This window comes from Stegodyphus dumicola, chromosome 3 (genome assembly GCF_044657685.1).
Source record: "Stegodyphus dumicola isolate Sdum_Otavi_A_Nest chromosome 3, ASM4465768v1".
Taxonomy (NCBI): Eukaryota; Metazoa; Arthropoda; class Arachnida; order Araneae; family Eresidae; genus Stegodyphus; species Stegodyphus dumicola.
Window position 1 is genome coordinate 26,360,734 of NC_140770.1, and position 288,358 is coordinate 26,649,091.

At 33.7% G+C, this 288,358-nt stretch overlaps 3 protein-coding genes and 1 long non-coding RNA gene across 17 annotated transcripts in view; 2 read left to right on the forward strand and 2 right to left on the reverse strand.

The window, feature by feature from the left end:
* The window catches only part of LOC146997939 (uncharacterized), a 17,914-nt gene extending 7,943 nt beyond the window's left edge, over nucleotides 1-9,971 (forward strand). The window contains exons 3-4 of the mRNA XM_085812660.1: nucleotides 1-74; nucleotides 9,487-9,971. The exon at nucleotides 1-74 is cut by the window's left edge and continues 36 nt beyond it. Coding sequence (XP_085668786.1) covers nucleotides 1-74; nucleotides 9,487-9,842 — 430 coding nt within the window. The 3' untranslated portion in view covers nucleotides 9,843-9,971. The remainder of the gene's footprint in view (nucleotides 75-9,486) is intronic.
* Nucleotides 9,972-43,117: 33,146 nt separating this feature from the next.
* Nucleotides 43,118-231,543, reverse strand: LOC146997940 (uncharacterized). Of its 9 annotated transcripts, XM_085812664.1 has the most exons (7): nucleotides 230,834-231,543; nucleotides 224,300-224,386; nucleotides 216,640-216,676; nucleotides 170,061-170,123; nucleotides 138,390-138,452; nucleotides 132,056-132,118; nucleotides 120,014-120,748 (listed from the first exon to the last, which is right to left on the reverse strand). In XM_085812664.1, exons 4-7 carry the CDS (start codon nucleotides 170,119-170,121, stop codon nucleotides 120,687-120,689), a joined length of 249 nt encoding a protein of 82 aa, XP_085668790.1. In that variant the 5' UTR covers nucleotides 170,122-170,123; nucleotides 216,640-216,676; nucleotides 224,300-224,386; nucleotides 230,834-231,543; the 3' UTR covers nucleotides 120,014-120,686. The 9 variants fall into 9 exon arrangements, 4 of the variants coding, with proteins under 4 accessions (XP_085668787.1, XP_085668790.1, XP_085668789.1 ...); XM_085812663.1 differs by lacking the exon at nucleotides 224,300-224,386; XR_015040151.1 differs by lacking the exons at nucleotides 120,014-120,748; nucleotides 132,056-132,118; nucleotides 138,390-138,452 and adding an exon at nucleotides 163,722-163,789.
* On the forward strand, nucleotides 113,051-222,047 carry LOC146997941 (uncharacterized). 6 transcript variants are annotated; one of them, XR_015040156.1, is made up of 3 exons: nucleotides 113,108-113,727; nucleotides 123,899-124,104; nucleotides 220,134-222,047. It is a non-coding gene; the product is annotated as an uncharacterized LOC146997941 (long non-coding RNA). The 6 variants fall into 6 exon arrangements; XR_015040157.1 differs by lacking the exon at nucleotides 220,134-222,047 and adding an exon at nucleotides 214,775-215,914 and having other exon boundaries at nucleotides 113,514-113,727; XR_015040160.1 differs by lacking the exons at nucleotides 113,108-113,727; nucleotides 123,899-124,104 and adding exons at nucleotides 177,155-177,869; nucleotides 178,063-178,307.
* Nucleotides 231,544-270,567: 39,024 nt separating the features above from the next.
* On the reverse strand, nucleotides 270,568-278,045 carry LOC146997942 (uncharacterized). The gene is made up of 2 exons (XM_085812666.1): nucleotides 277,890-278,045; nucleotides 270,568-272,438 (listed from the first exon to the last, which is right to left on the reverse strand). Exon 2 carries the CDS (start codon nucleotides 272,422-272,424, stop codon nucleotides 271,999-272,001), a length of 426 nt encoding a protein of 141 aa, XP_085668792.1. The 5' UTR covers nucleotides 272,425-272,438; nucleotides 277,890-278,045; the 3' UTR covers nucleotides 270,568-271,998.
* Between the last annotated feature and the right edge of the window lie 10,313 nt (nucleotides 278,046-288,358).

A 288,358-nucleotide genomic window follows, 5' to 3' on the forward strand; every position in this document is an offset into this window, starting at 1 on the left:
TCTCACCTCTTCGGAAGCAAAGTCAAGTCACGTAGATAAGCAGAGTCTTAGTTCACATTACAGAAATATTTCAGGTAAAATCATGTTTTGTCACATCTCAAGATTTGTTACTAGATTTAGGAAGAAAGTTCACACTGATTTTCTACTGTTTCGCTTCCTTGTACGAAGTAAAGGAAGTGTTCTAATCACTAAAAATTCCGGGTACCATATTTCAAAGAAAATATCCATTTTGACTGCTATCGAATGCAATTTAATAATGTTTTTGCGTGAAATCTGTACGTAAGGACAGGAAAAAGGACTCTTTTTACCCAAACGAATTATAAAACCGATTTAAATTGGATTCAGAAGAGATTTTTTTTCGTGGCGTTTGTACGTATGTATGTATGTATCTCGCATAACTCAAAAACGAGTAGCCTCAGAACTTTGAAATTTTGTATATAGGACTGCTATAACATGTAGTTCTGCACCTTCCATTTTGGTTGCAATCGGCCGCATTAAAAGTATATATATATATATAAGAAATGTTCTCTATTCGTATAAAGCTAATATAAATTTAAAATTTTAGTAAGAAGTTTTAATTGCAAAAATAAAAAATTAATTATTGCTGCGAACTAATTTGCAATATCATTTAAATTCTAAGAGCATATGTAAATTAAGTGCACATATCTAAAACCATGAAAAATATATAATTCCAAAAAAGTTTATTTTAGGTTTGCATGTATAATTCGTGTGGGGGGAAGTTTTCAATAGGCAAGAGTTTCTAAATTGCTTTGGTTTTCTACTCTTAATTACACTGGTTATCATAAATTAAGAAAAAATCACAAAAATCACGATTACTGGAAAAGTTACATGTAAAATTTGATGAAACTTACCCACAATATAAAACACACAGTAAGGTATCAAATAACATAAAAAGAAATTACCAGACAGATGTGGTAGTATAGAAATTAGCACATGTATAAAATGAACAAATCGAAGGTGTCAGTTTGCTATAAGAAAAGTAACTTCAATATGGAATATGATCGCCTCTAGAAGCAATACAGCACATACAGCGATGAGTGATGCTTTCAATTATGCGGTCTATCAGTTCCATAGTAAGCCCGACAAGGGCGGATTGTGAGCAGCTCGACCCTCCCTAAAGCATCCCAAACGTGCTTGATAGGATTCAAGTCCGGAGATCGGGCTGGCCACTCCATGCGCATAATTGTTTCCTGTTGAAGATAATCATCTAGGATGCGAGCCCTGTGTGGTCTTGCGTTGTCGTCCTGTAACAGGAAAGCATCACCTATTGCTCCGGTATATGGGCGCACATAAACATCAAGGATGTCATCTCTATAAATCTGAGTATTCACAGTTACCCTTGGAAAGACATGGGGGTCTGTGCGTCCACCCAAAGAGATGCCACCCCAAACACAGACACTGCCTCTTCCGTATGCATCTCTTTCACAGATGTTTGACGGATGATGACGGGTTCTAGGTTCTCTTCATATCAAATAACGCCTACTATTGCTTTCTAGACTAAACCTGGGGTCATCCGTAAAGAGAACCGCCCTTCATTGATCAGTCGTCCAGTTGACATGTTGTCGTGCCCAATGAAAACGGTCCCTCCTATGGCGTGACGTGAGCGGCACACAAATGGCTGGTCGCCTCGCATACAGACCATCTTCGTGAAGCCTTCTACGCACAGTTGACGTTGACACGAACCTTCCGGTGGCTGCAGTAAAGGAGGATCTAAGAAGAGTCGAAGTAGCGGTTCTATTCCTACGTGCACATAATGTCAAATATCAATCATCGGCACTCGTCGTAGCAGTTGGCCGTCCTTGGCTGAACCTCCTAGATGCCGAATCTGTGGTTTGAAATTGCCTCCAAAGTCTATGAACCACAGAAGGACTCACATTTACCCATCTGGCCACTTCTGTTTGACTTTATCCTGCCTCTAGTCTCCCAATGGCTCTCCATCGCAGATCTGCAGGCAAATGATGCCTGGAGGTCATTCTTACGAATTGGCTACCTCAGATTTCTGATGTTACTGTCACAGTGAAATATGTGGGCTTGCTCTCAAACATAGACTTTTATGCTCCTCGCAGATGACGTATTCCGAAAGCAGCGCCACTAATTTGCATATCGCAGTTTTACTCAGCTACTCTTACTTGGCAACATATTCAAATTTTACACGTTTGGTTTATTTTTGAGGGAGTTATCGCTATTTTTGTGATTTTCCCTTAATTTATGATAACCAGTGTACATTACATTTAATTAATATTAATAGAAATAATAATTAATATTAATATTAATAGAACGCATTTAATTAATATTAATATTAATAGAATGCACTAATTATAATGCTAGTTGGGTTTCAAGGAAGTTATATCGAAACATAATTAACCTGTTGCATTCGAATCTATTGAATTATTTACTACTATTATTGAATCTAAATTATCTACTATTTATTGAATCTCCCAATACCAAAAATACATAAATAAAAATAAATTAATTTAAAAAAATCTGAAAGGTTTCAGATTTTAAATTACGTCTAAAGGGGTGCTTTTTAACGTTTTGTGTATTACCTTTATTTAATAAATATCATGTTCTTTGCACTTAAACCATAAAATTCAGTTCAATAGTAATGTCGCAAAATAGTTTTAAAATGAGCCCATCTTTAGAATTTCCGATACACAGACAGTTCCGCGTTTTGGAGATACTCGTAAAAAGGTTTTTTTCTTCCCCCCCCCTCCGCAGACTGTTGCCATTGCTCGCATTGAAATCCTTGAGTTTGTTAATTGAAAATTCGTTAAAGTTTTACAAAATAGGAAATCGATAATAAAACAAATTCCAAATTTGGTCTTCCACATGCTCATATAAAGTAAGATAATTACGTCTTTCAAAATTCGATGGCTCTATGTACCCTTGTTTTATCACAATGTGAGAAATAGACATACATTTATGCAGATTTTTCATTATTTAATTTCTTCAAATATAATGCAGGACTCTAACATTGGGTGGCAACAGTTTGAAAAGTGAAACGGACATTTATAGTGATTCACCGCAAAATCGCAAAACGAAATTAATAGTCTTTCAGGGACAAAAGTCCCTTTGGTCTAAAAATCTGAAAGCTTTCGGATTTTACATTACGCCCAAAGGGGCGGTTTTTAACGTTTTATGGGTTGCTTTTATTTATTAAATATCATGTTCTTCGTACTTAAACCATAAAATTCAATTCAACAGCAATATTGCAGAATAATTTTAAAATGACCTTATATTTAGAATTTTCGATACACAGTCTCGCGCGCTAGAGATTTAAAAAAAAAAAAAAAAAATCGTTCAGTGTTGCCATTGCTGGCTTTAAATCGTTGACTTTGTTAATTAAAAATTCGCTAAAGTATTACAAAGTATGAAATCGATATTCGGCCCATATTCGCTGGAGGATTACGTTATTCAAAATTTGATGGCTCTATATGCCGTTGTTTTATCACAATGCGAGAAACATACATAAATTTTTGCAGAGTCTTAATTTTTTTTTAATTTCTTTAAATATAAGACATGGCAATGATATTTGGTTGTAATAGTCTGAAAAATGAAACGGACATTTAAAGTTTTCAACGCAAAATGCGAAAACGAAATTAGTACCGTTTCCGGCCTAACACCCTTTGGGCTAGAAATAAATAAAGCTAAATTAAATTTACATTGGATTTAAAATTACTGACCAGACCTTTTTGTAGATGATACATTGAAAAAATATCAGTAAAGTATTATTCTTAATTCTTTGTTTTCCTTTCGAGTACATAGTGATATTGATATTAAAAGAATGTTTTATTTTCCAATTATTCGTATCATTGTTACTCAAGGTATTAAAGGCAGTTTTCTTAGGTTCTTTTTAATTTTTTTTTTATGGTTGTATCCGAATGCTACGGGTTAGATTTCGTGATTAAAAAGACCGTATAAGTTTTTATTTGAGTTTACCCAGTTATTATGTTGCCTTTTCTATAAGGTCTACTTTCCTCAGCTTTCACCAGGCAGTAATTTAATGTAAAAGTGAGCTTTTAAGGTCTAAAATTCAACAGAGAGAGTTTGACAGTCACTCTTCTTCGGTTTTTCTGCTATTGCGGTTTGACTATCAGCTTAAGCTCTTGTTAGCCGCAGTTACTTTACGAACATTTAGTCAAGGGTGAGAAAAGTTTTACTTAAGCATGTACTTTGCACTCTATACAATTTGAACTTGTGTTCCGCATGCTAGTGGAGTTCTACTTTAAGCACTGATTTTGTGTAAATACCAGGTCGACGGGTAAATAAACAGTTTTACTTTGAACTTTGGTTGTTATAGTTGTCCGCTGGCAGCTCCTTATGGTTATTCAAAATTGATTTCGCATTTTAGGGAATTTAGTATAATCATGTATTGATATTCATAATACATGATTATACTAAATTCTCTAAAATTCGAAACTGAGTGGATTTCACAGCTATATTCCTACATAATATTCAATGCCTGTTATTTAAAAATGGGCCTTCGTTTTTATTGTAAACCTGTTATGGAAATAACCCCATTGAAACCTTCCTCTTTAGTGTGATTATTACAGTTCATTATATTATTATATTCATTGTGCTCCCAGTACTTATTATAATCGTCTTATTATGTTTATCTGTATACTAATTATGTTTATCTGTTATTTTTGTTACACTAAAGCAGATTGTTCAATTTAAGTTGTGAATTTCAAATTGCATTGAGACTACACTGTAATCTCTTTTATGTCCTAAATCATTATCACTACATAGTATAAAACAAAGTCGCTTTCTCTGTCCCTATAATCCCTATGTATGCTTAAATCTTTAAAACTACGCAACGGATTTTGATGCGGTTTTTGTTTTTTAATAGATAGAGTGATTGAAGAGAAAGGTTTATATGTATAATAACATCTATTAAATAGTGGAGAAATACTGTTATTTTTTAGGTTTCTAATGCGATGTCGTAAATAATTGCATTTTTTCCGCTTACATTGCAAACGCAGGCTGAACCCTACGAGATTTATCAAAATAATGTACTAAGTATTGTACACACTGAAAAGGTCTACAGATTTAAAAATTGCGGGACGTAGCGTTTGCGGCGGTACCGGCCGGCCGGGGCGGCGGGAGCGTGCCTAAAAATAGCGCGTCGGAGGCCGCGGTTCTCCTTATAGCACTTTGAATTTAGCAGCGATCGAACGCGTTTATTATCGGAGCTCTCTAGCTTTCAGCGCGACAACGTATCAGTAATTATAAGATAAATAATTGCATGATAGTAGTTTTAAAATATAAATGATATTCTATTCTAAGGTTAATTTTTAAATCGCACTTATAGTAATTATAAGTACATAAGGTTAGATAAGATTAGATTAAATAAAACCATAATTTATGGATTGGAATTTTCTATTAAGATCTTGGTCAAAATTTAGAGTTAAATCAATTTAATATTAGGGAAATTATTTTCAAAAATCGTAATTTAAGGTGAGGTATGTAAGTTCAGAAAAAGATTATGAACTGCGATTCATTGTTAAAATATCCATTAATATTTTATACCCGTGCGAAGCCGGAGCGGGTAGCTAGTTTTTAATAAATACTGGATGCAGGGCGTAGGGTGGTATTGCACGATGTACCATAATAAGTAAATTCTGAGATAATTTGGAAATCTTCCGTTGCCTATTTCCTCAGCCATTCTTTGTAAATTTTTATAAATCTCTCTCTCTTTTTTTTTTTTTTTTTTTTTTTTTTTTAAAGCCCAAAGGGGGTTAGCCCAGAAGGGCTATTAATTTCGTTTTGGCATTTTGCGTTAAAAACTTTAAATGTCCGTTTTACTTTTCAAAGTGTTGTTGCCAAATATTATCCCCCTGTCTTATATTTAAAGAAATTAAATAATGAATAATCTGCATTAATGTATGTATGTTTCTCGCATTGTGATAAAACAACGGCACCCAGAGCCATCAAATTTTAAATAATGTAACCTTAAACTAAATATGGGCATCTAGAAGCCCGAATTTAGAATTTGAAATTTGCTTTATTATTGATTTCATATTTTGTAACACTTGATTAACAAACTCAACGATTTCAAAGCGAGCAATGGCAACACTGCACGGGGGGAAAAATTATGTCCAGCGCGCGAGACCATCTATCGGAAATCCTAAACACATATGCTGTTTTCAGAGTCGTAGCTAGGGATTTCAGCGCCCAGAGACAACTGAAGATTTCGTGACACAACTGAAGATTACTGAAGATTCAACAACTGCTTGCCAAAGATGGAAAATATGTAATTCTAAAATGTCGTAACATCAGTTTGGCGCCCCTTGGTTTCTGCGCCCGGGGACAGATGCCCCCCTCTAGCTACGCCCCTGGCTGTTTTATATACTATTTTGTGATATTGCTGTTGAATTTGTGTGGCTTAAGTGCGAAGAACATGCTATTCAATAAATAGAGGTAACACAGAAAATGTTAAAAAAAAGCCCCTTTGGGCATAATGTGAAATCTGAAACCTTTCAGATTTGTTTTATTATCTTTTTTTTTTTTTTTTTTTTTTTTTTTTTTTAAGAGTTAGTACGGAAAGGCACTACCAGTTGGCCCGTGGTACATCGCTGGTGTCCCCCATAATTTTACCTTAATTCTGTTATGAAATCTAAAATACCTGAATCTGTTGTGAAATAATAATAGGATCCGGAAGAATGTACTTTAAAAATACTGAATAAGATATTTTGCCTTAAAAATTAACCCTTATGATGGAAAATATGTAAGTGTCAACATGTTAATAAATTCAGTTGAACGTAGTTCTGTTATGACATGCAATCACATAAAACCTCTTTGAATGGCATTATTGCCGGAAACAAACGGATGCATCAGCAGGTGTGGCAGAATCTTTTCTTTTGAACAAATAGCTCTAAGCATCCAGACACATATCTGAGTTGGGAAGAAAATAAGTATCATTTGCAGAAAATAATTTTAGCTGCTTTTTTACACACTTGTAAACTGCGTTTAAAATGTCTGCATCTTATTGGAAATTGTTGTACCTGTAGAACCTTTCTGAAAATCTCCAAATAATTTTATCAGGACTACAAGGAAGATGGTGCAGCGTATTTCACCCTTTCTTTCCTACTTACTTTGTGGGTTATCAGCAAGAAACGAATCTTAGTTTTCATGCTTTGGGATCTAAATTGCCAACACTTTTCATATAGTTAATTACCAGAAAAATCAATATAAATAGCATGCTAGGCAAATTGTCGGAAAAATTCTACATAAATGAAAGAGTGGAAGACATAAACTTTCTTCTCAAAAATCTAGGACAAATAAGAATTTTGTATTCAGAAATAAGTGAGTACTTGATGAAAGAATCTTATGTAATACCTCTTATTGCTGTGATCAGCTCTTAGTACACAGAAAAGCCACATAATAATTTGGAAACTTGAAGTTACCTAAAACAGTACAAAATAGTCCAGAAGGTGTTGCAGAATGGAGTGTATGTTTCCCTTTGATATCATAACCTTAATTTTAATCATGTTACGATGGATCAAGATAAACATATTGATATTTCAAAATAAAATTTGAAGTCATTGTCTCAGAAATTTAGCACTCAAAATACATCGAATTCTGGACATATGCAACTCGCTTACAGTGAACTTTCCGCTAACGTCAGTCTAAGTTGTTATTTGTAATATGTTCGCTTAGGAACATGTAAATGAAAGCCTTCATTTACGGTGAAACAAAAAACTCTAGAAAAGAAAATGTAAAAACTGTACGTTACTTGAAAATAAATCTTTTCGGGAAAGTTTCGATTATACTCAGAAAAATACTACACTTTAATGTGCATTCATTAAGCAAATTAAAGGTCAAAAAAATGTTTCTCGGATGTGTTGAAATCATTCGCAGTGGCCCGCTATTAAAGCTGGCAGGCTTAAGTGAAAGTGGTTAAAAGTACTGATTAGAATTCATAAGGATTTTGTCCTAATTGGTTACTAAAAACTGTGAGACTCTATTTTATAGATATTGCGTATAAGTATTTTTATATTTAATGAATTCTATGATGTTCGAGCATTGACGGTGTTATTAATATTCTCTGAAGTTTTTATGATGCTTCGTGCTTTCGGATTGAGTTTGGAAACGGATGAAAATTATTACCGCAGTTACTTATGGAAACCTAGCCCCTGCATAACGAATGTTGTTGCAGAATGAATCAGATTTGTTGTGCAAGGCACCAGCGTATTTAATACGTCTTGTTCATCTCCTCCAAGGTTAAATTTGCTTATTCTCAAGAAATAGCTTAAACCATTTCACTGTTTTACAAAATTGAATTATTTGCTTCTTTTTCTTTCCTCCAAATTTTGCCTCGAAAACTGACTTCAGAAATGTTTCTTTTCCCCCTTTCACCAGCTGTCTATTCAGAAAAATTCCATTCAAGGATGTTGAGTAACGTCTCTTTACCAGGGAGAAAAAATTATATTGTGTTAACTAGTTTCTTATCTGAAAACTTAACAAAGACGAGCCCCTAAAGGCATGAGCAATAGTTTTATTGCAATGCCTGTTGAAATGGACCAGAAGTTCTTTCCTTTTTTCCATCTTTGTATGATCCTCTTAGGAATCGCCGATAATTAATTATGAAGATCAAATTAGATGCAAAAATTTCAAACTTAACAACATTCCAAGCTACACACGTGCGTATCCCCGAGCGTTCGACAACTGACTGCCTTTGCTTTATTAGGATCTTAGAAGAGAAAATTTTACTCTGTAATCAGGTGCTGCCATCTCTCGGCTATACTGGGGTTGAATTGGTAGGATGTTCTTTTAAAGACTTTTTCAAATAGAGTAAACCACAACAATCCTAATACCACTCCCGTTGTGGAGAGAGCGTGTCTAATTAGGCCATCATTCAACTCTTTTCATTTTCTCTGCATTCTGGCGTGTTGAATAATAGAAAATAAATAAAATAAATATTTATATCTATGGAAAGAACACAAGGCCCAACTTTCTATCAGTTTTACTTGAGTTGTTTTAAAAGCAGACGATATTTAACTATGTCAGACAATAATTTAGTTTAAATGAACTGAAGAGAAATAATTCTTTAAATAAAAATGTTTTAATAAAAATGTTATATATTTTTCTTTCCTTTATTATAATCATTCTAAAATATACAAACAGCTTAGTTTTTTTTTTTTTTCCTTCTGTGAGAAAAACCTGTTAAAAGGCACATTGGCATATTTCTTTTTCCTTTAATGTCATATAATAGGTTCAAATTACGAACGGCAGACGAGTCTGTTTTGCGGTTACGATCCAGCCCACATTTAACCCCGACGACTGTGTGCTGCTGATGCTCGACAATACTTTTCAAATCGACCATTCTGTCTCGAGGGAAATGGTGAAATGTTAATAATTACTTGAAGTGAATATTACTGTTTTACTTAATCGTATTTCAATACACTGCAAGCAAATGTACTATTTTTGTTCTTTCAATTTTTTTTTTTTTTTTTTCCATAACAGATTCAGGACAAGATACAAAATATAAAAATGTAGCGAAAAGGAAAAGTCAGGATTTTCATAACAGCCCTCTTTTTGCAACGCCTTTAAATAATGGTATCTCTTCTGTTCAAGATGGAAAAGGAGATCTGAAATATGTTGAGAGAAAGAGATTCCAGGCATCTTCGGAAAATTCTTCCTCTAATCAAGGTTCCAGATATAATCGTGGAAAAGAAAACTTTCAGAAGAATGATTCTATATATAACATTTCCAAAACAACAAAGGAAGACGTACTGAAGCTATATCGGTATCAAAATGCGAAAGTGCCTTTCTTGGTCAAAAGAAAGTTCGGACTTTTGCATAATTGCAAGAAGAATTAGAAGAAAAAACTGTTTGAAGAATATAGCAGTAAAAGCATAATATCTACACCTACACTATTTAACTCTGATAGAGGCTTATTATGTATGAAATATGTGTAATTAAAGAAAATGATTACAAGCATACAAATAATAAAATATATTTATTTAATCAGAGTGGAGAATAATTTAATAATTACCTGGGCTTCAAGATATAAAATTCTTAAAGCATAAAATTAAAACTGAAATTATATTTGTTGAAATTAGAATTATGTTTGTTATATATGTACAGATTTATTAAATAGGTTTCAGACTGAGTATTTCATTTATAAATTGGGAATTGCACTGGGGACTCCATATCAGATTACATTAAAAAGTCTGGAAACATTTTTAAAATATGAAATTGAGTGATTTATGACATCTCTTTCAACACTGTGGCCGTCGTAGTTTTTATATCTTCGCATGAAAAGTCTGTTTTTGCATAGCTACACTTTGAATTTTGAGGTTGCTCAGAAATCGCCTGAAATGAGTTCATATGATGTGGTAGGTGTTCTAGTACCATCCATTTCTTATAAAAAATGCCAGTTCTGAGGCAGACTGAATTTTTTCCTCTCATTCTACCACAGAAATCTGTTTACACAATGATATTTTTTTCTTCCTTTTATTTCCCCCCGGTAATAGGGTTGTCATTCACTTTGTCTTAGCAATATCATGTTTTTTAAAAAAATATCTGTTTACCTTTTTTCTTTTAAATGCTTATTTATACAATACCCCTTTTCTTCAGAGATAAACCTATGCATAAACATGTGTATATGTTTTTTTTTTTTTTTTTTTTTTTTTTTAATTCATTAAATTAAAGTTGGAATTTACGTGAATATAAATTAAAGTCAATCACTTTCAAAGATTTTCTGTAAAATAAAAGAGATCTAAATCGATGCTATGTTCTTTCTCGCATTTTCAGTTAGGACACATAGAAATACTACACTGCATATTTCTATGCTACTGACCACTTAATCGGAGACACTCAAAGTTCTCTTTCTTCCCCAACCCATTATTTCTACTAATAATATATGTTCTTCTAAAATTTTGTATCATTTTAGATATATATAAAAAACTAAACACTCCAGATAACAGAAATTCAAGATATTCTATATTTTCAAGGATTTAGTTTCAATACTGTTAATGTTTTTGTATTTATTTAGCTATTTTTAGTAGAATTTGTAATTAAAATTGTTTTATATTCCCGTGCAATGCAGCACGAGACTCATTTGAAGAGAAAGCTACGCCGGAAATATTTAAATACAGGAAGCACGCGCATTTAACATTTTAATAAATATATATCTCGTAATTGTACTCTTTTGCTATCCAGAAAAATCGAGAAAATACTAGAATATTCTCGTGCAGGATTAAAAAGCTTATAAAAGCTGAAGGAAAACATCTCAATTCAGTTGCTTACTTAGTGCTGTTATTGACTGTAGCGAATTCGCAGTGAGATCGGATTAGCTTTCTCTGTTTTGAATTGGAGTTCTGTTCAACGTTTTAGTAGTTCAAAATATAACTAATGTGAGATATTGCGATATTGTACGAATATCTCTGAGGAAATTTCAGCATTTTGTTTTATTTCTTGGGATAAGTGTGTTCCTAGTTCTCAGTTTTCCTATATCAATACTTCTCTGAAATTTGCCTTTATTACACACATTTTGGAACGTTTGTATGTAGTCTTAGCCATATTTGCAGAAACAAGTAAAAATGGAGTTCTAAGCGAAACTGGAGTGAAGATCATGGCAGTTGTATAGAAGTGTTATATACGATAGTAAATGTTCACCACTTTGTCCATCCCATAAACTCAATCCTACTAAATAATGTCTTTAAAAATTTAAACACAACAAAGCAAATTTATTCTACAAAATAATAATAAGAATAACTTTTTACAACAGTTGCCACTGAAAGCAAAACTAAAGGGAAAATAAAACTACACTGGTTGAATGTATATGAACAATGCTATACTTAACATACTTTCCCCTTTTGATAACAGTATTTTTATCAAAACAAATATTTAATTAAACTAAAATTTAAAAGTCCATTTTAAATTCACTTAAAAGTCTATTTTAAAGTTCAAAAAGTCCTTAAATCTAGAAGGTACTTTTATAGCTAGACCACTTCTAGTAACTCTTTCAGTATCGCTCGAAGGACTTGTATGGATATTTTCTTCTTCAATATCTGCCTTTTCAGGGCTTCCTTCAGATTCTGGTTGTATTTCCAATGGATATAAGCGTTGAATTGGTCTTAGCATCTATCCATTCGATGCCTTAATTTTAACCATTCTGACGTTATTGTCTTTACCGGGATACAATTTGACTATTCGTCCCAAAGTCCAAAAGGTTCGCCTCTTATTTTCATTCTTAATTAAAACTATGTCCCCAACTTTTAATTCATAAGATGACTTCTTATTTGTTTGTTCGAGCATGAGATTTCCTAGGTATTCTACTCTAAAACATTTTCTCAACTCTTCCCGAATTCTTTGCTGGTACCGTAACCTTCTCTTTAAATTTATCTTGCCCATATGGTCAAGATCTGGTACACCAACTTCTGGAATTTCTTGGAGGAACATTGCAGGAGTAATTGGTTTTTAACTCATCCGAATCTTCGTATACATAAGTTAATGGTTTCGAATTAACTGTAGCTTCACATTCACAAAGTAAGCTAAGCATCTCTTCATAAGTTAGTGGAGCATTCTTCAAGACTCTTCTTGGCATTTTCTTAACGATTTGGATCAAACATTCCCAGATATCACCCCAAAGCAAGCTGAGGGGGGATGATTAATCTTCCATTTAATTCTTCTATTAGCTGCTTCACCTTCAATCATTTTCCAACCAATAGCATTAAACAGATTATAAAGCCCCTGTGAAGTTCGTCCCATCATCACTATACATTACTTGAGGACGTCCACGTTTATGTCTTCGTAAACTGAAGAGAAAGCAATTCATAGAAGGAGAAATTAGCAGTTCCAGATGAATAGCTCTGAATACAGCGAATGTATATAAAGCAAACCAACCTTTTGTTCCATCTTTAAGAATAAAAGGGCCTGCTAGATCTATTCCAACGACTTCAAAAATGGATGCTACTCTAAATCTGTCTTCTGGAAGTGGGCCAGAATGTGTTTTCATTGCTTTTGCACTGCGTCTCCTACAAACAATTCATTTAGAAATAGCTCTTCTTATTGTTTTTCCACCGTTTATAATCCAAAATTTCTCTCGAAGATTGGTTAAGAGCATAAGGGGAGCACTTTTAAAAGTGTTTATGCCTTATTTTATCTTATCCTATAGATGGCGCTGCCCTCACGCCAGATGTCTAATTCGTAATGCATTTCTTAATTTTGCCGTGTGTTTGTAGCAACTGATTAAATAAAACCAAACGATCAGTATTCGATGCTAAGAAAGAATGAACTCATGTAAACAATTCTAACAGCTGATAAAGTAAAAATCTTATTCAATTCTTTGAGTCTTTTTACTGTGTAAATTCAAGTATTTCCAGGTTACTATAAGTCGATGAAAATTCAAGGTAAGCTATTTAATAATTATTAATTATTGAACTTATGAACAAACATTTGAAAATCCAAATCTAGTATTCCATTAAAATTACGTGGTTTACAAAAAAAAAAAAAAAAAAAAAAAAAAAAAAAGGCATGCATTTTTATGTTGTAAATGAAAAACTATAACGAAGTTTTAGTTGTATTCAGATTATTTTCATGTAAAATTCATTCTTTAACATTGGTTTCTACTATACATTTTTTAAATATATGTTTGAAGTTTGCACGACATCTGTACATAACTATTTTGTAGGTAATTTTATTCTTTAAGGTAAAATAAAAACGTCAAAAAGGAAATTAACAATTCCGTTAATGTATCAAACTCAAATCAAGCAAATCGGAAGATTTACTGGAACTGTTGACGATGTTTTAACATCAGAAAATTTAGATAAAATTCTTACATTAAAATGAAATCTGCAAAGATGTCGTGACAAGCTTGAAGAATGTTATTATGAATACTCTATTCTTGAAGATTTTGATGAAGAATCTGAGTTTAAAAATTTGTCTCAGACTCAGGCTTTGGCAGACGAATCATTATTTAAAATAGAAACATATCTAAACTCATTTTTTTAATAAAGAAGCACAGCTCAATAATGGTAAGACGGTAAAATCTGCCACGTAATGCATCTTTAACTGACATTCAAAAATTGCAATATCTTCAAAGAGCAGTTTCTTCTGATGCTTCAAGACTTATTAGAGGATTCGCAATAACCTATGAAAATTATAAAAATGCTTGGGACACTTTACTCGAAAGATAACCAAAGGGATTAGGATTTTCTCAGTGTAGAAAATTATTTAATTTAAAATTTGTAAAACTAACATCTGATTCCATTCGAACAATGATAGATACCAGCAATGAAATTATTCGGAATTTTAAAACTAGAATGCAATCAGTTAGTCGAAATTCTTCTAATATTTGCGTTACAAGATAAGCCAGAAGATTCACTTAAAATCAAGTGGGTATTAACGCTAGAGAATAAAACATTTCCATCTTTAAAAAATTTTCTTTCGTTTTTGGAAAAACAAGCTAGAAGCCTTCAGAGCGTAAAAGGAAATTATAAAATTCCAGACAAATCAGTAAAATTAATTAACAAAACTTTTGCTCTTAAAACAAGTTAAGGCAGGATTCTTGTGCACTTTGCCAGTTACCACATCTTTTACATAAGTGCAAGAAATTTCTTAAAATGAGTATTGATGAGCGTTGGAACTTCATACGAAAAGCAAATCTTTGTTTTAACTGTCTGAGACTAAATCATGGTGTATCATCCTGCAGATTTACTACATCTTGCAGGGTATGTAAACAGGAACATCCCACAATTCTTCGTGCTTTTCGAACTGATAAAAAAACATTCTGCTGAAAGTCAAGTACAGTCTACTCAAAAAGGTCTATCTCAAAATCAGCCTTTATATCAACCTCGGAAGAGCAGCAGTTTTGCTTCACAGGGAATGTAAAAAATTCTAATTTAATATTACGTACCACAGCTGTAATAAGAGTAAAAAATAATCGAGAACAGTTTATCGAATGTTGTGCTCTGATTGATAATGGTTCTCAAACATCTTTAATCACTGAATCGTGTTGCAATCGACTAAAGCTTTCATTTCAAAAGTCTGAACACACTATCCTAGGACTTGATGATACAGTTGCCGCACGTGTTACGAAAGTAGCTAATTTAAATTTTACTCCTCATTTTAATAAGGGGAACTTTTCTGTTAAGGCTTTAGTAGTCAAAAAGCTGACGTCAAATTTACCAAACTTTGATCTGTCAGAAATAAATTGGCCTCATCTGAAAGGATTAAGTAGGCGGATATATTCTTAGATTTAATTCAAACTAGAAAGATAATGCGAAATCAAAACCAACCATCCGCTCTAAATTCAAAATTGGGTTGACTCATTTCAGGAAGGGTATCCGTTTCAAATAGAATTCAGAATTCGTTAATCAATTGTCATGCTTTAATAGACATTGAAAATTCAATGAAAAAATTCTAAAAGTCGAATCGGTTCCAGAAGTGAGTACACTGAATGATGAAGAGCAAGATGTCGAGGCATTTTATTTAAATCACACTAGTCGAAATTCTGATGGTAGATCTGTTGTCAATCTCCCATTTAAGAATAAAGTTCTATTGGGTGGGTCAAGAAATCGAGCTAAGAAGCGGTTCTTTTCCTTGGAAAGGAAAATTCAACAGAATTTAGAGCTTAAAACTCAATATATACATTTCATGCGGGAATATCAAACGATGAATCATACGCGGATTGTTCCAAAAGTTGATTTTTCAAAATCATCGTCAGAGTTTTTCTATTTACCTCATTTTGGAATTACTAGAGATAAAAGTGAAACTACCAAATTACGGGTCGTATTCGACGGTTCTGCAAAGTCTGATTCAGGAGTTTCTTTAAATGATGTTTGACACGAAATGAATTGTTTGACATCCCATTGAAATTTAGAACTCATTGTATCGCACTCACTGGATATATTGAGGAAATGTTCCGACAAATTCTAGTCAATAAACATTTTTGGAGAGAAAATCCTGAAGAACCGCTTAAAGAATTCCAACTTCTGACAGTTACGTATGGCACTTCTTGTGCTCCACATTTGGCTATTCGGACATTAAAACAACTTGCCATAGAGGAACAAACGAGTTTTTCAGAAGCTTCGAGAGTCATAGTGGAAGACATCTATGTAGATGATGTTCTCACAGGAGCGAAGAATAATGAGGAAGCAAAACAGTTAGAAAAATTATCGAATTAATCAAAAAAGGCGGTTTTCCAATAAGAAAATGGGTATCTAATGGACCGTCAGTCATTGAATTTTTACCCCAAGAACTAAGAAGCCGAACGGACCTTTGGCAGAGTGAAGAAAGTCAAATCCATACAATTCTAGAAATTCTAAAATTCTTCATTTGGGATGCTAAAGAAGATGTATTCAGAATTAGAATAATCCCACCTATGGATGGTGTTTTAACAAAACGTCAACTTCTGTCAACTATCGCCAAAATTTATGATCCTCTTGGGTTTTTATCACCTACAACGATTCAATTAAAAACTTTAAAGCAGCATTTAAACGGAGGAAAAATATTGAATGGGATGATTTATTATCAAATGATATTTCCCAAGCATGGAATCTCTTTAAATCTCAAATATAACATTTAGCTGAAATCAAGATTTCACGATTCATGATGAAAAACAGTTGTATTAAAAATATTCAGTTAATTGGCTTTTGCGATGCGTCTGAACATGCCTATGCTGCAGTGTTTTATCTAAGAACAATATTCGAAAATGGAACATTCCACGTTTCATTGATCAAAAACTTCTCCTGTAAAGATAATAACATTGCCAAGATTCGAACTATGCGCAGCGCTTCTTCTTTCTAGACTCTATAAAGTTGTTTCAACATCCTTAAGAGAGAATATTCACATTGATCAGGCTATTTTATATTCAGACTCAAAAATAGTTTTAGATTGGTTTAGTTCATCTCCTCAAGGGTGGAAAAGTTTTGTTGCGTATAGAATATCAAAATTTCAAGACTTAACTTCAGAAGCTTCATGGAATTACATGAAAAGTCAAGAAAATCCAGAAGAGTTTGCCTCCAGAGGTATTTCTGTATTAAAACTGAAAAGTCACACTTTGTGGTGGCATGGTCCTCAATGGTTGTATCAGCATAATATGCTCCCTCTGCCTAGAGATCCACAGGAAGCATGTGTAGATGATATCAGATGCGAAGAAAAGAAATCGTTTCTGTCAGTCAGTATCACCATTTCAGATACACCTGAAGTTACTGCTATGCTAGAAATTATTTCAAAATATTCATCATTTTCAAAATGCATTAGAATAATTTCGTGGTGTTTAAGATACATTAGAAATTGCAAAATACAAGCTCAGACTTAAAAACATCAAAGGTGAATTATCACCTGGAGAGCTTAAAGAAGCAACTAAATCTATAATTAAGCTCATTCAAAAATCAGAATTCAAGCTTCAGTACAACTACTTACAAAAGAGACTTTCCTTGCCTCAGAATAGTAAACTGTTTCCAAAGAATGTTTTCCTTGATGGAGAGGGAATTATTAGAGGACGCTTAACAAACTCGAACTTAGGTCACAATCAAAAACATCATATTCTCAGGCCAAAGAATCATCATTTCACTACGCTACTGATACAGTATTATCACAAAATGCATTTACATAGTGGTCCTCTACTTACTTTGTGTTGTATCCGTCAAAAATCTTGGATACCCTCTGGAAGAGATGCAGTCCGACGAATTCTATCTAAATGTTTGACTTGCTTAAAATTGAAGTCGCAATCATGCCATACCATCATGGGAGACTTGCCTTCTAGTAGATTTGGTGTTGGAAGAGCATTTCTTAACGATGGACTTGATTTTAGTGGACCATTCATTGCAAAACCTAACCTGACACGCAGAATTTACCTAAGAATTAAATCGTACATTGCTCTTTTTATTTGCTTTGCCACTAAAGCAATTCATCTCGAGGTTGTTTCAGACTGATCAACAGATGCCTTTCTAGCGGCTTTAAGACGGTTTATCTCTAGACGTGGAAGGGCGGTAAATTTGTATTCTGATAACGCAACGAATTTTCGAGGAGCAGTAACCTACATAAAAGACGAATCAGTGCTTCTCAGTTCTGCTAAAATTCAAAACTTTGCAGCTCAAGAATTTATTGTATGGCATTTCATCCCACTTCAGCTCCACATTTTGGAGGACTGTGGGAGGCTGGAATCAAATCTGCGAAGCAACATTTATTGAAAGTTTGCAAGTCAGCTATCTTAACTTTTGAGGAATTTACCACTCTAGTAATACAGATGGAAGCATGTTTAAATTCTAGGCCACCGACTCCTCTTTCTTCAGATGCTCAGGATTTAGAACCGCTTACTCCAGGACACTTCTTAATAGGTGTTCCTGTAACTTCCTTTTCTGAAAGAGCTCCAACAAAGTCTCTTTGCCTTAAGTCAAAATGGCATCTGATTCAACAGCTTCGTAATCAGTTTTGGTCAAGATGGCAGAAGGAATATCCGAATCAACTACAACTACGAGAAAGTAGTCATTCCTGAACTTGAGTGTTCAGCCCGAAGGGGTAGGAGAAATGTTCAGCTTTATATATATTTATGCCTTATTTCATCTTTTTCTATAAATGGGGCTGCCCTCGCGCCAGATGTTTAATTCGTAATGTTTTTTTTTTTTTTTTTTTTTTTTTTTTTTTTTTTTTTTTTTTGCCGTGTTTTGTAGCAACAGATTAAATAAAACCAAACGACTAGTATTCGATACTAAGAACGAATGAACTCGTGTAAACAAATCTAACAGCTCATAAAGTAAAAATCTTATTCAAGTTAAAATCAATCTCAATTTTTTGAGTCTTTTTACTGTGTAAAATTCAAGTATTTCCAGGTAACTATACACTGGTGTGCAAAAATTAAGGACGAAGTCGAAAAATTAGCATATCAGCTGAACGAAGAGGCAGAGCGGACAGAAAGACCAATCAGGAGATTAAGTAAGGTGATGTACGGTAGCACATGCGCAGATATGCAGGTAGACGTAATGAGAGAGTGTCTGAGTAGTATAAAGCATGTTGTCGGTGTAAGATCAGTATTTCTGGCAAAGAGATTGCACGCCGTATAGCCGTTAAAATCACACTGAGTTGCTACCTCAGCGAGAAATTGCGAATAATCAATCTGTTAGACGACATCTGGATGCTTTTACCCGAGGTCGAATCGCTGGAAAGTTGGAGGAAGGCCGCAGTGTGACAAGTGTGGCTGCAGAGTTCGGAATTGCTCATAGCATCGTTTCACGACTTTGGAGACAATTTTAAACTACAGGAACAGCTATCCGGAGGTTTAGTAGTGGTCATCCACGAGGACCCACACCCGCAGATGACCGGTATATTGCCTTACAGGTCAGAAAAAACAGGCGGCAGACAGCGGGAGAAATCGCTAGACACACGACACAGGCGACTGGACGACCGAAATCGCGTTTTACCGTGGCCAGAAGACTGCACGGTGGTGGTCTGTTTGCACGACTCCCTGTACGGTGTGTACCTCTAACGCCTGCCCATCGGAGAAGGCGTTCTCTGTGGTGCCGCGAACACCGGAATTGGAGAGACAATGAATGGGGACGAGTACTCTTTACAGATGAGAGCAGATTCAGTCTGAGTAGTGATTCTCATCGCATACTCATCTGGAGAGAGCGGGGAAGCCGCAATCATCCCTCGAATATCATTGAAAGGGACAGGTATGGAGGTGGCGGTATTCTCGTTTGGGGAGGCATCATGCTTGGTAGTCGTACAGACCTTCACATCTTCGACGCAGGTTCAGTCAACGAGATTCTTCTTCCATATGTGCGTCTTTTTAGAGGCGCTATGGGTACGCAGTTCATTTTCATGGACGACAATGCACCATGTCATCGCACAGTAGCTGCCGAACAGCTCTTAGAGAGTGAGGATATTAAACATATGGATTGGCCGGCACGATCTCCGGATCTCAATCCCATCGAGCAGGTATGGGATTTTCTAGGCAGACGCTTGGCAGCTCGTACCTTACCACCAGTAACGATTCCGGAGCTTCGATTGGCGCTGCAAGACGAATGGGCAGCAAGGCCTCAACAACTAATTGACACCCTCATTCTCAGCATGGGCAGACGCTGTGAAACCTGCCTAGCAGTCAGAGGATATCATATCCCCTATTAAAGACCGGATGTTTCTTGCTGGACACCCATCACAGGGATGTTTCGGACTTCAGTCGCATTGCGCTCCATGCTACTTTTTCAATAAAGCTTATTTTTATCCCTCTGATTTCTCTTTTAGTAAGTGTTGCTTACATTACTCATGTCCTTACGTATTGGGGATCTTACGGTATTAAATGTGTTGATTTGGAAAGCTTTTGTACAAAGTTATATTGAAAAAAGCGTCTCGTCCTTAAGTTTTGCACACCAGTGTAAGTCGATGAAAATATTAAATAGGTTACCTGGAAGTGGGACAGAATCTGTCCTCATTGCTTTTGCACTGCGTCTCCTACAGGCAATGCATTTAGAAATAGCTCTTCTTATAGTTTTTCTACCGTTTATAATCCAAAATTTCTCTCGAAGATTGGTTAAGAGCATAAAGGGACTTAATTTTTACAATTAAAAATGGAGGAGCCCTATGGAATGCTGTGAGGAAGGGAAAAAGAATAAAAAAATAGCTAAAAATTAAAATAATTAAATAACAAATTTAAATTCAGATTAATATTATTTTAATTAAGAAAAATGTAAAGAGATAAAGAGAAATCTAATAAATTATTAAATTAGTTTTACATAGTTAAACAGAAAAAAGTATCGGACCTTGTCTTATTTGGGGCGTCGGTTGGAATTACAATTCCACTTAGATGCTAAGAAGCAGCTCAGTCGATCTCCATCTGAGTTTAAGCCCTGATTGTATACGTATAATGTACTATTTCAAGGGATGACAGGTATCCCTCTTTTTTTTTTAAAGCACACCAAGTTAAAATGATTAAAGCTTCACTAAGGAGAATAGTGAAAATTCTAGAAACGGTATGAAGATAACGGAAATGTATAGCTTTGAAAATAATGAGGGAAGAGTTAAAGACTTTCCGATTGCGATGCTCTGTCGATATAATTCTAGCCGTGAAGGAGAAAGTTTTCATGAATAAACTTTCCTGAATACAGCGTGAGAATAAACGTAAGAATTCTCTGTATAGTGATAGAAGTTGTTATACCGTTTGGTTACATCAGTCAGAAAGTCTACAGGAGCTCTGCAGTAGGAAGTCACTATAGCGGAACGTTCACGACCAAAGTATCACTTTTGGTTCTTTGAGGGGAATGCAAAATTTACCCGCTCTTACAAATTCATTGCATATCCTGGAGAATAAGCCTTTGACATATGATTGGATAGGTTTTCTTTACTTAAAGGGAAAGTGCGAGGTCTGCGTTCAGAAGTTAGAATTGATTTTTAAGGCATGTTTGTTATTAAAACAAAATTTATGTGCTCAAATTGTGGTTCACGTACATAAAAGAAAGCTTTTTGATTTAGGGCTCCGACAGAAATTATAATTTATCTTGAAAATTGACAAGCACCGGCGCAATTTAATCTCTGAGAGCATATGAAGTGCAGCATGATGTAAAATCAAATGATATTCTAGGATGAATAGTTTATCTAATTTATGTGTACTTGGCAATAAAACTGGAAAAATTTCCTAAATCTTTCTTCTCTGTTACTCTTGTCTTGACTCGCAAAATCCCTTCATCCTTAAACACACGGACTTTAAATTTTTAATATTTTCAGATGAAAAGGAGTTAAGTTGTACGAGCTTTACTATAATTTTTTCTGCTTTTTATAGCTCATGAACTCTAGACTTTCCCTGCTTCTTTCTTCTCTTTTCTTTCGAGAATTTTCTATAATCCTGTACATCCACCCGATCATTCTTGAAATTTTCGTGTAAATCGAAAAGTAGCTAACAACTCTTGAAGACAAGTCGTTGACATTATTAAATGCTGTTAGAACTATTCAACAATGTCAACATTTTCTTCTTCATCATTTCGGGTATGATGAGGCCATTCTTTTTCCTACAACTTCAGCCACTGAGGACCCTCCCACCAATGTGATTCTTTTAGATTCTTCGCTGAACAACCTCTTGAAGGCAAGTCATCAGGATTCTCAGTGCCTGGTACATGTCGCCACCTTGTTCGATTTCTTATCTCCTTAACTCGTTTTTTACACACACAATCCATGTATCATCATGACTTATCCAATACCGTACTGAAGTTGAATCTGTCCAATAATATTCTTCAATATCTTGGATACTTAAGGCCTTTTCCATCATATCAGAAAGTCGTATGCCTATTGCACATGCCATTAGTCTAGGAATTGACATTGCTTTCAATGGTACGATCCTCGATTTAGAAATCAGGAGTCGCACTAGAACTTGATTTTCACTTCCCCCCTCAAGAAAATGACAGTTAAATAAGATAATTTAGATGCATCACCGAATGTATGCAGGCTGATGGATACACGATTTTCTATTGACATATATCTTGGAATTTCAACGAATTTCAAAAGATGAAGATCCTTAAACCATTTCTTAAACTTTTCAGTTACATCTTTTAACAGTTCATCATCCTAACCAAGTTTTGATTTCCAGCTTTCTTGAAGAAGTAGTTTTTGATACAATGTTACAGGGCAACAAACCCCAATCTGATCAAAAACTCTTTGTGCAATAGAAAGTAACTTTTTCTAGTAAATGGTTCCATCATCTCAGTTCTTAAATCAACTTCACAAGATAAAGTGTCAGTTCTTCGATTCCACAGCACTCCTCAGACTTGAGATATTTCTAGTTTTGGAGTTGATATACTCGTATTAAAATTGGTAAACTCTCAGCTTCTCAATTCAAATTTAGAGTTTTACATTAACTATATACAGACGTCTATAAAATGCTGAGTTTCACATTCTGTATCCAATGAAATGACGCAGTTATCAACACAAAACGATCTCAATAACTTTTCAGCAATTTCTTTACGTTCTATGCATGTATTCTCTAGATGATGACGAATAACTGCTCCAAGAAAAAACGAACTGCAGATAACTCCGAAATCTACTCTATGGTGCCTAAAAAACTTGAATTTCTTTACTCTCACTATCCTTCCACGACAGAAATTGAAGATTATCCCGAGCTTCTTCGGCAATGCTTATCTGTAAAAACACCATTTTTATGTCAAGTATAACACTTATTCTTTTTCCCCTAAATCTTACTAATAATGGCGGTATCAATTCTAAATTGTTTAGGTCCTTTTTCAAGACAATCATTAAGTGAAGGAAATCCTTTCTTTCAACTTGATGCGTCAAAACTGGTCTAAACTTAGTTGTTGAATTTTCCTTGATAATACCTCTATGTGGCAAGTAGCAATCAAATTTAGATAGTTCTTCACGTGGTACCTTTTCAATTATAGCTTCTTTTTCTCATGTACCCATGGAAATTTCACTTCATATCTTCCCTCATTATCTTTCTTAAATTTGTCATAAATGACCGTTTACGATCTTATCAAATTCCCCTTAGATTTCAATTCAAAGGGATCTGTAATGCTAATGGTTTCTAATTCCCAGAGATTTTTCTGTTATCTTGATTTTGAATTAAGAGGAAGGTAACTATAGCACCAATACAATTTTCCCCCCTAGTTGTTGGCGATTTACCCATCCGAGCACTGTTTCCATGGCAAAAATCCCTGTACTTAATTTCTGTATTTTTCCTATATAAATATTTCCAGAAAATTCTGAACCCTACTATCAAAAGTTCAATCCTCGGGTTGACATAATCAACATCTGTGATATGAATTCCCTTTAGAGCTAATTCTGATCCCGAAGGTCCTTTCTGTAGACTAAGTATAGGTCCACAAATAATAGGCTGATCTAAAACAGGAATTTTGCAGCTATAACCAGTATGTAGATTCTCAACATTTATGATTCATATCAGATATCCTTCCTCTAAACACAACGTGTGTTAATTTTTTATGAGTTTCTGATCTTATTCCTAAGGATTCTACTGTTGATTTTAAAACATAGGAATATTCAGATTCAGTATCGACCAAAGCTTCAAAGATGAAGTTTCTTTCCTTCATGTTGCATGGCAACCACTAAAATTTGAAGCAAAACTTCCTGAAGTACATGTTGAAGAAAGAGTACTAATTTGACAATTTTCTTGATTGCACTCGACAGGAACTTTTGATTTCTGCTTAAATTCTTGACAAACAAAATGCTTCCTACCACAAAACATGCATAGAGCTTTGCTTTTACAATTTTTAACTCGACGGTTTGTTTTCAAACGCGTAAAGCAACACTTTTTCTCTATCGATAATTTTCAATTTTTCATCATGACTTAAATTTTGTGCTTTGTAGCCATCTTTGCTTTGATGAGATTTTTCAAAGAATATACAATTTATTATATCATTGTTATTTATTTATTCTGCTCCCGAAAACAAGTTGTTTGCAGTAGGTATAGTAATATCTTCGCTATCCTTATGAATTTTTTTTTTTTTTTTTTTTTTTTTTTGTGTGTGTGTGTGTGTGTGGGGGGGGGGGGATCGCTTTGCTTCAGTTATTATTTCTTTCCCTTCGATCTCAGCCCTTACAAAATTTAAAAGCTGTGTCAGTTTTGCACTATACAATTTCTCTTCATTTACTGAGTTTCTCATACGACTCCACAAGTGGGAAGAGTATTGTAGAATATTTGTCTGCGGTCATTTCAATGGATTCTAGTGATCTGAGGTGGGATTCAAGTTTATCATATAACTGAGTGATACTAAGTCTTGATTTGGTAGCATTTTTAACAACTAAAGTCAATAGTTCAAGAACATATAATATTCCACTAACAATTCCTCACGGCCAAATCTTGCTTAATCACTTTCGTATAATTTTATGCTGTAGTTGAATAGCTATCAATGATCTCTTTCTTTCTTGATACACTATATTAAATATTGGAATTTCTCTTCCAACTCAATTTCTTTATGATCGTGAATTCATTTAAACTCTCTCCAGAAACACAAGCATTCTTTAACTTCAACAAGCCAGATTTCATTCGTTCAAGTTTGGGAAGTTTTATTTTTGAATTCTCATTACTTAATATATTCCCATTTGGTTATGATTTACTCTCTATAAAGAATTGACGCAAACTATAGCTTCATGAAATTTGACTTTATATTCTTCTACAGCTTCAAATTCATCAGAATATTTTTTACTATTATCGTCAGCACTTAAGGCAAGTTCTGATATTTCGTTGTCAAGAGTCATTAAATCAGCACTAATGCATTTCAAAGTAGTTAATTTAAGCTTAACATCACTTATTTCTATATTTTCATCATCAAACGGAGACAGGTGGGGGTAAGAGGAAGGAAAGGGACCATTTTCCGTTTTTAGGGGTGGATATGACGGTTAGAAAATCCTCAGTAGTCTCTCAGACCGCTCACAGCAGTTAAAGGTTAACATTAAAGTATCCAATAATATTATCTTCATTTTTTCAATCCCTGTAACTTGAACCTCACCCATTTGTATTGTTATCTCTGCTACTTCTTAAACCTGAAATGATCTAGAAATAATTAGAGAAAGTGAATGTGCGGCTGACTCATTGAAATCATAGACTGAATATCAGTTCCTGTGTCTTCTCTATGATGAATCAGTTCTTGTACAAAGCTGACATAAAGTTCAAGAGTTAGATAGGAAACGTACGACCTGAACTTCACAAATGAGACATAGCTAGAGAACATTTATCCCCAAGCGCAGCAACCACGGAGTGCCGAACTGATGTTATGAAATTTTAGAATAAAATATTTTCCATTCTTGGCAAACAAGAGGGGCACAAGATCTTGAGATGTCCCTGGACGCTGAAAGCCCTAGTAAAGTGTGAGGGTTTGTTTTTGTTAATAAGATGAAAATAATCACTATATGGTTGAAATCATTTTAAAACTTACGAGAGCTTAATGCACTGGAGAAAGCTAAATCATGTTAATATTTAAAAAAAAATTTAGAATCTGTCACTAAAAAGCTAAGAGGTATGCAAGAAAGTACAGTATATACTGGAAAACCACAAAATTTTGGAAACAATGAGATGATCTTCTGAAAATACCAAAACATAAAATAATGATAATTTTCAAACTTCTGAATTTAAATTTATACATAAACATGCTTATAAATTTTATGTAAATTCAGAAGCAGTTGTGGTGATGGCTTAAATTTCTTAAATTTCTACCTAGCAACCTTCACGATCGTGTATCAAGAAGCACACTTACAAACTCATTTCCCTTCTATTTAACTCAAAATTACTTCTGCTAAAAATTTGAATACTCTGCGCGTTCTACTAAAATTTACATACTCTGGCATTGGCAATTCCAGGGGAAAGTAAAGGCTTGACACGAAAGATAGCTTAAACTTAAAATAAAGGTTAGTTAAAATAAATATAAACCCTATAGGGTAGGCCAACATTCCACACGGCCGATAATTCTACCACGTAAAAAATCATCCAAATGCATCCTTTGTGTCATAACTATTCGGCCCAAGGCCCAAGGCGATATTTTCCGGAGTACCTTTGCAACTTAATGCAATTACCTCCACAACTTCGTTAAGAAAACTGAGGTGATTAAGAAAAAGCACTGGCTGAAGGGTAATGAAGGAGACCATTAAGGGTTATAACTATTCGGTTATTGCACTGAAATGCTTATAAAGCGCCTGCGAACAATTTTACGTTTTTGCCTGTATTCCTTATATATCACTCTTTTACACTCTCGTCATTGTGACGTACCATCGGTGTCATCTGGTTACTTCCTGAAATTTGCATATGATTTTTGAAGATGTGTGTAGTGATTTTACAGGTGATATATATATTTTAGAGTTCGATTTCCGCGTGACTCCGAATTATCCTTAATTTATGGACATGAGTGCATTTAAAGCTAAGGGTTTGTTTGCATTGTTTTAGATATAAAGTGTTTGGCAGCGACGCTCGCAGGTTTGATTTCACTTGCCCATTTTACCAGTTAATATCCTGCCGCTAGCAATTTGCTTGAATCAAGGCCTGAAGCTCGAGCCAACTGAGTTAGGCGAAATTTGGTTAGTATGCGGCTACCCAAATTACCAAAATCCAACTTTTCTAAATCTAATCAATTCGAGCTTAAATAAAAGTCGTTATTTAAAGTTTTCTTACAATTTGATGGTCCCAATTTTTAAAAAGATGCTAAGCAATTGGAAATCTGTTTCGTAAGAAAGGCATCAAGGGATTCTTCAAGAAATTAAATGTATAATAGCAAATGTCATTGGAGTGGATCTTACGTTTCAAAATTATGTTATAGTTATTCGGCAATATTTTCTTCGAAATCTCATTTGTGCTTAAAAGGTTAATGCAATGTGTTGGGTAGAGGCGAGCGAACGTTTTTTTTTATGCGCATGCGTATTAATTATGATGGCGCAGCTGTCTCTTCTCCCGACACATCTGTCATTCGAGCGTATGGAGATGGTGAGCTGTTATGTGCTGTGTGATGGTCAGTATGATTTCCTGTGTCATCTTTTTAGTCATTATTCGTGTAAATAAAGTGTGTTGTCCTACGATGGCTTCTTTACTCTAAATATTGGCCTCTGAACAACACAATGTAAATACGTCCATAGCTCTCAGATATGTTGAAACGTTTCTTAAAATTTTTAATAAATTACCTCACGATTAATTTTTAGAGAAGGGCGTGGCTTCCGTCCAAATGGATTATGCATTTTCCATTTTGACACAATCTCTTTTTTTTTTCTAAATTTAAATAATATATGCCTATATTATTATGTAACAAAATAAGAACAGACAGATCAAATCAAGAGACATAAAATTAATTTTTTCTTTATTTTACGCCGAAATGATATATATCCGAATTGTATTTCAAAAAGAGTGGAAAACTCAAGGGAAAAAATAAAATGACTAAAATAAAAAGAACCAAAGAATTAGATTTTGATTGAAAGCCGAAATTTTATATTATCCATGTAGGTTTTAAAAATATATAATAAAAAATCAAGAAATAGTAAAAATTAAAAAGCAAAATCACATGTTAAAAATAATAAGAAAACATAATAAATAAAATTATCAACTAATTTTGAACGAAACCAAAACGTTATAGTGTTATATCACTTCAGGGACGTTTTACTCTAAGGATAATTAACAACTTTTTAATTGTTTTAGTTCTAAATTGGAACAGTTATTTTCTAACTATTTAAGTAAACTTCCAAAGCAAACAATAAGTACCTTTATAGATTGGAGTTTAACTAATAAGGCATAAAATCTAAAGGTCGGTTCTGTGGAAGCAAACACAAGAGCATGAGAGGATATTATAGAAATTAGAGAACATTAGATAGAATGATTTTAAATGTTTACCTCTTTCTGAAAGCTGTACAGTGCGCACTTCCCTTTTATTGAATGTGGAAACTCCGCAAAACAGCAGAAAATTTTCTTTTAAAGGCACATTTCCGGTGCCGAGGAAGCAGTCCGTGACCTGAACGCATTGCCATTTTTTAACATGCCGATGGACCCAATAGGAATTAATTTCACCGTTTCGACGAACAGAGAGGAGAGTATGGGTGGACAGCAGCGGTGAAGTAGTAGCTGCCCGGGGAAGTGGAAAGTTGGTGGAAAGACCCCTAATACCTCCTCTGCGACTGGAGAACAGGAGTGGCGAAGAAGGAGGAGAGGATCATCTATCAAGAAGAAAACCGGGACAACCCCTCCCTGCTGTGATCAGCCAGCAAACAGTTTGGGTCGCAGAGAACGGGAGGAATATTCTCTAATCTACGAGTATGAATTCGAAAAGCGTCTTATTTAAAGTCTATCACATTTCCTGACTCCCGCTACACTTATAATTTCCTTTCGGAGGGACAAAAAATACACGTAGCCTGGGATACACCTTTAGAAATCTTCTCTAACGCCTCTAGAAAAATTTCTGCCACTCTCGAAGCCTTCGAAAGAAGATTTTAGCTCGTGTTGGGATCGAAAAAGAAACATTTAATTCATGCGTTCGCATGTACGTAAAAAATTGTTTCATAAGGTCTAGGAAGACAAGCATCATTCCGAAAGTCATGGAAATGCATAAATGAATGTCACACACTCACACAACACCGAACTTTAACAAAAGACTAACTCTTATTCTTATGTACTCTAGAAGTTAAACTCGCTCTAACTCAGCTTCAGTTCATTTGAGTCGTAACATCCCCCCCCCCCACTTTTCAGATTTTAGGAAGAGTCTCAAATATATAACAATTATAGTTGACTAAATCCACTTAGCTCCTACCAGAAGAGCTATGTCTTTTCTTTCCTACAGGAGACAAACTCATCTTAAATCCAGAAGTCTTGTGAGAATTAAGTTCTTCCTCTCCTGTTTTCTTACTCTCCGTTTACACTATTCTAATAGATTGCAGTTCTAAAGGAAAAGCAAGCTGCACCTATCCCAAGACTCTTCTCTGTTGGTTACTAAAGTTACGAACTCTCCTATCTCACTCAGGCATCTGTTCAATAATGTTTGTTATGAACCAAAATAAACTATTTTTATTATCATCTTTTATTATCATTAAATCTATTTCACCAATTTTGGGTTCAATCAACATTTATCATTGCATTTATGAATACGCTCACTGAAAAATTCCTGTCTGAAATATTTTCTTAAATTCTTAAAATGTTTCCTTGGACTTCGTAATTTGTATTTAATGAATGTATTCAAATTCAATTCCTACAAACTGGAAAGCTACACAATTTGTAAATTAATCTGGTTGCAAACATATGTAGGTTCACTTCATATAGATTTAACTTTAAATTGTTCATAAACCTTGCTGTTATGAAAAACATATTTAATTATTTATGTGACTTGAATTGTCCAAAACCTTTCCCGTAAATATATTTCGTATTACTTGAGCTCTAGCCTGATAATTATTCATGTGTTCGATTTACTCAATATCCTAGTAAATTCACATTTGTTTGGTAACAATACTGGATGGAACAGGTATTCTTTTTGAACTATCGATAAATTCCTCATGAATTCATATGCATAAAATATATAAAAGATACCATGTACTATAAAATTCTAGACAACAAATCGTAGTTTTTATCCTTAAAATATTATCATCAAATTTAAACATAACAAAAATCTATGATTTCACATCAGGTAAATAATGATTTCCTTAAGTTGATAAGAAATTAAATTCTGAGAAGAGCGGTTATACTAATTAAGATTAAATAGAAATATTTTCAGTAACACTATCAAATAACCATAATATTATGAATTAGAATAATTAATGTTTAATAAATTTATGTAATGCCAGATCTCTCTGGCCTCTCAACTGGATATTAAGTTGGAAGATTTCAGATTAGATTATTAGTCACTAAATATCATTCACTGTTTATATGTAAAATCAAATTAAGAAATATTTTTCTTTTGCATTTTTTTATAGAATTGAATTATATTTAATTTGAAACAGCACTAAAAAGTTTTCATAGCAAATCGTCTTTTTCCCGTAATAAAATATTCATGCCATCATGATTGAGGAAGGCAAGGTGGTAGACCGTAAATTGCTCGAATCCATGCAGTAATTTCGTCCCATTTCTGTTTGAACTGCTACACACGTTGAAATTGTAATAATGAATCCATACGCTAAAGAAGATGTTAGCTTCATTTAAAATTTACCGTCATTAGCAGCATTTCAACATAAAGAAGAAAATGCGTTAATAATTTACAGCAACAAGTTTTCTCGTATCCCTATTAGTAAACACTTAATAAGTCTAAATAATGAAGCATACGCCTTGAAATATGATTGGCAACCGGAAGCATGACAAAATTCATAAGCAAGACTACAAATAACTGGAAGTATTAAAGGGAGAAAATGGATTAAATGAAAAATTCTGTCCAATATAAAATTCGCATTTAAATATCCATTCTCCATTACACATCGAAAGTTTATTTCTAACAAAATAAACAGTAATTATATATAAGTAATGCTTAATTTCCTAAAATTTTAATCACGAGCCTGATTCCATCAACAACCTGAAGAGAACAGAATGTTTTAGATCACTCTTCGTAACTAAATATCGTTAAATGGACTAGCAGAACTTGTAACCAAATTACTAATTAAATACATCTCTGCTTAAATAATACAACAAAATTCATACTCCGAAATCTGAAAACACGAAACAACACAATTGACCTAACCTATAACTCTTTATTAATCCATAAATCAAAATTTTTATTTCCGACATTTTCCTTAACAACCAATATAACTCAGTTCCCAATATCAAACCTCAAGAAACGTAAAGCAAAATTTAATTATTCTGACTTAGGTACGCCATTGAAGAGCTTTTGTCTTACGCCAATATTGAGCTCAAAATTTTAAAATTTTATTCTTGCCTAACTAATCACAAATTACAGCAAATTTTCAATTACAACATCTTTACCATTGATACTTCGATTGCTAATTTTTCTCCATAAAATAATTACACACAAATATTTCAGATTCTAATAATGTGTAATTTTTTATAGTTTGTTTTAAACCCTGGCCTAAAATGACTGCCCTATCCGTCACCTTGTCCCAAAATAGTAACGAACTCAGGCCACGGACACTCTTCCGCCGCAGGGAAAATGTTTCTTTGAAATTAAAAGACAATTTATTCCCTCTTTTGTAAAATTTCTGCATTCAAAAGTGAGAACTTCGCGATTTGCAGCCTCTGAAAAGTAAACTTTTAAAATCATTCTAATTCTCCCTGACTTCTCAAATACTCACTTAGGACACTCACAATAATAACTTGGATTTGCATTCTCAAGTTTTAAACTTAAGGAGGGTAATTCAATTATTATCTGTTTTAAAATTTTATACAAATATTTAGGAACAAGTTATTCCAATTATAAACTTAAATAATTAAGAAATTATGAATTACGTTAAAAATCAAACGTCCCTAAAATGACTTAACATTATTATCCATGTAGTTTTTTAAAATTACGAAATAAAAAGAACAAAGAATTAATAATTAAAAAAATCGCATCATTAAAATAATAACAAGAAATAATACATCTTAAATCTTATATAGAAAATTTTTGAGTGAAATCCAAAATTGTAAACTTAATCCATGACGGTTTTCAAATGGATAATAATAAAAAAAATTAAGAAAAAAAGAAAAAACAAGTATTTACAATAACAAAAAATAATGTATGAATTATGAATAATTTTGAATAAAAGCCGAAATGTTATGTTATCCATGCTGATCTTTAAACGAATATAATAAAAGGAATAAAGAGTAAATAATTGATCATTAATAATAATTGAAGCAGCGGAGCAATGCCGGGTGTATCATGCTTTAGATTAATATCAGGGTTCAACATCAGAGAATAGCTTGTAGTGTGACAATAAGAAAAATATCTTCGGAACCAGTCATTGACTTTGCGTAGCAAAAACAATTGGACATCCATTTAATGTTTCTTTCTTCTTAGTGGAATTAATGTTAATATTGTCAGATACGTCAGTACTATGCATAAAACTATGGTTTACAGTTTTATGATCCCATTAATGATTTCAGATTTTCGAGAATAAATCAAAGGTAGGAACAAATGTTTTTCGTATCCATACTCTAATGTTTTAGCTTTTAGGATTTTCATATGTTATTATTTCCAGTTAAGAATTAGAGTCTGAGAGTCGGAGAACGAAATATTTTAGGATACAGTTCTAAATTTTTCTCAGCTTTTCAGATTTTGCTAATTTTTTCTTCGGATTTTATGGATGTTCCAGTAAGTGAATAAAAAATGATGAGCAAATCGAATTCAGTTGCAGGTGCCAATCATTGTTTGGGTTTAGAAAAATCTTCTATTTTCTTTTTCTCGTTTTATGATATATGTCGTAAGTGACAATACGGAAGAATAAGTTATTTTCTTCTGTAGGCTCCAACGTTGCTTCAGATTTTTGATCTTGAGAGTTTTATTCTGTGCATTTAAAGTTTTCGCATGCCGAAAGAAAAAAGAAAACAATACAGCAAAACATTTTCGCATGAAAGTTCTTGTGTTCTTTTAGCTATTTAAATTTTACTATACTTCTTCCCTATTTAAAAACTAAATATATTGTACAAATAAAAAAATATTGATGAATATATCAATTTTTACACCGAGTTTCTAAAGTTATTCCAGTTTTCCAAAATTTTACTATTTTTTGCTCATTCGTCATTTTATAGTTAGAGAAAAAAATTTTAAAAATAGACTGAATAAATAAAAATTAAATATACATAAAAAATAAAAACAATCAAATAGAATAAGAAGTCATTTTCGGATACAGGTTCCAATAAAATACCCAATACAGATGCTATGTATAAACATGGTGAAAAGCATTGGCAGTTGATCCGAAAATTTTCCAACTTCAGGCTTCAGAATTTCTGTATTTTCATCATGGTTCGAAATTTCGTTCAGGATTGCCTTATTATTTCTTTCACGACGAACAGGCAGGTTACCATTTTCGTTGTCAATTTCAATTTCAGATAAAACTGGATTTTCTTCGTGTGCTATATTTTGGTCCAGTTCCGTAAAGAGATCAATTAGTTCAACGTCATCATTAACGTCATTCAAAAGTTGGGTTTTATTCAAAAGACTTCCTCCATATCCTAAACTTGGGTTCAGTTCCGTGCAGCGACCGATAACGTCAACTTCTGCTCTTATGTCTTCATGTATATTTGATTGGGATAGAGATGCGTATTCAAAATAGACATTTTGATTATAATATTTATCTTCAGTAAATTCGAAGTTATGGACATCTGTTTTCATTTTCTTCAGTGCCATGATCGATATGAAAATAATAGTCATACAGCTGAGAAAAAGCCGGAAAATTGCTTGAAATCCAAGGAATTCAAATACATGAGGAGCGAAAGCATTGGTAGGTAAGAATATCAGAATCGCTATTATGAAAAACAGCGTAATAAAAATTATTCTTTTTATCAGTCCTTCCATTATATCAACTAGTCCTCTCCTTAACACTTCACCAGTTTAGCTGGCAAACAGTTTTAACGTACAAAATAATCTTTTCATCAAAGAAGAGAAATCGCATTCCGCAAGCACCTTAGTTAGCTTAAGGAACAAAATGACTTTTATGCTAAATTACATTGTTTAAATCTGTTTTCCAACAATAGCCATATATCTGTCTTGAGAATATCAAGCAACAGTGGTAATAAACGCATATCCAACACAAAATGCTTTATGTTTGTTGCTATTTTGTATTTGTTGTGGAAAGGTTTTCTAATTATAAAAGTTTTTTAAATAATTTTAATGAGCTGTTTTGGAATACTTATAGCCAGTTAAATACAAGTTGCCGCTTGATAGTACTGAGGTACTTTCAAATTAAAATTTTGCATTCGAAGCATCATCTCACCGCATATTTCTGTACACAATCTAGAAAAGAAACTGAGTTCTTTTAATATACTTAGCAAAAGCTTTTGCTCGGAATAAATTTTAATTTAATTTATAAGTAATGATAGATTTTACCGTGTCGCGAAAATAATTTTTGATATTGGAGATGAAGCTTACGTTGAATCCAAATTTCATGGAAGAATGGTTGCTAGAGCCACAACGAGGATGGACTTCACGTCAGGTCAGGACATTACACTAGTTGAAGTACCGGCCTTATTCAAGGCTCTGACTCCGGTCATCATTCGTCTCATAGGGTAATTTAGAGCGGAGAAAAAAAATATTCAGAGCAGTTAAATCTAATAACGAATGCGTGGAATTGGGAAATTTAAATAATCCTGAATTATTTCCAGTCTTCACGAGTAAAATAATCTTGAATTATGTCGATTCTCCCCGAGCGGGGAACGATCACTCGATCCTCAATTCAGTAAAGTGTAGATACCGTTCAGCTACCATCTATTCTTTCTGCTCTGCCAATTTCATAATCAATTCGAAGGCGTGGAATCTTGTAATCATTTTATCAGTTTGAGGTTTTTGACTGCTATAATAATTTGTGTCGTTTCCTGTATAGATGTGGGTCTACGCGTGGCTGACCGGGAGAAAAGAAGGAGTCTAAGGTTGATGCCGCAATGTTTTAACCGTTTGCGGCACAGTGTGTCCGGTTTGGACACACCTAAAAATTTCATTCTGTACGCACAGAAAAATTGAATGAAAAAGGATTTTTAGGTTACTCTGAACCTTCTTTATTTATAGTAGATGGCAGCTCAACACAAACCAGTCCATATATTTTAGCCATGTTTAGTTTTGAGTGTGTGTGTGTGTGTGTGTGTGTGATTATGGCAAAGCCTCGAAGGCTATCTGCCTAAGGGGAGGGAGGCCTTCGTGGAGGAAATTCTAAGGGAAACTGGCTCGTATACACGTTACACATGGCGAAAACCACGAAAACGCCCACTTAGTTAGTTTTTTAAGACCTTCATTTTTCAAAGACATCTTCCAGATTTTTTTTAGAGTATAAAAGGAATTGCTTGAAAAGAAATTTCTATGTTATTTTTTGATTGTATGCTAATCTCCTCATTCTATATTGGTTTTAAATTTTTACCTTGAAATCTTGCCTAAAATCAAACGGCGAACCCTAGGTGTGCCCAGAAAGGGCTAACTGATAATCTAGGACAAAAGTCTGTATTCTATGTTTCTCCGCATCTCATACGTCAGTTCATTCACAACAATGCTATTTTCAGCACTCTTTTCGAAGCTCTATTCAATCAGTGTGCGCCTTTAAGCACACCCACAGAATTAAAACGATAAGTGCTATCTTCACAAAATTTTACTTGTGTACTTCTCTAGGCCTAATTAGACTGCCTACTTTTTTTTTTTTTTTTTTTTTTTTTTTTTTTTTTTTTTTGTCAAAACTCTGACTTTAAAAGGTAGCGTGCCGGAAATGGTTAAAAAGCTTGTCCTTGCGCTTTGGTAATTGCAAAATTATAGGCTATAGGCTAATTTGATTGGAAGATCCAGTCTTTTAAATTAGAGTGGCAGTTCAGTAGATATCAGTAGTATTCTGGGGTAAATACTGTGTGTCCTTTTTGACCCTTCCAGTCACAAGTTCGGCTTCGATGATCTTATTCGATAGATGTTTAACAACCATCCTTGTTCTATTACATAGCTTTGGTGAGTTGAGATTTCTGAACGGTGTCATCAGAGATCCAATCTTCAGTCGAAGACAGTGTAATGGTATCCCTGGTACTTGCAAAAAATTAAAAAATTCTGTAGGGAAGTTAACACTTTCTTCAACGTTTACCATCGTGTCAAGCGTTTTGTATATTCTCTCTTCACCGGGAATTTTCTTTTGAACCTTGGCTGTATTCATGCATGTGTCTGAGTTCCTACGTAAGATGAGGGTAAGATTACCACTGTTCCAATGTCGTCAATGATTCCGTCATTCATGATCGTGTTTCGGAGGTGTATTCTTCCATGTGTAGTTTCTTCTGATCCAGTCCTATGTAAAGCATTCATTCCGCTTGTATTTTGACATATATATCTACAGGAATTGTTGGAATAAATGGCGAGTGTTGAGAATGTGATTGCATGTTTCGTTGTCTTTGATCATTAAGCGGTAAGCATAGAGCTCCTTTAAAGTGACTTTTTTCTTTGTTTCTACGCCTCTTTCAGGTTGGATTTGTTTCACATTAAAATGATATCCATCCTCTCTGTGTAGAAATATTAAGAATTAAATCGACGTTCATGTTCTCCAGGTGGTCTCTTGTCGGCTCGAATTATAACCTTATAGTCATCGGAAATCATTCGGTCTAGTGATGTTTTGAATATGTGAATAAGTTGATTATATTTAAGTAAGATCCTCCGTACATCTTGGCTTATTTGTCGTTGTTTATGCATCGTTGCTCAATTTCTCTTTCTTCATTTCGGATGAAATATACTTGCAGAAATCTATAGTCTTCGTTGGGTAGTGTTAGTAATGATCTCGTAATATAAATCAAATCAACACTAAATATACTTTATACACTTTATTTTAGATTTATATTCAGTCACTGCATTACTTTCATTACTCACACATTACTGTTTGTTTTTATTCACTCACTGCACTTCAGAGATAAAAACTGACGTTCGAATCCACGACGGATCTTGCTTTACACTGGTGTGAAAAAATTAAGGACGAAGTCGAAAAATTAGCATATCAGCTGAACGAAGAGGCAGAGCGGACAGAAAGACCAATCAGGAGATTAAGTAAGGTGATGTACGGTAGCACATAGGCAGATATGCAGGTAGACGTAATGGGGGAGTGTCTGAGTAGTATAAAGCATGTTGTCGGTGTAAGATCAGTATTTCTGGCAAAGAGATTGCACGCCGTATAGCAGTTAAAATCACACCGAGTTGCTGCCTCAGCGAGAAATGGCGAATAATCAATCTGTTAGACGACATCTGGATGCTTTTACCCGAGGTCGAATCATTGGGAAGTTGGAGGAAGGCCGCAGTGTGACAAGTGTGGCTGCAGAGTTCGGAATTGCTGACAGCATCGTTTCGTGACTTTGGAGACAATTTCAAACTACAGGAACAGCTATCCGGGGGTTAAGTAGTGGTCGTCCACGAGGAACCACACCCGCAGATGACCGCTATATTACCTTACAGGCCAGAAGAAACAGGCGGCAGACAGCGGGAGAAATCGCTAGACACACGACACAGGCGACTGGACGACCGATATCGCGTTTTACCGATATCGTTCTGTGGAGCCGGGAACACCGGAATTGGAGAGACAATGAATGGGGACGAGTACTCTTTACAGATGACAGCAGATTCAGTCTGAATAGCGATTCTCATTGCATACTCATCTGGAGAGAGCGGGGAAGCCACAATCATCCCTCGAACATCATTGAAAGGAACAGGTATGGAGGTGGAGGTGTTCTCGTTTGGGGAGGCATCATGCTTGGTAGTCGTACATACCTTCACATCTTCGACGCAGGTTCAGTCAACGGGACCCGTTATTGTAACGAGATTCTTCTTCCATATGTGCGTCTTTTTAGAGGCGCTATGGGTACGCAGTTCCTTTTCATGGACGACAATGCACCATGTCATCGCACAGTAGCTGCCGAACAGCTCTTAGAGAGTGAGGATATTGAACGTATGGATTGGCCAGCACGATCTCCGGATCTCAATCCCATCGAGCATGTATGGGATTTTCTAGGCAGACGCTTGGCAGCTCGTACCTTACCCCCAGTAACGATTCCGGAGCTTCGATTGGCGCTGCAAGACGAATGGGCAGCAATGCCTCAACAACTCATTAACACCCTCATTCTCAGCATGGGCAGACGCTGTGAAACCTGCCTAGCAGTCAGGGGAGATCATATCCCCTATTAAAGACCGGATGTTCCTTGCTGGACATCCATCACAGGGATGTTTCGGCCTGCAGTCGCATTGCGCTCCATGCTACTTTTTCAATAAAGCTTCTTTTTATCCCTCTGATTTCTCTTTTAGCAAGTGTTGCTTACATTACTCATGTCCTTACGTATTGGAGATCTTACGGTATTAAATGTGTTGATTTGGAAAGCTTTTGTACAAAGTTATATTGAAAAAAAACCGTCTCGTCCTTAATTTTTGCACACCAGTGTATATATCCCTACCAATGGGTAGCCCCACCCATACAAAAAAGGCTTCGAATGGTTCACAGTGTTCCAGAATATTCCGCAACATTCGAGAGTGTTTTGGAATGGTCCACAATGGTCTGGACTGTTCCCGAACATTCCAAAATGTTTCGGAATGCTGTAGAATGCTCTCAAATGTTCTGGAAATTTCTAGAAGGCGAAACTTCCAGCCCTTATATCTTTAAAAGCACGTCCTTCAGGTAAAAACGGGAACCTTCTTCACGGATGGGGCATACAGGGCTACCGCGTACCAGAACTCGTTTCTGAGTTTTGGCGACACGCACATTGAATACTTATTTTTGTAATATATACATCGATATTGATTTTATGATTCATTAACTATTTGTGATTATTTATGTATCTATTTTTATTCGACTATTTTAATTTAGATCCATTTTAATGTCCACTTCCTTCTTATTCAGATTGATGGTGCTGACAGGCTCGGAATAACAGCACTAACATTTTCTGTACATAAATCTGCCTTGCATGAATTGCAAGATGAGTACTTTCCACTGCAAATCAAATTATCCACATAGAGATTTGTGTATGTTTTTGATTGACCGTGGATGTGATGTTAATGCTCCTTCGTGTATGGATCTAACTGCTCTGCACGTTGCTGCTAGACTAAACCACGAAGATTTGGTTCGAAAACTCCTTATTTCTGGAAGTGACATGGAAAGACGTGACTCGTATTGCAACACTGCGTTGTACTATGCGTGTAAATATGGACGCCAGAGAATAGTCGATTTACTCATATTTTTCGGTGTTAATTTACAGGCCGAAGTTTGGGAAACTTATTTCGAAGGGTTGAGACGTATGAATGAATTAAATGATAAAAATAATCAGCTGTTAAATTATGTTAGTCATCAATCGAAACTGTGTCTTACCTTAGAAAACCTACGCAATATAACTATAAGAAGAAAAATTAGAAATATAGAAGAAGATGCCACTCAACTGGGATTGCCACCAGTATTGGTTAAATGCCTACAACTTAAAGACCGATAGAAATATGTAATATGATTTATGGACATATGCATAAAAGAGCAGTTAGTAAGACTGCAGTTGATACATTATTTTTAATTGATTAAATGTCTGAGGTATCGTATGTAATAAAAATCTGATGTGTACACCACATGACTTCCTTGTACGGAATATTAAATTATACGCATTTTTTTCTTGCATTTTATTTAAACTTATTAGATGGAATTAAACCTACTTCGCCGACAGCGCATAAACCACAATAGAATAAATGCATTCTTTAAAATTCACTTTGTTTACCATAGCGACACTCTGGCGCTAGTTTCACTTAACAGTATTATATTTCGTTCATATTATAACTCTGAATGCACAAAATTTATATCATTAAAAGAATTATCTAATCGTTGCCACATGTTCTATTCAAATACTATAATAAAGCTAGAACTATGTATAAAGGAAATTAAGCAAAAAAAACTAAAAAGAAACAGCTTTTCACAGACGATTGAGTATTTTTCATTCAATTAATTCAGTTCTCCCTTCGCGACAAGGCAAAAATCCATAAAAACTCAAAATATCTGTATTAAATTTTACGAAGTAAATTTTAAACGCTTATTTCCTCGAAAAATTCAAGAAAGGATTAAGCATGATTTAATTGGCAAAAATAAATAAACGCGTTATCTTTGTTGTTTCGAAGCTAAGTTTCTCTAGATTGGCAACAAATCCACTAGTCTCTTGTTTCAAATTTAAACATCAATGGCCGCCATCAAATTAGGCTTAGCGGCACTTAAACAATTTTAAAATTGTTGATAATTCTAAAAATATTGCATACAGATTTACTAAAGGCATAAAACCCTTAACCGGAATATAAAAACAACATAATTCGATCATTTTTAAAGCAAAAAATGTACAATTTACAAACATATAAGAGTAAAGAAACTGAGATCACTGAGCCGGGTAACAGAGTGGATGTATTTATAAATATATTTATATACGTTTGGCGCGGCCGATTGAAACCAAAATACGAGGTGCACATCTACATGTTATAGTAGTCTTATATACGAAATTTCAACGTTCGTTATGCGAGATACGTACGTACGTACGTACATACGTTCGTACCGACGCCACGAAAAATTCTCTTCAGAATTCATTTTAAAGCAGTTTTTTAGTTTTTTTTTTTTTGGAGTCTTATATAAAAAAAAGGAAAAGAGTCTTTTAATCTGTCCTTACGTACAGATATCACGCACAAACATCGTTAAATTGCATTCGAAAGCGGTCAAAGTGGATATTTTCGTTGAAATATGCTGCCTGAAGCTTTTCGCGATTACAGTACTTCCTTTTTACTTCGTACAAGGAAGTAAAAAGGGGAAAAAAAATTTGTCCATTTTTGGATTTCCCACAAAGAGCAGTTTTTCAAAATTTATTATTTGACACTGAAAAAATACTTGTTATTCTTTACCGGAACTATTGTTCTACATTTATAACAATACGAACAGGCATGTAATCTAAGTTTACAACAAAAACACTTTGCCCGAATGAAAATTTATACATTTTGAAAACAATGAAAAACTGTCAAACTTAATATTAGTTAAAATTACACGCAGAAAAATAAACGTTGGTGATACTGAAACAAACAAGAATCGGTGTAATTCGCATAAATTTTTAAGATTAAGTTACAAAGCTTTAAATAGACACGTTTTCTTGTTTGCTTTAGAATTTCTAACATACTATCAGGCTCGTTTACTATAAAATAATAAAATGAAAATCTGAAAGGTTTCAGATTTTAAATTACATCCAAAAGGACGTTTTTATCTAACATTTTGTGTGTTACCTTTATTTATTAAATATCATGGTCTTCTCACTTAAACCATAAAATTAAGTTTAAGCACAATATCGCAAAATAACTTTAAATTGAGCATATCTTTAGAATTTCCGATACACAGTCTCGAGGGCTGGATATAAAAATGTTTGTTCTGTACAAAGTTGCCATTGCTCGCTTTGAAATTCTTGAGTTTGTTAATCAAAAATTCGTTAAAGTTTTACATAATATGAAATCGATAATAAAGCGATTTCCAAATTTCAAATTTGGGCTTCCAGATGCCAAATTTGGCCAATAAGTTACCAGCCAATAAGTGACCTTTTCTGGGCCTCCAGAACCACCAGGTTTAAAAAATTTGTATACCCCCGTGGCCGAGACTGCCTAGGTACAGATCCTAGCCAGTAGCTTCGCAGAATTCTCTACGTCGACCCCCGGGGGAGCTGGTAGGGAATAAGTGAAAACAAGAATTGATAGAAAAGCACTTTGAAATTAAAATATACCTTCAGAAAATCCCAGCACAGATTCCTTAATTAAAAGTATTTGTAAAATTTCAAAGTTTAAAATACTTCATGAAAAAGGAATTTAGACTCTAAAAAGACATGTTATGCCCTGTTATGTTTTATTCAGGAACCTATTTACAGCTCAACTGTGTTGTTTTATCAGTTAACACTATTAAATAACAGTAGAGGGTTTCTGCTAATTTTTGAAATATCGAAACTCACCTTAAAATTCCATGCCTTGTATATCTAACGTATTTAGCACAGACGTAATTTTTGTTAAAAAATTTCTTATATTTTGTTCGTTCACCAAGGTTAATGCTATTGGTTTTAGTGGTGCAGGACTTAAAAAATGCGAATGAAAATCGCGTGTCGAAAATATTAAAATTCATTTCTTTCATATCTACTAAATTTCAAGACTCTTCGTGAAAAATGTGCGAAACTTTTTATTTATTTATTTGAAATGACCAATCACTATAAATACTTCCTTTAGGGCATGAATGAGATTTTTAGTTTATCTTCTAATGAAAACCGGGGCGTATTTATAATATGCAGAAGCGAAGCGTCGCAGAAGCGAACGTCGCACTGGTCTTTCGAAATGACAACTGTTTCGTATCTAGGTTAGACATGGATAAACTACGAAAACTCCCATGCATCCAGTCTATTCGCAGGGACTGAAATCCCGGCCGAGCTACCCAATGGTCAACAGATTTATGGATTGATCGTTAGCTGACTGAAAGCTTCGGACACAGGCTTCTATTCCAAGTCCCCATATACTCTGATGTCAAATATTAAATCTTATTCTTATTTATAAAAATATTATGACCAAACTTTTATCAACCAAATTTTTCTAATAAGATATAAACAGTAGGGCAATAACCAGTCCAACAAAATTGCAGATTTTAAAAAGGTTACATATAGATATATATAGAACAACAGTGGTAAGTTTTTTCGAGGTAAATTGTGCTCCCTTCGAAAGTATCCCTGTCCTTAAGCAGATAGCTCTCTAGTGCTTTGCCATAATCAAATAAACCAAAGCAACCCCTAATAAGGTTTATCTGAGATGTTGGCATTAGCGTGATAAAATTCACGCTGACACCAGCCTAAAAACAAGTATCCAAATTGCGGCAGGTTATTGGAGACTGTCATTCGTTAACAGAAATTATGGCTCCATCTTGATATTAGCCACTCGGAAATAGTTTTACTTTTGGTACTCGGAACAACCTGTTATGAATTGATATAAAATCTCTCCTGAATAGAATCAATTTGAATATTTGTGCATTAAACTATCATTTTTATCATGTATTGGGTTGAAACATAAAGTAACGGGCTTTCTTTTTATTAAAAAATGTTTATTTTAACAAAACAAAAAACATTAACTTTGTCAATAATAACCGAGTTTTTGGATTTTTCCCATAGACTCAAGATGTCGGAACTGTAGTCATTTGACTACAACCCATTCGTTCGACTGATTCTCGAGTGGTTTGACGCGCGTCTTCCTGCAGAAGTTGATTCAAACGCTCTTCATCAAACTCTTTTGGTCGTTAAGAACGGGCAGCGTCTTCGAGGTCGAAATTTCCATTTTTTAATTCAGCAAACCAATTTCTTGCAGTTCGTTCAGGCATTGCACCTTCTCCATACACTTCACAAATCTCTTGACCAGCTTCTGCAGCACTGATGCCTCGATTAAACGCAAAAAGAAGGTGTCGAAAATGCTTATTTTTGTCGACTTGACACCCCATTTTAATTATCTGAAAAATAACAAAAATTAGGTCAGACAAACAGCTTCCATGAGTTTGCTTAAACATGTTAAAAACTTATTGGCCTATAAGACGCAGGCTCCTAAGTACACTTGTTCTATTTCAGTACTGAAGTAATTATTGCGGGTTGCAAACTGCTGGGAAATGCTGCCATATCATAATGATATTGAAAATTCTAGTAAGCTTGAAAATGTGCGTGAGATGTAATATCTTGATCATTTTATTACTAATGTGGTGAATTCCAGGAATTTTCTTGGACTAGTTTCTTTACACAGCCAAGTACTTCTGACGGGAGGACTGGAGCTAGGTTATGTGCTAGTAGGTTTGGTGTGTACCTAGAGGGGACATCAGAGACTATGCGTTCTGCTGCTCTTTCATGTATGTTGTTCTTGTTTAACTGAGATTCCAGATGCGTTGCTAAAAGTTCTCAGTTCGGCCGTTAAGGAGCGGAATGCATCCTATCAAGGCCGTTAAGGAGCGGAATATGATTGTAGCATTTCTTGAATCTTGAAACGCTCTCTCCAGATTGAATTATCACCCGTTGAGAGTGAATTTAGAAAGTTAGTCCAAACATTTTGCCTCCGTTTGTTTGTAAGAGACCATTGAGATAGTTAAATCGAGATTCCTCGCGCCGTAAGCCTCCGTGTTGCATTTCTTTGTTTAAGCAGATTTATGAAAGCAGCACACCTTTTCGGTTTAAATTTTGAAACTTTTTTACCTGCATCCGTACGAGCATTTGTGATGGCCTGAGTAAAATTCTTAACGAAACTGTCTGTGTCATCCACAGAATGAACAGCTGCTAAGGAATAATGGATGTTGTTTAAAGCTTTAATAAACTTCAGCCAATCAGTGCTAAAGATTCTTTTGTCTGGTTTAATATAATGTCTGAAATCCAGTATAATTCTGACTGCGTTATGGTTTTAAGATAACTCATCCGAATACCGAAATGTCCAGTGGAACACTGGTATTTCGGAGCAAGAAGAAGTCAATAATGCTTGTAGACCCAACAGTATACCGTACTGGGTTCCTTGGAGCTGCTTTAGGCGTAATACAGCCGAATTTGCCCCAAATCGTAAATTACACTTTCGTTGGTATTATAATTATAGCGAATCCACTCGCGGTGCCGTGCGTTTAGATCTCCACCTATATAACACGACGGTTTTCAAGTGTAAATAAAATTCTCAAATCGTCTGTGATTAATGTTGGGTTCCAATTTGAAAGGATATAGTTGGAGACAAAAGTGTATGTCATATTGGTGGTGTTCGTTTGCGAGCATAATTGCTCTGAGGCCTCTACGGCATAATGCTGTGGAATTCTGACAGAGTAATATGGAATGCTGCGTTTGATAAGAACTGCTGAGCCTCCTCCACGACTACCTCTTCCACCTTGAGAAGATATACAGGTTCTGTAAACATCGTAAACTGAGACGTAATTTGGTCTAGTAGGGCCAGGTTTGCGTTCTTGTAGGAACAAAATATCAGGCGAGTCCTCTTTTATAAAGCCCCTGAGTTCAAAAGTTTTGTTAGACAGACCATTGTGATGTAATAACACTGAGAGATTCATACACATTATTAACATTGCTATTAGACCTGAAAATATCTTCGAATATTGAAAAATAGAACAAATTTATGAGTTGAATTGTCCGTTCACTGGAGCTCAGGTAAGCGAACCAAAATTTTGTTTGAAAATATACACATACTTTTCATTTCTCGAACAAACTTAGAAAGATCTTTAAATGCATCACGTAACGTTCCAAAATCACAGGCGTTCCAAAAACGAAGGCGTTTGCTAATTTTTCATCTTGCCTGTTTCCAAAAATACCTAATGTCGCTACAAATGTTCTTGCTCAGTCTATGGCATATCGCCTATAGTTTGTCGTCAAATATTGCCAAATGGGAGATTTCGCTCCAAATCTGGCAACCCTAAACCCGCTCTGCGGGGAAGCTGTCTTACCGCAGCTGGGCTTTCGTAATAATATTGATGGGGAAGAGAAATAAAATCTCTTAATCACCCTCTGCTTAATGCAGTGATTCTCAACCACTGTGCCGCGGCGCTTCAATGTGCCGCCAAATTTTAGAAATGTATATAGTAAAAGTTATAATGAGTTTAATTCTAGTATGTGGTAAACATGAGAATTTCTGAAATTCGGTTTTTAAGACATTAATAAGCTCGCTAATTGTCGTATCCAAGCCGATTTTGTGCCGAATACTTCTGCATTTGAATTAACTTTGAATGAAGAGGAAGAACTAATTTCGCTTTCTAATAATCGAGATTTAATTTTAAAATATTAGAATTTTTGAAGGAATTAGAATTTGAAACATTATATCTGGATGGTTAATGAGTGCAGAATACACGTTTCGCGTTTCCTGCCCATTACACTACTCAACTCGCTGCTACTTCCTGGTCCAAAATTGCTAAATAATATTTCTATGAATCCCATAATGACAAGAACTAAACCGGCGCGTATCTAGCAATCTCCTAGTTAAAAGCAAATAGCAAAAGTAAATTCAGAATCAAACTGAACTGAAATGCAAAATTATGCAAAAAAAAATCGTATAAAGATAAAAACCTAAAAAACTATACACAAATATTCAAACCGTTTATGAAAACGCACGAATCGTACAAACAGAATTATATTTTTAAAAAAATGAAGCTAAGTTCGAGAATTCTAAATTTTAACTTACTAAAAAGCAAGCAATTTCCCAAAAAAGAAAACTAAAATACATTCGCAATTTCTGCTGGATTATAAAAACTTCCTATTCTCCTTATTATTGGAAATTAGAAAAATGAAAATTGTAAATGGGAAAAGTAGCAAAAGGAACTTAACGTTTGCAGACTTGAATTGCAGTGTAAGAAATGGCTAAAGTGCCTGAAGCTGAAATGTGTGTAATTATGGTTAACAATATGTAAAAGAAAAAAAATTAAATTAGCATCTTAAATAATTCCCCTTCTCTATTCTAAAAATAGTAATCTCTATTTGCACTGCGTCATTGAGATTAATTCATATCATATGATTCTTTCATATGACTCTGCATAATTCTGATGATGTAAATGGAACTAAAACAGCCAATAATAATTCAAGGATCAAGGAAGTTAATTTACGGAGTACGCTAGGCTAGGCCTTTAGCTCCACATCATCAAAGAAAATTAATTTACATCAAAAGAGGGATTCATCAAATACGGTAGAAAGCCAAATATAAAATAAAAGTTTTTTCAGATACTGCCTTCCGATTAAGTCTGAATTAAGATTTCCCCCTGAAGATAACGCACTCGCTCGCAAATCCTCTGGCGTAGCTAGCTGGACTGTAGCTTCTTTCTTACTGCAAAGTTATCAAAAATGTAATAAATACTTTTGAAATAGGCCAAGTTGTTTGTGGCCGCAACATGTTTACTGAAATAAAATAAAAGATTTTTATCTGCCTCAGCTGTCAGGTTCCTGTTCGCTGTGGATAGGTATTTCAGGATTCTATGACATCAAAATTCTTCATTACGAATTCAACTGTCTGCTTTCTACACCAGCAATACTGCAAAGTCCTTTTTTTTATTACATACATACGTACAACTCTGATATACGCCCTAATTTCACCAAATGTGGCGATATGTGTTCTGCGCTGGTTTCTGGCGCGATTGCGTGTTGTATGGCAACCCTGTTGACGTTGATAAAATCTTTCGCTGGAGCTTGTTGGTTTGTTGGTTCGCATCTGTGTCTCAGAAGATTGGGGGGGGGAGAAGATAAAATGGTGGAAGTTGTTGAAAAAGGAAATATCATTGTGGCCATCCTGTTGAGGGGAGTGGGTATTTGAAGGTGTGGAAAGAGGGTCTGGGAGATTATTTTTAGTGGCTGTGCATAATATAGAAATAGGGATTTGTGATTATTTGTGAACCATAGTATGAATTTTCTGGATAGTGTAATATATACATACGATATAAATACGATAGTGATTACGTGGAGGCATGTTAAAGGCGGTAAGAAATTGGTATTTCTGCTGTTCGAAAAAGCATTAATTCATGGTAAGTGCATTTTATTTTATTTTGTAGAATGTTATGTTCATTGTTTTTTTTTTTTTTTTTTTTTTTTTTTTTTAGTATGAATTTCTGTCGTTATTGTTGTTTTTGTAATTGTTTGAAATTTATTTTAGTTTATTTTGTTGATTACTGCGTAGTGTCTAGATAGTGCAATTCGTAGGCGTTTTTTAAAGTTGAAACAGAACGCTGTGTACATGGTATTCTTTGAAATTTATTATTGTCATGTTAATTTATTAAAGCGAGGTGTTCGTAGATTCGTTCGTTCCACAGATTGTGACATTCGTAGATGTTTTTTAAGTTAAAACATATTGCTGTGTACATGGATTCTTGTCAAATATTTTTGGTTAGAAACTTTACGTTTTTGCTATCTAAATTTTTTGTTTTTGTTTCGGATTTTTAGCTTAAATTGTGTGTTCAAAACGTAGTTTTTGCATGTGCGAAAACCGCGTTTCTGGAGGGATTTTAGGCTTAAAGTTCGAAATGTAGACAAAAAATTTAGATAGTAATATGACAGCGGCGAGTTTCTCGCCACAAATGTTTGGCGTCTTGAGGACGCATATCAGAGTAGTTCCCATATATACAGGGGTTGGACAAAAATATGGAAACACCTTTAAAAAACATGTTTCTTTGCTTAATATGGTGTAGGAAACCCGTTGGCATCCAAAACAGCTTGCAGTCTTCTCGGAATGGATAAATACAGTTTCTGTATGTTTGCCAAGGGAATATTATACCATTCTTCCTGCAAAACGGTGGCAAGTTCAGATAACGACGTTGGCGGTGGATAACGAGAACGCACTTTCCGTTCCAATGTAGACCACAAAGGTTCGATAATATTCAGGTCTGGTGACTGCGGTGGCCAGGGGAGATGGGACAACTAATCCTCGTGCTCAGAAAACCAGTCCTGGACTATGTGAGCTGTGTGAAGAGGGGCTTTGTCGTCTTGGAAGACACCATCACCATCGGGTAACAACGTTTGTACCATGGGATGAACTTGATCGGCCAAAATGTTCACATAAGTCTTGGCAGTCATGTGCCCTGACACAGTTATCATGGGGCTAGCAGAGAACCACGATATGGCTGCCCAAACCATAACAAAACCACGATATGGCTGCCCAAAACCATAACAGAACCCCCGTCACGTTTCACTCTTGGCAACAAGCATTCTGTATTGATGCATTCTGTATTGGCTTGAGATGGCGTTCTCCAGACGTAAACTCGGCCAGAAGTGGGAAACAATGTGAAAGAAGATTCGTCAGACCATATTACTCGCTTCCATTGCTCTATAGTCCAGGCTTTATGACTTAAACACCACCTTTTCCTGTTACGGGCATTAGCATCACTGATGAGTGGCTTCTCAATTGCAGCACGGCCAGCAATTCCCTATTTATGAAGCTCCCTTCTAATTGTTTTGGTACTCACAGGGTTCGGTAACACAACATTCATTTCAGCAGTAACTTTTTCAGCTGTGGTCTTCTTATTTTTCGTCACAATTGCGCTTAATGATCGTCTGTCACGATCACTCAGGACACACTTTCGTCCGCGCTGTGATTTAGCAGATGATGTTTTTCCGCTTTTCAAATATGCGGAATAAATCTTCGATACAGTACCTCTTGAAACACTAAACACCTCGGCTACCTTGCTTACGGAAGTACCTAGCTCCAACATTTTGCCCCGTTCGAAGTCTGTTAACTCTGACATAATGCGATGACAACCTCACATAACAGTACTCCGACAACAACTGAACTGTTTAGCACATTTACGAAGTTGTATAGGTGGCGTCAGTAGTCAAAAACGCCAGCGCCACCTACATATTTCATCAAAATAAATCTTTCTTTTCAAACATGCATTTCACAAGGTGTTTCCATATTTTTGTCCACCCACTGTATATACTGTGGGTAAAAAAAGTATTTGCACACCTACATTTTTGTTTGCAATTCATAAAAAGAAGCATTGAGAAATAAAAAAATTGCATTGCCAAAGCAGAATAAGTTTAATCATCCAAAACAAACAGAAAAATTACAATAATATAAATAACAATGCTTTTTTGTAACAAAATTAAAATATCACGTATCAAAAAAGTATTTGCACACCTGTATGAATACAAAAGAAATAAAATATATAAGCAAATTTCAAATAACTAATATTTAGTATGCATTCCTTTAGCATCTATTACTGCTTGTAATCTTGCTGGCATTGATTTAATTAAATTTTCTGTAACAGTAGGGTCAGTATTCGACCATTCTTCAATAAGGGCTTGTTTAAAGGCAGATTTGCTTGAAATCTTCCATTTTCTTATTTTTAAATCCAAAGAATTCCACAAATTTTCCAAAGGATTTTTAAGTCTGGTGATTGTGGTGGAGTGGCAAGTTTTCTGGGTACATTATAAAGAAACCACATACGTGTTATACCGGCGGTGTGCTGGGATCGTTGCCTTGCTGAAAATAGTACGAATTACTGATACCCAATTTTATTGCACTTTGTGGCAAGTTATCTCGCGACACATCAATATAGGTTGGAGCTCTCATATTCCCTTCAATGAAACACAAATTACCAACTCCTTTGCTAGCCATGCACCCCCAAATCATAACAGAACCTCCTCCATGTTTAACTGTAGGTAACACATTTTTGGTATGAAAAGCAGTACAAGGTTTTATCCAAACTAATTTCCTGCCATCTAATTTAAAGATATTGAACTTACTCTCGTCGGAGAATATGACATTTTTCCAGAAATCAATTGGCTTATTGATATATTCCTTAGCGAATTCAAGTCTCTTCAGTCTACTTCGTTCAGTTATGAGAGGTTTTTTCCTTAGAGATCTCCCATAAATGTGTGCATCGTGCAGGACATTTCGAACACTTTGGGCACAGATTTGAACTCCAGATGTTGAGGCGACATCATTGGCTAAAGTAATTGCACTAACAAATGAATTTTTCTATGCTTCTCTTATGATTTTTCGCTTTATTCGCAGTGAAAGTTTCTTTGGGCGTCCAGAGCGCAAGTTATTTGATGTAGATCCTCTTTCTTTATGACGTTTTATAATATACCGAACAGTAGAGAAGCAAACATTTACTTTTTTACCTATTTCTCGATAATTTAGGCCATTTTCACGTAGAGAAACAATTTTTTCTCGCAACGAAATCGGCAATTCAGATTTTTTAGGTGCCATTACAATTTGAAATCGACAATCAACTGATGACGTTTCGACGACACCTCCTTTTATAGTCTTACGTATGCTATTTACTGCAGGATGACTGTCAAATAATAGCATAAAAATGCAAATTTGCTAAAGTTGAGTTGAGTGCGCAAATACTTTTTTGACATAAGCTATTTTAATATTGTTGCAAAAAATGTTTTTTATTAATATTATTGTATTTTTTTAATTAATTTAAATGAATAAGCGCCAATTTTTGTATTTCTTAATGCATTTTCTTATAAATTGTGAACAAAAATGTATGTGTGCAAATACTTTTTGTACCCACCGTATATATACTATATATATATATATTAACAAAACCCATTTAAAGATGTAATTTAAAATTATGCTACATTGAAAGGAATTCTATAATATATGTCCTTTGAAGGAAAGTATTAAGTTTAAAGAAACTAAAAGTAAAGAAACACTGCGTTTAAGTACTTTGAAAAATATGTTGTAGAGTTTCAGAAATTAGAGTGAATTAGAAAGGATAAAGATGAAGTAAAATAAATCCCCTAAACAAAAAAGTCATTCCCTGTTTGAACTTCCCCCTCAGTATTCAGGTTTCTTAAATAATAAAAAAGCGTTTACAATAAACAACTTTAATATTTGAAAAGCGACAAGAAACAAAAATTTACAGAGTAGAATGTGGTAATATTTATGTTTGTCTCTGTTTAAAAATGTCAGGTGTTTGTTAACCCAGTCCTGGTACATACACGTAGCCAAAAAAATATTTTCATTCCTCTGGGGAGTTTCTCTTATCTGCGATCTCTGGTGAGTTCATGGAGGTAGGAAGTAAGAAGGAGTCGCCCTAAACAAGTTTCTCCGTACCCTGCTCTGAAGCACCGGCGATCCCTACGTGGTGACCAAAACATTGGGTCATTTATCATTGAGTTCTATGGGATTTGACGCGTTCGGGTGTAAATATTTTGTGATTACGTCGCAAATATACATATAAATCTATATATTTTCTTTTTCTACAACACTTCAGAGTCCTAAGTATGTGAAAACAACATATTTTTAAATAACATTTCATTCTGAACGGAATTAAATGCTATACTTTTCACAAGACAGTTTTCTCAGAATGGTTTAATTTGAATGAAATATTTTCACAAGTTTTCGTTAATTACATTAGAAAAAAAAATTAAGGTAATTTGATTTTATTCGGTTAAGGTACAAAAATTAAGATCAAAGTTTATTGTATTATTAATATTAAAATTATGCATTATTTCTTTTCTATTTATAGAGCTTTTTCCTAAAATACTTTCTTAAATATGACATGATTTTTTGGCTTCTTTTAAATCGAAAAATGTAAGTCAATTTATAATTAATGCTCTATTCGGTTCATTTTAAATTAGAGAATTATTAGGAATTAAATAGTATTTGACTTTCTCTGAACATTTCTGAAAGGGAATAAAATAAGTTTTTTTTTTTTTTTTTTTTTTTTTTTTTTTTTAAGTATTATTTAAAACTTGTAACTGAGTTATTATAAAATGTAAAGGGAATAATTCTTTTAATTATACTTATCAGATTTTTTTTTTTTTACCCTTCATTTCAACAATACATATTCCAAAACTCTTTATTGCTTTCTTAAGTGCGCATCTCATAGCATTCATTTAATAACCTTTTAACAGATTGCTTTCCAATACGAACAATTCTTGCATAATTAGTTTTATAACGTATTTGTCAACAGGATTTCAATTTATGTTTACAATTCAATATTAAGGTTATTATATATTTAGATAACATTTATAATCATTATAAATTAGATACATTTAATCATTAGATTTCTTCACAGTACTATCACAGTTGTTTATAAGTGAATAAATTCTTCATTTCAAATACATTTATAAATAATTTAATGAATATTTAAGTATTTTGTCAAAGGCAGATACATGCTTTTTGCAAGCACATGCATAAATACCCATACATATTTCCTATTTATCATTTCCGGCATGTGCAAATCTTTAATTTCTGTGCATTCATTATATTTTTCGTGTAAAGTAATTTACACTAATTTAGCATACACCCGAAAGTTTTACATAAAAATATATATGAATATAATTTGAATGAAAATTATAAGTATTATTTTTAATACCCACTCAAAGGTCAGTTTTTCTTCAAAATTCCTCCACGATGGCATCTCTCTCTTTAGGCAGATAGCCCTTGGATGCGTTACTCTATTTAATAAAAACTTAATCTGACCTATGTGCCTAATTACAAATATTTTAACATACATAATTTTATATTTACATTTAGCCATCAAGTTTCAAACTTTTCAAATCTTCTAGAAAATAAATTTTGGCAGATCTCTTTTAGCAATTTTCTTAAAATCTATATTTTTGTAGTGCAACAGCTTAGAATTTTATAAAACAAATTCATAATCAAAATCGCTGTTGTTAGTTATCGAAAAATAACCAAGATGTGATTTTTGCGTAAATGTCACTAAACTATACAAATTGCTATTATCCATCCCACTATGAATGTTTCTTTCATGCGAGAGTGTCCCTTTTTCGATTTCTATGGAACTGTCGTGTGTCGAAATACTATCAGAATCTTGTCAAGCGAGCTTCTGAATGTAAACAAAGAACAATCCCGTCTGGTGACCCAAGCTTCAAAGCAGTGCTTCACTTCTAGCGCGGAATGGCCCCTCCTCCGTTTCCTACCTCCATGGGTGAGTTTCTTTCTTGTACACAATAACGCCTAATTGTCCTGGAAGATTCCTTTACTCTGTTGCATTGAAATTGCTTAGCTAAAAACGGATTCTTCGATGTTTCCGGGAGTTAAGAGTGAGGCAAATTGAAAGCTTCTTTGTTGTATTAATGGAAAGTGGTGTTATTTCTTATCTTCTTTATTATTTGGTTCCTTTTGTAGAACAGACTCATTTTATACGTGGGGATGCAGAGTAGTACTTCCTACAGTACCTATGTAGGAGATACAATAAAAGACATGCACACAAAATTCGTAAAAATGCTTCTACTGAATGAATTTCGAGGTCATTCAGACAAAGAATGTTTACATATTCTTTCATTCAGGCTCAAGCATATTCACGTGATATGTCCAAAGTGAACGTCATCAGACGTTGGATAGAAGTTAAAAAATGTGTTGGACATGGTTCGCGCAAACAAATAGTCCTTGTGCTGTCTGTTACTCTGGATAAAATGATATCCATCTCTTCAATAATTATTTAAGCAATGCAATAGCTTGGTTTCAACTGTTGGCGCCTCATGGCATTCAAGGCTAAAGACGGTAAATATTTTCCACATGTGTTTGCCTATTAGTGTTACGTAACAATTGAACATTTTGATGCACTTTTACTTTATTTTGATATAATCACGCGCTATGTACATGTGGTATTTTGTTTAATTTTGTATTTCTTTAATAATGTGTATTGCGACTAAACATCTGAGTAGTGGAAGTATGAATTTTTATTCACGTAAGGTCCGAAATGGAAATGGGTACCATCTGAGGTCGAGGTGTTAAGACAGATGAATGCTGAGAGTTTGATCTCAGAAGAACCGGCTTCCTGCATGGCTGATTTTATGCAAGTTTAAGGGGACTCATACACCTTAAAACCCATAAGATGTTCGAATAGATGACTGTTGCAAGAATTGGGATAACTTATTTGTTTTAAAAGCAATTACTACCAACTTTTTACAGCTGACTACATAATATAGCTGCTTTCTGAAATAGTCATCAGAAAGTTTGTGTTGCCACAAATATTTTTATAATTTAATACGCTTTGTGACAACATTTTTCGTCGTGTTTCCAACTTGCGCGCACAGTTTAAAACATTCTGTTTCACAATTTAATTCCATATTTAATATATAGCTTTTATAACATTTGGAAACTACTGTGAACCTAAAATTCTAAAAATTTCATATTAAATTTTTATTTTATGTTCAGTTGAGTTTATAAAATGTATTTTATTAACAAAATTTGTAATGTTTTCGTCCATAAAATTTTTCAGTATTAAAATATTCATCAGATTGTTGGTTCAGTTAGAAAATAGTGCCCATATAAAGAATTCCATCAAGTTTCAAGTATGTACCATTAGCCATTTTTAAAATATCATGCGCGCAAGGTGGAAACATGGCGAAATATTTTGTCACAAAGAAGATTAAATTACAAAAATATTTGTGGCAACACAAACTTTCTGGTTACTATTTCAGAAAGCAGCTATATTATGTAGTCAGCTGTAAAAAGTTGGAAGTAATTGCTTTTAAAATAAATAAAATATCCAAATTCTTGCAACAGTCTCATATTCGAAGATCATAAGGGGTTTAAGGTGTATGAGTCCCTTTAATGTGAATACAAGCGAGTTTCGCTTAGAAACCCCTCCACAGAGGCATTTCTCAGCCTAGGCTCATAGCGCTGGCGAGCTCTGCCGTATTCAAATAATCCAACCAAATGAGAATAATAGCCCTCCAGCGGTAAAAGCCACTGAACACTAGTAGTTCGGTCAGGGGCTCAAATCCCGTGAACGGGCTGGCTGCAGGGTCGTTTTCGTGGTTTTCCCCATGTGTAACGTGGATACGAGCCAGTTTCCCTTAAAAAGACCTCCACGGTGCATCCCTCCCTTTCCGTGTGGTGCCTAAGGGCGAAGCACGTAATAAATTTATTTTCTGGAAATCACTATCGGCGGCACTCCAGAACAGACAGCCACCTTACATGTCTGATGTATGTAATATGAATTTTATAATTCTTACCAATAAACATTTCATTTTGTTGTTTATAAGAATTGCCATTTGTAAAAGGTTTTGAGGAAAAACACGTGCTATTATATCACACTATTCAATGGTTTCTAAAGTGTAAATGGCTAGAAAATAATTGATAAATTACTAAAAAATTTGAAAAACTATTTTTTAGTATATATTGACGTATATTTATTTGTATTTACTAATTCATTTATAAATACCAATTTGTATGCCACGCGGCCTAGTAAACAATCAATTCTGTAGATGTCCGTTCCACGTAATAGCACACAGAAATATTTAAACACTTTATATTCTTTATATATTTTCATTCTTTATATCATCAGTACAAATAAAAAAAGGCAATATAAATTGTGTTTTACTGTTAGATAATTTTCTTTTCCTCGTCTCTATGTGGCTCATTATTGATGTTCAGATAAAAAAAAAAAAAAAAAAGAATTATTCTTTATAATTTATTTAAAACATTAATTTTCCATTTATCGCTTCTGTTCAGGCTTACAGAACATTAATTGTCTGGCAATTTTAGTTGTAATACAGTTTTCTAATAATAAAATAAAATAAAAAACTGTACTTTTTCCGACCGGGTAGGATAACATATATCAACAAAGAATGAAAATTACATTCAATTTTCATAGGAATAATATCAATTATTCCAAAATTATATAATTTTAAACTGCAGCTTCTAAATTAATGCAGAAATTTTTATCCTCGCAGGAAACAAACGATAGATGAAATACATGCTTACGGAAGACTTACTGCGTTTAAATGCAATTTTAACGACTTTGCATCCTTCTACGCGAGATAAAAACAAATCGGTAAATATTTAATTGCTGTACAAGTTCTGGAGCTCCAAATTAATTACCGTATCAGAGTAAATATTTTGGGCTAATGATATTTTGATTTTGAAACCTGTAGACTTGAGTTTTTTTATCCTCAAAATTTCATAAAATCGAAATAGACCAAACTTGTTACATAAAATAAATTTTCGTAAGTGTTAGAAATATTTTACAGTTTTGTAGCTCTAACTGTTAAAAAGGAATACTTTCTCTTGATGACTCGTTGGAAATTCGCTTTATGAAAAAAAAAAATCTCAAATTTGGTTCCCTATGAAAAAACATTTTATGGTTTTGTTTATGATGGAAGAGAATTAGCGTTATTAAATTGCTGTTGAACTATTTAAAAGGTTAATCTTTGGATTATGGTAACTTCGCGATTTTTTGGCGAAACTTTGGCGACCAACCCTGCTACAGCAAACTTGCTAGTTTTTTTTTTTTTTTTTTTTTTTTTTTTGGGGGGGGGACGCCATTTTGTTTTTACAAAGTAAAGACTTTTTTTTTTTTTTACTCAACATTTTTTCCAACAATCTGCTAGCCGAATTACGCTTATACTAGAACGTTTGTGGAACAAAAGTGCTTAATCATGACGAAGATTAGGTGCGAAATTGGGAGAAAGTGCAGAATAGCCCACTGCTTGCCGCGTTTTTAAGAATTCCACATACACGGTATCCATGTACACGTCGACCTATTTTCACTTAAAAAAAAAATCCCAGAATTGCACAAAAATGGCATTGCGCACACTTTTGACTTTATCCATGTACGCATCGACCTATTTTCACTTAAAAAGTTAAAGAATATTGACAAAAATCCAGTTCTTACTCTTGTAAAAGGCGCCAAACAAATAAGCGGGCGATTCTGCACTTTAGCAACGAAATTGTTTCTAAGTGCTTATTAGCTAAACTCCCCATTGGAATTTTCCGGAAAATGTCTCATTACATGTCTCATGATCTCTCATTTCTCCGAGACAAAATAATCTGTGATTCGAACTGTGTACTTCTCAGATTATTGCTAAAGTCCTAGCTATCCTTACCAAATTACCTTTATCGCCTTACCAAAATGTCGCCAAACTATCTGTTACCATATTCTAAAGATTAGCCATTTAAACCATTGTCGTTTTATAAAATATAACCATTGTCTTTCTCGCATTGTGAAAAAACAATACCTAGAGCTTTCAAATTTTAAATAGCCCACCAGCGGCCGAGCGGTAAAGACTCTGAACACTGGTAGTTCGATCCGACGTTCGAATCCCACGAACGGGATGGCTGCATGGGCGTTTTTGTGATTTTCCCCATGTGTAACGTGTATACGACCCAGTTGCCATTAGAAAGTCCTCCACGAAGGCATCCCTCCCTTTAGGCAGATAGCCCTCGTGTGCTTTGCCATAACTGAATAATCCTATCCAATCCAAATTTTGAATAACATAGTCCTCCACCGGAATATGGGTACCTGTACGCCCGGATTTCAATTTCAATTTTTTTTTATTATCTATTTCATAGTTTGTAAACTTTAGCGAATTTTCTATTAAAAAGCTCAAAATGATTTCAAAGCAAACAACTGTAACAATGTACAAAAGCGGACATTTTCATCTTTTTTTTTTTTTTTTTTTTTTTTTTTGTGTGTGTGTGTGTGTGTGTGTTACTTTGCTGTTGAGTTTTATAGGGCGAAAGTGAAAGATCGTGAAATTTAATAAACAAGAAAGTAAAAAACAAGAAAAGTTAGCAATAAAAAGACAAAAAATGCTGTGTAATGCTGAGCAAGCTGAACACTGATATGACGAACTGAGGAAAGATTAAAAATGTATGCCAACAATTAACAAGGTATCGGGAACTTTTAAACATATGCTGCTCTTAAAAATTGTGTGGTTTTGTGTTGAATTTTATGTGTTGTAAGTGTGAAGAAAGGATTCTTAGTAATGAAGACGAGAAAACAACAAACAAATTCTAAAAGGTTTCAGATTTTAAATTACGTCTAAAGGGGCGTTTTTTTAACGTTTTCTGTGTTACCTTTATTTATTAAATATCATTTTCTACGCACTCAAACTATAAAATTCAATTCAACAGCAATACCGCAAATTAATTTTAAAATGAGCATATTTTCGGAATTTCCGATTCAGAGTCTCGCGCGCTGGAGATAAAAATGATTTTTTTTATTCTTACAGTGTTACCATTGCTCGCTTTGAAATGGCGTAATTTTTTAATGAAAAATTCGTATTGTTTTATTGTTGTAGTCTATAAACTGCCGAGGAACCCCTTTGAAAATTCTAAACGGTAACTTTTTGTGCTGGTTAACTGGATTTTTCACACTCGGTTAATTTGGAAATGCCTAGAGAGCTGAATAAACAAATTTTTTTTTAAATTAAAAGTTTACTAATTTAAATGTTACTGAGAAAATTTACTTCCATATATTAAATGTGATCTAACAAAAAACATCAAATTAAAATGAATTTATAATCAAAACTAACATAAACAAAGACTCACTTGGCCTTTTTAAATAGTTTTAATTAACAAAACACAATTAAGATAAACCATTAAAATTAAGGGCTTAATAATTACACATTTAAGTTACAAAATAAATCTCGGCGGGGAACATCAACTGAAGGCTAGTCTTAAGTTTTTTTTTTTTTTTTTTTTTTTTTTTTTTTTTTTTGTTTTTTGTTTGTTTGTTTGCTGGTGTTTATTCCTGTGGCGCTTGTTGAGCCGTGGGGTTACAAATTGTATTTGTAGAATTTATAATAATTCAGTTTATAATAATTCAGTTCGTACGTAAGATTGAATGGATGATTCATAATATACTTTAAACGCAACTTCAACCTCATCTTATCAGCTTTTGCCTTTACTTAATTGCATAATTTCTGTTGGCTTCATAAAACAAGCTTGTAGAAAATAGCACTGCGAGGAGAAATACACAGGAAATTTCACAGTTTCAAATGGGGAATGAGATCAGCCTTTTATTTACCTGTTAAGTATTAACTTGTATTTCATGGATATAAAAAGCTACTTCTATTCAAGTTTTATTATTTATCAATATTTTCTATACTGTTCTTGGCCCACCAGCGGCCGAGCGGTAAAGTCGCTGAACACTGGTAGTTCGGTCCGAGGTTCGAATCCCGCGAACGGGCTGGCTGCATGGGCGTTTTCGTGGTTTTCCCCATGTGTAACGTGTATACGAGCCAGTTTCCCTTACAAAGTCCTCCACGAAGGCATCCCTCCTCTTAGGCAGATAGCCCTCGAGGCTTTGCCATAATCACACACACCACACCACCTATACTGTTCTTGTTTTATTTATAAAATGCATTGAGAAATAAATATATATATATTCTAGGCGACAAAAAGTCCTGGTGTTTATTCCTGTGGCGCTTGTTGAGCGCCACAGGAATAAATTTTTCTAGATTTCTTCATTTCTTCTATAACCCGTTCTCCCTTTTTGTCCTCCTCACTTAAAAACTAACTTCTAAATCTCTCTTTAAAGAACTACCAGTAGGATTCTTCCTCTTCTGGCCTTCCCTCCGTGCTGTATTCGGTTAGTTATTGGGATGTATACCTGTGCAATCTTTAATGAAGCTCCAACACTTTTACCTGTACATGTCTGTACCTAAATGAAACTGGTTCGTTTTGATGTTATACTAGCGAAACACCAAAAAAATCTTGATTTAAATGATGATGATTTAAATAATTTAGCTGGTATTTTAAGGATGAGGATTTATACTAACAGCTAATGATTTTTTATTTAAGTTATCGTGATTATATGTTATAGTGATGAAGAATGTGATTAAATGAGTATGATGGTAATAAAACTTTAGGTGATAGTACTTTGTATTCAGGTGATTTTATTATTTGACGACTTCAATGATGATGGTGTATATGATATATAGTTTCGATTGATTAGTATGGAATGATGATGTGATTTGTGTGATGGTGGTTTATTTTATTCTGACGATGGTGATAGAGATACGATGGTTTAAAATCATGATGTGTTTTGTGTGGTGAGGAATATTTAGATGATTTTGATGATGATATAGATTTGGCTAATGACGATTTTATAGCTGATATGATAGTGATTTATAGAATAGTTTAGAGGGTTTCGGCAGTGAAGACGATGGTTATTTATATTTAGATGCAGCGTCTAACAGTTTCTCCCACCTCAGACAAGATCTCAGTCTGTGTGCTTGTTTCCCTCGTTTTGGAAGCATATTTGATAAGCTGGGTTGGCGCTTTTTGCTTTTTGTACATTTAGAAAACATTATCATATTTATTTTTACAACCATGGGTACAAAGAAGAAGATGATGTCTATTGAATTACAGCGTGAAATCATAGAAAACCATGAGCAAGGTGTGCGAGTAATTGACTTGGCGATGATGTACGGTCGTAGCACATCAATGATATGTACTGTGCTTAAAAAAAAGGAGTTGATAAAGGGTATAACGCCATCTAAGGCCGATAAAATAATGTCTAAACTCTGGACCTCTCTCCGTGAATAGATGGAGAAACTACTGATGGGGTGGGTGAGAGAGGAGCAGCTTCAAGGAGGAACCTTAACATAAAGCATCATATGTGAGAAGGCACGAGCAATTTACGGTTATTTGCTAAAGAAGATCCCACACACTTCTAAAAATGAGGAATCGGAAGACTTGTTTAAATCCAGTAGGGCTGGCTTGACATCTTTAGGAAAAGGACCGGCATTCACTCCGTCCTCAGACATGGTGAGGCAGCAAGTTCCGATGTGAAGGCAGCTGAGGTTCACATCAAAATGTTTTCCGAACTGATACTAGCCAAAGCATACATCCCCCCAGCAAGTCTTTAACTGTGACGATACAGTATTTTTCTAGAAAAGGATGGCGAATAGAACTTACATAACGGCAGAGCAGAAGACGATGCCAGGTCACAAACCCATGAAGGATAGATTAACTCTAGTAATTTGCGCCAATGAGATTGGCGACTGTAAAATCAAGCCTCTGCTAGTATACCATTCGGAAAATCCCAGAGTCTTTAAGTCATATAATATTTCAAAAGAAAATCTGCCAGGTATGTGGATGACAAATCCGAAGGCTTGGGTCACCAGGAAATTCTTTGTGAAGTGGATAAACCTGGTGTTTGGCCCTTCTGTTAAAAAATACCCACAGAAAAACAACCTACCCATGCAAGCCCTTCTCTTCCTCGACAATGCCCCTACTCACCCACCAAATCACGAAGTTGATTTACTCTAATAGTTCAAGTATATAAAAGTTCCCTACCTACCACCCAACACCACTCCTATCCTGCAGACGATGGATCAGCAGGTGATTTCTAATTTTAAGAAATTGTACACCAAGCACATTTTTTGGGGCTGCTTTGAGGTGACGGAGAACACAAACCTTACCCTTCGAGAGTTCTGGAAAGGCCAATTTAAGATCGTCATATGCCTAGGAATTATTGATCAGGCCTGGCTGGGTGTTACAACGAGGACCTTAACCTCTGCACGGAAGAAGCTGTGGTCTGAGGCTGTTGCTGAAAGGGCCTTCGAAGGATTGGAACCCAAAGTCGCATAGGTAGAGGAGCTTGTTTCTCTGGGAAAATCCATGAGTCTGGAGGTGGATGGGAGAGATGTGAACGAACTCGTCGAACAACAGTCTCAGGAGCTGATAACCGAGGAGTTACACGATCTGTATTTGCAGCAGCATACGTTGTGTTAACGAAAAATTAGTTTTGAAGAGGAGCCAGAGGTGGAGGAGGTTATCGCTACAAGAGATATAAAACAGGTCTTGGGAATGTGGGAGAAAATTGTAGAGTTCGTGGATAAAAATCACCGCGAAAACGTTGCAACTAGCCGTGCATCCTTGACACGGAAGAAGAAACAAACCTCCTTGGAAAGTTTTTTTAAATGATCTGCGGGTGGAAATAAGCAGATCATGACGAAAAAAGCGAAGACCAGTGACAAAAATTAAGCTCTTCCGTAGGCACTTCACTTTTTCTTTTAATTATGTTTTTATAGAATATGTATTTGTTATTTATAAATAAATGTTTCTTCTTGTTTTTGATTCTTACTTAAAAACACTTAACAAACAACTGAGGTCGTGTTTTGGGATCTGGAACGGATTAATGGGATTTCGATTAATTTCAATGTGGAAAATTGCTTTGAGATACGAGCAATTTGACATACGAGCAAAGTTACGAAACGAATTAAACACGTATGTCGAGGTACCACTGTGCGTAATTATATAATCGTTAGCAAGCAGATAGTAATAAATAATTTTAAAAGTCTGATGCTATCAATATATAAAATATGTTGACTAGTATAATTAATTTAGAATTATACGCCTACATATAATAATGTGATGTATGTTACTACAGATACGTATTAATATATACATATATAAGTCTGTGCATATATATGAAATCATAATTCTATTTAAACAAGTTAACAGTTAGAATTACTGAACAACCATGAAAGATTCCCCAAAAATTAAATATGGTGTAACAATGAACACTTAGTTTAGAAATTAGATTCTATTGTATATTGTTGTAAAAGCCATTGTAAGAGTGAAAATTCTTCATTCTGCCTTAATGCGATTTTTTGCGTTTAATGCGTTGTTTGGAGATTTTATGATCCCGAATTATATTGATGTGATATATTAATACTGCATTTGTAGACATACGTTTTCTGAGAAACGAGTCAAGGCGATTGATTTTTTGTAAAAATTTGGATTTATCCTTATTTTATTGACGTGCACCAGCACTGAATTGAGAATGGCTTGTGCTATGTTTCGATGGATGAAAAAGCGTTCGTAAGTAATGAATATTATGAAAGTTTCAGCATATTTAAATGAATAGTATTAAAAGCATATATTTATTAACATATATCAATAGTTTATGGTAAATTTTTCATTATAAATCTCATGATAGTTTCATTTCTCATTCTTTTGCATTTCTATTGCGGTACATAAATTTTTTGGTATACATATTGTAGATTGCATCAGTTTTGCTGCGCAATTTATTCCTCGGTATGTTACTTGTAGTGTTATTAGAAATTCCATTATTTTTGTATTTTTTCTGCAATTGGTAGTATCTGATTAGGAAATTTATGTTTTATTTCAAGATATATATGAAGTTGGTAATATCAAGTGTTAAATAAACGTTGTTATTCAGGCAATAGCGTTAGCTTTATCCAGATAGATAAATGCATTTCTTAAATACTCAAGATATAAAGACACACTCGGATAGTAGATTCACTGACTTTACGTTTTTTAAGGGTTATATATATTCATTAAGGGCGTGTTCAAAACAACCGTTGACGGGTAGTCTTGGCGTAATTCGGATTCATACCAAGCATATCCATTTCTCAGGGCAATAATTTTCGTTATTTTTGCTAAACCATTTACGAAAATATAATTTTCCGAATGCTGAACTCTTATGCATGAAAAGACAGAAGTTAAGATATTTGTTTTGCAATTTGATGCAAAATTCTTATTATTAAAACACTGATGTATATGTTCTTAATTTAAAACTCTGCCAGTATATAACATTATATCACATTATTGTTTTATCACCATTTATAGATGTCGCTTGCTGCCACAGCCTGCTGAATACATTTTACTTTCTAGCTATCTACAATTACATCATGTTGTTTCGGTATGAACAGGGGCGAAGTATTCATTACTTAGATACATTTAAAGATAATTAATTAAATTTTTCTGATTTTGATATCTATATTATATAGACAGGATTACTGATAAAAAATTTCAGAAAATTGTAAATGAAGAAGTAAATAGAAAAATTTCGTTCAGGTATTGTGAGATGCTAATATAAACTTCATACATTTTACTAGAGGGCTGTTGCCAAAGCAAAATCTTTACTATATATGTCTACGAGCTCTATGTATACAGTGTGTTGCTCAAAGTAAACTTCCTGCATTGTGAAGAGTACTACGTGTATGTCTTGATGCGTTCATGAGAAGCTTGTTCCCTCGTATACGCTCTGCCACTTCGAACAAAAATTGTCCGTAAACTGCAGCGTCTTGAGTTGTTTATATAGGTTCTTGAGCTGTTCTGTTATTTTCTGTCGAATCTGACGCTGACGCGGTGAGTCTTGTATCCTTCGTTTACTTGCTACTTCTTCTATTCTTCGCGCATGGTCTGTTGACGTTCCACTTGCCTAATGGGCCTCCGTTTCCCTTCTGCTTCCCTTTCCGGAGCACGCAGTGTTTCTTGGTTTTCTGAATGTCTTTTGTGTTTTCTACTAGTTTCTGATACAGTTTGAGCACGCGAAGTTTCTTGAGTTGCTGCTTGTCTGCTGGAACTCCTATTCGTTTCTTCTTCAGTTTCTTGAATGAGTAAGCTGTCTTGTCACTATGCTTGCCTGCTGAGTTTCTAGTTGTGTCTTCATTCATTTTTGAAGCTCGCAAATTTTATTGTACTTGCCTGTTGAGTCTCCTAGTGTTTTTTACTTCATTTTTCTGTAGCTCGCTGTACCATTTGTGCTCTCTTCTTGCGTTCAGACATTTTAGTAAATTGGAAAAAAAAAATTATTTAACTGTAGTAAAGTAACATTGCATCTAAAATACGTTAAATATCTACAGATGTTTAAACTTCTACTCAGAAAGTAAGTATACAATAAAAGAAATTAAATTTTTATAAATAAATTTAGAATAGCATAAAATGCATAGAAACATTTCATTATGAAGAAAATGTATTCATTCTTTCCAAGCAACCAGCGATTCGTAAATACATTTTTCTTGCCAACTCAGGAAACAAAGACCTTTGACTCTTCAGGTAATACATTGGAGGTTATGATTTAAATTTATTTCAATATAACAAATTTTCAAAATCTCAATAAAGGAATTAACGTAGCGATAGCATATCGTGTCACGTATCCAAAGGTGAAACATAAAAGTTGCCAAAAGCAGCTATTCATTTAAAATACTGATATTAACGAAAGATTTTCGACATACAATGACGTTATATGGAATCACGTGCTTTCTTCAACTTCAGAATATGACCGTAAATAATAATAACAATAAGTTTCCCGTTTGGCAATACTATTTATTTCATATTTTTTTTAACTTAAAAATATCTCTTAAACAAACTCTACGATTTGAAAGTGAGAACGGCCAACATTTTTCCAAGTAAAGCATTTTGATGTCCAGTGCGCTAGACTTCGGCTACTTGGAAAAATAAATACGAAAAATTACCGTTTTCCGAAATTTTATATAATATCTCGAGTGATAGTCGTAGGAAGATAACAATAGTCGGAAAGTTTTACCAAGAAGTTTTGAAATCCGGGGGTACCTCCTTCCAAACTCAAACTCCCCGTTCCGGAGATATGATGTTACGAAGAAAAAAACAAGGAGGCAAAAATCCACAGATATTTATATTGTTGATTCCTGTGTACAATATTCAAATTCCTTCAAAACATTAAGCTTCATTTAAATAAAAGGAAATTAAATTCAGGCATTTTTATCACCTTTCAAGCTTTTATTGTATTTTTAAATATTCTTTTTGTCACATTTGCGCAAGTTTTCCTCGGCGTCATTAGGAGCCTTAGGTCGAAGACATTTAAGAATCATTGCTGTAAATAATGATCATATGATAAATTGCAATACATATTCGATTGTTTTGATGAGAATTTGAGTACAAATCTTTATACATCAGCTACTATGCCCCTTTATGTAACGACAAAGATTATTTTCGATGATTATCCGATGAGAATGATTCTTTACAATGATTATTCGATGACAATGATTATTTACAACGAATATTAAAAGCTGATGACTATGATTACTTAAATAGAATATGCATGTCATTCGATGACAGCGATTATTTCCAAAGAATCTTCGATCACGTCACTATTGTATATCGCTATACCCGTGGGGTTGGGGCCGGTTGTGAACTGTACTACGGCCCTGTAATTAAGCGTTTTAAATGACGTCAAATAGTCACTGATCCAGATATTTTTCTAGTAACTGCCGCGTATTGTGATCAAAACATTTATTTAAATCTTCTGAATAAAATTTGGGATAATTCCTTTTACATCAGAGAATAAAGCAATTTGTAACACGAATTTCAACAAAACTACATGCATCGAATAACAAGAATTATATAAACGGAAGTATCAGTACAACAAATCGCTCCTTGCAGCTCCGCTTTTGTCGGACACTTGTTTTTCAGCTATCGTATCTACCCATTTGAAGATACCATGTGAAGAATACTTTTTTTAAGTGTGTAAATTAATTACATGTATGTTATGTATATATATGGAGATATTTTTTGAATTAAGAAAGCACCAACTTTTTTTAACGAAAACAACCGAGACATTACCTCCAGTCCAATTTAATTTTTCATCTAAATCATTTCTTAATTACAAAAGTTAATATTAATTTTCCTTGCAAAGGAGACTAGGTGTTGCTGGAAACAAATGAAATACCAAACATCAATCTCTCAAATCAAACAAAAATCAAATCTGTGTTTTGAACGCATGACCCGTTAAGTGAAGAAGTCTGTAGGAAGGCAATTTTTAATCCTGTGCGGAAATTGTCCAAATGATTGATCAGTCATCGACTCAGCATACGCAGCCATCAGGTTGAGATCCCAAACATTGATTAATTGCGCTCGACTGGAAATTTGATTAGCATGGTCAACGGAAGCCACCGTTTAAAAAATTTTCTTGTTCTTAAATATATGCTTATTCAGTTTTGTAATATGATTAGATACTTATAATCACAGTTCCTTCACTTTCAATAATATAATTCATAAATTGTTGAAGTGCAGACACACACTTCATATTGTAGAAACACGTTTCTCTGGAATTTTTGATGCAAATCCTGGTTATTTTTTCTAAGAAGGGAAAGTAAGGGAGAGTGCCATTTATAAAGCTTAGGTTTTCCAGATTTGCAGGTTTTTCGCGCTCGCATTTTACGTGCTTCTTAAGAATCTCTGGTAATAAAATGGGAACTTTCCATGACTTGTTGCCAATCTAATTGGAGAAAAAAATTTATTCTTTATAGGGATACTTGCGGGAGGTAACCGTCGAGCAATCTTCTTGTATCTGTCTCGTCCCATCCTGTTTGTTATTTTATTAAAACGTGTTTGGAAAATTTTTTCCTGATTGCATGGTTTGATTTGAGATGATAGATGTCAATCAGACCTTTTAATATGGCATCCTGAGCTGTTGGTGCCAGCAGCTTCATTTCCTATTATACCTGTATATTCTCATAATGGAATTTAGGTTAATAAGAGGAATATTCATTTCCATATTTATTGTTTTTAAAAGATTTTGAATAAGTAAAGATATTTTCTTCGTGGAACATTGAGCGTTTAAAAATCTTTGACAATCTGTAAAAATGCTCGCAAACTGTAACTTACTACTTTTGACAAAAAACGTATAAGTAATCATTTATTAAATTAATGAATTCAAACATATGAACATATATATTTAATAAAATAAAAATATTTCAGCGCAAATAATTATCGACGTATATTTGAAGAAGAAGAAGGAGAAGCAGGAATATACTACAGCGGACAATTACTAGAAGAATTGGATCCCCAATGTTTAAGATTGCAATACGTGTCGGAAACGTAAGTCTTTTCGGAAAAAATAATAAAACAAAACATAATGTTTCAGGTCCAGTTTAATTATACCTTTAATAATTTTTTGACAAAAACGCTGGTCTGGAAAATAATACGTTTTCAGATTTATAATGCTTAATGTTTTTTTCATTCCTTCATTACAAAAATAGATTATAAATGTTTAAGATGGAAAATCCTATTGTGAAGAATTCAAATTTATTGTCATACCTTTTGATTATGAGGAAACGTTATTGCATTAACTAATGAAATATCTAAACAGAAAGCTAATATACAAAATACACGTGTTTAAACGGCCAGTTTGTAAAATTTGTGAATGAGAAGTTGTTATGAAGTTAGTTGTTGAATGTCAAATAGTTGATATAATTAGAGTAACAAAGACAAAAAGGACTTTATGTTTATAAATAATAATATATATGTATGTAAAACAAATTACGTAAACACTGAAATCCATCCTATACTCTATTCGGAACAAATCTAATATAAATTGTTCTCTTCATCTGTTTCTGTTAGACTATATATTTCTAGATTTACAGAGATTTAGAATATTATTTAGCTCGAGTTTAGAGAATGTACTCATCAAACATAATAAAAATTTCCAGATTCCAACTTTTCATTGTAATTATTTTTTTAATATATAATATTAAATAATTTTGAATTAATAGAAAATTAAAAAATAAAAATTAATTAATTAAAATATATTTATGTAGATATATATATCCCCATCACATGATTTACATAAAGATGATGATCTAGCTAAGTGGGAATTTAAATTTCCTGAATCAAATATTTCTCTTACTAAGCCACAATGTTGTCGAACTATGCACATTTTTTTCTATCTCTGTCACCGCTGACACGACGTCGTGCTACTTTCTTCCTATTCCAACAATATGAGAAATATAAATATTCTAGAAATAGGTACGTTTAGAATTTCAAATGAATTGGAGCCGCAAATATGAATTGAAATAAATCTGAATATTTTATCTTATTCATCTGCCAAATTTGCTCTGTATTATAGATCAATATGTGCGATCAGAATTCCTAACATTAATTCACACACACACACATTTACATATATATCTATATATATACGTTTATCGTATATATGTTATGGTGAAACGCCGAAATCTGGAGAATGTCGACTTTCACCGGTGAATGTCAACATTCACGTAGTCGCTTGTTGTATGTCCGAAATATTTTCCAAATACTCTTATTTCTGACTTACACCGGTAAATGTCCACATTCACCATCTACTTATGGGGAATGTTGAACACATAAGAATATTATATTTTCTCCGTAATTCGGTCACGAAAAAACGCACTTAAATTAAGAACTTAAGAATATAAGAACTTAAAACACACTGTACATTCAAAATGAGAAAGGAAAATAATAGAAGTTTAAAACTTACTAAATTACGTGATTCAAATCTTATTTATTGCAACAACTTAAACTCTTATGACACTTTCAATTGCACAAGAGGCCCTTGCTTTTACGACAGCATATATTTGTGGAACACTTCCTTTTGCAATGACAGCGTGTACATATACTCCTCTCTTTTCAACCTACACCAGAGCACATCCGTGAGTGTCGACATACACCGGTGAGGGTCCGAATGTACGAGTACAAGAATGTAATGCAATATTCGATCTTTCACCGACGTATTTGGTGAATGTTGACATTCTCCAATTTCGGTCTTTTACGGTAACATATATATATATATATATTTATATAAGGATTATATATATATATATATATATATATGATATATGACAATGATTACATGTTTTTAATTTTCCTTTTACAATTGAAATTTTATTCTTCATGATGATTTAACTCTAGTCCCCGTTAAAACATTATTAACATTTTGCTTTGAAATTACTTCAAAACATCTTTCGAAATATAACTTACCAGTATGGATTCACTCTTTTAAAATAATTCTACTTTAATTAAACTTAGGAGATAATATAATCAATTAATCAATATTGTTTAGGAAATAAATTATTATTAACTAACTTTGCAGCAATTGCGCAAGTAATAGTAACTTGTTTTCGCACTTAATGAATTTAAGATCATACAACATTTGATATGCTAAATAGCAGCTATTAGCGCGATTTATCTCTTGCCTAATGTACCCACTTTATATATTACCTCCATTCTTCTTTTTTAATATTTCAATTTTTAAAATTTATAAAGTTCTTATACAAAACCTTTACTGTATTGAAGGTTAGCAGCCTCCTTACTTTTATATCTTGCTAGTTTATCTCAAATTGAAGTCATTAAATGTCATTCCACGAGATGAAAAACTTGAAAATTTAACGCCATGCCTGCTACAGATAAACCCAAAAAACAATTTTTATAAAAAACATTTAACTGTATTTACATGATTACATGCGGCACTTGACATATAAAATATATAGGACAGACTAAAAACAATCTTAACTTTCGAATCAATAACCATAGAGCTCAAATCAAAAAATTCAACGCACAAAAAATAGCATTAAAATAAGTACACCATCACAACTCAATACAGCAGAATTAGAGCACTTTAAACACCATGACTTCAACTCTATTCAACTTCAGATACTAGAAATAATACCCAATCACAAAACACGAATTTTTTAGGAATCTCTCTATATACTAAAACAACGTTCACTTTATCCATATGGACTTAACACTTATATACATAGTCATAGAGATACTTCTAAGAAGTCTATTTTCAGCCAATTTAAGCACTACAGCAACAAAACGCAGAGAGAAATAAGAGGAAGCAAAATAAAAAATAATGCAAGATTTTTATCCACTTTGGATACATTTGCATTGAAAAAACAATTGAAATGTTTTTTTGACTCAGACAACTTTCCCAAGAAACTTTTCAACTGTTACACTCCTGTACTAATAAATTCCTTATCAAACTAAAAAAATTCATTCAAGAAAGCTACGATGATATACAAATCATTAAAGACATGATTCTCCATTTTAGTCTTTTCGGACTCTCTAATAGTCTCACTCAACGCAAAATTTATTTTAAAGTCAATTTTCTACATCCGCAGTTTGACAATATTCATTTCTCAAGAATAATCAGAGATTGTAAAGATTACTTCCCCGCAGTTTACACATTACCTATGGTTGCATTTAAATATCAAAGGACCTTAAGCAACTTGCTGACTAACCACCATGAAATAGATGAAACAGCAGAATGACATTGTAAGACACCAATTTACAGCAATTACGTGAATTCTCATCACCAGCACATAATTACTGGCAACCTGAATATCATATAAAACCATCAACTTAAAACACTAATGAGTTATGGTACAAAATTTAGACCAGTCAGAAACATGACTACAAATTTCTGTTTCAAGACTTTCGAAAACACTATCAACAAAGTTATAGTTAAAGCAAGCTATCAACTGAATTTACCCATAGATACCTTCTAAAAATGGAAAGCTAAAATTCTTCAACGCATATCCACCGAAATCAGTCACCTCAAGTTTAAAAGTACACTGAATTGGTCACAAATTACATCAGATATTAAAACATTAAAACAGCTTTTTACTATTACAAAAATAGATAAAGCAACTAATAACTTATTATATGAAAACAATTCTACGCAGAAATTATTCATAAAGAACTTCTCAACGCAACTACTTATCAATTAGCCAACCTTACAGAAACATCTATAATAAACAGGTTTAAAACTTTTCATAAGAAACTCAATATTACTTTCAATGCAAACTACAACAGATTTACTAATCTTTAGGCGATTCCCAATTTCCATAAAACACAATTAAAATTCAATTAAAATTCAGATTTATTGCTAATGGAACTAATAAATTACAAGAAAAATGTAGACTATTATTTTTTAATTCAACTTAATAAAATCTGTAAATTTATTTTCAATGATTGTAAGACTAATCATAACAATCCTGGATCATTCATAATAACACTCTTGTCATTAATACCATTCAAACCATTAACATCCAAAACATTAATTGCTATGACTTTGAAAACTTATATACCTCACTTCCTCTAGAAGAAATCTATACCAGTCTACTTGATCTAACTAAACTCTTCCCTGATATGCTCAATATCATGACTCTTGACAAATGGGAAACCTACCTAAAATGCACACTTTTTCATAACTACATCAAGTTTCAAAATCAAATTTTTAAACAAGTCAGAGGTTTGCCAATGGGCTTACATTCCAGCACCTCGATCTGTAATATCTTTTTATTTGTCAAAGAATTTAACTTCAAAAAAAATCTACAACTACAAGATTTAAATTACTACAAACACACCTACAGATATATTGATGACCTTATTACAATTAATAATTTTGATAAAATTGAACACTCCGAGATTTATCCGAATTGTCTTACACTTAATAAAACTAATAATTCACAAAATAGCATAGACTTTCTAGATCTTCAAATCATTAACTACAAAAAAATTTTACTTTTTGACAAAACAAGAAACTTCAATTTCAATACTAAGAAATTAATAAATTGGAACTCCAACATATCCAAAAAAGTAATTAACAATAGTATAATTAATCAAATACAACGAATTAAAATTATATGCACAGATACAATAGATTTACAACGCGAAATTTTGCTCCTTATTAAAATTCTCAAAAATAATCTAATACCCATTCAATTTATCAACCATTGCCTTAAAAGAGCAGGCGTTAAATACTCACTCTAAATCATGTAACTGATAGGGATATGATAATTTGTTCCTAAACCTGAGAAGGCGGTATAAGTTGTATGACTATCAGTTGAAGGATTTGTATATAATGTAATTACTCAATTGTATATATTGTAAAAAGCTAATTGTCTTCAGACTCATGCTGTTATTATACTGTTACTAAAAAAATGGGCCTATTTCATGACTTTAGCTAAAAAAAATGGGCCTATTTCATGACTGTCTAATAGCTCTCTGACAGTGAAAATTATTTTTTCCTTTCTTAAATTCTTAATCATTGTGACACGACAATTAGCCAAAAATTAATAATTTCCATTCAATAGTATTTTCAAAAAAATCTTAACACACAGTCTCCCTCAAATAAGAACTCCACATAATACATCCCTCAAGAATTCCGAGTCCAACCCACTACCATAAATTACTTCACCCAAGTCTTACCGACTGATATTATTCAAAGCCCCCACTGCCGCTAAGAATTTTCGGACACCCAACACTTATGAGTCAGACATGAAGAGAATACTTTGCCAACTCCCCCACTAGAAAGAATGTAAGTTACTTAATACCTTTTCTGGCCTTTATATCTTCATGTACATTCACTGTTTTTATTATATATTATTTTTTACATTTTTCTATATTACTTTATATTGTCTTTGATTTGTTTTTACAAACTTTGCATTATTTATCTTATTTTGTAATCTTCTATGTTTATTTCAACTTTACTTTGAATTCGATTTCATAATAACAATTTCCAATGTTTAATTTTTACAAATAATATAGAACTCAAATGCATAAACATGAAGGTGTCGGGGACGGTTACTCGGGTTATATCGGATTTCTCTACAGATTTTGCTTTTTACTTCAAATTGAATTGACAAAATTGCTTCATAAGAATAAGTTCTTTGACTATAAGCTTTGGATCATAATCCCTTCTATTCGCGAAGATATTTAGGATATTTGACTAGAATTGCCGGTTTGGCTTTAACTTATAACTCGAGTAAAGACGAAACACCTTCGTATTTACGTATTTTTATCAATTATTGTTCGTTGAACGGGAGTTGGTTTGTTCCCCTTGAAAAGTCAATTAATTTCCGATCAATGACAATGATTACATGTTTTTAATTTTCCTTTTACAATTGAAATTTTATTCTTCATGATGGTTTAACTCTAGTCCCCGTTAAAACATTTTTAACATTTTGCTTTCAAATTACTTCAAAACATCTTTCGAAATAGTATAGTATGGATTCACTCTTTTAAAATAATTCTACTTTAATTAAACTTAGGAGATAATATAATCAATTAATCAATATTGTTTAGGAAATAAATTATATATATATATAATCGTTTATTGCAATGCATGGTCGGAAATGCTTTCCTGGCGCCATAGTGACGAGAGACTACACAAGAAAAATAGGGTACGAACAGTGTAAAGATATTTCTTTATTATTCTTAGCGCAGCGGAAACTATGAAATAAGAACAAAAACATTGGATCGTCATCAAAGAAAGTATTCGAAAGTTCCTTAGGAAAGTATCCTAAACATGGGTTTGGTAGGGGTAGTCCAGTGCATTGTTCAGCAAGATCACGAGACTTCACTTGCATTATCACTTCCGCTCGGGGTACGTCAACACATTAGTGCACGAAATCCCTGTTAGAAGTCCAACAGGAACTTGTGGCACATATCGTGGCAGCTGCTGGGAAAGTCCTCAGGATGCACAGTATTTTCCAGAACATCTTATGGTCGATGTGCGAGAGATGTGATACCTGCATCAGGGCGCAGGTCGTAATTTCGAACACCTTCTTTGAGGTCCATAAGTGTCTAATTTTGTTCCTATTTTTTAATTTCTCTTGTGCTAAGCATAATTGGTGTCCGTTCTTTCTTGTGTTTTGTGTTGTTTGTAGCGGCCAGGAAAGTTGTTTCGGCCCTGTTTTGCCATTTCATTTTTCCTCGATGTCGTCTCTCTCATATATGTGCATAATTACTTATGACTCAAGTGTCGCTACTATATGATGAAATTTACAAACACGGTGTTTACAATGCTACATATTCCCATCCGAAAATATCTTTTTTTTTCCTCTTGCCCTTCAAATAAGAAATGTGTGTCCTTCATTAAAAAAATCTCCTGGAACTTTAATTCTTCTTTTTTTAAAGACTATGGAGAAAATATTTCAGTATAGGCAGCTGTCAATATTCAAACATTACATTTTAAAAACCATTAAAGTGTAGCCGAAACGCTCCGAAAGGCTTAATTCGCATAAGGATTTAGGAAATACATTCTGAAAAACTTAGCAAATTTTCCTTCAATAAATTTAATGGAACAGGCAAAAGAAATTACAGGGAACAATAAATATAGGAGAAAACAGATATTTCTTTTCCTAATTTGTTTTACTGTGTTTGATTTCTTTCTTTCTTCCTGTATAAATGATTAAAACTTAAAGAATGTAACTGAAGAATGAGAATAAAATTTTCAATTGAATACAAATGGTGGCAAGACTCCTAGTGCTGCTCTGCTGGACCACGAAATAGACCAGCAAAATGTTCTGAATTTGGAATAACGAGAGAAAATTTGAAACCTGTGCAGCCAGCGATGCAAAGAGATTGTTCTGAGAGAAAGATGACTTAAATGATGAAACTCGGAGATAATTTAATGATGTGTAAGGTTACCTCTACTGGGATAATAATAAGAAAAGGTTAAAATACAAAATACGTAAGTAAATTATACAAAAATTGAAGAAATTTAAAATATCTGGCATGCGTAAGAAATAGTAATTGATTCAAAAAATAAATGAATCTAAAGCTCTCAAACTTATACTCGTTTAAATACAGGTTTTGCTGATTCAGAAAGTACGTTAGGTGTATATCTTCTAAAATGCTTTTTCCATCCTTTGTTTGTAGTTGTTTCATTTTTCATTTCAGTTTCATTTTTTCCTCCTATTTTGCAGTTTTCGCCATTCTTTCCCTCTGTTTTTAAGACACCTGTTTATTATTACTATTATTATTATTACAACATATGTAAAAATTAAGTAAGGAAAAGTAAGGCAGTGAAACTTTGCAAATTATCACGCTCTACGTGAGATTCATGGTGGTAGCTTATTGCATACAAATCACGCCAAATTCTTTAACTTCTTTGCTTGGCTTTAGGTCCTTATAACGAAAACAACAAATTCGCCCTTTGTAGAAAAACATTCTGTCAAACAATAAACCTACGGGGAGATTTTTCTCTATGAAACTGAGCCCAAAGTGTTATATAGTATCTAAATATGGAAGTGTTGTACATGTTAAACGTGATCGTCGTTGCATTACTTTCACTTTTTTACTACTGAAATAAAGATATACTGATTATTTTGTAGATTGGAAAACCCTCCTTCTGATCATGAAAAGGAGCAAAAACTGGAAAACGAGAAAGAACTAGAAAAGAAGCGAGAACCGGAAAAGATGCAAGAACTGGAAAAGAAACAAGAACTGAATAAAAAGGTAGAACAGGAAAAGAAGGAGAAACTGGAAAAGAAGCAAGAACTGAAAAAGAAGAAAAAACTGGAATTGACACAAAAACTAGAAAAGAAGCAAGAACTGAAAAAGAAGAAAAAGCTGGAAAAGATACAAAAACTAGAAAAGAATCAAGAACCGGAGAAGATACAAGAACTGGAAAAGAAGCAAGAACTGAAAAAGAAGCAAGACCAGGAAGCGAAACAAAAACTGGAAAAGAAGCAAGAACTGAAAATGAAACAAGAGCAGAAAAAGAAGCAAAAACTGGAAAAGAAGGGAGAACTGAAAAACAAACAAAAACTGGAAAAGCAACAAAAACTAGAAAAGAAGCAAGAACTGAAAAAGAAGCAAACACTGGAATGGATTCAAAAACTAGAAAAGAAAGAAGAACTGAAAAACAAGAAAAAACTGGAAGAGATACAAAAACTAGAAAAGAAAGAAGAACTGAAAATGGAGAAACAACTGGAAGAGATACAAAAACAAGTAAACAAAGAAGAACTGAAAAGGCAGAAGAAACTGGAAAAAATGCAAAAACTAAAAAACAAAGAAGAACTCAAAAAGAAGAAGAAACTGGAAAAAATGCAAAAAATAAAAAACAAAGAACTGAAAATGAAGAAGAAACTGGAAAAAATGCAAAAAATGGAAAAGAAGCAAGAGCCGGAAAAGATGCCAGAACTGGAAAATATAGACGAGTCAGAAAAGACGCAATACCTGGAAAAGAAGCAAAAAACGGAAAAGAATCCAAATCTGAAAAACAAGCTGGAACCGAAAAAGAACTGTCAAACCCGAAAAGGAAACCGGATGAACACCGAAAAGAGCCAGAACTGGATAACGACTGTAGAACGATTGATTTAATGACCAAACGAAGCAAGATCCGGAAAAGAAAAATAGAACAAATAAATCATATACCACTGCAAATAATACCACTGCAAGCATTAAATATCAACGTCAAAAAAATAAACACCCTTCTTCAAGGAAGCCTTGCAATACACTGTCATAACCTAGAAGGTATAGGAAAAATCAGCTATAACCTCATTGCCAAAACAGTTGTAAAAGATATAGTTAACGTAAAATTTCCTGAAGCCAGAATACCAAAATGTACAATTCATAATATTCCAAAAACATTTCAACTCTGACGCCTTGATTCAAATTATAGCCCAAGAAACATAATCAAATATTTCCGAGCTAAGACCTTTATTTAAACTGAATGATCAAAATAATACTGATAAATGGATCATAAAATGTCACGGTCAAACTTTCCAAAATCTTATGAGTAAAAAACAAATATATATTGGATGGCGCACCAATAAAATAACCGAGTTTATCGGTGTACGCAGATGTCAAGTCTGTCAGGATTTCTCTCATAAGACAAACAAACCAAAATGCTCATTCTGCGGCGGAAAATATCATGTTTCTTGCTGTTATTCCCAAACTCCGTACTGCATAAACTGTTGGATTAACAATGAAAAGTATGAAACAAAATTTGACTGTAAACATCCAGCTTTAGCTATTTCCTGGTCCACATATCAAACAGAAGTTAGACGAGTAAAATCCAATACATATTATCAACAATAATGCAAGATCCTGCAGACTATCTATAGACCCTTTCCTTCAATAAAAAGAATAACAATGGCATCCGCTTTCTCAAAACAACTCTTCAAAGAGCAAAGACCGCCACCGACCAACTATGTCAGTATCAAGTAGATTATCTGGCAGATTTTATTATAAAACAAGAACATTATTGCATCACTGGCAAATTAGTAAGAAGTCCAAATAACTGGGCAATTATTCAACGTCATGCTTCAACTGCTGTTTTAACTCCTCGTACAGCCATATTCATTCCAAACAATGAATGGAATTCTACAATAATTATTAATACTCGAGATATAATCACAATTTCAATCAATACTAATGCATCTCAGCTTCTTATTACTAGTATCTATATATCTCCGTCAAAAATCCAAATCAAACCTTATCCATACTAAATGAAATCTTACAACAATAATAATAGTCCGCATGTTTTAGTGGAGACTTTAACTCCCATAGTACTTAATGGGGATACTTACAAACCGATCACAGAGGAGAAATACTTGAAGAATTTTTAAATGCAAACAATCTCATTCTACATAATCATTTTACTGACCGACCTACCTTTGATAATACCTACAATAAAGATTGGACTGATCTTCTTATTTCTACAACACATCTTGATAATAAAATTAACAACAGATCAATACTAAATGAACACTGAATCTGATAACAAATATATCTCTTTTGATATAACTGAATATACGTCCTTTACTGCACTTACAAGATTTAAAATCAATAATAACAAAGAAAAGAAAGTTCAATCCAATTTCAAATGACTTTCTAAATTCTATTATTCTGTGTACAACTAAAACAGAACTTAATAATATTACCAAGGAGTTTATCAGAAAGTTTCAAGATACCTAAGAACGTACCTTCTTCAAAAGATCAAGAAAACTCAAATCATCGCAAACTGATGAAGAACGACTCAACCTACTTCAAAAATACAAAAAACGAAAAGCCTCACATAAAAAGCAAATAATATCTGCAAAACGTTAAGCATGGTGCAACTATTGTTCAAACAACCAGGATACGTATGGCTCATTGTACGAAATTGAAACCAACAAAATCTTCCACCCAACGCAACTTACAGTCACTAATACGGGAAATAATGATAAAAATGTTACGAAGATGACTTTAGAAAACATCCTAGATGTTATTCTACCAAACGAAAGCATATATGATGATTCAACTGAACAAAGATTAATTCGTTTTAATCTACTTCCACGAAAATGATATCCCATTTACATCCATGGAACTCAATCGAATTATTAAAAAACTCAATAACAAAAATGCTCCTGGACCAGATAGAATCTGCATCCAAATTATACATAAAACTAATCGTAAGCTAATTCAAATCTGCAATAAATGTCTTCAACTTTGTATTTTTCAAGACTGCTTAGAAACAGGACAAATCACACTCTTCCTCAAAACGAAAAAAGTTCCTGATATTCCTAATTCCTATCGGCCAATTAACCTTCTTCAAGCTCTTGGAGAAATTCTTGAACGTTGTATTATAGGAAGACTTGAATACCATTTTCACCATCATAAATTCATTAATGAAAATCAGTATGGATTTAGGCAGCAAAAATCTACCATTCATGCAACCAGTGCAGTCCTAAACCAAATCAATGTTAATAAAATCAATAACCTACACTCCGCAATAATCAACTTAGATCTTAAATCAGCCTTTGATTCATTATGGCAGCCCTCAATTAAAGAAGCACTTAGAAATATTGAATGTCCTTATAATATCTATCAAATTATCAATAATTTCCTTGATAATCGGCATAGTCTCATTTTATATAATAATACTTTAATCAGAAGAAAACAAGTTCGTGGATGTTCACAAGGCGCATGTATGAGCGCAGAATTATGGAATATTACATTTAATAAAATTATAAAAAGTGCCTGGCTTCCTTTTGCTAAAATTACTGCTTTCGCCGATGATGTCGCATTTGTTATTAGTGGAAGGTCCCATTTAATCCTTCGAAGAAATTGTCAAGAAATAATAGCCATATTCCAGCAAGAATGCAAGAAAATTAAACTTGATATTTCATCCTCCAAATCTAGAATCATGACAAATAATAAACCTGGACAAAATCTTACTAAGCAACTTTCTCTTAAAATAAATGGCAAAAAAAATCAAGCATACTAAATCAATCAAATACCTAGGAAAGTATAATACATCAAAACAAAATTTTATCGAATATCTCAAAGAACTTAAAATTCGTACACATTCTATAAGTCAAAATCTTCGACATGTGCATGGCACAAACTGGGGTTTAAATCGCCATATCACCAAATTACTATATCCTACAGTAATAACCAAAATTATTACATACGGCTCTGCCATCTGGCCATTCCCTATAACAACAAGAAAAGAAAAAATTCTTACCTCAACACAACGACAATTTACGCTTAATATTACCAGAGGCTTTGGAACTACCTCCAGTACTGCTCTTAATATCTTAGCTGGAACTATTCTACTCCATGTGGAATCCATTCAAGAAGCAATTTATTCTACAATATATCAACTTCGCCATAATATTACTTATAACAAAACCATATACATCACAGAGGATTACGAAATGCGCCCTGCTCCTTACAATAGACATCTCCTGCTGTATCACACCCAAAAATGAAAACATCAATAAAAACTAAAACTAAAAACAATTCAATTGAAGTATTTAATTATAGAATCAAATATTAATACTGACCGTCAATCTGCCATCTATGCTATCTCTAACCCAGAAAATCAGTCTTTTATTGCTCATGACATCAATAACCTCTCTAAGAAACAGATAATTTAAAAATTCATATATCATGGATAAGAGGCCATAGCAGAAATGCCGGTAACGAAACATTCGACAAACTTGCAAAGAAGCTGTTCCTAATCAAGAAAGCAATTTCCTATATACGAAATTTCCCAAATCTTATCTTCGATTCTCCATAAAAGAACAAATTACCCAAATATGCCAAGAACAATGGAATAACGCATCTACAGGTCGACGAAATTACTAGTTCTACCCCTATTGCAATACTGACACCAAGAGTACAAAATCCTTTTTAACATGTAATATTACTGGCCATGGGCCATATCGTGTTTATTTTCGTCAAAGAAACTTAATAAACACTGACTTCTGTATATGCTGCTAGAAAGGAGACAGTGATCACTATCTTTTCTCATCTCCTCTCAAGAAAACGTATCCTGTTCGCGCACCCAGAAATATTGATATATCATTCAAAAGAACGATCAGCAAATTTCAACATGTTCATTCTAATATGAAACAAATTCACCAAAACTTAACACAATTGGATTAAATCCATGCAGAGTAACCCCATCTACAACAGACGAAATATAACAAAATATTTAATTTTCACCCTTGTAGAATTTTAAGATAATTATCGATCTTTGTCACAAATACTTATTTCTACTGATCGTAATAAAAAAAGCCTTGCAAAATCCATAATAAACAGAATGAAATATAAAAATTGAGTCGTGAGAGTAAACTAGAACTGAATAGGTGAGTCATGATACTGATTTGCTGTGTCATGACAAAAATGAGCTATGAATATTGTATGAATCATGTAAAATATATGAACTTAAACGAGGAACATTTTATGATCTCTCTAATCATGAACACTTTACTGACTTATGAACTCTGCCTAATGAATACTGAAAACTATTTGAGATCATGAATTCTAAAATACAATTTTATTCTCTTCTACATGTTACACTTATATTTTATTAATTTTATTATATGATTCATCATGTATTATCCTATATTTTAGCACTTTATTCAAAATTATAATTTTATTATAATGGCACATTATGTGTTATTGTATACTTGATGTATTATTCTACATATATTTTTCTTCTATTTTAAGAATTATTCCAAATTTGCCATATGATATCTCTACATATAATAAAAGAAAGAGTCTGTCTGTGTGTTTCTTTCCTTTGCACTGCGCGTAAGCTAATAGACACACGGCTACAAAATTTGCTACATAGGTGTATCTAGACAAGGGCCAGTGCACCTCGAAGCGATTGTTTCGAAATTCTAATTCGAATTTTTTTTTAATTTTATGTTTTGTGACGAAATCGCGTCGTTTTGAGACATAATGGCCTATAGGAAAGCGAGATTTTACTCTACACACTCCATTTTCAAATCGTCATGAAACGTAAGCACTTAGATATTTTACGATTTTAAAATATATTTCTTGTTTCAATAAATCGATTAAATACGATTTTATTTAACAAATGGAGCTTAACACATTTTCAAAGGGATATTTTCTAAAAAAGTTTATTTTTAAAAATGTACAGTTTATTTTTCTTTGATTTTTGGACACGTTAAACTTTCATCCTTGCGACTGCTTTTACAAAAGTAATTTTGGAAAACTGATAATATTTTGTACTTTTAAAAAAAATTTTAAATGAAGTTTCCGAGTACACTTCGCACATCTCACATCTTTAAAAATGTGATTTTGGAAACAATTTTCCTGTCTTATTGTTGTTGATAGATTTTTGATGAAATCGCATCATTTTGAATAGTTTCATTCTTTTAGGGCGCACCAGCGGCCGAGCGGTAAAGTCGCTGAACACTGGTAGTTCGGTCTGAGGTTCGAATCCCGCGAACGGGCTGGCTGCATGGGTGTTTTCGTGGTTTTCCCCACGTGTATACGACCAAGTTTCCCTTAGAAAGTCCTCCACGAAGGCATCCCTCCTCTTAGGCAGATAGCTCTAGTGTGCTTTTCCATAATTAAAATACACACCAATACACCATTGTTTTAGAAATATGGGTTTGGCAACAAGTTTTCATCGTATTTCTTATGTCACTGTTTTTAAGAGATTGGCATATTTCATTGTCATTTATATATATGTAATAATAATATTCCATAATCAAGAATACACTTGAAATTCTATCTGTATGTCTTTTCATTTTTAATGGCGACGTGCTCTTATTTGAAAGTACGCGGAATTAAATCCACAGCCCCGTAGTCAAGTTGTTTTTCCCGCCTTTTCTACACGTACAGTTATAGAATGTTCTCGAAATATTTAAAGCGAACTGGATTGGCTGACGTCATTTTTGGAAGCTCCGCCTTTCCAGAGGCTATAAAAAGACTCGCAAAAGGAATATCGGGGCTTTTTGTTAAATGTTACGATGCAGTAAACTTCATACAAAAAGTTATTAATAATTCTTTTTTATTTACTCCGCATATCTGATTTTTGTAACTGCTATTTCGCCTGAATAATAATAAATGGATCCTGTTTTTTAAACTTATCATCTGATAATTTAAGCTAAGACTACATTTATGATTCTTCAAAAAAAAATAATTTCTTAAAATATGTTCTTACTTGGCTGTTGAGTACACTATTTAATCTTGCTCGTTTTTGTGCTGCTAAAAAAAACACAGCATAAATGATTGAAATTCTTCACATATATATATATATAATACATTTTTATTAATTTTTTTTGATAAAGTTGTTCTGTAGAGTAAAATTCTGCGCGGAATTTTATGTTTTTTGAGTTGTTTTCATGTTATTTTTTGCTTATTTCACTTTTTGTAAGATACTGAAAAGTTTTGCATATTTTTTTTTTCTTAAACGGAAAGTTCGTTAATTTTTTATTAGGTTAATAATTATTTGCATTAAGAGATATAGCTTATTTCATTGTAATTTTTTTCTCTTGAAAATATAAGATAAAATATCATTAATTATACTTTGTTTTCAAGAAATTTTTTGTTTCTTGTATTATTTTGTGTTATTTATTGCTCATTTCACTGTTTTTAAGATTTTGAAAAGTTCTGAGTGATTTTTTTAGGAAACAAAGTTCTTAACCTCCTTTATACCATTTGAGTTCTTAAGATTTTGCAAAGAGAAGTTGGTTAATTTATTTATTAGGATAATTAATATTTGTATTAAGGGATATTGCTTATTTCATTGTAGTTTTGTTACACGTAATAACTTTTTTTATGAAGTTGTTCTGCAGAGTAAAATTCTACGCTGTTTTTAAATTTACCGTTTGGTGTTTCTTTCAGCCATTTTTCCGGTACATTTATAGCCAGACGAAGCTGCTAGTGTTCTATACAAGCTTGATGTAAAACCTGTTTTATTAGATTTCCCTCCTTTCCCAACAGCACAAAGTTTCGAGTTCTGGTCTCATCCGATGGGCTAATAATTGATTTACCCACTACAATATTACTACTACCTTCTAATGACCCTTTTTCTAGTTTTTTTCATTTCTTCTATTAACCGTTCTCCCTTTTTGTCCTCCTCACTTAAAAACTAACTTCTAAATCTCTCTTTAAAGAACTATCAGCAGGTTTATTCTTCTTCTGGGCTTCCGTCCGTGCTCTATTCGGTTAGTGATTGGGAGCTATAGATGTGCAATCTTTAATGAAGCTCCAACACTTTTACCTGTACATGTATGTATCTAAATGAAAGTGGCTCGTTTTGATGTTATACTAGCGAAACACCAAAAAAAAAAAAAACCTTGATTTAAATGATGATGATTTAAATAATATAGCTGGAATTTTAAGGATTAGGATTTACACTAACTGCTGATGATATTTTATTTAAGTTTTCGTGATTATATGTTATAGTGATGAAGAATATGATTAATTGAGCATGATGGTAATAAATGTTTAGGTGATAGTACTTTGTATTTAGGTGATTTTTTTTTATTTGACGACTTCATTGATGATGGTGTAGATGATATATAGTTTCGTATGATTAGTATGGGAATGATGATGTGATTTGTGTGATTGTGGTTTATTTTATTCTGACGATGGTGATAGTGATCCGATGGTTTAAAATGATGATGATGTGTTTTGTGTGGTGAGGAATATTTAGATGATTTTGATGATGATATAGATTTGACTGATGAGGATTTTATAGCTGATATGATAGTGATCTATAGAATAGTTTAGAGGGTTTCGGCAGTGGAGACGATGGTTAAATGACGATGAAGAAGAAGATGATTTGGGTTACATTGCTTTCTATTTAGGTGAACTGGAGGATTATAATTTATCTATCTCGACGATGAGGTTAGTGACGATGTTAAACTGATGTTAAACCGACGGTTTAACCTGATGATATGTTTTGGATGATGGGGATAATTTAAATGATTTAGATGATAATTTTGATTTATCTGGTGATAATTTTATAATCTATATTCTGGTGATTTAGATAAAAATTTAGATGATCATTTACATGGTTTAGATGATGAAGATACTGATCAAATGAGAATGGTGTTCTTGATGATGAAGCTTTAGATTATACTGATTTTTTTATTTAATTTGAACGATGATGATTTATCTTAATTTGGCGATGTTTTCAATGATGATGAAATGATATATATATGATGGTTTGAAATGATGATATCTTTTGGATAGTTATGATTATTTAGCTGACTTAGATGCTGATTTAAATTTAGCGGATGAATTTGATTGGATTTTGAAGATTTATATTTAGATGATCATTTCAATGGGTTAGATACTGATTTAGATGATGATTATTTAAACAATACTAGGGTCATCTGAAAAATCAATTTCCCGCACACCATAAAAAAAACAAAGCACTATAACTTTTAAAGACCTACTGCAAAAGATACAGCTATATTTCAGCTGCTTCTCAGCATAACAAGCATCGGAACTGTATCAATTGTTATATCGTCGGTTAAGTATATGCAGTCCAGTCTCATAGAAGTCTGCCGCCTGGGAAGGAAGGCAGCCTGTCATAGTTGCCTGCAACATTTCTCTTGTGGTAAAGTGATGCCCGGACAGGAAAGTCTTCAGATGCAAGAACCAGTGGAAATACTTGAAAGCAACATGGGAGCTATAGGATGGAGGCTCAGACACCTATGGAATTCGCCGTATGCGTCAGATGTTGTCGGGGTACAACACAACACCAGCACTGATCACGTAGTGAAAACATAAAAATTGAGCAATACCGCAGCCGGGACTCGAACCAGGATCTCTCGAATACGCTCCGAGTATGCTATTGTTACATCACGAAGGCATGCAGAAAGTCAAAATCAAGAAAACGCCCTTGCAGCTGGCCCTTTCGTTCGCGTGGATTGGAACTAGTGCCCAGCGACTTTAATTCTCTATTGCTAGTGGGACCCTCACATGCTGAGCGTATAGAAATAGCTTCTAAAATTGTATATAACAGTGTAAACAAAATTTCAGAGCAGTTTAAATCCGTATGTACTGATACTACAATTATTTTCAAATAATTTTCATATTTAATGCAATTTAATAATAGAAAGGAATTTGCCTTAATATATATCTTTACAAATCTATTGCTTTTATTTCTGTGATTGCAAATTTTTATAATTAATGTACTGGTGCGCAATATGGTAATCAAACCCAATATGGTAATCTGAGTAAAGCGTTCATCAACATCTGTAGATTCATACAGAACACATAGCTGGAAACAGCAACAAAGGGAATTCTGGAAACAGGCATCCACATGCCAACGCAATATACACTCATTGCCATAAAAATTTGCACACCAAGAAGTAACTGTGAGATCGTAAGGAGATTTGGCATGAAGATACATGTCGGGTAAATATGGAAATGCTTAGAAATGCAGCGTTAGAAATAGCCAATTGCGTAATGCCACTTGATGGCGTTGAACTTGGTTCTTCTTGGGGTATAAAACAGGTAAGCAGAGATTGTTTGAGTGTCTTCTCAATGATAGAGAAAAATTCCAGAGTGGACCTGAAGAAGAAAAACTTATTTATACTTTAACCTTTAGGCCTATCCTAATTTACGCCTCATCTGCTTGCGCTGTGGTTACGGATAAGAGCATCTGTAAACTGAAAATTTTACAATCTAAATTTCTCCGTCTGGTAATTAATGCACACTATTACGTGCGTAACGACCAGCTGCATAAAGACCTCAAATTGGACGTAAAAATATCTCAATCGAAGAAATGAAGGTTTTTTTACGAAAGCCCTTGAGTGCGATACTCTGAGCTATTTCGCTACCTTCCATTATGAACTGTTAGACGAAAATCGAACACTAAGACCCTTTGTAGCTCATATGATTGATACAAATTTTCCTAACTAATTTGCGAATATTGAAATGCTATCGTGACCTGTATATAGTGTAAATAAATTTATCTTATCCATCTTAAGTTTCATATTGTATTACTGTTTGTAAAAAATGCTGTATAATATCCTCACAACAAATCAGCAGACATTATCAACTCACGAGACACAGGACAGCAAATCAAAACTCCTCCAGACCAATGAGTTGAAATTTCCCCACCCACGTGGCAATGGTCACACTCCTTACCTCACCCTCAGCGCTCCTTCAAACACGACAGCAGTTAGTCAAGAAATGCCACACCCAGGCTTCGAACGGCACTACTTCAGAGAGACGGATCACGTTACGCAGGTTCGCATGATAATTCTAGCATATCAGCGGAACTAGGAATTGTTTGAGTGTACTTAATATTTTACTCAGGAAACGCTGAGGTTGACATGCCGTTACGCTGCCATCGAAGCCAATATCAGCAGCTGTCACAGTTCGAGAGGTGGAGAATCATCCGGATGATGGAAGCTGGGTGGTTAGCTCGGCGAGCAGCTCGTCAGGTTGGCCGTTCTGAGTTTTCTTTGAGGAGGTGTTCGACCCAGTGGACATGCGACATGCGACGGAGGACGTGGGCACCACCCCTCCACCATAGGTTAATTGGTGTAGCACCACGTCCACCTTTATCTAAAACAGCCGTGAAGCCACACAAGGGCCCCACACCTGGCGCCCAAACCCAACGCCTAATTCACCCCGGTGGCGGTCCTACTGTCTAAAACTGCCCCCGGGAGCTCACTCCATCCTACCGCCCGGGCACATTATTTATTTAATCATAGAAATAATATACAGATGGCATTACAATGGCTACTCATATGATTACATGCATTTTCTGGTTTTACATACAGATTTTTCTTTCTGGCACATTATATTGCTTTCTAGTACATTATAATTCTGTTTGTTACATTGTTATTCGATTATTACATATGATTGTCTGTAATTACTGATACATATAGTACAGTCATTGGATTTCTGTTTATTAGTTCGGTTCATTGGTAGTAGTTCATGTGTTATAAGCTTTGAGACATTCATAGTGTCGTCCATCCTCGGGTTCCTGCTAAACTTATTCGCTGCAGTTTATATTCACATCCCTTATTTGCTGCAGTTTTATATTCATATCCTGTTGTGAACGTTTGTTTTTGCACCTGTAATAGTGCTTGCTATCAATAGAAACTTATTTACATATTTACACCATTACATAACTCTCTTTCCACATTGAGGCAACACTTGTAATGTTGCTTGCTAGACTGAGGAGGCTTAATTACATATTTGCACTATTTATGCTGAAATCAATTTGCGACGCACTCGATTAATACTTTTGCATCAATCATATTTACATATTTACTCACGCGGAGCATATTACAAGCGATGCTTATGAAATCTATTTACATAGTTACATTCTTGAGTATTCTCTTAAATACTAGATGTATAATCTTTACTGATACCATTGGGCCTTATGATTGCATAAGATTTCTTATATTAAGGATGGTCTATATGCACATTTTCGAGTATACAGTGCACATTTTCGGGTACATATGTGATAATGCTGTGTGCCAGTAAATTGGAGTACACTTGAAAACACACTTGATTAACACGCTTGCTTAATAAACACATTTGCACTGAGCATATTTACGTTGTACTTTGAGGGGGATGCACTGTACATTGCTTGCTTGCACCACTCTACATTTCTGTTTGTATTGCTTGTTGAAGGTATGACTCATGCAAATTTATATAGTATTACTCGCGAGCTTATTATATTTATTTACATATTTACATTCTTAATACTCTCATTGATTCTGGGTCTATAATTTTTACTGCTGAAATTAAATCTTATAGTTGCATAGGGTATTTTATTTTGAGGATAACATACGGTTTATGTGACGGAGCTCAATTTGGCACAAATCCAGATTAAGTTCCGCTAATTTGTCCATTAGCTGCACAATCTTTTTAATTAGGTGCCGTTGCTTAATCAGATATTTACAGAACGGTTGTCTGTTATTATCTGGTAGTCTAATGTGGAGACCCTCAGTCAGCGGGCATGTCTCCAAGTAATGCTCTGGCGAGCCCGGTTCTCCACATGCGCACTGACTTGTATTGCAGAAACCACATTTGTAGAAAATGTCAGGAAAGGGACCATGCCCTGAGATAAACCTTGCGAGCTGCGTGTTTGCTATATTTCTGTCTGTGTCCACATAACCACAGAAGTAATGGGTCCTCCTCTCTGTGTTGCTCTCGTCCCATTCACATTGCCACTTCCCCATGGCTTTCAATCTCAGCGTACGCTTAAAGTAAGAACGCGGCCATGGTATAACTGTCTCTGCTATTGCTGTTTCTGTGGTGGCCTCCTTTGCAAGCTGATCTGCCATTTCATTCCCTTCATGGCCCTCGTGTGCTTTTATCCATTCTAATGTGATCTTAAAATTTGGATTATTTCTAAGGGCCTTCTGTATCTCTTGAATAATTTCAGAGGGATGGTCGGGGTTCCATATCGCATGTAATGTTGACAAGCTGTCAGTTTTTATTGTGGCCTGCCTGCATCTTATGGAATGTACATAGTGGATTGCTTGCAATATGGCCAAGGCTTCACTTTGGAAAACGCTGTTGTTTTGTCTGAGCCGGCCCTTCCATTTTTCTATGATGAACCCTGCCTCATGGCGGCGTAGGCACAGCCCACTTTCTAGTCCAACTTTGACCCGTCCGTGTAAGCTGTCAGGCCAAGTGGCTGGTTATTATCCTTAGGCTTCACCGAGACGTATACCCCTCTTCCTTTAGCCGCTGGGTGTACATCCAACGGGTTGCAGCTTTCCTCATACTCCTCAGGGGAGTAAATTTCTTCATCAAATGTGACCATTTTTTTAGTTGTAAGACTTGTTGTCGTGCCGCCTCCTCCTCAGCACGGATGTGCAGGGGCAGTAAGCCTGCCAGCACATTAATTTCTTCGCTTGAAGTGGTGCGATAGGCCCGGGTAATACCCAATGCAAAGGGTCGTTGAATGGCATTAAGGTGTGTTTAACCTTTCTCCCTTGCATTGGATAGGCCCATACTGCCGCAGCATACGTGACTATTCTTTCTACCACTGTGGAATACAGCACCTTTTGTATGTGGGGGTTCAGTCCCCATTTATATCCATAGAACATCTTCATTTGTCGAGCTATTGCAGTTGTCCTTAGTTTAAGGCTTTGCACGTGGGGGATCCAATTCATTTTTTCGTCAAAAATGACGCCAAGGTATCTGAGTTTCGACACCATCTTAATCCGCTCTCCATTAATTTTTATTGTGGGCCTGCGTGACGTCATTTACAGGGCGACGACCTGGTCAGACCAGTCGTCGAGACGACCGTCACATCATACAACATGCACGCGTAGAGCCAACTGCCTCATTGGCCGCTATCCGGACACAGGCAGCTGCTTCAATACGGAATCCTGTGTCTTCCCGAACCATCGCAAAGCGCCTGGTTTGAGGGACATCCAGTATAGTAGCACCCATTACGTGTGCTGCCAACTACACCCACCCGACGACGCCTCCGTTTCGAGTGATTTCGCGCACAACAAGATTGTACTTTAACGGAATGGAACCAGGTCACCTTCAGCGACGAATCTAGATTCAATTTGACCAGTGATGACAATCCCTTTCGTGTGTGGAGCACTCGTGGTGAACGCCTCAATCCTGGATCCGCTTTACAGCGACAGACCGTTCCCACAGTTGGTGTGACGGTAAGGGGTGCCATTGCTTACGATACACGGTCACGCCTAATATTGATCCATGGCACAATGGCAGGCCAGCGGTACGTCCATGACATCCTTCAGCCACATGTGTTGCCACTCATGGCAGGGCACCCAAAAGCCTGTTTTCAACAAGACAATGCTCGGCCACACACAGCACGGATCTCACAAGACTGCCTTCGGCACATTACCATCCTTATCTGGCCTGCTCGATCCCCAGATTCGTCACCAAGCGGGTCCATCTGGGATCATTTGGGATGGCGAGTTGGACAGCCGACGAGATTAGCCGAAGCAGAGGCGCATTTACAGCAACTGTGTAACGATATGTCTCAGGACACCGTACGGAACTTGTATGCCACAATGCTCGCTCGTATTGCATCGTGCATTCGCGCTACAGGTGGTTTAACAGAGTACTAAAACTTCCGTTCATGTGTACTTTTTTCTGCAATAAATTATCCTCTTTTCTTTGATTTTCTAATCACTTACTTATATCAAAGTAATAATTATATATGTAAAATTTCGTTTAATTCTGACAACTCTCTCTTTACACAAATTTTTATGGCAATGGTTGTATTTTAATATTAACAAAACGAATCCTGTACTTTCAATTAAAAAATATTGCTCGTTTTTTCCATATCAGTTTTCGAGTATTTTTTATACGGTATAAAACTTTATATACTCTCCTTGATTTCGCATCAAGAAATGTTCTATTTCTCATTTTTGGAATGGAACTGCATTGTCTCTTAGAGATGAAGCGGTGGTTTTCTAATGTTTTCTGTCACAGCTGGAAAATTTTTCTGCATGTTTATTACTTCTATGCGTTGCAGCAACGTAATTCCGAACGTAGATTGGAAACTTCAGTGCCAACAATGCTGCATTTAATGTATAGTGTGCGAATATATAGGAAAATTTCAAAATTATTTTATAGTAATAATTTTCACAGCAGTATGGCAATCCAGACTTGTTTCTTTAAATAAAAGAACTAAGAGGCAAAAGTTAGCAATTTGAACATTTTATTGTGAAAAGTGTTTTCCTGGAATATAGCTCCAGTTTTTATTTTTTCCATTCACGAGGATCTAACGGGCTGAAAATGAGCACCTAACCCAGGGATGTTTCATATAATTTCTTTAAATATAGTACAGCGCGATAATATCGTGTGTGATCAACATGAAAAGTAATACAACGGATATAAGTGCTTCGACAAAAATGCTGTTTCGAGTCTAATGTCCCATCAGGGACAAACGTCCGTTTCTGCTCATTAATAACCAAATGCGAAAGGAATACTAAAAAATAAAAACTATTATAGAGACGTAAAATGATAAAAAGAGGAAAAGATGATACTAAAATAAGTGTAATCTCAGAGGAAGTGAGTAGGCTATGGTCGGGGGAGGAGAATCTTAAGACTTTCATATTTAAAACGGTAAAATACCTTTATTAACCCATTAATCGCCAAAACTACAAGGAATGTTTCTTTTCTCATGAAAATAATAACAAATATCAAATTAAGCATTTATAATATAAATTTACATTGAAAATAAAAAAAAAAAAAAAAAATGCTCTCACCTGTGGAAAACGCGAGTGTTGCGTTCGCGCAACGTCAGCGGAATAAGACTACGGATGTTTAGTGAGTAGGATTGTACTCGTGTGATGTTTCTTTTGAGTGGAGCGCAGGATTACATTTTTGATGTATAACGTTTTATAAATCTACCAAATCACTTTACTTTTAATTAATTTAATATTAAAATATACATTGTATTTCTTTTACAAATACAGATTATTTCAATGGAAAGATTCAAGCATGACAAGCTTGATTACAATCATGATGTAAAGCTACATTACATACTTCGCATCTATAAATAGTCTGGCTATGGTACTCTTTACAACAAAGTCTTTTGTTATCAACGGACTTTACGATAAAATGTCTACCATCTCCATACAATGGTTTTTGAATGCTGAATATACTAGGTCTTGCCATTCCTTTCTTGTTCGCCACCAGATTCTGCAATTTCTGGGGGAACAACAACAATATCAGTTTCATTCTGGTCATTATTAACATTATCATCATCTATTTCTTCATCAAAAAATCTTTGAAGGGTAGGGCTTCTTCTAATGTAAGATACCTCGTTCTAGGCATTTTTAAACAACCAGAACATGAACCAGAACATCGAAAGGAATGAGTGAAAAAGAAGATCGACTACCCTTTTCCTGCTGACGTCAGCGCAACACTTATTTTCCTTTCCTTTCCAAATCAAATTTAAACATCTGAGTGATGTAATGTTCTGATAAACGGTGACCTTGACTAAAAATAGATCACTCATAAAGACGGCGATTCTTTCTTTAAATATTTTCAGCAAAAATACACGGTCGATAATTTTGCTTAAATTTGCTTAAAGTATGAGATTAATTATTATAAACAAAATGAATTGTTGAAGGCAAATATTTTTTACAGATATAATCTTCATAATATTCCCTACACAAAATCATCTGCTGGTATAAAATATTTTAGGTAGTTATATTTATATACGCATTTATTTTGACCGTTGCGTGAACGCAACACCAGCGGTTAATGGGTTAACAAAAATAAATTATTGTATGTTACATATCCAGTATGTAAAAACAGGATTTGTAAACATTGCAAGAATACGATTAATCATTTAAAGTGTCAATTGTTTCAAACAAATAGTAAATGTTTTCTCATAAAGCTAAGCATAAAATTAATTTCGGTAATATAAGAAAACATTTTTGAATGAAAGTGATTCTGAAGGGCATTTGTCAGTTATATTCGAGTATTTCGTAAATTGTATATCTGATATTCGAACTAAAATTGGTTTGGTAATCGCGAATAAATATGTCACTGCGCAGTTAGGGAGGAGCCTTGCAAAAAGTTAGCATCTTTCATCAGAGATGATATTTTGTCACCATACAGAATCTGAAGTGTAACACAGGATGGCGTCTAAATGAGGTTATCTCTAAATTTTTGAGTTAAATTTTTCCCTGTGATGGTGAAATTGGCTGTTATGTCGAGGGTCATACTGCAAGGAACTCCTTTGATACTGCCCGTTGATGATACGCGTTCTCTGCTTGGCAAAAGAAATCGAATTTACCCATTATCGAAGTAGAACAGTCTTCACATTTGTTAATTTTCTTGAAATTATCACAACGAAATTGTTGCTCACACGCCTGAAGGTCATTGGATTGAGGTAAATTATAGTAATGCAACAGAGAACCGATATTATCCTTAAGAGCGAAAGCGTATGCTTCAATACCGATACGTTTCAAATTTTCGATGAGCAAGTCAACACGTGCACAGCGCGAAGTATCACATTTTGAAACATCCAGAGATAATAATTTATCCAAATAATTATGGTCGAACATCTTATTATTCGGAAATAGCCAAAATGTCTGAAGTGTCACACGAAAAAAATTAGTAGAAGATTACACATCCAGGGACATAGTATCTTTATACGAAGAGCACGAGGTATCGGCTTACGAACTAGGTCTGGTGCCATTTTAGCTCGTAAAATTCGAAGAATGTCCCAGCGGGAAAATTCAATATCTATGGCCGAAATAATATTCATAGTAATCCAAAAATATCGCAGCAATTAAACACAGCAAAACGATCACTCAAAAAATACAAAACAGCAAGGATCGCAACAGGCATAAATACCCAGGGAACGGTGGGGAGCTATATAGCGAAATGCGGCATGAAACTTCGAACGCGCACGTGAAAGAAATCTTGAAACCAAGCGTATGCTCTGACCGTCTTAAAGGGCTACATAAAAAGCGGTCCTCAACTAAACATAATTCAGCTTTTGAAGGCATAAATCAAATTTTTAATCAAAAAATATTAAAATCTTCAACACGCTGCAAATCAAACATAAGCTTTACATTTTTATTATCTTTTGTGATGGGCATAAAACTGTAGAAATAATTTAGGGACAGAACCTAGCATACAAATTAATACAAAAATAGAATTTATTCATAAGCCACCGCTCTGCCTTAAAAAGACAAAGCAGTTTCATTTAAAACAAAATGTTTATTTATTGTTATGTGTTGCAGTCTCCAACTCCAACTCGCTTATTTGCCGCGATTAACCTGCGAAATCGCAGGTTGTGTTCCGGCTATCGAACTTTGGTGCTTCTAGGAGCGCTGCAGGTAAGGAAATGCCGAACGTAGTTCTCGTGGAGACAGGATAGCAGATGCAGGGGGTGAGACCAATGTCACGTGATGAGCGATAAGACATCTGGTTGGCGATGAGGTATCCAGGCATCGTAGCGCTGTAAATCTGAAGTTTTACAATAGTTATACATAAAATAGTACTAAATCAGTTCATAAAAGGTGTGTGTTGCAGTCATAAATGCAGAAAATAAAATACGATTCCAAAAAGTAAAATAGTATATACAGGAAAAATATAAGTAATATCTTGTGGGCATGGCTGTGTGTGTCACATGATCATCCGGCTAAGATTTCTAAACATCATTATTTACAAGTCAAATAAGTTTTTCAGAGTACTACATACTTAAAAACACAAATTATGTTGGAAAATCCTGGTTTCCACTGAGTAGAAAAGCGGCATATGGACGGAGGTGCCTGTCCTCGTGTAAAATTTCATAGTGAAATAGGTTGAAAATGTCCATATGTTGGCACTCCTTAGCGGCGTCATAAAATGCCGTGTTAGTTCTTCTTAAATATTGTGTTGTAGTTCGCAATTTTAATAATGTATGTACCTCAAGAATGTACGAAAAAACCACTGAGTAAGAAATTGGTAATAACTTTTCTCATAATAATTTCAAATTTGAAATAAACTTTTAAAAATCCATAGCAATATCGTATCGAAACCTGTTTCCATGTCACATGTATTGCATAAAGAAATGTGAAATTTGAAGAACTAATTTTCCTAAATATTTAATACTCGAATCCGTATAAGTTGCATGCATTTGTTTTAGTAAAGTGTTATGACAGATTTTTTTAAGAGCTGTCGGAGACAAATGATAATATTCCTCGACAGTAATGAACGAGAATACCATGCATTTGTTCAAAAACAGAAACGAAGTATTTGTGAGATTTATTCAACATCCAAGTCTTAATTTTAACAGTTTTATATTATTTTTCTCTACTAGCCAGGTATAGTTTAAGTGTCTCAATTGGGTATCAAAACGCGTGTGTGAAAACACTGATCTGCACTTTGTTACTAGATATTTTTTTCCTTAAATTTAGTTTTTTATATATCAAGGTGTCTGTAGTCAATGTGTATATTGTATTAATTCGGGAAGTTCCCTGATTCTTTAAACATGAGTATACAAGCAGCAGTGAAAGTAAAAAATAATTATGAAAACCAAATAGTCTATAACGATTTTAATGCCAAGTCATAAATAATCAAATGAATAACTTCAAATTTCTGAATTTGTTTAATATCACAATTTTCAGTTCCGGTTTTGGTGAGAATCGAAATAATATAAATTTGAATTCAAAATCATGAAAATCCTCAGGATTTTCACGATTTTGTTCTTACAAATCCTTGACATGATAAATAGTATCATAATAATGCTAAATAACTGAAGAAAAATGCATTTGCTGGCTCTCTAAGATTACTTGGATGGCCTCTAGGTTCAGACCAATAGCTTTTAAGATTAGTGTTTTTGAGCAGAATGAAACATTAATTTTTAACAGAGTTTTGGTCTAATAGTTCATGGTATCGATCTATTAGACTTTGCTGTATTTTCAGCACAAAGACCATATTCTATTTGTTAATCTGTCACAGCTCAAACAGCACGGTAACCTAATCTGCAAACTATGTTCGCTTGAGATGAGTAAACCTTGTTAGAAAGCTAAACTATTTGTGAAAACTGCATCTAACGTCTATCATTCAAATTTACTTTAAACAAATAACCCACATAGCACAAAAACATGCCTGGGATATCCCGAAGATGTTGCTCGCGGGGTATGCGCACATCCTCAGGACATCGCGGAATATCTCTCGAACCTCCTAAACACCTCCTCCAGAGTTCTTAGTGTCACATCCCAGTATATCCTCAGGACATCCTAACTAAGTCCCATCGACAGCGTACGGCATGTTATTAGGATATGAACTCTTACTTATTACATCCTCAGGACATCCCACTCATCTCCTAAACACAACCCATTTTATCCAAAAATCATCCTATCTATGTCCCATCAACAGCGTATGGGATGTTGGTAGGATTTAAAGTCCTACTTACTACATCCTCAGGACATCCCACAATATCCCAATTTCCTCCTAAACTCATCTTCCCGAGTGCTTAATGTCACATCCCAGTATATCCTTTGGACATCCTATCTAGGTTCCACCGACAGTGTATGGGATGTTATCAGGATTTTAAATACTAATTACAATATACCTTTGACCTCTTAAATACATACTGTCAACTGCTTAGTGTCACATCCCAGTATATATACAGAGAAAACTTCCAGTGAAAGTATATGAAGGTGTAGTGATGATCTAAAACCTAATTACTTTACACAGATAGTCTCAAATCCTTCTCCTATGGTTACTATCGAAAAATCAGAAATGTTGAAAATATTTATACAACATATTTATGTATTTATGAATCAAAATACATGAGAAATCGCAGTGAGAAAAAGCACTGCTACCTTAATCTGTGATTATATATAACAAATTCAGTGAATTATAGTTAACAAACAGTGAAAATATTTATATTTCTGAAATATTTTATATATAACATTTTCAGTTTCGCATATGTGGCAGCTTGAGATTTTTTTTAAGTATACCAATTTTTTTAAATGTCTAAAAATTTTTGTATTTTCAAGGAAAGCTTATTCTTTCACCTTTAGTATATAAGTAATGGTAATTTACCAGATAAAATTACGTAATGGGGAATACAGAAAAATATCTAACCACTTACTTTTGACTTCATCTGCAGAGAGACTAAACATGTAGTTCAGCTAAATCTGTTATAATAAATATTTATAATAATGCTAAATCCTGCAATAACTATTAATATGACAAATTTTTGTAAACCTATTTATTTGGATGAAAACTAAACACATTCAGAAATTTATGGCACTATATTATGGTTAACAGAGGAAAAACACTTTTCAAAATTCAAAATAGTTTTTATAAATCCAATTTATCACATTTTCCTTAAATTCCTGAAAAATAATCTTATATCCATGTAAAAGAGGAATATGTATTCATCTGTATATAAAAACTCTAAATACTGGAGTTAAACTGGAGCTTAGCCATTGCCAAAAATAAATAAAATGCAATTACTACATGTGAATATAATTCATAATTAAATTTAAACAAATCACTATTAGAATGCAAATTAAAGGAAGCTTTTAAAATATTTTAACATATAGTACCTATAAACAGAGTAGCCATTATTTGTGTTGTATCATAAATTATAATACGACGTTTAGCTTAAGAGAGCTTCTCCTGACGCATGCGCCGTTCGCGTTTATCCGCGCGGTGTATGATGACGTAACTGTTTATTACGTATGTATGTATATGTATACCATTCTTACTTCTTCGCCCTTTTTTCTCTGCTGTATGCAACTATGTTTAAGTTAATCTCTGTCATTAAAAATGTTCATTGATATTACAATCTATTTAGGCTCATTTATTTCTTCAATTTGACTATTCGATTATAGTAAAATAAACATGGGGTATGCCTTTTAAATTTTTTATGTCAGAAATTAAACTCAACCTACCAGCTGAACCATATGAGCAGTTGTATCAGTCAGCCACTGGTAGGTAACCTAAATAACGAATCAACATATAAAGTTGCCAAAATAAGGAGAGAAACAAAATTATGATAATCACATCTTACCTAATCATAAAATTTAATGTGTAGGCAAGTCTAAAAAGAGTGAGAAGGAATTTATTTTGCAACACAAAGTAAAGCTGTCTTGCAGGAGCAAAAAAACTTGTCTCATGAGATAGTAAAAAATAATTAACTGTATCTGGTAACATTTATCTGACAACACATAAGTAATTGTTAACTACGTGCAGAAAATAAAATCTGGTCATGATAAGCAAAATGCAATTTTAAACTTTTGAGTTTAACTGCAGAAATCTACGAAAGACGTATATTTTATGTTGTAGCAGTAGTAAATCAAGATGCGGCTAATCTTTACTGTATGGTACACCTTGTTTTTTGTCTGAAAAAATCGCCAAGTGGTATTGGTTGTTCGTGAAATCATCTGGAAGCCCATTGCGACAAATAAGTTTTTCCGTTATTGTAATGTTGATAATGTTGGCGAAAATAGCCTTTGAAAAAAATAAGTTTTTGTCAATATAAAGGGGTTATTTCTGGAAATATTGCCAACGTGTTGTGATAAATTTAGTTTTGGGCTACATTTTGTAATAGTAACCCTTTTGTACGGACCCGTGTTTTTGGTTCTTACCATTCTTTTTAATTGCTATGTTTGGTTGCACGTAAGTGGTATGGTCTTGTATTTTGAACTTGCTATTATTTTGGTGTGGGTACCATCGTTTGAGTATGTCTGAGGTGAATAACAGACGATGAATTTAATTGAATTGCTTATCTGGAGGATGGAGGAAATGGTGGTGGAAAGCCTAAACGTATGCATGTGAAAAAAAAGGTATGTTAAAAAAATGACGCTTCATTTATTTATTCGTCTCTGTGTGTTAATTTTTCTTTTTGTTGTTTAATATTTTTATGTTAGAAAATATGTATTTTTGGTAACTTATTCCTCTCTGTTTTTGTATTTTTGGTTGTCTCTGTGTGTTAAGACAGTGGCGAATATTTTCTTGTAAACATGATATTTTTAACTTTCTGGTTTTCTTAAAGTGAAAATAGATCAATGTGTACATGTGCAAAGTTAAGGCAGTGCACAATACCTAGTTTGTGCAGTTTTCTGTTTTTTTTTTTTAAGTTAAAATAGGTCGATGTGTACATGGACACCAAGTTTGTGTATGTCTTTGACTTCTTATTTTGGTTTTGTGTAACGGCAATCTTGAAATTTGTGCCGATTCTTCCAGGTGACGATCTTGATATAAAATAAGAAACGATTTGCCAAGGGTTACCGTAGAGTAAATTTTTACCAAAGATGTTCTACCATAATCACCATTTCAGTGGTTTAAACACTAGTGGAACAGTATTCAGAGATGAAGATTTCAGTTTTGTTTACACAGCATGATGGTTTAGGCACTCCAGCCGTTACGGTGAACAAGATTATAATAAACATAGCCAAAACAATTATCTATAAATATCGACGTATAAAACTGCATGAACTAATATATTTCTTATGCTAGTATGTACAGAATCCTTAATCGAAGTGAAAATGAGAAGACTGTGCCTGACTTACGTGATTACAAACTTACTCTGAGCCGTTTTTCTGTGACTCTTTTACTGTGTAGAGCTGTATAGAGATTTAGAATTAATCAGTAAAGGCTTGCAACGTAATAACGTCACAAGAGGCTTTTTTCTCGACAAAGCTAAGACTTTCGATCGTGTTTGGCTGGGTGCTCTTATTTACAATTTACACATTTCGGGGCTCCAAGAGTACATTAAACACATAATTAAATCCTGCATGACAGGTAGACACTTTGTCTTTCGTGTCACAGGAATTCTCTCTACACCTAAACTTTTCCTTGCAGGCGTCCCCCAGGGAAGTCTTCGCGGACCTATACTTTTTAATATATACGTGAATGACATACCCACTCTGAACAACACAAAACTCGCAATGTATGCTGATGACACTGTGATCCTTACACAAGGCCGGCTATACAACAGCTACAAAACCACATACATGCATTAGAGACTTGACTCATCAGATGGAAAATTAAGGTTAATGTGGAAAAGACTCAGGCAATCCTGTTAACAAAAAAGGAGAAGTTCAATAAAAACCTACATTTCTACGGAGTGTCAATTCCCTGGTACAGGCAAGTCCGACCAGGCCCGGTCGTTACAAAAACATAATACAAAAATTTCACCCTTTGGTGAAATTTATCGAACTTCTTAGTAGCTGAGTTTAAGGTCAGGTACATGTCATTCACAATCATTTCCGGAATTTATCCCTCCATCTTTTCTCAGAAACTGAGTAGCCGGGCTTCCCAGGCCCGAGACCCTCGCTAGCATTGTCATTTAAAAATGTGAAAGATGTCAGGCAGTTGCAAAAATGTCACGCTATTTGATTTATGACGATGAAATGAAAAGATTACAGAAACTATTAGCCGAAATGTTGACTGATGAAGATTCAGTTAATGAAGAAGACGAAGAAATAATTGATGAAGAACAGTTTAGTGATCACCAATCGAATTCTGAAGAGACATTAGATTCAAGCGATGAATCTAGTAATGAATTCAGCATTTCTGTTTCCGTGAATTGATATCTTGTCAAAGATAGCCATCAAATTTGAAAGGTAGAGAGCTGCTCGACACAAGAATATTACAGAAATCAGATCATTTATCTGTCTTCTTTGTTTTGGAGAATTTTGTTTTAAAATAGAAGGCTTCTCACGTAAATGTTGCGAAGTTTGGGCGACTGACGGGACAGGGCTTGACATTTTTCATCGAACAGTGTCTCATAAACGTTTTTTAATCCTAATGAGATGTTTGGGATTTGATGACCTAAGAGATCGTCCTTCTAGAAGAGAAATGGATAAACTGGCTCCGGTAAGAAATGATTTTGAAAAGTTCGTTAAAAATGCTGGCGAATACATCACAACTGACGAAAAATTAGAACCTTTTATAAGAAGATGCTCCTTTCTTCAATACATTCCAAGTAAACCTGCAAAATATGGAATTAAAGTTTTTGCTGTTTTTGATGCAAGGACATTTTGTACTTCAAATCTTGAAATTCATGCAGGAACACAACCCAAACGGTCGTGCAGCTCAGAAAATGGTCTTGATAAAGTAGTCAAAATTACGCTCGTGGGAACTATCAGAAAAAATAAAAAAGAACTGCCAATATATTTTACTTGTGGCAGAAAAAGAGAAGTTTGATCATCATTATTTGGATTTCAAAGAAATATGACATTAGTTTCCTACACACCAAACAAAAATAAATGCGTTGTTCTATTGTCCACCATGCATAATGACAGAGCCATCGATGTTTCGACTGGAGAAGCAAATAAAAAAAACAGAAATTATGACTTTTAATGATTTAACAAAGGGTGCTATAGATGTAGTAACCATTTATAGTACTGCTAGAATTAGCAACAGATGACCAATGGCAGTATTCTTTAGTATGTTCAACATTGCAGCTATGAATACTAGAATATTATTGTTATCTTCGAGGACGCCAGTAGTGCAATATAGAAAACGAAGTTTATTTATCAAAGAATTTGCATTAGAACTTTTCAAGGATCACATTCAAGAAAGAAGCTCGCAGCAAAATTTCCACGCGAATTGAGTGAAAAATGAAATTGCAGATATAGGGAAAATTGGGAAGGACACTCGCCAAAAAAACAGGAGTGTTCTAGGGAAAGATGCCATATATGTAATAGCGTAAAGGACCGAAAACCACAAATTTGCTGCGCTAAGTGAGAGAAAAATGTTTGCGGTAAACACAGCGCGATTTTTTGCAAAAAAAAATGTGAAATGTAAGTTTTTTTTTGAAAATATTTCTGTAAAAATTTAATATTACATAAATTAGTATTAAATTTCGTTTGCTCACAAAAAGAAATCAGTCTGATTTTTTCTGTTAATGATAAATAATTTCAATCTTAAAAGTGTATTAAAATACAATTTTTTTAGAATTATTAAATTCAAAGTATATTTTTATATTTTATATACTTTTTATTATTTAATTTTTTTCTTCGATTACACAAACAATTTTATTTTTATTTCGTTAAGAAATAACGTTTCGGACCTACGGAGCCCGACGCGCGTCCTCGCGTAGCTAAAAGCAGCGCGCGTCTTCGCGGGTTAACAGCGTGAAATAGCATTCTTTCTATAGACAACAAGTTACTCATTTAACAAGTCCCTTCTACGTCCAATATTGCCTTATGCTTGCTCTGTTTGGGCTTATTCTAGTTGATCCTTAAGGAAGAAATTGAAAACTGCACAAAACGGGGTTTTGAGACAAATTAGTAATGTTTTATGGTAGCTTCGGATTTACAGATTTGCATGCTGAACTGAAAATTGACCACATTTTAACCTTTTACTATCGCCTTGCTAAGAAATTCTATAAAGACATAGAGTTTATTAACAACACTGCAATTAAAATTTATGATTACGACGCAAATGATCAATGTAATATCAAAAGTCCTATGGCCGTTCTTAGTTACACTCTTGATTAAGCTTAACTGCACCATGGCTACCTTATATATAGTATGATTTTGTATTGTATGTAACTGTTTACTTTTAACTTGAGCTCCTTACTTAATTTATTCTATGATTATGATCACATTTTTAATAATGCTGACTGGGTCTTGTATTTACCAAATGTTTGCTTGACAATTTTCATGTGTTCATTTATTATTGTTCCCAATGGCTCGACGGAGTTTGCAGCTTTTCTGGACAGCATTTTCATCACCGAATCATGTATGCGTGTTACAAATATTCATCTTACAAATATTCATCAAGTCATTTATTAAGGCCATTATAAATAATTATTTGAAAAAAAACCCTTAAGATATCCTGGGCATATTTATATAATACTATAAGTTGTAACTTTGTATTGTACCCGAAGTGGCATATTTTCATTTGTGGATAGGGTCTAAGACCCAGGCACCCCGGTGCTACACCATCACTCGTTGCGTAATCTGTTAAAAGATGCCTAACACTCACAAAGACCTCACAAAAACTGAGTACTATCAGCCCTCTTTTCGATGCGAGCAAAATTTTGAAAAGGTTATCCATGCCAGAATACATCCTTTTTTGACAGATTTCCCGCACAGCAATTTGGCTTTAGAAAAAATCTCTGTGACGAAGCAGTTGGTGCGTCTGACAGAATTTATTAGAGGTGCCTTTAATAATAAACAATGTGTTGTCTTAGTCATGATAAACGTGGCTAAAGTGTTCGATAGCGTCGGCCCGAGGGTTAATTTTCAGGCTTATTTAAGCTCGAGTTCTCTAGGGAATTAACCCTAATTGTGAGTTTATTTATCACTGAGAACATTTCATATCTGCATTTCATATACTTTGAACAGGAAGCAGGTGTGCACTAATGATGGTCAGAGTTCAGTTTGATGTCCCATATTGTGCACTACTACATATTTGAAAAGATAAAATTATTTTATTAACAAAGGCAAATATTGTGTGTAATATATCCAATTTGTACAGAGTAGAATTTGTAAAGTGTAGGACTATGTACAAAGCAGAATGTTTTAAACAGTGTAAGAATACAAGTAATCCTTTAAACTGTCCTGAGTCACAAACCACTAATAAACCTTTTCCCACTAATCTGATAAAATTAATTTCTAAAATATAGGAAAACTCATACGCATGAAAGTGTTTGTGGAGAGAGGAGATTTTTCAATTATATGCTGTCACAGGGGGTGATTAATAGTTATTAAATTCATTTTATCGCTTAGGCTGTGAAGCAGATATTGTTAAAATGTTTGCATGTCAGTTTAAACTTGTGTTCATTTCTCATATTAAGCAGTATCATGAATGAATAACTTTATTTACCAGTCGACAATGCAAGTTTTTAATTTTCTGCATTCTTTTTTCAACGGTTTTATTGGAACGTTTTTATTATGTAAAAGGCTAAAACACTTGTCTGACGCCTACACTTCACTGAAGATTAACATTTATTTGCATTCTTTCCTATCGGATTTCACAAACAGAAAATCAGTTACTGTTCTTTTTAATTTCACGGTGGTTTAATTCTTCTACTCCAACTTAACGTTTATCAAAACTACGTGATGATGCAATAAATCGAATCGATGCGATCGAAGCCAACTCTACATCAATGGCATTCCTTTAAAAGAAATTCTCAATTATTAAACCTATGATTCTATGCCCGGATTTACATTAACATGCTCTCGTTTGATATTTTATTACAAATACTTAATTTTCACTTGTAATTAATAATTAAAATTTTGCCTCAATGTATAGCTTAATGCCTTAATGTTTGACTATCATATGGGAGTGTCTACTCTAGATTATGTATCCTGACGGGTTTCCAAATATCAACCACCTGCCTTTTAAACTGGTAGTTTTCATCTATCACATTTATCTCGCATTTAGTTCTCAATTTTTCGCACTACTTATAAAACTCGGAATTAAAGCATGTTTACTTTCATTATCGGAATTCGAACATTCGTCAGTTGTCTCGTACCATCTTTCAAGCTTGTTATTTAAACTACAATTAAATTCCTGTGTTTACTTCCACCAAGCATAATCATCCTATAAGCCACGCCTCTCCGCTATGTTGGGTTACCAGCCCGAACATAACTTTGCATTACGCTGTGTCGGCGAAGCGGTTATCGTTTGTAATTTCAATTTTACACCATCGCTTAAGCTGCAGAGGGCAACACAAAGAACTGTGATATAGCATGACCGACTCATCCGCGACCATGATCGCAAACACGCATGCGCATTTCGGACCGAATTATTCTCAAAATAGGGTGAAAGGATGGGGACTTTCTTTCCCTCCAGCATAGCTTTTCCGGAGATGAGAAGACCTTTCACGTCGCAGCAAGTAATACCACCCCTTTTGGACGAGTCTATGTGTTTTGGCACAATGCCAACCAGGGTTGCGCTTGAGAGGGTGATCGATTCATAACAGGCATCCTAGATTTATTATTATGTTAACGAAACTAGTAGTCTCTACAAAACATTACTACTTGTTTATTACTCACCAGATTTCTCGTACACTTTTACGTTAGAACAATTCAGCTAGTGTTACGATTTTAATATTACGTGGCCGTATCTTCTCTTTTTTTAATCAAATTGCGTTGTCTCTTGAGGCGAAGCGGTGTTTATATAAAGTGTGGCATTACAGCACTCCTGTCTACATCTCGAAACGTCAGTATGTATGTGAGGCGGTTCTATAACTTTCATCCAAGAGGGAAGCTAGAATTCTTGCACATGCGATTTTCCCGTCTATTTTTCCATCGCTAACGTTTAAAAAATTTCCAATGCTACGACAATTTTCCAAAGAATATACACAGACGTCTTTGCCTTTTCAGGGCCAACTCAACAGCTCTTCTCGAAACAATCGGATACACTAGCCCGTATCGGATTGTTTGTGGAAAGAACCAAACAATGTTTACCCAGCGAAAACGTTTGTACTCGTTTTCGTAAAACATACATACACACAAAGACACTACTTGTGTTTTTTTCTTTTCCCTCTGCTGAAGATTTTCCCTTGCTGAAGGTTTACTTGAAACATATGATTTAAAGTTTCCAATAATAAATGCTTTTTATGTTTATAACAACTTTTAGATGTTTAATGTAGATGGGATGTATCTGATTTTAAACTGCTGTAACTGTTAATATAATTTTACGGATGTCAATTTACTAAACTGCTTAGAAAGTTACTTATAACTCCACCGACTTGAAATGTAGCAACTAATTTGGGACAAAATTTTCGACCTAAACGTAACAACTAATTTGGGACGGATGGAGTATAATTCAACATTTTGTTTTAATTCCTTTTAAGAAATTTCGTCATCACGAATTATAAAGCTATCATATTAAAAAATCACTGTTTTCAAAAAGGCTTTTAACGTAATAATATTAAGAATAATAAATAGAAAAACGATTGGGATGACAAGCCAAATCTTCTTTCCAAGAATTTTGAATATAAATATATTAATTTCAATTAAAATACTTTTAATATATTTTAAAAGTGTAAAATGAGGTTAAATATTTTGAAATACTTTAATTTCCTGTAAAATTGCCTTTATTAAAATTCTACTATTAGCTCACACTCTGCCTATATCTTGTTCGAATTTCCAATCGTTCATAAAATACTCAAGTTTATCCACTCGAGTTCAAATACAATTTTTTAAACTTGTAATGTATGACACTTGATATTAATATAAGGTATTTTCTCCCTCCTTCTAGAATGCCTTCATGGTGTAACGGTTAGTACAATTGGCTCGTATTCGAAAGATCCAGGCTCGAGTCTCGAAGAGGGCATTGCTTATTTTTCCTTTCTCCCGCATATATATATATATATATATATATATATATAATAATTTATTTCCTAAGCAGTATTGATTAATTGATTATATTATCTCCTAAGTTTAATTAAAGTAGAATTATTTTAAAAGCGTGCATCCATACTGGTAAGTTATATTTTGAAAGATGTTTTGAAGTAATTTGAAAGCAAAATGTTAATAATGTTTTAACGGGGACTGGAGTTAAATCATCATGAAGAATAAAATTTCAATTGTAAAAGGAAAAATTAAAACATGTAATCATTGTCATTGATCGGAAATTAGTTGACTTTTCAAGGGGAACAAACCAACTCCCGTTCAATGAACAATAATTGATAAAAATACGTAAATACGAAAGTGTTTCGTCTTTACTCGAGTTATAAGTTAAAGGCAAACCGGCAATTCTAGTCAGGCCAAATATTTCCGCGAATAGAAGGAATTATGAACCAATGCTGATATTCAAAGAACTTATTCTTATGAAGCATTTTAGTCAATTCAATTTGGAGTAAAAATCAATTACTGTAGAGAAATCCTATTTAACTCGAGTAATCGTCCCCGACACTTTCATGTTTATGCATTTGAGTACCATATTATTTGTAGAAATTAAACATTGGAAATTGTCATTATGAAATCGAATTCAAAGTAAAGTTGAAATAAACATAGAAGATTATAAAAAAAGATAAATAATGCAAAATTTGTAAAAACAAATCAAAGACAATATAAAAATAATATAAAAAATAATATAGAAAATAATATATAATAAGAACAGTGAATGTACAGGAAGATATAAAGGCCAGAAAAGGTATTAAGTAACTTACATTCTTTCTAGTGGGGGAGTTGGCAAAGTGTTCTCTTCGTGTCTGACTCAGAAGTGTAGGGTGTCCGAAAATTCTTAACGGCAGTAGGGGCTTTGAATAATATCAGTCGGTAAAACTTGAAGCAATTTATGGTAGTGGGTGGGACTTGGAATTCTTGAGGGATGTATTTTGTGGAGTTCTTATCTGAGAGACACCATCTGTTAAGATTTTTTTGAAAATACTAGTGAATGGAAATTAATTAATTTCTGGCTAATTGTCGTGTCGCAATGATTAAGAATTTAAGAAAGGAAAAAAGCATTTTCACTGTCCAAGAGCTAATAGACAGTTACTTAATACCTTTTCTGGCCTTTATATCTTCATGTACATTCACTGATCTTATTTATATTATTTTCTATATTATTTTTTATATTATTTTTATATTGTCTTTGATTTGTTTTTACAAATTTTGCATTATTTATCTTTTTTTATAATCTTCTATGTTTATTTCAACTTTACTTTGAATTCGATTTCATAATGACAATTTCCAATGTTTAATTTCTACAAATAATATAGTACTCAAATGCATAAACATCAAAGTGTCGGGGACGATTACTCGAGTTAAATAGGATTTCTCTACAGTAATTGATTTTTACTCCAAATTGAATTGACTAAAATGCTTCATAAGAATAAGTTCTTTGAATATCAGCATTGGTTCATAATTCCTTCTATTCGCGGAAATATTTGGCCTGACTAGAATTGCCGGTTTGGCTTTAACTTATAACTCGAGTAAAGACGAAACGGTTACAGCCGAAAACATCGCGGCAAAAACATCGCGGACGAAAACATCGCGGAGAAAACAACGCAAGGCGAAAACATCGCAGTTCTAAAACATCGTGGTACAAAACATCGTCGTCGAAAATAAAGCGGTTCAAAAACTTCGCAGTTTAAAAATATCGCCGTCGAAAATATCGTGGTAAGAAATAAAGTATCTATTAATCATCGCATGACGATAACATCGCAGACATGCTTTTTTCAGGCTTTAATAACTGTAAATGGATATTCCCATAATGATTTGTGAGCGCAAGTGATGTAAGGAAGGATAATTTTTACTTTCACATTTTTTTATTAACTAATAAATTTTTGCTGAAAAAATAAGAAGGAAACTTAAGCATAGAAAATTAAATGCAACTTAATAGATTATACTTTTTATGAAAAATTACCTGTAAAATCTTTATTAAAAATAATTTATTATGGTCTTTGTTAGTTAACTATGTCGATTTAAAATTCTATTAAGTGCTATAAGTTGCATTAATTTTCTATACTTAAGTTTCCTTTTTATTTTCTCAGCAAAAATGTATTAATAAAAAATATGAAAGTAAAAATTATCCTTCTTACCCTCTTGCGCTCACGAATCATTATGGGAATATCCATTTACAGTTATTAAAGCATGTCTGAAAAAAGCATGTCTGCGATGTTATCGTCATGCGATGATTTGTAGATACTTTATTTTTTATCACGATATTTTCGACGACTATGTTTTTAAATTGCGAGGTTTTTGAACCGCTTTATTTTCGACGACGATATTTTGCACCACGATGTTTTAGAACTGCGATGTTTTTCTCTTTGCGATGTGTTCTCCCACGATGTTTTGTAGCACGACGTTTTCGCCTTGCGTTGTTTTCTCCGCGACGTTTTCCTCCGCGATGTTGTCGGCGGACACCAGACGAAACACTTTCGTATTTACGTATTTTTATCAATTATTGTTCATTGAACGGGAGTTGGTTTGATTCCCTTGAAAAGTCAACTAATTTTCGATCAATGACAATGATTACATGTTTTAATTTTCCTTTTACAATTGAAATTTTATTCTTCGTGATGATTTAACTCCAGTCCCCGTTAAAACATTATTAACATTTTGCTTTCAAATTACTTCAAAACATCTTTCAAAATATAACTTACCAGTATTAACCAGTAACTTACCAGTTATAACTTACCAGTTTTTAGAATTAAAATAAGCAGTGTGGCCAGTATTCCCTTTCACCTCCCTTTGTCACACTGATACAAAGGCACTTCCATTTCTTGCGTAAATATAAAAACAAAGATACACATACATGTATATGTATGTGTATCTTTGTATACCTATATACAGTATAGATTCACACTTTTAAAATAATTCTACTTTAATTAAACTCGGGAGATAATATAATCAATTAATCAATACTGTTTAGGAAATAAATTATTATTAACTAACTTTGCAGCAATTGCGCAAGTAATAATAACTTGTATTCGCACTAAATGGATTTAAGATCATACAACATTATATATATATATATATAAAACCTAATGACTCTACAGTAAGAACTAAAGATTCGTATAAAATTCTATATAGAGTATAAAATTCTAAATTTAAATCAAGTTGGCTCAGTCTAGACCAGTGATTCTCACCAGCTTTTTCCCCATATACCCTTTCCACCATTGCTAAATGATCATTCAACCTCTCCTTCCCAAAACTTGAAAAGTAGATATGTGTTTGTTTAAATACGGATTATTTTTTAAGTAAATTAAACAAGTATCAAACATGTTGGTAAATACCAAAATTTGAATAAATGTTCTTTTTTGTATTCATAAACTAAATCTAAATACTTAATACGTAAAGAAAAGGTGGACTAAATTACTCTCTGAAACTTTGAAATTCCCCTTAGGGCTATTCCTCCTGATTGAGGACCCATAGTCTAGCCAGAATTCGTTTTTAATAGTGACTAAATATACAGATAATTTAATTTGTCCCACTTTTCTTATACTAACTTTTGTCACAGAAACTTCGGATTACGTGCATGTTTTTTGAAAATAAAAGACACAAATTTAAAAAAAAATATATGTTTAAAATTTGATGTTGAATTCAAAAACAGTTATTTGGTAGCCAGACCTAATAAACCTAAGAGATCAAATTTGAAGTACACCTTACTTGTTCTTACTAACTTCTGCTTAATGAATTAGAATTATTCTTAGAAAAGAACCTTAAAAACTGGTGAAACATTTCATGCTAGAAAACAAGATATTAGAAACTTTGAACTCATTCAATAGAAGAAAAAAGTTATTCAAAACGTAACTCCATAACAAAACATTTTTTTTCTACTTGATCGTCAACACATGAGGCTTTTAAGAAATACCTCCTACAAGATATGTGGCCACTATTTCTGTGCTGTCAGAATATGAAATTCGTATAAGGAAATCAATGCACTTCGAGGAGAAGAAAATGACCTTAATTTGATAGTTTTTCTACCTAATAAATTTTTACATGTTATGAGTTTCTTTTTCTTAATCTAGGCGAAATAATATTCAACACGTAATAACAGCATAAAACCCACAAAAGAAGTGTTCCAGTGAATTTTCAGTTTCTAAATGCTGTTTAAATTTGCTTCAATCAAAGTTTTTGTATATAAATAATTACGGTAAATTGAAATGAACTGTTTTTTAAGCGTTTACAGTTAATCGAGTAATATAATATTTTTATTGAAATAAAAATTATTTTTAATGTGCAAGATTACTTTTCTTACAACGCTGGGCTCATGGTTCTTAAATCCTCTTGTTGCTAAGTTCAGAAACCTGTGTTATTAAAATTATTCGAATAGTTTAACTTTTATTACGGTTTCATATTTTTCATTTTAACTTTCACATGGTTGCGTTTTCAACCATATGAAAGTTAAAATGAAAAATATTACTTGTACGTAAATTTTAATATATGTAATAATTTAATGTTTTTAGAAATAGTTCAGTAGTTTTACTTTTAAACAATGGCTTTGATATAACAAGCATGTTTAATTAGTTCATCAAAAAGTTGTTAGAGACACTATCAAATCAGGAACTAGCATATTTTTCCACTCTGCAGTTTTACTGCAAAAACAGTGAATTATCCCTTTAAAAATGGTTAAAAAATATTTAATTCCTTTCATTTTCCAATTATTGAAATTTTTAAAATAATTGAAATTCTAACTAAATCCTTAGACAAAAGGTTATTCAAGAACTATACTAAAGAAATGTAAGAAAGGGGTTAACTTCAGTTACAAGCGGAATTTCAGATAATGTTATTTTCTAGTAGGTAACTAACAAAAAACATTTAAAATCCTCTTTAATTGTTCTCCTGCCACACCCTCCCTTCTGAGGCCTTCTTTGGCGCCCCAGGTTCCATAGGGAATAAAGCAATTAAGCAAGGCTCTCCTCTCTTTAACTGCTTTTTCACACAGCTGGGGGCAAAAGAAAAGGAAGGCAATGGTTTCCTGCCTGAATAGCCAGCGGCCAGTTAGAAAACTACATGACAAAAGCCCACAAGACGAATGCCCACTTAAAACCAGCACACATTTTCAGGAAATCCAAAATAACTATGACTTCCTGAAAAATTTTACGAGTAATTATTATGATTAAAAAAATTAAATTTCAAGTGGGAATGAAATTAATTTATGTAAAATCCAAGTTGTCAAAATTTAACTGGATTATTTGAAACCATGCTTTTTATTCACCATTAAAACGGTGTTTGCGCTTAATCATAATAGAATACTGTACTTTTATTTTTTTTTCGTTAAAATGAAAGTTCGGCTTTAATTCTCCATATTAAATTCATATAATGCAAAATTTTCTGTAGTGTTAAATTATTCATAAATTATTCTCTGTATATGATGAAAATTTACATACATATTATACTCCTTATAATTTTGTAGAATTAAAATAAGCTGTGTGGCCAGTATTCCCTTTCACCTCCCTTTGTCACACTTATACAAAGGCACTTCCATTTCTTGCGTAAATATAAAAACAAAGATACATACATGTATATGTTTTTAATTATATTATTTTGATTGACTCTCTGTACTATATATATATATATACGAATTTAATTCAGCCGGAGACGAAAATGAAATGTGTTCCGCTACTTAAATTTATTGTTCAATTATTTCTTATTCATTTATTTTTTATTTTATCTCTATTCATGACGTATATATCGGTGTGGGTTTTTGTTAGTGTGGACTTTTATCAGCGTGCCCTTCTATCTATGTGGGCTTTTATCTGTGTGGGCTTTCATCAATGTGCGCTTTCATCGGTGTGGGTATTAGTCGCGTGGGCAATTATCCCAGTGGGGTCATTTTTGTGGGCTTTTGTCGTGTGCACTTTCGTCCTTTTGTCTGGTCACCGCATGGACTTTATGTATTTCCTTCACAATGCATTTTGCTGTGAAATGACAAACATTGTACAGTTAATAATTAAAAATAAAAGTATGTTTTGACTAACAAAACTAAAGAAAGGAATATTTATACATGATTAATAAAAATTAATTATTCATGTAATATTATATCTAGAGTAAGGTACCATCCTTATACTCATTATTGGAATTGTCGTATATTGATACTTTGATACCCCCTTACTTTGTTTAAAAATTTGAAATTAGATTCCATTTACTCAAAAACCAGTATTATATTTATTTGTTCCATCTGCTTAGTTACACTTAAGTGCTTAAAGTTCTAGTCATTGTACAAGGCATATATAATAAATATGTTTTTCTCCTATCTAAAATATCTATTTGTAAAATATCTTTTGAAGTAAATCTTTTAATTATAATAATGATTAATCTTTTATGTGGTAAGATTATGTAAATTATGTATGGATATTAGATTTAAGTGACTGAAATTTAAAAATTTCAATGGGAAAGTGGTGTTTACTTGGAATATTCCCATGATTCTCGAGTTACCTGGAGTCTTGTTAGACAACAATGCTGCATAATTGTACTAGACCGTTTGGCAGATGAAGCTACTATGTATTTTTCTGCATTGCATGGAAAATAGAGGTGTGTTCTTATACCTGTTACCCATCATCTGGCTCGTAAGTATGAATAAAATATTAAGATACTTATTTATTGATCTATTATTTATTGAAAAATATTTTTATGATATAAATCCAGATGTATTGCATAGTTACAAGAACTATCTATTAGTTTTCATGTTAGTTCTAAGCTTTATTGTAAATTTTATTTTTTTACTTTGAAAAAGAATAATTGTGATGAAATATTATATTCTGGACGATTATATATCTCTAAACCACAGAATTTCTAGCAGCAATTTGCCATCAGTGTCAACATTAAAAAATCATTATACTGAATAATTCACCTTATAGCTGTAAACTGCTAATATTTTGATACAATTGGACATATTATTTTAGGATATGTCTCTTAATCTTCTCTTAACTCGTTCCATACTCAAATCATCCCCTTAGAAGCTAAGATTGAGAATACTCGTCTCCTCAAGCAACAATTGGATGCTGTACGAGTCGCATCGGACATGGACCAGCATACACCTCTTACGGCAAAAGCAAACTGTGATACATTGAAAGTACTGGAGTCACTTAAGGGTAAGTGTGTTTTTAAATATCTCAGTATGCTAAAAAAACCCTTAGATAGCCTTGCTAATGCTTTTAATGATAATTTTAAGTTAAATATAAAAAGAAAACAACATGAAATCTCGGATAATTCAAACGCTAATTCTAACCACGAGGATGGTAAGCCCATAAGGCATACATACGTATAGTATATTTTTCAGTTGCAATACCTTATTACCACTGAGAATTTTTTGCGATTCCCAGGACGCCATAATACAGTCAAAAAGTCATTAATTCAGACACCCATAATCCGGAATGATCTATAATCCGGACCTCAAAGCTACAAACTTTCTGCGCATGCGTCGCGTTTACGTGTGCTCGTAAGACCTTTACGGCTGTGACTTTGCCTGTGCACATGCGCATAATACGTTTACGCATGCGCGTTTAACGTATAACGGACGGTATAAGCTGAGCTAAAATTATCTAATTCAGTTAATGTTGCAGATTGCGTTGTTCCTTAATCTTCGAATTGGATCAGGCTTATTATTTTTTGCAGACTGTTAGAGCAATTTTATAAAAGTAAGCTTGAACTTTCGATTATGTCAAACAGAATTTCCGATATATATTTACTAATATGTACAGGATCTACAAAGCAAAAGTATGTTTCGAAGTCCATTAAACAAAAAGTGGAATTGCTGCAAAAAATGGAAAAAGGCATATCCTTTGTTTCTTAACCATTCCGAAATCTGTTTATCAATTTCATGCTGCTCTGCGGGGGGGACATCGCAGCGCGCAATGAACTGGAAGTTGATTTGTCAGCACTATCCTTATCTTCAGGGCAAATGTTTTTATTTTATTCGGCTTATAATTCCTTACTAAATGTAGTATTTCATCTCGATGTATTCCGTCTTTGATATGATTTAAATCAAATTCCTTGTCATTATAAATATCACAAGTACACATCAAATAGTTTTCTGGTTGCAATTTTCTAATTTCGACTATGCTTAATGTATGCTTTACGCATGTGCTTGTTGAAAGAAATGTTTAATAAAGTAAACAAATAAATATTAAGCTTTTTTTTTGTAAATTTTGATACCCTTTAGATCATAATTGTTCTTTATTTCATAAATAACGGTTTCATATTTTTAATTGTATAATTTCTTCATGCCATCTTACCAGATTTAAACTGATGATCTATAATCCGGAATCGCCAAAGTCCCGACGAGTCCGGATTAACTACTTTTGACTGTATTTACAAAAATTCTGTGGAACCCAATAAGTACTGCGCAAATCCGACACATGCGTGAGTGAAACTGTCAATTTTTTCTTTTGTACACTTGCAGTTTTAGGTCACTACATTTAATTTCTAATTTTAAGACATAGAACAATGTGAACATTTTAAATAAGTAACAGATGAAATGACAGCGTCACGTGCAAAGCAAGAAAAATGAACGTTTCTATTATAAAATGAAGGCGTCAAAACGGATTCATTTTTTTTTCTTTGTCTGTATTGCCATATCTATTTTAAGATGTATTGTATTATGTAAAAATATTTGGTAATTGTAAAAGTATTATAATAAATTAAAGAAATATCAAAACTGCTAAAATTCTAGGCAACCCCCTGCTGCAAGTCCAGCGACTCCAGTTTAAGAAACCCTGGTATAGACAGACAACCCGGCGAAATTACGCCCTAATTGAGATACAGACATAAAACTTATATCAAAATGATGGGGCATGCATTTGCAGTTGAAAGCAGCAAAACGCATCAAAATGGATCATTAACTTTCGAGTCGTGTGATTTTGATGCGGCTTGCTGCTTTCAAAAGCATTTTCCTACAACTTGCATCCTATTTGAGATGCAGATATAAAATTTGTGGAGCATGAAATTGCTATTGAATGCAGGAAACCGCATCAAAATCGGACAATCGGTTCCCGTGTAAAACAGATTTTAAAAAACTGTAATTCTTAGAGATGCATCAAATTTCATTGCCATGAAAAATATATTTCGTCCTCTGGACCCTGAAAACGATACTAATTATGTCCAGAATGCAGTTAACACTGTAAATCAACGAAGCACTTCAAGTCAAAATTTACCTACACCACCACAACCAAAAGTTGTTCCTCCAGTCAAAAATTCTACAATGATATAACCAGGGCAAACAAGTCCACAATACCAATTTTAAATCATATCAAATCCGAAGAACACAGGAAAAGGCCTAAAACCATCCTCAGAGACATACAATAAAGGTTTTTGATAAACGTTTAATTACTGTAAAGGCCCTTATTTTTGCAGGCCGTAATTTTCACAAAAATGAATATATCGGTGATTTCGCGAGTTGAAAATTTCACGAATTTTATATGAACAGAACAGAAAGTTGAAAAATTTTAAAAGTACTTAAGTAAAGTTGGGGGGAAAAAAAAGTATTTCGCAAAGCTTTGATTTTTGCGATTACGACGGGCTCACGAAAATAAGGGCCTTTACACCAGTTTAAAAAAGACCCAAAAAACTAATTAATTATTCTTTAACTAATTATTGTAATATACCTAATTGCCTAGCTTAGCACCAAAAATTGGGAAAATTAAAATTTTTATTCCTATCGCATCACTAATTAATATTGAAGCAGGCTTAATTTAATTTTTCCATCATGTCCTCTAGCCCCTCATTCACTCAGCCATCCCTTTAAATTAGTATGGATTGAAGACAAGAAAGAATTTCAACCAATCACAAAAAATGCTGGTGGAAAAAATTGAAATAAGTGAGAGATGGAGCGCTTAACGAGGATCCTTAAGCGCTCCATCTCTCACTTTGTAATCACAGTTCAACAGCTTTCGGCCATGAAGGCGGTAGCTATCATAATCATACCACACACTCTACAACCAATCACGTTCGTCTCGATCTAGTTACTCAACCGTAAACCACAGAAGGATTTTTCGCCGATTTAATGGCTATATCCAAACAAAACAATAAAATTATCATAGGTAGAGACTTTAACTCACACCACAAAAATCGGAACTGCAGAAATGATAATTCAAATGGTCACATTGTTAATCAATTTGCCTCAATGGCCAACTTTACTGTTGTAGCTCCCTCCTACCCAACATGCTATAGATCTGCAAGCATTATTGAATTTTTCCTGCTAAAAAATATTTATCAACCATCAAGGATAGAAAGATTACGTGAACTATTCTCTGATTATAACCCTGTTTTAATGGAGGTGAATATCAGTAGCTATAGTACATCACACAAAAGAGCCTTTATTATGAACTGGGTAGCTCTAAACAACACTCAGTACCCGTTACCCGCGATACACAGTGAAGACGAGTTAGACGCAGTTATCGAAGATTTTACTAGCACACTTAACCGTGCTCTGAAAAATAGCAAGGCGGTCCCGTTGACTGGTAGGGCCAGAGATCCTGCTATTAGAGAACTTTTAGCTAACAGAAAGAGAGCTAGAAAAATATGGCAGAGGACCAGATGCCCAGAAGTTAAGAGAATTTTAAATCGGCTGAATCAGGAAGTCAGTACACGCACAAAACAAATGGTCTAGATATTTAGAATCACTCTCTACTGATGATCATGTATATGGAAAGCTGCTTCTAGATATAATAGATGCTACACAAATATTCTGCCCCTTAATGGCCCCTCTGGGATCACATACACAGAAACTGAGAAAGCTGAGTCACTAGCTGATCACTACGCTACTCAGTTTTACATTAACATCTCACACCCAGACACAGAACGCACAGTTAGTTACACTAACAATTTATACTTTTCATAACCAAAAACAGACAACATCCGTCTTGCTAAACCTTCGGAAGTTAACACCGCCACCTCCATACCTGTCCCTTTCAATGATGTTCGATCGATTATTGCGGCTTCCCCGCTCTCTCCAGATGAGTATGCGATGAGAATCGCTACTCAGACTGAATCTGCTCTCATCTGTAAAGAGTACTCGTCCCCATTCATTGTCTCTCCAATTCCGGTGTTCCCGGCACCACAGAGAACGCCTTCTCCGATGGGCAGGCGTTAGAGGTACACACCGTACAGGGCGTCGTGCAAACAGACCACCACCCTGCAGTCTTCTGGCCACGGTAAAACGCGATATCTGTCGTCCAGTCGCCTGCGTCGTGTGTCTAGCGATTTCTCCCGCTGTCTGCCGCCTGTTTCTTCTGGCCTGTAAGGCAATATACCGGTCATCTGCAGGTGTGGTTCCTCGTGAACGACCACTACTAAACCCCCGGATAGCTGTTCCTGTAGTTTTAAATTGTCTCCAAAGTCGTGAAACGATGCTGTGAGCAATTCCGATCTCTGCAGCCACACTTGTCACACGGCGGCCTTCCTCCAACTTCCCAATGACCTCGGGTAAAAGCATCCAGATGTCATCTAACAGATTGATTATTCGCCATTTCTCGCCGAGGCAGCAACTCAGTGTGATTTTAACTGCTATACGGTGTGCAATCTCTTTGCCAGAAATACTGATCTTTCACCGAGAACATGCTCTATACAACTCAGACACTCCCCCATTATGTCTACCTGCATATCTGCGCAAGTGCTACCGTAGATCACCTTACTTAATCTCGGGATTGGTCTTTCTGTCCGCTCTGCCTCTTCGTTCAGCTGATATGCTAATTTTTCGACTTCGTCCTTAATTTTTGCACACCAGTGTATTTCACGTGCTATACACAGGATAAGGTACAACCCAGGAACCTGGAAATGATGTGTGTCTTTGTACCCTTCTAAAGGAGTATGGATTGAAAACAGCCTAGGCCTTCCCCGTAGCACACTGTAAATCACACTTCACCCAATAGGATTACTCCTCTGCCAGCCAACAGAAGTTCAACAAGCTCCCGCCTACCACCTGACTACTGAACCATTCAGCCTTGAATACTCGAGGAGAGGGGGAAGAAAAAAGAAGAAAAGGGCTTTTTCTTCTCTCTCCGCCCCCGATTGCCTCTGCTGCTCACACTCCAACTAGCTCTAGGTTTTAACTTCAAAACTCATCATCTTATATTTGCTGCAAACTCTGCCATTACTACTGATTATAATGTCACAATTGCTTTCATTTCATTTCACTGCCATAACTGCTCTTCGAATTTTTATTTTTACGAACTTCAGCAACATTATTTCTTTAACATTCGTAAAAGTATTAACTTACTACACTGGGATAAGGCTATGCCCAGGAACCCACTACAACTGAACATTAGTTCATCGAGGAAGGGCATACTCTAAATGAAGCTGCAGATGTCCAAATAAAGAAGGAAAAGAAAACCTATTCACAATAAATTGTTTCAACAAAGGAAACGATTGTGTGATTTTAGATGACAGTCGGAGAGTATTAGTATCAAATATTTTATTTCATCATACCACCAACAAATATTTTCTTTTGTTTCAGAAGCCCATCAAAAACTTACATGACAGCAAATGCAAATCTAGTATAAATAACGTTTATGTTGCTAAAATAAATTCTGATTTCCAAAGATGGCCTGTTTCTCGCATTGTTGGTAAATCATGGTTGATGGGCATTAAGAATGGTCTTTCCTCTAATTCACTGGACACACACAAATTAGCAGCACGTTGGTGTTAATTCTTTTTAATTCTGTATTAAAATATACAACTTTAAACTTAGTTGACATATGCGGCATTTGAAGTGCAAATAATAAAAAATTTTCTTAAATACTATGCTTTGTTGCTTATCTTTTAGAAATTTAAAGACCTGGAATTCTGCAATTCTGAGTAAAAAATGAAAATAAAAAACAATTAACACCAACAAAAACTTGTGGTAACATGACAGACAAATTATTACAAATACTACAAAAGATCATGCCTTTTCATTTTATTTAACCATATGTTAAAGCAGTATTCTTTATTAGACCTGGAAAAGTTAGAAACAGGAATATATTTTACTACAAAAACTACACGACAATTTTGAAATTAGAAGCTTTTCTGTATGAATTCCACTCTAAAACAATGCAAGTGCAGTCTTGACGATAAGAAAGTCAAATTTATTGAAATTTAAATTTGTATTTCCATTTTAATTTTCATTTTCCTAAAAACATTTGTCAACTTTGCAGGATTTCATCTTCAAGTATATATGTACAGACATTTAAAGTTCTGATGTATTAACATCTCGTGGAAATACACCTATCCCTCGATTTATACAGTACTTACCTGTTTTACATGATTTCAGTTTTACACAGTTTAAAAATTAACAGATTTCAAAAACTTAGTAAAATAGTATTTGCTGCATAAATGCAAATACATACATTTGAAGTCATTTTTTAATCTCATTTCTTTGGTAACACTGGTGGCAACAACAAGGATGGGGATTCCCCGTGTTAGGGGAATCTCAATAGTATGTATATGTATTTCATAACAGTAAAATTTTAAATTATATGGTTCACGCGAACTAATGCAGTATCAGTATTTTAGCAGCAAGGATTACATCATTTTTATCTACATATCTGAATGTTTACTAGCAAGTTTTCAACATTTATAGTTTTTGTGGCATTTTTTATAATTTATGTAAATTTTTTAAAGTATTATAATGCCAAAACGATTTTTAAAAAAAATCAAAAATGAAATTAGAAGCAAAAATTAAAATATTAGATCATCTATGTAATAGAGAAGGAGTAACAAATGTTGCTAAATTTTACTCCATGAATGAAGCCACAATAAGGACAATTAAAAAAAAAAATGAAGACTCTACTAGAAAAAGAATTAGATATGGGTAGAAGACGAAAATTTAAAATGGATTCCAATTGATACTGATGCTATTAGAAACAAGGCTTTAAAAATTTATAAAGCACTTAAGAATCGGTCACTATCGACTTTGTCAGATGAAAAAAAGGTATCTTTTTCCACAAGTCATGGTTGGTTTGAGAGATTTAATAATATTTAAACAAAGGCATTCTTTACATAATCTAAGATTGAAAGGAGAAAGTGCATCTGCTGATTCGAATGTAACAACAATATCCAGCAAAATTTGCTGAAATCAATTGCCACGATCTCCTACATTTCTGATCAGATCTTCAATGCTGACGTGTCTACGTTGTTCTGAAAAAAAAAAAAAAAATACAGTCAAAAGTCGTTAATCCGGACTCGTCGGGACTTCGGCGATTCCGGATTATCGATTTTTCCGGATTATAGATCATCAGTTTAAATCTCGTAAGATGGCATGCAGAAATTCTAAAATTAAAAATATGAAACCGTAATTTATGAAATAAAGAACAATTATGATCTAAAGGGTATCAAAATTTACAAAAAAAAAAGCTTAATATTTATTTGTTTACTTTATTAAACATTTCTTTCAATGTAAGTTGTTTAAGTTGCTTCATTTTATGTGATACTAATACTTTCTCTTTAATTCTATAAACAGACATAATTTCTTTTCAGTTAAAGAGTTCTGCTGTTCAAGTCCCGTTAATTGCTGTGCCGAGAATACCGACTAACTGGTCAATGGAAATTTTTTTCGTTTTCACTAACCTCTCTGTCACATTCTTCATGTCTTTATCCATTTTTTTCAGCAATTTCACTTTTTGTTTGTTGGACATTGAAACATACTTTCGTTTTGTAGATCCTTTGGAAGTTCCAGCATCGGAAATTCTATTTGACATAATCGAAAGTTCAAGTTTACTTTTATAAAATTGCTCTTACAGTCTGCAAAAAATAATAAGCGGGATCCTATTCGAAGATTAAGGAACAACGCAATCATTAACATTAACTGAAATAGATAATTAGATAATTTTAGCCTACACCGTCCGTTATACATTAAACGCGCAGGCGAAAACGTATTCTGCGCTTGCTCACACGCATATGCGCAGTAGTCAAGTTCTTACGCGCTCGCGTAAAACGCCTGTGCGCATGTGCTAACGCGGCACATGCGCAGAAAGTTTTTAGCTTTGAGGTCCGGATTATAGATCATTCCGGATTATAGGTGTCCGAATTAACGACTTTTGACTGTACCTTGCAAATCAGCTAGTGGTCATAAGGTAGTGAAAAGTCATACAATTTTTTTCTGTTGCAATGCTTCAGGCAATTATATAATGAAACCATTGGTTATTAACAAATCAAAAACACCATGTTCATTTAAAGGAACAAATATAAATAACCTTCCCTTTTATTGGATGCCTAACAGGAAAGCACGGGTCACTGCCATAAGGTTCAATGAATGATTTCTTACCATGTTTGTCCCAGATGTCAAAAATTATTTAAGTAAAAAAGGATTGGCTTTTAAGACTCTTCTTTTAATAGATAATGCACCTGGTCATCTTCAAAATTTACAACACAAAAAAGTAGAAATAGTCTTTTTGCCCAAAAAATACAACTTCTTTATTACAGCCATTGAATCAAGTAATATTTTCTGGCTTTTACAACATTGTGTATATCAAACAAACCTTTAGGTATATTTTAGAAAAAATGGAGAATAATGAATCTTACTCTTATGGATGCTTGGAAGAAATTTACAATCTTAGATTGTGTTGGACTGTCATATACTCAGATTAAACAATCAATGCTCAACGCATGCTGGAAAGCAATACGCTGGATGTTGCTAAAGATGAGAATGATAGATTACCATTAGAGTGTGAATATTCTCAGATCACTAAATTGGCTCAAACTGTAGTAGGAGAAGGTTTTGAGGATTTAGCTCAAGCATATATTAAAGGAATAATGGTTGATGAAGAACTAAATGAGGATGAGTTAGTTAACATGATTCATGAAACAAATAAACATGATGAAGACCAATCTGAACCAGCTGCATTCACAGCTAAAGTCATCAGTGTAGGACTTGAATTGGGAAGAAAATTAGGTAATCATTTTTTACAATATGACACAAATGTCGAATGAAATCTCCGATTCCAAGGGGAGCTTAGTAAGTGTTTAAATCTATATACGGATGTTTAAAAAGATTTAGGGGGACAAAAAAACAACAGGCAATTGTTAATTATGGATTTCATCATGAAGTCTAGTCGATGTGAGATCTCCCCTAATTTATCATCTATTGAAGCAGAATTGTATCACGAATACTCAAGTGATGAAAGAGACATCATACCAATCAAGAAGAAAAAACTAATAATTCATGAAAGTGATGTCAGTCCAAAATCAACTCTAAATATGAGAATATTTGTAGAAATTTCCTGTTCTTTCAATTCGAGCCACAATTTTTCATAAATGCTACATACTTTCATTACATTATCAGGTTGCATACTTCTGATGTCTGTGTAATTTATTTAATTGATGATGTAATTTATTTAATTGATAACTAAATATACTCGATTATGTTTTCACAAGGCTTGCTAATGTTTTTTTAAATAACACGAAAATAATCATGCAATGCAATAAAAATAGAACATCATTTTCCTGCCTCAGAATATACTACTAATAACAGGTTGTTTAAAGAGCAAAATATACAAAATTTAAATTAAATAATTATTTCCTTTTACTCAGTTGAATATACATTTAATTCATAAACATGTATATGCAGATAAAATTAGCTATGTCAATAAAGTTCTGCAAAGAATAATGAACGTGATCCTATTAGTTAAGTGTTGCAACTTTATTTCATATGAAATATTTTCTATATAGTCATTCCTTAAAAGTAGTCTCTGAATAATTAAACCAATTAAATTTGTTTCTAAATGTACTTGGGTTAATTGATAAAAGCAAGGCTTTTTTTTAAATGGCAAGCTGATTTTTAATTGATTTCATACTTAGATACATCATTATACATACATTAATAAAATAAATAAAATTCTAATTATGTTAGGACAGTTTCCATTTTGCTGGTGTTTACTAAAGAAAATTTTACAGATAAGCATTTTTAACAAAAACGCTGTTTATGATCATTTAAGATTTAAAAATAAATAAATAAATAAATAAAGAGAGAGAGAGATTATTTTGTAAGTATTCATCAAGAATATTTCTTCCAATTTATGTTTTCGAAGAAACGCCTTTATTACACCAAAGTAAAAAAAAATTATCCCTCTACCAAAACTTAAATCTGTATCGATTAAAAAAGAACAGTAATGCGTATTTAATAAGAACACAGGAATAAATTGTATTAAAACTCAAATCTATTTGTAAATTGTTCTTCTCTAAACTTATGCTTTGAACCTGAAATATTTTGAATGAAATAGTGCTTTTTTATTTATTTTAAGACTTGATCTATTTTAAATTTACCTAAAATACCTAAAATAATTATTTTAGCTTTTCAAGAGTTTCTTTTACATTGCTGAATTTGATGAAGGTGTACAAACGGTGCCAAATTCTTGGTTTTGGGCTGATATGGATAAATGACAATTGTAATATGAAAAAATGAATCAAACTGAACAAAATGATTGCATCACATCAAGCCCCAGATTATTGAGAACTTTGGCAATTTCACCGGGTTCTCTAAATTTTTGCATCGACAAGTATGATATTTTCTATAATTATGTGTTCTTGTTGCTCATTTTTCTCACTGTATAATTTAGAAAGCTGAATAGAACATGGAAAATGCTGTTATGAATGACATCAGTACCAAAATATTTTTAAAATATAGTAACATCTCCATTTTTAGTACTTTTATCCATAAATTATTAGTACGAGTTGGTAGTTTGGTTTTTGAATCTTAACATTATTTTAATTACCAGACTAGTTGTTTAAAAATAGGAATGCATGTATTAAAAAATTCAAAAATTAACAATCATATCAGGATATAATATATATTTGCTTTAACATTTAACTGCATTTTTTTTATACAAATTTGATGCTCTCAAAATCTATTCGGTCACCTTAATTTTGCAGTGGAAAAATAATGAAATAGTATAATCCTACAATTCGAAACCATAAAAATTCTATTTGATTTATTTATTGAATAAATTGTTGCAAAATATCTGAAATTTGCAGAATTTTATAAAATAATGTAGCCATGACTGTTAATTTAATTTTACATCAAATATTTCGATAATTATACATGAGCAAATAAATGCTGCTAGAACATTTAGATGTTTAATCTAACATTAAACGATTATTTAATTCATTCTTTTTGCTTTATGTTAAATTATTGTTTATGAGTGATAACGGAAATTTAAAATTTTCAGTGAAAAAGGCATAGAAAAGTTAAAGTTGGCTATGAAGTTTTCAGACATCGAAAAGTGCAGAATTTGGTGCAGAAACAACAACAACAACAACAAAAAAAAAAAAAAAAAAAAAAAAAAAAAAACACCAGCGATTTAAATTCTCCGATTCTTCAGATGAGTAAAAAAAGTAAACAAGTAAAAAACAGTAAAAAAGTACTATAGTAAAAAAGCTAGCAGAGCTGTGCTTGCCATTCCTACCAGAGTGCACACAAGGAAAATATTTTCAACCAGAATTTTCTGCATCTGTTTTAGCTAGTCCTCACTGCAAATCTGAGGACTAATACTCCAAAAGCAGGCTCATCAGAAAGACCCAATAAAGGTTTCGTACTGTTGCATTCCTGTACAGGTTCATGCAATTTGGAGTGATTAATGATGACACTTAATAAACACACAATGTATTTGCCAGTATTATTCAGGACATGTCCAAAAACATGTTTACAGTCGTCCAAAAACTGCGACAAGCACATTGAAACAATCAGCAACAGAGCCTTTAGGCTGTAACAGTGAAGACAGCTTCACAGCAAAGTGCTAGAGTACAGCTCCCGACTAGGTTCAGTCTTCTCAGAACTCGACGTACTGTCGAGATTCTCGACGCTACAACTCGCGATGCACTCCACAATAAGCACTAGAATACAGCTTCTGACTCAGTTCAATCGTTCTTGGAGCTCAACACACTCCAAGATAAGACTCGATGATGCACTAACTCGCGATACATTAAGAGACTCTCTCTACGCACTCCCCAATCAACTCAATACTAGACTGAAAATCAACTCGATAGACTCGAGATACTACTGCTACTCCGCATACAGGCAGGGTTTATATAGCTTTTAGCATGCATTCGAGAACATTCTAAGTCAAACCAGTAAGAACTCGTTCTAAATGGTTCTCCATCCGTCTACGGCATATTGCCAATTTCGCTGAAAGATGTTGCCAAATGGGTGATTTCTCGCCAAATCTAGCAAATCCTAAACCTGCTTTGTGGGAAATCTATCTTACTGCAGCTGGAAATTTTTTAACAGTAACTTTCTGAATTTGCCAATAGTCAATTTTTTAAAAGTGTTCTGTTTTCAGGTTTTTAGAATAATTATGTAATAAAGACACAATAACACGCCGAATAAATACTAATTCAGAAGTCAAACAACAAAAATCAGCGTTATATTTACAAAATTTTCACAGTAAACAGTCACTGTGAAAATTTTGTAAATATAACGCTGATTTTTGTTGTTTGACTTCTGAATTAAATATGTAATACCCTGACCTTTTCTCTTCCGCAGAACTTCAACATCTAATCTTAAAAAATTTAAATTCTTTATCAAGTAGATTACAAATATTGCAAGAAAAGGTGGAGTTGCTGAAAACTCCTAACTATGCAATCAACCGAAAAATTCAGAATTAAATATATTCCAATTAAAAACTGAATTAGAACTTCAATTTTTAGAGAGAATGTTTCTCAACAACATAGCTCCTGTGGTATTGTAAAATAATATTTTACATTAATCCTAATAGTTTTTTTTTTTTTTTTTATTTTATTTTGTTTACTTTTTGCACACATTTTCATTTTATAAAGTAATTTCTGTTACGTTTTTGCTTAAATGAAATTTTCTATTTCAGTATTATCTTATTTTCTTTATATAAAAACTAACTGCATAAAATGTACTAAAATACAAATATGGAACTCAAAGCAATGAAAACGTTATGATTTTATAAATAAGTTTCCATTACATTTGCATTTTATTTTGAGGAAAGTTAGATTTCTTGAGTGTTCTGTGAAGTTGAAATAATTTTCTTAAATGATAGAATAAGAAATCTTGTTGGTTATGCATTTATAGATTAAAGTCAATTTTTATTTATATATTTATTTATTTAGGTCAATGAATTGAAACATATTAATGTTAAAGGAGACTAACGTAAACATATTAATAGTAATCGTAACAAATATTTTGAAGTGATGTCGGACACGCTAGCCGAAGAGTACAGTTGGGTAAGTGAAAAAAAAAGGGGGGCATTTAAATCCCTGAAGTTATCATAGGTTATTTTACATAAGTCAACATTTATAAATATATTTTTATGTACATCATCATTTACAAAATATCTTGATAACTTACATTACGTATAATATGAAATCTGCCAAATTAAGTCACACCCAGCACCCGTAGCTCTCAGCCTGAGTCAAATCTTAATTATTCAAAAAATCGAATAAAATAAGACCAGACTTCCATGAATAGTGCATAGTGCTACTAAATGCATATGTGACCATCCCAGAAGAAATAAAGCAGGTAGATATTAGCATCTGGAAAGATATCCCAATGCATGAAGGAAGAGTAATATATTTAGTGTATGAACCTGTTATGTCAAGAAGACTTTAAATGAATTAGAAGACAACATAAAATAGCAGTTTTATCTGATCGCAAATGTTTAAAATGTTATTTAAAATGTCTAACTTTTTTTTATTCTTAAAATGATGTTTAATCCTCATTTGTTCTGCTATTTAATTTTTATGATGTATTGTTACTTAGTTTGTTATCTATCCATTTGTCAGTAATTGAGCTGAATTAAGTAAAGCTTTGTTCTTTTACATTATATTTTACCGCTCGATCAGGCCGACTGCCGTACCAAAGCACTCGGGTTCGAATCTCGGAAAAGGTTCGGGGGTTGTAAATGCATAGTGTCTGTGCATCATTGGGGCACCCAAAATATGCTGCAAGCCGAAAAGTTCTTTCAAGAAGCTGATCGTAGGGAAAGAGAACTTGAAAATCCTTGGACTCGTCCTCCGTGTGATAGTTGCATCGCAAAAATGTTATGGTTTTTAATTAATTGACTTTCTGTTTAAATATGCAGTAATTATAATTAAAAATTCACAAGTAAATTTTCCATTTAATGTATTTTTTAGAGATAGTGCAAACTCATCTCCCTGCAACAATTGAAAAGAAAGGTGCTACTATAACAGTTAATCTCAAAAAGGTTGGTGGGTGGTAAATGTATAGTGTCTGTGCAGCATGGGGGCACCCAAAATATGCTGCAACAAAGTTGCTACTACACTCATGTCCATAAATTAAGGATAATTCGGAGTCACACGGAAATCGAACTCTAAAATATACTAAAATATCACCTGTAACATCACAACACACATCTTCAAGAATCATATGCAAATTTTAGGAAGTAACCAGATGACACCGATGGTACTTCACAATGACGAGAATGTAAGAAAGTGATATATAACGAATACAGGCAAAGAAGTAAAATTGTTCGCAGGCACTTTATAAGCATTTCAGTGCAATAACCAAATAGTTCGCAGGGGCTTTATAAGCATTTCAGTGCAATAACCGACAAAGGACGCATTTGGATGATTTTTTACGTGGTAGAATTATCGGCCGTCTGGAATGTGGGCGTACCCAACTGGAAGTATCAGACAAACTTGGAATTGCCCAGAGTGTCATCTCCAGCCTTTGGCAACGATTCCCAGATGATGGTAATGTGAGTAGACGTTACAGCACAGGTCGCCCCAGAGTTACAGCGCCGAATAAGGACCGGTATTTGGCAGTTACTGCCAAAACAAACAGGTGGAGCACAGCCTGAGACCTGCCTCGTCAGCTCTCTTCAGCCACTGGTACGACAATTTCAAGGCAGACCGTGTACAGACGCTTAGGGCAGATTGGTTTATATGTTCGTAGACCTGTCAGATGCGTTCCACTTACTGCAACTCACTGTCGCCTGCGGTTAGCCTGGAGTAGAGAGCATGCACTGTGGACACCGCAACAGTGGGCTTGTGTGATGTTTTCCGACGAGTCCAGGTTTAGCTTGCAGTCTGATTCTCGCCGGACTTTCATATGGAGAGCTCCAGGTATTCGTTACCACCAAGAAAGCATCATTGAACGACACCGTTACGGTGGTGTAGGAGTGCTCGTTTGGGGTGGAATTATTCTGGGTTCCAGAACTGACCTTCATGTTCAAATTGGAATCATGACAAGCCATATCTATCGGGACGTCATTCTGGAACAACATGTACATTTGTTTCGGGGTGCCATGGGCACATAATTTGTTTATGGATGACAACGCCAGTCCTCACCGTGCAAATATCGTAAGCGAATGCCTTCAATCGGAGGATATCACCCGTACAGACTGGCCAGCATTCTCACCAGACTTGAACCAGTAGAACACGTGTGGGACATGCTTGGCCGACGAGTTGCAGCCCGTCAACCTCCTTCTACATGTCTACCGGAACTTCGGAGTGCATTGCTTTTTGAGTGATGTAATATCCCCCAAGATCAGATCGATAATTTGATACTCAGATGCCTAGGCGTTGTACGGACTGTATTGCATCGTCTGGGAGACATACAATGTATTAACAATCAAACCAACCATGTAATATTGGTTTTTTGTAAATAAGTTTTTTTTTTTTTTTTTTGGTAATTTGCTCCAGGGAGAAAAAAAATCGCTAATTTTTTTAATAATATCAAACATATAGCATCTGTTTTTGCTCTTTACCTTTTGTTTAATAAATAAGCTTTACAAATAAGTCAAATTTGTTTTGCTTCTAACTTTTCCTTTGCCTGATTTTGCATTATCCTTAATTTATGGACATGAGTGTATAACAGCGAGTACTTTTGTGTACAGAAGCTGTCTTGAAAGCTTAGAATCTAAAATTTTAAGTTTGTATTTGTTTTTACTGAATTGTAAGTATTATAAATTCATATGTTTGGAAGCGTCCGAGTTTCAAAAATAATAAAAGTATAAATGATAAATAATAAAGCTTCAAAATAGTAAATCAAACAATCATCAAAATGTTTAGTACCTATTTAAAAATTTGGAGCTTTCTTTCAATTTTAAAGTAATTTAAAATTTAATAAATAGCTTTAAAACTCTTGCCAGTCACTGCTCATCTCAATGCATATAATAGCATTATAATTTTTTATAATAATAATGCATATTTTGTTTAATTTCATGAGGCTGAAGGAGACATTGTAAACTTATATTATGAATACGAGTCATATTTTGTAAAATTCGATGAAAGGCCATTCGAAAAACATGTATACATTGACAGAATTGCCGATATAAATAAAATATGTTATTAACAATATTAACTTCTTATTAATTAAGAAAAGGCTGCATTAAATATATTAAAAGGATCTTTTAAAATTTTTGCAGGAAATGAATTTAAGTTTCTCTTAAGTGAATGGATATTTTTATATCTTTATTACCGTATTTGCAGGCGCATAAGGCACATCCCCCTTTTTTTATACACATTTCATTATAATGAATTTACAGTATTTTAAATATAAATACAAAGTAATACTTTATACCCACAATTCATCTGGGGAAGAGCTTTTAATTTTCTTCATCAAAACCTAAACACTCATCACCATAGCTAAATGAAAAGTCACTTGAAACCTCTCCTAAATCAGCATTCGAGTCCTCATACAACAGATTGTCCTCTGTACCATCCAGTGTATTAATAATGCCACACTTCATACATGATTTAACCTCTGCCTCTGTTTTCACAGCATCCCAAGATGCTTTGACCCATTCACAAACTTTCCAAATGTTAGGCCTTCCCCTTCTTCTTGATGGTGTAACCTCAAAATTTGAAGCCTGCATCCAGCTTGCATGCTTTGTTACAGCAATTTCAACATTGTTTTTGAACCATAATTTGCCAACAAACTTAAGAAACACCAAACAGTTGAAATTTCCCACACTTAAAAGTCGTTCGCAAAAATTGCAGTTTTCATGCCAGATGCACATTTACTAAGCTCTCCGTAACTGTAATATTCCCACACATCGCAAGGAAACAAGAAAAAAATCACATAACTCCAAAAAAAGAGGAAATTTCCAGAAATTAATGCAATCAAAAACTGAGTATCGACATACAAGATGCACCTCCTTTTTTTCCCGACTTATTTTCAAAGAAAAAAAGTGCGTCTTATACACTAGAAAATTTGCTATTTAAAACTTTCTTACATTTATTGGAAAACAAATTGTTTTATATGCTTAATTTCATTCACATAACTATGCTCACTGTAGTTATTGGCTATACTAAATATTTGAATGAAGAAATGTAAGTTTTATTTGCACAAAAACTATTAGCATATGTTTTATAGCAATACACGCAAGTACACAAAAGTGATACACAAAAACTATGAGCATATAGTTTTATAGCAATTTATGAGAGCAAAGTTTTACATAAAAATGTAAATGAATCATAAACGCATCTGTTATATAATTTCAATACAATGAGATATAACAATAATCACTGAGGAAATCTGATATGATTGTGATGACTATATTCAATAATTAAAAAATTCCAAAGATTCCAGTAAGATTTTAATAACTGGAAGAGTAACTTCTTACTGGATCAATAAAACGCTTTTCTGCTGTTATCAGTTTTACTGGAGGAGATGTCTGAAATACTGCTATTGCGACATTATACTGATTAAACTAATGTAACACTGTGCGACACCCACACAGATCTTTAAAGCAGCAATTCTCAACAGGTGGTACACAAGATAAAAAATAGGTGGTAGGCAAAGAAACAAAGTTCAAAAATTCTATGAAGAAAAAAAGAACAATTGTTAGAAAATTCCTGTGATTGCACTTCCACTGAAGATTTCATAAATAACAACTTTTGGCTACACCGAAAAAAAGAATTTAAAGGCATTTCAAATAAAGCTAAATTTTTATTGCCTTTTCGCACAACCTATTTGTGTGAACAAGGATTTTCTTCCATGTTTTATTTGAAAAATAAATACAGAATAAAATTAAAAGTGGATCACACTTAAAGCTAAGTGAAATAAGGCCAGACAAAGAAATTGATCTCTCTTAAACAGGCCCAAATTTTACACTAAATTTAAGTATATAACTTAAATTTTGATAATTAAAATGGTAACCAATTCTTAATTAATATTTTTTATGTGTGCCTATTTAATACAGATAGCCAATAGCTTGTGCAAATGGCAAAACATTTATTTTTTCTATTTATATTGAGAAACTGAATAAGTATTATAAAATGTACAATAATCATACTGGTTGTACTAAGGTTTTTAAATTTTTGTTTAGATGGTATGTGTTAGTCAAAAGGTTGAGAACCGCTGCTTTAAAGCAATTAAATTTATGTCACTTTGTGAAGTTATACAAAAGTCGCAGTGTGACATTAACATCATTATCGCAGCATGACTTTACTACCATACTCAAAGACAAAGAAGCAACAATAACAAAAAAAAGAAGCCAAGAGAAAAAATTGGTATCTTACCTCTCAGCCTCCACATCCACAGGGCTTGTTTGCTCACATCCTCTTCTTGGGCGCTTCGCATTCCTATAATAAACAAAAATAGGTACAATTTTATTACCGAGACCATAATAAACCACAGTGACAGTACATGCATAAAAGCACCAAACTTGGCACACACATCCATTTAAATCATAAATTGACATCACATAAATTTAGATACTTCTAAATGCAAGTGAATTATGACTGCACATAAATTTAGATAGCTCTAAATTTTAATTTACCACTGAAATACTGGTATACTTTTTAAACTTTTTAAAAGTGCATCGAATCTATCTATTTAGAAATTGCCAGAGATGAAAAATTTGCAATAAAATTTTGACAAAGAAAAGGCATCATTCATGATTGTGTGTGATTATGACAAAGCCTCAAGGGCTATCTGCCTGTGCCTTTGTGGAGCACTTTCTAAGGGAAACTGGCTTGTATACACGTTACACATGGGGAAAACCACGAAAACGCCCAGCCCGTTCCTGGGATTCGAACCTCGGACCGACTACCAGCGTTCGGTGACTCCACCGCTCGGCCGCTGGTGGGCCTCATTCGTGATAGAAAATTAGGCTTAAACTATAGTCCAAGAACCATGAAATGAAACCATTTCATCGATAACTCAACAACTAAATGGCACCTTTAATCTTCTAGGTGTATCTACGGATTATTTCGTATTGAAAGATGGCTTTCCAAATCACGACACGCAGAATATTCTTGTCAGATTTTGATAAATACGAAATGGTTTCGAATGAATGCGGCAACTGGCAGTAGGGAAATAGCAATCAATAGAGAAAGATGTTACAGCGCGAGGTTCATAAATAAAAACCTCGTATCCAGCCACACTATCTGCCGACCTGTAGGCGATTTTCGTGCCGAAACCGAAAAATACTAAGAAGCCTTCGACCGAAAGCTTTGTGTATGCAAAAAGTTTGTGAAACAAAATTTCTTCTATAAAATAAAATGCAATTTGCACTGAACCCATGAATTACTTTTAAAGAAATTAATATCACCTAATTTACAAATAATTTCTTTTAGCATGGAATAAATACTTAAACAGGTATCTTACAATTACATGAAATAACGTAATCTTTAAAGGCATTGATGTATACAATATAAATATTTGCTTGTTATTTTATGAAATAACAGTGTCTGGGAAGCCCACTCAAATATCCTGTAGAATTTTAACAAATTATTTTATAGGATACAAATATGCATCTGTTTTTTTTATGAAATATGTGAAATTCATGCAAATAAAATTAAGGATTATGAAATTTATTTTAATATAAATAACTCTGCAAAAAGAAATATTCAGGAGACTTTATTCCCCTTATTTTCCTATTATTGTCATCATAAAAAAATAATAGCATTTATCTTAAAGATAATTAGCTTATTTAAAAAATACAATCTGTAAGCACTTTCTTTAACTCGATATAAGATCCATTTATTTTAAATACTTTTCTAAAACTTTTTATAAAAAATAAGAAAATAATGTAAGCACAAACCTTGTGGTTGAAAAGTTATGCAAACGTTGGGTTCAGTACCCCTCAAATAAATAATGAAAACAATCTCAGATTTTATAGGATAAAAATTAGGTCCAAACGGGCAATTTTTTTCATTTACAGACAATCATTAGATGTTTGGGCTAATGCTACTTTGGACTAAAAGTATTTAAAAGCTACAATTTCAGACAGACTGTCTTGCACACTTAAAATACAAATGTTTTATTAATTACACTGCTTGCCTTAAAAATATGTTTCTTAATCAAAAATTTGCTAAATTTTTATAAAACATAAACTAATCCTTATAAAAGAGCCCGAGGCAATTTGTTACAATTAATTAAATTGTTCAACGTTGTTTAATTAATTGTTTAGGCGGTCAGAGCCGGAACAGCTAATGAAGTTTATGAGACTGTGATATTACTTTCGGTTTTGTGAAATGAAGAATTACATAGGATACTTTCAGATTGAAGTTCTGTAGAAACAAAAAAGTAAGTACCATCCCTCTTTCTGAAGCTCTTTATTTGTTTATTGACTTTTGGTAATTAAAAGGTCACTAAAGGAGATATCAGCGAAAAAACATACATTGAAAACAAAGTTAAAACAAAACGTTGCCGACAAAAATATCCAAAGAAGTGATTTGGAAGTGCTGAAGAATAAGTTTAAAGTGTTCGAGACAAAGATAAATTCCAATTTCGATTCTTTGTTCGGGTTATGTATTGAAGAAAGTGCAGTCAAAAGTCTTTAATCCGGACATCCATAATCCGGAATGATCTATAATCCGGACCTCAAAGCTACAAATTTTCCGCGCATGCGTTTACGCATATGCATAATACGTTTACGCATGCGCGTTTAATGTATAACGGACGGTATAAGCTAAGCTAAAATAATCTATTTCAGTTAATGTTGCAGATTGTGTTGTTCCTTAATCTTCTAATTGGATACGGCCTATTATTTTCTTTTAGACTATTAGAGCAATTTAATAAAAGTAAGTTGGAACTTTCGATTATGTCAAACACAATTTCCGATACTGGAGATGATGGTAATGTGAGTAGACGTTACAGCACAGGTCGCCCCAGAGTTACAGCGCCGAATAAGGACCGGTATTTGGCAGTTACTGCCAAAACAAACAGGTGGAGCACAGCCTGAGACCTGCCTCGTCAGCTCTCTTCAGCCACTGGTACGACAATTTCAAGGCAGACCGTGTACAGACGCTTAGGGCAGATTGGTTTATATGTTCGTAGACCTGTCAGATGCGTTCCACTTACTGCAACTCGCTGTCGCCTGCGGTTAGCCTGGAGTAGAGAGCATGCACTGTGGACACCGCAACAGTGGGCTTGTGTGATGTTTTCCGACGAGTCCAGGTTTAGCTTGCAGTCTGATTCTCGCCGGACTTTCATATGGAGAGCTCCAGGTATTCGTTACCACCAAGAAAGCATCATTGAACGACACCGTTACGGTGGTGTAGGAGTGCTCGTTTGGGGTGGAATTATTCTGGGTTCAAGAACTGACCTTCATGTTCAAATTGGAATCATGACAAGCCATATCTATCGGGACGTCATTCTGGAACAACATGTACATTTGTTTCGGGGTGCCATGGGCACACAATTTGTTTATGGATGACAACGCCAGTCCTCACCGTGCAAATATCGTAAGCGAATGCCTTCAATCGGAGGATATCACCCGTACAGACTGGCCAGCATTCTCACCAGACTTGAACCAGTAGAACACGTGTGGGACATGCTTGGCCGACGAGTTGCAGCCCGTCAACCTCCTTCTACATGTCTACCGGAACTTCGGAGTGCATTGCTTTTTGAGTGATGTAATATCCCCCAAGATCAGATCGATAATTTGATACTCAGATGCCTAGGCGTTGTACGGACTGTATTGCATCGTCTGGGAGACATACAATGTATTAACAATCAAACCAACCATGTAATATTGGTTTTTTGTAAATAAGTTTTTTTTTTTTTTTTGGTAATTTGCTCCAGGGAGAAAAAAAATCGCTAATTTTTTTAATAATATCAAACATATAGCATCTGTTTTTGCTCTTTACCTTTTGTTTAATAAATAAGCTTTACAAATAAGTCAAATTTGTTTTGCTTCTAACTTTTCCTTTGCCTGATTTTGCATTATCCTTAATTTATGGACATGAGTGTATAACAGCGAGTACTTTTGTGTACAGAAGCTGTCTTGAAAGCTTAGAATCTAAAATTTTAAGTTTGTATTTGTTTTTACTGAATTGTAAGTATTATAAATTCATATGTTTGGAAGCGTCCGAGTTTCAAAAATAATAAAAGTATAAATGATAAATAATAAAGCTTCAAAATAGTAAATCAAACAATCATCAAAATGTTTAGTACCTATTTAAAAATTTGGAGCTTTCTTTCAATTTTAAAGTAATTTAAAATTTAATAAATAGCTTTAAAACTCTTGCCAGTCACTGCTCATCTCAATGCATATAATAGCATTATAATTTTTTATAATAATAATGCATATTTTGTTTAATTTCATGAGGCTGAAGGAGACATTGTAAACTTATATTATGAATACGAGTCATATTTTGTAAAATTCGATGAAAGGCCATTCGAAAAACATGTATACATTGACAGAATTGCCGATATAAATAAAATATGTTATTAACAATATTAACTTCTTATTAATTAAGAAAAGGCTGCATTAAATATATTAAAAGGATCTTTTAAAATTTTTGCAGGAAATGAATTTAAGTTTCTCTTAAGTGAATGGATATTTTTATATCTTTATTACCGTATTTGCAGGCGCATAAGGCACATCCCCCTTTTTTTATACACATTTCATTATAATGAATTTACAGTATTTTAAATATAAATACAAAGTAATACTTTATACCCACAATTCATCTGGGGAAGAGCTTTTAATTTTCTTCATCAAAACCTAAACACTCATCACCATAGCTAAATGAAAAGTCACTTGAAACCTCTCCTAAATCAGCATTCGAGTCCTCATACAACAGATTGTCCTCTGTACCATCCAGTGTATTAATAATGCCACACTTCATACATGATTTAACCTCTGCCTCTGTTTTCACAGCATCCCAAGATGCTTTGACCCATTCACAAACTTTCCAAATGTTAGGCCTTCCCCTTCTTCTTGATGGTGTAACCTCAAAATTTGAAGCCTGCATCCAGCTTGCATGCTTTGTTACAGCAATTTCAACATTGTTTTTGAACCATAATTTGCCAACAAACTTAAGAAACACCAAACAGTTGAAATTTCCCACACTTAAAAGTCGTTCGCAAAAATTGCAGTTTTCATGCCAGATGCACATTTACTAAGCTCTCCGTAACTGTAATATTCCCACACATCGCAAGGAAACAAGAAAAAAATCACATAACTCCAAAAAAAGAGGAAATTTCCAGAAATTAATGCAATCAAAAACTGAGTATCGACATACAAGATGCACCTCCTTTTTTTCCCGACTTATTTTCAAAGAAAAAAAGTGCGTCTTATACACTAGAAAATTTGCTATTTAAAACTTTCTTACATTTATTGGAAAACAAATTGTTTTATATGCTTAATTTCATTCACATAACTATGCTCACTGTAGTTATTGGCTATACTAAATATTTGAATGAAGAAATGTAAGTTTTATTTGCACAAAAACTATTAGCATATGTTTTATAGCAATACACGCAAGTACACAAAAGTGATACACAAAAACTATGAGCATATAGTTTTATAGCAATTTATGAGAGCAAAGTTTTACATAAAAATGTAAATGAATCATAAACGCATCTGTTATATAATTTCAATACAATGAGATATAACAATAATCACTGAGGAAATCTGATATGATTGTGATGACTATATTCAATAATTAAAAAATTCCAAAGATTCCAGTAAGATTTTAATAACTGGAAGAGTAACTTCTTACTGGATCAATAAAACGCTTTTCTGCTGTTATCAGTTTTACTGGAGGAGATGTCTGAAATACTGCTATTGCGACATTATACTGATTAAACTAATGTAACACTGTGCGACACCCACACAGATCTTTAAAGCAGCAATTCTCAACAGGTGGTACACAAGATAAAAAATAGGTGGTAGGCAAAGAAACAAAGTTCAAAAATTCTATGAAGAAAAAAAGAACAATTGTTAGAAAATTCCTGTGATTGCACTTCCACTGAAGATTTCATAAATAACAACTTTTGGCTACACCGAAAAAAAGAATTTAAAGGCATTTCAAATAAAGCTAAATTTTTATTGCCTTTTCGCACAACCTATTTGTGTGAACAAGGATTTTCTTCCATGTTTTATTTGAAAAATAAATACAGAATAAAATTAAAAGTGGATCACACTTAAAGCTAAGTGAAATAAGGCCAGACAAAGAAATTGATCTCTCTTAAACAGGCCCAAATTTTACACTAAATTTAAGTATATAACTTAAATTTTGATAATTAAAATGGTAACCAATTCTTAATTAATATTTTTTATGTGTGCCTATTTAATACAGATAGCCAATAGCTTGTGCAAATGGCAAAACATTTATTTTTTCTATTTATATTGAGAAACTGAATAAGTATTATAAAATGTACAATAATCATACTGGTTGTACTAAGGTTTTTAAATTTTTGTTTAGATGGTATGTGTTAGTCAAAAGGTTGAGAACCGCTGCTTTAAAGCAATTAAATTTATGTCACTTTGTGAAGTTATACAAAAGTCGCAGTGTGACATTAACATCATTATCGCAGCATGACTTTACTACCATACTCAAAGACAAAGAAGCAACAATAACAAAAAAAAGAAGCCAAGAGAAAAAATTGGTATCTTACCTCTCAGCCTCCACATCCACAGGGCTTGTTTGCTCACATCCTCTTCTTGGGCGCTTCGCATTCCTATAATAAACAAAAATAGGTACAATTTTATTACCGAGACCATAATAAACCACAGTGACAGTACATGCATAAAAGCACCAAACTTGGCACACACATCCATTTAAATCATAAATTGACATCACATAAATTTAGATACTTCTAAATGCAAGTGAATTATGACTGCACATAAATTTAGATAGCTCTAAATTTTAATTTACCACTGAAATACTGGTATACTTTTTAAACTTTTTAAAAGTGCATCGAATCTATCTATTTAGAAATTGCCAGAGATGAAAAATTTGCAATAAAATTTTGACAAAGAAAAGGCATCATTCATGATTGTGTGTGATTATGACAAAGCCTCAAGGGCTATCTGCCTGTGCCTTTGTGGAGCACTTTCTAAGGGAAACTGGCTTGTATACACGTTACACATGGGGAAAACCACGAAAACGCCCAGCCCGTTCCTGGGATTCGAACCTCGGACCGACTACCAGCGTTCGGTGACTCCACCGCTCGGCCGCTGGTGGGCCTCATTCGTGATAGAAAATTAGGCTTAAACTATAGTCCAAGAACCATGAAATGAAACCATTTCATCGATAACTCAACAACTAAATGGCACCTTTAATCTTCTAGGTGTATCTACGGATTATTTCGTATTGAAAGATGGCTTTCCAAATCACGACACGCAGAATATTCTTGTCAGATTTTGATAAATACGAAATGGTTTCGAATGAATGCGGCAACTGGCAGTAGGGAAATAGCAATCAATAGAGAAAGATGTTACAGCGCGAGGTTCATAAATAAAAACCTCGTATCCAGCCACACTATCTGCCGACCTGTAGGCGATTTTCGTGCCGAAACCGAAAAATACTAAGAAGCCTTCGACCGAAAGCTTTGTGTATGCAAAAAGTTTGTGAAACAAAATTTCTTCTATAAAATAAAATGCAATTTGCACTGAACCCATGAATTACTTTTAAAGAAATTAATATCACCTAATTTACAAATAATTTCTTTTAGCATGGAATAAATACTTAAACAGGTATCTTACAATTACATGAAATAACGTAATCTTTAAAGGCATTGATGTATACAATATAAATATTTGCTTGTTATTTTATGAAATAACAGTGTCTGGGAAGCCCACTCAAATATCCTGTAGAATTTTAACAAATTATTTTATAGGATACAAATATGCATCTGTTTTTTTTATGAAATATGTGAAATTCATGCAAATAAAATTAAGGATTATGAAATTTATTTTAATATAAATAACTCTGCAAAAAGAAATATTCAGGAGACTTTATTCCCCTTATTTTCCTATTATTGTCATCATAAAAAAATAATAGCATTTATCTTAAAGATAATTAGCTTATTTAAAAAATACAATCTGTAAGCACTTTCTTTAACTCGATATAAGATCCATTTATTTTAAATACTTTTCTAAAACTTTTTATAAAAAATAAGAAAATAATGTAAGCACAAACCTTGTGGTTGAAAAGTTATGCAAACGTTGGGTTCAGTACCCCTCAAATAAATAATGAAAACAATCTCAGATTTTATAGGATAAAAATTAGGTCCAAACGGGCAATTTTTTTCATTTACAGACAATCATTAGATGTTTGGGCTAATGCTACTTTGGACTAAAAGTATTTAAAAGCTACAATTTCAGACAGACTGTCTTGCACACTTAAAATACAAATGTTTTATTAATTACACTGCTTGCCTTAAAAATATGTTTCTTAATCAAAAATTTGCTAAATTTTTATAAAACATAAACTAATCCTTATAAAAGAGCCCGAGGCAATTTGTTACAATTAATTAAATTGTTCAACGTTGTTTAATTAATTGTTTAGGCGGTCAGAGCCGGAACAGCTAATGAAGTTTATGAGACTGTGATATTACTTTCGGTTTTGTGAAATGAAGAATTACATAGGATACTTTCAGATTGAAGTTCTGTAGAAACAAAAAAGTAAGTACCATCCCTCTTTCTGAAGCTCTTTATTTGTTTATTGACTTTTGGTAATTAAAAGGTCACTAAAGGAGATATCAGCGAAAAAACATACATTGAAAACAAAGTTAAAACAAAACGTTGCCGACAAAAATATCCAAAGAAGTGATTTGGAAGTGCTGAAGAATAAGTTTAAAGTGTTCGAGACAAAGATAAATTCCAATTTCGATTCTTTGTTCGGGTTATGTATTGAAGAAAGTGCAGTCAAAAGTCTTTAATCCGGACATCCATAATCCGGAATGATCTATAATCCGGACCTCAAAGCTACAAATTTTCCGCGCATGCGTTTACGCATATGCATAATACGTTTACGCATGCGCGTTTAATGTATAACGGACGGTATAAGCTAAGCTAAAATAATCTATTTCAGTTAATGTTGCAGATTGTGTTGTTCCTTAATCTTCTAATTGGATACGGCCTATTATTTTCTTTTAGACTATTAGAGCAATTTAATAAAAGTAAGTTGGAACTTTCGATTATGTCAAACACAATTTCCGATACTGGAGATGATGGTAATGTGAGTAGACGTTACAGCACAGGTCGCCCCAGAGTTACAGCGCCGAATAAGGACCGGTATTTGGCAGTTACTGCCAAAACAAACAGGTGGAGCACAGCCTGAGACCTGCCTCGTCAGCTCTCTTCAGCCACTGGTACGACAATTTCAAGGCAGACCGTGTACAGACGCTTAGGGCAGATTGGTTTATATGTTCGTAGACCTGTCAGATGCGTTCCACTTACTGCAACTCGCTGTCGCCTGCGGTTAGCCTGGAGTAGAGAGCATGCACTGTGGACACCGCAACAGTGGGCTTGTGTGATGTTTTCCGACGAGTCCAGGTTTAGCTTGCAGTCTGATTCTCGCCGGACTTTCATATGGAGAGCTCCAGGTATTCGTTACCACCAAGAAAGCATCATTGAACGACACCGTTACGGTGGTGTAGGAGTGCTCGTTTGGGGTGGAATTATTCTGGGTTCAAGAACTGACCTTCATGTTCAAATTGGAATCATGACAAGCCATATCTATCGGGACGTCATTCTGGAACAACATGTACATTTGTTTCGGGGTGCCATGGGCACACAATTTGTTTATGGATGACAACGCCAGTCCTCACCGTGCAAATATCGTAAGCGAATGCCTTCAATCGGAGGATATCACCCGTACAGACTGGCCAGCATTCTCACCAGACTTGAACCAGTAGAACACGTGTGGGACATGCTTGGCCGACGAGTTGCAGCCCGTCAACCTCCTTCTACATGTCTACCGGAACTTCGGAGTGCATTGCTTTTTGAGTGATGTAATATCCCCCAAGATCAGATCGATAATTTGATACTCAGATGCCTAGGCGTTGTACGGACTGTATTGCATCGTCTGGGAGACATACAATGTATTAACAATCAAACCAACCATGTAATATTGGTTTTTTGTAAATAAGTTTTTTTTTTTTTTTGGTAATTTGCTCCAGGGAGAAAAAAAATCGCTAATTTTTTTAATAATATCAAACATATAGCATCTGTTTTTGCTCTTTACCTTTTGTTTAATAAATAAGCTTTACAAATAAGTCAAATTTGTTTTGCTTCTAACTTTTCCTTTGCCTGATTTTGCATTATCCTTAATTTATGGACATGAGTGTATAACAGCGAGTACTTTTGTGTACAGAAGCTGTCTTGAAAGCTTAGAATCTAAAATTTTAAGTTTGTATTTGTTTTTACTGAATTGTAAGTATTATAAATTCATATGTTTGGAAGCGTCCGAGTTTCAAAAATAATAAAAGTATAAATGATAAATAATAAAGCTTCAAAATAGTAAATCAAACAATCATCAAAATGTTTAGTACCTATTTAAAAATTTGGAGCTTTCTTTCAATTTTAAAGTAATTTAAAATTTAATAAATAGCTTTAAAACTCTTGCCAGTCACTGCTCATCTCAATGCATATAATAGCATTATAATTTTTTATAATAATAATGCATATTTTGTTTAATTTCATGAGGCTGAAGGAGACATTGTAAACTTATATTATGAATACGAGTCATATTTTGTAAAATTCGATGAAAGGCCATTCGAAAAACATGTATACATTGACAGAATTGCCGATATAAATAAAATATGTTATTAACAATATTAACTTCTTATTAATTAAGAAAAGGCTGCATTAAATATATTAAAAGGATCTTTTAAAATTTTTGCAGGAAATGAATTTAAGTTTCTCTTAAGTGAATGGATATTTTTATATCTTTATTACCGTATTTGCAGGCGCATAAGGCACATCCCCCTTTTTTTATACACATTTCATTATAATGAATTTACAGTATTTTAAATATAAATACAAAGTAATACTTTATACCCACAATTCATCTGGGGAAGAGCTTTTAATTTTCTTCATCAAAACCTAAACACTCATCACCATAGCTAAATGAAAAGTCACTTGAAACCTCTCCTAAATCAGCATTCGAGTCCTCATACAACAGATTGTCCTCTGTACCATCCAGTGTATTAATAATGCCACACTTCATACATGATTTAACCTCTGCCTCTGTTTTCACAGCATCCCAAGATGCTTTGACCCATTCACAAACTTTCCAAATGTTAGGCCTTCCCCTTCTTCTTGATGGTGTAACCTCAAAATTTGAAGCCTGCATCCAGCTTGCATGCTTTGTTACAGCAATTTCAACATTGTTTTTGAACCATAATTTGCCAACAAACTTAAGAAACACCAAACAGTTGAAATTTCCCACACTTAAAAGTCGTTCGCAAAAATTGCAGTTTTCATGCCAGATGCACATTTACTAAGCTCTCCGTAACTGTAATATTCCCACACATCGCAAGGAAACAAGAAAAAAATCACATAACTCCAAAAAAAGAGGAAATTTCCAGAAATTAATGCAATCAAAAACTGAGTATCGACATACAAGATGCACCTCCTTTTTTTCCCGACTTATTTTCAAAGAAAAAAAGTGCGTCTTATACACTAGAAAATTTGCTATTTAAAACTTTCTTACATTTATTGGAAAACAAATTGTTTTATATGCTTAATTTCATTCACATAACTATGCTCACTGTAGTTATTGGCTATACTAAATATTTGAATGAAGAAATGTAAGTTTTATTTGCACAAAAACTATTAGCATATGTTTTATAGCAATACACGCAAGTACACAAAAGTGATACACAAAAACTATGAGCATATAGTTTTATAGCAATTTATGAGAGCAAAGTTTTACATAAAAATGTAAATGAATCATAAACGCATCTGTTATATAATTTCAATACAATGAGATATAACAATAATCACTGAGGAAATCTGATATGATTGTGATGACTATATTCAATAATTAAAAAATTCCAAAGATTCCAGTAAGATTTTAATAACTGGAAGAGTAACTTCTTACTGGATCAATAAAACGCTTTTCTGCTGTTATCAGTTTTACTGGAGGAGATGTCTGAAATACTGCTATTGCGACATTATACTGATTAAACTAATGTAACACTGTGCGACACCCACACAGATCTTTAAAGCAGCAATTCTCAACAGGTGGTACACAAGATAAAAAATAGGTGGTAGGCAAAGAAACAAAGTTCAAAAATTCTATGAAGAAAAAAAGAACAATTGTTAGAAAATTCCTGTGATTGCACTTCCACTGAAGATTTCATAAATAACAACTTTTGGCTACACCGAAAAAAAGAATTTAAAGGCATTTCAAATAAAGCTAAATTTTTATTGCCTTTTCGCACAACCTATTTGTGTGAACAAGGATTTTCTTCCATGTTTTATTTGAAAAATAAATACAGAATAAAATTAAAAGTGGATCACACTTAAAGCTAAGTGAAATAAGGCCAGACAAAGAAATTGATCTCTCTTAAACAGGCCCAAATTTTACACTAAATTTAAGTATATAACTTAAATTTTGATAATTAAAATGGTAACCAATTCTTAATTAATATTTTTTATGTGTGCCTATTTAATACAGATAGCCAATAGCTTGTGCAAATGGCAAAACATTTATTTTTTCTATTTATATTGAGAAACTGAATAAGTATTATAAAATGTACAATAATCATACTGGTTGTACTAAGGTTTTTAAATTTTTGTTTAGATGGTATGTGTTAGTCAAAAGGTTGAGAACCGCTGCTTTAAAGCAATTAAATTTATGTCACTTTGTGAAGTTATACAAAAGTCGCAGTGTGACATTAACATCATTATCGCAGCATGACTTTACTACCATACTCAAAGACAAAGAAGCAACAATAACAAAAAAAAGAAGCCAAGAGAAAAAATTGGTATCTTACCTCTCAGCCTCCACATCCACAGGGCTTGTTTGCTCACATCCTCTTCTTGGGCGCTTCGCATTCCTATAATAAACAAAAATAGGTACAATTTTATTACCGAGACCATAATAAACCACAGTGACAGTACATGCATAAAAGCACCAAACTTGGCACACACATCCATTTAAATCATAAATTGACATCACATAAATTTAGATACTTCTAAATGCAAGTGAATTATGACTGCACATAAATTTAGATAGCTCTAAATTTTAATTTACCACTGAAATACTGGTATACTTTTTAAACTTTTTAAAAGTGCATCGAATCTATCTATTTAGAAATTGCCAGAGATGAAAAATTTGCAATAAAATTTTGACAAAGAAAAGGCATCATTCATGATTGTGTGTGATTATGACAAAGCCTCAAGGGCTATCTGCCTGTGCCTTTGTGGAGCACTTTCTAAGGGAAACTGGCTTGTATACACGTTACACATGGGGAAAACCACGAAAACGCCCAGCCCGTTCCTGGGATTCGAACCTCGGACCGACTACCAGCGTTCGGTGACTCCACCGCTCGGCCGCTGGTGGGCCTCATTCGTGATAGAAAATTAGGCTTAAACTATAGTCCAAGAACCATGAAATGAAACCATTTCATCGATAACTCAACAACTAAATGGCACCTTTAATCTTCTAGGTGTATCTACGGATTATTTCGTATTGAAAGATGGCTTTCCAAATCACGACACGCAGAATATTCTTGTCAGATTTTGATAAATACGAAATGGTTTCGAATGAATGCGGCAACTGGCAGTAGGGAAATAGCAATCAATAGAGAAAGATGTTACAGCGCGAGGTTCATAAATAAAAACCTCGTATCCAGCCACACTATCTGCCGACCTGTAGGCGATTTTCGTGCCGAAACCGAAAAATACTAAGAAGCCTTCGACCGAAAGCTTTGTGTATGCAAAAAGTTTGTGAAACAAAATTTCTTCTATAAAATAAAATGCAATTTGCACTGAACCCATGAATTACTTTTAAAGAAATTAATATCACCTAATTTACAAATAATTTCTTTTAGCATGGAATAAATACTTAAACAGGTATCTTACAATTACATGAAATAACGTAATCTTTAAAGGCATTGATGTATACAATATAAATATTTGCTTGTTATTTTATGAAATAACAGTGTCTGGGAAGCCCACTCAAATATCCTGTAGAATTTTAACAAATTATTTTATAGGATACAAATATGCATCTGTTTTTTTTATGAAATATGTGAAATTCATGCAAATAAAATTAAGGATTATGAAATTTATTTTAATATAAATAACTCTGCAAAAAGAAATATTCAGGAGACTTTATTCCCCTTATTTTCCTATTATTGTCATCATAAAAAAATAATAGCATTTATCTTAAAGATAATTAGCTTATTTAAAAAATACAATCTGTAAGCACTTTCTTTAACTCGATATAAGATCCATTTATTTTAAATACTTTTCTAAAACTTTTTATAAAAAATAAGAAAATAATGTAAGCACAAACCTTGTGGTTGAAAAGTTATGCAAACGTTGGGTTCAGTACCCCTCAAATAAATAATGAAAACAATCTCAGATTTTATAGGATAAAAATTAGGTCCAAACGGGCAATTTTTTTCATTTACAGACAATCATTAGATGTTTGGGCTAATGCTACTTTGGACTAAAAGTATTTAAAAGCTACAATTTCAGACAGACTGTCTTGCACACTTAAAATACAAATGTTTTATTAATTACACTGCTTGCCTTAAAAATATGTTTCTTAATCAAAAATTTGCTAAATTTTTATAAAACATAAACTAATCCTTATAAAAGAGCCCGAGGCAATTTGTTACAATTAATTAAATTGTTCAACGTTGTTTAATTAATTGTTTAGGCGGTCAGAGCCGGAACAGCTAATGAAGTTTATGAGACTGTGATATTACTTTCGGTTTTGTGAAATGAAGAATTACATAGGATACTTTCAGATTGAAGTTCTGTAGAAACAAAAAAGTAAGTACCATCCCTCTTTCTGAAGCTCTTTATTTGTTTATTGACTTTTGGTAATTAAAAGGTCACTAAAGGAGATATCAGCGAAAAAACATACATTGAAAACAAAGTTAAAACAAAACGTTGCCGACAAAAATATCCAAAGAAGTGATTTGGAAGTGCTGAAGAATAAGTTTAAAGTGTTCGAGACAAAGATAAATTCCAATTTCGATTCTTTGTTCGGGTTATGTATTGAAGAAAGTGCAGTCAAAAGTCTTTAATCCGGACATCCATAATCCGGAATGATCTATAATCCGGACCTCAAAGCTACAAATTTTCCGCGCATGCGTTTACGCATATGCATAATACGTTTACGCATGCGCGTTTAATGTATAACGGACGGTATAAGCTAAGCTAAAATAATCTATTTCAGTTAATGTTGCAGATTGTGTTGTTCCTTAATCTTCTAATTGGATACGGCTTATTATTTTCTTTTAGACTATTAGAGCAATTTAATAAAAGTAAGTTGGAACTTTCGATTATGTCAAACACAATTTCCGATACTGGAGATGATGGTAATGTGAGTAGACGTTACAGCACAGGTCGCCCCAGAGTTACAGCGCCGAATAAGGACCGGTATTTGGCAGTTACTGCCAAAACAAACAGGTGGAGCACAGCCTGAGACCTGCCTCGTCAGCTCTCTTCAGCCACTGGTACGACAATTTCAAGGCAGACCGTGTACAGACGCTTAGGGCAGATTGGTTTATATGTTCGTAGACCTGTCAGATGCGTTCCACTTACTGCAACTCGCTGTCGCCTGCGGTTAGCCTGGAGTAGAGAGCATGCACTGTGGACACCGCAACAGTGGGCTTGTGTGATGTTTTCCGACGAGTCCAGGTTTAGCTTGCAGTCTGATTCTCGCCGGACTTTCATATGGAGAGCTCCAGGTATTCGTTACCACCAAGAAAGCATCATTGAACGACACCGTTACGGTGGTGTAGGAGTGCTCGTTTGGGGTGGAATTATTCTGGGTTCAAGAACTGACCTTCATGTTCAAATTGGAATCATGACAAGCCATATCTATCGGGACGTCATTCTGGAACAACATGTACATTTGTTTCGGGGTGCCATGGGCACACAATTTGTTTATGGATGACAACGCCAGTCCTCACCGTGCAAATATCGTAAGCGAATGCCTTCAATCGGAGGATATCACCCGTACAGACTGGCCAGCATTCTCACCAGACTTGAACCAGTAGAACACGTGTGGGACATGCTTGGCCGACGAGTTGCAGCCCGTCAACCTCCTTCTACATGTCTACCGGAACTTCGGAGTGCATTGCTTTTTGAGTGATGTAATATCCCCCAAGATCAGATCGATAATTTGATACTCAGATGCCTAGGCGTTGTACGGACTGTATTGCATCGTCTGGGAGACATACAATGTATTAACAATCAAACCAACCATGTAATATTGGTTTTTTGTAAATAAGTTTTTTTTTTTTTTTTTGGTAATTTGCTCCAGGGAGAAAAAAAATCGCTAATTTTTTTAATAATATCAAACATATAGCATCTGTTTTTGCTCTTTACCTTTTGTTTAATAAATAAGCTTTACAAATAAGTCAAATTTGTTTTGCTTCTAACTTTTCCTTTGCCTGATTTTGCATTATCCTTAATTTATGGACATGAGTGTATAACAGCGAGTACTTTTGTGTACAGAAGCTGTCTTGAAAGCTTAGAATCTAAAATTTTAAGTTTGTATTTGTTTTTACTGAATTGTAAGTATTATAAATTCATATGTTTGGAAGCGTCCGAGTTTCAAAAATAATAAAAGTATAAATGATAAATAATAAAGCTTCAAAATAGTAAATCAAACAATCATCAAAATGTTTAGTACCTATTTAAAAATTTGGAGCTTTCTTTCAATTTTAAAGTAATTTAAAATTTAATAAATAGCTTTAAAACTCTTGCCAGTCACTGCTCATCTCAATGCATATAGTAGCATTATAATTTTTTATAATAATAATGCATATTTTGTTTAATTTCATGAGGCTGAAGGAGACATTGTAAACTTATATTATGAATACGAGTCATATTTTGTAAAATTCGATGAAAGGCCATTCGAAAAACATGTATACATTGACAGAATTGCCGATATAAATAAAATATGTTATTAACAATATTAACTTCTTATTAATTAAGAAAAGGCTGCATTAAATATATTAAAAGGATCTTTTAAAATTTTTGCAGGAAATGAATTTAAGTTTCTCTTAAGTGAATGGATATTTTTATATCTTTATTACCGTATTTGCAGGCGCATAAGACACATCCCCCTTTTTTTATACACATTTCATTATAATGAATTTACAGTATTTTAAATATAAATACAAAGTAATACTTTATACCCACAATTCATCTGGGGAAGAGCTTTTAATTTTCTTCATCAAAACCTAAACACTCATCACCATAGCTAAATGAAAAGTCACTTGAAACCTCTCCTAAATCAGCATTCGAGTCCTCATACAACAGATTGTCCTCTGTACCATCCAGTGTATTAATAATGCCACACTTCATACATGATTTAACCTCTGCCTCTGTTTTCACAGCATCCCAAGATGCTTTGACCCATTCACAAACTTTCCAAATGTTAGGCCTTCCCCTTCTTCTTGATGGTGTAACCTCAAAATTTGAAGCCTGCATCCAGCTTGCATGCTTTGTTACAGCAATTTCAACATTGTTTTTGAACCATAATTTGCCAACAAACTTAAGAAACACCAAACAGTTGAAATTTCCCACACTTAAAAGTCGTTCGCAAAAATTGCAGTTTTCATGCCAGATGCACATTTACTAAGCTCTCCGTAACTGTAATATTCCCACACATCGCAAGGAAACAAGAAAAAAATCACATAACTCCAAAAAAAGAGGAAATTTCCAGAAATTAATGCAATCAAAAACTGAGTATCGACATACAAGATGCACCTCCTTTTTTTCCCGACTTATTTTCAAAGAAAAAAAGTGCGTCTTATACACTAGAAAATTTGCTATTTAAAACTTTCTTACATTTATTGGAAAACAAATTGTTTTATATGCTTAATTTCATTCACATAACTATGCTCACTGTAGTTATTGGCTATACTAAATATTTGAATGAAGAAATGTAAGTTTTATTTGCACAAAAACTATTAGCATATGTTTTATAGCAATACACGCAAGTACACAAAAGTGATACACAAAAACTATGAGCATATAGTTTTATAGCAATTTATGAGAGCAAAGTTTTACATAAAAATGTAAATGAATCATAAACGCATCTGTTATATAATTTCAATACAATGAGATATAACAATAATCACTGAGGAAATCTGATATGATTGTGATGACTATATTCAATAATTAAAAAATTCCAAAGATTCCAGTAAGATTTTAATAACTGGAAGAGTAACTTCTTACTGGATCAATAAAACGCTTTTCTGCTGTTATCAGTTTTACTGGAGGAGATGTCTGAAATACTGCTATTGCGACATTATACTGATTAAACTAATGTAACACTGTGCGACACCCACACAGATCTTTAAAGCAGCAATTCTCAACAGGTGGTACACAAGATAAAAAATAGGTGGTAGGCAAAGAAACAAAGTTCAAAAATTCTATGAAGAAAAAAAGAACAATTGTTAGAAAATTCCTGTGATTGCACTTCCACTGAAGATTTCATAAATAACAACTTTTGGCTACACCGAAAAAAAGAATTTAAAGGCATTTCAAATAAAGCTAAATTTTTATTGCCTTTTCGCACAACCTATTTGTGTGAACAAGGATTTTCTTCCATGTTTTATTTGAAAAATAAATACAGAATAAAATTAAAAGTGGATCACACTTAAAGCTAAGTGAAATAAGGCCAGACAAAGAAATTGATCTCTCTTAAACAGGCCCAAATTTTACACTAAATTTAAGTATATAACTTAAATTTTGATAATTAAAATGGTAACCAATTCTTAATTAATATTTTTTATGTGTGCCTATTTAATACAGATAGCCAATAGCTTGTGCAAATGGCAAAACATTTATTTTTTCTATTTATATTGAGAAACTGAATAAGTATTATAAAATGTACAATAATCATACTGGTTGTACTAAGGTTTTTAAATTTTTGTTTAGATGGTATGTGTTAGTCAAAAGGTTGAGAACCGCTGCTTTAAAGCAATTAAATTTATGTCACTTTGTGAAGTTATACAAAAGTCGCAGTGTGACATTAACATCATTATCGCAGCATGACTTTACTACCATACTCAAAGACAAAGAAGCAACAATAACAAAAAAAAGAAGCCAAGAGAAAAAATTGGTATCTTACCTCTCAGCCTCCACATCCACAGGGCTTGTTTGCTCACATCCTCTTCTTGGGCGCTTCGCATTCCTATAATAAACAAAAATAGGTACAATTTTATTACCGAGACCATAATAAACCACAGTGACAGTACATGCATAAAAGCACCAAACTTGGCACACACATCCATTTAAATCATAAATTGACATCACATAAATTTAGATACTTCTAAATGCAAGTGAATTATGACTGCACATAAATTTAGATAGCTCTAAATTTTAATTTACCACTGAAATACTGGTATACTTTTTAAACTTTTTAAAAGTGCATCGAATCTATCTATTTAGAAATTGCCAGAGATGAAAAATTTGCAATAAAATTTTGACAAAGAAAAGGCATCATTCATGATTGTGTGTGATTATGACAAAGCCTCAAGGGCTATCTGCCTGTGCCTTTGTGGAGCACTTTCTAAGGGAAACTGGCTTGTATACACGTTACACATGGGGAAAACCACGAAAACGCCCAGCCCGTTCCTGGGATTCGAACCTCGGACCGACTACCAGCGTTCGGTGACTCCACCGCTCGGCCGCTGGTGGGCCTCATTCGTGATAGAAAATTAGGCTTAAACTATAGTCCAAGAACCATGAAATGAAACCATTTCATCGATAACTCAACAACTAAATGGCACCTTTAATCTTCTAGGTGTATCTACGGATTATTTCGTATTGAAAGATGGCTTTCCAAATCACGACACGCAGAATATTCTTGTCAGATTTTGATAAATACGAAATGGTTTCGAATGAATGCGGCAACTGGCAGTAGGGAAATAGCAATCAATAGAGAAAGATGTTACAGCGCGAGGTTCATAAATAAAAACCTCGTATCCAGCCACACTATCTGCCGACCTGTAGGCGATTTTCGTGCCGAAACCGAAAAATACTAAGAAGCCTTCGACCGAAAGCTTTGTGTATGCAAAAAGTTTGTGAAACAAAATTTCTTCTATAAAATAAAATGCAATTTGCACTGAACCCATGAATTACTTTTAAAGAAATTAATATCACCTAATTTACAAATAATTTCTTTTAGCATGGAATAAATACTTAAACAGGTATCTTACAATTACATGAAATAACGTAATCTTTAAAGGCATTGATGTATACAATATAAATATTTGCTTGTTATTTTATGAAATAACAGTGTCTGGGAAGCCCACTCAAATATCCTGTAGAATTTTAACAAATTATTTTATAGGATACAAATATGCATCTGTTTTTTTTATGAAATATGTGAAATTCATGCAAATAAAATTAAGGATTATGAAATTTATTTTAATATAAATAACTCTGCAAAAAGAAATATTCAGGAGACTTTATTCCCCTTATTTTCCTATTATTGTCATCATAAAAAAATAATAGCATTTATCTTAAAGATAATTAGCTTATTTAAAAAATACAATCTGTAAGCACTTTCTTTAACTCGATATAAGATCCATTTATTTTAAATACTTTTCTAAAACTTTTTATAAAAAATAAGAAAATAATGTAAGCACAAACCTTGTGGTTGAAAAGTTATGCAAACGTTGGGTTCAGTACCCCTCAAATAAATAATGAAAACAATCTCAGATTTTATAGGATAAAAATTAGGTCCAAACGGGCAATTTTTTTCATTTACAGACAATCATTAGATGTTTGGGCTAATGCTACTTTGGACTAAAAGTATTTAAAAGCTACAATTTCAGACAGACTGTCTTGCACACTTAAAATACAAATGTTTTATTAATTACACTGCTTGCCTTAAAAATATGTTTCTTAATCAAAAATTTGCTAAATTTTTATAAAACATAAACTAATCCTTATAAAAGAGCCCGAGGCAATTTGTTACAATTAATTAAATTGTTCAACGTTGTTTAATTAATTGTTTAGGCGGTCAGAGCCGGAACAGCTAATGAAGTTTATGAGACTGTGATATTACTTTCGGTTTTGTGAAATGAAGAATTACATAGGATACTTTCAGATTGAAGTTCTGTAGAAACAAAAAAGTAAGTACCATCCCTCTTTCTGAAGCTCTTTATTTGTTTATTGACTTTTGGTAATTAAAAGGTCACTAAAGGAGATATCAGCGAAAAAACATACATTGAAAACAAAGTTAAAACAAAACGTTGCCGACAAAAATATCCAAAGAAGTGATTTGGAAGTGCTGAAGAATAAGTTTAAAGTGTTCGAGACAAAGATAAATTCCAATTTCGATTCTTTGTTCGGGTTATGTATTGAAGAAAGTGCAGTCAAAAGTCTTTAATCCGGACATCCATAATCCGGAATGATCTATAATCCGGACCTCAAAGCTACAAATTTTCCGCGCATGCGTTTACGCATATGCATAATACGTTTACGCATGCGCGTTTAATGTATAACGGACGGTATAAGCTAAGCTAAAATAATCTATTTCAGTTAATGTTGCAGATTGTGTTGTTCCTTAATCTTCTAATTGGATACGGCCTATTATTTTCTTTTAGACTATTAGAGCAATTTAATAAAAGTAAGTTGGAACTTTCGATTATGTCAAACACAATTTCCGATACTGGAGATGATGGTAATGTGAGTAGACGTTACAGCACAGGTCGCCCCAGAGTTACAGCGCCGAATAAGGACCGGTATTTGGCAGTTACTGCCAAAACAAACAGGTGGAGCACAGCCTGAGACCTGCCTCGTCAGCTCTCTTCAGCCACTGGTACGACAATTTCAAGGCAGACCGTGTACAGACGCTTAGGGCAGATTGGTTTATATGTTCGTAGACCTGTCAGATGCGTTCCACTTACTGCAACTCGCTGTCGCCTGCGGTTAGCCTGGAGTAGAGAGCATGCACTGTGGACACCGCAACAGTGGGCTTGTGTGATGTTTTCCGACGAGTCCAGGTTTAGCTTGCAGTCTGATTCTCGCCGGACTTTCATATGGAGAGCTCCAGGTATTCGTTACCACCAAGAAAGCATCATTGAACGACACCGTTACGGTGGTGTAGGAGTGCTCGTTTGGGGTGGAATTATTCTGGGTTCCAGAACTGACCTTCATGTTCAAATTGGAATCATGACAAGCCATATCTATCAGGACGTCATTCTGGAACAACATGTACATTTGTTTCGGGGTGCCATGGGCACACAATTTGTTTATGGATGACAACGCCAGTCCTCACCGTGCAAATATCGTAAGCGAATGCCTTCAATCGGAGGATATCACCCGTACAGACTGGCCAGCATTCTCACCAGACTTGAACCAGTAGAACACGTGTAGGACATGCTTGGCCGACGAGTTGCAGCCCGTCAACCTCCTTCTACATGTCTAGCGGAACTTCGGAGTGCATTGCTTTTTGAGTGATGTAATATCCCCCAAGATCAGATCGATAATTTGATACTCAGATGCCTAGGTGTTGTACGGACTGTATTGCATCGTCTGGGAGACATACAATGTATTAACAATCAAACCAACCATGTAATATTGGTTTTTTGTAAATAAGTTTTTTTTTTTTTTTTGGTAATTTGCTCCAGGGAGAAAAAAAATCGCTAATTTTTTTAATAATATCAAACATATAGCATCTGTTTTTGCTCTTTACCTTTTGTTTAATAAATAAGCTTTACAAATAAGTCAAATTTGTTTTGCTTCTAACTTTTCCTTTGCCTGATTTTGCATTATCCTTAATTTATGGACATGAGTGTATAACAGCGAGTACTTTTGTGTACAGAAGCTGTCTTGAAAGCTTAGAATGTAAAATTTTAAGATTGTATTTGTTTTTACTGAATTGTAAGTATTATAAATTCATATGTTTGGAAGCGTCCGAGTTTCAAAAATAATAAAAGTATAAATGATAAATAATAAAGCTTCAAAATAGTAAATCAAACAATCATCAAAATGTTTAGTACCTATTTAAAAATTTGGAGCTTTCTTTCAATTTTAAAGTAATTTAAAATTTAATAAATAGCTTTAAAACTCTTGCCAGTCACTGCTCATCTCAATGCATATAATAGCATTATAATTTTTTATAATAATAATGCATATTTTGTTTAATTTCATGAGGCTGAAGGAGACATTGTAAACTTATATTATGAATACGAGTCATATTTTGTAAAATTCGATGAAAGGCCATTCGAAAAACATGTATACATTGACAGAATTGCCGATATAAATAAAATATGTTATTAACAATATTAACTTCTTATTAATTAAGAAAAGGCTGCATTAAATATATTAAAAGGATCTTTTAAAATTTTTGCAGGAAATGAATTTAAGTTTCTCTTAAGTGAATGGATATTTTTATATCTTTATTACCGTATTTGCAGGCGCATAAGACACATCCCCCTTTTTTTATACACATTTCATTATAATGAATTTACAGTATTTTAAATATAAATACAAAGTAATACTTTATACCCACAATTCATCTGGGGAAGAGCTTTTAATTTTCTTCATCAAAACCTAAACACTCATCACCATAGCTAAATGAAAAGTCACTTGAAACCTCTCCTAAATCAGCATTCGAGTCCTCATACAACAGATTGTCCTCTGTACCATCCAGTGTATTAATAATGCCACACTTCATACATGATTTAACCTCTGCCTCTGTTTTCACAGCATCCCAAGATGCTTTGACCCATTCACAAACTTTCCAAATGTTAGGCCTTCCCCTTCTTCTTGATGGTGTAACCTCAAAATTTGAAGCCTGCATCCAGCTTGCATGCTTTGTTACAGCAATTTCAACATTGTTTTTGAACCATAATTTGCCAACAAACTTAAGAAACACCAAACAGTTGAAATTTCCCACACTTAAAAGTCGTTCGCAAAAATTGCAGTTTTCATGCCAGATGCACATTTACTAAGCTCTCCGTAACTGTAATATTCCCACACATCGCAAGGAAACAAGAAAAAAATCACATAACTCCAAAAAAAGAGGAAATTTCCAGAAATTAATGCAATCAAAAACTGAGTATCGACATACAAGATGCACCTCCTTTTTTTCCCGACTTATTTTCAAAGAAAAAAAGTGCGTCTTATACACTAGAAAATTTGCTATTTAAAACTTTCTTACATTTATTGGAAAACAAATTGTTTTATATGCTTAATTTCATTCACATAACTATGCTCACTGTAGTTATTGGCTATACTAAATATTTGAATGAAGAAATGTAAGTTTTATTTGCACAAAAACTATTAGCATATGTTTTATAGCAATACACGCAAGTACACAAAAGTGATACACAAAAACTATGAGCATATAGTTTTATAGCAATTTATGAGAGCAAAGTTTTACATAAAAATGTAAATGAATCATAAACGCATCTGTTATATAATTTCAATACAATGAGATATAACAATAATCACTGAGGAAATCTGATATGATTGTGATGACTATATTCAATAATTAAAAAATTCCAAAGATTCCAGTAAGATTTTAATAACTGGAAGAGTAACTTCTTACTGGATCAATAAAACGCTTTTCTGCTGTTATCAGTTTTACTGGAGGAGATGTCTGAAATACTGCTATTGCGACATTATACTGATTAAACTAATGTAACACTGTGCGACACCCACACAGATCTTTAAAGCAGCAATTCTCAACAGGTGGTACACAAGATAAAAAATAGGTGGTAGGCAAAGAAACAAAGTTCAAAAATTCTATGAAGAAAAAAAGAACAATTGTTAGAAAATTCCTGTGATTGCACTTCCACTGAAGATTTCATAAATAACAACTTTTGGCTACACCGAAAAAAAGAATTTAAAGGCATTTCAAATAAAGCTAAATTTTTATTGCCTTTTCGCACAACCTATTTGTGTGAACAAGGATTTTCTTCCATGTTTTATTTGAAAAATAAATACAGAATAAAATTAAAAGTGGATCACACTTAAAGCTAAGTGAAATAAGGCCAGACAAAGAAATTGATCTCTCTTAAACAGGCCCAAATTTTACACTAAATTTAAGTATATAACTTAAATTTTGATAATTAAAATGGTAACCAATTCTTAATTAATATTTTTTATGTGTGCCTATTTAATACAGATAGCCAATAGCTTGTGCAAATGGCAAAACATTTATTTTTTCTATTTATATTGAGAAACTGAATAAGTATTATAAAATGTACAATAATCATACTGGTTGTACTAAGGTTTTTAAATTTTTGTTTAGATGGTATGTGTTAGTCAAAAGGTTGAGAACCGCTGCTTTAAAGCAATTAAATTTATGTCACTTTGTGAAGTTATACAAAAGTCGCAGTGTGACATTAACATCATTATCGCAGCATGACTTTACTACCATACTCAAAGACAAAGAAGCAACAATAACAAAAAAAAGAAGCCAAGAGAAAAAATTGGTATCTTACCTCTCAGCCTCCACATCCACAGGGCTTGTTTGCTCACATCCTCTTCTTGGGCGCTTCGCATTCCTATAATAAACAAAAATAGGTACAATTTTATTACCGAGACCATAATAAACCACAGTGACAGTACATGCATAAAAGCACCAAACTTGGCACACACATCCATTTAAATCATAAATTGACATCACATAAATTTAGATACTTCTAAATGCAAGTGAATTATGACTGCACATAAATTTAGATAGCTCTAAATTTTAATTTACCACTGAAATACTGGTATACTTTTTAAACTTTTTAAAAGTGCATCGAATCTATCTATTTAGAAATTGCCAGAGATGAAAAATTTGCAATAAAATTTTGACAAAGAAAAGGCATCATTCATGATTGTGTGTGATTATGACAAAGCCTCAAGGGCTATCTGCCTGTGCCTTTGTGGAGCACTTTCTAAGGGAAACTGGCTTGTATACACGTTACACATGGGGAAAACCACGAAAACGCCCAGCCCGTTCCTGGGATTCGAACCTCGGACCGACTACCAGCGTTCGGTGACTCCACCGCTCGGCCGCTGGTGGGCCTCATTCGTGATAGAAAATTAGGCTTAAACTATAGTCCAAGAACCATGAAATGAAACCATTTCATCGATAACTCAACAACTAAATGGCACCTTTAATCTTCTAGGTGTATCTACGGATTATTTCGTATTGAAAGATGGCTTTCCAAATCACGACACGCAGAATATTCTTGTCAGATTTTGATAAATACGAAATGGTTTCGAATGAATGCGGCAACTGGCAGTAGGGAAATAGCAATCAATAGAGAAAGATGTTACAGCGCGAGGTTCATAAATAAAAACCTCGTATCCAGCCACACTATCTGCCGACCTGTAGGCGATTTTCGTGCCGAAACCGAAAAATACTAAGAAGCCTTCGACCGAAAGCTTTGTGTATGCAAAAAGTTTGTGAAACAAAATTTCTTCTATAAAATAAAATGCAATTTGCACTGAACCCATGAATTACTTTTAAAGAAATTAATATCACCTAATTTACAAATAATTTCTTTTAGCATGGAATAAATACTTAAACAGGTATCTTACAATTACATGAAATAACGTAATCTTTAAAGGCATTGATGTATACAATATAAATATTTGCTTGTTATTTTATGAAATAACAGTGTCTGGGAAGCCCACTCAAATATCCTGTAGAATTTTAACAAATTATTTTATAGGATACAAATATGCATCTGTTTTTTTTATGAAATATGTGAAATTCATGCAAATAAAATTAAGGATTATGAAATTTATTTTAATATAAATAACTCTGCAAAAAGAAATATTCAGGAGACTTTATTCCCCTTATTTTCCTATTATTGTCATCATAAAAAAATAATAGCATTTATCTTAAAGATAATTAGCTTATTTAAAAAATACAATCTGTAAGCACTTTCTTTAACTCGATATAAGATCCATTTATTTTAAATACTTTTCTAAAACTTTTTATAAAAAATAAGAAAATAATGTAAGCACAAACCTTGTGGTTGAAAAGTTATGCAAACGTTGGGTTCAGTACCCCTCAAATAAATAATGAAAACAATCTCAGATTTTATAGGATAAAAATTAGGTCCAAACGGGCAATTTTTTTCATTTACAGACAATCATTAGATGTTTGGGCTAATGCTACTTTGGACTAAAAGTATTTAAAAGCTACAATTTCAGACAGACTGTCTTGCACACTTAAAATACAAATGTTTTATTAATTACACTGCTTGCCTTAAAAATATGTTTCTTAATCAAAAATTTGCTAAATTTTTATAAAACATAAACTAATCCTTATAAAAGAGCCCGAGGCAATTTGTTACAATTAATTAAATTGTTCAACGTTGTTTAATTAATTGTTTAGGCGGTCAGAGCCGGAACAGCTAATGAAGTTTATGAGACTGTGATATTACTTTCGGTTTTGTGAAATGAAGAATTACATAGGATACTTTCAGATTGAAGTTCTGTAGAAACAAAAAAGTAAGTACCATCCCTCTTTCTGAAGCTCTTTATTTGTTTATTGACTTTTGGTAATTAAAAGGTCACTAAAGGAGATATCAGCGAAAAAACATACATTGAAAACAAAGTTAAAACAAAACGTTGCCGACAAAAATATCCAAAGAAGTGATTTGGAAGTGCTGAAGAATAAGTTTAAAGTGTTCGAGACAAAGATAAATTCCAATTTCGATTCTTTGTTCGGGTTATGTATTGAAGAAAGTGCAGTCAAAAGTCTTTAATCCGGACATCCATAATCCGGAATGATCTATAATCCGGACCTCAAAGCTACAAATTTTCCGCGCATGCGTTTACGCATATGCATAATACGTTTACGCATGCGCGTTTAATGTATAACGGACGGTATAAGCTAAGCTAAAATAATCTATTTCAGTTAATGTTGCAGATTGTGTTGTTCCTTAATCTTCTAATTGGATACGGCTTATTATTTTCTTTTAGACTATTAGAGCAATTTAATAAAAGTAAGTTGGAACTTTCGATTATGTCAAACACAATTTCCGATACTGGAGATGATGGTAATGTGAGTAGACGTTACAGCACAGGTCGCCCCAGAGTTACAGCGCCGAATAAGGACCGGTATTTGGCAGTTACTGCCAAAACAAACAGGTGGAGCACAGCCTGAGACCTGCCTCGTCAGCTCTCTTCAGCCACTGGTACGACAATTTCAAGGCAGACCGTGTACAGACGCTTAGGGCAGATTGGTTTATATGTTCGTAGACCTGTCAGATGCGTTCCACTTACTGCAACTCGCTGTCGCCTGCGGTTAGCCTGGAGTAGAGAGCATGCACTGTGGACACCGCAACAGTGGGCTTGTGTGATGTTTTCCGACGAGTCCAGGTTTAGCTTGCAGTCTGATTCTCGCCGGACTTTCATATGGAGAGCTCCAGGTATTCGTTACCACCAAGAAAGCATCATTGAACGACACCGTTACGGTGGTGTAGGAGTGCTCGTTTGGGGTGGAATTATTCTGGGTTCAAGAACTGACCTTCATGTTCAAATTGGAATCATGACAAGCCATATCTATCGGGACGTCATTCTGGAACAACATGTACATTTGTTTCGGGGTGCCATGGGCACACAATTTGTTTATGGATGACAACGCCAGTCCTCACCGTGCAAATATCGTAAGCGAATGCCTTCAATCGGAGGATATCACCCGTACAGACTGGCCAGCATTCTCACCAGACTTGAACCAGTAGAACACGTGTGGGACATGCTTGGCCGACGAGTTGCAGCCCGTCAACCTCCTTCTACATGTCTACCGGAACTTCGGAGTGCATTGCTTTTTGAGTGATGTAATATCCCCCAAGATCAGATCGATAATTTGATACTCAGATGCCTAGGCGTTGTACGGACTGTATTGCATCGTCTGGGAGACATACAATGTATTAACAATCAAACCAACCATGTAATATTGGTTTTTTGTAAATAAGTTTTTTTTTTTTTTTTTGGTAATTTGCTCCAGGGAGAAAAAAAATCGCTAATTTTTTTAATAATATCAAACATATAGCATCTGTTTTTGCTCTTTACCTTTTGTTTAATAAATAAGCTTTACAAATAAGTCAAATTTGTTTTGCTTCTAACTTTTCCTTTGCCTGATTTTGCATTATCCTTAATTTATGGACATGAGTGTATAACAGCGAGTACTTTTGTGTACAGAAGCTGTCTTGAAAGCTTAGAATCTAAAATTTTAAGTTTGTATTTGTTTTTACTGAATTGTAAGTATTATAAATTCATATGTTTGGAAGCGTCCGAGTTTCAAAAATAATAAAAGTATAAATGATAAATAATAAAGCTTCAAAATAGTAAATCAAACAATCATCAAAATGTTTAGTACCTATTTAAAAATTTGGAGCTTTCTTTCAATTTTAAAGTAATTTAAAATTTAATAAATAGCTTTAAAACTCTTGCCAGTCACTGCTCATCTCAATGCATATAGTAGCATTATAATTTTTTATAATAATAATGCATATTTTGTTTAATTTCATGAGGCTGAAGGAGACATTGTAAACTTATATTATGAATACGAGTCATATTTTGTAAAATTCGATGAAAGGCCATTCGAAAAACATGTATACATTGACAGAATTGCCAATATAAATAAAATATGTTATTAACAATATTAACTTCTTATTAATTAAGAAAAGGCTGCATTAAATATATTAAAAGGATCTTTTAAAATTTTTGCAGGAAATGAATTTAAGTTTCTCTTAAGTGAATGGATATTTTTATATCTTTATTACCGTATTTGCAGGCGCATAAGACACATCCCCCTTTTTTTATACACATTTCATTATAATGAATTTACAGTATTTTAAATATAAATACAAAGTAATACTTTATACCCACAATTCATCTGGGGAAGAGCTTTTAATTTTCTTCATCAAAACCTAAACACTCATCACCATAGCTAAATGAAAAGTCACTTGAAACCTCTCCTAAATCAGCATTCGAGTCCTCATACAACAGATTGTCCTCTGTACCATCCAGTGTATTAATAATGCCACACTTCATACATGATTTAACCTCTGCCTCTGTTTTCACAGCATCCCAAGATGCTTTGACCCATTCACAAACTTTCCAAATGTTAGGCCTTCCCCTTCTTCTTGATGGTGTAACCTCAAAATTTGAAGCCTGCATCCAGCTTGCATGCTTTGTTACAGCAATTTCAACATTGTTTTTGAACCATAATTTGCCAACAAACTTAAGAAACACCAAACAGTTGAAATTTCCCACACTTAAAAGTCGTTCGCAAAAATTGCAGTTTTCATGCCAGATGCACATTTACTAAGCTCTCCGTAACTGTAATATTCCCACACATCGCAAGGAAACAAGAAAAAAATCACATAACTCCAAAAAAAGAGGAAATTTCCAGAAATTAATGCAATCAAAAACTGAGTATCGACATACAAGATGCACCTCCTTTTTTTCCCGACTTATTTTCAAAGAAAAAAAGTGCGTCTTATACACTAGAAAATTTGCTATTTAAAACTTTCTTACATTTATTGGAAAACAAATTGTTTTATATGCTTAATTTCATTCACATAACTATGCTCACTGTAGTTATTGGCTATACTAAATATTTGAATGAAGAAATGTAAGTTTTATTTGCACAAAAACTATTAGCATATGTTTTATAGCAATACACGCAAGTACACAAAAGTGATACACAAAAACTATGAGCATATAGTTTTATAGCAATTTATGAGAGCAAAGTTTTACATAAAAATGTAAATGAATCATAAACGCATCTGTTATATAATTTCAATACAATGAGATATAACAATAATCACTGAGGAAATCTGATATGATTGTGATGACTATATTCAATAATTAAAAAATTCCAAAGATTCCAGTAAGATTTTAATAACTGGAAGAGTAACTTCTTACTGGATCAATAAAACGCTTTTCTGCTGTTATCAGTTTTACTGGAGGAGATGTCTGAAATACTGCTATTGCGACATTATACTGATTAAACTAATGTAACACTGTGCGACACCCACACAGATCTTTAAAGCAGCAATTCTCAACAGGTGGTACACAAGATAAAAAATAGGTGGTAGGCAAAGAAACAAAGTTCAAAAATTCTATGAAGAAAAAAAGAACAATTGTTAGAAAATTCCTGTGATTGCACTTCCACTGAAGATTTCATAAATAACAACTTTTGGCTACACCGAAAAAAAGAATTTAAAGGCATTTCAAATAAAGCTAAATTTTTATTGCCTTTTCGCACAACCTATTTGTGTGAACAAGGATTTTCTTCCATGTTTTATTTGAAAAATAAATACAGAATAAAATTAAAAGTGGATCACACTTAAAGCTAAGTGAAATAAGGCCAGACAAAGAAATTGATCTCTCTTAAACAGGCCCAAATTTTACACTAAATTTAAGTATATAACTTAAATTTTGATAATTAAAATGGTAACCAATTCTTAATTAATATTTTTTATGTGTGCCTATTTAATACAGATAGCCAATAGCTTGTGCAAATGGCAAAACATTTATTTTTTCTATTTATATTGAGAAACTGAATAAGTATTATAAAATGTACAATAATCATACTGGTTGTACTAAGGTTTTTAAATTTTTGTTTAGATGGTATGTGTTAGTCAAAAGGTTGAGAACCGCTGCTTTAAAGCAATTAAATTTATGTCACTTTGTGAAGTTATACAAAAGTCGCAGTGTGACATTAACATCATTATCGCAGCATGACTTTACTACCATACTCAAAGACAAAGAAGCAACAATAACAAAAAAAAGAAGCCAAGAGAAAAAATTGGTATCTTACCTCTCAGCCTCCACATCCACAGGGCTTGTTTGCTCACATCCTCTTCTTGGGCGCTTCGCATTCCTATAATAAACAAAAATAGGTACAATTTTATTACCGAGACCATAATAAACCACAGTGACAGTACATGCATAAAAGCACCAAACTTGGCACACACATCCATTTAAATCATAAATTGACATCACATAAATTTAGATACTTCTAAATGCAAGTGAATTATGACTGCACATAAATTTAGATAGCTCTAAATTTTAATTTACCACTGAAATACTGGTATACTTTTTAAACTTTTTAAAAGTGCATCGAATCTATCTATTTAGAAATTGCCAGAGATGAAAAATTTGCAATAAAATTTTGACAAAGAAAAGGCATCATTCATGATTGTGTGTGATTATGACAAAGCCTCAAGGGCTATCTGCCTGTGCCTTTGTGGAGCACTTTCTAAGGGAAACTGGCTTGTATACACGTTACACATGGGGAAAACCACGAAAACGCCCAGCCCGTTCCTGGGATTCGAACCTCGGACCGACTACCAGCGTTCGGTGACTCCACCGCTCGGCCGCTGGTGGGCCTCATTCGTGATAGAAAATTAGGCTTAAACTATAGTCCAAGAACCATGAAATGAAACCATTTCATCGATAACTCAACAACTAAATGGCACCTTTAATCTTCTAGGTGTATCTACGGATTATTTCGTATTGAAAGATGGCTTTCCAAATCACGACACGCAGAATATTCTTGTCAGATTTTGATAAATACGAAATGGTTTCGAATGAATGCGGCAACTGGCAGTAGGGAAATAGCAATCAATAGAGAAAGATGTTACAGCGCGAGGTTCATAAATAAAAACCTCGTATCCAGCCACACTATCTGCCGACCTGTAGGCGATTTTCGTGCCGAAACCGAAAAATACTAAGAAGCCTTCGACCGAAAGCTTTGTGTATGCAAAAAGTTTGTGAAACAAAATTTCTTCTATAAAATAAAATGCAATTTGCACTGAACCCATGAATTACTTTTAAAGAAATTAATATCACCTAATTTACAAATAATTTCTTTTAGCATGGAATAAATACTTAAACAGGTATCTTACAATTACATGAAATAACGTAATCTTTAAAGGCATTGATGTATACAATATAAATATTTGCTTGTTATTTTATGAAATAACAGTGTCTGGGAAGCCCACTCAAATATCCTGTAGAATTTTAACAAATTATTTTATAGGATACAAATATGCATCTGTTTTTTTTATGAAATATGTGAAATTCATGCAAATAAAATTAAGGATTATGAAATTTATTTTAATATAAATAACTCTGCAAAAAGAAATATTCAGGAGACTTTATTCCCCTTATTTTCCTATTATTGTCATCATAAAAAAATAATAGCATTTATCTTAAAGATAATTAGCTTATTTAAAAAATACAATCTGTAAGCACTTTCTTTAACTCGATATAAGATCCATTTATTTTAAATACTTTTCTAAAACTTTTTATAAAAAATAAGAAAATAATGTAAGCACAAACCTTGTGGTTGAAAAGTTATGCAAACGTTGGGTTCAGTACCCCTCAAATAAATAATGAAAACAATCTCAGATTTTATAGGATAAAAATTAGGTCCAAACGGGCAATTTTTTTCATTTACAGACAATCATTAGATGTTTGGGCTAATGCTACTTTGGACTAAAAGTATTTAAAAGCTACAATTTCAGACAGACTGTCTTGCACACTTAAAATACAAATGTTTTATTAATTACACTGCTTGCCTTAAAAATATGTTTCTTAATCAAAAATTTGCTAAATTTTTATAAAACATAAACTAATCCTTATAAAAGAGCCCGAGGCAATTTGTTACAATTAATTAAATTGTTCAACGTTGTTTAATTAATTGTTTAGGCGGTCAGAGCCGGAACAGCTAATGAAGTTTATGAGACTGTGATATTACTTTCGGTTTTGTGAAATGAAGAATTACATAGGATACTTTCAGATTGAAGTTCTGTAGAAACAAAAAAGTAAGTACCATCCCTCTTTCTGAAGCTCTTTATTTGTTTATTGACTTTTGGTAATTAAAAGGTCACTAAAGGAGATATCAGCGAAAAAACATACATTGAAAACAAAGTTAAAACAAAACGTTGCCGACAAAAATATCCAAAGAAGTGATTTGGAAGTGCTGAAGAATAAGTTTAAAGTGTTCGAGACAAAGATAAATTCCAATTTCGATTCTTTGTTCGGGTTATGTATTGAAGAAAGTGCAGTCAAAAGTCTTTAATCCGGACATCCATAATCCGGAATGATCTATAATCCGGACCTCAAAGCTACAAATTTTCCGCGCATGCGTTTACGCATATGCATAATACGTTTACGCATGCGCGTTTAATGTATAACGGACGGTATAAGCTAAGCTAAAATAATCTATTTCAGTTAATGTTGCAGATTGTGTTGTTCCTTAATCTTCTAATTGGATACGGCCTATTATTTTCTTTTAGACTATTAGAGCAATTTAATAAAAGTAAGTTGGAACTTTCGATTATGTCAAACACAATTTCCGATACTGGAGATGATGGTAATGTGAGTAGACGTTACAGCACAGGTCGCCCCAGAGTTACAGCGCCGAATAAGGACCGGTATTTGGCAGTTACTGCCAAAACAAACAGGTGGAGCACAGCCTGAGACCTGCCTCGTCAGCTCTCTTCAGCCACTGGTACGACAATTTCAAGGCAGACCGTGTACAGACGCTTAGGGCAGATTGGTTTATATGTTCGTAGACCTGTCAGATGCGTTCCACTTACTGCAACTCGCTGTCGCCTGCGGTTAGCCTGGAGTAGAGAGCATGCACTGTGGACACCGCAACAGTGGGCTTGTGTGATGTTTTCCGACGAGTCCAGGTTTAGCTTGCAGTCTGATTCTCGCCGGACTTTCATATGGAGAGCTCCAGGTATTCGTTACCACCAAGAAAGCATCATTGAACGACACCGTTACGGTGGTGTAGGAGTGCTCGTTTGGGGTGGAATTATTCTGGGTTCAAGAACTGACCTTCATGTTCAAATTGGAATCATGACAAGCCATATCTATCGGGACGTCATTCTGGAACAACATGTACATTTGTTTCGGGGTGCCATGGGCACACAATTTGTTTATGGATGACAACGCCAGTCCTCACCGTGCAAATATCGTAAGCGAATGCCTTCAATCGGAGGATATCACCCGTACAGACTGGCCAGCATTCTCACCAGACTTGAACCAGTAGAACACGTGTGGGACATGCTTGGCCGACGAGTTGCAGCCCGTCAACCTCCTTCTACATGTCTACCGGAACTTCGGAGTGCATTGCTTTTTGAGTGATGTAATATCCCCCAAGATCAGATCGATAATTTGATACTCAGATGCCTAGGCGTTGTACGGACTGTATTGCATCGTCTGGGAGACATACAATGTATTAACAATCAAACCAACCATGTAATATTGGTTTTTTGTAAATAAGTTTTTTTTTTTTTTTTGGTAATTTGCTCCAGGGAGAAAAAAAATCGCTAATTTTTTTAATAATATCAAACATATAGCATCTGTTTTTGCTCTTTACCTTTTGTTTAATAAATAAGCTTTACAAATAAGTCAAATTTGTTTTGCTTCTAACTTTTCCTTTGCCTGATTTTGCATTATCCTTAATTTATGGACATGAGTGTATAACAGCGAGTACTTTTGTGTACAGAAGCTGTCTTGAAAGCTTAGAATCTAAAATTTTAAGTTTGTATTTGTTTTTACTGAATTGTAAGTATTATAAATTCATATGTTTGGAAGCGTCCGAGTTTCAAAAATAATAAAAGTATAAATGATAAATAATAAAGCTTCAAAATAGTAAATCAAACAATCATCAAAATGTTTAGTACCTATTTAAAAATTTGGAGCTTTCTTTCAATTTTAAAGTAATTTAAAATTTAATAAATAGCTTTAAAACTCTTGCCAGTCACTGCTCATCTCAATGCATATAATAGCATTATAATTTTTTATAATAATAATGCATATTTTGTTTAATTTCATGAGGCTGAAGGAGACATTGTAAACTTATATTATGAATACGAGTCATATTTTGTAAAATTCGATGAAAGGCCATTCGAAAAACATGTATACATTGACAGAATTGCCGATATAAATAAAATATGTTATTAACAATATTAACTTCTTATTAATTAAGAAAAGGCTGCATTAAATATATTAAAAGGATCTTTTAAAATTTTTGCAGGAAATGAATTTAAGTTTCTCTTAAGTGAATGGATATTTTTATATCTTTATTACCGTATTTGCAGGCGCATAAGGCACATCCCCCTTTTTTTATACACATTTCATTATAATGAATTTACAGTATTTTAAATATAAATACAAAGTAATACTTTATACCCACAATTCATCTGGGGAAGAGCTTTTAATTTTCTTCATCAAAACCTAAACACTCATCACCATAGCTAAATGAAAAGTCACTTGAAACCTCTCCTAAATCAGCATTCGAGTCCTCATACAACAGATTGTCCTCTGTACCATCCAGTGTATTAATAATGCCACACTTCATACATGATTTAACCTCTGCCTCTGTTTTCACAGCATCCCAAGATGCTTTGACCCATTCACAAACTTTCCAAATGTTAGGCCTTCCCCTTCTTCTTGATGGTGTAACCTCAAAATTTGAAGCCTGCATCCAGCTTGCATGCTTTGTTACAGCAATTTCAACATTGTTTTTGAACCATAATTTGCCAACAAACTTAAGAAACACCAAACAGTTGAAATTTCCCACACTTAAAAGTCGTTCGCAAAAATTGCAGTTTTCATGCCAGATGCACATTTACTAAGCTCTCCGTAACTGTAATATTCCCACACATCGCAAGGAAACAAGAAAAAAATCACATAACTCCAAAAAAAGAGGAAATTTCCAGAAATTAATGCAATCAAAAACTGAGTATCGACATACAAGATGCACCTCCTTTTTTTCCCGACTTATTTTCAAAGAAAAAAAGTGCGTCTTATACACTAGAAAATTTGCTATTTAAAACTTTCTTACATTTATTGGAAAACAAATTGTTTTATATGCTTAATTTCATTCACATAACTATGCTCACTGTAGTTATTGGCTATACTAAATATTTGAATGAAGAAATGTAAGTTTTATTTGCACAAAAACTATTAGCATATGTTTTATAGCAATACACGCAAGTACACAAAAGTGATACACAAAAACTATGAGCATATAGTTTTATAGCAATTTATGAGAGCAAAGTTTTACATAAAAATGTAAATGAATCATAAACGCATCTGTTATATAATTTCAATACAATGAGATATAACAATAATCACTGAGGAAATCTGATATGATTGTGATGACTATATTCAATAATTAAAAAATTCCAAAGATTCCAGTAAGATTTTAATAACTGGAAGAGTAACTTCTTACTGGATCAATAAAACGCTTTTCTGCTGTTATCAGTTTTACTGGAGGAGATGTCTGAAATACTGCTATTGCGACATTATACTGATTAAACTAATGTAACACTGTGCGACACCCACACAGATCTTTAAAGCAGCAATTCTCAACAGGTGGTACACAAGATAAAAAATAGGTGGTAGGCAAAGAAACAAAGTTCAAAAATTCTATGAAGAAAAAAAGAACAATTGTTAGAAAATTCCTGTGATTGCACTTCCACTGAAGATTTCATAAATAACAACTTTTGGCTACACCGAAAAAAAGAATTTAAAGGCATTTCAAATAAAGCTAAATTTTTATTGCCTTTTCGCACAACCTATTTGTGTGAACAAGGATTTTCTTCCATGTTTTATTTGAAAAATAAATACAGAATAAAATTAAAAGTGGATCACACTTAAAGCTAAGTGAAATAAGGCCAGACAAAGAAATTGATCTCTCTTAAACAGGCCCAAATTTTACACTAAATTTAAGTATATAACTTAAATTTTGATAATTAAAATGGTAACCAATTCTTAATTAATATTTTTTATGTGTGCCTATTTAATACAGATAGCCAATAGCTTGTGCAAATGGCAAAACATTTATTTTTTCTATTTATATTGAGAAACTGAATAAGTATTATAAAATGTACAATAATTATACTGGTTGTACTAAGGTTTTTAAATTTTTGTTTAGATGGTATGTGTTAGTCAAAAGGTTGAGAACCGCTGCTTTAAAGCAATTAAATTTATGTCACTTTGTGAAGTTATACAAAAGTCGCAGTGTGACATTAACATCATTATCGCAGCATGACTTTACTACCATACTCAAAGACAAAGAAGCAACAATAACAAAAAAAAGAAGCCAAGAGAAAAAATTGGTATCTTACCTCTCAGCCTCCACATCCACAGGGCTTGTTTGCTCACATCCTCTTCTTGGGCGCTTCGCATTCCTATAATAAACAAAAATACGTACAATTTTATTACCGAGACCATAATAAACCACAGTGACAGTACATGCATAAAAGCACCAAACTTGGCACACACATCCATTTAAATCATAAATTGACATCACATAAATTTAGATACTTCTAAATGCAAGTGAATTATGACTGCACATAAATTTAGATAGCTCTAAATTTTAATTTACCACTGAAATACTGGTATACTTTTTAAACTTTTTAAAAGTGCATCGAATCTATCTATTTAGAAATTGCCAGAGATGAAAAATTTGCAATAAAATTTTGACAAAGAAAAGGCATCATTCATGATTGTGTGTGATTATGACAAAGCCTCAAGGGCTATCCGCCTGTGCCTTTGTGGAGCACTTTCTAAGGGAAACTGGCTTGTATACACGTTACACATGGGGAAAACCACGAAAACGCCCAGCCCGTTCCTGGGATTCGAACCTCGGACCGACTACCAGCGTTCGGTGACTCCACCGCTCGGCCACTGGTGGGCCTCATTCGTGATAGAAAATTAGGCTTAAACTATAGTCCAAGAACCATGAAATGAAACCATTTCATCGATAACTAAACAACTAAATGGCACCTTTAATCTTCTAGGTGTATCTACGGATTATTTTGTATTGAAAGATGGCTTTCCAAATCACGACACGCAGAATATTCTTGTCAGATTTTGATAAATACGAAATGGTTTCGAATGAATGCGGCAACTGGCAGTAGGGAAATAGCAATCAATAGAGAAAGATGTTACAGCGTGAGGTTCATAAATAAAAACCTCGTATCCAGCCACACTATCTGCCGACCTGTAGGCGATTTTCGTGCCGAAACCGAAAAATACTAAGAAGCCTTCGACCGAAAGCTTTGTGTATGCAAAAAGTTTGTGAAACAAAATTTCTTCTATAAAATAAAATGCAATTTGCACTGAACCCATGAATTACTTTTAAAGAAATTAATATCACCTAATTTACAAATAATTTCTTTTAGCATGGAATAAATACTTAAACAGGTATCTTACAATTACATGAAATAACGTAATCTTTAAAGGCATTGATGTATACAATATAAATATTTGCTTGTTATTTTATGAAATAACAGTGTCTGGGAAGCCCACTCAAATATCCTGTAGAATTTTAACAAATTATTTTATAGGATACAAATATGCATCTGTTTTTTTATGAAATATGTGAAATTCATTCAAATAAAATTAAGGATTATGAAATTTATTTTAATATAAATAACTCTGCAAAAAGAAATATTCAGGAGACTTTATTCCCCTTATTTTCCTATTATTGTCATCATAAAAAAATAATAGCATTTATCTTAAAGATAATTAGCTTATTTAAAAAATACAATCTGTAAGCACTTTCTTTAACTCGATATAAGATCCATTTATTTTAAATACTTTTCTAAAACTTTTTATAAAAAATAAGAAAATAATGTAAGCACAAACCTTGTGGTTGAAAAGTTATGCAAACCTTGGGTTCAGTACCCCTCAAATAAATAATGAAAACAATCTCAGATTTTATAGGATAAAAATTAGGTCCAAACGGGCAATTTTTTTCATTTACAGACAATCATTAGATGTTTGGGCTAATGCTACTTTGGACTAAAAGTATTTAAAAGCTACAATTTCAGACAGACTGTCTTGCACACTTAAAATACAAATGTTTTATTAATTACACTGCTTGCCTTAAAAATATGTTTCTTAATCAAAAATTTGCTAAATTTTTATAAAACATAAACTAATACTTATAAAAGAGCCTGAGGCAATTTGTTACAATTAATTAAATTGTTCAACATTGTTTAATTAATTGTTTAGGCGGTCAGAGCCGGAACAGCTAATGAAGTTTATGAGACTGTGATATTACTTTCGGTTTTGTGAAATGAAGAATTACATAGGATACTTTCAGATTGAAGTTCTGTAGAAACAAAAAAGTAAGTACCATCCCTCTTTCTGAAGCTCTTTATTTGTTTATTGACTTTTGGTAATTAAAAGGTCACTAAAGGAGATATCAGCGAAAAAACATACATTGAAAACAAAGTTAAAACAAAACGTTGCCGACAAAAATATCCAAAGAAGTGATTTGGAAGTGCTGAAGAATAAGTTTAAAGTGTTCGAGACAAAGATAAATTCCAATTTCGATTCTTTGTTCGGGTTATGTATTGAAGAAAGTGCAGTCAAAAGTCTTTAATCCGGACATCCATAATCCGGACCTCAAAGCTACAAATTTTCCGCGCATGCGTTTACGCATATGCATAATACGTTTACGCATGCGCGTTTAATGTATAACGGACGGTATAAGCTAAGCTAAAATAATCTATTTCAGTTAATGTTGCAGATTGTGTTGTTCCTTAATCTTCTAATTGGATACGGCTTATTATTTTCTTTTAGACTATTAGAGCAATTTAATAAAAGTAAGTTGGAACTTTCGATTATGTCAAACACAATTTCCGATACTGGAGCTGCAAAGAATCTACAAAGGGAAAGCATGTTTCGATGTCCATCAAACAAAAAGTGGAATTGCTGCAAAAAATGGATAAAGGCATATCCTTTGTTTCTCTAACCATTCCAAAATCTGTTTATCAATTTCAAGCTGCTCTGCGGGGGGGGGGGGACGTCACGGCGAGCAATGAACTGGAAATTGATCTCTCAGCACTATCCTCATCTTCATGGCAGATGTTTTTATTTTAATCGGCTTATAATTCCTTATTAAATGTAGTATTTCATCTCGATTTGCTCCCTCTTTGATATGATTTAAATCAAATTCCTTGTCATTATAAATATCACAAGTACACATCAAATAGTTTTCTGGTTGCAATTTTCTAATTTCGACTATGCTTAATGTATGCTTTACGCATGTGCTTGTTGAAAGAAATGTTTAATAAAGTAAACAAATAAATATTAAGATTTTTTTGTAAATTTTGATACCCTTTAGATCATAATTGCTCTTTATTTCATAAATTACGGTTTTATATTTTTAATTTTATAATTTATGCATGCCATTTTACCAGATTTAAACTGATGATCTATAATCCGGGAAAACCGATAATCTGGAATCGCTGAAAGTCCTGACAAGTCCGGATTAAAGACTTTTGATTGTATTGATGCTTATGTAAAAGAGAAAGAAGAGATTGACGATATTGTCTTAGATGTAGAAGTCGAATTAAATCGTAAATTAGCTAAGCTTTCCAAAGAAATTGAATAGGAACCTTTGGTTTTCACGAATGCTTAGGTCAATGTTAAATTATCCAAAATTATTTTGCCAACGTTTTCGGGTAACTTACACGAGTAGCTTTCACTTAAAGATATTTTTTAGCCAGTGTTGATTCAAATCCTAATTTAACAGATGTGGTCAAATTACAGTACTTAAAATCTGCGCTAAGAGGAGATGCTAATCGTATTGTTCAGTCAATATCCATAGTTGACTCTAATTATAAATTAGCCTTTTCATTACTAGAAGAAAGGTTCTCTAATCACCACGAACAAGTGTATGTTCATCTGAAACGATTTATGAATATGCATCCTACGCAAAATGAGTCTGCGTCAGCAACATTAAATGTAATTGACATTTAGAGACTCTTTCACTGAACTGTGTTATCTTCAGTACAGTGGCTTTGTTTTGTATTAGCTGAGAAATACTTGGCGACAGAGCAGAATCTTGTCTAATAGCGCATGCGCCACTAGAATCGCCGCTGAAATATATTTTCGATAAACTTGATTCTTGTTGTACACATTCGGAGTTGCGAATCATATGTTACTCTGTAAGAAAGAAAGCTAGCGCTAGACTGTCGCCATGGAAAATAAATGTATTGAAAGTAAAAGTGTTATTTTCTGTAATGTGTGTGTGGTGTTATTTTATTGCGATATATAGCTATTGACGAGAAATAGAATAATTCAATTCACCAAACACACTTGAATTGAATTATTCTATTTCTCATGAATAGCTATATATTACAATAAAATAACACCACACACATTACAGAAAATAACACTTTTACTTTCAATACATTTATTTACCATAGTGACACTCTGGCACTACGTTTCTTTCTTACAGCGTAACATACGAATCGCAACTCCGAATGTACGTTTTTCTGCTCATATCTCCTTTAGTGACATTTTAATAAGCAAAAGTCAATAAACAAATAAAGAGCTTCAGAAAGGGGGAGGGTACTTAAACTTTTGTTTCTACAGAACTTCAATCTGAAAGTATCCTAGTAATCCTTCGTTTCACAAAACCAAAAGTAATATCACAGTCTCATAACCTTCATTAGCTGTTCCGGCTCTGACTTACTGAGTTGGATCTTTTAATTTCTTATTTAACTACTTTTATTAAATTTCAGTTTACAATATAAAATTAGTTAAATTTTTACAAAATGTAAAATAATTACACTGCTCACTTTAAAACTATGATTTTTAATCAAAAATTTGTTAAATTTCTACAAAGTATAAAATAGATAATAAAAATATGTTAATTCCAAATTCAGGCTTCCAAGTGCCTATATGTTCGGGTGGAGGACTATGTTATCCAAAATTTAATGACTATAGGCAACATTGTTTTTCAACAATGCGTAAACATACATATGTTCATGCAAATTATCATTATTTAGTTTCATGAAATATGATACAGGGTGATAATATTTGGTGACAACAATTAGAAAAGTGCTTCGGACATTTAAAGTGATTTGACACAAAATGCCATTTTGAAACTAATAGCCCTTCTGGGGTAATTCACATTTGTGCTTTAGAAAAAAATATAAAATTAAAAATATTAAAATAAAAGCTGAAAGATTTCAAATTTTATATTACACCCAAAGGGAATTCTTTTAATGTTTTGTGTGTTACCTTTAATTCTCAAATAGCCTGTTCTTCGTACATAAATCACATAAAATTCAAGTAAACAGCTATATAAAAAAAATATTTAAAAAAGGCCTATCTTCAAAATTTCCAATAGCCTTGCGTGCTAGAGGTAAAGAAATTTTTTTCCCATACAGCAATACCATTGCTCACTTTTATTCCATTATAACTGATGAAGTCACTTCAAATAATAAGGAAACTTTATGATGGTGTACAAGATGATTTGTGAACAGTCAAAAAATATTAGATAAGAAAGACATCCTACATTTTCTCAGACTAGCTAAGATTACAGGTCCACTCAATAATAATTCTATAATCTCAATAATTTCAAAATCCGGGTTAGATGGTAGCAACATTAGCTATGAGTTATGATGGAGCAGGTAACGTGATAAAAAAGGGAATTGGAGCTCAGATTAAAGCTTTTGCTCCAAAAGCAATCCATATGCACTGCACTTCTCATTACATGAATCTTGTGTTCATATACTCATGCAACATTTCTGAAATTCACAATATGCTGAACAAACTTTAAAAAAAATATTCAAATCGGCAAAAAATATTAGACCTTTTCCGGACAAGATAGATAGCCTATACGGCATTGAGGCGTACCGCCACTTCTATCACAGCTTTTCCGATATCACCGAATTTAAAGGATCCGAAATTCGATCGAAAGCAAGTCTATCGAAATACTGTTCATTGTGATTCTGTGTTTTGTTAATACAAAGCTGCATTTTAGCAGTACCTTAACTTGTCTAGCTCATTTTCCAACTAAAATCTCAGTTTTTCAAATTTAGAAAAGATTGTATATCACCGTTTTGCATCAGTTTGCGCTGATCATGTAAATGAAATTTGTGACATATAAAGATGATTTACCCTATCCGGTAACACATCGACGTATTTTCACTTAAAAAAACATCAGAGAATTGCACAATATCGGCAATGTGCATCTTCCTTTGTTCAAGTACACATTGATGTAAAAAAGTCAAAGGAAATTGACAAAAATCCAGTTTTTCTTACTCTTGTAAAAAGCGCCAAATAAGTGGGCGATTCTGCACTTCACACCCTAATTTTATATTTGCTGCGTTGTTTCAAACAGAGGATTAAACCAATTGTTTCCTTTTCCTAATATACTGTGAAAGCATCGATTTATCCGTTTATAGTTATATTTATAGTAAATTAATTGAATTCTGCTGCTATGCTCAACGATATATATAGTTAACAAAATAGCTCTAGACAAACGTTACGCAAATCAAACGACGCCAACTGTACTTTTAAATACGATGAAAATAAAATTAATAATCATGTACATACTAATGAGTGGATGAACTTTCGTTAAGTAACAATTACTGATGTAAAAAATTAAACACAAATATTAACACTTAATTAAATAGATAACCAATAGAATAGACTGATGCAATACATTAAAAGAATTTAACTACAGTTTATTATGAAAAACTTAATGCAGATAATTTAATTTTCATCAACAAAGATTTAACCGGGACATTGGTAGTACCGACAAACCGAGTGAAGTGCTAAAAAATAAATAAAACAATATAAATACGCAAATATACATTACCTGGAGCTGAAAGGCTCGGACTCCATTTCAGAAATTTTTATTTTTATTACACAAGTAAATTACAATATATATACTACAATACAAAAATTTTAATGGCAAGAAAAAAAGTATTTATTACAAATATTATTTACAAAAATATTATATACAAATGTTAATAGTTAGTAAGAAAAATTAGTATTTATATACAAAGATATTATATACAAATGTTAGTAAGGTTAGAATAAATATTTATGTACGAAGATATTAAAGCTTAAATATCTGAAAAAGAATTAGAAAATTATATAAAAAAATATATCAAATACAAAGATAAAATATCTGAAAAAGGAATTAGAAAATTTATAAAAAATATATCAAATACAAAAATATTAAAGATTAAATATCTTAAAAAGAATTAGAAAATTATACAAAAAATATATCAAACAGAAAGCTATTAAAGATCTTAAAAAGAATTAGAAAATTAGATCAAATTAGACAATGAAAAATATATAGAGAATTTATAATCGCAAGAATAGCACCTAGATCCAACAAAGTCTAGTATGAGCTAAGGCTCCTCTAAACCTTAGCAGGGGGGGCCCAAGAGCGATGCGTAGTGCAGGGAGAAAATTATGCCACCTGCGCATGACGTCATGTGGGTGACAGTCGTTAGTTCTCGGCGTTTGTTTACATTCGTTGCATTTGATCTGGGATACATTTGATTTGTGTTGTTAATTTGCTTTTATACCTAGTCGGAAATGGCAAGTTGTGTTATAGCGTTGTGTCAGAATTATAGAAGGAAAACTAAAAGTCAAGGCATCACATACCATCGTTTTCCAAGTGATCGTAAGTTATGGACTATTCGCTGCAAAAGAGCAGATAATTTCAACATCGAAAATGCCAGAATATGTGCTATTCATTTTATCATAATTTTCCTTTTATGAAGGAGACTTATAGCGAGATATTTAATCTCAGTGTCGTGTTTACCAATAGTGACTACCTGAATGATTAGTTGATAAATTCGCTTATCCAAGTTAATTCACATGTTTTGGTTACTTTCTTTACATCCCAAAAGTAATTCTATGTATTGAAGCAATGTCTGGGTTAAGCATTGAGAACTAAGTAAACTGATACATGCTTCAGAAGAAAGAACAATTTCTCGACCACACTATGATGCAAACATCGATGAGCGAGCAACATATTTCCTTCAATGTTGTTTAACTGATGCATATGTCTGATGTAATTTAATTGATATAACTAAGTGAACTTACACATAGCTGACTCTGAAGGAAAACAAATCTGTGTATAATGCTAGAATACAAATAGCGAAAGAGTAAGTAGATACTCTTCAGTGTTATTTAACTGCTGCATATGTTTTAATTTTGATTCCATATAACTTGTTTTTAATTATAAGAGAAAGAAAAATAATTTAATATTGAACACATATTTTGAGTATAACAAAAGTATTTTAAGAAACAACCTGATAAAAATACATTAGTAATTAAAAATATTTAATTTGTGTACAGGCTGAATTGAAACTAAGATGTGGTGGTGTATTTAATTATGGCAAAGCACACTAGGGCTATCTGCGTAATAGGTGTGATGCCTTCTTGGAGGACTTTCTCAGGTAAACTGGCTCGTATACACATTACACATGAGGAAAACCACGAAAACGCCCATGCAGCCAGCCCGTTCGCGGGATTCGGACCGAACTACCAGTGTTCAGCGACTTTACCGCTCAGCTGCTGGTGGGCTGAAACTAAGATGTATGGCAAGTTTATTATTATTATTATTATGCGTATATGTCTAAGAAAATGTATTTTAATTGTTCCATTTTTAATGTATGGAAGGAAGAATAGGATGCCGATATCGAAGATTATTTACTATAGCAAATAATCACGTCAGGATAAATGTTATATAGAAATCTTGGGAGTGTAAGGGGTTATAAGAGTACTTTTAGATTATACTGAAAAAATATGCACTTCTGCTAAAACCTGAAGTGAATCAGTATGAAGTGACTTTTCACTTTAAAAAGAATGTGATAAGTATACTATTTAAAAGTATAATGACGGATATTAAGAAATTTGTACAATTTTATGGTATTTAAATATGAATTTGTTAAGTCAAATCTTTTTATATATATTTTTGCTTGAGATATGTAAATTAAACTGAAAATCACGATCATATCTTTCTCATGGAATGTCAAAGTTCATTTGTATTAAAAAAAGTGCATGAGCAATGAAAATAAATAGAACAATACTTTTTTATTATGTTTTTACCATGGTCTTAGCAGTTATGCCATCATGTGTTCTGTTCAACAAAATTTATTTAGTGCAAACAATACTACGAAAAAATATTGAAAAATACCTTGTTTTACAATATTTATTTCCCTTAGTTAACTTAAATATCGTTTTTCATTTTCTAAGGCTTCCCTTTACGAAAAGAATTTAATGTTTATAATTATTTTCAGCATTCGTACGAATTCTATGCATAAAATAAACATTTTCTTTAACAAAATACTTAATCGGAAAGTATATACCCGGTATTTCCGGTGTATCTACCACATATAAAATGATCATTTTGCTTTAGTTTACATTTTTTCCATTACCAAAATCATGTAGCAGACGCGTCGGCCGATGCGTCCTGTCTCCCGGGTGACGTCACTACCAGCAACCAATGGCACGCTTTTTCCGTTCCTGGCCTAACCTTAGTATATTAAAGAACCTTGAAACCTTAGTATAGCCTTAGTATCATCCTTGAACCGGCAGGTTCGTTTCAACGGGCGCCTGGACGGAAGGGTCCTATCCCGATCGAGGGTGCGTCACTTTTCGAACTTTGTGAGCATAGTTGTTCGGCAGAGTGATTATGGGTCTGTAGGCAGAGTGAATGATAAGCAATAGATGACATACAGTCCAGTTGAAAGATAATTTGACGATACCTGCACTTGGGGAGAAGTATTCGGAGGCTAACTCCTAGGTTGAAAGTCGCTGCGCTGAGGCATAGAGGGCGGCGTCGATGGGCGGAGAGAAATCTTGAAACCTTTAGGTCATGTGGGTGGTGATGTCCAATGGGAGCAAAAGTTGGAATTTGGAAATAGAGCTGAGGGGTCTCATGCAAGCAGGTGTATTTTAATCACAGGTTAACGATAAATTCAAGAGTTTTTTTTTTTTTTTTTTTTTTTTTTTTTTAGTTAAAGATGTTGGCTTCCTCACATATTGTAAATAGAATTAATAGTTTTTCCATGGGTGTATCTGCTGCTTTTAATTGGTGTAAGTTATTTTTGAGAGTAGAAAAGAATTTAAATATGTTATTGTGGCCGAAAATATTATTGAGTTCTTTTAGTGTGGAGAAAATGTCGGTGAAAATGTTCGCGTTAGATGTAGTGTTGGGTGTCTGGTTTCTAGTGTCTTGTGTATTGTTGGAAGTGACTTGTGCGTATGTTCTGCCTTGTGTGAAATTTGGGGTGCTATTGCTTTGTGTAAAAGTGTGTTTTGGTGAGTTATTTGTATTTCTGTTTTTGGGGAATTTCTCGCAACCGCGGTAGGAAGCTGGATGATTTTTTTGGCAGTTTGCGCATGTGAGGTTATCTAATTTACCTTGTGTTGGGCAGTCTGTTGTTTTATGTTGTTGTGCGCATTTAACACACCTAGGTAAGAAGAAACAATTGTCTGATGAGTGATTAAAGCGTTGGCAGTTGTGGCATTGTGGTGTAATGTTTTTGTTGATGTATTTTTCAATTGTGATAATGAACATACCTAGGTGTGTTTCACTGTAGATTTTGTCGATGTTTGGTGTTGGCATGAGTTGTATCTGAAATAGTGGCATGGGTTGTTTGGTTTTGAATCTTGTGAGTTGTACTACTTTGTGTACATTGTATCCGAGGTGTGTGAGTTCCGTGGAAATTTCATGTGTGTCAGTGGTAATGGGTAAGCCTCGGATAACTACTTTAATTGGGCGTTTGTGCTTGGGTGTAATGATATAATGTTCGATGTTATGTTTTTGTAAGTCTGTGGTGAGTTGTCTGTGATCATCTGTTGTTGATGGTAGTAACTTGAGATATTCTCCACTTATTTTGGCGTAAAATGTAGCATTAGTCAGTGTAGCGAGTATCTTGATGCACTGGTTGTGTGTGGCGCCATCTATCGGCTTAACCATAATTGGTGTAGGTGTGCTATATTGGGGAAGTCTTGTATCTGGTGTTTGCGAGCTGTTAGTTTGTGTTGTGGGTTGGGTGGAATGAGTGTCAGGTTGCGAGAGTGCTGTGTAGCTGTTTTGGGTGGGTATACTGTTGGGTGCAACATTTACGGGTACCTTAGCAGTTTTGTGTGGTTTTTTGAATCCTTCCGTGTCGTCGTCACTGACTGAATTATCACGTGGTTTGCGTTTCTGTTGTGTGATTGGCTGTGTAATGCTTGCATGGGAAAGAGCAATAGTCAACTTACCCCTCAGCTGATCCAGCAGAGTCTTCTTCTTTTCTATCTCCTTTTTCAGAATGTCCGAATGATAGTCCGTGTCCGTGACTGGTCTGTTGGCCGATAAGTACCGGATGGTTCCGTAATAGGTAGTAATGCTCCTTTCTACTTCAACGATTTCTTGTCGGAGTGTAGCAATTTCCAGCTCCGTAAGAACGTGACCAGCATTGTCCTGGTCCATATCAGTGGCCGTCGCATTCGAGGTGTCCGCAACAGGATCCATACCTTTATCCGGTGGAACCGCTTCGCTACGGGGAGTCTGCTTAGTACGAGCCATATCGAGAGGTCACGATTTCGTTAAAACGAGAAAATGTGTATAGCCTTAGTATGAGCCGTAAAGCTTTTGCACTTCGTCGCGAAGTCAGTGGCGAACGGTTATGTGCCCTTTCTAGCCTATCAGAAAAATCAGTTAAAAATTACACTAAAATTTCATTGGATGGATTTGCACCGTTTGCTAATTGTAAATTTCGGCCCCCTCCCAGACCCGAAGCACTTGGCGACATAAAGTTCGAGCGTTTTCACTCTGCTCTTGTTAACAACCACTGATCAAGGAAACGTCGATGCTTGTCAAAATTCATGATGTAACCCCTCACAAAATTGATTCTGGCCCTTTTTTGACACAAAAAAATTTACTAAATTAAGTCCTTCAGTGTTTTTACCTTTTTTTCACTGTAGAAGGCAGTTACTCTTGTTAAATTTAACATTTGGCACTAAATTTTACCTCTTTGCGGAACCCTCTTTTTGGCGATAAAAATAATTCTTTGATGATGTGGGGATAAAGGCATTGGTCATTGCAAATTCGAATCCTTTGTTACCATTTCAATTAATGCTGGTGATTTTTTTAGTCTAAAACAAACACTTCGCTTCCGAAAACTGTCAGATTTAAATTGAAATGAGTTTCACTTCAGTTTTAGACAAACGAAATAATTTGACTAGCTACTCGGGAGAGGCGGGATATCTTATTGTAGCAAGTACGGTTATATAAATGGCAGGGAAAACTTTCTACTACCACCTTGCAATAAACTTTCATTTAAACCTCAGGACCCCGTAATATTTACACAAATTTTGTGGGACTCCATAAGTATTGCGCAAATAAGACACACGCGTGAGTGAAACTCTCAATTTTTTTCACTTGTACTGTAATATACTATTGCAGTTTCAGGTCATTCCCTTTAATTTCTAATTTTAAGACATAGAACGATGTGAAATTTTTAAATATGTAACAAACGAAATGACAGCTTCACGTGCAAAGCAAGGAAAATGAACGTTTATATTATAAAAAGAATGCGTCGAAACGTTTTCGTTTTTCCCTTTGTCTGTATTGTCTAGCTTTTTTTATTTTCAGATATATTGTGTAAAAATATTTGATAACTGTAAAATTATTATATTAAGTTAAAGAAATATCAAAACTGCTAAAATTTTGGCAACATCCTACTGCAGGTCCCGCGACCAACACGGGAGTCGTGACCTACAGTTTAAGAAACCCTGTTCTAGGTAAAATCCTAGTATACGGAACAGCATTTGACGCGACTTTAAAAATCGTCGCCAACACCAAAATGACACATAATGCCGCCGAATCCCGTATGTACTGCAAACTAGAATTAAAACGTGTTCTCTCTCTCACACACACACATACCATATCCATATATATATATATATATATATATATAATGAAATTCCGACTTTTCCAGATTTTCCAGGTGTGTTTTGAGAAAATTCCAGTCTATTCGCATAGTGCGTGTTGGCTGCGCTGAGAAGTAAATTAATTATAGTACCATTTGTAAACACAAAAGTTTGTCAATTGCATCAGAGGCATTATATAATAAAATCCTGAAAGAATTACTATTATAGCTATAATAGGAGCTGTTTTCTCCACTGAAGATTGAGATTAGAATCTGCCCGATCTGGATTAAAAAACGAGTTTTTTTGCAGACATTTTGCAGCTAAACGAAATAAATAAATCTATTTAATGATATTTTAAAATAAATTCAGGTATTTTATATTTATTTAGCAGCATACATAAACAAAAATATGTGCATTAAATTTCGTGATAGTATGTCATCATACTGCTAGATTTAGTTTCAGAATTATGCCAGACAAATTTGCCTAAATTTGAAAGTATTGTTAACTAATAATAAATAAATTTAGAGGATTTAAACATTAAATGCTATAAATAACATTAAAATGAAGTTAATTACTTAAAAATTGAATTACCATAATCAATGATATTTTGGCGAATATAGTCAGATTAAACGATTACTATTTTTACTGACTGATTACGATTTTTTATTTTACTGCAAAATGAAAAATAAGGCATTTATTAAAATGAAAAAAAAAAAAAAAAGTTTAAAAGATTTTGCGATAAAATCCTAGTCTTTGCTACGGCCTTGGTAGAATTTTGAAAACTGCCGCCAACACCAAAATGACCGGTTTACTGCCCAACATCTTCTTAAACAGAGACTAAGAGACAGAAAAAGGTAACTGTTGTTACTGCTCATCATAATATCACCAAATCCTGCGTGTACCGTACATGGAGGTTAGAATAAACTAAATATGTATTGTTAAGATAAAAAAAACTTCTCTGCAACAGAAATGGCTCCGTCTCAACGTTGAGGGAAACAGCTCCGTATGCGCGAAATATCTGTCGCCGGAGCTCGCGAAATTCAAAGGTCAAGTTTATCAAGAGTACATAAAACGAATATCGTTTTAAATTTCCTTTAAAGGAAAAGAAAATAATTTTTGTGCGAGTAAATTAATTAATAGATTAGCTATTTTGAGCAAAAAAAAGTACGAAAATCCGAGTATAAATTATCACGAAAGTCTAAGAACATCGCGGAGGGGGAAATTCTGGCCGTCAGGTTCCGTCGCCAAATCCCCTTGGCATTCTTTGCCCTTGGCGAGTTTTTCCCTCCGCTTTCTACCGACACTCTAGCAAACTGATTTACATTACGTCTATGGAACCTTTCTTTCTTTACATAGACATTCTTACATTAGATCAGAGTCCATGGTACCGTATATTAGGATTAAACCGATTTTGTTGCATACGAGAATGGAAAAGTATTTTCTTCAGTTCAACATAATCTGCACAAGCGAGTCTTTAGGATTCTCGCGGTTCGAAAACTTGCTTTGCCTTTCTAAAAGACAATGCGAAAATTGGCTCTACGCCAGCTGGCCGAATGACACTCATCCGATACATAAGTCGCCAACAAAGTGATCGTTTCCAACATTGGCGCAAAACTCGCTTTTTGGAGGATCACCGTATGACATAGCAAGCCCCGGCACTGCGACCTGCATCACAGCCAGCACCACCGGCCCAGGCTCTAGCCCCAACTCCTGAGGACTGCAGCTGTACCGACACTCTCCGTTGAGTATTCCAGATCTCATCTGAGTTCGGAATCGACCACAAAACCTTACTACAAGCCTTCAGAAATGCCCTGCCTCAGCTACGGACAGTCTCCACCGGACCTGAGCGAGCATTTTTTATCTACGAGGCCTACGTTGGACTCCTCAACTAAACCAGCACGTTCAACGATCCAAATAGAGATGAAGAGCTACTGATTTCGTTCTGGAATGCCAACGGAATAAAGAACAAGATCCACGAAGTCCGGGATTTTATTAATGAGCACCACATGGACCTCTTCCTCGTACAGGATTGTACATCTGGTTGAGGGACTTAGCGCGAACATCGCGAATTATGTTATGCTACCGAAATGATAGAGAGGTATGCATCAGTGACACTGTTCGTGCTAGTGGCGGTACTAGCATATATGTAAAACGCTCATTAAAGCATTCTAGAATACCCACGCCACCACTGGAGGCCCTAGAAGCGACAATTATTCAAATTCATATTCAAAATTCCCCCCCCCCCAATAGCAGTAGCGTCCTGCTATATGCCTCCGAGACAGGGACCTGCCTTTCTCTCTGATCTCAGAAAATTAAGTGGTGTAGCAAATAACCTGATTATCGCAGGAGACTTAAATGCCCGTCATAGAAGTTGGGATTGTGTCAATGCCAACAACTATGGCGATAAACTCAAAATTTGAGCTCAGGACGCCCGTACCCAAATTATAGCGCCGAACTCACCTACCCATTACCAGTTTCCTGGGGGGTTAGGTGCTCCTTCCATTATTGATTTGGCTTTATTTAAAAATATTCCATTAGATTATTCGATCAAAGTGATTCCGGAATTGTCCTCTGACCATTATCCGGTTCACCTCACCCTTAAAACTACCAAAATCAATCAAAATTTACCGGCGCAAGTCTCGACTAACTGGGACAACTCTCGGTATGTTTTGGAAAATAGTATTCTCCCCCCTATCAAAATTAACGATAATCAGGAGGTTGACTTAGCCATTGACAGGCTCAACCAAACCCTGGGAAGTGCGTTCACGGCTGCTTCCAAACCCAAATTCAGGCCTAATCACTATAAATTACCTGACTTCATTAAGGATAAAATCAAAATTAAAAACCGTCTTCGCAGAGATTGGCAAAACACACTTTTAGAATCCTTTCGAGTACAACTGCGAAGAATCCAGAATGAGATCAAGTCTGACATTAAAAAGTACGCAGATGATAAATACTCAAATTATCTTAAGTCCTTAAAGACTTCTGACAATAGCCTTTGGGTTGCTAGCGCACGGCTTCGCAAACCTAAACATGACATTCCCCCCCTAATGAGCACGGTCAATGACCGGATGGCATTAACAGATACTGAGAAGGCTGAACGCATAGCGGACAGTCTTCAAACACAATTCTCATTAAACACTGGACTCATATTCGATACCTGTGCAACGCACACGCATGAAGTCCAACACCAAGTTGAAGAATTTCTCTCCTCAGATACACATTCTGAGGAACCCATTACCACAACCATGACTGAGATTTCTGCAATTGTCAAAAATCTCACCCCTGCAAAAGCACCTGGCCTTGATAGGATTTCTAATCGCATGATTAAAAATTTGCCTATTAAATTCATATTTTACCTAGCAGTTTTGATTAACTCAATGCTAAGGTTAAAATATTATCCTAATAGCTGGAAGAATGCTTTAGTCATTCCTATTCTAAAACCTGGTATGGACCCAAAGTCCCTCAAAATTACAGACCGATCAGCCTCCTGTCTTCACTTAGTAAAATCTACGAAGCTATACTGCTTAGATACCTGAATGATTTCTGCCGAAACCGAAATATTATTATTCCTCAACAATTCGGTTTTCGCGCAAAACACTCAACTCAGACCCAGCTACTGAGGGTAGTAGAAATCATTCACACAGGATCTCGCAGTGGAAAGCCTACAACTATAGTCTATTTAGACGTAGCAAAGGCTTTCGACAGGTGTTGGCATATCGGAATTTTATTCAAGCTCATGCGACTTGAAATTTCGGCTAATTTCGTGCACATAATGCACTCTTACCTCAATAATCGTACCTTTTCTGTCAAAGTTAAATATTCTGTTTCTTCTCCTCGGCCTATCCTGGCGGGGGTGCCTCAGGGAGGAATTCTTAGCGCTACGCTCTTCAACTTGTATGTAAATGACATACCACAATCACCAAGTGTCGATCTAGCCCTTTGTGCGGACGACACAGCCATCATTTCTCAGCAACCAACACTTAACGCCACTCTCAATCACCTTCAACTTTATTTAACAGACTTGGAGTCCTGGCTCATTACCTGGAAAATCAAAATTAACGTCGCAAAAAGTGCCGCCACCGTTTTCTTTTCCAGAAAGAGGAACGTCCATAGTCAACTCCAACCACTCAGGTTATTTGAAGAGGAGATACCCTGGGTGGATTCCTATAAATATCTGGGAGTTTATCTAGATGCGAAGCTGCTCTGGAGTACCCATATCAACTATACAATAGCCAAAGCAAGAACTGTCAGAACCCAACTAATGTCACTTATCAACCGAACCAGCAACCTCTCTCTCAGCAACAAGATCCTCCTTTATCGCAGTACCATCCTTCCCATCCTCACCTATGCAGCTATCATCTGGTCAACCGCAGCCAACAGCCACCTAAAGAAACTCCAAGTATTCCAGAGCGTCACGCTTCGCATACTCACCAATGCTCATTATTTCGTCCGGAATGAAGTGCTCCATAACGATCTCAAAATTTTACCCCTAGATGCCTTTTTTCGGCAAAATTCGGCCAAGTTTTTCAATAGACTTTCTCAGATTGAAAACCCAGTCTTGCATTCACTTCCTGCCTATAATCCAGCAGAGCCCAACTCTGCTAAGCGACCTAAGAGCGTTCTTGATAGAACATTTAACATCTTTCCTAGGAAGCCAAAGCGGAGGTGCTTGCTTGACTAGGAATTCTTTCTAATCTTAAACTTTAAACTTTAACCAGCACTTCACGGGCCTAACCCGGCGACCCTTAACTAACTCTCCTTTTTACATCACTGCCCGCCGGATCTAATCTGGCCTCGTTCATCGCGACCTACACCTGTACCACTAAACATGACCTCCCCCCATTTATCAGGACCTCACCTTTTCATTTTTCACGGACCAGACTTATAGCATTAAAGTTAACTTTAAAAATAAGCAATATTAAACATCAACTTATTAAACTAATTATACTTCTAGTAAAATTTCGTTAAATTTGAGACTTAAATAATCCTGCAATAAATTATCTTTAATTTAATCATTCCTGCAGACCACCTTTTACTTAAATTTAAGTTCCAATTCCTTATTTGGTGGCAACAGTTTGAAAAGTGAAACGGACATTTATAGTGATCCAACGCAAAATCGCAAAGCGAAAACAATAGTTCTTCAGGGACAAAGCCCCTATGGGCTAATTGTCTCCAGCGCGCGAGACTGTATATCGGAAATTCTAAAGATAGGCTCATTTTAAAAATTATTTTGCGATAGTGCCGTTGAATTGAATTTTATGGTTAAGTGCGAAGAATATGATATTTAATAAATAAAGGTAACACACAAAACGTTAAAAAAAAACGGGGCTGTGTGGCCGTAATGTAAAATCTGAATTTTTTATTACAGTCTCTCTTTCTTACGGAATTAAAAATCTGATGTGTACACCATGACTTCCTTGTATTGGAATATTAAATTATACGCATTTTTTCTTGCATTTCATTTAAACTTATTGGATTGAATTAAATCTACTTCGCCGACAGCGCATAAACCACAATAGAATAAATGCATTCTTTAAAATTAACTCTAGTATTTGTTTACCATAGCGACACTCTGGCGCTAGGTTCACTTAACAGTATTAATAATTATATAACAGTTAACTTATATAATAATTTTATAACGGAAACTAAGTTAACTGTTATATAATCCAATAATTATATAACAGTTAACTCATATATTTCGTTCATATTATAACTCATAATGCACAAAATTTATATCATTTAAAGAATAGAATTATCTAATCGTTGCCACATGTTCTATTCAAATACTATAATAAAGCTAGAATGATGTATAAAAGAAATTAAGCAAAAAAAAAAAAAAAAAAAAAAAAAGAAATAGTTTTTCACAGACGATTGAGTGTTTCTCATTTAATTAATTCAGTTCTCACTTCGCGAGAAGGCAAAAATACATAAAAACTCAAAATATCTATATTAAAAATTACGAAGTAAATTTTAAACGCTTATTTCCTCGAAAAAATTCCAGAAAGGATTAAGCATGATTTAAATAATAAATGAAGGCGTTATCTTTGTTGCTGCGAAGCTAATTTTCTCTAGATTGGCAACAAATCCACTAGTCTCCTGTTTCAAATGTAAACATCAAATGGCCGCCATTAAAAAAAGCTTAGCGGCAATTAAATAACTTTAAAATTGCTGATAATTCTAAAAATATTGCACACAGATTTACTAAAGGCATAAAATCCTTAACCGGAAGATAAAAACAACATAATTCAATTATTTTTAAAGCAAAAAATGTACAATTTACAAACATATAAGAGTAAAGAAACTGAGATTACTGAGCCGGGTAACATAGTGGATATATATATAAATATACGTTTGGTGCGGCCGATTGCACCAAAATACGAGGTGCACATCTAAATGTTATAGCAGTCCTATATACAAGATTTCAACGTTCTGAGGCTACTCGTTTTTGAGTTATGCGAGATACGTACGTACGCATGCACGTACGTACATACGTTCGTACAGACGCGACGAAAAATTCTCTTCAAAATTAATTTTAAAGCAGTTTTATAATTTTTTTGAAGGAAAAGAGTATTTTATTCTGTCCTCACGTACAGATATCGCGCAAAAACATCGTTAAATTGCATTCGATAGCGGTCAAAATGGATATTTTCGTTGAAATATGCTGCCTGAAACTTTTCGCGATTACAATACTTCCTTTTTACTTCGTACAAGGAAGTAAAAAGGGCTTGCAAAAAATTCTTACACAGTATTTTATTATTAATACTCTAACATGTTTTACTTCATCAGAAGCATTTAAGCCTTATACATTGACGAGAGAATATAGCCTCTGAACATAAACAACGTGTTCCAAAATTGTATTTCTAGAACTTTTTTTTTGTTTTTCACTCCAGTCTGATAAAGGAAATGGCAATTTGTTATCATTATATTCCTAAAATATTTTCTAAATTTATTAGTTCTTGAGAATAAATAACGCTAAGTGCGGTGATTTTAATGAACTAAACAATTACATTCTGCTTGACATCATCCTTTTTAACGGAGCTTTTACCTTATAAAACTATTTGAAAATCTGTAGCATCAATAACGTTTAACTTTTTAAATTACAATTTATTGTTTTTAGATAAGATAAATGTAAACGATTTCGTAAAAGGAAAACAGAATTTCCAAGTAAAAGTGATTATTACTCCTGATTTTATTTCTAGGAATCAGGCAAACAAAAATATTTATGGGAAAAAAGATGTTTTTTTTAATTATAAATCTGAAAGATTTAGATTTTACATTACGCCCTAAGGTGCGCTTTTTTAAAGTTTTGTGTGTCACCGTTATTTATTAAATAAATTTTCTTCGCACTTAAACCATAAATTCAACAACAATAACGCAAAATAATTTTAAAATGAGCATATCTTTAGAATTTCCGATACACAGTCTCGCGCGCTGGAGATGAAAGTGCTCCCCCCTCTCTCTCCCTATAGTGTTGCCATTGCTCGCTTTGAAATCGTTCAGTTATTAATCAAAAATTCGTTAAAGTGTTGTAAAATATGAAATCGATAATAAAATGAATTTTAAATCCCAAATTAGGGCTTCTAGATGCCCATATTCGAGGGAGGATTACGTTATTCAAAATTAGATGGCTCTAGGTACCGTTGTTTGAAGACAGAGCGAGAAACATACACACATTTATGTAAATTCTTTATTATATAATTTATTTAAATGTAACGCAGGGTGCCAAAAATTTGAAAAGTCAAACGAACATTTAAAGTTTTCGACGCAAAATGCCAAACGAAATTAATAGCCCTTCTGGGCTAACGCCCTTTGGGCTCAAAAAAAAAAAAAAAAAAAAAAAAAAAAAAAAGATTTTTATATTACGTCCAGAGGGGCGTTTTTTAACGTTTTGTGTGTTACCTTTATTCTTTATTAAATATCATGTTCTTACTTAAACCATAAAAATCTGTTCAATAGCAGTATCACAAAATGTTTTAAAGAGCATATTGTTGGAATTTCCGATAGACAGTCTCGTGCGCTGGAATTTTTTTTTTTTTTTTTTTTTGTAATAGTTTTCAGTTATGTGATTATAGTTTAGATTTCTATCATAAATTATTTGAGATAGACCGAGTTCTTCTCTTAAAAAATTAACTTTTCTCAAATGCGAATTAAATGAAAAAAAAAAATCATCTGAATTGTAAAGAGCGATTAACGATTTTCAAGAAGTAAAGCTGGGATATTACAGCCACAAACACTTGTATGAATATAATAAACATGATCTTAATGCAAATTTTTGCAGAAAATTTCGCTGAATAAAATTTGTTTAAAGACATATACCATTAATTTCATGTTCAATAGACTAGCCTGTTCAAATTCATCGAATTTCTAAACCTAATTTACGTAGAAGGAAAGATTTATTTGCAGAAGTAAAAAGATAATAAAAATAATATCTATTAGTTTAGAACAGTGTTTCTCTACTAGATTTACTCCAAAGACCGGTAAAATATTTCGGTACGTTCTAGCGGACCGGTAAGTTTAATAATTCGACCCATTGGCACAATTTTTGGACACATAGCTGGATATTTCGCGGACGGCAAATATTTTTTTGCGGACCGGCGGTTGAGAAACATTGGTTTAGAACACATTTTGTGTCTTGTGCTAATTAACATACGATGTCATTTTTTTTTTTTTTTTCCTTTTGTAGTATGAAGTATATTAGCAACTGGGTGCGTAATCTAGAGGTCCAGGTTCGAGTCCCGGCGACGGCAGTGGCGGGAGACATCTGTCACCGGGCGCAGCAACGAGGGAGCGCCAAATTGATGTTACCGAATTTTAAAATGAAATGTTTTCCATTCTTGCACACAGAAATGGGCGCAAAATCTTCAGTTGTCCCCGAGCGCTCAAAACCTTAGCTACGTCTCCGGGAGAGGGCACTGCTCATTTTTCATGTCTCCTTCAAAAATCCCAAGAACTCTACACCGTTATGCAGCGAATATACCTAAAAATTAAAAAATGCAATTTGAAATTACAGGTGCCTGTTATGCGCGGGAATATGGTATGTATTCCTGGTAAAAAGGGAGTAAAATAAATATGTACACTGGGGAAAAAAAAAAGAGACAGTTCTAAAGCTCCCATTTCTATCTAATATATATCATAAGTCGCACTTTCGAGACATGAAAAATACAGTTTGAATTTCGTCAATAGGCCCAGTAGAATGGGAGATTTAGAATTGTCCTTGTATTTTTATTTATTTATTTATTTGCGCAGTGTACAAAGGGACCAAAATAAGCAAATTTTATAATAGAATACGCTCGCGGAAATCGCGCGCTAAGGTGGTACAGGACTCTTTTTAATCGGTAGATAGAGCATTTTGCTGGCGTAAATCCTGAACTCCATGCGCATATCGAGCCAGTTTACCTTACAATATCCTCAATGAAGGCATCTCTCCCCTTGGACAAGTGCGCTTTACCATATTTATAACCTAACCTGTAGAGACATTAGGTATTTCTTGGAAGCCGGAGAGATAAAAAATGAGCAATCGCCTTCGCCGGGAATCGAACCAGGACCTCTGGAATACCGGCCCAGCGTGCAGAACCACTACACCACGAAGGCAAGCTAGGAAGCTGGGAGAAATACCTTATACACTCCCTTTTTAAGGGCGACTGGGGTTTTTGGAGGGCCCAATCGCCAAATCCTGGGTGTGGAGAATCCTCATCCAACACCCTTTTAGTTCCGGCGCCACTGTAGAAACATTAGGCATTCTTGGAAGCAGGCAAGATGAAAAATGAGCAATGCCTTCGCCGGGAATCGAACCACAGACGTCTGGAATACCGGCCCAGCGTGCAGAACCACTACACCACGAAGGCACGCTAGGAAGGCGGGAGAAATACCTTATAAATGTAAAATTTTCATTTGAAGTTCAATATGGGGTTTTTTTTCCATACCTCACACCATTCGATTTCTATCACTCCCAAAAATGCTGACTTCATTTTTACCTACAAATATCATAGGGTTTTACTTACATAGAAGCTTATGTTAACTCAATGTGAAAAGCTTCACTTGTAAGACAATAACAAACTTGTAAGACCTATCCCAGATCCTATTATAATGACAATAAGTTATCGCTCCAGCTTGAATTCAAATGACAGAAATTTTTTTAAGGTTTCTTAAAAAGGTCTTTTTTAAAGTTTTTTTTTTTTTTTTTTTTTTTTTTTTTTTTTTAAGGCAATAACGTTTTTATTGAACTGTTGAAATTAACAGGAGGCACTGCTTGTGTACAGATGAAACTCTACCACCTCCGGTACTTAAAATAACATAGAACTGAGCGTTTAAATTCAAGTAAAGAAGGCTGATACTACACACAAAATAGTTTACTTAAGTAAATAACGGCGCGCTTTTTCAAAAGTCGGCTAGCAAAATATCTAAAGCCGGATTAAATTCTGGCAGAGCTGGCGATAATATGTAACTGTAAGCGAGCTCTAATTCTGAAACATTCAAAACATCAACTTAAATAATCATCAAGTTTCATTTTGATAAAGATTAATAGTAAAATTTCAAATCATAACCGGTTAATTTTACCATAAAATCCTACAATTTGACTGAATACGAAGAACCTTGAAGGTTTTCAAAACATCTTAACGAAGTGTAAATTTGCCTTTCAATTCGCTTCAACGAGAAATGGTTATTTCAAGTTATTTGGTCATGAAAATTATTTTTTCTTAAAATAGGCCCAACGGTTTCTTAATTAGCGGATTTTCTAAATATTCGTTCAGTTTAACTGCTATCGTTTTAAAAGATTACTAATATTATTTTTAATGATCCAGCTTCCACGGCTATTGAAATGCCTTGGACGCTTTGTTCGCAATTTATTTTTTTTTTAAAAAATTCTGCTGTATTTCGAAGTAAATATTTTGAATTAGTAGATTTCATGCACGCTTACTTTACACTTATTTTTCTCTTCAATTTTCCACGATTATAAAAAGCAAGTTGTATATTTTCTCTCGTCAAAAAAATATCTCAGAATTTTTTCGACGCATTTTAACAAAGAAAAACTAGAACCTTATATTTTCAAAAGTTTAAAATTCTTCCAGCTGTTTTACAAGAAAAGCCTATCAGAACTGGTTCTTTATGATACCTATTACCGCAATGTTCCAAGACATTTTTAACTTTAATTTTCCAACGATAAAATAAATAAAATAAACAAAATACTTAAATACACAAAATAACTAATTCCTTTATTAGTTTTATTTAATTTCATCCTTTATTAGTTTTATCAATTTCATCGTAAAAGATTTAATACAGTATTACCTACAAAAAACATTTTTTTTAATAATAGTTGAATTTTTAATTACTAAATGTCCTGTACCCAGTTACCTTTCTCTTTTTTTACTTAAAAGGGCTATTGGTCTCGAAAAGAGATTTTGCGTCGTTTCTATTTATTTCGAGTCTGTTCCCGTTCGCAAACGTGACATTCTTATTTCATATTTAATCTATCTATTATTCATGAACAAACTAAACTGTTTAAGAGAAATATTATTTTCCTCCCTTTTTAATCCGACTTATTTAAAAAAATAAGCATATTTCGTTCATGATATATATAATAAAAAACATTCAGTACTTTTATAGAATTACTTTCCACACCTTGTCATTTTTTAAATATAGAGAAGATACATAACGTCCCCATGTTATCCATGGACATCTCGATCGATAATTCCTACTGTTAAAAAATATTAACTTTAAAATAGTCCATCTGAGCAATCATTAAAATCTGAACTTTTTTTTTTATTTTTTTTTTACTTACTCTATTCAAACGCGCTTATTCCTACAGATAAACACATTTTTAGCCCAAAGGGCGTTAGCCAAGAAGGGTTGTTAGTTTCGTTTTTATATTTTGCGTTTATTCACTATAAACGGCGAATCACTTTTTATATTGTTCCCACCAAATATTAGAGCCCAGTATTATATTTAAAGAAATTAAATAGTGAAGAATCTGCATAAATGTATGCTTGTTTCTCGCATTGTGATAAAACAACGGTACGTAGTGCCATCCAATTTTGAATAACACACGTCTCCATCCGAATATAGGCAACTGGAAGCCCAAATTGGGAATCTGGAATTTGCTTTATTATCTGTTTCATATTTTGTAAAACATTTATGAGTTTTTTTGATTAAGAAACTCAACGATTTCAAAGCGAGAATTGGCAACATCAACAAAACAAAACAAAACAAAAAAAAAAAAAAAAAAAAAAAAACACTCCAGCACACGAGACTGTGTTTTGGAAATTCTAAAAATATGCTGATTTTAAAATTATTTTGGATATTGCTGTTGAACTGAATTTTATGGTTTAAGTGCGAAGAACACGATATTTAATAAATAAAGGCAACACACAAAATGTTAAAAAAACGCCCCTTAAATTACTTAAAAGTTGCATCTGCATGTGTGGAAGAGTGAATCATGAGAAAAGAAGTGAAATATTTGTTTATATTTGGTGAAAAATCGTCCACTGCAGCAACTATGCTTTAAATGAGAAGAGTGAAAACGCGAAAAATTATCACTATGATTGTATCGTTGACAGTTGTACCGCTGGGTAGGCCCAGGTTTAGATTTGTATTTAATAATGCGGACCCATAGTCCTCGAAAAAATCATAAGACTATGGGTCCGCATTATTAAATACAAATCTAAACCTGGGCCTACCCAGTGTTATAACTGTCAACGATACAATCATACACAGCGAGCGTGTCATAATACACCTCGCTGTGTTCAGGCGCGGCAGGAATCATATGGTACTATAGTGTCTGTTCTTTGTAAGATGTGCTGAAAATCACAGATCCCATCTCTGCTCTTTTAAGGGCACCCAAAATTATAATGCAAAGTGTATCCTATGCCTGGGACCGCACCTAGCATCCTCTATCTCTTGCCCACGCAGACCAGGAAATCTAAATAGTAACGATAACCACAATGAAGAAATAAAAAAATATTAAATATTCTGAAATGGAAAATATTCAAAGCAATGCTACCTCAGAAAACTCTCAAAAAAGTTATGACAGGTCACGTGATACTGCTAACCAATCTGAAAACACTAACTCATATGCAACTGAAGTTTAAAATAAAATAAATCCCATCAAAAATTCCAATTCTAATGCCAAAAAGGAACAATCCCGAGAAAAAATATAAATAACAGGCATGAACGTACAGGGGAAAACCTAGACAAATTCATAGCTTTCATGGCTTCAATATATGATCTTTATGATGACTTCTGTAATGCTAAATTTGTCACTGACAAAATGACTGTAGGATTTGAAGCACTCAGGATCTACAAAAATATCAATAATGACTAATACAAACAATTTCCAAAATTATTCAAATTTTAATAGACTAAACTACACCAAGATAATTTTCTACAATTGTGATGGTTTACTAAGGCAGCATTTACAAAATACTAAATTTTTGTTTGAAAACAACCTAGATATGATGTTACTCAATGAAACATCTCAAACCCAATAAAAAATTCAAAGTTGCAAATTATGGAGTCTATAGAAATGATAAAATGCACAAAAGTGGAGGAGGTACAGCTATCATTGTAAAAAATTCTGTCAAACATACTGAATATCTTCTGCCAAATTTTTCTACAATAGAAGCTTGTGCCTGCCTAATCTAAAGCAATAATTATACTCCATATCTAATTGTTTCAGTGCACAAACCACCTCAAAAAATTATCAATACTGCCGAAATTGACTATATCTCCAACTTGGGATACCCTATCATCATTGCAGGTGATCTAAATTGCAAACACCCAGCATGGCACTCCAGACTTACTAACAGTAATGGAGTTAGATTGTATAATTATATGCAAAACTCTCCTATCAATATTCTAGCTACCACAGAGCCAACACACATTTCGGCTAATAATAACCACATCTCTTATGTTATAGACATACTTATTACCTGCAATATCCCTCAAATTCCAGACCTTATCAATATCACAGACCTAGACTCTGATCATAATCCCATTATGTTCATTTTGAATAATATTAAGCATTATATGCCCCCACAGCCTACTCAAGTAAGCTCGACTGAAATATACTAGTTTAATATCTTATACAACAATATCTCTGCTGCAGCTAAAATGACTACTCCAGACTTAATAGAAGAAGCAACTACTAAATTTAACAATAAAATTCTGGATGCCATCAATAAAGCAACTAGAAATTCATCCAAAAAAGACTACTCCCTTCCTATCAATATTGTAGAAGAAATTAGAAACAAGAACAGATTAAGGAAGATCTGGCAGAGAACTAGAGACCAGAGAGATCATAATAATTATAAAAGATGTGACTACACAGTCAAAAAATTATGCTTTGAATTTAAAAAAGACAGCTGGAACGACTCTGTAGAAAACTTATCTCATACAGATCATTCTATCTTTGAATTTAAAAAAGACAGCTGGAACGACTCTGTAGAAAACTTATCTCATACAGATCATTCTGTTTGAAAATTAGCCAGAAAACTAAGAAATACCAACCAGAAAATTGGACCTATTGAGAACAACAACACAGTTATTTATCATCCTGTAGATATTGCCAATGAATTTGCAGATGTCTATGAAGAACAATTCAAAAATAACTTTTCGCATCCGGAAGACAACAACATTAAAGAACAAGTTCATAACTTTATTAATTCCAATAGGAGCACAGCTAATCCTCCTAACACTCCCTCTGAAGTATTCTATCTGATTAAGCATTTAAATCCTAAAAAAGCCAGCGGTTATGACAAAATTTCAAATACTGCCATACAGAATCTTCCTAAAAAAGCTATGATCTTTCTTGTCAACTTATTCAATGACAGCCTGAGGAATAATTACATCCCTAATGTCTGGAAAATTGCTACTATTATTGTCATTAAAAAACCTGGAAAGGACAAAAAATTAACCACAAGTTACACCATTTTCTCTTTTACCTACTATTTCCAAATTATTTGAAAAAATCATTCAAAAAAGATTGCAACAATATGCTCAAGATAATAGCATAATTTCTCCTTATCAGTTTGGCTTCAGGAAAAATTACTCCACCACTCACCAAGTCTCCCGCATCGTTGAAAAGATCGGTGAAGCCTTTAATAAAAAGGAAACAGTAGCTGCTCTTTTCCTCGATGTGGAAAAAGCATTTGACAAAGTTTGGCATACTGGCCTTATATTCAAACTTATTACCTACAATTTCCCTCCTGCTCTAATCATCATTATCTTCAATTATCTGCAAAACAGATACTTCCAAGTTAGAATCAACTCTGACTACTCAAACAAAAGAAAAATTAATGCTGGCGTCCCTCAGGGAGCAAATTTGGCTCCTTATCTCTACATTATTTATATAAATGATTTCCCAAATTATCCAGGTACTGAGTTAGCTCAGTATGCTGATAGTACTGCTATCTTTTCTACATCCATCAACCTTACCTATGCTCAACACAAATTGCAAAATGCTGTTAATAATATCCAAGATTGACTCCAAAAATGGAAGATTAAAATTAATTCACAGGAAAGTACTAATATCATCTTCAAACGCACTAATAGAAGACCTGTATGCGATCATCTGTACATTAATAATCAACCGGTCAATACAGATAACTCAGTCAAATATCTTGGCATTAACCTAGATTCCAAACTTAATTTTAAAATTCATCCACAAGCTACCAAAGCCAAAACTATGCAAGCTTTTATGAGTGTATATTCAATAATCAATAGACACTCGAAACTGAGCATAAATACAAAAAAAATTATCTATTTACAACTCATAAGTCCTGTAATGCTTTACGGTTCGCCAGTGGGCAGCAGCAGCACGCACGAACAGAAAGCCTCTGCAAACATTGCAAAATAAAATCATAAGAACACCATGCTGGGTGCTCCGTGGTTCGTAAGAAATGAAGTCCTACATAGACATATGAAAATTAACACAACTAACGAAGAAATACTAAAGACCGTCTATAAATTCTACAATAAAATCGAAAATCATCCCTCAAATCTCGTCAAAAACATGGGCAATTACGATTACATTATAGAACAGCCGTACAAAAGACCAAGGACAATTCATCACAATGTTCGTTGGTAACATATGTATATACTCATCATCGTATTTTATTATTTTATTATTCAGTATTTACTCAAGATTTTTGCTATACTTCAATTCTTTTGAACCTTGAATGAACTTTTATTGAAGGAATTACCTTATTTATCTGCAACTGTATTGGCCGATTAGCAGCTACACCTCTATACTCAAGTTATATTTTTCTTTAATCATCATGCATCAGCATCATCATACTGATATTTTTCTAAGTTTACTGATAATGTTAGAATACAATTCTATTCATCAGATTTGTAAATAGTCTATTATTTATTTTAATATAAAGCAAAATATGTCATCTTGAGCATCTCTCGACTCTGCCAATCAACATCACGGAAATAGCACACGTGACCAGCACCTCTGACTTACGTTAGTAAATTGAAATTACATCCCTGGCATAGATGTCACTTTTGTAATCAACATCTCGAATTAACACTGTGATTCAGGAATCTATTTTACTACTTACATGCATCCTTATGAGACAAGCACCAATACATTTCTAAGGCCTTTAATGGATAATATAACAGGTCAAGTAATGTACTTTTATTAGTACAAAACTTGAAGTATAACGTTATGACCTGACCTGACCTGAAAGGTCAGATCCCACTCCAACATTCAGAATAATCAATTCGGCTTTCGTCAAGGACATTCAACAACTAATTCTCAATTTTAGCAGAAAAAAATTGCAGAAGCTTTTAATAATAAATCTTGTTTCGTTGCCTGCTTCCTGGACATCGCATTTGACAAAATTTGGCCTAATGGTTTACTCTACAAAATCATCTAAATTAAAAGCGACATTAATAAAGCATGTAGAATCATTAGGATTTTTTGGAAGCCAGAGAGATGAAAAATTAACAACCGCCTTCGCCGGGAATCGAACCACGGACCTCTGGAATACCGGCCCAACGTGCAGAACCACTACACCCGAAGAACGCTAGGAAAGTGGGAGAAATACATTATATACTCCCCTTTTTGAAAGGGTGACTAAGGTTTTAGGGGACCTAGTCGCCAAATCCTGGGTGTGGAGAATCTTCATCCACAACCCTTTTAATTTGGGTGTCACTTGTAGAGTCATTAGGTTAATTAGAAGCAGAAAAGATGAAAAATATGCAACCGCCTTCACTTGGAATCGAACCACGGACCTCTGGAATACCGGCCCAGCGTACTACCATTACACCACGAAGGCACGCTAGGGAAGTGGGAGAAATACCTTATAAGCATTTCTGAATAAATTAATGTCCCAATATTCCGCTTTTCGTTCCCATCATTGTAATAAATTGTATTTTTATTTTTCCAAAGAGGCGATTTGCCCAGAAGGACTATTAATTTCGTTTCAGCATTCTATGTTGGCTCACTATAAATGTCGGTTCACTTTTTAAATTGTTGCCGCCGAATATTAGAGCCCCGTTGTGTTATATTTAATGAAGAGTCTGCATGAATGTTATGTACAGTGGATGGACAAAAATATGGAAACACCTTGTGAAATGCACGTTTGAAAAGAAAGATTGATTTTAATGAAATATGTAGGTGGCGCTGGCATTTTTGACTACTGACGCCACCTATACAACTTCGTAAATGTGGTAAACAGTTCAGTTGTTGTCGGAGTACAGTTATGTGAGGTTGTCATTGCATTATGTCAGAGTTAAGAGACTTCGAACGTGGGCAAAGTGTTGGAGCACGTATGGTAGGTGCTTCCGTAAGCAAGGTAGCCGAGGTGTTTAGTGTTTCAAGAGGTACTGTATCAAAGATTTATTCCGCATATTTGAAAAGCGGAAAAACATCATCTGCTAAATCACAGCGCGGACGAAAGTGTGTCCTGAGTGATCGTGACAGACGATCATTAAGGGCAATTGTGACGAAAAATAAGAAGACCACAGCTGCAAAAGTTACTGCCTGAATGAATGTTGTGTTATTAAACCCTGTGAGTACCAAAACAATTAGAAGGGAGCTTCATAAACAGGGAATTGCTGACCGTGCTGCAATTGAGAAGCCACTCATCAGTGATGCTAATGCCCGTAACAGGAAAAGGTGGTGTTTAAGTCATAAAGCCTGGACTACAGAGCAGTGGAAGCGAGTAATATGGTCTGACGAGTCTTCTTTCACATTGTTTCCCACTTCTGGCCGAGTTTACGTCTGAAGAACGCCATCTCAAGCCTATAATACAGACTGCTTGTTGCCAAGAGTGAAACATGGCAGGGGTTCTGTTATGGTTTGGGCAGCCATATCGTGGTTCTCTGCTAGCCCCATGATAACTGTGTCAGAGCACATGACTGCCAAGACTTATGTGAACATTTTGGCCGATCAAGTTCATCCCATGGTACAAACTTTGTTCCCCGATGGTGATGGTGTCTTCCAAGATGACAAAGCCCCTGTTCACACAGCTCACATTGTCCAGGACTGGTTTTCTGAGCACGAGGATGAGTTGTCCCATCTCCCCTGGCCACCACAGTCACCAGACCTGAATATTATCGAACCTTTGTGGTCTACATTGGAACGGAAAGTGCGTTCTCGTTATCCACCGCCAACATCGTTATCTGAACTTGCCACCGTTTTGCAGGAAGAATGGTATAATATTCCCTTGGCAAACAAACAGGAAATGTATTTATCCATTCCGAGAAGACTGCAAGCTGTTTTGGATGCCAACGGGTTTCCTACCTCATATTAAGCAAAGAAACATGTTTTTTAAAGGTGTTTCCATATTTTTGTCCAACCCCTGTATGTTTCTCGCATTGTGATAAAACAACAATACCTAGAGTCATCAAACTTTGAATACTGAACATTTCCACCCAAATATGGGCATTTGGAAGCCGAAATTTAGAATTTGTTTAATTCTCGATTTTATATTTTGTAAAACTTTAACAAATTTTTTATTAACAAACTCCACGATTTCAAAGCGAACAACGGCAAGACTGTAAGGAAAAATCATTTTTATCTCCAGAGCGCGAGACTGTGTATTGGAAATTCTAAAGCTATGCCCCGTTTAACATTATTTTGCAATATTGCTGACGAACTGAATTTTATGGTTTAAATGCGAAGAACATGATATTTAATAAGTAAAGGTAACATACAAAATGTTAAAAAAGCGCCCCTTTGGGCGTAATGTAAAATCTGAATGCTTTCAAAAATTTTTTTATTTATATTTATTTGATTTTTTCCCTCACAATTATTATTTGAAAATAATGCTACTACTTAGTAATTTTCTTTCAAATAATAAACAAAAGCAAAAGATCAGATTTTCACTTTGAAGGTAGGCAGTTAAAAATACGACACAAATTTTGCAATCGACTTTTTTTACAACTTGCTAGAAAGAAACCTTCCTTATGGGTGATACTCGTAGGATAAAATAACACTCACTGTAAAAGTTAAATGATACTACCAGATAAAATGAATTTTAAACCATCAATTTACACTGTATTAAGACACACACTTCTTTAATAGCATATATAAGTAAAAGATATTTTTTTGCCCTTATAACACAGAAAACAGACTTTTCTTCGCGACTTTTTAACCTTTTTCCAATTTGATTCTTTATAGTGAAAGCATATAAACCGTATCCCAAATGATCTAGTTTTCGAAATATTTCTGTTAATTCCCAACAAAAAGTGAATGGTTAATTAAGTGTAATCGCCTTGAATGAGAAGAAATTAATACATTCCAATCAAACATTTTTTTAATGCAGTATTTTATCTGGTCTTTAAAAAATTCTGTATTAAAATGCTGCACAATTAGCTTTCTCTCACACAGAATTTCCCTTTGTTCGCTCTAAGCTTGATCTTTCGACCTGCGAGGAGAGGCCCACTAGCGGCCGAGCGGTAAAAGTTGCTGAACACTGGCAGTTCGGGCGAGGTTCGAATCCTCTAGCTGCATGCACATTCTCGTGGTTTTCCGCACGTGTAATGTGTATACGAGCCAGTTTCCCTTAGAAAGACCTCCACAAAGGCATCCCTTTCCTTAGGCAGATAGCTCTAGTGTGCTTTACCGTAATCTCAATACATCAATCAAAATCAACACCCTGCGGGAAGAAAGACTTCTGTCTGTCTTAGGTTGAAGCATAAACAGAAAACTTGCTGCTTAATATGTTGTGCGACTTTTTTTAAAAAGTTCATACATGGACGATTAAATAATTATAATTTCTGTCTAATCACTTATTTAAGTAAATTACTAATCGAACGTAATCAACTTTTAGCTAACAGTTTATAATTTAATATTTCAAAGACCTTAGCGGGGACAAAGAGCTCTTTACGTTCAAACATAAAGAAAAGGTTTGCTTGTTACGACATGAACCTTTAAAAAGTCTAAACGTAATTTAGTTCTTAATTCTACAAACTGGAAAGGAACTAGATCGAAAGAAAACGCAGCCGATTTTTGTTTTATTCAGGGAGAATTGTTTATTTTTATTGCTTACAAATCTTGAGATATATCATATAAAGTCAAATAATTTCTTACATGGCTTTACCGCTTCTATCATGTTTAGCAACATTCAGTCATATAATCTTAAAAGTCTTCAATTCTGCCAGTTCCTTAATACAATTCATTTCAAATTGTATTTAGCTCACCAGAGGCAAAGCGGAAAAACAGGTGAAAACAGGTAGTTCGAACAGGGTTCATATCCTAGCTGCATCGCAGTTTCGTCGTTTTCTTCACATTTTTGGCTTGGTTTATTTGATTACGGCATAGCACACTACCTCAGTAAGGGCAGTGATACTTTCCTGGAGAAATGTCTAAGGAAAACTGACTCATACCCACGTTATGTATGGGGGAAAAGACGATAACGCCGATGCAGCCAGCCCGTTCGCCCAAAATTGAGTCCAGGTCAAACTACCAGCGTTCAGCGACTTTACAGCTGTACTGCTATGACCCGTTTTTCTCAACTATAAAGTGGCCGGGAGCCAGGAAAGGGGTATTGTCGTGACTTGCGATGTGGCGAATTTTGGTACTTAGTTATTACTTTTGTAACAGACAGCGCCACCACTTTTTCAAGTCATTTCATCACACAGTTGCCATTCGCCAATGTAACAGCCAATTAAAAAATATTCAGAACTACCTTTCAAATTTGCATAATAAGATTTATTCTTATTAAATATTAATATATATATATATATATATATATATATATATATTGTCTGTTTTGCAAAATATTTATTTCTTGTGCTGTGTTTTATATTACGGATAAGAAAATTTTCAGTGTACGAAAATACAAGTGTGAATTTTTTTTATTAAATTAGCTGGTTTAAGTATTTCACTGAATTATTTGGTATTAATATAACTGAAAGTGAGCTCCTAAATGTGATGGATATAGATAATATCAAGAACTTTACGCATATAGTGAATGAAACACACCCAATTTTGTACTGCTATATTTACTTGTCAAAATCTATTTCACTTCTTGTTGTAAGCACAGCATTAAAAAGTCTGATATGTAGACCACGACTTCCCTTGCGCGGAATATTAAATTATACGCACATTTTTTTTCTGCATTTCACTGAAACTTATTTCCTCTCTCATTAGAGATAGTTTTCTCTTTCAATTAATTCAATTCTCACTTTGCGACAAGACAAAAATACATAAAACCTCAAAATAGCTTTATTAAAAATTGCAAAATATAGAGACTTGAAACACCAAATACAATTAAAACAATTAAAAAAAAACAATTTTTACAATTAAAATTATTGTTTCTACGCAAAAACAAGTAGTTATGCCAGCGACAAGAAGGCAGATTTTTCGGTGCACAAAACTTTTACTTTGGGTCCCACTTGGCAAAAAGACACTAAAAGTGCAGAAACTGAATTCACTATTTCGCTAAGTTTCAAATGCAAACAAATATGGCAGCTATAGTAAAAAAAAATTAGGCTTAGCCGCACTTAAAAAACTTTTAAATAGCTAATAATTCTACAACTATTGCATGCAGATTAACTAAAGGCATAAGAACTTTAACTGGGAGATAAGAACAACATAATTCAATCATTTTTAAAGCAAAACATGCACAATTTACCAATATATAAAAATTATTTTTAAAAAAAACTGAGCTCACGCAGCTGAGTTACAAAGTGGGTATATTTGCTTATTTATACACTTTTGGTGCAGCCGAATCCAACCAAAAAGGTAGGTGCACAACTACATGTTATATCATATACAAAATTTCAACGTTTTGAGTCTACTCGTTTTTGATTTATGCGAGCTACATACTTACATACGTACATCTAGACATCACAAAAAAATCTGTCCTGAATCCATTTTAAATCCTTTTTGCAAACCGTTTTGGGAAAAAGAGTCCTTTATTCTGTTCTTACCTACAGATGTCATGCAAAAACATCGTTCATTGTATCTGATAGCAGTTAATATATGGGTATTTTCATTGAAATATGATACCCGAAAATTTTCATGGCTGCGACACTTCTTACAAAAGTACAACTTACTTCGTTTGATTTACTTACAACTTACTTCGTTCACTGTCTGTCTCATTATTTACAACTTACTTCGTACAAGGAAGTAAAAAAGTGAGTTCTCAAATATCAGTAAATAATTAATTTTATTCCTTTTGTTCTTTCATATTATAATAGTTTATCATTTATCAGTACAAAAACTGAGGTAATTAAAAAATTAACTTTTTAGATATTTTTAGTATTTTTTCATTAACGTTATAAGGTATTTTCTCCCTCCTTTCTGCATGCCTTCGTGGTGTAACCGTAGCACACTCGGCGCGTATTCGAGAGGTGCAGGTTCAAGTTCCGGCGACTCCTTTGCACATTTTTCACAGCTCCTTTAAAATAACCTAATGACTCTACAGTGGCGCTCGAACTAAAATGTTGTGAACGATGATTCTTCACAACCAGGATTTAACGATCGGGTTTCCTAATTTCCATTTGCCCTTTAAAAGGGATAATGTATTTTCTCTCTCCTTCCAGTATGCCTTTGTGGTGTGACGGTTAGCACACTAGGCGCGTATTCGAGAGGTTCAGGTTCGAGTCCTGGCAAAAGGCATTGCTCATTTTCAAAAATACCTCTCGGCGTATTATAAAAAAATAACCTAATAGATTCTAAAACGTAATTAATGAAAATCATTTCAACCCAAAATAGGATTTGCGTTAGTGAATTTTAGTTAAGAATAGTGGCTCCCCACTATTCTGAATATTATTGGAATAATTTAAAGATTAAATCCGATAGTATCTTAAGATGGTTTTGCAATCAGAAAACAAACTCATATTGATTCATCCTTATTTTCTTTACAAATGCCGAATATCTGTTTGCAAGTCTAATCTGTTTTCAAATCAAATGCCGAATATCTGTTTTCTATTTGAACTTGATCAAATAGTGTGTTAGTGTTTAATTCAAAAGATAATATTATGCATTGATTAACATTTCCTCTAACTTCTTTTTAACTAAGGTTGCCTATGAGCAACCCCTTTAATTCTGACTCACAGCTTTTATTTTTAGGTCAGGATATGAATGTAATGTTAAGGCCAGGATATGAACGTCGGAAGGTTAAGGATATGAACCTTTAAACAATAGGATTTCTTTTGAAGCACAGCGGCATGACAATGATCAATAATCTTAGCATCACTAAGAATAATTTTCTGGGTTCTCATACTGAAATTTTCCCAGAGTATTAAAAGTTGTAAATGAAAACGTAAGCATATTATAAAGGAAAATGTAGTCGAAAAATGCTGTGACTGCTATTTAACTCTAAAGAGGGGTTATCAAAGAGAAAATGAGAATTAATATTGATTAAAATTGCATTTTAGGTAATTATTACTGATTATAATAGACTGCAATGTTTGAATATGAATTCTTTGAATATTTTTTTAAAAAATTATGATTGCGAAAATAGAAAAATAGTTTCTTGGATTGATTCCTTTCTCACAGAAGCCAGATGAATTCTGTTTTACTTAATGAAAACTAAAATTTATTTGCATATTAATCTGTCCTCTATGAGCACTTTATTTCAGTGATCTCTATTAATCTGCCATTTGTTTTTCTTAATTTAAATGCTTCAAGAATAATTAGAAAAGGACCTAATTCTCTTCTTGCCTTTAAATTCTTCATTTGTAAAACTGCATTTTCAGCTATAATCATGTGAAATAATTCTCTAAATATAATTCAGTGCAGAAAAAATAAGATATATAAACAGCTTGCAAATGGGATCACCACTTAGATTCTGTTTTAGAAATATGATGAAGCTTACGAAAAATCTAGGAAGCGAAGTAATTCCGTACAATATTTTATAATTTTTTATCAATGATCAACCTGTAAATATAATTTATCGACATGCAAATATAATTTAATAATTTAATGTGTACGTATATGTTACCGTGAAACACCGAAATTGGAGAATATCGACTTTCACCGGAGAATGACAACATTTACCACATACATCGGTGAAAGATCGAATATTGCATTACATTCTTGTACATTCGGACCCTCACCGGTGTTATGTCGACAATCACAGATATGCTCTGGTGTAGGTCGAAAAGAGAGTTCATAAGAAGTCATAATAGTTTAAGTTGTTGCAATAAATAAGATTTGAGTCACATAATTTAGTAAGCTTTTTATTACTATTATTTTATTTTCTCATTTAGAACGCACTGTATAATTAAGTAAGTTTTTAACTTCTATTATTTTCCTTTCTCATTTTCAATGTACTGTGTGTTTTAAGTTCTTATTTTAAGTCTCAAGTGCTTTTTTTCGTGACTGAATTACGGAGAAGAAATATATTCTTATATGTTCAACATTCACCGGTGAAAGTCGACATTCTCCAGATTTCGGTATTTCACCATAACATATGTTCTACATGTAAATATTATAATATATATATGCATGTATATGTGAGGAGAAGGTTCATTAGCGTCTGAGTGGTAAAGCCGCTAAACAGTGATAGTTCGGTCCGGAGTTCGCATTCCAGTGAACGGAATGGCTGTATGGGCGTTTACGCTCCCCGGGGAAAGCGATTAGAAATACGATTTGTATGCGATTGAAATGCGATATTAATGTGCAAAATTGATATAATTTTGAATATTTGTTTCACCTGTTCATTCGTGCTTTCCCAGTGCTCGGGTACCTTGGCAAGGTCGGGGGGCTCCCTCTCCAAGGAGGGTCGAAAGCCTGAGCAAAAGTGCCTACTACTTACTGACTTGGTGTGAACCCCAGGGTACCAGGTCGGTCTACAGACCCAGTGCATCTTATTTAGTTAAGCGTTGAATAACTCTACCTACATCAAAATGAGTTCTAAAGACATTCTCAAAGAAGGACAGGCATATATTGCCACCTTAGAGACAATATTGACAAATTCTGGCATATTCTGGCATAAACAAGGCAGTAGCCGCTGATATTCGACATCAATTTCAATTGATGTTCAACCTTCTAACTGAACAGTGTGTCGAGATGGCACACATGGAAGGACAAATTCATCAAACGCCAAACATTAAAGACTCTTATGCGGACGTACTTAAACGTCCAGCTCGTGACCGATCCAAAACATGGAGAAAACCAGATAAACAACATGTCACTATTTTATACCCCACAAATGAAGGGGATAAACCAGACAACATCAGAAAGAAGCTCTTAAAAACTATTGATCCCACAAAGCTCCACATTGGAGTGAAAAGACTTAAAAATGAGGCAAAAGGTGGTCTCTTAATAGAGACCAATAAAGCGGAAGACATAGAGACGCTAGAAAATGAAATAAATACTGTACCAGAACTTAAAAAGGACCTACAAATTGTTCGTCCTACACGTAGGCTTCCTAAAATTATAATATATGATATTCCAAGGGACTTGACTAAGGAAGAACTTAAGGAAGCCATTTTAGCCCAAAACGAAGGCATCGATGGTGATGGCCTACAGGTTAAATTTCCTATCAAGCATAAGAACGGAAATCATTGGGTTTGTGAAACCTCACCGGAGGTTTTCAAACACTTACTAAGTTACGCAAACTGTGCGTTAATTGGGAACGTTTCAATTTAAGAGAATACATCAGACCAACGCAGTGTTTTAAATGCTGCCAATACCGACATATTTCTAAACAATGCCAAACAGAAGAGGCATGTGGACATTGTGGAGAAGTGGGACATTCCCACAAAAATTGTGACAATAACTACCAAAGATGTATTCATTGTGCAGAAAGAAATGCGAATAGTGATAAGCACCTTGACGAGCAGCACTCAAGTTTCTCAAAAGACTGTCCTAGCAGACAGCTAGAAATTGAAGATCTTCGAAGAAAAATCAATTATGGCTAGAGAACTTATTCAAAATATAAAAGCGTTGCAAATTAATTTAGCGAGATCACATGTCGCAACAGCACAACTAAAGACTTGTATCTTTGAATACGACTTGATTTTTATTCAAGAACCATACTGTATCAATGACAAGCCGTCTGGCTTTCCGACTCAAACATTTTTTCTCCAAATGACCACCCCAAAACAGCCACAGTGGTGGTTAACCCACGACTTACGGTTCTGAATACTTACGCTTCTTCTACTTTAAATGTTATTACATTAAAAATTGAACATAGGACAATAACCATTTTTAACTGTTATACTCAACCTATAACGGACTTAACAGATTTAACTACTCTGTTAAACTTAGCTGAACGTTACTTTGACGATCAACATGATCTTCTTCTCCTTGGCGACTTAAACGCGAAAAGTGTGCTCTGGGGCTCCCCCTTCAAGGATCCCAGAAAACGCACACTTAGAGAATTCTTAACAATGCATAGACTGGCTGTTGAAAACGATCCGGATGGTCCCCCTACCTACAACTGCACAAGGGGAAAGAGCTGGATTGATATTACAGCTTCCAGATCAATCTCTTCCACGTCTTTCATTCATAATTGGAAAGTTATGGACTGTATCACTTTAAGTGATCATTGTTATATCTCTTTTGAAATTACGTATCAACATTCTAGCTCAACTCAAAGAGTCAAATATAAACTTACACAAATGGATTGGCTCTTACTGAAGGCAAAAATTGGTCACTTTTTTGGTTCAATGGAATCTTACTTGCCTAAAGATACAGTTGATCTTAATCAACTTATAATTAAGTGGACTCAGAAAATACAGGAATACTGTGACTTGGCAACCCCCGCCAAGGGAAAATATGTTAAAACTCAACACAAAGGTGTCCCTTGGTGGACCCCGGAACTCTCAATATTACGAAAAAGAATCCTCGCTTTGAGAAAGCGTTATCACAAATGTATTCATGATGACGAACTAAGGGCACACTATAAGCAAGTCTATGAAAAAGACCTTGCTCTCTATAAAAGAAAGCTTATGCAAGCCAAAAGAACAACCTGGAAAAGATATCTGGAGCGTCTAAGTCCTAGTTCACCCTTCGGGGTACACTATGACATTGCTAAGGGGACTATGCAATCCCCTCTACAATTAAAAGCGTTACTCAAACCAGATAAAACCAAGACTTCCACAATAGAAGAAACTATACGTTTCCTAATGGATTACCACTTTCCTAAAGATATAATCAGCGAAGACACGGAGTTTCATACGACAATTCGTAACAACTTAAGGAATCCATATAATTCAATAAATGATGTTCCGTTTACGATTCCAGAAGTGGAAAATGCTATCAAATCCCTCAATCCAGGCAAAGCACCTGGAATGGACAATATATCTAAAGAAATTATAGCTGAAGTTTTCTATGCTAACCCACAATTACAAGTAGCGTTACTTAATGAACTCTTCCGTCGAGGAATATTTCCTAACTGCTGGAAGACAGCGAAATTAGTATTATTCTCAAAAGAAGGAAAAAATGGTGAGCTTCCTGATGCTTACCGCCCTATTTGCTTGCTTAACGCATGGAGTAAAGTCTATGATAAATTAATCACTAACAGATTGACTTATTTCTTAGTATCGAATTCCAAATTAAGTGAACAACAATATGGCTTCACGGCGGGAAAATGCTCAGCAGATGCCATCAAGGACAACATAGTCTCACAAATAGAAGCAAACCGACGTAATAATAATTACGCCAACGTTATCTCTTTGGATATCAAGAGTGCATTCAACAATATTTGGTGGCCGTTCCTACTACAGGAACTCCGCAATCTGGGATGTCCTCTAAATATTTATAAAGTTATTGAAAGTTTATTGGATAATAGACATATAATCTATGAAATAAATAATGTTCAATACTCCATAAAACAAGAAAAAGGATGTGTACAAGGATCCAACTCTGGACCACTATTCTGGAATATAGTAATGAATATAGCTTTAAAACTCGAATTTGAAGATGGAATCCACATCCAAGCTTATGCGGACGACGTTTCACTCCTAGTAACAGGATCTATGCATATGCAAATTCAAACCAAGGCAAAGTTGGCGCTTCAAAAACTATCAGAATGGGCACTCAAGTGCAAACTTCAATTCTCTCCCGAAAAGTCAAAGTCTATGTTTATAGCAATCAAAAAGCGTGGTGCAGCCTATTCAGCACCGACAATAAAGATGAACGATCATATCATTAAGCAACAAAAATCCATTCAATATCTTGGAATAGTCATAGATGAATGCCTTACCTGGCTACCTCATCTAGATTATATTAAATCTAAAGTTTGTAAAATAATGAACAATCTTCTTAGATTATTTGGGATGCCCAAACCAGTTCTGAAAGAACTTTATAAACGTGCAATAGAGCGTACCATAGTATACACATGTCCTGCCTGGTGGTACCCACCTACGGTAAAAATGCGAAACAAAACAAACTCTATACAACGCATAGCACTTCTTGCAATGACCAAAAGCTATAAGACTGCCCCTACTGCAGCTCTTCAAGTGATTGCTGGAATTATGCCGCTTGATCTTAAATTGGACATGGAAAGCATCATCCAACGTACCAAACGAGGATGGACTGACTTTAAATATGAGGACTTAGAACTTTCACGGGATCAGATTGAATTCCCAGTACCTAAATGGCATTCTCATCCAGCTCATATTCAAGTCTTCGGATGGGACAACAAGCCTCCAATCAATAAAGGTTTAGAAATTTATACGGACGGTTCAAAAAGTGAAGACGGCACTGGAGCTGGCTTCTGTTCCTTCATGAATGGAGTTTGTCACGATCAATTTATGTTTAAACTGGATAAGACTAGTACAGTATATCAAGCTGAAACTTTAGCATTAAAGTCGGCATTACTATGGTTAAAATCACACCCCAGTCCTGCGCATATATATTCGGATAGCCAGGCTGTTTTAAAGTCTATCCATAAATACAATATCTATAATCAGAACATTATCGCCATAAAGAAATTACTGGCTTTTACAAAAGCAAAGCTTCATTGGATAAGAGGACACCAAGGCACTGCCGGCAATGAAAAAGCCGACGAGCTAGCCAAACAAGGGATTTACTCGAACACGTACCTAGACTGCAAGATCCCTATGAGTAATAGCATCAGGACGACAAACGTTCACACTTCTACCGAATGTTTCGGAGAAACGGCATTTCAGTGATTTTTTTTAAATCAAGTTATCACTAATCATGGAGCCTTTCCGATTTATATTAACAGATTCAAACTAAAGGAATCTACATGCAAGTGTCAATGTGGTAGTGAATCCGCAGATGCACTTCATATGATTATAGACTGTTCCAGTGTATCAACAAAACGTAGAGAAATTTTCAAACAAAATATAACTTTAGAAACTCTAAAACAACTAATTAAGAACGACAAGGGACGATCTTTGTTATCAAGTTTTATGGAATACATATACCATAATGAATCAGATCTGTACTTATAAATTGATTGTATTATATAATATTATTGTACTTATATTGGAATACTCATATCACAATGAATTAGATCTGTACTTGTAAATTCAATCGTATCATGTAATATCTTTGTACTTTTATTTGCCATGTTATTAATCATTTAATTATTGTAATACTTAATATTGATTCTTTACTTTGTTCTTCCTATCATTCTATGTTGCATTGTATAACTCAATTTATGTTCAAAAAATAATTTGTTTTGTAAATATAAAAACATGCTATGTAATGTATTTTTTCAATAAAGACGTTGGCGAGGCCAACACATCTCCTAGTCAGAAGACCTCAAAATTCTAACTAGGTCTTTCAAAAATTCTAATTGGCATTATTTGATCTTTGAGCTCTTGCTCCAAAATTGAAAATTTCCTTAGCCTATTGGCTCTGGTGATACTTCTGCTTAAGAAGTGCGGACCAGACAATCCATTTTCATGTTGTATGGGCGTTTACGTGGTTTTCCCCATGTATAACGCATATACGATCCAGTTTTGCTTAGAAAGTCCTCTACAGAGGCATCCTTACCCTTAGGCAGATAGCCGTCGAGTGCTTTGCTATATTTAAATAAACCACAACAAACCATATAAGTAATTTAAAAATCGCTTTATTTTATATATGCTTATAAAATGTATATATATATGTGTGTGTATGCGTAATTAAAAATTTTCTAATTGCTTCAGAACCTAACATTTATATTGATATTATATACATATACATACATTAATGAACATTGTATATTTAAGATTTTTTTCTTTCATATTTTATACCTGGTAGAGACATTAGGTATTTTTTTCCGGAATCAGGCAAAATGAAAATTAACAGAGCCTTCGCCGGGAATCGAACCACGGACCTCTGACAATACCGGCTCAGCGTGCAGAACCACTACACCATGAAGGGATGCTAGGAAGGCACGAGAAATACCTTACATACTCCCCTTTTGAAAGGGCGACTGAGGTTTTTAGGGGACCCAATCGCCAAATCCTGGGCGCAGAGAATCCTCATGAAACACCCTTTTAGTTCGGGCGCCACTTTAGAGACATTAGGTATTTTTTTCTGGAAGCAGGCAAGATGAAAAATTAACAACGCCTTTGCTGGGAATCGAACCACGGACCTCTGACAATACCGGCTCAGCATGCAGAACCACTATACCACGAAGGGATGCTAGGAAGGCGGGAGAAATACCTTATAACCTTGTTCTTTATTTTGTTGCATTTATATACATACATATAAAAAAAAACATAATAATAGGCTAAAAATTAAAAGCAAAATTTTTAAACCCGTCCTGCACTATAGATATGTGTGTATTGGACGGCAGAATTTAGGGAAGTTGAAATTTTTGGAATTTGGGAAAGCACCGAGTGTCAAAATTAAGGGATGAGAAGTATTTATGATTTAGGGAAAGCACTGGGATCCAAAGTTTAGGCATGGTTAAAATTTAGAACTTACAAAAGCGCTTTGCAGCAGAATTTAGGACCTGTAGAGGCGATACCAGGCGGTTTCAAGCGCCAGCCCTAGATAAAGCCTTAAGTATATATGTGGGAGTTTATTTATTCAGGACTCATATTAGTTTGAAGCATGTGCAAGAAATAAACGTAGGTATAGTAAAAAACTAAACTATTACAATTCAGGCTTAATTCAGAACGCTATAGGAGCAAGACAAAATTTAGCGAAACCACTTGGGTTTCGTTGCCAATCTTGTGATACATAGCCAATAACGTATAACACACGCTATTAAGTTAGGCTAAAATTATCATTACTGATTCTAAGGCATTTTAAATTAATGTAGCAGACTGCGCTGCTCCCTGACCTTCTAATTTGACCCAGTTTATTAATTTTCGCAGACTGTTATTATTACAGAAATTTTATAAAAACTAAGCTTGAACTTTCGATTATGTCGAAAAGAGTTTCCAATTCTGGAGTTACAAAAGGGATCTACAAAGCGAAACCATGTTTAGAAGTCCATTAAACAAAATGTGGAATTGCTGCAAAAAATGCATACAGGCATATTCGTCTTAAAATTATGTGAGGAGTATGGCATTGGAAAGTCCACTGTATATGACACAAGAAAAAAGAAAAAGGAACTTTTTGAATTTTTTGTGGGAGCATCTTAAACAACTTGCATTGAACGAAATGTTTAATAAAGTAAACAAATATTAAGCTTTCTTTTGTAAATTTTGATACCCTTTAGATCATAATTGTTCTTTATTTCATAAATTACAATTTCATAATTTTAATTGTATAATTTCTGCATGCCATCTTACCAGATTTAAATTGATGATCTATTATTAGGGGGACCAAAAAGTAATGTCGTTTCTACGCATGTCGACAACAACGATAGACAACAACATGCTAAGGGCAGAAGTGGACGCAAATCAATGTCAAACAATCGAGGAACTGTCAAACACTCTTAACCAACCTTGGTCGACCAAAAACATTTAAAGCAGAATGGAAAAATAAGCAAAGCAGGTGTTTGAGTCCCCCATAATCTGTCCGAAGAGAACAAGGCCAACCTATCCATCACACGCAATGTATTGCTTCAACGGCACCATACAGAACCATTTTTTGATCGCTTGATTAGTGGAGACAGAAAAATAAGTCCTATATGATAATCCAAAACTCAAAAGGCAGTTTTAATAGGGGTTACAAAGGGTTTACATCCCGAAAAGGCACTTCTGGGTATTTGGTGGAGTATTCGTGGAATTGTTCATTTTGAATTGCTGAAATCTGGAAAAACTGTTAATGTAGACCTTTATTCTGAACAATTGGATCTAGTGAACCAATCTTTAATTGGAAAATATCCGGCGATTGTCAACGGAAAAGGCGTCATTCTGCAACACGACTGTGCAAGACGAACACTGGAAAAACATAATGAATTGGGGTGGGAGGTACTGCCTCACCCACCATATTCGCCCGATATCGCACCCTCGGATTTCCATTTATTCCAATCCCTACAACATTTTCTTAGTAACAAAAAATTTCAAAATTTTGATGATGTCCAAAATGCCATCTTGAGATATTTTACTCAAAAACCAATTGATTTTTATTGATCTGGGATTGAAATCTGCATACTAGATGGCAAAAGGTTGCTGATAACGAGGGTGATTATATTATTGCTTAAAAATAAAAACTTGTTACAAATTTATTTGTTTGAATTTAATGTAAGAAAGCAACATTACTTTACAGCCCCCCACAGGATTTGGAAATATCCCAAATCCGGAATCGGCTAGTGCGGATTTCGAACTTTGTACTGTATTTATTAATACTATATGAAGAGATACTTTTTTAAATTATAAAAAATATTGCTTAAATTTTTAATGCATTTTATTCTCACTTTTTTGAAGTGTTTGTAAGAGTAAATTTTTAATTTTGCAATGTTATTGTCTGTTATTTTACTTCAATATTTATAATTAAATTTTATATACAACAAAATTTATTTTGTAGATTTCAAAATTGTGCATCATATACATATTTAATACTTCTAAATATGTCAAACAATACATAAAAAGTATTATAAATTAAACATGCTTATCTTCTACTACAGAAATGTTTAACAGCAACAAAATTTAATTATAAGATTTTTCTTTTCTTTCATGTTTGCAGCAAATGCAAGAAATAAAAATAATTCTGAAGATGTTTTTTATGTTGAAAGGTATCTAGTGGCATTAACTGCATAAGATACTTTTAAGCAAGTTGTAGCTTATATTTAAAAGAGTCGCTGATATTATCATCCAAGACTCATATTTTCAAACTACAGTAAATTTTTTTATAAACATGAGGTTTAGAATAATCACTTTCCTAAAAATCAAATAATGACACAAACATCAAGTTCTTAGGAGCCTGAATTAATCAGAATCACAGAAATTCAGTGGTTATGTAGAAATTATCCACAGCAGGACAACTCAGAAAGTTCTGGGGACAAGTAAAACATGCACCAAAAATTTTGGAATCATTTGCCATGATCTTTATTAAATAAATTTAAGATGATTTCTGAAAATAAAAATTCAACTTTTTTTAAAATTAAATACTGGAAAGCACTTTCCTGTTTTCTCACATGTGCTTAAAATTCTAATTTAGAATGCAGTTGTCAAGAACTGAATTTATTGCCTATGAAAAAATATTTCATTTTCAGATTAGATATAAAAGAATTTTTTTACCTCAGTAGTACATAGAGACTTCAAACTGCAAAATGTCCTGCAAAAAAGAAATAAAAATGCATTTCAATAGTCAGTACATAACAGAATATGCTATACAATATTTACATATAAGTTGCTTCAAAGGACTAAACTGGGAAGTAAATTTCTTCTGAAATTTAAGATGAATATGAAGAAGGTATACAATAAATAATTATGAAACTAAATTGAAGACCTTTAACTAAGAATTTAAACATGCTGCTAATTAATGTATACAGAATCATAGCCTTTAGTGCAGTAATAAGGAATAGCAAATGTAATAAACAGTAACTCTTTAATCAACACTAAGAAAACTGCTGAAACTGAACATAAAACACTAAGTTAATAATTTCAGAAACAGTTACAAAAAAATAATTGTTTAAAATCTTTACATATAACAACATAACACTGTTGGGCATAATAACAATTCAGCCTTTTAGGGCATAGTACATGCAGCAGAAAAGGTTTGAGATGGCACACAATTTGCTCTCAGTTCAGTTTTATATCCCTTTGGCCAGTGAAGGCAAACTCATTAGTCAACAGAGTCAATTATCAACAGTTCAGCACTGTATTTATTAATACTTGTATTCTCTTTTCAAGTATCTTCTTCCATTCATTCTCTGCATATGTCCAAACCATCTTATACCTTTCTCAACACTACATCTTTTTTCGCTCCACAACACTCCCTAAAATTAACTCAATATTTCAGTTTTTAAGTCTTAGTTAAACTATATATATATGTCGAATAAAACTTGATATTATACTTAATAACGATACTATTTTATTGATAAAAGAGAATTGCAATATATTGAAAAACTTGAATCGCAATAATGACTAACAAAACACTAATGTAAACAATGGCCTTGCATCTTCTTGAAAAGTTTGCATTTTGTATGTTGTTTTTCATTTTAAGCCTTATTACAAGTTTTCATGAATAAGATGACTTCTCTATTTACTCTTGACAAAAAGTTCATGCTTGAAAATTATTGATCGTATGAATATGTAGACTCGAATAAGAAAAACATCAAACGTTAGATTTTAAGCTGATTACATGAGTCGGGAATAATATTATTCCACATGTTTTCCTTCTCCAGATTACTTGTGCTGTGAACTAAGCACACATTTATTTTTCTCCAATGTTTCTACATCAGCACTTAAAATGTTCAAATTTCAAGTTTCATAATTTTTTTTTTTTTTAAATTCAGCAATTGATTTCAGAGTTGCCAATGTGAATATTAAACAGAGAAATGCAATTCCGTTGCACTAGTATTAAGAGGTTTTTTAACAAAGGCTAATGTTGCTTTGCTGATTCAGAATTCCTGAAACCTGCTGAGAAAAACTTCTGTCATAAAACTGTTGTTTTGAAATGGCAAATGTCAATATTAGATCTATTTTCTTGAGAATGTTTCAACAGGCTTGGAAAGTGAACCAAAGTTTCTGTTTCAAAAATCTTGAGCAGAAAGAGATAATTTGCTTTCAAATGAAATAACTTCTTCCAACATCAGAAAAATTGTGTTTCCTCTTCCCTATAGGAGGTTCAAATCCCGCGAACGGGCTGGCTGCATGGGCGTTTTCGTGGTTTTCCCCATGTGTAACGTGTTAAAAACGAGCCAGTTTCCCTTAGAAAGTCCTCCACGAAGGCATCCCTCCTCTTAGGCAGATAGCCCTCGAGGCTTTGCCATAATCACACACACACACACACACCTCTTCCCTATAGTTTTTTGATTAAGCTGATTTAGATGAGATGTAACGTCTACCATAAAATAAAATTTTTGGATCTACTGATCATTCATTAGTTCTGGATTATAAACACTCATTTCAAGGAGTAATGCTTTAACTTCTGTTAATAAGGATGCAAAACATTTCAAAACATTTCCTCTTGATAACCAACGCACTTTATTATTCAGCAGAAGATCTGAGTACTCGCTCTCCATTTCAACTAAAAATTCTTTAAACTGGCGATGATTAAAAGCTGTAGTAATAATGAGGTTAACAATAATATAATTATGAATTCCATAACTTTGCAAATTTCTTCTGGAAATGTTGAGCACAAAGCGCTTCTTGATGAATGATACAATGGTAAGTAAGATCTTGTCACTGATTTTTCCTTTCAAAATAATAACAAAAACGTTTCTTACCTTGGTCATTCTTTTCGCCCTGTTTGTTGCAACTGAGACAAGTTTATCGAGATTTGGTGATCTACCAGGAGACCAGAAGAAAAAGCAGAGTTGGCAGCTGTGGTTTATAAATATAAAAAACTATTTTTATTCGAATCCTGGTATATACCAACATTTTCTGTACTTTTTTTGGTTTAATTTATAAAGTAAGTTCAAAAGCAATCTAAATAAATATATATATGCATTTTTCAAGTACTGAAAAGGAAGGGCATGATGGGAATGATCTTCTAGCAATGGTGAAAGGGGTGGAATAGGGCAAAATAGGTTGAGAACCACAATGTTAGATCTTTTAAGTATTAGTTAAAAAAAAAATAAGTTTGAAGCTTTACACGGCATTTAATTATTATTAAATGAAATTTGTTTACATCTAATTAGAATTTCGGAACACTTCCGCAAAGAACCCGGCAAATGTAAACATCGCCAACTTTGGCGATAATAGTTCAAACCTGGTAATCCGGCAGATTCAACCTATTCGCTTGTAAGAAGGTTGCAACCATTTCTCTAACGTTCATTTTGTTGAATTATCACCGTCATTGTTCGCATTTGCCAATTTAAATTATTCTTCACTTATTTATTATTATTTTTTTTTGTATTTTCACGTTATTATTTATGAACTTTTAACAAATAGATAGAAATATTTTCATATAATAAAGGAAGTTTTCGGTGACAGATGCTAGTTTGTGGAAGAAAATATGGCGGGAGAGGGGTTAATGATAATTGGTAACATGGCTGTTAACGTAGCGTTAAGCACACAGAATCATGAGGTTTCCAACCGATAAAATATTTTGACTTCATCACCTGCCAAAATATGCATTTTAAATAATTAATTAAGTAATGTTTTTATTATTGGTATGGTCATCTAAAATTATGAGAAAAACAATATTTATGGCTTAAAACTTTAACCAGATAATATATTGTTAATGCTTTTCCAACAATAACATTTGAGAAGATTTCAGGTGTGACACACAAAGAGATGATTAAACTGAAATAAAAAGTATTATTGATTCTCTAAAATGACAGAATAGTTTTATGGATACTCAAAGTCATCAAAATTAGCAAACCACTACTTGTGTAATGAATCCAAGTGCAAATGACTCTTCAAAAGTTTTATTAACAATGCTACTGAATAGAATTTCAATACTGAAAATTATTGGCACTGTCAAATATACTATGAAAGACAGGCAGTTGTTTCAACATAAAATGCTTTAAACTGTTTACAAGTAAATTGATAAAAATAACATTGAAAAACTGTTTATGTAAAATGGATGTATTAAAAGTCATGCATTCATTAATTTATTACAGGCACATGGCTCTTATTGAACTAAGACTGTCACTGAATGATTGTTTGGAATCGACATTTCTTGCTGTCTGAAACCTACTTCACCTATGATGTAAATATGCAGTTGTGGTTCTCACTGACATAAAGTTTAGCCACTCCTGATCGATTATATATGTCTACTGTATTTATACCTATTATACTAATTATCAGATACAATTTTGAGAATATCAACAAGCAAAACACTTAAAAATTTAAAAAAGACACTTGTAGTAGAAATATTAATATTCTATATGAATTATGGAAAGTACATGTAATGAATAATACCATGACCAAACACTTAAAAAAAAGAATAGATTAAGTATTTCCTACCTCGATACTTGAGAAAGCAATCCTGTTACACAACACATAGTTAACTTTTGATTACATGATATTACATATTACATATTTAGTCCTACGAGTGGTTAAGAAGGCTGAATAGTGGTAGTTCAATCTCGGCTCAAATCCTGAAAAACGAGCTGGTTGTGCAGGTTATTTTTTTCGTATGTGTTTTGTGAATTTTGTGACATTTTCGTGGTTTTCCATGAGCCTATTTACCCTAGAAAATATTCACAAAAGCATGCCTTTTTCAGCTAGCTCTCACATGCTTTGTATATTGAATTAAGTACACACAAACCCTTCTTAATTTTAAAATGATAAAGTTATTAAGTTCACATTACATGCAACGAAGCTTTTTACAAGCCAGGATACTTTCTTTAACAATTACAGTGCTAATTAGTGCTGTACTTCTCAGTTATATGTGAAATAACATCTCAGTGTCACTGCTTGTGACACATTTGTTTCACTTAAGTCTTCTTATGCAGTCATAAGCATGAAATAAACAAAACAATAACATTTGAGAAGATTTCAGGTGTGACACACAAAGAGATGATTAAACTGAAATAAAAAGTATTATTGATTCTCTAAAATGACAGAATAGTTTTATGGATACTCAAAAACTCATGGTTATGCATGAAAAACCTAATCCATACATCCTTGGTGACTGATATTAACATAGTTTTTATGCTGCATTTGTGAACTACGCGGTTAAATTGAGTGAAATTGTGACTAAATTTCAGAAGACTTATAAAATTATGGTGTGAAAATTTAAATGTGAAATTAAAATCAAGGATACATTGGACAGAACAATCAAAAAAGAAATGTTGTCCATAAATATATTAATAATAATTAATGATAAAATGGACATTTAAAATATTCATATAATAAATATATACAATTAGTGTAATTAAAATAAATATATGCATTTAAAAATGATCTAACTTGGACCATATTTGCAATTTTTGTAATGTTATTAAATATGGACTTTAAATAAAATTTTTAGCAGCATACATCATTTGGGTTTGTTTAAATTATGGAAAAGCATGGGAGAGATATCTGCCTAAAAGAAAAGATGCCTTCAAGGAGGTCTTTCTGAAGGACACTGGTTTGAATCCACGTTACATATTGGGAATACCATGAAAACAATCATACAACTTGCCCATTAGCTTGGCTAACTAAACTACCTTGTTGTTTGACTTCTGAATCAGTACCAGAGTTCAGTCACTTTACTGTTTAGCTGCTGATGAGCTGTATATCAGTTGCAAAGCAGTGCACAAAAAATGATATATTCCTTGGTTCTCGTTATGAGTTACACAGGGTTCATAGCCACATTTTAGTTAAAAAAATAAGCACTTTTCAAGCACATTTTAAGAAAAAAAATAAGCACCTGTCTAATGACATTATACACAACTGCATAACCTTAATTAGACTTGTAATTTAAAATATGAGAAATGCAGTATTTATTAAGAGAGAATAAGCATTACCTCAACCATGGAAAATAATTACTTTTTTTTTCCCTTTAAATTTTAAATAACAGTTCAATTTACAGAACTAGTTTACAATGAGAGAAAAAAAAAAAAAAACTATGCAGAACTAAACTATATTACAAGATTTAATGATGAAATTTCAGTTCAAAATAGAGAAAATAAATAATAATAAGGCATATTTATTGTATTTGCTTGGAACCTAATAATAAATACAATTTATTTTTCCACTCATATTAATATTTAAATAATTTAAATCTAAATTCTGAATATTTTCTAAATTTTCATTGTATATCAGTTTTCTCTTAACAGATATTGCAAGCAAAGTAATTTAAGTAAAAAAGAGGAACATTTCTGAAATCAGAAGACAGAAATTTGCTTCATGCAGTCATCCTTTAACAGTAAAAGCTTAACTAAGCCGCATACTTGGAAACTGGCGAATATTCGGACAGTTGAGCGTAACTTGAAAAAGAGGAGCGGAGGGGGGGGGGGTTGACTGTAGCCACTTTTTAGATTTTTCCGCTAAATAAATGCTTTTGACATTTTGATATGTGAATCATATAAAAATAAACCAATGGAACTGAAAAATATTCTGCTTAGCAAGCACAGTAAAACTCTTTTAAGTGTTCATAAACAAATCTCAAACAGAACATCAAAATTAATTAATTAATTATCTCTGTGAAATATCGCAAACGTTATTGCACAATACGTGTGCCATAATTCTTCCCTACATGATATTACGCAATCGGAATCAACAGCTGCTGAAATTGGGAGAATAAAGAACTAAATATGAGTAACTGGGGTGTTTTTCATTCTAATTTTCAACAGACGGCGTTAAATTTCCGCAATAGAATCATTCTTCGCTTGGGTTGGTAGACCACAGAACTTTTAGTCCTATTCAATCCAGATTGGAAAGTGACAAAAAAAAAAAAAAAAGTCCGTTGCTTGTTTTGCAGCGAACTTGTAACAGTTTCAATATTTGAGATTTTGCGGAGAAAGGGGAGAACCTCCCAATCTTCGCACTATATAATGTATTGGCCAAAAAAAATTAAATTATTTTGACTATTCGATTACTTTCCCTTTATTTAAGCCATTCCGAGTATTATTCCTAAAACGCTGTGTTAAAATACAACCATTTTTGGAAGTTTACTATACTTCAGCAGTTACTGCAACTGTTATTATAAACATTCATACATATACTCATAATATAAGCATAATGATCATAATAAACACAAATATGAACTGACCAAGCGGAACGAGAATGCAAATTATTAAGATCTGGATAGAAATTTAAACGTGTATAGTATTTGGGTGAGAGGAAAAGAATGCCGAATGTACCGAAATTTTCTACTGCTTTCGCAATTCTTTGACCAATATAACGACGGGCACCTGTCTGTACTCTTTGTGCGCACCAAAGGTTATGTTAATGCAGAGAAAGGGGGAAAAGCTATTTCCGGGAGTATGATTCACCACCTGACATTCAATATTAAGAAAAGTTGTTTATTTAGTTTCGGCTTTGGTAGGGGGAAAATAGCGCGTTCATTAAAAAAAAAGCACTAAAAGCAAAAAATAAGCACTAAAAACAAAAAAATAAGGGCTTTAAAGAAAAAGTAAGCACCTATAAGGGCCTTTATATTTTATTTTCAAATATAAGGACTTATAAGCACTTATAAGGACCGCTATGAACCCTGGTTACATGCAAAAAAGCAAGTCTTAATAAAAATCGATATGCCAAATGTAAAGTTAATATGTTGGTTTTTTCGTGCAATACATGAACATATACATAAAATTTAAAAAAATAAGTCAGAGCAGAATATAATTTATTACTAAAAAAACTTTTATGTAATCAGTTGCAATTAAGTTTCTATTTAAATGAGAATATCTATTCATTTCATTTATGCGATCATAATGGATTTTCAATCGTAGTTTTGGAAGTACTTTAAAATTATGCAATGAAGATATTAATCGTAAATTCACAATTTCTTTAGAAACTGCACTGTTAAAAACATAAATATTTTGGAATTTTATAATACTGAAAGATATTCAAAGACAGATCTCAATTTTCCCAAGAAATTGCCAAGAAAAAGGGTCATTATTACAAAGCTCAATATTACATGATTTTTCTACTTCCATTAAGCTTTACATATTGTTTTCTGTGCTAACTTGAATTAAATACAAATTTATTTTCGTGCATCGTGTTTAACCAGTTAATTTTGAATTTTCACTTTCGTATGCTTAATATATTGTTTTCTCTGCTAACGTGAATTTATGTTACTTATTCTTTAATTACTTTGATTATATTCTTTAAATATCATGTTTACGTGGCTTACTTCCATGTGTTTTAATATCTCATAACCAACGCCCATCAACCATAGGTGAACTTGGCGAGTAAAACAGCAACGGCGCCAACGGGTTCTCTGTGGATGAAAATTCAGAATTTCTAAATCAATCAAACACATTCATGAAAACAAGCAATTTCAAAAGTCATTATAATAACAGTAGTCAAGAAAGCATAAAGTTACCAGCAAGAAATCTCTAACAAAGTTAAAGATCATCCATATAATCCAATTGCTATATTAATCAAAATAAATAAGAAATTCAGTACAAAGTCTGAAATCCAGACGTCCATTATCCGAAATGATCTAAAATCCGGACCTCAAAACCACCAACAACATTTTTCTCCTAAGTTTTACGCATGCACATTTGATTCCACCCCCCTCCGAGCATAATAAAACATCTGGAGTGTGCCAATTCTTAATTTCACTTTGACACTAAATGAAATACATTGTTATTGAAGAAACAAAACTTTTAGCATAAATATGTACGATCAGGATCAGTAACTTGGTTTCATTCCTGCGTATCCGCTTTATGGTACACATCTCAAACTGAAACATTCCACATAGATACATCATTGATCTGACGCCAACCTTGGGAATCATTATTTATTATACTTTCCTTTCATCACCGCATGTTTATCAAAACATGACAACTTCAGTAATGACTCATGTAGCGATGCCTAAACAATTTTTGGTACTTTTCCGTTTTGCCGGCGCAAGCGATAAAGTCGCCAATAATGGTACAATCGATGCCAAAAGGAATGTTCTCGCTGGTAACCTTTTACGCCTCATTTTCAAAACAAGTCGCAGCTTTTTCTTATCAGATTGATTGGTTTTTTCAATACTGGCATATAATTACATAGAATTTTTATCAGATAGTTCAGTTTTATGTCTAAGGCCATTTTCAGTAGTTAAGTCAATTAGGATGCAATCACAGCTCTTACCCGAAGCCGAAAATATAGAAAAGGTAAAGTCAAGGGTTAAATTCATCAATTCTAATAAGGATACATTAGCGAAGTAAAGCACTGCAGTTTTACATAATTTCTAAGTAAGCTATTCGTACGAATTGAAATATTTCTTGCATTTAAACTTGTGTTCCAAATTAAGATTTAACTTGAAATTAATGTAGATAATTACTGAGAGCATTAGATTTTTGTAGAGTAGTTTACGTGAGATGAGATAGCTTGGGGTCACGTGATATAAACCGGCGAATTAGGATTTTGAACCATGAAAGCATAGTAAATTCTTAAATTAATGTCTTTTTACAAATTTATTGTCTTTATTTATCGGCTTTTTATAAAGTTTTAAGTGATATTAAAATGTTTATGCCTTCAAAAAATGAATTCTTAGAACTAAGATTTTTTTAATATTTTTTATGTGTATACTGTCTGTTGTCGCCAATAAAGTCTGCTTGGCGAGATTTGCGCCGGCGAAACGGAAAAGTACCCAATTTTTCTTGTTAGTAATTGAATAATAAAGGTGTATGGTAACCTTATATGTTGACATTACGCTTGGCGATGATTACAGATTTAAGTTAAATGTGCTAAAAAAATGTTTACGAGGAAACATTTACCAAACATTTCTTTCCATGTGATAAAAATAGATTTTGTTGATGATACTCATAGACTCAAAGATTAAATTTATGGCTATTTGAATTAAGAATAATTGATTTGTTATTCACATAAACCCAGAACCAGCACCAGGGCTCGTATGGCTGCAGAGACTCGGAGAATTTAGGACCCACAGAGACTGCATCAGGCGGTAAGATATCTAGCGCCGGCCTTCAATAAGGCTGAAATATATGTGGGAATTTATTTATTCAGAACTCTAATAAGCCTTAAGCACGTGAAAGAAATAGACATAAGTATGATAAATAACAAAACTAATATAATTCAGGCATAATTGTCTCAGTGTGTGATAGAAGCAAGATAAAATTTAACAGAACAACTTGTCGTTAGTCGCCAAGCTCATGATGCATAGCCAAATATGTACAGTGAAGGATAGCTAAATTTGATGATGATAGCCACTAATTTTAAAGGTTTTCGGATATAGCAAAACAAAGGCGAAATTTTCCAATTAACGGATTTTGTAAAGAAATGTGGACAAGCTGTAATAAATGAGGATGATATAAAAGAAGTTTTCATTGTGATGACAATCCTTCTCAATCATCAATCAATTAATGAATGGCGAAATCTGTAGTATAGTTCTAGATCCAGAAAATACGCTACTGATAGTGAAGAAAGTGACAGAGAAGTTACTGACAACGAGAAAATTTTGATTGACAAATTAATCGGAATTCTCGAAACAGCAGTTACAGGACTTCAACAATGTAACTAAGCAAAGGATTATGCCTGTCTACAGAATTAAAGAGAATGTATTAGCGCAACAAACGGAGCAACTTAAACAACTTGCATTGAGAGAAATGTTTAATAAGGCAAACAAATCAATATTAAGCTTCTTTTTTTTTTTTTTTTTTTTTTTTTTTTTTTTTTTTGTAAATTTTGATACCCTTTAGGTCATAAATACTTCATTATTTCACGAACTTTACCCATGTACACGTCGATCTATTTTCACTTAAAAAAAAAAAATCCCCGAATTTCACAAAAATAGCATTGTGCACTCTTTTAACTTTATCCATGTACACGTCGACCTATTTTCACTTAAAAAAAATCCCAGAATTGCACAAACTTGCATTGCACACTCCCTTTACTTTGTCCATGTACACATTGATATATTTACACTTAAAAAGTCAAAGGAGCACCAAATTCTACAATATAGGGGGAAAAAATGCAAAATCTCAATAAAATACATTTTAAACCAAAAAATAAAATAACATAGAAAAGAAAAAACATGTTATATATTTAAGCACTACCAAAAGCAAATATTCACTTACCATGATTTTCGAGTTCGCTTCGTACACCCCGAGCCACGTAAAAATCAAAATATCAATCATACTCAAATGACTTTTTTCAAACCAGGTACTCTTTCTGATCGAACACTTCACATAGTGACCATCTGAACTTTTCTTCCTACAAACCCATTCAAATCCATCTAAACGATTTTTACGTTCGACTAGACGCATATCCTTCCTACATACAAAACACTTATAATGGCTACTAAGTAAACCTACATTTACACACCAGTCAATTAAAGCTCTTTTCCCCTTTTGCTCCAAATTGTACAGAAACTTCAAATTAATCTTACTACATTCGGCCATTCTACTGTCTAAAGAATCAAACCAACACACACCACAAAAACGCTTACAAAACATCCCATGATTCAAAATTTCCCAGAATCATGCACCTGATTATGTCACAATAGGGTTTCCATAACATTCAACTACTCAGGCTACCATAAATGAAACAACAACTTGGTGATAAATCAAACAACAACTTCACCATAATACAAGGGGTACCTTAAAGTCTACTCTACCCCAATTTTTTTACTTGCTATTTTCAAGTTGGCAATTTTGAGAAACGTGCGGAGCAGTGGGTGATTCTGCACTCTCCCAGTTTGTCGCAAGGGCTCTTATAGGATTTTACCCAAATTTTAATTAACATAATCTAATATTTTAAAGTTGCAATTGCATAACATTATGGGAAGAAACGTATTCATGGAAAGGTTGTTTCACATTACGGAAAGCTTCTATCAATCTACAACTTTTATTTATTTTTAATTAAAACAAATTTTAAGACTATTTAACAGGAAGAAAGAAATAAAATAGAATGGAAATATCCCCATTATAAATAATCAATAAAGATCCTGAATTATTAAAAAAAAGTGTGGAAATTTTTCTCTTCCTAAATATTTAACATTACTGGATAAATAGTAGCATTTAGGCTGATTAGCATATTTCAGCTAAATATCCACTGTATCCTTAATTCTTACTCATCTATTACAATATAAATATACCTAAGTTTGAAAAATAATATTAGGTACTTTTCCGTTTTGCCGGCACAAACGATAAAGTCGCCAATAATGGTACAACTGATGCCAAACGGAATATCTTCGCTGGCAAACTTTTACCCTTCATTTTCAAAACAAGTCGCAGCCATTTCTTATCAGATTGATTGTTTCTTTCAATACTGACATACAATTACATAGAATTTTTACAAGATAGTTAAATTTTTTGCCCTAAGACCATTCGCGGTAATTAATTACGATGCAATCACACCACTCACCTGAACGCAAAGATATAGAAAAGGAAAATCAAGGGTTAAATTCATCAAATCTAATGAGAATGCACTAGCGAAGTAAAGCACTGCGGTTTTACATAATTTCTGAGTAAGCTATTCGTACGAATTAAAATAATTCTTGCATTTGAACTTGTATTCCATAAGATTTAACTTGAAATTAATGTAGATAATTACTGAGAGAATTATATTTTTGTAGCGTAGTTTACATGAGATAAGATCACTTGGGGTCACGTGATATGAACCGGCGAATCAGGATGAAAGCAAAGTAAATTCTTAAATTAATGTCTTTTTACAAATTTATTGTCTTTATTTATTGGTTTTTTACAAAATTTTAAACCATACTAAAATGCTTATGCCTTCAAAATAAAAAATTCTTAAAACTAACATTGGTTAAATTTTTTATGTGTATACTGTATGTTGCTGCCAATAAAGTCTGCTTGGCGAGATTTGCGCCGGCGAAATGGAAAAGTACCCAATATTATAATTAAATTGTCTTGGACTAAATATCTCACAAGATTAGTAAAGTTCTGCTTCAAGTAAGAGAAAAGCAGTTATGTAATTAATTGATAATACTGTATTATATTCTACAAGACATCTTTGTGTGTTTTCCAAGAGGTTTCACCTTTCAAATTCTGCCCTGCTTCAGAAAATATGTTATAGTGTCAAAAGCTGTTAAATACATGATTTTAGAAATTTTCAGAAAGATCATTTCAAAAATTTGGTTAATCTTTGGAACATGGTAACAGGTAGTTTGGTGACATTTTGGTAAGGTGATAAAGGTTACTAGCTAGGATTTTAGCAATAATCTGAGAAGTACACAGTTCGAATCACAGATTATTTTGTCTCAGAGAAATGAGAGATCATGAGACATGTCATGTGACATTTTCCGGAAAATTCCAAACAGGATTTTAGCTAATAAGCACTTAGAAACAATTTCGCTGCTAAAGTGCAGAATCGCCCACTTATTTGTTTGGTGCTTTTTACAAGAGTAAGAAGAATTGGATTTTTGTAATTTTTTTTTTTTTTTAATTTTTATTTTTTAAGTGAAAATAGGTCAATGTGTACATGGATAAAGTCATTTTTGTGTGCGCAATACCAAAGTGTGCACAATGCCATTTTTGTGCAATTCTGGGATTTTTTTTAAGTTATAATAGGTTGATGTGTACATAGATATCGTGTATATGCAATTCTTAAAAATGCAGCAAGCAGTGGGCGATTCTACACTTCCTCCCAATTTCGCACCTAATCTTCGTCATGATTAAGCACTTTTGTTCCATAAAAGTTCTAGCATAAGCGTAATTCGGCTAGCAGATTGTTGGAAAAAATTTTGAGTAAAAAAAAAAAAATAAAATAAAACATGGCTTTACTTCGTGAAAACAAAATGGCATCCAAAAAAAAAAAAAACTAGCAGGTTGCTGTAGCAGGGATGGTCGCCAAAGTTTCGCCAAGTTACCATAATCCGAAGATTCACCAAAAATTTTACTAAAAAATTCCCTTTTTCTACTTGCAAACTAATAACAAATTTAAGAGTTTCTAGTTTATTTACAGTGTGAGCTCCATCTAAGGTATTTTGTGCGTTATGGCATCTTGTCCCATTTTTAACGAGCATTTTAAGCTAAACATACAGTTCTGAAGAATAATGGTCAACTTAATATAACATGTGACATGACGAAAATATAGTCAGCCTATTTTTGAACTTATACTTAACATCTGGATTTATTGTAAAATGAAGACTAAGAAAACGCATAATTCAAGGAAACTAACATTTTATACTTTTAGTTTCGCACATTTAAATATTCTGGCACTTTTTTAGGAAACTACACATATTCGATTACATTTGGATATCAAACATTTTACTTTAATTGTATATTGAATTCCTACATACAAACAGATCACGAATATAAATATTTTCGCTCTAGCGTAGAACTGAGTGCCCCTTCGCTTCACGACAACTTTTTTAAATTTTGGCGATGAAACCTTACTTCTGGTTACCATGATAGTTTTAACTCTGTTTTAGCTTCCTGATTTTATTTAAATGAAAATAGATTGATGTGTACATGGGCAAATTTAAGGCAGTGCGCAATGCCTAGTTTGTGCAATTCTAGGATTTTTTTTTAAGTGAAAACAGATCAATGTGTTCATGGACACAGAGTCTGTACAATTCTTTGACTTCTTATTTTTGTTTTGTGTAGCGACCATCAAGAAATTGTACCTTCCTGGTGCCGATCTTGGCATCAAAAAAAGAATCGCCAAAAAACAAGGGGCACCCAATTGTAAACTTTTACCAATATTTTGTGTATTTGAAAAAATATATATATAAGTGAATACATACACAGCAAGCCTTTTGAAGCGTTCTTCTTCATCACCCGCATCAATATCCATTGAAGTCTCGGAACTTTTAAAAAGAAAAGCACACGGTAAATAACACATTTGTTCATTGGCGCAAACACAACCAGCGAATCAGCTTTACGTTTCAACGTTGCCAAATCGCGCAATTTTCGACAAAACTATGCTGCCAAAATTCATGTGCTTGCGTTTTTGGGAAATTTTCCCTGCTCTTTTTTCTTAAACGCACATATGTTAAAATAACTTTTCTATTAAAATTAATTTATAATAAAAAGATCTTGCCCCCCAGATGGTATAGTGTTTAGGAGCTACTCTAATTTTTCATTATTTAATTTCTTCAAATATAATGCAAGACTCTAACATTTGGTGGCAACAGTTTGAAAAGTAAAACGAACATTTATAATAGTGATTCAACGGGGAGATCAGAGATCATTATTCGTTAAGTAGTGTTCGACCCGAGGGCCTTTACCACTACATGTTTATCAATCCCCTAAGGACCTGTAAAAGTTCGTTAAATTCCATAAACTGGAAAAGTCGTATGCATTTGTAATAAAAGTGCAAAGTCTTCAGTTGCGAAGAAGTTGATCAGGGGTGACGCTGTAGCCTTGGCTACTAATGTTTAAAATTAATTTATGACTAGTAACAGCATGAATTATAAACAAATAGCTAAGTTATTGCATTTTATTTTCCAGCTATCGAAATGCGACGCTACGAGCAACGTTTTGAAACCAAAACCTAGCAATCATGAATCAGAACTAGAACTAGTTGCCATTCAGCATAAAGAAATTTAAATATAAATATGAATATTAACAAAATATTAAAGTTAATTTTATAAAATAATTAAACACATGAACAAATATATGAAATAAAAAATAATTATTTCTCATGCAATAACTGGGCCACTACACTACTCCCCCACCAGTAACTAAGTTACGTTACGAAGATGGAGAAATAGGTAGTAACTAGTATTGCAGTGTTAACCACTATCAAAATAATTTAGTCAGTCCTTGAATCTAACAGGTAAACGTATAGTTCTGCCTGTGCGAGAAGGTTTTTGATTCACATCCGAATTTGAGTCCGGTCTCTGCAAATTACTGTAGTCAGGTTGTATCAACTGAGAATTTTTCTCAGCTAAAATATATGCTGGTTTCAAGCGATCCAGGGATACATTAACATGTTTTCCTTTTATGCTAATAGTAAAATATTTGTCCTTGCGATCAATAACAGGAAATGGTCCTTCATAAGGAGGTTCCAAAGGTTTTTTTACCCGATCTATTCGCTGAAACACATGAGAACAAGTTTTTAAGTCTTTATGGACAAATATCTGTTCAGATGAATTTTTACGAATTAGTCTCGGTCCAACAACTTCCATCTGTTTCTGGAGTTTATTAGCAAAAGTCTCCGATGCTGTCTGGATACTTGGTTCGCTGAAAAACTCGCCAGGAAGTCTGAGACTCTGGCCAAAAACTACTTGCGCAATAGAATGATTGGTATCTTCTTGAATAGTGCTGTTGAATAGTTTACAAACCCAAAAGTACTGTTGGTAACGTGTCCGTCCAAGATATGTTGTTGTGGGCTTTTAATGCTGTTTTCAATGTTCGATGAAGGCGCTCAACATTGCCATTACACGAGGGGTGGTAGGCAGTAGTGTGTTGTAAATTGATGCCACAGATTTTGGACAAAGCTCGTAATGTATCACTTTTAAATTGGGATCCACGATCACTAATGAGTTTACTTGGCGTTCCGAAACCCGCAATCCAGTTGCTATAAAAGGTTCTTGCGACGTTCTCAGCAGAAATATTTTCTAAAGGAATTGCTTCCATCCAATTCGAAAATCTATCTATGCAAGTAAGACAATAAATATTCCCTTTAGATGGTGGAAGTGGTCCTATGAGATCGATATGGATGACAGAAAATCTTCCTGGTGATACTTCAAACTCACCTAATTTTGTTTTGGTGTGCCGATTGATTTTAGCTTTTTGGCAATGAATGCAGGTTCTTGTCCACAACTGTACATCTTTTTTTATGTTAGGCCAAATGAATTTTGATGTCATTAATTTCATAGTCGATTTTATTCCTGGATGTGATAAACCATGAATTCTTTGAAAGACGTGTTTTCTGAAAGCCTGAGGAATATACGGCCGAACATGTTTAGTTGATGTATCACACCACAAATATTTCCCCGATGGTAGAGAACATTGCTTGAAATTCAAGGAAGTAGTGGTTTGCAAACTCTTCAGTTCTTCATCTTGAGTTTGTTCATCAGCTATTTTATCATAATCTATCGATGAAATTTCATTAACTCTAGATAACGTATCCGCCACAATATTATTCTCACCTTTTAAATATTTGATATCAGTCGAAACCTGGGAGATGTATTGAAGTTGGCGAGCATGTCTAGGTGTTGCTTTGTCAAGTTTTTGACGAAAGGCGAATATTAAGGGCTTGTGATCTGTATAAATTGTAAATACTCTTCCTTCTAGATAATGCTTAAAGTGTCTAACTGAAAGATATATGCTTAATAGTTCTCTATCATAGGTGCTATATTTTTGCTGAGTATCACTTAATTTTTTTTTCATATTGTTGCAACACTGAGCCAATCGCCGTATCTGAAGCATCTGTAAATAACGCCAGAGGTAATTCAGAATTGGGAAAAGACAACAGTGTCGTGTTCACCAGGTCATTCTTGCACGTTTCAAACTGTTTTTCAGCTTCTTTAGTCCATTCGATTTTACGTTTGTCCCTCTTTTTAGCTCCCTTGAGATACGCATGTAACAATGCTTGATTCTTCGCTGCATCCTTTATATAACGACGATAAAAGTTAAGTATTCCAAGAAAGGTTCTAAGTTCATGAATTGTTTCTGGTCGTTTGTAGTTAGTAATAGCTTGAACTCTTTCTGGCAAAGGACGGGAACCCTTAGGTGTAATTAGGTAGCCTAGAAACTCGATTTGGGGAACAGCAAAGACAGATTTTGAAACATTAATTCTTAACCCAAATGTATGTAATCTTTCGAAAACTAATTTAAGGTGATTTTCGTGTTCTTCATGGGTACTGGATGCAATGAGTATATCGTCTAAATAGGGAAAAACGAATTCTAATCCTCTAAAGACTTCGTGAATAAATCTTTGGAACGTTGCAGGAGCATTTTTTAAACCGAAACTCATTACATTAAATTCGTATAAACCGAAAGGAGTGATGATAGCCGTTTTACATTTGTCTTCTTCTGCAATGGGAATTTGAAAATAAGCTTTGAATAAATCAATTTTAGAAAAAATATTTGTACCTCTTAAAATATGATGAAAATCTTCAATGCGAGGAATTGGGTATCGATCAGGTATCGTCTGCGCATTCAATCGTCGGTAGTCTCCGCAAGGACGATATGAACCATCCTTTTTCGTAACAAGGTGCAAGGGGCTTGACCACTGGGAGTTTGATGGACGAATTATTCCATTGTCAAGCATAAATTTAAATTCCTCTTTAGCTATAGCTAAGCGTTTTGGATCGAGCTGTCGTGCCTTTGAATAAACGGGTTGACCAACAGTCGAAATAAAATGTGTAACACCATGTTTAATTTGTGTAGAAAAAAGGTTAGGTTTAGAAATTTCGGGATATTTCGACAGTAAATCGAAAATTTTTATGGATTTATTTAATGTGGTTACTGAGTAATCACTGGAAATAGCAGCGACATCACACTGGACACAAAGCTGTGTTACGCCATCAATTAATTTTTTCTTATTTATATCGACAAGCAATTTATATTTGTGAAGAAAGTCAGCTCCTAAAATACCTTTTGTGACATCAGCAATTATGAATGGAAACTGAAAATCACGACGTAATCCCAAATCAAGAGTTAGCGTTTTTATGCCATAAGTGGAAATATCTGTGCCATTAGCTGCATACAGTTTATATTCAGTTTTACATTTATTCTGTGAAGTAGCAGGAATTATGCTTACGTCAGCTCCGCTATCAATAAGAAAGTGCAAATTTGATCTTCGGTCACGAACGAATAAACGAAATTTGCGACAAACCTTCATATTTTCTGCAGCAGCGTTTGCCGCTGAACCTACTGCAGATTCGAGTTTTCCTGGTTTTTGAAATCGTTTTTTACCCAAGCACACGGAGGCTTGCATTTCTCTAGAATGAATTTTGCTCCAAAACGAAAGTGATAAAAACAAAATTTGCCAGTAGGGTCATATCGTTTATGAGGTTGGCTTCGAGATCGTGAACGTGAATTACGTAAATCCGAGTCCCTTCGTCTTGAGCGAATGGTTACTTGATCAATTTTTTGTTCAAGAAAGGTAATTCTTTGCAACAAATCATTTGCGGGAACAGAAGGAGCATTAGTACTAAATACTTCTGGTTTCCGATTCATATCACTAATTTTATCTGCCATAGACGCTAACTTGGTTACATCTTCATCACTAACTAATAATATATTTTTTATGGAGTCAGGTAGCTTCTCCAGCCATAAAGTTTTGATTAGATTTTCAGACACATCTGTAGTAGCAACTGATCTCAACTTCTGCAAAAGTTGGCTTGGTTTCATGTCTCCAAGTTCGATACCAGTAATCAAACGTTTAATCCGTACATTTTCACTTTCTTTGAATAAATGTAATAACCTAATTTTAGCATCCGAATATTTTGTGGCACTATCGTTCGTTACAATGTCCCAAATATTTTCGACGAACTTAGGTTCAAGCTGTGAAACTAAATAATTAAATTTCGTTTCTTCTGAAACGATATTTCTAAGTTTGAACTGAGCTTCAACTTGAAAAAACCATATTTCCGGTTTATCAATCCAAAAAGGAGGTATTTTCACACTCACCTTATGAAGCTCCGGTGACTGTATCGTATCTTTCATAGCAGTTTCAGAAGAGTCATTTGTTGACATTTCGAAAATTAATCAGGGTCACCACGATGTAGCCTTGGCTACTAATGTTTAAAATTAATTTATGACTAGTAACAGCATGAATTATAAACAAATAGCTAAGTTATTGCATTTGATTTTCCAGCTATCGAAATGCGACGCTACGAGCAACGTTTTGAAACCAAAACCTAGCAATCATGAATCAGAACTAGAACTAGTTGCCATTCAGCATAAAGAAATTGAAATATAAATATGAATATTAACAAAATATTAAAGTTAATTTTATAAAATAATTAAACACATGAACAAATATATGAAATAAAAAATAATTATTTCTCATGCAATAACTGGGTCACTACAACGCCATATATCGGCCACAGATGAAGTTTTCGTTGGATAAGCTATAATAGCAACTAATAATTTTGGCATATCTTTTACACATTATCGTAGATTTGACACAGTATCGTACAGTAAAAATGGAAAATAATATATACAAGTCCCAGAATTTTTTTTCTTTCGTCTGAGGCGAAAGTACCTATATCTTAATACTCATAGGGAAGGAGACGCGTATTTGCAAACCCTACCCCACTTTTCAAATTTTTGACGTCACGGAAATATCGACTAGTTTGGCAAGACGTCTACCCCACTTTTGACTACTACTGTGCGCTTTCGAAAGAATTGTGCTCCTGAATAGTGTGTTTAGGTGCTAATTGTGAGATTTTCGCAATTTAAATTATTATGAGTGGAAATTTACGCAAAATCTTTAGTGAATGGTTATTGTTTAACGCCGTAGTGTATTTGAGGAAAGAGGAGAATAATTCACTGCTGATGTATACATTAACAGTATGAAAAGTCTGGAAGGTGATATTCGGCAATAAATGTGCTGCATTTCATCGCAAAATTCAGCGACGCCAGTAAAATAAACGAAATTGTTTGAAAAACTTATCCACATCTGAAGCCACTGTACAAAAATTATATGTGTGCCAATACAGCAATTTAAATAAAAAAAAAAAAAAAAATTGCAGAAAACTTCAGATCAAGGAATAAGAATTGCAGTGCCTCTATGTGCTTAAAAACTACGAAGCATTCTGCAGACTTTCGTGCCAAAATCAAGTTTGACAAATAGATTAATACATTTTATTGTTTCTTTTAGTGTATATATTTCAAAATTATTAAAATAACTTGAACAGTTGTTTAATTGCTTAAAACAGCAATAAAGTTCATTTATAAAGATACACAAGGAACTTCATAATTCATTGCTTTGATGAACAACTGAAATTTACTAAATTACCTAACTTTATAACATTAAATATCTTTGTAACTGTGTTATTATGCTCTGTTTTATAAAAGTTTAACTAGTTCTAAAAGCTAACTACTAACTAAAAGCTTAGTTACTTACTATTCATTTGTTATACATTAAAATATTTTCTGATTTATTTACTAAATGTATTAAGAATTTCCATACATGCTTGTGCAGTGTGAATGCATGTTTGTGTAATGAACTTTGATTTTCATGAACGAAAAAGAAATACAATCTCCGAATAAGTGTTTTCCAGTTCCTGTGTTTAGCTGTAAAAGTAAATTCACTTCAAGTATGTGTCTGTGTAATTGTGACGATGTAAATACTGAAATGTATGTATAGTAAAAACTCAACAAAAAAAATATCCGGAAAGCTCTTGAAATTTTGGATAGCCGAGCATATAAAAAATGAAATATTGTAATAAGTGAATGTAAGAATAAACTTAGTCTAAAATCATAAAAACAGTTCATCTTATTTGTATCAACTTGACTATCAAAAGCCAATATTTAATATTATGCACGATTTTGAAAAAAATGTATGCTGCTGATCTTTGGAATATGATAACGGGTGATTTTTACAATGGTTGTTATGTGGATTAAGACTGCAAGTTGAGACTTTAAATATGAACAATAGTAATCTGAAAATTTGAAGTAGTAATTTCATATCCAACAATCTCTGCCAAATAACTTCTATGTTTTAAGTAATTAAAAAATATATTTTAACCACTTATTATTAATTTTATAAAGTATATTCTATAATTTAAATTTTATTTACTTTCATCTATTTTTAATGTTTGCCATTATAAATTTCATACTATGTACTTTTTTAAGATTTCATAGTTGCTAATTAAACTTCCTTTACAATTTATTTAGTTATTCTATACTTACAGTTATATTTTATGTAAGAAAGGGATTTATGTGCAAGAGATATACAGTGAAAGTCATTTAACACAAAACTGAGGGGGCTGAAATATTTTTTCGTGTTAAAGAATATTGAAAAGAAAAAAAAAGCATATATTCAACAAAATTAAGCTTAGCTAAATTAAGCTAATCCGATCCCTAAAGATCCTTCACCTTCGGACTTATCCAAAATAAAAACTGCGATCAAATCTTCGCAAATCATTTCAAGCAACTTAAAACATTCGCTTATCCCATCTGTTGCGAATTGTGCCAGATTATATGCTCTTCCCAAAATTCATAAAAGTGGTATTCCTTTCCGCCCTACTGTATCAAATTTAGGTACTGCCTCGTATCCATTAGCTAAATATTTAGTTTCTAGATTTTCCACTCTATTAGACAATAACATTTACACCATAAAAAATTCAATAGAGTTTGTAAAAAAGGTTAAAAACATTTCTCCTCGTAATTTACTCATGGTTTCTTTTGATGTAAAATCATTATTCACCAATGTCCCAGTGGAGGGTGCATTAAGATGTCTAGAAACCAGACTTCGCGAATTTCATTTCTCTTGCATCGAAATTGATGAGCTAATTTCTCTCACTCAACTCTGTTTGAAACAAACACATTTTGTTTTCCAAAATAAATATTACAAGCAAACTGAGGAATTAGCCATGGGAAGCCCCCTCAGTCCCATCCTGGGTGATATCTACATGCATTATTATGAATCAAAATTGTTTGAAACTTTAAACTTCCCGGCATGGTTCCGCTACGTAGACGATACTTTTACCCTGTTTGAAGGTAATAAAGATGATTTAAATAGAGTTCTTTCAACAATGAATTCTATTGATCCTGCTATTCAGTTCACTTTTGAACTTGAGACTTGCAATTCTCTTCCGTTTCTCGACATTCTGGTCACACGCAACACATCCAACTTCAGTACTACAGTTTACCGTAAACCTTCATCGGTTTGCCTTCCACCACACTTTAAATCATGTAATCCGACTAAACAAAAGTTAGCTTCATTTTATTCCTATGTTTTCCGTGCTCTTCAAGTTTGCTCCTCCAAACTAGCCCTTGATGAAGAACTAAATTATTTAAAAGCAATAGCTATTGACAGGGGCTTTTCACCTAACATTATTAATCAAGCAGTTAAAAAATTCTCATCTCAACACACTAAAAGCCACACTCTTATTTTAGGAGATTATAAAAATTCTGTTGTTATTCCCTTCTTTCCATCAATTAGCTATAAAGTTGCACATATTTTGCAGAAATTTAACTTTCGGGTTGTTTACTCTCCCATCAATAAAATTCCAACTTCTAAACTCAAGGACCCCATTCCGGATATGAATTCCTGGGGTATTTATAGGATTCCTTACCAGTGCGGTTTAATTTACATTGGCCAAACTAAGAGAGCCTTAAAATTTCGCGTCAAAGAACATGAGGCATATGTTAGAAAAAAGGAAACACAGAAGTCTTCTGTTGCTCAACATTGTTGGTCCGAAAATCACACTTGTAAATTAAAACAGCTTTTTACTATTACAAAAATAGATAAAGCAACTAATAACTTTAGCATTATATGAAAACAATTCTACACTGAGATTATTCATAAAGAACTTCTCAACGCAACTACTTATCAATCAGCCAACCTTACAGAAACATCTATAATAAACAGGATTAAAACTTTTCATAAGAAACTCAATATTACTTTCAATGCAAACTACAACAGATTTACTAATCTTTATGCGATTCCCAAATTCCATAAAACACCATTAAAATTTAGATTTATAGCTAATGGAACTAATAATTACAAGAAAAATATAGACTATTATTTTTCAATTCAACTTAATAAAATCTGTAAATTTATTTTCAATGATTGTAACACTAATCATAACTATTGCTGGATCATTCATAATAACACTCCTGTCATTAATACCATTCATACCATTAACATCCAAAACATTAACTGCTATGATTTTGAAAACTTATATACCTCACTTCCTCTAGAAGAAATCTATACCAGTCTACTTGATCTACCAAAACTTTTCCCTAATACACTCAATATCATGACTCTTGACAAATGGAAAACCTACCTAAAATGCACACTTTTTCATAACTACATCAAGTTTCAAAATCAACTTTTTAAACAAGTCAGAGGATTGCCAATGGGCTTACATTCCAGCACCTCGAACTGTAATATCTTTTTATTTGTCAAAGAATTTAACTTCCAAAAAAATCTACAACCACAAGAGTTAAATTACTACAAACACACCTACAGATTTATTGATGACCTTATTACAATTAATAATTTTGGTAAAATTGAAAACTCCGACATTTATCCGAATTGTCTTAAACTTAATAAAACTAATAGTTCACAAAATAGCATAGACTTTCTAGATCTTCAAATCATTAACTACAAAAAAATTTTACTTTTTGACAAAACAAGAAACTTCAATTTCAATACTAACAAATTAATAAATTGGAACTCCAACATATCCAAAAAAGTAATTAACAATACTATAATTAATCAAATACAACGAATTAAAACTATATGCACAGATACAATAGATTTACAACGCGAAATTTTGATCCTTATCAAAATTCTCAAAAATAATCTAATTCCCTTTCAATTTATCAACCATTACCTTAAAAGAGCAGGCGTTAAATACTCACTCTAAATCATTTAACTGATAGGGATATGATAATTTATTCCTAAACCTGAGAAGGCGGTATAAGTTGGATGACTGTCAGTTGAAAGATTTGTATATAGTGTAATTACTCAATTGTATATATTGTAAAAAGCTAATTGTCTTCAGACATATACTGTTACTAAAAAAATGGGCCTATTTCCTGCCTTTAGACTGTCTACTAGCTCTTGGATAGCGAAAATGCCTTTTTCCTTTCTTAAATTCTTAATCATTGCGACACGACAATTAGCCAGAAATTAATTAATTTCCATTCACTAGTATTTTTAAAAAAATCTTAACAGACGGTCTCTCTCAGATAAGAACTCCACAAAATACATCCCTCAAGAATTCCAAGTCCCACCCACTACCATAAATTTCTTCACCCAAGTCTTGCCGACTGATATAATTCAAAGCCCCTACTGCCGCTAAGAATTTTCGGACACCCTACACTTCTGAGTCAGACACGAAGAGAACACACTGCCAACTCTCCCACTAGAAAGAATGTAAGTTACTTAATACCTTTCTGGCCTTTATATCTTCATGTACATTCACTGATCTTATTTATATTATTTTCTATTTTATTTTTATATTATTTTTATATTATTTTTATGTTCTCTTTGATTTGTTTTTGCAAAGTTTGCATTATTTATCTTTTTTATAATCTTCTATGTTTATTTCAACTTTACTTTGATTTCGATTTCATAATGACAATTTCCAATGTTTAATTTCTACAAATAATATAGTACTCAAATACATAAAGATGATAGTGTCGGGGACGATTACTCGAGTTTTACAAGATTTCTCTACAGTAATTGATTTTTACTCCAAATTGAATTGACTAAAATGCTTCATGAGAATCAGTTCTTTGAGTAACAACTATTCGCGGAAATATTTGGCCTGACTAGAATTGCCGGTTTGGCTTTAATTTATAACTCGAGTAAAGACGGAACACTTTCATATTTACGTATTTCTATCAATTATTGATCATTGAACGGGAGTTGGTTTGTTCCCCTTGAAAAGTCAACTAATTTCCGATCAATGACAATAATTACATGTTTTAATTTTTACTTTTATAATTGTAATATTATTCTTCGTGATGATTTAACGCCAGTCCCCGTTAAAACATTATTAACATTTTGCTTTCAAATTACTTCAAAACATCTTTCAAAATATAACTTACCAGTATGGATGCACACTTTTAAAATAATTCTACTTTAATTAAACTTAGGAGATAATATAATCAATTAATCAATACGGTTTAGGAAATAAATTATATATATATATATATTTAAACAAGAAGATGAATATTATAAATAATGTTGATATAAATCAGATACTGAGTAATCATGGGCATTTTACGGCTTATTTTACTGGGTTCCATCTGCAGAATAAAGATGAATGCTTAATTTGGGATAATTTTGGGGACGCCAGACACTTCGTCGATGAATGTATGCTTACTCCAAGTGCAAGAGAGAAATATAGAATTTTAAGGAATATTTTAAAAGGAACTTTTCAAATTTGAAGGATTTTGCTGAAACAATAATGAAGATTATAAATACGAACAAAGATAGAATCGGAATTCGACATTGAGACTCAGATTTTGAACTTTATATGCTTTTTCTTTTATTTGTTTTTTTTTTCTGGCCAGTCCCATTTTTTGATCATACGGTCGGCTTGTACCGACTAGGAGAATCGGCGCTATGCCCTTATAATAATGATAATAATAATAATAATTTATATTCCTGCTCGGCTATCTGGTCCTGTGAGCTCAGTGTTTTAGTCTTATATGTTGAAATATTGTGCATTTTTTGCTTTAAAAGTGATTAAATTCTGTGTTATTATGTTCCCGTTAAAATTTTTATGACTTTAATTATTAAAATTTTTATGACTACCCTATGCGATTGTTGTAGAATTATCAATTAAGTAAGCTAGGACTAACGAGGCGGCTGAAACTCTTAGTAGAACAGTGAATGAAGTCAGTTTCTGCACTAACCTCAGTGTCTTTTTGAAGAGTGGGACCAGAAATAAACGTTCAGTTTTGTGCATCGAAATTTTGTCTTCCTGCCCGTTGGCCAGATATCCTGTTTTTCCGTAGAAACTTTAATTTTAATTGTAATTTTTCCCCCTTCTGTAGTTGGTGTTTTAGGTTTTTCTGTATTTTACAATTGTTAATGAAGATGTTTTGAGTTTTTATGTACGTTGTTTTGTATTGTTTTTTTGTATGTTTTAGTCTTGCCGCGAATTGAGAACTAAATTGATTGAATGAGAAATGTATCTTTAATTAAAAGCGCGGAAATAAGTTAAAATAATGTGCAACAAAAAATGTATATCATTTAATGTGCGGTACAAGGAAGTCATGTGGTCACATTATAAGGTATTTCTCCCACTTCCCTAGCGTGCCTTCGCGGTGTAACGGTAGTACGTTGGGCCGGTATTCCAGAGGTTCGTGGTTCGATTCCTGGCAAAGGCGTTGGCTATTTTTCATCTTTTCTGCCTCTAAAAAAATCCTAATGAGTCTACAAGTGGCGCCCGAACTAAAAAGGTTGTAGATGATGATTCTCCCCACCCAGGATTTGGCGACTAGGTCCCCTAAAACCCAGTCGCCTTTAAAAAGGAAAGTACTCGTATATAAGGTATTTCTCCCACTTCCCTAGCGTGCCTTCGTGGTGTAACGGTAGCACACTGAGCCGGTATTCCAGAGGTCCGAGGTCCGATTTCCGGCGAAGGCGTTTGCTATTTTTCATCGTTTCTGCCTCTAAAAAATCCTAATGACTCTAGAACATCAAGCACACATTAGATATTTTTTCTTTATAAACGATTAATCTATGCCTCCAATTTTTAAGGTGAATTAAACATTTCCACTGTTTTAAGAATTAAAATGAAACACAACGAAAAATAATCACACCCTAAATGAAGTTTAGATTATTTAAATTACAGTACAGTTTAATTGATCAATTCTAACTGAAAATAAATTCGAGAATTCAACTACACATAATTTAATTTTAGACAATAATTCTGCAAAAAATTATATAAAAAATAAAATGCGGTCTAACAAAAGGTAAGAAAGTATATGGTATAAAAATGAATTACTATACTAACACTGCGTTAGGACCAGTTTTTGATTAGAACAACCTCTTGAGCTTGTTTCAAAGCCTTGCTTTGCATTTAGCCCTCTTATACATCCTTTGTCAGAAACGTTCCAGGACAAAGGTCGTAACAAATAGAATATTGCATTTACCATGTAATGATCCTTGGGCTATCAAAATAGTCAGCCCCCTTAGCTACTATTCACAGCTGCCAACATTTCTGTAGGTCTTGGGAGCAAGAGGGGAAACCTTCAACTGCGATGCTTGCAAGCTCGTTTGGATGTCTGCAGTAATATTGTTGAATCTTTTCTTTCAGTCACCTGTGATTTTTTCACTAACGAAAATAAGAAAAAATCACAATAATTTTTGACACAAATGTGGGATCACGTCCGATTATATCCAATAGTTTAGCAGAAATTCTTCTTCTTTCCTCTTTCTGTTCATCTGTTAGTAAAGGACGATTCATGCATTAAGTTTCCTTTTCCTTAAATCTTCGCGTAAAATCTTATGCCACACATCACGATTCAAATTCAGTTCTTCTCTGCTGTTCAAATTCAGTTAACTGTGCATATGATATCAGTTCTTCTGATATCATATGCACAGTTACACGACGATCTTCTTGCAGTAACTGTCTTATACTCTCCCTGTTTGCTTCAGTATCTGCTATAGACGGGTGACTAGCTCTGGGATCGTCTTGCATTGAATCTCTGCCTTCACGAAACCACTTGAAAACGCGACTCCTTGAACGTGCCTCGCCTGCATATGCTTGCTTAGCAATGTTCTATGTTTCACTAAGTGTTCTCTCCCGAGCTTAACGCATAACTTATTGTTCACTCTTTGTTTACAATCAGCATCCATTGTGTCATCTTAACGAATGCGAAAACAATCGAACAGTGTGTTGCTAAGCACAACCCTGCCTCCTAGTAAATTTGCGCGGAAACATGGCCAAGGTCATGTCAAGTAAGAATGCATACCAGGTAATACAAAACCAACATTTGTTCCTTTTTAGTGCAGCACATTCAGAAATAAAAATAATTGTCCTGGAACTTTTCTGACAAAGAACGTAGACATGGTTTTCGTCATCCACTCAATAACAATTTTCTTTCATTTTTCCCCAACATTTAATATTATCCAGCATAATCATAATACAAATAATTGCATATAAAATAACTTCAGGATAACACTTAGATTAAGAACATAAGCATAATTTTTGAAAAAATGGTTTGTTAGATTTATGTTCAATTATACTTGCATAATTATTATTATTAATTTTGAAAATATAAAGAAGCTTTCATAAAAAAATCACAAATTCAAATTGCACAAAATTTTGATTTTAGTAAATGCGATTGTCGTGTTTGATGTATTAATACAATTTATTTAATATTTAGCATAATATTGCTTAATTTAATTTTTAAATAAGCTCTTTGAAAAACATCTGACGTGTTTTTCTTTTTCCATTCTATTTTTCCGTTCCTGATACCATTTTATTGTGTTTTCTTGTGTTTTTTATGTTTCATATTGCTCATATTGCCCGAAAAAATTCCTATATTTAAAAATATTATTGATTTTAAAATTATATTAAAGAATGTATATTTTCCATTATATTAATTGTGTCTGATTTCGTCCGTGCTCTAACACAGAACTTTATATCAAATAAGCAATTAATTATGAATTTTATTATTAAATTTATTGTAATTAATGGTACCTTAATTATGTCTGTTAACTCCGGTGCATATTCGGCTATCGACCTCCAATCGACTGCTTGATCATCATTGATCCCCTTTTAATATGTCATCGGCCTCCTAGGGATTAATATAGACCCCGTTGGGAACCTCTGGTCTAGATTCTTTTTCAGTGGGTAAATAAAGGCTTAGACATTGGATAAAGAGATATTGTACGGTTCTTTCTTCCAACCTTATTCAGATTCCTGTGACGATGTTGTAGATGAATATGGAGCTCCAGCCTTGTTCTCCGAAATTAATCAAAGGGTCTCTAGTCTAGTAACTAATCAAAAGATCTTCGACTGAGTAACTGAGAGAGCGGGTAGCTAAAAGGTACAATATTGAGTTCGAGTCATTCAGAAAGATTCACCGTCATGTTAGGAAATCCAAGACAGACTGAAATGTATGAGATATAAGTGTGTTCTTGATTTCTGATACCTCCTGCAGAGCTGATGCTGGAAACAATGGATGAACGTGACAGTTCAAAAATAACAAAGTATTTACATTGTAAGGTTTATCGTAAGTTTTTAACAGTTATTTTTAGTTAAAGCTACTTGCCTGTCCCTTCTAATTTCAGCTTACAAATTTCCTGCCAGAGTGTGTTTTTAGAAACGCAGTTAATGGAAATAAAGTAAGAGCGGTACTTAAGTCGAAGTTCCACTGACTTCGTTAGAGAGCCAGAGATTCTGCCTAGCTCGCGTTTTCCTTTTGGCTACAATCTCTCTAAGCTATTGCTACACTCGGCCGTATTTCAGGCCCTTGATAGTTTCGCCGTTTAGTTAGTATTTAGGGGCCATCTCCTGTAGAATTCTGATAGCTTCGGCTATATCTTTTAAGTTAAGCATTAGTTAAGTTTGATTTTCTTAGTACTCTTGAGTTCAAGGCCAAGTGGAGGCTTTTCTGTACGCCCTGAGAAAAGGGTCATCTGTTAATGCTTATTTTAAGCAATAAAGGGTTATTAACCCTTCTTGAGTTTACTTTTCTATTTCCTGAGCTAAAGCGATTATTCGCTTACCAGTTCTCAAAGTTCAACACACATATCTATCAAAATTGGAAACCTATATCATTTGTGCTTATCATCAAACCTTTTATCATTTGTGCTTAAATCCTTTTTAAAGTTTATGATTAAAGAAAGTAAAATTAGTTCAGTAAACGCCGCTTAATGTGTTTACTTTTGTCTGGGACTTAGCTGAACAATAAGCATTAACCATTGAGGATAAAAAGTTCTAGAAATATCTACGGAATTACACTAATTTAGTATAAATATAATAAACAGTTTCAGGGCATTTTAAAAATGAAAAAGTATGTTAGTAAAAAGAGTGTCTTCAGATGTTGCGAAGAGGTTCATGTATGAACTGTTCACAATGATTCTGGAAATTGTTTGACCGATGTTATATCCTTAATCTTATCTTACTCTTACCTTTCAGAGCTAATTCGTAAGCTTTCTTCCACATCAGTGGACAGTTGACTTCCACATATTTTTCACGAAAATTTGTAAACCAAACTTTTACAATTTTCTCAGCATTATGAACTTACTTGATATGCATTTACTTCATTACTTCCATTTCGATTTTAATTTGATCTGCAAATAATATCTTCACAATTTTTTAAAAGCTGTCATACGAATGGTTGAGAAATATCTAACTTTACAGAAGCATTCCGGTGACTAATTTTTGGATAGTGATCATAAGTGCTCTAATAAGTTGGCTTTATCCCTTTGGACTCAGATCATTAGGCCTTTTACTAATCCCCATGAGAAAAATAATTGAACAGATTTGAAAGAAAGTTATCACTACTTTGAGCAAAATCTCTCAATATTCATAAGGATCTAAATCTCGAAATATATTAAAGAAAGTTTTTCGTCAAAAAAGCAAGTTCTTCTACAATTCGGATACATTAAACTGATTAGTTAGTATAATTAATCTTCTTAAAGCTTGGAAAGCAGGTCTTTTATAATGGCTGACATAAAGTAAGGTATTTGTCGACTTAATTTCTTACATGGCGACATTTCTCCGTCATTTGAACAATTCCTATTCTTTATTTTGACCTTATTTCCCCATGTGTAACGTATACGAGCCAGTTTCCCTTAGAAAGTCCTTCACGAAGGCATCTGTCCACTTAGGCAGATAGCTCTAGTGTGCTTTGTCGTAATCAAATAAACTAAACCAAACCAAACCTATTTTGACCTTATTTGATGGCTTTACGTTTCGCCTGTTGTATTTATTTTCAATTTAAGGAATTCACTCTCTCAAATGAAATTACTATGTTGATATCCTCTTTACTTTATGTAAAAAAGTGAAGATTCATGGGCATTTCGAAATTAAAGAGTGAAGGTTAAAAGCTGTATGGGTTTAGTAGATGACCAAACAGGTTTACGACTACCTTTCACGGAATTGCTTTTAACGAATTTAGTGTTACTACCATAGCGCAATGTTCTAAATAATATTTTAGGCATAATAATCAGATTCCGTTTATGATTTCCAATAAATGCAATATTAAATCGCATATCACTTGGAAAAAATATCTACTCCAAAAAAGGCTAGCACACGAACATCTGTAGCAGAGAAAGATTATACTTACTTAATCAACGATGTATTTAATGGAGTTCAGAAGCCGACTGCATTCCCACATTTTGCTTAGTCCACTAGATGTGGAGCGGTCCACTAGATGTGTGCTTAGTCCACTAGATGTGGAGCACTAGATGTGGTTCAAGACGCTGAACGCTGATAGTTCGAAGTGGGTTTTGATTGCAGATGAATAGGCTGGCTAGATGATTGGCCAGTTTACCTTAGCGACTTCTTCACGAAAGCATTCCTCTTCAAATGAAGCAAACAAATCTAAACCAAACACATTTTATTGAGCATCAGAACATTCACCAGTTGTCGATCGAGGCCACTGAGCTCCGAGAGTGAAACCTAGATTCAAATCCTGTCAAATATCTCGTTATATCCATCCTGTTTCCAAATCTGCAAGTTCAAGCCTTTAGGAGGCTATGCTAAACATAGACCACCACTGGGCAAGCGGTGAAGTCACTGAATACTGGTAGTTTGACTTGGGTTTGAATCCAGGCGATTTTGTTTCAGTGACCTCAGAAATAGTTTTTTTTTTTTTTTTTTTAAATTTAAGTTACAGTGTTACAGTGTCTTGGTGTACAATTACATTGCTTTGCTTACAGTGAATGTTACTTACTTCGATGCTGTGAGTATTTTGTAATTACATACAGAAGATTGGACAGAAAATGATCTGACTGAATAAGACATTGAACAATTAGATCGTTACATGACACATTTAAACCTTTGGATATGAAGCAACAACAGGCTAGAAACTTCACGTTAAACATTCACATACATACGAACACAAACATATTTGGTTAGTAATTTTTAAACGGACCATACTATTTCGGTCCTAGTGTTCTGGTACCGCTATTTCGGTACTGTAATCTACTATACAATTGTTCTCGGTCTTTTCCCCTTTTTTAGCCCTTTTTTTCACATAGCGTATTTCCCGGTACCTCAAATAAGAACATCATAACTAATAAAGAACTTTCTTTATTACTATGGATGTCTCTTAAAACAATCACTTCAGATAAGCAGGAAATAAATGACAGTTTATAAGAAATAATGATAGCACACAGCAACATAAATAGCTCAAAGAGAAATCTTATAATAGGCATTTCCTCCTTACCGCACAAGAAATATTTAAAATTTCCGATGTCATTTACAGAGTAAACTTTAAAATTTAATTCAGTTTGAAGCGCAAATACTCAGAACTGATTAACAACTGATTCCTCTTTCGTCTCGAAACCATATTTATATAGTGGTGTTGCACAGGTTTCTGGAAAATTCGAGAAAAGTCGGTTCTAATCTTTCAAAAATAAATTTTCCCAGAGTTGCCAAACTGGCGAAAAATTTTCAAATATGACGCCAACTTGATTTTTTTTCGCGAACTTGTTAAAAAAGGCTTGAATTTTGCTTCAGAATGATGCTTGCTTCATGGTGTGTGTATGATTATGGCAAAGCCTCGAGGGCTATCTGCCTAAGGGGAGGGATGCCTTCGTAGAGGACTTTGTAAGGGAAACTGGCTCATATACACGTTACACATGGGGAAAACCAGAAAACGCTCATGCAGCCAGCCCGTTCGCGGGATTCGAACCTCGGGCCGAACTACCAGTGTTCAGCGACTTTACCGCTCGGTCGCTGGTGGGCCGCTTGCTTGATGGAAACTTGACTTCATGTTTGACGCAAACTTGGCGAAAAATCACGGCTAAGTCTTCTAGGAAGCCTTTTTGCCCATATTTCTGGTTCTAGCTGAGCTGTTTTCACAAATTAAATCCTAGGTAAGAGATAAATATTTCATGGAAAACATGAAACGACAAATTCTGTTATATCCAAACCTCCCTAAAACTATTAACCTAAATAAAAAATCAAGCATATAAATAACTAAACCAATATACGACAAAAACTGTGCAATCAAAGGATTTAGGTATTTATTAAAATGTACTATAACCAGATTTGCGTACATAGCTCTACTAGCGAAAGTACCCGATGCGAGATGAGTTAATTTGAGAGTAATGTATTTTTTACTCATGACATCATTTAAAAATTCGTATAGTATCATATTACACGTTATAAGGAATATGATACGTCATTGTATGCATAAAAATGCCAAAGAAAGTAATATTCAATACATACCACAACTGACTACGTAATTATAGAATCATATGATATATATATATATATATATATATATATATATTTATACCCATATGACATATGGAATTGCCATTTCGGTCAACAAAAATAAAAACAAACACATCATTATTTTGAACAAAATGAATTATTTTGAGTGATTTCGAACCCACATAAAAATTTCGATATAAAAATAAGCTAATTCTCTCTCTCATTATATCAGGAGCAATGGGATGCAGCCAGGGCCAGATTTACCTATAAGCAACACAAGCTAGAGCTTAGTTCCCCCAAATTAAATTATAGTATAAATACACCGGTGTGCAAAAATTAAGGACGAAGTCGAAAAATTTGCATATCAGCTAAACGAAGAGGCAGAGCGGACAGAAAGACCAATCAGGAGATTAAGTAAGGTGATGTACGGTAGCACATGCGCAGATATGCAGGTAGACTATTTGGGGGAGTGTCTGAGTAGTATAAAGCATGTTGTCGGTGTAAGATCAGTATTTCTGGCAAAGAAATTGCACGCCGTATAGCAGTTAAAATCACACCGAGTTGCTGCCTTAGCGAGAAATGGCGAATAATCAATCTGTTAGACGACATCTGGATGATTTTACCCGAGGTCGAATCATTGGGAAGTTGGAGGAAGGCCGCGGTGTGACAAGTGTGGCTTCAGAGTTCGGAATTGCTCACAGCATCGTTTCACGACTTTGGAGACAATTTCAAACTACAGGAACAGCTATCCGGGGGTTTAGTAGTGGTCGTCCACGAGGAACCACACCCGCAGATGATCGGTATATTGCCTTACAGGCCAGAAGAAACAGGCGGCAGACAGCGGTAGAAATCGCTAGACACAAGACACAGGCGACTGGACGACCGATATCGCGTTTCACCGTGGCCAGAAGACTGCACGGTGGTGGTCTGTTTGCACGACGCCCTGTACGGTGTGTACCTCTAACGCCTGCCCATCGGACAAGGCGTTCTCTGTGGTGCCGGGAACACCGGAATTGGAGAGACAATGAATGGGGACGAGTACTCTTTACAGATGAGAGCAGATTCAGTCTGAGTAGCGATTCTGATCGCATACTCATCTGGAGAGAGCGGGGAAGCCGCAATCATCCCTCGAACATCACTGAAAGGGACAGGTATGGAGGTGGCGGTGTTCTCGTTTGGAGAGGCATCATGCTTGGTAGTCGTACAGACCTTCACATCTTCGACGCAGGTTCAGTCAACGGGACCCGCTATTGTAAAGAGATTCTTCTTCCATATGTGCGTCTTTTTAGAGGCGCTATGGGTCCGCACTTCCTTTTCATGGACGATAATGCACCATGTCATCGCACAGTAGCTGCCGAACAGCTCTTAGAGAGTGAGGATATTGAACGTATGGATTGGCTGGCACGATCTCCGGATCACAATCCCATCGAGCATGTATGGGGTTTTCTAGGCAGACGCTTGGCAAGCTCGTACCTTACCACCAGTAACGATTCCGGAGCTTCGATTGGCGTTGCAAGACGAATGGGCAGCAATCCCTCAACAACTCATTGACACCCTCATTCTCAGCATGGGCAGACGCTGTGAAACCTGCCTGGCAGTCAGGGGAGATCATATCCCCTGTTAAAGACCGGATGTTTCTTGCTGGACACCCATCACAAGGATGTTTCGGCCTTCAGTCGCATTGCGCTCCATGCTGCTTTTTCAATAAAGCTTCTTTTTATCCCTCTGATTTCTCTTTTAGTAAGTGTTACTTACATTACTCATGTCCTTACGTATTGGGGATCTTACGGTATTAAATGTGTTGATTTGGAAAGCTTTTGTACAAAGTTATATTGAAAAATCCGTCTCGTCCTTAATGTTTGCACACCAGTGTAGTTTTAAAATTTACGATAACACACTTATAAAGAGCAAGATATCTCAAATAGCTTAGGGCTTATCAAGTCTAAATCTGGCTCTGGACGCAGCCATTGCTGCTGATATATCACTGTTGCTATTGTTGCTCATATCAGCACTGTTGCTACTCGGAAATATGAGGACTAAAATTAGCGTTTTAATTAATATCTCTGATTTTAGATACTTTTTTATTTTTATTTTTATTTAGTTTTTATTTTTATTTTTTTTTTTTTTTTTTTCAAAAAAGGAAACTTCGACTTTTCCAGGACCCAGAAAAGAGGTGTAGAAAGTTTGGTGACGATAGCTGCAGTACTGATTGAGTTATTAGCGAACAAACACACAGACTTTCTTGCTTATATATTTAGGTAATGAGAGAATTTAACATTCTGTTACATATTAATAACATGCTATATAGGGCATTGTTTAACATATTATTTAACTGCAATATTTAATGTAAATTTATGGGAATTTTTTTTGTTAACTAATTATTAGTCCAAAGGGGTTTTGTCCCTGAAGGACTATTGTTTTCGTTTCGCCATTTTGTGTCGGAATCCTATAAACGGCCTATCATTTTTCAGATCGTTGCCACCAAATACTATCGCCCTGTATTATATTTGAGGAAATTAAATAATGAAGTATCTGCAAAAGTGTATGTATGTTTCTCGTATTGTGATAAAACAACGGTACCTACAGCCATCTAGTTTTGAATGACGTTATGCTTCTGTGAATATGGGCATCTGGAAGCCCAAATTTGAAATTGGGAATTTGTTTTTTACACGATTTCATATTTTGTAAAAATTTAACGAATTTTTGATTAACAAACTTGAAGATTTCAAAGCCAGCAATGGCAATGTTGTACAGAAAAAAACATTTTTATCTCCAGCGCGCGAGACTGTGTATCGGAAATTCTAAAGATATGCTCAATTTAAAATTATTTTGTGATATTGCTGTTCAATGAATTTTACATCCAAAACGGTGAGAGGATTAAATACGGAGTTGTGGAGCTCGAGAAAGAGAACTTTTAGCAGCTATCTCTGATTTCACTGTTACTTCTTCCAGTAACTGAATTACTTGATTTGGCTTTGCTAACCTTGCTAGCCTTAATTGCTTGAGAGAGGTGAGGATCTAACACGAAGTTTATTCGCGCGTATTATCTTGTAAATTTAATATTTGAAATACAATTTTAACCCCGCAAGGTGCTGAGATTGTTTCCCGCAATTACACAGAGCGTGAACAGTCAAGCTGATGATTCAGTAAAAGAATTTATTTTAAACCTTCTTCTGAGCTGGACGTCTTTTACTTAAAATTATGAGATTCAATGATAATTCGATTGACTATCTTATCGGATGCAGAAATTAACATCCAGAGTAATTAGATTCTGTACAATTATGTATGCTAAACCCCTGTTAATTAAATTGTAGAGACATTAGGTATTTTTTTGGAATCAGGAGAATTGAAAAATTAGCAAACGCCTTCGCCGGGAATCGAACCAAGAACCTCTGGAATACCGGCCCAGCGTGCAGAACCACTACACCACGAAGGCACGCTAGGAAGACGGGAGAAATACCTTATATACTCCTCCTTTTAAAGGGCGACTGGGGTTTTTAGAGGACCCAATCGCCAAATCCTGGGTGTGGAAAGTCATCATCCACAACGCTTTTACTTAAAATTATGAGTTCGGGAGCCATTGTAGAGACATTAGGTATTTTTTTGGAAGCAGGATAGTTGCAAAAATTAGCAACCGCCTTCGTCGCGAATCGAACCACGGACCTCTGGAATACCGGCCCATCGTGCAGAACCATTACACCACGAAGCCACGCTAGGAAAGCGAGAGAAATACCGTATAAAATGATAAAGAAAAGATTAAAAAAAGTCTTTACTTCGCATCGTACTACCGTCGTAAACGGCTTTCAAACACTTCCTAGTTTTAAACAGTAGAAATGCTTGAAAAGTTGGCTAAAATTTATCTTATAAACATATTATTTAATGGATCGAATATATCGAAATATCCTGCTTCGATATCGATATCGATATATATCGAAATCGCAGTATCATTCTTCGATGTTTAAGCATGTTACTTTAAGCAGATAAAATTATGTTTATAAATGTAGAGAAGAATTATGTGCATTCTTATATGCATATTAAAGAAGCGTTGCTAATTTATAGAAAGAATATTTATTATTTATGATGATTTTATTTGGATTTCGAAAGCTCATCTTGCTGTTTCATGCAGGACTAACTTGCATACTACTTGCATTCTTGCATGTAAGAATAACTTGCATCATTGAACTTACTAATTCATGCGCTTTTTCATGCAAGAAAAACTTGCATGAAATAGCATATAAATTTTCTTTTCACATATAATAACAAAATTTTCATAACACGTCTAAAACATCATGAAGATTAGTAATATTCCTAAAGTCTTTATAGTAGTGAAATCGATAATTAGGCAATAATTTAACTGGGAATTCATTTGTTTGCAAACATTTTTTTTCATTTGTATTTCGTATACAGGATAGTGCAAATTTTAGTTTTTTAAATAGTTACTAAATTTCTTCAGCAATTTTTTGATGGAGTATACAGTATGCACATTCCAGTTGTCAAAGATCGAGTTATCTGGAAATGTAAGAATCTTGACCACTTGTTTTTAGAGGCCTACTTAGTTTTGCAAAATCTGCTGTTAATTCCTTTACTTTATTCTGAGAAATTTTATATTATTTTAGTTTAGGTTAACGTGCTTAATGTGTTCATTCGCTTACAATACAAAATAGTATTTCAAGCAAGTAAGCATATTGTTGCGTGCGTACGGGTTCGTTACGAAATGAATGCACAAGTCCGATGAAAAATGAACAAAAAATTTATTATTATCACAACAAATATGATTAAATGTAATCAAATAATCGCGCAGTATCACAATATATCACAGTAGTTATCTTCTAACTACTCAAACGTTCAAGAGAACTTAATTCAAAACAGCTAAAGAAAGCTAATCCGCGAATTCGCTACAGTCAACAAGAGCAGTTTTCTAAACAACAACAAGCTAAGTAACTACTACGAACTGAGAGGTTTTCCTTCTTTTATAAGATTTTAAAATCGCGCGCGAGAATTTTCTAGTACTTTCTCGAAATCAAAAAAAGATATTTATTAAATTTTAAATGCACGCGCTCTTGTATTTTCAATTTTCCGACTTAGGTTTCTTTTAATATTCGTCACGCGCTGCGCTGCGCGGGAAATAAAACCATTTAATTTATACACAGTCCAGTCACATTAATGTGACCATCTGTCAAAAGCCAGAATAACCACCTTTCGCAGAGCGGACTGCTGCGAGACGTGCAGGAAGAGAGTCACATAGGTCCCTGAAGGTGTTCTCTGGGATGTTGAGCCATGTCGACTCTAATGCCGTGGCCAGCTGCGCTAGATTACGCGGTTGAGGATCCATGGCGCGAACAACTCGATCGAGATGGTCCCACAGATGCTCGATTGGGTTTAAGTCAGGTGAGTTTGCTGGCCAGGGGAGGACGGTAAACTCATCCTGGTGCTCTTCGAACCACGCACGTACACTGGCAGCTGTATGGCACCTCGCATTGTCCTGCTGGAAGATGCCATCATCCTGAGGAAAAACAATGCGCATGTAGGGGTGAACATGGTCCGCAAGGACAGATGCGTACTTGTATTGATCCATTGTGCCTTCCACAATGATCAGTGAACCTAGAGAATGCCAGGAAAACATTTCCCAGACCATAATGCTCCCGCCTCCAGCTTGGACCGTTCCGGCAATGGTTGCAGGGTGGTTCCTTTCAGAGGTTTCACGCCTTATACGCCAACGTCCATCTGTCCGATGGAGCATAAAACGCGATTCATCCGAAAACGCAACCTGTCGCCACTCAGTGGACGTCCAGCTGCTGTACTGGCGTGCAAATTCTAGCCTTCGCCGTCGATGAACAGCAGTCAGCATAGGTGCACGAACCCGGCGTCTGCTTCGGAGGCCCAGACGCAGCAATGTTCGCTGAATAGTACTTTGGGAGACACTTTTGGTAGCCCCTTGGTTCATTTTGGTGGTCAGTTGCTCAACGGTAGCCCGTCTATTTGCCCGAACGCATCTCCGCAACCGTCGTTCGCCTCTGTCATCTATGGCCTGTGGTGCACCCCATTTGCCACGTCGCTGATTTTGGACAGTCCCATTTTGCCATGCACGGTACACTTTTACCACGGCGGCACGCGAACAGTTCACAAACTCAGCCGTTTCGGAAATGCTTCCACCCTTGGCCCGAAAGCCAATGATCATGCCCTTTTGGAAGTCGGATAAATCGCTTCGTTTCTGCATTACGCCAACGATTGAAATGTTTTCCGAAGCCCTCACACACCCTTTATATACGCTCAACTGCACTGTGCTGCCACCTGCCTTCTGTGATTGGTTATTTAACTCTGACATGGAAAGTACGTGGTGGTCACATTAATGTGACTGGACTGTGTAATTGAACTAACATTAGCTTTTTAAATACCAAATTCGTAACAATATCATGCATATTCATCTCATTTAATTCACTAACAGCTACAATGTATCATTTGACGAATATGAATCTTATAAGGGTTAATAGTAGTAAAACTGCATATAGTAATTTGGAGTTAGTGTTCTTGTGGATTCGAAAAATAAACTTTTATTATTAAAATATCTTTTTTTTTTAACCCAAAGAGGCGTTAACCCAGAAGGGCTATCAGTCTCGAAATGGCTAATTGCTTCAAATCGCTAAAAGCGTTGTATCACTTTTCGAACTGTTGTTGCCACATATTATCGCTCTGTATTATATTTAAAGAAATTAAATGATGAAGAACGTGCATGAATGTATGTTGGTTTCTCGCATTATGAAAAACATCGGTACCAGAGCCATCAAATTTTGAATAACGTAGTCCTCCAACCTGTTTTATTGTCCATTTTATATTTTCATTCTTTAATGAATTTTTGATTAACGAAGTCAACGGTTTCAAAATGAGCAGTGGCAAAAGTATTTTTATCTCAATCGCGCGAGACTATGCATTGGAAATTCTTAAGATGTGCCGTTTTAAAATATTTTTAACCTAAAGGGACGTTAGTCCAAATACTCTCAAAACCTGTATGTATGTGTAAATATGGGGAAAAAAAACACACAACATCTTTTTGGGAATAATTTAAAATCTGATATGCAGTGCATCCGCAGTCGGTCACCTAATTAATGCATGTTTGGGATTTTCATTCTTTATATAAAGCCATGAGTATAAAGTGTAATAATTTTACATAGTAAATTATGCTCACATCATGATAGAGATGAAGAGCAAAATTAATTTTGCAATATGACGCAAAAAATTACAATGCAACGAATTTACTTTCGCAGTATGAGGATCACCTGCAATCCTTTCGCAATATGCTGTGCATCTACAATCAGTTATTTACTTAATGTATGACTGAGATTTTGATTCTTGAATATAAAATGTAATATTTTTACTTATTAAATTCTGCTCACAAGATGATGAAGGCTAAAATTGATATCGTCATCAACCTGAAAAATAATGAAATCAGAAAACTAAGTTTGAAAAATGGAATAAAAAAAGTCAATGATTTCAGATGTAAAAAAAAAAAGAAAAAAAAAAAAAAACTCACAATGTGTTTTAAATATGCTTCTCTTCTTGACACTGAAATGACATTCATCGAAAAAAATAATTAAAGAAAAATAAAATGAAAAGTTGAATTACCCATTAATTATAGGAATTTTACAGTTACTGTTTCATTGAGAACTTTGAAAACTGATTTCTGAAGGATTATTGCTGGAAAATGTTCTCATGTTTAATGAAAAATTTAACGAATACTTAGCATTTAGCGCAAGTTATGGTTGTCTTAGAAATTTCAAAGCCAGACACGGAAACTTATGAATCTGGCGGGCAACTAGAGGATCCTTCCAACGAAAAATTCTTTAAAAAAGTGAATACATTCAGGCTGTCTATAAAATGAGTGATAGCAAATTTAGCTGGATTCACCAGATATGCATGAGGCAATAAGGTTCTCAACCTTTTTGCCCCCATGCTCATCTTCACCTTTGCTAGTGATCAACCAACATTCTATCCAAAAATCCCTACTCATTTATTTTAATTTAGATTATGTTTAATTCATTTAGATTATTTTGTGTTAAACAACAAAAATTGCAGAAAATATTGATAAATACCAAAACTTTAATAAACATAGTTTTTTATATTCACGTACTAAGACTGAATGCACAGGTAAATAAAAGGCTGACCGATTCCTTTCTTCCCTGAATTTCAGAAATGCTCTTCTGGGGGAAGAATCCTTTCCGCGGTTGAGAAAGCTGGTCTGGTGTATGAAAACAGCATTTGGTAGCTTTCTATGCACTTAATGATGTGATGACATTTGCGGATATCAATTTATGAAAAAAAATCGCAAAATCAAATGAGTTAATTAAATGAATCAATTTCTTTTAAGCTAACGTATTTTCCAATCATAAAATAACATAAAAAGTTCAATTAGAAACTAAATGTTAATTGTATGGCTCATTTAGTTAAAATACAATATCTGAAATAGATTTTTAATGTCAAGACATTACATGAACTGCTGAGATAGTTTCAAGAGCGAAGAGATTGCTTTAATAGCCAATTGATTATAAACTGCGTTTATTTTTTTAAAACACTGCAATAAAAAGGAACCATGAATTTTTTTTTCTTTTTTTTTTTTGTAAATTTTAGTTGAACTTTGTAGGATTCATTTGTTGGAAATGAAATCAAAAGTTAAGGTAATTAAATAGTTGTTTCCTTACATTAAAAAAATTAATGTTAAAAACGTCCTTAATTAAGTCATTCCAAAATACTTGGAATGTTGTTTTACGTTTCGTTACACTACTGTGAATGTTTTTTCGTCCAGGAAAGTACAGACACTGCTCGGAACGCAACATTTTTAACTTATCGTCCATGCCTCGCTGTTTTCAGAAAATTGCCATTCGGTAGAAGACAAGATAATTAACTAACTTGTATTTCAGACTTAACGAAACTACAGTTTTGTCATTATGCTGAACGATTTAAAGGTAAGAGAAGTACTTGTTAAAAATATAGATCTATGTTTTTTAAAGATATATCTAACTGATATAAATTAAAGTACGCATTATTGAAAATATTAATAGAATATATTTTAGTATATTACGTAAGTCGTATAAAATCATATTTTTTTAAAAACTTTCATAATTTCAAAAAGGTACTTTTTAGTTTTAACGGCGGAAACCTTCTGCAATCAAAATAAAAAAGTAACTATCTGTACGTAAATTAAACAAAAATAAAATTTAAAATTGTAATAAAAACTTTTCTGCGTTTAATAAAATATAAAATTAATTTTTTTAAAGTAAATTCTTATCTTGTTCTTCACTTTTTGCCAAGAAATACAATATTAAACATTGCTTAATGAAAACAGTATACTAAGGTTAATTTTACTGGCATTCTTAATTTTCGGGTAGTGCTGCCATCTATGATCTGAAGTCGGAATTATGTTCTAAAAGAAATTATTATATCTCATGATGCATTGTCAGTTGAGTTCATAAATTATTTTATAAGGCATTAGAATAATGGTATTGTTCTGTTATCAGGAACGGATCCAGAAATGTATGCATGTATGGATGGATGGATGTGTTCATGTATGCATGCATAATGTGTATGTGTAATACATATATATTGCACATACATTTATATACATCCGCATACATTCATACATTTATTAATCTGGTCCCGATAATAGAACAGTACGGAATAATAGCAAAAGTTCAACCAGGATAAAAACATGATCAGCATTTTAAAATGTATTTTTCTCGGACACAAATTTTGACTTCTAACATTAATATAAAAAAGCCATTCGAACATTGAAAACGTGCACTTTTTAAGCTTTTAAAACATCCACGTCTGTTTAAATACACTTATCATAATATTTTTTTCTCCCACCGAGACAAATTTTAGAAAATATCCACAACAGAAAAAAAAATTTACAGGGAAAAGTACCTATGACTGAAAAGGTTAAAAAAAGACGTTAACAAAATACAGCAAATGTAGGAGGGGGGAGTTAAAAAGAATTTCTAATGAATATGCATTATTATTAGAAAGTTTTTTGTATGTATCACTAGTATGAACTTTTTATGTTAATGGCATCGAAAAATTCACTTTAGTTTAGTTCACTGTTTAAAAAAAAATTAAAAACTATTAAAAATCTTTAAAAAATTATTTTCATTAGTAAAGATTTTGCGATTAATTCAGTGATTCTACCTTTTTCTTCCGATCATTACTAAGAATTCTCTTTAGATTATTGCTAATGTGCCTGGTATGTTGAAAGTTTATTCTATTATTTGAGGAAGTTTGGGGAATGAAATGTTTTTCTTCTGAAATAACTAAAAAGTTGTATTGTTAACATGTGAACAAGACGCGTGCGCTTTCAAAAACACACTGTTTTTGTTTTTGTGATTTAGTGGCTAGTGAAACAAAGTTTTGTTCTGAAGATTTTAATTCAAGGAACCGGTTTTACTTTTGGGTATTGGATTGAGATGAAATGTTTTATGACGATGCTTAAATAAATGTTCTTTTGTATATTTGTTACTGTATCCATTTTTCTTCACAACTTTTTACAAATTCCATAATTAGCTGGCCATAAAAACTTTTGCAGTCATCAAAATTTTGATCCATATACTCATCAGATCATATTATGGATCATACTATTGATCATACTTGCGACAGTTGTATTTATTTTTTCACCTGAAGCTCCAATTTAAGTTCATATTAATTCACTGTTGTTATCCAAATACAAACCAGTGATTGATAAGAAATGAAACATTTGTTGTACTGAAGGTGTAAAAAATACAGGATAAAATCCTAGTATACGGTACGGCCTTGGCGCGATTTTAAACATTGTCCTAACACCAAAATGACGCGTTTGAACCCTCCGATGTATCATCAGTTGCGAAACGTCGTCAAATCCCGTATGTACCGTATACTAGGATCAGACCAAAATATGCTCATAGGAATTTTACATAATGTATTATGTGCAATTTTATATAAAATATTATACAGAATATTTTGCACTCCTCTTAGTAATTTTATTCCTAGACAAATTACTATTTTATTTTTCAGGGTACATTTTTTGTAGATTTTCTTAGAATAGTATTTTCTTTCCGATTACTTAAATTTTTTCCTTGATGTCTAATTTGTTTCCGAGTTAGTGTATATGTTATAGAGAAAGACCGAAATTGGAGAATGTCGACTTTCACCGGAGAATGTCAACATTCACCAAATACGTCGGTGAAAGATCGAATATTGCATTACATTCTTGTACTTTCGAAACCTCACCGGTGTATGTCGACAATCACAGATATGCTCTGGTATAGGTCGAAAAAAGAGGAGTATATGCTGTCATTGCAAAAGCAAGTGTTCCACAAATAAATGCATTTGTAAAAGCAAAGGCCTCTTGTGCAATTCAAAGTGTCATAACACTGAAATACATTATAATTATTCGACAACAACTTTAAAAACAAATTACCATGAAAACGTTTAGACAATTATTTGGAATGACCATTGTGAAAACCAAGAGCAAAGTTTTCACCCAATAGTCAAAACCATTTCATTTATAGCATTACATTTAAAAAGTCTTTAAAAGAATTTCACATAGCTAAAACCAAGTACCTCTGACTACAACAACAAAGAACGTTTTCGAACAACGTGGTAAAAGATTGCTAACATGGCCGACGGAATGCTGCATTCTTTGATGCTGCTTTGTTGCCTCGTGATGTTATTTCGCACATGCGCAGTGAGTTACGGAGGGTGGATAACTTTGGAATGGTTTGCCCCTTTAAAGTAAGCTTCAGGGATATACATAATGTGTCTCTTCGGTCTGACGGAGCCACATTTGCCCCGGGGAACCTTTACTTCTTCTCCTTAGAGATTCTTTGGTTCAACCTCCACTATTACCCTCCAGTAGAGCCGCGCACCACCTGGAAATGACACCAGGCAGCACCGGTCGTCAAAGTGCTCCTGCCAGTCGCTCGGGCGAGCCCGTCGCAGCGGGACATTACCCAGCGACCCCGGGGGATAACCCCCGGGTTACTAGCACCACGCCGCGCTAGGACATGCCAGACTCCGAGGCCGGCCAATAAGTGACCTTTCCCAGAGCCTCCAGAACCACCAAGTTCATAAATTTTATACCCCCGTGGCCGAGACTGCCTAGGTACAGATCCTAGCCGGTAGCTTCGCAGAGTTCTCTACGTCGACCCCCGGGGGGAATTGCGAAGTAACTACTAGACAAAGCCTGCGACTCTTATAAGGTGTTTTCTCCCGCCTTTCTGCTTGCCTGCGTGGTGTAACGGTAGCCTAATAATTGGCGCATATTCGAGAGGTCCAGTTTCGAGTCTCGGCGAGAACAGTGTTCATTTTTCACATCTCCTGCTTCAAAAAACCTTAATAATTCTAAAGTGTCGCCTGAACTATAAAAAGGTAGCAGATGATTCTTCATCACCAGGATTTGGTCATTGGGTCTCCTAGTTGCTAGTCGTCCCTTAGAAAGGGGGAGTATATACGGTATTTGCTTCCTCCTTTCTACATGCCTATGTGGTGTAAAGGTACCACACTCGGCTCGTATTCGAAGAGTTCCAAGTTCGAGTCCCGACCAGGCCATTGATCCTTTTTCATGACTCCAGCATGAAAATATCCTAATGACTTTACAGATTACTAGAATTTTAAGGAGAAATAGAAACTGTGCCGCAGAAATATCTGAATTCATTTCAGTTAAATAGTTATTTGACAATCTATACTAACAAAAATCTGTACGCGTCTGTTTCTTTGCTTGTAGCATCAACTCCTCTGGAACGACGGGGATTGAGTTTCGATCTTCGGATACCAAAAATTCATGGGAAGCCATTTCAACCACTCTAATCGTCGTACAACTTTAATCAGCGAGATATTAATTAAAAACGCTGAAAACGCTATATTGGTATAAAAAAAATTTTATTTACTCATTGGTTGTTGCGGGCTGCGCGAGATATTAATTACTGATTGCTGCGGGTTGCTGCGAAATATTAAAAACTCTGAAAACGCTAATTTGGCAACAAAAAATTTATTTACGAATTAGTTCTTGCTTGAAAAGCCCTTTCATCTGGCAGGCTTGCCATCTAGTTTTCATTTAAAATTCTTTCTTTTTAGCCGCAACATGATTTTATTTTAGTGACGCATGTCTAGGAATATTGTGATAACTTAAAAAGCATTTAATGCTTTCACCTTAAACTGCACAGAATAAAAATTTAAATATTTGTATGTTTATATTTTTATTGCTTAATTAAAATCTTCGTCAAGCTTTCTACCTTGGTGTTGCTTTTGTGCTTCTAATACATCATAATTCGTATTGGATTTTCTCTTCAAATCTTAATGTCCTTCCTTATGAAGCATGTGCATATTGCAAGTACATAATATATATATATACTGAGGAAAATACGCGAAAGTTTCCATAAGTGCGTCCAAACGGGCTGTTTATTAGCTCTCAAACACAAGCTTATTTTTTTGGGAAATTGCATCACATAAATGGTCTCCATATAAATGGCACACATGTAGATGGCCTGTATATAGCTTGCTGCAAGTATACCTTGAATTTTCCATATGCATGCCGTATGTGGGTTTTCATTACAGCTTACTATCATGAATCACTTATTTTCTTCGCATTGACGGAACAAGGTTTGTACTCGTTTTCGATAATAAAGAAACCTTTTTGTTGCAGTTATTTAGGGATATACGTGTTTCATCAAAGATCACGATACATTTCCCTTTATCTCCTGCTAAAAAATCTTCATATAATTTCTAAAAACTGTTCTGCTTGGAACCATGTATCGCGGCTAAAGTTGGCGAATATTATAATTTTTAGCTTTCTCAAATTGTAAATCTTGGTTTATTATTTAATTTATTGTTGCTACAAATAAAGTCTTTTTAATTCATTTATGCGTCGGGGGAGTATTCTCTTGTTAAATGATTTAACTTTAGAAACATTAGAAACAGTACCTACCTTTTTTGGGTATTCGTTTGGAGTCTCCGTTTCATGTTTAAGTAATAACTGACAGTTTTCCCCTTTCCGATTAATAATGTTGTGTATTTAGCACTTAAAAATTAATACCATGCATTTGACAACATTTTTAAATAATGGAATAGGAATATTTCTCTTCAGAAAGCGCAAAAACATATCCTTCAATCCACAGAATATTTACGCACAACATTTTGAAAGAAGAATAAAGATATTTAAGTAAATTTTATTCCAAAACTAACCTATTGGTTTATATTTCTGTCAAATGTCACTCAACATTGTTTCTTAATTAGCGATTCTAAGTGTAAACAAACTTTTAGTATTGTAATGCTACTGTAGTAGATCACCTTAAAAGTAGCAAACGATATTTCTTATTTTAAATAACAAGCTGTTGCCAGAAGTTTTTATTGCAAAATATTTACTTTTTTAATTATTTGTCGAAATTGTTTTAAAAATGCGTAAACACTCTCTGTATGAAATGTCGTCTTTTTCTCAACAACTCTTCTTCCTCTCAAAGGAGTCAAGCTACCAATATTCAAATTTGAAATGTAACCCTTTATGTATGACACTCGCATTTTCTATTGTATACATATAATATGATACCAGTTTTGTATGATTATAAAATATTGTTGTACTTTATGTTTAATTGTAATTAATGCATGTCTGCTGTTTGTGATTTACATCGTGCCTTTTAGAAATTATTTTGCATTTCGTTTTGTAGATTTCACACATTCTAGACGAAGTTTTTTTTTTTTTTTTTTTTTTTTTTTTTTTTTTTTTTTTTTGAGACTATCCCTAGAAGTCGAAATTTTTACTTTACTTTGATCATTTTAATAAAAAAATGTTTGCGATAGAAATCAGTCGCTTCGTAACTCATTTTCTGATATAAGATGTCTGAACAGCATGTACCCAATGCAAAATAAAAAGACATTTTTAAAATGGAATAAAATTTATTCAAAAAATAGTCAGAATGACCTGATATCGTTATTTGAAGGTTCAGTAATGAAGAAAAGAATGTAATCTACAAATTAATGTTTAAGAAACCTACGATTTCAAAAACGTCGCATTGAGTTTAAAAACATCGTATTGATGGGAAGTTTTAGGTACCTTTTAGAGACCAAAGTTGCCTTCCAACGGAATACTTTTAGATCATCGTAATTAGTCCATCTCTTTGTATCTTCACTAACTTTAGTATCAAGATTTTAGATTTCACTTTCATTATAATCTCCCGAATCAGTTTCCTGAAGATTCTCTTCAAATGTATCATCTAACAGTTTTATATTCATATACCTATCTTTTTCATATTGTTACGAATTTGGTATTTTTAAAAAAAAAGCTAATGTTAGTTCAATTATAAATTAATTGGTTTTATTTCCCGCGCAGTGCAGCGCGTGACGAATATTAAAAGAAGGAAGCTAAGCTGGAAAATTAAAAATACAAGAGCGCGTGCGTTAAATAAATAAATAACTCTTTTCTCATTTCGAGAAAGTACTGGAAAATTCTAGCGCGTGATTTTAAAATGTTATAAAAGGAAGAAAACATCTCAGTTTGCAGCAGTTGCTTAGTTTGTTGTTGCTTAGAAAACTGCTCTTGTTGATTGTAGCGAATTCGCGGATTAGCGTTCTTTAGCTGTTTTGAATTACGTTCTATTGGATATTTGAGTAGTTAAAAGATAACTACTGTGAGATATTGTAATACTGCATGATAATTTGAGAAAATTTAAGCATTTTTGTTGTGATAATAATAAATTTTTGTTCATTTTTCATCGGACTTGTGCATTCATTTCATAACGAACCCGTACGCACGCAACAATTTTTGGTGTCAGGAGTGGGGTTTGAATGCCAATAACAAGAGGGATGGAAGAACAATTGAGACAGCTCATTACTGCTTTTGCTGCTTTCCAAGAAAAGATGGAAGCTGGCCAAACATCTTTTAAAGAAGAAATGAAATTGGGCCAGGAATCCCTCAAAGGAGAAATGAAATTGGGCCAGGAATCCGTTAAGGAAGAGATGAAATCTCTTAAAAATGAGATGAAAGCAGGTCAGGACGAAATGAAAAGAGAAATTACCTGCGTAATAGAAAATAAATTTGAGGCTATGGAAGGCAGAATAGACGCGGTTGAAACTAAAGTTGGACATATAGAAGAGAGAGTTTCTGCCGTCGAACAACAAATTGATGATAGGGTTTCTGCTGCCGTCGCCAAAGAAGTTGACAGCCTAAAGAAGTGCATAGCGACGGTAGGAAACAATTCTGAAGGTTTCAAATTTTTATCGATGCCTGCTCGTTCCGTTCTGAAACTATCTACATATGATGGGAAGACCTCCTGGCAGGTGTATAGGACACAATTTTCTATCGTTGCGGATGCGAATGGGTGGGATTCCCAAGCTAAGGCCTGTCATCTCGCCGCTTCTCTGAGAGCAGACGCAGCGGATATCCTGCAGACGCTTTCCGAAAATCAAAGGTTAGATTTCGAAGCTCTGTCCGGCGCCTTGGAGTTGCGCTTTGGGGAGAAGTGTTTAAAAGACTACAGCAGGCTCCAATTAAAATCTCGTCAACAGAAGCCTACCGAAACACTTCAGGAGCTCGCCGCGGATGTTGAAAGGCTGTCCCATCTCGCCTTTTCGGAATGCCCGACAGAAACAAGGGAAATCCTGTCCTTGCAATACTTTATCGACGGCATCCGAGATACTGAAATACAGAAAGCTCTACGAATGGCGGATGTAAAAGATTTAAAAAGTGCTCTAGTGTACGCCATGAAATTTGAGGCAGCCCAGCAAGCCACTCGTCGAGACCGCTACCCAGTCAGAGCTGTGCGAGTCCACCACCCAGGGGACCAATTGATGGCTCGTTTAGATGATTTATCCAGACAAGTCGATGCTTTGATACGGAGTAGCAGTGAGAAGAAAGTGGCTGTAAGATGTTGGAGATGTGGTTCTGAAGGTCACCTACGACGGCATTCCAGAACACCCCAGGGCACGAATAATGAAACGGATGAGTTGACAAGACCAGTGAGTGCTTTAAGACGGAATAGTGGTGAAACAAAACCGACCCTAAAGTGCTGGAATTGCGGTGTTGAAGGCCACCTACGAAGGAACTGCAGAACTCCCCAGAGCACGGAAAATAAGGCATACGATTTAAACAGACAATTAAATGCCACGGGAAGGAAAAGGACTGACAAGAAACCAAAGTGCTGGAACTGTGGAGCTGAAGGCCACGTACGAAAGAATTGCAGAACACCCCAGGGTACGAAAATTGAGACAATTTCTGAACAACGGCGCAGGAAACAAATTAATGACCATATCAAGGAACGGAGGTTGCCAGATAATGAAAAACCCTGTTTTAAAGCGCTTAAGATCTCTATAGTGAGTGGCAACAATAACGGACTGTCCATCAATGGGAATATCGATGGAGTTCCTTGCAATATGATCATTGACACAGGAGCTAATGTTACCATCATTAGGAAAGATTTAGCTGAACAGTTTAAAGATAAACTTATTTGGACGCCATCCTGTGTTACCCTTCAGACTGCGTCTGGTGACAAGATCGACATAACTGGGAAGTTAAACGTAAACATCACGTTTGGAAGTGCCGCCTACCATCACACGGCATATGTGGCGGATATTACAGATCCATGCATACTCGGATTGGACTTTTTAAGGAAGTACAATTTTTCCTTAGATTTCAAAAACAATAAGCTGCTTTCAGCATCTGATGGCATGACTATCCATCCTCAAAAGGGATCCTCGCCTGGAAATGTCGACGCCTTGTCCGAAAGATCGAGCTCGGGAAGCTGCCGAAATCATACCAGGGTCGAAAAGAAACTCAAGACTACCAGCTATTCTCCATCCCAGAAGCTCTTCGGTCGAGACCTTCGTCTGCCTTGTGACCGCATGTTTAGTCGCCCTACGGATGCGCCTTCATCGCCTGAGGAACACATCCAAGATGCCCAGGCCCGGTTTGAGGGGATGCACCGTTCTGCACGAAAGCGAGTCAACTTGGCGACGGAAAAAATGAAGACCGGATGCGACACAAGAGCTACTAGACAGAGATCCAACAAAGGAGACAAGGTGTGGTTGTGGAACCCAATTCAACGAAAAGGACTGAGTCCTAAATTACAGTCACCTTGGGATGGCCCGTATACAGTCCTAAAAAGACTGAATGACGTCGTGGTTCGGATTCGTAAGTCTTCGAACTCTAAACCTAAAGTCGTTCATTACGACAGGTTAGCTCATTACTATGGCCATAGCACGTAATGTAAATAATTGTAAATAGTATCAGACCATGGTCCTTTTTTGTTTTTAAATGTGTATTTGATTTGTTTTGTATTTAGTATTTGATAGTATTTGATTTGTTTTGTATTTAGTATTTGATAGTATTTGATTTGTTTAAGTTAGTTATTGCATTTATTATTCATGTTGTTTATTATTGTAATGTAATGCTTATTAATGCATTTATGCCACAGTTGTAAGTTTAGCTTCCTGTTTAGGGATTGTACTGCCAGGGACGTGCAGTCCTTGGGAAGGGGGGCAGTGTTACGAATTTGGTATTTTAAAAAAAAAAAGCTAATGTTAGTTCAATTATAAATTAATTGGTTTTATTTCCCGCGCAGTGCAGCGCGTGACGAATATTAAAAGAAGGAAGCTAAGCTGGAAAATTAAAAATATAAGAGCGCGTGCGTTAAATAAATAAATAACTCTTTTCTCATTTCGAGAAAGTACTGGAAAATTCTAGCGCGTGATTTTAAAATGTTATAAAAGGAGGAAAACATCTCAGTTTGCAGCAGTTGCTTAGTTTGTTGTTGCTTAGAAAACTGCTCTTGTTGATTGTAGCGAATTCGCGGATTAGCGTTCTTTAGCTGTTTTGAATTACGTTCTATTGGATATTTGAGTAGTTAAAAGATAACTACTGTGAGATATACTGCATGATAATTTGAGAAAATTTAAGCATTTTTGTTGTGATAATAATAAATTTTTGTTCATTTTTCATCGGACTTGTGCATTCATTTCATAACGAACCCGTACGCACGCAACAATATTTTGAATCACTATCACTATAATAACAGCATTTCTTTTTCCTCCTAATTACCTGCAGGCAATAAATCATTACTTTCCCTATCATTGATCATTTTCTGCATTCCTAATGCTCTTGGCTTTGGGTCACTCATTTTAGGGAGTAACTTGAAACCATTATCAAGTTTTATGTTTACACACTTCTAAGAAATTTTTATTTTAAACCAGTCTTATCCCGACTGCTGCATTTTCCATATTAATTGATAATTGAAATTCAATATCATTGAATTTGGCCCAGAAATGCATTGTACACAAGGCGTGCAGTCCGCCTTGAATGGATGAAGCAATCTTATGACAGAGCGCAGGAATATTTTCTTAAGATGGACTGAATGTGTGAATATGTGAAGAAATTTGTGTCAGATAATAGCTTTGTTCTTATTTCTAACCCGATAAAATTGAAGATTATTATTAGTCCAAAAATATTTGAATCCCGAAGGACTAACTTTCGTTTTGGCATTTTGCGTTGGAATTCTATAAATGTCGGTTCACTTTTCAAACTGTTGCCACCAAATGTTAGAGACCTGCATTATATTTGAAGAAATTAAATAATGAAAAATCTGCATAAATGTATGTATATTTCTCGCATTGTGATAAAATAACGCTACATAGAACCATCGAATTTTGAATGAAGTAATCCTCCTACGAATATGGGCATCTGGAAGACCAAATTTAAAATTTGGAATTTGTTTTATTATCAATTTTCTATTTTGTAAAACTTTAACGAACTTTTGATTAACGAACTCAAGGATTTCAAAGAGAGCAATGGCAACGTTGTGCAGAAAAAACATTTTTATCTCTCGCGCGTGATTCTCTGCATGAGATATGCTCATTTTAAAACTATTTTGCGATACTGCTGTTGAACTGGATCTTAGGTTTAAGTGCGAAGAACATGATATTTAATAAAGAAAGGCAACACACAAAATGTTAAAAAACGCCCGTTTGGACGTAATTTAAAATCTGAAACAGCCACATGAATGTATTTAAATATTATTTATATTATTATTTTCGTTAATATCTACTACGGTCATTGAGAAAAAAATTGAAGATTCCCATTAAAAACGTGCATATTTTGCCTTAGTTTTTTACTTCCATCTGTTGTATCAGTGCTAATTTTCCTTCAAATGCTTTTGAAATAATTATGAACCTATAGTTTTTATTATTACAGCACTTTTATACTGTAAAGAATAATTCTGAAAATTCTGAACTCATATTATTTTTCAAATATAGTCGAATCTCTGTTTCGGTCATTCCCATTTAGCGGATACTCGACAATACTACATAGTTTTTGAATCTTTGAATCTTGGTTCTATGAGTATCAGCTAAAAGCAGGTTCGACTATATATATATAGTATATACTCTAAGAGAAAGTAAGTCTGTAAAAGAATGGTATTTAGTAAATATACTTTTAAAAACATCGATAATACACTATGAAAACTAAAACAGTGACGAGATAGTAAAAATAATATATTTATTTACAATATATTCTATATCTACATCTATATCTATACAAATATATATCTATATATACATGCTCTTTAGAATATATACATTCTCAAAAACTGCAAATGAAGGAACATTTTTGATACATTTGAAGAATTTCTATAAAACATTATCTCAGTATAACACACATTTCCAGACGAACCAAGTTTTCCTCGAACACTGCTTCTTACATTTTTTAAAATTTATCTTTCAATATACAGTCAAAACATATGGAACCTTTTTACAGATACTGTGCATCTAAATTCCATTTCTTGATCCATCACAAAATTTATTTTACAGGATAAAATTCATTGCATTATCATGAAATATAAATTATTTATAAATGCTAATTTCTGCGCAAATTCAAAAGTATGATAAGGAGGTAAGGAAACTAAGGAAAGCATTTACAGTTACAGACATTGTTTTTATAACATGTGGTTTTCCTCATCCAAAATTCAGAAATTTCGGAATTCAACTAAGAATGAGCACTGAAAATTAAGAACTTAAGCAATTTGAACTGTAATGAAAGAAGCATTGTTTCGCAGTTAATATTCGTATGCTATATGTACTGTTGATTAACATTCTATAACGTGTGTTTTAATTTGGAATATTTATATGACATTTCATTTGCTAGTATCGATTTTATTATAAACATAGATCTAATTAAAGAAAGGAATGTGCCGCGTGAACAATTTACCATAAAATTTTCAGCACGTTAAAATTAAAAAATTAGTTTTTTGATTTTAACCTATAAAAATATTGTTTAAATTGAGAAACCTGTTGTTCAGTTTTTTGCAAATTGTTTAAATAGTGTTACAAATTGTTGCAATATTTTATTAGTATTTATGAAAGAATTTTTAACTTCATAATTTGTCGCTAGATGGCGGCACAACCTAAAGATAATAAGATTAGAAGAGAGTTAAAATTGCGTTGGAAAATAGTCTCTTTCTCATTTTATATATAGCTTCCGTTTTGTACTTTCTTTAATGATTCCAGAAAATAAATTAGGATATGTTTCAGCTTATATAGAATATGTTACATTATTTAAACCCAGTTGTAGTAAAACATTCGCTTACATGTATCTGCAACGTAGTCTAAACGAATTGTGCTTGTTGGTTTGTACTGTGCAAAACTATACTGTAAATATAAAGGAATTGCAATGAATAAATATCCTGCCATCATGTTTTGTGCTATAATTTACTCATCTTCAAGTTTCTTCTCCTTTTTTCCAGATTTCTTAAATCAATAGTTTCAAAAGAGGGAAAATGCACCAGATACTCACCAGTTGTGAACTAGATTTAGAAATTAAATTATTGAAACTTGCAGGTCTGTAAATTGTCTAGTTGAAGTACAGTTAATGGACTGTAAAAATTGGTTTCAGAAAATAAATTAGGATACGTTTTAGCTTATATAGAATACGTTTCAACTACATTAGTCGAATCGTATGACTGAGGACCATAAAGAGGCATAGGTTGCCCGTAGGGCATCAGAGATTGCATAGGGTGTCCATAAGGCATCATTGGTTGACCGTAAGGCATAGGCATCATATGTTGGAAGTGAGGCATTGAATGGGATCCATGATGATGTTCTTTCTTATGCTCTTCTTTATGCACATGGATGGGAATCGGGATAATGATCGGTTGCTGCTTGTGATGGTGTCCACCACCACCTCCTTTTTTCTGAAGAACCTTGGCAAGAACACCTGCTGTTAGAAGTGTCTCTAGACCATTGTTTTGATTTCCGTGGTGTCCTGCATTTGTCGTGGGTGGCAATGTAAACCAACAAGCCAGGAAGAGTGTGACTGTTAAGATGAGGCTCCGGATGAAGACCATGATGAAGAATGATTCTAGAGGAGACAAAGTAAATGACATAATATACGACATTTTGCTAAAATTATTGAAAACGTTCTGTATCAATTAATAACAGTTGAACCATGCTGCATTTTCTATCTGCTATTCGTTCTATAGAAATATACAAAATGTAGTTTATCCGAGCCTAATTTAAATTAGTTGACTTTCTCCGAGATATTCAAGAAGCATCAAGAATTCTTCTAGTACCCTTAGGTACTGCATTAGTAATACTCAATCCATTCTGAGTAAACAAATGAATACGTTTTCGCAAAGTTAAATGGAAATAAATCAACTAACTTGAAATTAGTTTTTTACAGCAGAAACCGCTGAAATATAGTTCTGATTTTATGTTCTATATGTGATTGCATTTTTTTCTGAATCTGATGCAAGTTTAGACTGCATAAATTTTTAAAATTCTGATGTAGACACCATATGACTTCCATGCATGGTCTATTAAATGATGCACATTTTTTGCTGCACTTTATTTAAACATATTTTCTCGAATTTCATTCAATTCATGACTGAATGAGATATAAATCTCATCCAGTCAATTCATTTCTTACTTCGTGGCAATTCAAAAATGCATAAAAAATCAAAGCACCTTCATTAAAAAATTGTAAAATACAGAAAAAAAAAAAAACACAATACAGTTAGATACAGTAAAAAAAAGTTGTTTTTTTCCAATTAGTATCAGATTTTCTACGTCAAAAGAAGAAATTTGGCTCGTGCAGTGAGAGATATAATTTCGGTGCACAAAATTTAAAGCTAACTTTTGTCCTACTGGCGAAAAGACACCAAATTTGATGCACCAAATGACAATTGACTATACTTCTAAGAGATTGTAATATAAATAAACCGCCGCCAATTATACATTAAAATTACTGATAAGTCTATAATTATTACATACAGAATAGCTAAAGGTATAAAAACCCTAACCGGAATATAAGGACAACATAATTCTATCATTTTTAAAGAAAAAAAATGCACTTTGTGAGAAAAATTTCTTCTGACTCTATTTTAAATGCTTATTTTAATTTAATTTGCAATATGTTTTGGGATTAATTAATCACGAAATTTTACGCGATACTTCCTTTACTTCATACAAGGAAGTAAAAAGGACCTGAATGATATATTTATGATAAATGCCACAGAAATTAAATAAAGAAACTTCTTTGAAGTTATGTACAGCAGACGTTTCTTACTGTGATCATGTTTGCCCATGACAATATTGATAACATTCACTAGATGATAATATCAAGCATTGAGAAAAATTTAAGATGTCAATGGGATTTAACTAATTTAATATAAATGTAACTAGAAGCATCAAATACTTACTTCCGCAATATTTTAACAATATTTTTAATACTAGGAAAAGGTCACTGAGAGTTAACTGTTTGCAAATGCTATGCTAAAGTTAATTTATTAACTGGTTGAATTCATAATGTTCCTGAAAATTATCTGACCGATACGGGACTACTGATATTAATATTTGCAAGGCATCTCTCCTCTCAGTGTTTATAGAAAATTCTGCAGTTTCTTCATCATTTTCTGCATAAAGCTTATTACCTGTCCTGCTTGTATTAATTTAAGAAAGATATTGGCAGTTATCTTCTGTCACTGATGTTGCAACTTTCATCAATACCTCCCGAGCGTTAAATTCCTCACAGCTCATGTTTGTTGGTTAGGATGACATTTAATCCGTTACTTGGAGATATGTCATTGTCACTTAGAGATTTATGTACTCTGTTCCAAATTTATTTCGCAGCCCACCAGCGGCCGAGCGTAAACTTCGCAGTTTAAAAACATCATCGTCGAAAATATCGTTGTAAAAAATAAAGCACCTTCAAATCATCGCATAACGATAATATCACAGATATGCGTCTTTTAGGATTTAAAATTTGTAAATACATATTCACATAATGATTTGTGAGCGCAAGAAGGAAAGAGATACTTCTATATTACTTCTATTACTAAGGCATTTTTACCTCTATATTACTAAGCTTAGCAAACGTAAAAGAAAATAATTTAATAACTAATTAAAAGCAATTTTTATAGAGTTAACCTCATGCAGTTATTTATCTTCCTTTTTCTAAGCATTTTTAGACTCTATATCTCATGAAAAATTAACAGTAAATCTTTACATAAAAAGATTAATTTATTAATCGCTTTTGTCAATTATCTATGTAAATTTAAAATTCTATTAAGTGCTATAAATTTTCTCCTCAATTCTAATTTTAAAATACTTAGGTTTCTTTCTTAATTTTTTAGCAAAAATTTATTAGTTCATTGAAAAATATGAAATATAGAAGTAAAAATATCCCTCTTTCCTTCTTGCGCTCCCAAATCATTACGCGAATATAGAATTACTATTTTTTAAACCTGAAAAATGCATATGGACGATGTTATCATCCTGCGATGATTTGTAGATGCTTTATTTTTTTCACGATATTTTCGACGACGATGTTTATAAACTGCGAAGTTTCCGAACCGCTTTATTTCCGACGATGATATTTTGTATCACGATGTTTTAGAACTGTGATGTTTTCGCTTTGCTTTCTTTTCTCCCACGATGTATTGTACCAGGACGTTTTCGCCTTGCGTTGTTTTCTGCGCAATGCTTTCGTCCGCAATGTTTTTGCGGTGATGTTTTCGGCTGTAAGAGTTCCGGCAAACGGGCTGCCCACATGAGCGTTTTCACTGTTTTTTCCATGTGTAATGTGCATAAGAGGTATTTATCTTAAACGTCCTCCACGTGATATCCCTCAATTTGCGAATATCACTGTTCCCGGCCCCATAATCTCTACATGTAATAAAAGAAAGAGTCTGTGTGTGTTTCGTTCATGCTGCGCATAAGCTAATGGATCCAAGGCTACGAAATTTGGTATATATGTGCATCTAGGCAAGAATCAGTGCACCTCGAAGCGATATTTCAAAATTAGAATCAGATTTTTTTATTTTACCTTTTCGATTTTATCGCATCTTTTTGAATAGTTTCATTCTTTTAGAAATGTGGTTTTGGCAACAGTTTTTCATTGAATTGTATACTGGACCGCTGACTGTTGAAAATCAGCACTGTTGCCACTTGGATAAATGAGGGTGATAATTCTGCGCAGTTTTTAAATTTAATATTTATCTCGGATACTGGACGTTTGTTGAGAGAAGGCAACGGGAAGTTGGTTAATTTATTTATTAGGATAATTAATATTTGTATTAAGCGATATTGATTATTTCATTGCAATTTTGTTATATGTAATATATTTTTTTAAGAAGTTGTTCTATGTAAAATACTGCACAGATTTTAAATTTAATATTTAGTGTTCCCGTTAGGCATTTTCCGGTCCATTTAAAAGCCAGACGAAGGCTGACAGCGTAGCTGCTAGTACAAAATGAAAGAAAAAGGGTGGCGGGCGTTATTTGGGTATTTTTAACTTTTATATGGCGACTTTAATTTTATTTAAAAATTCCATTCTATAATATTTTGGTAACATTAACCGACTTATTGATCACAATAAGCGATGTATTTTCCATGGTTTAGTATACAAATAGGTGAAAAAATATCCGAATGATACATTAACCGCCATCACATTAAACGAGGTCTACTGCATGATGATAATATGCTTATTTTACATATTTTACTTTCATCTTATAGCTAAATGCAATTATGTTATAAATGTTTAAGCAATGTACACAAGCAGATGACATATGTTTTGTTAATATGAGAAGATGTGTGTTAAATTATTCTGCAGGTAACAAATAGTTATTTCTATAAGTGGATGAAAAATCGCAGTAGCTAGCTGTAATTAATGCGATAAATTTAGTCTTTTATTTATGAATCCTGCTTGTAATATGTATAAGCATTCAAATGCTTCAGTGTTTTAGCTGTTTTAAAAAAAGTTGCTTGCATATTAAAGGGTCTAATACGAGTGGTCTATATGTGCTTAACATAAAGATATTTTAACTGTGACACAGAATTATTATATAACTTACAAATTGTAACTATATTTTCAACTAAACATTAAGCTGTTAAGATGAAGTATAATAATATATATTTTGAAAGTTATACTGCGCAGATTAGACAGATTAGGTTTCCAGAAAAGCAATTTAAGGGAAAAAAGGTATCGTACTGTATTTGGATTCATTTGGTGATTTAAAATTTTAAAAAGTTATAATTTTGGTAGACATTTTTCCCATGGCCCCTTCTGACTGTTTTACTATCTCGTTTCAGTAAATAATTGGTTCTAAAAATAAAATAATTTATAAAATGTAACTGAACAATTCACTTGATTGATGACTTCACATATGTATGCTAGTTAATCGTTGTTTGTAAGTGTAATTTGTATATTATAACTAAAGATCTTCTTATCCTTGATACAAAGGACTTATATTATTTAGGATATGTTATTTGAAACATCATTTCAGTAGAATTATAAGTTTGTCACAGCAAAATAGGCGCTTCTTTGATGTTAAGTTTTGAAGTGATAGCTGGCAAAAATTATAAAAACTGGTAAGTGGAAGGCGGTTAAAAGTTATATAAATATACGAAGTTTTAGTAAACATCTTGATTATTCAGAAATAACGTTTAAATTTCTTCAATAAAAAATTAAATTATGGAGGACATACGTCCTTTAATTAATGCTGTAAATAAACTGATGGTTATTCTACAATTATTAAGAAGCAATGAGCCAGTTCTTAAAATTATTTTGCTAAGGAAATAGCAGTAACCTATTTAGTTCAATGCAACTTTAAGTATAACAAATTATAAAAAATATATATATTAAATGCAATTTTAAGTAAGTATAACAAATTATTAAGAAATATATTGAAGAAAGTAAGTAATATATAAAAGAAATATCGTTTGTGCTTCGAAATCACTTATATACGTTTCGAAAAAACTTCGAAAAATATGATGATAATTGGAATTACATCGAACTGAAGATTTTATAATATTACAAATTCATATATATTTTACTCTTTTGTGCATACATTTAGCAAATTTCGTATTAAAAATAAAAATAGTATATATATCTATTTATATGGTATATGTAAATGGATAATATAGTCAATATTAATGAAACTGATTCTGAAATAAAATTTGCAAAGTAGTACGTTAATATGCAGTAATATATGTTTTGTTTTTTTCATTAAGCAATCTATATATTGATAATGAAATTTTTGGATAGTATTAAAAAGAACTGAAACTTTTTAATAGAATACGTATTTGAACTAACTAAGGATGAACTACATCAAAATTTTGTGCATTAAATATGCTAACTTGTTGCAGATATTAAACTGAAAAATTACAGATAAAATAAATCGCGATAACGTACTTAAATGTTACGTTTTCTTACATGTTGCCAATACGACGGATGTCTTCAAAAGCGAGCTAGGAAACAGTTTAGTTACAAAAGCTATATGAACGTTTCAGAAACGTTATTTTGTTTACTTACTTTGAGAGTTGAGAGAGAAAGTGTTCTTTCAGAAAGCACTCTGCAAAATGAACTACAGAGCACGAGGTTAGCCACACTTAAATAAGTAAGTTTTCCTTCTTGTTTTCAACCGCCTACTCCACACGAAAAGTGTTGCTTCAATGCAGATGAAAATTAAATTATTTTTAACTTTTTAAGTCCTAAACCTGCTTAGCAACGGGAAAAGCAACTCTATAAGGAAAACCAGAAATTCGGTCCGCATGCAATGATTGAGCATCAAGCAAAACAAATCCCTCCCGGGATATTTCTGCACATGATATTCCTTTCGATACTCCGAGGGACAATTCTGAGTCTATGCTGCGTGACTTAGCCCATTATTTTTGCATGTGATAAGGAATAAATATGCCTTTTCCCTTTCTGTTGTCTGGATTTCCCTGTCTACGAAAGGAAGCGGGAGGAAATATTGTAATCCGCATATAATTCGGATGTAGGGTTTTGGCGTTTTGATGCATCTATTATTTTCATTATTATTTTGACGTAAATCTTGTATATATTCCGTTATGATGGTACTGGCGTCTGGAGAATATGCTCATCAGTGTGCAGTCTATGGGAAACATCTTACTGAAAAATTATAGGAAGTACCTAGATAAGAAATACTTAATATATGATTATTAATCATACCTATTTATCATAAGCCTCGTTTTCCGAAAGAAAGTTTAAGGAAGATTGCTCATACTCTATTAATTTAAGTTAACTATCAGCAAAGGTGAATAACACAAAGTAATTCATAATGATAAAAATATCTCAGTCTGATAAAGATTATCCAGTAAATCATAATTACGATTTAATTAATATTAAACTGTTCGTAAAATGCATTGCAGAGGATCTTCTAAGTATGCGATTTAAGAATAAATCTTCTGACTTAAAAAAAAACAAAAAAACTCTTGGACTTATGAAAATAAATTTTTAACAACAACAACAAAATAATAATAATAATAATAAAATTATAAAAGCTCTCAGATTTTATATTATGTCCAAAGGGGTGTATTTTGGCGTTTTGCATGTTATATTTATTTATTAAATATATTCTTTGCACTTAAACCACATAAAATTCAATTGAACAGCAGTGTCACAAAATATTTAAAAACAGCATATCTTTAGAATTTTCGATAGACAGTCTGGCGTTCTGGAGATAAAATGTGTACAGTGTTGCCCTTCCTCGCTTTCTGTACGGTGTTGCCATTCCTCGCTTTGAAGTCGTTGAGTTTGTTAATCAAAAATTCGTTAAAGTTTTACAATGTGTGAAATAGGTAATAAAATGAATTCGAAATAGAAAATTCGGGCTTCCAGGTATGTTCGGAGGATTGCGTCATTTAAAATTCGTTCGGCTCTAAGTACCATCGGTTTTTCACAATGGTGGAAACATACCTACTTTCAATGTACTTAAATTATTTAAAAATTATACAAAGAGATAATATTCGGTGGCAACAATTTGAAAAGTGATTTAGCCTTTTCAGTGGTTCAACAAAAAATCTTATTTTGAGACTAATAGCCCATATGAGCTAATATCTCGTGATTACAAAATTTAATATTATACTAACGGGCAAACCCTCCACATAGGCAAGCTGCTGCCAAACCAAAATTTAAAAGTTCTATGCACACCTGAAAAGAAAATGCATAAAAAAATTCTATATGAATAAAATTAGTTCATTCTTTCCGAGAAACAACCAATTCGTAAATAAATTATTTGTTGCCAAACAAGCAAACAAAAATTTTTGACTCTTCAGGTTAATACTATGACCTCATGATTTAAGTTTAATGTGATATACAAACTTTTTAATCAATTAAATAATTAACAATAATAACATATCGTGTCACTTATTTTAAACTGAAATAAAACAGTTGCTAACAGCAGCAATTTATTTAAAATGCTGACATTAACCCTTTCGTCCCTGAATCTGATTCAACTAGTTCCTCAGCTTCTAGTTGATTTTGCGTCAATGGCAAGCCATTTTAGAGCTAAAATAAAAATCTTAATTACAAAACTAATGGTACATATACCAGATAAACAAAAGGATAAATATGACAAAAAATCTAAAGGGTTTCAGATTTTAAATTACGCACAAAGAGGCGGTTTTTTTAACGTTTTGTGTGTTACCTTTATTTATTAAATATCATGTTTTTTGCACTTAAACCATAAAATTCAGTTCAGTAGCAATGTCGCAAAATAATTTTAAAATGAGCGTATTTTTAGAATTTCCGATACATAGTTCCACGCTCCTTGGAGATAAAAAGGTTTTTCTTCCCCGCCGTAGAGTGTTGCCATTACTCGCTTTTAAATCGTTCAATTTGTTACTCAAAAATTCGTTAAAGTTTTACAATATATGAAATCGATCATAAAACAAATTTCAAATTTCAAATTTGGTCTTCCACCTGCTCATATTCGTAGGAAGATTACGTCATTCAAAATTCGATGCACCGTTGTTTTATCAGAATGCGAGAAATAGACATACATTTATGCAGATTTTTCATTATTTAATTTCTTCAAATATAATGCGGGACTCTAACATTTGGTGGCAAAGTTTGAAAAGTGAAACGGCCATTTATAGTGATTCAACGCAAAATCTCAAAACGAAAATAATATTCCCTCAGGAACAAACCCAAAAATGGCGACATTATACAATATATATATATATATGTAACAGTAAAATTCCATAGTCAAGAATACACTTAAAATTATAACAGTATGTTCTTTTAATTTTTAATGGCGACGTTCTCTTATTTGAAAGTACGTGGAATTAAATCCACAGCCCCGTAGTCAAGTTGTTTTTCCCGCCTTTTTCTACACGTACAGTTATAGAATGTTCTCGAGATATTTAAAGCGAACTGGATTGGCTGACGTCATCGTTTGGAAGCTCCGCCTTTCCAGAGGCTATAAAAGAACTCGCAAAAGGAATATCGGGGCTTTTTCTTGAATGTCACGATGCAGTAAACTTCATACAAAAAGTTATTAGTAATTCTTTTTATTTACTCCGGATATCTGAATTTTGTAACTACTATTTCTCCTGAATAATAATAAATGGATCCTGTTTTTTAAACTTATTGTCTTATTATTTAAGCTACGACTAAATCTGATACATCACATATATATATATCTCCAGCGCGTGAGACTGCGCATGGGAAATTCTAAAGATATGTTCAATTTAAAATTATTTTGCAGTATTGCTCTTGAACTGAATTTTATAGTTTAAATACGAAGAACATGATATTTAGTGAATGAAGATAACATACAATATGTTAAAAAAAACACCGCTTTGGAATTAATTTAAAATCCGAAACTCTTCAGATTCCCTTTTTCTTCTTCTTATTATTATCTATTTCATACTTTGTAAAGCATTTATGAGTTTTTGATTAAGAAAACGAATTCAAAGAGAGCAGTGGCAACACTATACGGGGAAAGATCATTTTTATCTCCAGAGCAAGAAACTGTGTGTATAGGGAATTCTAAAGATATGTTCTTTTTAAATTATTTTGTGATATTGCTGTTGAATTACATTTTATGGTTTAAGTGCGAAAAATATGATATTTAATAAATAAAGAGGCTATAGAAAACGTTACAAAAAAGCCGCTTTGTGCGTAATATAAAATTTGAAACACTTAGATTTTTTTTTAATGTCATAATTTGTAAAACTTTCAAATATTTTATTAACAAACTCGACAGTTTGAAAGCGGGCAATGGCAACACTTTTCGAAATAAAGCATTTTTATTTTCAGCGCGCCAGACTGTTGCCACTTGGAAAAATGATAGCGAAAATTAGCATTTTCAATGTTTTTCAAATTTTTGCTGATTAAAATTGTACGTAGATGAGAATGGTTGGAATATTTTCCCACGAATTTTGGAGGGTGTGATTCTCTTGAAACTAAGCTCCCCGTCTAGAAAAATATAGGAAGTACGGAGGAGAATGAGGATTATAAATAAATTAAAGGTTAAATGAAAAATTAAATTATAGGAGTTCGGAGGATATGATGTCACAAACAAATAAACAAACAGATTTTAATACATACACAGATTTTTTGCACACAGATTTTAATAATATAGATAAGCTTCTATTTAGTACACTTACGGTGTTTCATTTTAGGCGGAATTTTTTTCACGGTTTTAAACATATTTCCTAATAATCTACCAACTTCAAATTTTGTACGCATACTCTTGTAGTTGTGGTAAAGAAATTATTTTCCTATAATCGATTTAATTTTTTTATTTCATGATTAAATGATTTTTTCGTGCACATTTTTCTTTCATGAGCAAATATAAGTATCAGAATTTTACTGTTTGCACTATCGAATAGAGTGAAAAAAAAGATCTTTTGAGTCAAACTTGTATGCAAATTGCATTTTAACTCCTTACATTTTCGCGAATATTTGTAAAATCCGTCGATTTTACAAATCGACAAGCTGCCCACTTGTTCAGGGCATATGCTTACGCACCCCGGAGCCCACGGTCAAGAAAGCAGATTTCGTGCACTGCAGGCCTTGGCCCATTAGTGCTGTTACGCCACTGAGTTTAGTTTAGTTTGACCTATACGATTTTAAAGTTTCAGCATCTTAAAATTCATCGGATTTAAACTTTAAGAATATTCAGAAATTATAAAACATACTCTTTTGAAACAAGAACGATTAAAAAAAACTGAGAGATTTTCAATACTTTATTTTAAAAATGTGATGCAGTCTGAAATAGAGAGGAGAAAAAAGCCTTTCTTTCGTAAAATTAGCTTTTGAGTTTGCTAACATGTCGCACTTAATGACGAATTAGCAATATTCGTTCTTTCATTTTAGCTCCAAGTAAAATGCTTGTTGCAACATTCTTATTACATATAACATCCGAAACTGAATATTCAAAGACATTCTTTTATTCTCTGAATGACCTTCAGTTATTGTTTCTTTATTTAATAATTTCTTATAACTTATTGCTTGTGGTTTAATATGACTAAAACTTTCATCATTGATAACGTGTAATTGAGACTGAAAATAAAATGTTATTAAAAAATGTTTTTATAGAATAAAGATTTATTTAAAATGGATATGATAATTAATACACTAAACGAAGAAAAATAATTTGTCGTACAGTGTAATGGGAATAATTGAATAAATCATTCTAATTACAGAATTCGTTTGCAATTATATATCGTGAATAATCAATGCGCGGAATGCTTAAATAAGGAAATCTATTAATGCATTGTCAAGTGTATGGACGAATATCTTTCTTTAATATTCCATGGGTCCATGCTTTTATGTTTCGCGATATAAAATTGTCGATGAATTCTGTTAATAAAATTACTTAATGTACTATTTCCATTAAAATATACGATAAATTATTTTTCTTCTTTCAGTGCATTAATTATCATATCCATTTAAAAAAAAAAGCTTTTAGTATGAAAACCGTTTTTTAACTGTATTTTATTCAGAACAAATTTCTGAATATTAAATAAACGCGCGCTGATGTATCCTCATATTTAACAGTGAAGAGCCTCAAGTCGGAAATATTTTGAGATATTTTTATTAATATACATCGTGTCCACAAAAGTCATTACCCTGTCTTTATTTTCTCAATCGTTTATCATAGATATACCTCCATTGAAAATATCTGTAAGTAACATAAAGTTTCATATTTGGGTGCTTTTAAAGTTCAAGAAATTAGTTTTGACGTTCCTCTGATCCCTATACTTACATTACGAAAATTCTGTCCTCGTTATAAAAACAAAATCTGATGTGTACATTACATAACTTCCTTGTACGGAATATTAAATTATACGCATTTTTTCTTGAATTTCATTTAAATTAATTGGATAGAATTAAATCTACTTCGTCGACAGCGCATAAACCACAATAGAATAAATGCACTCTTTAAAATTCACTATATTTGTTTACTATAACGACATTCTGAATGCACAAAATTTATATCATTTGAAAAATTATCGTTGCCACATGTTCTATTCAAATACTATAATAAAGCTAGAACGATGTACAAAAGAAATTAAGCAAACAAAACAGAAAAGAAACAGTTTTTCACAGACGATTTAGTATTTCTCATTCAATTAATTTAGTTCTCACTTCGCGACAAGGCAAAAATACATAAAAACTCAAAATATCTGCATTAAAAATTACGAAGTATATCTTAAACGCTTATTTTCTCGAAAAAATTCCAGAAAGGATTAAGCATGATTTAATTCGCAATAATAAATGAAGGCGTTATTTTTGTGTTGCGAAGATTAGTCTCTCTAGATTGGCAACAAATCTACAATTCTGCTGTTTCAAATGTAAACAAATATGTCCGCCATGTTATTTAAAACTTAACCGTACTTAAACAGCTGTTAAATTGTTGATAATTGTACAAATATTGCTTCCAGAATTACGAAAGGCATAAAAACCTTAACCGAAGATAAATACAACATAATTCAATCATTTTTAAAGCAAAAAATGTACAATTTACAAACATATAAGAGTAAAGAATTTGAGATCACTGAGCCGGGTAACAGAGTGGATATATATATAAATATATTTATATACTTTTGGAGCGGCCGATTGCAACCAAAATACGAGGTGCACATGTACATGTTATATCAGTTCTTTATACAAAATTTCAACGTTCTGAGGCTACTCGTTTTTGAGTTTGCGAGATACGTACGTACATACGTTCGTACAGACGCCACGAAAAATTCTCTGCAGAATTAACTTTAAAGCAGTTATATAATTTTTTTGGAGGAAAAGAGTCTTTATTCTGTCCTTATGTACAGATATCACGCAAAAACATCGTTAAATTGCATTCGATAGCGGTCAAAATGGATATTTTCGTTGAAATATGTTGCCTGAAACTTTTCGCAATTACAATACTTCCTTTCTACTTCGTACAAGGAAGTAATAAATAAAGTAAAAAACATTTGACTCGCGCATGATAAAAATTGACCTAGACGCTTGAACTTAAATTCGGAAATCATATTCAGTACCCAATAACCACTAGCGAAATAAAACATCAACCAGTGAAAGATATAACCAAACTGACCCGGAAATGTTTTATTTTAGAGAAATGTGAAGTTACCTTCTTACATTAAAATATAAACTAGAAGTGAAAAATAAATAATCATAAACCCATAATTTCAGTTGAATTTCAATCTATTTATAATTTTAAAAGGTAACCTGTAAACATCAAAAATAAATTAACATGGAATTTTGTAATTTGCTATGATGTACTGAAGTAAGTAATGCTCATACAATAAATTTTTATTTGTGGTCTTTGTGAAAAAGTTGAAAGACTTCCCTTGTGGAATTATACTGATTATTTGGAATTTCCTTAAACAAAAATCTTTTGAATTGGAATAAATATTAAAATTTTAATAGGATCCAAAAATTGCATTTATTTTCAAAAATGTAGTCCCCCAAATTTATCCTCGACATGCTTAAAGATTAGTATTTAGTTCAAAATTTCATGAGTTGTATCTTTCGTAGAAAAATATTTTTACTTCATTTTTTAACTTTTTCAAAAACAAGCCTTTCTTCGAAGAACGGGCGATGAGGGGGGATAAAAGATAGAAAAATAAAAATAAAAGGCAAACTTTAATTTGTAATGCCTTAACTTTGCTTTTGTATTTGATTTTTTTTTCTTTATGTCCTTAAAATAGTGTCATGCGTATTATACCTTTCCAACCTGAGCCATTTCAAAATTAATACTTCTCGCATGATTCTTACATAACGTTAATGACAAGCGCCCCTTAAGCTGACCATGCAACCAGTGCTGGAAGTAAAAAAAAGTAAAAACGGACCCCCCACCACATTAAATCTCCACCACCTGCCTACGGAATAGCAAGAAAAACTACGCCAAGTGGTAAGTGAATTTTGTACTTTATTCAGTAACAGTCCCGGATTTACGCAAGTGACCAACCACGATATTGATATGGGAGAGTCTCAGCCAGTTCTCCACAAGGCCTACCGCTATGATAAGTGTAAAGAAAAATCGTAGAGTGGAATATTAATTATATGTTAAAAAAAGATTATCACTCCCATCTCAAGCAGCCCGGTTGTTCTATGTAAGAAAAATAACGATTATCCAGTTACACATACCAAAAGGTGGCGTTTCGCAATTGACTATCCTCAAATTAAATAGTGTTTTTATGTATCCGGTATATCCGGTATCCGGTATATCAGAAATACTATTATTGATGAAATTTTACGGAACATAATTTCTACAAAGTATATGACTACGTTAGATTTAACATCGGGATATTTCCAAATAGGCGTAAAACCTGAAGATATGCTTAAGAGCCTTTTTATAACTAAGTCTGGCACTTATGCATTTTTGCGTGTGCCGTTTGGCCTTTCAGGGGCACAAACAAAATTTCGGCGATGTATGGACATTGTGTTAGGACCTGTCCTAGGAAAGCGCACGTTTATATATTTAGATGATATCATTATTATTAGTGATAATTTAGATCAACATATAAAAGATTTGAGAGAGGTGATTTCATTATTAAATGAGGCCGGTCTAAAAGTTAATGTTGAAAAGTGTAAATTCGCAGCTACAGAATTACGATATTTGGGGTATAAAGTTTCTCAGAAAACAACCGAAACAGGTAAATCAAAAATAATTGCTATTCGAAACTATCCGCCGCTAACTACGGCGAAGAAGCTGTCTTCTTTTCTAGGACTTAACTCATATAATATTATAAGTCCTTTATAAAAGACTTTGTAACTATTGCTGAGCCACTGTTAAAATTAAAAAGGAAAACGGCAAAATTCTCGTGGACGGCCAAAGCCAATACGGCTTTTGAAAAGTTAAAACAAGCGTTAACACAAGCCCTGTTTTGAAATTTCCTGAGAACGACGAAAATATAGAAATTTCGGCGAACGCTTCGGATTATGCTGTAGGAGCGGTACTTTCCCAAAAGAAGCAGCCCGGGGCACCTTTTAGTCGAACTTTAAATGAAACTCAAAGAAATTATTCCGCAACTGAGAGAGAGGCATTTGCAGTTCTGTTAGCAGTGCAGAAGTTCCGAGACTATTTTGGAAGTGCGCCAGTAACAGTGTATTCTGATCATGCGGCGCTAACTAGATTATATTCAAGGAAGAACTTATACCCAAGGTTAATAAGATGGGCACTCAAATTACAGGAATACAATTTGATAATTAAACACACGCCCGGAAAGGAAAATGTTGTAGCAGATGCCCTATCAAGAATAAAAATAGATGAAGAAGAGAATAGCGTTAAAGTGGCAATGCTCACAGCATATACGATACATTCCCGGAAAACTGTAATAATCGAACTGGGAAAGGATCCAGAATTTAAAAATATATATGATTATTTAAAAGATCCTGAAAATTTTAGCCACCAAGCTATTGTGGCGATAAGAAATATGGCGACCCATTACGAGCTAATAGATGGTCTATTATTTTATACGAAAACTACGAAGAATAACAATGAATTTCGACCTGTTATCCCAGCTAGTTTTAGATTAAATATATTACACGAATTGCAAGATTCGCCCCTGGCAGCTCATGGTGGTATTCGGAAAACCATCCAACGCGAAGCAGTTTATTTTCCTGAACTGCAAAAGTTAACAAGGGCGTATGTCCAGTCCTGCCCAACATGTCAAGCAGTTAATTATGTCAATTTCCGGCCGGACGGGTTTCTAAATAGCATTAGATCAGAGTTTCCAAATCAAATAATTGGCATCGATTTATTGGGCCCTTTCCCGTAAAGTCAGTTAAATAAAAGTCGGTATCTCCTTGTTATGGTTGACCATTTTAGTAAATGGGCCGAAATTTTTCCCTTAAAACGAACCTCTGTGAAATTAGTTACTGATTCTATTTAAAAAAAAATATATTTTAAAATACGGGGCGCCCCTAAAAGTTATATTGGATAATGGTCCTCAGTTTATAAGTAACATTTTTGAAGGCATGTGTCAAAAACTGGGCATATGTCATTTAAAAATGGTCCCGTAACGGCCACGATCAAATACAGCGGAAAGGGTCAATAGAAACATGGTTGAAATTATTTGTAGTTATGTTCAAAATTTTCATAAAAGCTGGGATCACTATGTCAATGAATTAGCTTTCGTCCTTAGGACCGCCAAATATGACACGACGGGCAAAACTCCTGCTGAGTTATTTTTAGGCAGGAAGATTATAACGCCGTTAGATAAATTGTTTTATGTTCAAAAAAGAGCCCGTGAATTTCAAATGGCTGATATACAAAAATTAATTAATGAAGCAAAGAAAAACGCGGAAGTAGAACAAAGAAAGCAGAAATTATATTGCAATATGAAACGACGGGGAGTAACTTATAAGGTAGGGGACGAAGTGTTAAAAATTAAGCACTCGCTTTGTTCAGCACCAGAAGATAAAGTAGCTAAGTTCTACCCACGGTTTGAAGGACCATATGTGGTCGAAAAAGTAACCCAGGCTGTAATGGTTTTAAAAGCAAAGAATGGTGAAACATT

What these genes read in the sequence shown, in the direction of transcription:
- LOC146997940 (XM_085812661.1), bottom strand. Translation starts at nt 230,931, where the DNA reads ATGTGTTATTTACCGTGTGCTTTTCTTTTTAAAAGTTCCGAGACTTCA. An exon ending in CGCTTCAAAAGGCTTGCTGT is followed by an intron (nt 216,677 to 230,833) that starts GTATGTATTCAC and finishes TCTTTTTTGCAG; the next exon opens with GACATTTTGCAGTTTGAAGT. An exon ending in AGTCTCTATGTACTACTGAG is followed by an intron (nt 43,528 to 216,639) that starts GTAAAAAAATTC and finishes GTTATTTTTCAG; the next exon opens with ATAATTAAAATGGGGTGTCA.
- LOC146997942 (XM_085812666.1), bottom strand. Translation starts at nt 272,424, where the DNA reads ATGGTCTTCATCCGGAGCCTCATCTTAACAGTCACACTCTTCCTGGCT.